General features: G+C 43.5%; 4 protein-coding genes across 6 annotated transcripts; 3 read left to right on the forward strand and 1 right to left on the reverse strand.

The window, feature by feature from the left end:
- Window positions 1–38,422: 38,422 nt before the first annotated feature.
- Window positions 38,423–40,400, forward strand: FZD7 (frizzled class receptor 7). The gene has a single exon (XM_084642608.1). The coding sequence runs from the start codon at window positions 38,573–38,575 to the stop codon at window positions 40,253–40,255; it is 1,683 nt and encodes a 560-aa protein (XP_084498734.1). The 5' UTR covers window positions 38,423–38,572; the 3' UTR covers window positions 40,256–40,400.
- A 31,247-nt stretch (window positions 40,401–71,647) lies between these two features.
- Window positions 71,648–175,633, forward strand: KIAA2012. Of its 3 annotated transcripts, none has more exons than XM_084644135.1 (25): window positions 71,648–71,989; window positions 77,097–77,381; window positions 91,403–91,565; window positions 97,264–97,431; window positions 102,634–102,830; window positions 108,190–108,415; window positions 108,811–108,935; window positions 110,710–110,878; window positions 116,070–116,321; window positions 117,650–117,826; window positions 118,948–119,076; window positions 125,422–125,469; window positions 132,382–132,470; window positions 137,554–137,625; window positions 140,277–140,348; window positions 142,958–143,009; window positions 143,107–143,292; window positions 158,839–158,932; window positions 161,316–161,490; window positions 162,518–162,656; window positions 165,908–166,284; window positions 169,915–170,117; window positions 171,988–172,160; window positions 173,948–174,167; window positions 174,719–175,633. In XM_084644135.1, the coding sequence occupies exons 1-25, from the start codon at window positions 71,903–71,905 to the stop codon at window positions 174,876–174,878; spliced, it is 4,038 nt and encodes a 1,345-aa protein (XP_084500261.1). In that variant the 5' UTR covers window positions 71,648–71,902; the 3' UTR covers window positions 174,879–175,633. The 3 variants fall into 3 exon arrangements, with proteins under 3 accessions (XP_084500261.1, XP_084500263.1, XP_084500262.1); XM_084644137.1 differs by having other exon boundaries at window positions 116,070–116,216; XM_084644136.1 differs by lacking the exon at window positions 125,422–125,469.
- A 2,624-nt stretch (window positions 175,634–178,257) lies between these two features.
- On the reverse strand, window positions 178,258–193,131 carry SUMO1 (small ubiquitin like modifier 1). Its single transcript, XM_084643385.1, has 5 exons — window positions 192,724–193,131; window positions 186,348–186,422; window positions 184,626–184,703; window positions 179,988–180,059; window positions 178,258–179,114 (listed from the first exon to the last, which is right to left on the reverse strand). Exons 1-5 carry the CDS (start codon window positions 193,114–193,116, stop codon window positions 179,046–179,048), a joined length of 687 nt encoding a protein of 228 aa, XP_084499511.1. The 5' UTR covers window positions 193,117–193,131; the 3' UTR covers window positions 178,258–179,045.
- A 10,885-nt stretch (window positions 193,132–204,016) lies between these two features.
- On the forward strand, window positions 204,017–240,217 carry NOP58 (NOP58 ribonucleoprotein). The gene is made up of 15 exons (XM_084644000.1): window positions 204,017–204,213; window positions 211,003–211,079; window positions 213,477–213,529; window positions 215,525–215,649; window positions 216,604–216,740; window positions 218,046–218,110; window positions 220,388–220,522; window positions 222,492–222,637; window positions 223,710–223,836; window positions 224,828–224,991; window positions 225,761–225,895; window positions 226,920–226,981; window positions 231,641–231,768; window positions 238,017–238,138; window positions 239,868–240,217. Exons 1-15 carry the CDS (start codon window positions 204,169–204,171, stop codon window positions 239,919–239,921), a joined length of 1,575 nt encoding a protein of 524 aa, XP_084500126.1. The 5' UTR covers window positions 204,017–204,168; the 3' UTR covers window positions 239,922–240,217.
- The last annotated feature ends 9,500 nt before the right edge of the window (window positions 240,218–249,717 follow it).

Genomic DNA, 249,717 nt, shown 5'->3' on the forward strand with positions numbered 1-249,717 from the left:
CCGGAGGAGGTCCTGGTAGAAGACCGGCAGCCTGGAGAGGTCTCGCGGAAGACCCCTCGGATGGAGATAAAGGAGCTGCCGGTCATATCGGAGCCCTCGGAGGCAGCGCAGGAAGGCATGCGCCAATACGCTCCACGCCGGACTACCTGCACCATAAAGGAGCCTCTGCAGGGCTTGGAGGCGGAAGACATGAACCTGAGTGCGGAGACACTTCAGGCCCTGCCCTCCCTCCTCCAGGGGCAGATGGAGAACCCCTGCAGAGACCCAGTGCAGTCCTGACCAGAAGAACTCCAGAATCAATTTCTGGAGGTTGGCCAGGAAATCCGGGGCCGGAACCAGGGTGTTGAGCCGGTACCAGAGCATGGACAGGACTAGTTGATTAAGCACCAGTGCCCTCCCTCAAAGGGAGAGACACCAGAGTAGTCCTGTCCATCTCCGGAACCGCTCTACCACCCTGCCCTCTAAACCGTGCCAGTTCTCCGGCGGAGACGGATGTGTGGCAAGAGACGGATGTGTGGCATACAGGAGTCTGGTCCTATTGGGATCCAGGAAGTGGGCAGGCGGAGCTCGTCCACTACGAAAGGAGCCCCCCCCAGCCTAAGGGGGAGATCCACAGGTCCTGGAGAGCCAACTAATTACGGGGGACAACTCATGAAAAACAGGGACGGGAGTGCTGTCAAAGGGTCAAACGAAGGGAACCGGACGGGGACACCGAGCAGAGAACCCCGGACAGCGCCCACCACTCCTCAAAGGCGTCAAGGGAGTCAGTGGATGCCGCCCAGAGGAACTCCGCCCGGAGGCGTGAACGGACAGAGGATCGGAAATAGGCCCCGCAGTCGCAGGAGACTCCATCGGCCAACCTCCTCACCCTGGTTTTATAGATGGCCACTTTAGCCAGGGCCAGGAGGAGGTTGACCAGGAGGTCCCGCGACTTAGTGGGGCCACGGACAGAGAGTGCGTAGATAAGAAGGTGAGGAGAAAAGTGCAACCAAAACCGTAACAAAAGATTGGTGAGGAGCCGGAATAGGGGCTGCAACCTGGCGCACTCCAGATAGATGTGAGCCAGGGTTTCCCTCACGCCGCAAAAGGGGCAGGTGTCCGGAATTGGGGTGAACCGTGCCAAATACACGCCCGTGCTCACGGCCCCGTGAAGGAGCCGCCAACTGATATCCTCGGCGGGCCTCGGGACTAAGGCGGAATAGAGGCTGGCCCACCGGGGCTCCTCACCCTCTAAAAGTGGCAGGAGGTCCCGCCACTTTGTGTCAGGGCGGGACGCGAGGGTGAGGACATGAAGGGTGTGGAGCACGAGCGTGTAGAGATGTCGTTTTGGCGCGGTCTGGAACCGGACCGGCTGCAACTCGCGCAGCCGTCTCATGGTGAAGGGGCGGGGGGGTCGGTCGGGTCCACGGGGCAGGGGCCCGATGAAAAGGTCCAGAGGGCCTGGGGTGGGGGGTGGGCGGGGCGCGCCCTCTCGCAGGACCCGGTCGAGGTAAACCCGAGCAGCGGGCGGCAAAGCGGCGCAAGAGCAATCAGGAACCTGCTAGAACCAATTAAGACAGGCAAGCTAATTCAGACACCTGGAGCCAATTAAGAACATACTAGAATCAATTATGGCAGGCAGACTAATCAGGACACCTGGTTTAAAAAGGACCTCCCATTAGTTAGTAGGGGGAATGCAAGGAGCAGGGAGTAAGAATGTGCGCTACTGGAGGACTGAGGAGTACAAGTGTGATCAGGCTTCAGAAAGAAGATCCTGTGGTGAGGATAAGGAAGGTGCTGGGAAGTAGCCCAGGGAGTTGTAGCTGTAGCTGTCATGCAGCTGATACAGGAGACGTAGACAGCTGCTATCCACAGGGCCCTGGGCTGGAACCCGGTGTAGAGGGTGGGCCCAGGCTCCCCCCATGCCCCCACCAACTCCTGATGGGACACACAGGAGGAGCTGACTTGGTCTGTGAGCAACACCAGAAGGGAAGGCCTAATTTGGAAAGGGATCTGGCCTGTCCCTGACCCACTAGGTGGGACAGCAGAGACTGTGGAGATTGTTCTCTGTTTCCCCCATGCTGGCCAGTGATGAGATTAGCTGAGTGGATGGCAGGTTTGAGCCTCTAGCAGAAACGGCCAAACTGAGGGCTACCATGAACCTCTGAGGCGAGCAAATCTGCCAAAAAGTGCAGGACCCTGCAAGGCAGAGGAGGAACTTTGTCACACTAATCATTGCTCTAATTCTATCACCACCCAAGGATTTATATCTGTTTGTTGCACAGACTATTCCTGACAGCAGTGGTGAGTGTAGAGGTAGGATATTGTCTGATCTCCCCTTTTACACCTGCAGTAAGGTGTCCCTCTCGTAACTACTCCCAGGGTCTGAGAACACTTCCCCAAACACCACAAACATGGACACCCCAACCTTTGGATCATTCAGCCCTTGCTTTGGGCTCATGGAGTCGGAAACTGCTTCATTGTTCATGATCTGGAATTTACGGTTGGTGAAAAGTGCTGGCTTGACAGCCCTGAAGAATGGAACCCTCCGCTTATGCCCACAATGGAGACAGAACAGGCAGCAGCAGTACAAGCTTCTCCACACCACCCCTATCCGTGTACCTCAGCCCTGACCTGGAAGCAGCTTCCCTTGGGCTGAAAGGGTAGTTCATTCTCCGTGTGCATTCAGTACGTACCCTCCAGACTGAGACTGCACTCTAGTGCCATTCTGGGATGGGTTTTGCCACCTAGGCAATTTGTAGTCTGAAGTGCACTGACCCTCTCTCGCATTTCGAACTCGGTAGGTTACCAATAGCCTTCAGAATGAAGCAGTCTAGACTGGGCCAGATTTGAATCAACAACCTGGAAAGTCTCCATATTCCATTAACAATCCCACTGCCATCCAGCCTCTCCCACACATTTTATTATTTTTTTTTTTAAATAACTCAAATCTGTCCAAACAGATACTAACCTTCTTAGCATAGTTAAGTGGATAGGGCACTAGCATGGGAGCTGGGAGACCTGGAGTCTAATTCTTGGTTCTGCCACTGGTTTGCTGGGTGATGTTGGGCAATTCACATCACTGCTCTGTGCCTCAGTTTTCCCAGCTGTAAAATAAGGATAATAATACTGTGTAAAGTTCATTGAGATCTATGGATAAAATATAAGCAAAGCATTATTTTTGTAGATTGCATACTCTTCAGGTGCTTGGAAATCACCTACCACACTACAAGAGTGAATAGCAATAATATGTATTCATTTATTATTCTATGCGCTGGAAAAATATACTTCTGTTTCTGATATACTGCTGGATATCTCGCATTGCTTCTGAGCACAAGATTTGTCAATCAGGAATTACATTTAGTTCAAAGAATTATTTTGCATTGTTCACTGTTATGTAGGAGAGACACAAACATACGGTTGCATCACCCAATGTCCTTGAGCATATTCCTGTGGTTTGGTCTGAAACTGTGTGTACCATGAAAATACACAGCTTGATTTCTGGATATAATATTGTCTCGCACATGCTCCTATCAAGGGGAGGGGTTTAATTTTCTTATTTAAGAAGAATGGAGGAAGCATTGATTTCATGCGTGTTTACATTGGCTCTGCGCAATCCTTTCCCCATATAATATTTGTTCTAAAGCAATAAGGGCTGACGCAGCATACACAGCTCTGCGACTAAACAAGGAGGGTCCTTCATATGTCACTGCTGTCAACTTAGAACAAAAACTGAGATGAATGGGAAAAAATAAATAAATCTTTTGTTTTCAAAGCTAAATAGCCAAAAATGCAGCAAGAAAAGTTCCATAAAGGTTTAGCTTTCAGCAACACATAGTGGAAACAAAGCTGATTCCTCCTCTTGCTGTGCCCCCTGACCTCAGAGTTTTATATGTCACTGCCTAGAAGGCCTCCAGTCACGGCAGCCTCTGTGTATGGCTTTCCCAGGACTTTCAAGGTTTTCCTTGGGGGCTGTTCAGGGGGGAAGGGTTTTAGCACCGGCCTCAGATTTAAAATAGCAGGGGGAGTTTACTGATTAATATTCATGAGGAGGGAACAGTCTGCTTTTTGTTACCATTGCCATTTCTCATGCAAGGTGCGTTTAAAGGGAGGAATACATTTAGAAACATATCCGACTATCACAACCACCAACACCTTTAGAGAGATAGAAAGGCAGGAACCTAAGCAAAGCTCAAATGGTAAATATTTAACAGGGAAAGAATTTGCCTCCCCTTCTGTCCTCTCTTTCCCTGTATATATTAAACTCATTATTCCATTTTAACAAGGGGAACTGTGTTTCCCCAAAATCTCCACTCCTATTGAATCTCTGGGCCAAAGTGGATAGTTCACACACATGCCTATAAATCCCCTCCACCACTGGCACAATTGATTGTGTTCCTTTGTTTGCTTGGTTTTTAAAGTCACTACTGAATATTCACTTTGTAGCTGGGAAAGCCGTTAGTTCTATTTTTTGAGACGACACTTACAGGGCCTGCTTGTCCATTCACTGACACCAACATGAGTCAGGAGTAACTCTACTGAAGTCAATATATTTACACCAGTGAAAAGCTGGAGTAAAAAAAGAAAAAATCAGTAAAGTAAAATCTTTCAAAAGTAGCCTCTGATCTGGGGTGTCTTCATTTTTGGACACCCAACTTGAGAAACCTTGTGTCTGATTTTTAGAAGTGGTGAGCATCCATTATCTTCCTTTGACTTCATTAATGGTATTCAACACCTTGGAAAATCAGCCGAGGGTTCTCATGTTGGGCACTCAAAAACCAGTGGCCGTTTCTGAAAACGTTAGCCAACGATGCAAAGCCTTTCAGAGTAAAGAGAAGCAAAGGACATCTTGATTCTGAGCTTCTACACAGCAAGCGGGCAAGTATCACTGCTTATCTAGTAAACTCAGCTATTATTTGTGGATTTCAGTAGGAGGTGATTTAAGAGAGACACTGCAGTAAACATGTTCATACTTGAGCTCAGAACTGGGCCAGTGAGAAACAGAGAACTTTAAATTTCTAAAAACTAAGAAATTTTCTCCTGGTCTCTTCTCCCCAGAACAAAGAGGCACTTTACACACACGGGGCATTTTCTGAAGGGTTTAACTGATTTAGAGTAGTTATCAATGGTTTTCTGTCAAACTGGGAGGGCATATCTAGGGGGATCCCATAAGGGTCAGTCCTGGATCAGGTCAATATTTTCTTTAATGACTTGGATAATGGAGTGGAGAGTATGCTTATAAAATATGAGGATGACACCAAACTGAGAGGGGTTGCAAGACTTTGGAGGACAAAATCAGAATACAAAAAACCTTGACAAATTGGAGAATTGGTTAGAAATCAACAAGATGAAAGTCAATGAAGACAAGTGCAAAGTACTACACTTAGAAAGGAAAAGTCAAACGCACACCACTGCAGAATGGGACCTGATAACAGCCTCCAATACATTAAGGGCAATTATAAAGAGGACTGTGATCAACTGTTCTCCGTGTTCACTGAAGGTAGGACAAGAAGTAATGGACTTAATCCGCAGGAAGGGAGATTACAAAAATCTTTCTAATTATAAGGGTAGTTAAGTTCCAGAAATAGGTTTTCAAGAGAGATTGTGGAATCTGGGTCATTAGAGGTTTTAAAGAGTCGGTTGGACAAACCCCTGTCAGGGATGGCCTAGGTTTATTTGATACTGCTCCAGTGCCAGGGCAAGATGTGATGACTCCTCAAGGTCACTTCCAGCCCTACATTTCTATGATTTTATACTTAAGGAGCACAAATCCCACTGAACACCAGGGAGATCTGTACTTCTAAACCCAGATCTGGAAACTTGTGTCAGTGAAATAACGTTGGCTAAGGATGTGGTTTTTCTTATGCTATTTCTGTACCAAAAAGCCCTCATAGACATTAAGACCAGAAGGTCTGATCATCTTCTAGTCTGATGTCCTGCACGTTGCAGGCCACAGAACCTCATCCAACCACTCTTGTAATAAACCCATAGGCCCGAGCATGGAGGCTGTTATACCAGTAAAAAAGTGCCTTTGATTGCACAGTTTATTTTTTGGGGGGAAATGGGTATACGCTATAACAGCAAAAGCATATTTTTGTCAGTAGAAGCTGTATCTACACAAGGAGGGTTTTGACCTGGTCTAGGGTAGACGAGCCCTAAATCACAGTGCATTTGAAAATCCCACCCCTAATCTCAGCACTGGGACTTTTTATTTCCTTGAAGAGTCACAAATAAAAGTGAACCATTTTTTTTCTGGATTGCAGCCTACTGTGTCTCTGCCACAACCTTGAGGACCTATCTTACAGGACTTTCTTCACAGCCCATCAATGGTACTACTCAGCCTCCTGGGGCCAAATCCTCAGGGGCCCTCACTCATACAGAAGTGAGCTGTGGGATGGTTTGGCCAATCCAGAGGCTAGGCTGATTGGCCTTGTGAAGGGTGAAAGATGGCTTCTCAGACCCTCTGTAGACAGGGAACAAGGAACTCTGCTGGGCCCATGCAGAGCGTGGTCCTTCTCTCCTACATGCAGTGAAGGTGGAGGTTATTGCTGCTGGGAGCCTCTGGGGAGCAGCTTGTGGGAGACATGGAGTGGGAGTCCAAGGATCTGGCACTCAGAAACAGTCCGTCAGGAACAGGAGTGCAAGGGAAAGGTTGGAAGAATAGTCCATGTGGCTTGTACAGCCCCAAACACTTCCTTTCCTCTGGGTGGTGGGCATCTCCAGACCTGATGGGGCACTGTGCCGGCTGACAGAGCCAGCTCTGATGCTGTGTGAGACAGCTGACAGAACAGTTGTGCAGCCCCCTTACGTCTCCTCAAGTGTCACTCATTCAGGGAGCTGCAAACACCACCCCATGCTGGCATCAGGCTCCCCAGTGACTCCTGCCGCCACCCCTGGCAGTGTGGTGCAGTGAAGTTAAGGCCTTCAGCCCCTGGGGGAAAGGTCATGGCTGGGCAGCCTCAGAACATCTCTCGTGCTGACACGGCCATGGTGAGCCTATCCCCCCAGAATTTGCATACCATGCCTTGGGTGTGGATCCCTGCTGATCCACAGAGCTGTGATTGCTCACCTTTGGAGCAGCAGAGTCAGGATTTGTCTTCTAGAGCGGGTCAATGTTGAGCAGTGATTAAAATAATTGGAAACAGGAGCATGAGCTCTGATCGCACCAGCCAAGGTGGAGGAGGAGCTGTGGGGGAGTACTGCTCTCCCAAGCCAGGGTAAGGAAGCCATGCCCCACCTCCAAAGCCCTTTAACCCCTGCTGTTGAGTGACACCAAGCATTTCCAATCCTACCCCCACCTCAAGGACCACGTCTGCAGCTCTCCTGCTTTGAAGAGCTATGCCTGATTCTGATCCTATTGCAAATGCAGCGCATGACCCGTATTAAGCAGGTAGGCCAAGAAAACCTGCATCTTTCTGCCTTTAGGGACCTGCTCAAAATACAGAGGACTTACCTTGAAAATGTTTTCCGTACTGTTTGATGTTGTGGAACCGTCAGTGGGAGTACAGAGAGCATTAGATGGGTGGTTATTGATTTGTTCTAGTTTTATTAAATTAAGTTCCTTCAGACACTTCCCTCTCCACCTTGAAATACCTACTCTGAACACTGCCCCCGGGGTGGAGGGGTGGAAGGGAACTTGAAAGTTGAAACATTTATCTAAAGAAACCTGTGATGTGAAAATGGACTCCATAAAAAGTATATATTATTTATATCACTCATATATTCTTTTGGGGTATGGTATTTCCAGCAATTTAAATTCTGGAAAAAATTGGAGGGGTGTGTGTGTGTGTGATATTTCTAATGTCAAAACATCATATACATAAAAACATGAAGAGAATAAAAATGAGGCTACCAAGGAACTTTTTCCTTTTGTCAAGCAAAGAGGGGAAAGAAAGATTATACCATCAGCCTCATTTTGTGACCCTGAGAGTTGAGAATTATGTTCTTAGTAACCTATACCCCCAGAGTAATGACAGACACATTAAGTGCCTGAAGTCACATGATGACCAGGCAAGACCTTTTATCCTTCCCAATTCCTATGTTTAGACACCAGTGGAGCAAATCAGTTTTCAAGAAAATTTTATACATTAAAATGAAAGTTGTGAGAATTAAGGGTGGTCAGCATCTCATAGAAGGTGCACAGGACCTTACAGAGTTGTCGAGCTGTTAACTGTTTTGAACTGGTTGCAGAGGAAGGGAGGAAATCTCAGTTGACACCCATTTTCAGTCACAGGTTATTCTCCTGGTATAAAGAGGGCCTAAGTAGGAAATCTGCTAGGATCACCACGATGAGAGTCTGCAGAACACAGGGATAAACAGCATTCTCTCTGGGCCCAATTCTGATCTTACTCCGACATAAATCAGAAGTGCCTTCACTCAAGTTGTATATCTGTGTACAACAGGTGTGAGTTCAGAATGAAATGTTCTCCCTGTTTGTATGATATTGTAACGAATGGTTCTGTTTGCACATCACTATTTCCTCTACTTAAAGTTAAAATGACTGTAGCCTGTGCTCTAATTGGGGGTGAGGAGTTTGAAAAAAAAAAATTCTACTGTTTTCCAAGTGACAGCGAGAGGTGGGGGTATGGCTCTGTCACCTACACCCGCCCCCACACACACGCCACCAATTCCAGCACTGTCTGTAGCAGATTTCATTTTTGAGAGATGTGTAGTTTTCCCATGAAGATGAGATGAATAAAAGCTTCTCTCCCCCACCAAACACAGTATTCAAGAGCACATGAGTGGGTTAAAATTTGCAGTTCTTTCTCCTCTCTGGCATTGGATATATTTTGAGTCAAGATGCATTTGTCTGAATCAGATTTTTTTTTAATCATTAATTGAAACTGTCTGTCTCTATCTATTCCCCCTCCATTCTCCACCCAATGAATCAGTAATTTGTAACAAGAGAATCTGGCTAAACAAGTTTCTAATTCAAACACCATCTTATGGACAAAGAACTCTTTGAAAATGGTTTCCATCTTCTGGCTCCTTGGGATGGAGTGGAAAGTTGCATTTTTACTGTTGATGGAATTCATCTGTCCCCTCAATTCTGTCAAATCTGGTGTGCTGTACAGTAAGAGAATGTGGAGTTCAGTGAAGGAGGTGAGGGAGGGAAAGAAGGCCCTCTGTTATACGAGCCCAAGTCAAGCAATTTCCTGCCAATTAACATGCGGCTGCTGCTAACATTTCTCCCAAGAACAAAGCTCCAGCTAAGGAAGAATTTTATACCCGTTGATACAAGGTTATCGATAAAAGCTGCCCTCGCTAAGGTCCTGGTCTTGCTCCCATGGAAATAACTGACTTCAGTGCAAGCAGTATAGGCCCTAGGGGCGTCCACAGCCAAATTTACTTTGTCTGATGACATTAAATGATTGATAGAAAACTCCCATTTTATAACAGAAGACTTCAAAAGCAGCCTCTAAACTTGCACTGACAATTTATCACATCTATGTTCACACCGGTGTAATTAACTTGGAAGCTCCACATACAAACTACATTTGCATTGACAAATATTGTCATTGAGTACACCACAGGGTGTTGCAAGGCCAAATTAAATAACATTGAGATCCTTGCTATAGAAATGCCAAGGATTATTAGACCATGATGATAAAACTAAAAACCAGCTATGAATCTTTGAGACTTCTTTCTGCAAACAAGTATATTCAATTAATTTAATTATACAATGAACCAATGGTTGGGAGGCCTGAGTGAAATGTAGGACTTGGGAATCAGAATAATAGATACTTGTAATTATAACTATGTTGGACATTTTGTATCCTGAGATTAGGCTCTTTTCCTTGCCTCTTCTGAATCTTGTAGCTTCTTTGAGGAGGCTGGTGGGAAGAGGTTAAAGGTCACATCGAGCTGCCAGTAAGAGTGAAAAATGGTGGATACTGCCTCTGAGCTTGGACTATGAGTTCCATTATTTCCCTTTGTAATGGTGATACCTTCCCATGGAAGGCTTGAATGTTGCAAATTAGCGTTCTGACTTATCTTTCTAATTAACTCTTCAGGTGTAACAGCAAGCCAGCTGTTGGGAAGAACAAAAGAAGCGGCTTGCCAGTGTCCAGATTCAGGCATCTGTTACAAATGCTTGTAGAACTGTAAAGGGTCTGATTTGTTTTTAAGTGAATAAATAAAAAGGTCTTTTCCCCATTCCGGAAGAAACAAGGATCATACCACATTCACTTCAGCCCTGCACAGAAATAATGGTGAAAATCTCAGTCTCAAGAACAGAAACTTCAGCAATGAACCGCTGAAGCTGTTGTCCACATAATTAGGTGAACCTTAGAGAAAATGTAACATACAAACTGAGCTCAAAGCGGGGAGATTACGCATTATTCAAAAATGAGAGCGAGAAAGAGAGAGAGATAAGCCTAAAATACACTCCTGAGAAAGGTTTGAATAAAGACTGCAGGATTTGGCCCTTGATGTCCACAATGCTCTTCCTATATACACATAAAAACTCGCATTGATGGGAGTGGACAATTTTATCCACAGATGCACGGGGATTGACTCTGTAACTTTCACTCATGCTGGCAAGCACTTACACAAGAAATCCCACAGATACTTTAATTTCTCATGCTTTCTCAGAATAACCCTTTGTAAACCTTACACTGAAATCTGATTCCTCAGCAAAATTTTCTTTCCTCCACCACACACCCAGGCTGCTTGATTATTGGTGGATATTGCTCCTGGGGACTGGGATTCTGCCATTTGGGGGAATTTTTTTGATTAGATAAAATAATCATTGACATTAGAAAAGAAATCTCTCATATAAAGAATTACATGGACTTTGCAAACCAACCGAAGGAATAGAAGACAAGTTGGGTTTTGGGATAACAGATCTGGGACTTGATTTTTAGTAAATTATGCAAGCGGTATTGGTGTATGTGCTTAGGATCTGATGCAATTCCCATTGGAGTCAATGAAAAAAGGCTTTCACTGACTTCAGTTGAACCGGATCAGGCCCTTATTGCATGTGCACTTACAGTGCAAAGATTTGTGCAAGCACACGGCCAGACAGGTTCCTATCAAGCCGCATGTGGACATAATCCCTGAGCGCTGCATGTGGACATCCACCACGAAGCAGATGTTCAAAAGAGCTCAGCATGTTGGGTACTGAGCACTTCTTTGGAAATCTGGTCCATAATTACTTGCCTAAATGGGAGCTGAGCTCATAATCTCTGTTGTGAGATTAGGACTTTACAGTTGAAAAACGTGACCATCAGACATCAAAGTGCGACATATGACTGGCTGGCCGGCTGGAGAGCTTTTTAAATTTCTTATATATGGCATATTAAGGGGATTTACAAAGATTCAGAATAATGATTTGATGTTCTTAAATAAAAAGCACTACAATGTGCCCCCAAATTTTTGTTTATGCAAAATGTAGTCTTTCAGTATACATCCTTTCTAAATTATGTGTTTATAGAGTGCAAGCTCATATCCATATCACAAGTACAGAACTGATCACTAAACCAGGCATTTTCTTTCTTTTTCTCTTATAGGAACATTTCAATTACTAAGTCCTAAATTCTGCTCAAGATGACCTATATTTACTACATTATTATAGTGTATAGTCTCTGGCAGGTTGCTCTCAGGAGACAAGGATATTGTATATTATAGATGGGTATTATGCTATGGGTTTATATTATGGATTTCAGTAGCTCTATTCGGTGACTGAGGGCATTAGAGTGACAGCACAGTGAAACTCTTGTTTCGCTTGTTAAATATTATTTACTTGAGGAGAAAAATATCCTCCTTTTCCCTTTGGTTTCTGGGAGCTGCGCACATTATCTTATTAAGTTGCATACAACTACTTAAATTGGATGAAACTCATGAGTACATCTTGATAACATAGGACCTGATCTCCACAAGTTCAGCATCATGTGTGCTTAGGACCTAGCAGGACGATCCAAGACTATGAAAACAGACCTCTAGAGATTACAATTAAACTTTACACAGGGAGCTCCCCCCTCAGAAAATGTAATTAAGGGAACTAAATTATTAATATCTATTTTACACAACGATGAGAAAGAAAACTAGAATCTTGCCTCGTTCCAATCAATTGGAAAAAATCATTCTTTAATAAGAGGATTGGGATCAAGCTGCATGCTTTGACTTTCTGATTGGAAGGGATTCTCCAATAATCATTCCTCCATCCCGTTCCATGTTTTTCTCGTGTGCGGGTCCACACTGACAACTACCTTTTCCCTTCAGCTCACACAGAGGAAAATCCAATAAACAAAAGACCCTACTTCTATAGCATTATACCTAAAGGCAATTATTAGGCAGGGGGTCTAATAGCACAGAGGGGTCAACTGCAAGAGGAGAAAACGTTATGGCAAGAGAGAGAGAGACTAAACAATGATGAATGTGTGAAATTGTGCAGTGTTTAATGTGTGGGGAGCTGGAGAGGGGAAGGCAACATTCTTTTCTATCCCTGCCATTGACTGGAGTAGTTTATGTCCTGAAACATATTTGATTACCTTTATCATGATGATGATATTAATATGCTGCACTTGTATACCATGTTCCATGCAAGGAGCTCAAAGTGCTTTAGGTGGGCGTTAGCAGCCACATTTCACAGTTGTGATGTTTCACAGCACACAGACAGAGAAACTGACAAAAACATGAATACTCTTGCAGGAAGGTTTCAGTATAACACTACTTGATTTACTCATAGACTCACTGACTTTAAGGCCGAAAGGGACCACAGTGATCATCTAGTCTGACCTCCCAGACATCACAGACCTCTCATCCATCCACTCCTGAGATAGACCCCTAATCTCTGGCTGAGTTACTGAAGTCCTCAAATCATGATTTAAAGACTTCAAGTTACAGAGAATCCACCATTAACTGTAGTTTAAATCTGCAAGTGACCTGTGACCCGTGCTGTAGTGGAAGGTGAAAACCCCCAGGTAGGGGGACCAGATGTCTGGTTTTGGACCGGAACACCTGGTTGAAAAGGGATCCTAGCAGCTCCAGTCAGCACTGTTGACTGGGCCGTTGACTGTCTGGTTTGCGGTGCCATGCAGCAGAGCTGGCAGGCTCCCTGCTAGCCTCCGTGCTGCACAGCTCCCGGGAAGCAGCCAGCATATCCCCCTCTGGCTCCTATGCCTAGGGGCAGCCAGGGGGCTTCGCATGCTGCCCCCACCCCAAGCGCCGCCCCCCGCAGTTCCCACTGGCTGGGAACTGCGGCCAATGGAAGCTGCGGGGGGTGGCATCTGTGGACGGGGCAATGCGCAGAGCCACCTGGCCACACCTCTGCCTAGGAGCCAGAGAGAGGACATGCTGCTGCTTCCAGGAGCTGCTTGAGGTAAGTGCTGCTCAGAGCCTGCATCCCTGTCCTCCTCCTGGGCCCCAACGCCCTGCCCCAGCCTGATCCCCCTCCTGCCCTCCAAACCCCTCAATCCCAACCCGGAGCACCCTTCTGCACCCCAAACCCCTCATCTCCAGACCCACCCCAGAGCCCACACCCCCAGTCAGAGCCCTCATACCCTCCCTGCACTGCAACCCGTCTCAGCCCGGAGCTCCCTCCCATACTCCAAACCCCTCAGCTCCACCCCCAGCCCAGAATCCCCTCCTGCACCCCAAACCCCTCATCCCTGGCCCCACCCCAGAGCCCGCACCCCCAGCCGGAGCCCTCACTCCACACCCCACACCCTGAGCCACCCCGGTGAAAATGAGTGAGTGAGTGAGTGAGGATGAGGAGACTGAGCAACAGAGGGAGGGGGGAATGGAGTGAGCAGAGCTGGAACCTCAGAGAAGGGGTGGGGGCATGGGTAGGGCCTCAGAGGAGGGGCGGGGCAAGGGTGTTCAGTTTTGTGCCAGTAGAGAGTTGGCATCCCTACCCCCGGGTCTCTGCCAATCTCACCTGGGGGGAAATTCCTTCCCAACCCCAAACATGCCATTCAGTTAAACCCTGATCATGTGAGTGAGACTGACCAGCCAGACATCCAGGAAAGAATTCTCTGTAGTAACTCAAATCCCTCCCCATCCGCTGTCCCATCTCTGGCCATTGCAGATATTTGCTGCTAGAAGTCTCAGATCAACTACATGCCATCGCAGGCAGTCTCATCATACCATCCCATTCATAAATTTTAATCAAGCTCTTGAACCCACTGAGGCTTTTTGCCCTCACTGCTCCTTTTGGAAGGCTGTTCCAGAACTTCACTCTGCTGATTGTTAGACATCTTCATCTAATTTCAAGCCTAAACTTGTTGATGGCCAGTTTATATCCATTTGTCCTTGTGCCAACATTGGCGCTTAACTTATATAACTCCTCTCCCTCCTTGGTATTTATCCCTCTGATGTATTTATAGAGAGCAATCATATTTCCCCTCAGCCTTCTTTTAGTCAGGTTAAACAAGCCACACTCCTTTAGTCTCCTCTTGTAAGATAGGTTTTCCATTCCTCTGATCATCCTAGTAGCCCTTCTGTACACCTGTTCCAGTTTGAATTCATCTTTCTTAAACATGGGAGACCAGAATTGCATACAGTATTCTAGATGAGGTTTCACCAGTGCCTTGCATAATGGCAATAACACTTCCCTATTTCTACTAAATACCTCATCTGATGCATCCTAGGACTGCATTAGCCTTTTTTCACGCCATATCACTTTGGCGACTCATAGTCATCCTGTAATCAACCAATACAGCCAGGTCTTTCTCTTCCTCTGTCACGTCCAACTGATACGTCCCCAGCTCATAGCAAAAATTCTTGTTGTCAGTTCCTAAATGCATGACCTTGCATTTTGCACTATTAAATTTCATCCCATTGCTATTACTCCAGTTTTCAAGGTCTTCCAGATCTTCTTGTATGATATTCCTGTCCTCCATATTCGCAATACCTCAGAAATTTATGTCATCTGCAAATTTTATTAGCACACTCCCACTTTTTATGCAAAGGTCATGAATGAAAATGTTAAATAAGATTAGTGCCAAGACTGATACCTGAGGAACTCCACCAGAAACCTCCCTCAAGCCTGACAGGTCACCTTTCAGCATGACCCGCTGTGGTCTCCCCTTTAACCAGTTCCTTATCCACCTTTCAATTCTCATATTAATTCCCATCTTCTCCGATTTAACTAATAATTTCCCATTGTATCAAATGTTTTACTGAAATCCAGGTAGATTTGATCTACAGCATTTCCCTTATCTGAAATATCAGTTATCTTCTTGGTCTGGCATGATCTACCTTTTATAAAACCATATTTTTTCCCCCAACTACCTTCTCGTTCAAAATTTGTTCCAAGACCTTGCATACAATTGAGGTCAAACTAACAGGCCTGTAGTTTCCAAGATCACTTTTTTCCCTTTCTTAAAAATAGGTACTATATTACCAATTCTCCAGTCATAGGGTACTAACCCTGAGTTTAATGATTCATTAAAAAGCTATTGGGCTTGCAATTTCATGTGCCAGTTCCCTTAATATTCTTGGATGGAGATTACCCAGGCCCCCTGATTTGGTCCCATTAAGCTGTTTGAGTTGAGATTTCAAGCCAATTGCACACAAGATTCCAACGAGAGAGAGAGAGAGAGAGAAAACAGGCTGCTCCCAAAGGCGGTGAGGCACAATTCATCCCACCTTGCTTTAAACTGACTCTTAACAGAATGACTCTGCTGTCATGCTTTGTTACAGAGAACTCAAGCCTGCAAGCAGGGCCAGCAAACTCTAATTCACCCCACCCCACAGCAATAACTTGCAATTCCAACACAGTCTTCAGCACAAGATAACAGTGAGGTGCTGTGGTCACAGAGGTAGGGAGCTAGGACTAGAAGCCAGTTCTTTTTACTCCCGGTTCTGGGCTTTAGCTACCAGACCAATCTTCCTCTCTTGTCTCGGACAGCAAATACACATCTATTAGTATCACAGAAAAATCCAGCCTTTTAAAAAATCCAGCTGTAGCATTTGCCTCTAACTTCCTGCAATAGTGAATCCCACAGACTGTCCATATGCTACACAATCATTTAGAATAACAGGAAATTCTTCTTTAGCATATTTCCTTTTATTAGTTTACATATTTTGGGCTTGAATCATCCCTGCTAGTCTAAGAGGGTGCAATTTGCGCACACACATTCCTGCCAGCGGAGCAGCTGAGCCAATCAATGCATTCCTTCCAGGAGACAGCAAAGTGGGGGTTCCAAGTAGCTTGCATCATTGCACCCCAACTCCAAGCAAACTTGCCACCTGCAGCCTGGGTTCTGCCGTTAGGGTGAATCAGGCCCACTGGTTTTTAATTCCACTGAATATCACCAAATTCTCAGTACAGTTTTCAGCAGGCCCTTGATACCACAATCAAGTCTCCTCCAACCGCTTCTCATTCCTATGCTGAATGGCTGAGATTCTGTCCCACAGCACAGATCACACAACGACCCCTGCGCTTCCTAATTCTGGGATGCTCCATGGGCCAGTGTGGCCTGCCTGTGTAACTTAGCAGGCCTGGGTCATCACAGCTCTAAGTAACAGCAACTTCCTGAGGCTGCCTATGGCTTGCAAAGCAAGACAGAATGGTCATAGCAATGAGCATGACAGCTCTGCCTCCTGCTCTGGGGAAATTCTTCCTCAGCCCCTTGCAACACATTTATAGCCCCTGTATACTGCTGAGATTGTGTATAGGGCCAGGGAGAATGACCCCACCCAATAAGCCTAGTGACTGCATTCTCTCATTACATTTAATCTTCTGCGTGACTCTTCACATGCTAAAGTGAGCAAAAGCACTTCAATCTCAGCCTGCCCCAGCCTCTCAGCTGTTTCCCCCCATCCCTGAAAATAAAAACACGCAACTCAAGCAAACGATTCTACTTGTCACTCTATAAAACTAGAGTCCGAGCGAGGAAGGCACAAAGTGCAGATCATCAGCAGACAGTGTATGGGGGCATGTTGTGTGCCTAAAGCACTGGCAAATCTGTTCAAGAACTTTACTTAGACCAAGTCAGTGTTGAGCAAAAGCTTCTTACTTTTTGATGCCAGGTGTGGCCTAGTCAAGGTCACAGTGAACAGGTGAGCAAATCACAATAGCCATCACCCTAACTAGCATTCCAGCTGGCACTCAGCAGAGGTGCGCAGGAATCAATGGTCATGGATGTGGAACTGTCCCCTAAATCCTAGAGGTAGTCCACTGAAGTCAAGACTGAGGTGCATCCCTGCAGCAACATGCTGCGATACTCTGTTTGTGAACAGAGGGTTTACTTTTCAGTGCTGCAAATCTAGTACCTTTCACTAGCACTATATACACCTTCAGTCATGACACTCTTTAAAGTGAACTACCAGGACGAAGGGGACACACATTTCATTCTCCTAAAATCTGTTTCTGAATGCTTTGCATTTGTTAGCTGTGAACAGAAAGAATTTTTTTTTTTTAAAGTTTTCACATTGCGTTGAAAAGTAAAATGCTGCCACATCTGATTTTTGGTGGACATCATATGACTGCCAAGGTGAAGAAATGTTTAAAAACACAACTAACCTTTTCTATCCTCCCCCTCCCTGCAAAAATAACTCAAAAACCCATTAAAAAAAAAAGAAACTGCAACTCTTTTAATCATCATCAGTAGTGCTTTAACCTCACAGGAAAGGGAAGAGGACGGAAGGATTGTAAGAAATCCAGGCAGGCTAAAGGTCATCATCCTTGCTCTTGGGATGAATCACGTCATTTCTCCTCAAGTACAAACAGGCATTTAGTATATACAACCTGTCACACTGAACATACATGTTCCCTCTCTGTCACCATGTAAAAACACACCAGGTTTACATTTTAAAATGGAGATAGGGGCAGCAGGAGGAGGAGAGCAAATGAAAAGGCAAAAGTAAAAGGACAGAGAAAACAAAGGCAGTTTGTAAAAATGACAGAATGATTGACCTAACCTGAAAATGTTTGGTGGCTATGTAGTTAAAATTCTTATGTGAAATGTATCAGAAGACTATTCTTCTGGAGGTCTTATTAGGACTATAGGGAGTTAGTCTGTCAACACTGCAGTCTTTTTTTTCAGCTCTTCTTGGCCTGTGCAAAAAGACTATCACTCGGCACTTTAGCTGCCCCGATCAATAAAAGAATGGCTGAGGGAACCTTATTATTTTACTGCTTTTGGGGAGAGACTCTATATACTTGCTCATTGGCAAAAGTGGAAGAAACATTTTGTGCCCATGCATGGAACCTCGTGCAAGCAGCTAGGTTCCATCAGTCCCATAGCAGCAGGCTGGGGGCAACCTGACCATGGATGCCGTGACATTCCCCTGGTGTTATCTGGACCGGTGATCCACTAGGTCACTCTCATCCTTGACTCTGGAAGCCAGCCTTACCCTGCTCTGCTGTGAGAACCCCCACTCCTGGGCTGTTCACGCATAGCCTCTAGCATGTAAGCTGCTCCTTGGATTGTGCAACCGAATGACACTAGCCAATATCTCCGGCCCCAGACACATCCTAGGAACCTCCATCTTGCAGTGTCCAGTTATGCTCGCTGGACGCTGCAAGCTTATATGAGTTTGTCAATTTAACAAAGAAATCAATATGTACCAGGCTTGTTATCCCAAGGGGAGTCTCTGACATGCTTCAAACCAAACACACTGCTTCAGGTACAATAAACAAAAGAATTTATTAACTACAAAGACAGATTTTAAGCGATTATAAGTGATGGGCAAAAAGTCAGAGTGGTTCCAAAAGAAAAGAAAATATAAGTACGCAGCCTAAACTCTCAACCCTATTAGACTGGGCAACATCTAGATTAAGCAGTTTTTCTCACCCCACTGGATATTGCAGTCCTTAATATACAGGTTTGTTCCTTAAACCCAGGCCAATCTCCTGTGTTGGAGTCTTGTCTTCTTCTCAGTGTCCTGGTTGCTTGCAGTGAAGGTGGGGGCAAGGGAAGAGCCCAGTATGCGTCCACTCTGTTTGTTTTATATCCTCAGTCCATGTGCTTGAGGAGCACAAGTCCAGGCATATCTGGGGGGCATTGCTGAGTCTTTCCAAGCAAAGTTGAGCAATTCCCCTGGTGTGGCTTCATGGAGGTGAGTCATTGCATTGTAGCTCCCTTGCTGGACAAGGGCTGTTGATGGGATATTTGGGACACCCTGCCTGGGCGCTGGTTACTTTCCTTGCTGTTATCATAGAATCTCAGGGTTGGAAGGGACCTCAGGAGGTCATCTAGTCCAACCCCATGCTCAAAGCAGGACCAATCCCCAATTTTTGCTTCACATCCCTAAATGGCCCCCTCCAGGATTGAACTCACAACCCTGGGTTTAGCAGGCCAATGTTCAAACCACTGAGGTATCCCTCCCCCTCTGGGGAGCTAATATCTGGCCGTTTTCCCCAATTTACAGCATGTTTTAGTGACCACCATACAACATAATTCTCTTAATTTCATATGCATTAATGATACACATATATGGATAGAGAAATGACTTTCAGCAGATAATAACCTTTCCCCTGATACCTTACAAGCCATGCTTTATATGTAAGATCAGGATTACATGAAAATGAGGAATATCGGGGTTACAGTACGCTCCCCCAAGGTAGAGAATATCACAGACACCCCATAAACACAGGCTCCACTGCTAGAAAATGAGTCAGCTAAAGGGACACTGAACACATTTCTGTATGAACATTTTTACCTACTATAGGTTGCTTACTGTAGAGTCAGTTGCCTCCTCCTCACACACAGCTCAAGGGGCTGCTCATTCACACATATTCCCCCCAGGCCCTGAGGAGGGCATTTTCCAGGAACACAGCAGCAGAGCTGCAGCAGCCTCAATTTGGGATCCGGAAGGGTCAACTTTTCCTTAAAAGTCCCTCTATGAAGCTGAGGAGCAACAGCAGCTGGTGGGTATCACCTCCAACAAGGCCCCTGCCTGGAACTGTGGGGTGGGGAGAAGAGACAGGAAAACACTTCATTCCACAAACCTCTACATGGGGCTGGTGAAAACTGCTCTCCCTTCCCGTGCTCCTGGATGGAGCCAGGCTGTAATGAGAGCTGGATGGGGAACCCATGGGAGCCCTGTTCTTCACTCCTCAGACTCTAGCTGCAGGAAGGAGTGAGTTCTTCATTCACTAAGGATCCCTCTTCAGGTCTCAGGGAGGAGGTTAGAGGCTGAGAGGCCGTACCACAGTTATGCTGCTGCTGCTATGGAAGAGGCAGGCCACTAGAGTGCACGCTGGGTGGGAGAAAGGCATGCCCAAACACATGTGCTGGGGTGGCTCACAGGCTCCCTCCCTCTTGCTGAAAGGTCCTGTAAGCTGCAAAGAAACAGAAAAAACCCTTATAAAATTTCTCTTAAACAGAATTTCAAAATTAAAAAAAACCCAAACACACACACACAACCCTCGGGACTAGAATTTAAAGGGTAAACTATCAGAAATCAGGATCTGTAAAAAGTGAACAGTTTTAAAAAAAAATAAGTTCACAATGTTCCCTGCAAGTATGAGTGTGCCTTAATAATCACCTTACTCACCACCTACAGCATCCTCAAGCCCATCCTATGTGCATAAAAGTGTGATTATGAATGGACAGGAGTTGGTGACATTTGCACAGGGAACTGTAAAAAACTGTTTCACAGGCCTGCCTAAAAATACTAAGGGAGGCTCTGCTAAAGCAGGCTCTTTAGACTTTCTCTGACTTAACTGACTGGATAAAAGCATTTCAAAATATAAATCAGCTGTTACACTCTTCTTGCTCACTTTAGGCTCAAATCGGTCTGATCTATAATGTACTCCTACCGGTATTCTTAAAATTGCAGTAAAACTGAACACCACTTGGGAAAAGTGATAGGCTGCCTGTATGCATCAAGAAAAGAAAGCTATTGTGCAAGTCTGAAAAGTGGGAGGAACATTTCAGAGTCAGATTGGCAGGGAGACACTGACAATGAAGAAAGTTTACAGGGTGCACTAAGGACTCGTCTCTAGAAGAGATTTTTGCACAAGTATAGCTGCACCAGTGTAGCCACAAACACTTCCCATGTAGATGCCTGGCCCCTCAGGCCAGAGTAAGTCCAATTTTACATAGCTGCTGGTCAGCTACACTGAGGGTTTGCATCAGTGTAGCTACACCAGGCAAAAAATTCCAATATAGACAAGCTCTGAGTTTTCCTACTACTACCTCCATAATCACCCAGGAGTGAGGGCAGCAGGCTTGCATAGATGGCCGGTACTTAGCACAGTTAAGTTCTCACGCCACCAATGGATACTACAGTTTTTAGGCTTTATCAAATCCTGGCAAGTAGCAGCACAACCTTTGTCAACTCACAAATTATCCTGTAGGGGAAGATATCTTTGTATTTCATTGTAGCAGGGTGAGCACCCTCTCCAGCCCAGAAGGTCATATTGGAAAAGCTCTGCAGAGGGCTAGGGCTAGGGAAGGGAGCAAAACCCCAGCTGACTGGGGGAAATGGTGGCAGCTGGGGGCCATGCCCCAATCAGGGCTCAGTTGGCTCTATAAAGGCTTTGAGACAGAAGTTCCACTAGATGCTCTCTCTAGCTTGGAGAGAGAGAGGGGGATCTGGCTACAAGGGCTGAGAAAGTACCCAGATTGGGAGCAGGGCTGGGGAAAGCCAAGGAAGCCAGTGAGCTCAGGCCTAGGAAGGCCTATTAGGTACAGGGGTTGCAGGGGCAGCCATGGGTAGGCAGAGGCAGCAAGGATAACCCCCTTGCCTGTGATGAGTGGCTTACACTGCAGTCTGCTGCAGGGAGTGGGGGCTAGTTGGTGACTGGCAGTAGCCTAAGGGTGAGGTGAGGTGGGGATAGTGGGTGAGGGTTCCCCTGGGAGGGGAAGACCCAGAACTGTGGGGGCACTGCCAGGGGGCAGTACCCAAGACAAGGGCACTTGGGTCCAGGAGTGGTGAGACACTGGCCTGAAGGAGGCACTCTGGAGGCTGGATGCTAATTCCCCAAGAAAACCAGCAGGAGGTGCTGCCAGGTGAGTCTGCACCCTGTGACAAGTGGTGGAGAATGCGGGCATGAGCGGCCTGCCCCTGATACAAGGGGCAGAGTGAGGACAGCAGGATGATTGCCCAGGGACTAGAAGGTGGACAAAGGGGATGATAGATCCTGGGTATGTGGGGGTTTATTATGCAGAGACCCCAGGTGCCATCCCAGGCTGGGCCCCAGTGTTGGTGCCCCAATGGAAGGGGGCAGAAGACCGAAAGGGACTCTGGGAGGCCCATGAGTGACTGTGGAAGGGGAAGAGGGCCTTCCACGATAGGATGGAGCAGCTGGCTAGGGAGTAGCGGGTCCTGATACAACGCCTCAGAGAGGGGCTCGCAAGGAACCGGAGAACATGGCGTGAGGGGCTGAGCATCAGGCCTGTAGACAAACGGGGCATTTGAAATGGGACTGTCCCTAGGAGGATAGGGGCAGGGTGCTGCAGCCCCAACCAGAACAAGGAGAAGTGTCACAGGCAGGCCACCAGGTGCAGAAACTTGGGCAGCTGCCAACCTGTTGGGCCTGCGAGCAGAAGGGCCCCATGTGGTGGGCCTGCCCAGGCCTGAGCGACCAAGAAAGGCCCAAGACAGCACAGAGGCAGGGAACCTGCTGGGAACGGGGCCACATAAGGAGGCACTTCCCCCTCAGGGGAACTGAGGAGAGGCTGGGAGAGGTGCCTGTGAAAGGCCAAGACTGGAAGAGGTGACGACCAGGATCGAGGGAACCCAGACCATCACGGGGCAGTCGCCGAGGATGAAACCCGGATGGACTGGGCCCAGCAGGAGGCTGGGATCCAGGTCAGGGTAGAAAAGTCGGCTGTGGGAACCCAGATCCTAAGGGAAGAGGGCCTGGAGGACCAGGACCTATAGGCACGGTTAGAGGCCGTGGAGCTGACCCACAGGAAGGCTGAAGCCCAAGTCCGGGAGATGGGCTGGGAGGCCGTGGAGAAGAAGTGGGTGGGCCTAGAAAGGTGACTTTGGAGGGGTAGCCTTGGGGAGCCCAGGCCAAGACTCCTCCTGAACCCCAGGGGTGGGAGTTTTGAGTGGGGGGGGTGTAGTGGGGTGAGCACCCGCTCCAGCCCTGAAGGGGTTGGAAAAGCCCTCCTGGGGAAGGGAGCAAAACCCTGGCTGATTGGGGGAAGTGGTGGCAGCTGGGGGCCATGCCCCAACCAGGGCCAGCTGGCTCTAGAAAGGCTTTGAGCCAGAAGTTCAAGTAGAGAATCTCTCTCTAGCTTGGGGAGAGAGAGAGGGACCGGGCTGCAAGGGCTGAGACAGTATCTAGATTGGGAGCAAGGCTGGGGAAGGCCAAGGGAGCTGGGGAGCTCAGGCCTAGGAAAGCCCCAGGCTGCAGGCCTGGGAAGGCCTATTAGGTACAGGGGTTGCAGGAGCAGCCATGGGTAGGCAGAGGCAGCAGGTCCAAACCCCCTCGCCTGTGATGCGTGGCTTATACTGTAGTCTGTAGGGGCTAGTTGGTGACTGGCAGTAGCCTAAGACTGAGGGGAGGTGGGGATAGTGGGTGGGGGTTCCCCTGAGAGGGAGAGACCCAGAACTGTGGGGGCACTGCCAGGGGGCAGCACCAAGACAAGGGTACCAAGGTCTCGGAGAGACACGGGGGGCCAGGGGTGGCGAGACACCCTCCTGAAGGAGGCGCTCTGGAGGCTGGATGCTAATTCCCCGAGGAAAAGCAGCAGGAGGTACTGCTGGGTGAGTCTGCGCCCCATTACATTCATGTTTTGAAATGTGCATTGCAGTGGAAGGAGGACACATTTCTGTTTGTTTAGGGCCTGATTTTCAGACACGCTCAACAGCCTCAGTTCCACAGAGGTCAGTGGGATCTGTCTGGGTGACACCTCTGTAAACCATTTACAAATGATTTACAGGACCATTATTTGTGAAGATAAAGTAAGAGGATTAACCAACCAAAAGAGAAGCATACATTTCCCTAGGTAGGCTTCATTAATTGATTTAGGAGGGAGAAAAATCAATTAAAAATATTGGTTTGGGTTCCAGATCAGACTGTGGAAACGGAACAGCAGCTTTTTTGTTTGGGAGGGTGAATGATGAAGTGAGATCAATCCACTTTCCAGTTTAATTTCATTTGTTCATCAGTTTGTATTGAATATACTTAAAAATTCCAGCACGAGAGCTTGTCTTCTCCCCCCCCCCCCTGACATTTTGCAATTCTATGAGGAACAGAAATGCACTGGTAAGGTAAGAGGGGCTACATTCGCAGTAGTCTCTCTTTAATTTGTGTGTGAAATTTTTAATATAGTCAAGAACCCAAATGTTACCAGGATGGGTGATGGAGAAATGGTCAATATTAGAACTGTAAATATTGGTGAAGGTAATAGTGATAAAGGACACTGTCTATCAACATGCTACTGGGTACATTTTAACCAGATGAATTGCACACAATTCTGTACAATATTAAAGAGAATGTGAATAGGTAGAACAAACAGATAATGCCATATATTTCTTTATATCTGACTTATCTTATTTAATCTTTAAGTATGAGGAGCTGGATCCAAACACACAAATGTTCTCAAGATTCCTTTCACCTGGGCATATTAGTTGGAGGAAATGAATGATCCTCAGGGACAGTTCCTCAGAAGAAAGGAAGTGTTTGATGAATGAGGATACAGAGGTCTCAAAGTAGCTGTGTCATGCCTTAGCAAGGGCTTCCACAAAGAAGACTGATGGTAGTTACTTACTGCCTTTACAGATGTGGGAGGATATTCAGGCATCTGTGGGACACTGTGCTCTTAAAAAAAAAAAAAAAAAAAAAAAAATTTCTACAGCTTCATCTGAAGCAATTGGAGTAAACCAGATGTAATATATTCTGTTTAAATGATAAAAATCAAAGTTTTATGTTAAAAACAAAGGTGGGGTGGAAGAGATGTTTTTATGTACTGGGCATTACACACACAATCTGAATCCGATCTCTTTGACAACAATTCTAGACTTTCAATTTCACTGTCACTCAGGGACAAAATCAGTGAATAAAGGAGAGGGAAGGTATATAGACAAACAGAAAAACTTCAAAAAAGGGACAGAGTTAGCTAATAAATAAAACAAGAGCCTGAAGGGAAGAGCTCCTTTGTCAGAATATAAATATTTTCCTTCCCCTTTTATCTTTAATGTGGTGCAAGGAGTTTATTGAAGAGAAGTGTCGCTCTGTCCCTGGATCTCCTCCACATAGCCGCCTAGGGAGCTGAATTCAAGGCTACTAGCATAGCCACTCGTTTATAAACTCTTCCCTGCTGGAAACAAATGTAAGCTGGAAACAAATGTAATGAAAGGAGAAGAGGGACTCCATTGTGGTCATTAGAATTCTTATCTTGATGGGCATTTGTTAATCGTTGGGCTACACCAACAGAAGCCTAAATAAGACTGTCTGCTCTCCTGGTGTTTGAATTCCAGGGAAAGCTTACATTACAGACATATTTCTAGTATTAAATTCTCTCTTATGGGGAGTGAACAATGCCCCAATTTATGACACAGCCAAATTTTCTCTTCTAGAGAATGAAAGTGGGGGAGGAGGAAAGTCCCAAAAAGTGTTGGAGTCTTGATTCCCCACTTGTGTTACTAGCAGCCTTCCTTGTAGACCACACCTTGCAGTCCAGTGTACCACGTAAATTATTCCTTTTTAACCACTGTTCAGCAAGGACTGTTTCTAACTGTGAGGAGGAACTTCTTTCCCAGTGTTTCTCTGGGTCCTGAACATAAAAAGGGAAGACACTGAAACATTAAACAAAAATAAGAAGAAAGTAGCCTTCCCCTGGCTTCAGTCTGTCAGAGATCTGGTTTCCAATAATGACTTGGTTTCTATTTCCAGTTCTGGCACCGGCACCTCTTTGCTGCCCCTTCAAGATGTTCAACCATATGGCTGCACAAAGCTTAAAACATCAGTCAAAGCTTCCAAGTCAGGAAGGGGGTATCATTTCAAATGGCTACCAGGAGAGTCTTTCCTTCTATTTCCCTTGCTTGAGCTGTCACAGATACAGGTGTCAAGTTAACCTTGGTCCTTTACTACCTCTTCTCCCCCCAACAGACAATGAATAGGGGGTGGGGTGGGGTGGGGGGATACTTGGCATTTCCTCTACTCAGACCTTAACTTGAAAAAATGAAAAGAATTCATTGTTGGTGCTTACTGAATCCCCACCCCACTGTAGCCCCCTGGGCCTGACCAAATGAACTCCACAGGCCTGATTATGCAGCTGCTTTCACACTGCAAGCAACTAACTCCCACTGAAGTCAATGGGCATTTCTGATGTGACCTGGCTGCCTAAGTTGGACCCACTGTAGTTTGGTTTTGTTTCTGTCTGGGGGGGGGGGGGATTTATTTTCACGTCTATATTTTGTTTAAACAATAGACCTTATTCTCCTCTTAACTACACCAGTGTAAATCGGGAGCAGAACTGGTCAAAATTTTTTGCAAAACTTTTTCATGGACAATTGTTCGCATTTACTTGGTTTAGAATAGTGTTTTTGTTTTATTCTTAATTGTTTTCCTGAATGCAGACATTATGTATGTACCTTTGCCCCTGAAACACCCACCTGCCCTTGCAATAGCCACTATGGAAATAAAGAAGTAGGAATTTAGCCAACACCAGAGTAAATGCCCCTAGTTTTGCAATAAGCACCATGGGATCTTTAATGGCCACCAGTGTATTTCAGATCTCATATTCCAGTTTTACTGCCCTCTTTTGTAAAGTGCTTTGAGATCTACTGATGAAAAGTGCTATAGAAGAGCTAGATATTATTACATCTCATCCTAAAGACAACATCTTTAGCAATACATCTCCCTGTCAGCATGCTGGGAAACAGGTTCAGAGAGAAGAGTGCCACCTTCTGGCTTATCAGTCCCACTTCCTGCACCACCACAGGCTTTCCTGGGAGGATTCTCCTCAAAGTCCTAGCATGTAAGATTTCTATGAGATTGCTGCTTGAGACAGCATAGTCACAGGTGAATTTGTTGTTAAAACTGGGGCGTTACCATACCTCTGCTGCAGCTGAACAACAAGTGGCTTCAGGAGTTGCTATGCGTATTTTTAAATGACAGACAAAAACACTCTATCACCTGTGGACGAACACTTTTCCCAAAGCTATCAACTCTGTCTGACCTCTCAGTCCTCCTCAAAGGAAACCTGCACAACATCTTCAAAAGATGAGCCTGGGAGTTTAAATTCATAATTTTTCTAGTTACTAAAACCATGGACTGAATACAGACACTGGATTCATGGTTTATTACAACAATCTATAACCCACTTGCTCCCTACTTTCCACCCTATGACTGAAAAGGTGTTAACATGCCACTTCCCTTCAAACAGTCCTTGGAAATATGTGTTAACTACTTATACTAAACAATCTGTTCCACCTTGTGACTACTCCCAGACCTGAAGAAGAGCTCTGTCAGCTTGAGAGCTTGTTTCTCTCTCACCAACAGACGTTGGTCCAATAAAAGATAATTTACCTCACCCACCTTGGCTCTCTAATATCCTGGGACCAACATGGCTGTAACAACACTGCATATATCAATAAATGACATTTAAAAATCCAGAGGCCAAAGCCTGAACAACCCTGTTGTACTTGCGTGAGTAGAGTGAGCCAGAAATACAGATTTAGCATTTGATTCTTCAAGATCCTCAGTCCCTTGTGTGGGATGTTGAGTGTCCTCAGTTATCTTTTAAATCATTGGGACTACATGTGTGAACCAGATAAGCAGGGCTTGGCCCCAGCACTTCTAAAAGTCAATAACTGGCCTGATAGCATCACAATCCCTCACATCAAGGCTGGCCCCTTAGACAGTAGATCCAAAAGAGATAAAATGTCTTAAATCATGTATATGTCATGAAAGACTTTGTGTACTTAAAAATTGAGAGAATCAAATTTAATACACACACACAGTAGAGTTATGTCTGAAACTCCATTCATAATCGCTCAACCTATTGTTCCAAAGTATAGTGAAGGTTTTGACCTCTAGCTGTTGTGCATCATAACCAGGATCTCTCAGACATTAAGGGTTGCAAATGCCAAGCTATATTAGGGGGAGTCAAGAACAGAATTTCAGCCTTCACTCCGGACATCCTGACTTTGGTAGGTGTAAGCCAGACAAGTAATGTTATTTCATTATAGTCTGTGTGAGAGAATTGTATGTGCCGCTGAAATCTCTCTCTGACAGTAGTGTTTCCACATCAGAACAGGAGTTCTTTCTTGTTTTCTAATGCACTGCATTGCTCCACACGTTTCTAATTATTGTTCAATTCAAAATCTGTTTCTGTATCTATTCACAGGAGTTTCAAAAGGCACTTCTATGTAGGCAAGCAATATAGCACATAAACAATTTCACAAAGTATTAAACAGTGGACACTGCATGGCTCTGCGCTCCAAGCTGACTGTGTGGTCTTTAAATAAATCTCTACGGCTTTACAATAAATTACTACAATCTCCCAGATGACTGAGGTGAGGGAAGAGGAGGAGGAGACCACTAAACATATTAGTGAACATGTAATTAAGAAAATGGGTCCTCATTCCCACCAGAGAATTGACCTAGCAGGAGAGGATTATTTAAAATGTTGCTTTCTGGTCCCCCAAGGGAAATCAGCTTAATGACTTCAAGGGCAAAAAAAGACCCACCAATTGCAGATCTAATCAAGTTCTGTCAGTATGGCCCATCACTGAGACAAGAGTGATATTTTTGTAATGGTTTACTGAAAAGGCACTATCTATTATTTTACAGGTTGCAGTAATTGTCTGCCTGTCTTTTCCTCGCCCCTACTATTCTTTTATCTGTATCAAATTTTGCTTCTTGATCATATGTTTGTCTCCCTAGTAGGATCATAGTATTCTGGAGGCCTCTGTTTCAGGTAAGGACTTTCATAAATCAAATCACGAGGAGCCAGATTACCCCTCCTGCAGTAAAACCCATGGGAGAGGGGACAAAGGGGAGGAAAAGGCTCTGAAGATTCCTTTTCAGAGTTTCTCCTCTATTGTTCTACAGAAAGGAGAATCCTCCTCCCAGCCCACCATGGAATGATGTAGGAGGCCTAACTATAACCCGTGTAGATCTGATCATTGGGGAACAAGGAAGCCATAGCCAACTGCATGGAGGCATGTGCCTCTGTTAGCTCTGTGCTCCTAACAATTCCCTTTCCCCATGCTGCATGGCTCCATAAAAGGAATTAAAATGTTTGTTTTTTTGTTGGCTCCAATTTTGGAAATACAGTCTCTGTTAAAGTTTTACCCTAAACGGGGATGTGGGGGTGGGTGTAGTAGTAGTGATTGGTAATTTAAGCATGGATGAGAGAAGGGGAGAGGATTTTGTAAACAAAGGCTTAAGGATTCCCCTGCTTCGTTAAAAGACATCTGGCAAATTCTGTATCAAATAACAATTCCTCTTTTCTCTTTCGGTAGGCTTTGGAAAACAAGTATTTCAGGAGACTATGCTCTTCTTTGGCAAGTTTGAATCCAGCAAAGATAAACCATTTGTTTGATTATCTCAATTGTGTGATCTGTAGAATAGCCTCCCAAAAAGACCCAGTGGTAGCCCCATTGCTTGGGGCATTTAAAATTAGACTAGAGAAGCCACTAGTTTCAGAGTAGCAGCCTTTTTTGTATTTTGTATTTTGCCTTTTTTGTATTCGCAAAACGAAAAGGAGTCCTTGTGGTACCTTAGAGACTAACCAATTTATTTGAGAATGAGCTTGCGTGAGCTACAGCTCCCTTCATCGGATGCATTCAGTGGAAACTGCAGAAGACATTATATACACAGAGACCATGAAACAATACCACTAGGAAATTCTCAGAGGACTAGATGATCTAATAGGTGTTTGCCATCTTTTATTTGGGCCTAATCCCGCTCACCTTACCCAAGCAAACACTCTCACCTAACTTAACTACAGTACTCACCTAAGGGGAGCAGGATTTGGCCCAAAGACTCTAGGATTAATTAAAGGTCCAACCCTGCTCCCAATGAAGCCAGTGGAGAAACTCCCATTGACTTAAATGAGGCAGGTTCGATCATTTTAGTCTGAACACAAAAGAAAGTACCCCTAGGATTTAAAATAAGTTATCAAATAAATGATGATACTGAAACACAAAGTTAAACAGGGAGCAGACTATATCAAGATGTAGCAAGAAGAGAATGACCAATGGCCCCCTTGTTAAGGATGTATTTAGAAAGCATCAAACGATGCACCACACTCTGCCCTCTGTTGTATATATCTAGGGATTTTTAATACACTAATCACTGTGGGATCTGTGAGTGCAGAACAAGAACAGTTCCAGTTGATTTCAAAATAAACAGCACAATAGCATGCACTGTCCCAGTGTTCTGCCTAAGCACTTCAGTGGAAGAAACTGAAAGACATAATAAAATGTACGCTGCCATCTTGATCTGTTAGCCTTTACGAACATAGTACCGCATATGTCCTCTTGCCCGACGCTATGCTACCTATGGCTAACAGACTATAGTCTACTTCATTCAGCAAGGAAGGAGGAAAAAGCATCCTTTTTCCAACACTGACCCTAATAGCAAGCATGAGCCTATACTTAGTGACTGATCAGAACAACCAGTCAATCACTCAAGTTTCCACCAACCTAGGAGCTGAGCAAGAGATAATTTAACATTTGTGAACTGTAGTGATACCTTCCATAACAAAGAGTCAGATGGGAACCTGTGTGATTAAATTACATCATGGTTATCAGTGAGGAATGTTCCCCCCTTGATGAAAGGAAACTGCAGGCATGGAACCCATTTTGTTCTTTGTCTCTGGAGGCCTTTCTTCATCATACATGACATAATTATATCAAAGCAGGATGCTAAATTGATGCCACGGATACCAGACAACACGTCTATTGTCAATAATGCACACAGTCAAGGAAATAGACAATCTCTTCTACATTTTATTTCATAAGCTTGACATCTAGAGCACTGCAGCTTAAAAACAGTACAGGTTATTAAACAGCTGAAATTTGCTTTAAGCCAGAGGTGCCCGAAGTGTCACCCAAGAGTTAAATGCAGCTCATGGTCACTTTCTCACCAAACCGCTGTGTGAGGATGAGAAGATTAACTCCACATTTTTTAGTCACAGAATGCAGAGATGAAAGATCTATATGGCCAGCTAGTCCATCTCCTCACCAATGCAGGACTGTTCCCTCTTGTATATTTAATTATGTTTTGTCCAGGTTGATTTTAAATGGGCCAGGCAAGGGAGTTTCCACTCTACCCTTTGAAATATTACTCCATAGGATAATAATTATCTAAGAAATCCATCCTGCAACCAGCTTTTACCCCTCTCACTGTGGGAAGCCCCATCCCCTGCAGCAATATCCCCTTCCTTTTGTCATCTGTGTCCTCCCCATATGCTCTTTGTCAATCAGTTTGTTATGTCTTCAGTCTAACTTCAGATTAAGCTCCTTGGGAGGCAGGGGCATGGTCTTTTTCCCCCTGAGAAGCATCATGCTGTCCTGTGTCACCAGATAAATACCAGATCTCATTGATAAACTCGAACAATAAGCTATGGGATTAGTCTATCAAGGCTGATATCAGTAAAAGTAAATACTATAGTTGTGCATTTGTTTTATTTTTATTATGCAAATTAGGGGCACAGCACAGCCTCCTGGCAAGCTGCCCACACAGCCTCAGGTATCACCAATTTTGATCATCCCTGCTCTGTAGCATACCTGATCATGGATGAAGATACACACAAATATGCTTCAGAAATGTTGAAGTTAAAAATGATAGAGAAGTTATTTAGCAAAATGAAACACACTAAATAATGAATTCATTTAGATCAGCAGTTCTCAAACTTTAGCAAGGACCCCATTTTGATTTAAATTTTTTTGTGGACCCCCAAGCCACCCCCGCTCAGCCCCAGGCCCTGTCCCCACTCCACCCCTTCCCCCAAAGCCCCACTCCCACCCCAGCTCTTCCCACCCATGCTCTAACCCTGCCCCTCCCCTTCCCCACCTCCTTCTGACCCCTCCCCCAAGGGCACCCCATCCCCACTCCTCCCCCTCCCTCTCAGTGCCTCCTGCATGCCACTGAATAGCTGTTCCCCAGCATGCAGGAGGCACTGGGAGGGAGGGGAAGTGATCAACGGGGCCAGCGGCTCCGGACATGATTCCACCCCCTCCTCCGAGCATGCCCCGTCCTCACTCCTCCCCTTCTCTCCCAGTGTCTCCTGCATTCCGGGGAACAGCTGTTCAGCAGCATGCAGGAGGCACTGGGCGGAGGAGTTGGAGTTGATCAGCGAGATCGGCCAGTTTGACAAATGCTGATCCACATAAATCTGGGGCTCTGGCAAACTAAGTAGCAAAAAAAACAACAACAAAACCTCACAACACATGGGAGCCACTGAACAGCAGCAAATTTCTGCAGGATGTTGTCTATTAGGAATGAAGAAATAACGGAAATGTTATTTGTTTGATCTTTGCTGTTTTAAAGGGCAGTGATGATTGGAACTCTTAAAACAGATAATCTAAAAATGTTCATCCTGAGGCTTCCAAAGTAACTCAGTGATGGGCTTTTCCCCCTTTTGTGAAGGGTTGAGAACTAGATAAGGAACACCAAAACTGAAATCCACAATGCTGAAAAGAGGCCTTACACCAAAAGGAAAAGACTTTGGGTGGGAGTGCCTTTCTTCATTTAATAACCTAACTTGGAAAAGAAACTTTTTTTAAAAAATGCGTAAAAATAAAGAGATTCACTGCTTAGAATTTCTTCATCTCTGCAACACTCCCCATATCTGATGGGGAGTGTTGGTGGTTGTATGTTCAATCCATACAGCTGACCACACTCTAGATTGGCTGTTTGTGCTATACATTAGACAGTTGGATATTATTCCTGTGTCAGGGACCAATCAATGCCTCCCACAATTTGAGGTAAGGGCCCCTCTCCTACTGGGTCAAGTGTCCTGTTTTGATGGGCTACCCTCAGAGGCTCATGGAACTCAGGTGCTTCCATAGGGTTCTGAGGGAGAGCAGTGTATTGCCAAAAAACCACTCTGTTGATTGTCTCTTGTCTTCAATGGTTGCTGAGGATGCAGAAGGGCTACTCTATTTCACTTTCATACTCACAGTCACCATGGTTAATGGCTGACATGCAAGAGATGATATGACAGGAAAGCAGAACACTATTAGCAGACATCTTATGCTGAGTGATTGCATCAAAAAGATCTTCTGGAGTCTTACAAAGTGGCAGAAGATAGTTTCTCAGCATCTAATTCTGTTCAGCAAGGGATCATTTGAGGAAATAATTGGGGGAGGGGAGGCAAAGTTGCGTGAGCGTATAGAATATATGTGATTATATCCTGCAAAGTCTGGGCGGGAGGGGAAGAGAATGAGGAAAACTGAAGCAGATAGACCTGTAAAAAGTCAGAGGGAAGGAACCAAGGCTGGGGGTGGGGGGTGACTGCCCCCTTGACCCATAAAAAATGATGCCCCTGCTGTTCAACAGATTTGTTCTGGGTGACTGACAACCCGATTAACGTTGGCTGCCTTCACTCAGCTGCTGATGAGAATCCCTCGTGTTGTGCAAAAATTTCAGTTACTTTGCAGATTAAAACTAGTGAAATTTAGACTGAGCTGCCTGTATCACTGAAGACAGGGCAATACCTGAGGAGACAAGTGCTGTGAATTTCCTGCTTGAGTTTCAACCAGTGTCATATGGAGATTCTGGATGTATTGGGAAAAGTGCATGCCACAACCAGTGCAACCTCTGTTCCGGGATGCGAAAAGCTGGCAGGACAGGGAATGGCCTGAATGCCTCTCAATTCCGTGAAATTTGCAGTGTTGCCAAGTCTCATGTCTCATGATTTCATCATGAGTCTCATGATCATTTTTGTTTTCCTTAAAGTCCCAGCTCCTGGACTCAAGAGGATATGCGATAATTTCAGCCTTCATTCTTACAGAAAAAGTAAGTTTCTAGCCCGCATGGCTGTGGAGAAAGCTTCAAAATACGACCCCAGTGCACCCTAAAGGTTCAAAAAGCAGAAGGCAAATAAAAATCTATTATTTTTACATAAACTCATGATTTTAAAGCCAATCTCATGATTTTTGGTGAGCCTGATTCATGATTTTTAAACATTTGGGATTGGCACTATTGAATTTGTCAGTAAGGATTCTGACCTGAGTGGATAATGATCTGGTGCCCAGGCAGGTATTATTGGATCTATCAGCTGCCTTTGATGCTGTGGATCAGGAAATGCTGTTGACATGTTCGTGTTCCCTGGCAAGAATGGAAAAGGCAATCCTTGGTGGGTTCATTTCTTTTTCTCTGAAAGATCCCAAAAGGTAGGGTTGGGTAATTTATTTTCTGCCTCAAGGACTCTGGCGTGAGATATAACAGGCAGCCCTCAGGATTCTTGCTGGTTGGCTGGCTGGCTGAGGGGTGGGAGTGGGGGTGGAGGGATCAAGGAGCTGCAGACTGCCAACACTTCAAGGCTCTGTTCCTGGGCTCTAAACAAAGTTGGCAGACTGGGTTATCCTCAGACCTCATAAACTGCCACCGTGGGATCACTTTCTCTCTTACAGTGGTTGTTTCCTTTGTTCCTGGGATCTGTGTTTTTCAGGGGGCGAAATCTGGAATGGCATAGCATGCTTCAGAGACTTCCCTTCTCAGTCTTAAAGGGATAGCAGATTCCTGTTGCACATTTCTACCATCTGCAACAGTCTTTCAGAATCCTTCCATCTCCTCAGCTCTCTCTCTTTTCATATCTCCTCCGGAACTAATTAAGGCACCCTTTCCTCCTTGTCTGTACTTCAATTTAGCCTTTTTCTGCTATTAGGTCACATAATGATTACCTACTCTGTTCATTCCCTCTGGGACACCTGGCACTGGCCACTGTCACAAGACAGGATACTGGGCTAGATGGACCTTTAGTCTGACTCAGTATGGCCATTTTTATTATTGAACCCAAGTATCTTTCAATACAGTATTATGAAATATTGTATAAAGTGTATGACTATATTGTGTAAAGCATCAGAATCGTTCATGTCATTTCCCATAAATTCTATGATGGGTTGGACCAATGGCCTAATGTAGGGGCTGTTAAGCAATGAAAAACTAGGGGATCCTCAGGGTTTCACTAGGAAAGGTGAGGGTTAAGTCTCCCATTTCCCACCACCCTAAAAATATAAAGCATTAAAATATTAATTTTTATTAAAAACTGTAAACGTATGTCTGAAACAAAAAATGCAAAACTTCAAAGTGAAAATAAATATTTGGGTCATACTGACATACTTACAGCTGTGGTGTCAATGGGTACAGCTTCTCTGAATTCAATGAACCTATAGCTGCTTACCCTAGGGTTGAATTTGGCCCTGCATGCTTAATTTGTCCCATTGTGTGGAACTGCAAGAGGGCCTTCTGATTAGCCCATGATGTAATCTGCCACATGACCTACAGATCAATTTTGAAGTTTCTTCGTCTCATTGGTTTCAGTCACAATTTCTATATTACTGAAACCTAGTTCTGTACGAAAAGAGGATCTACTGCAACATCATTTCACCAGCTGTGAATCCCTGATTCCTTACATCCAGAAATCAGAGTGGGCAAAGCAGGGGGCAGAAAGTCTACAGTTAGTTTCTTTCTCTGCATTGTCACTGACTGATAGTAAAGCATTTCTTTTTATATAACATTCTTCATAGACAATATCACAAAATGCTTTGCAGATGAAGCAGTCATAATCTAGAGAGAAAATGAAGATTTTAGGGCAAGTTTTAAAGAAAACTAACTCAGCAGTTCATGAAATATTAAAGAAAGCTGGGATGGCAAGAAGTGAAATAGTAATCTTTTAAAGGGATGGTTATTGATGGCAAAGGGGCAAGTGACACTGCAGGCAAGCCTATATACAGTAGTTTTTGCTGGGGTAACAAATTTAAGTTAGACACTGGAAAATCATGTTTGGTTAGGGGATATATGAAAGCAAGTTATTCAGGAAATAAACCATACCAGACTGAAGAAGAAAAGGTTCTCTGGGATGGTCTCAAACTTCTGTAATTGAAAATAAGGGAATGATGGGTTTCTTTTCCAGAAACTGGTCCTGCAATAATGAAATGAGCTCAATCATGCCACCCCATGTATTTTTGAGAGTTCAGTGGTTTTGTTTGTTTGTTTGTTTTTAAGTATACTTTTGGAGAACTAAATACTTAGTAGAATGCCCATTCATTACTGTATCTAATTTCCTTACCCAATGTAACAAAGGTAGAATTTTCCAACATGTTACTAACACTGGGCTACACTGTAGCTGCTCTAAAGATGGGTATGTAAGTGTAGGAAACATTTTTTCCCACAAAGTACATCCACACACATTAGTCAGACTGTCAGTGTGAGATCCCTGGGCTCAATTCTGCTCTCTGAAGCCAGTGTAAATCCAAAGTAACACCATCAGGATTTAGTCTAGATTTACACTACTGTTACTAAAAAGAAAAGGAGTACTTGTGGCACCTTAGAGACTAACCAATTTATTTGAGCATGAGCTTTCGTGAGCTACAGCTCACTTCATCGGATGCATACCGTGGATGAAGTGAGCTGTAGCTCACGAAAGCTCATGCTCAAATAAATTGGTTAGTCTCTAAGGTGCCACAAGTACTCCTTTTTGCGAATACAGACTAACACGGCTGTTACTCTGAAACCTGTCACTACTGTTACTGAGAACACAGTCGGTCTCCTTAGGGCAAGAGGTTGATTTTGTACTAGCATGGTTGGCGGAGCTCCACAGACCACTCTCCAAAAGGAGGATGTGGCTGGGATGAGCCGAGCATGACTAGGGCCCCCTCTCCTTCATCATGGAGTGGCGCTCAATGGCCAGTGCTAAAGGAAAGCGAACACGGTTTATTCTTTAAAAGGCGTAATAGGGGGTTTTCCTGAGTATCACACAAAGGAATTCTGCTTGCCTCTATGCTCCAGAGGCAGAATGCCTCCAGTAACTGTTGCTGAGATGGTGCACCTTAAACACAGATGTGGCTGCAAAAGCCACATTCTAGCCTTTGCCCATAAATTAGTCTAATTTTGCAGGAACTCCCAGCCCTCTAATGATGTCTATGTCCTAAACTACTGAGGTTCACCTTTTTCTGAAGGGCAAGGTATAGATTTTCATAGAGAAACTTTAAAAGACTAAAGGATCTTAAGGAAAGTTAAAGTTGAAAGTAAAAGGTGGGGGTTTATATATGATCTCAGCATACGAGATTGTTATGGTGGAGACTTTGCATCAAGATTATGAATGTAATTTTAAATTTCTCAGTGGTCTATAACAAAAACTTTAAAAAATTGCCTTAAACTCTATCTAAAGATTATAGCCTCATCACAAATTCATTTCTTTTCCCAGAAAGAATAATAAAGCTTTATATAGTGATAAATCTGATCCCCCATAAAAAAATAATAATAATAATCACATACACATTACAAATCCCAACAAAGTCATCCATTTACTCCGTAAATGTGAAGAGGATGTTGCTTGTTTTTCCATTTTAATAATTATTGGCATTTATTTAGCTCTTTTACATTTTCAAAGCCTGTGCAAATATTACTTAATTTTAGTTTATTAAGGCCACCCTGAGCACAATCTCTGAATCCTTCTCCCACTCAACCTTTCAGCTCAGCAATCCCAGACAGAATTGGCTGAGGGCGCCTGGTATTCGCAATAAATAAATAATAAGTAAATAAATATGTTTCTGGGAGGGAAAAGACAGATCTTTTCAGGCACAGTTCTCCCACACCCCACCCGCCTTCGCCACTATCCCATGCCCCCTTAACAGGTGGGGGAAAAGTTTTTCTCAACTTTTCAACTGAGATCCCTCCCATCGCAGTCCAGACTCCTCCTCGCCCTCCCTCTTCCCCACACCCCTTTAATCTGTTCTAACCAATTCTGAGCAGAGCTCTGGAGCCAACAGAAGCTGCAATTGGCAGGAGCTGAGGTTCTAAGCCCCGCCTGCTGTGCGGTTTGTGAATGGAGAAGGGGCGGGGCTCCGTGGAATCCTCAGACATATATGTATCTTTTTTGTGTTCTACAGGACAGGAGTCGCTCGCTAGAGGAGAGGTTCCCTTGGCTGCTGTATCCTTGCCTCGGACTCTGCCCGCGGCCGCGCGGCGCGTTTCGGCGGCCCTGCCAACTGACTCGGAGTCTAGAGGGGAAACCGTTGGAGCCGGAGGGAGGATCGCGCAGTAATTGGATTTTAAAAGTTATTTAAGCCCCCCCAGTAAAATACACGGATCAGTCGGGCGAAGTAATAATCCGTTTAACTATAACCTAAATCCCAGGCTTTAGGGCTGAGCAGCCAGGCGGGGAGCGGAGCCAGCGAGTTGCCGCCGCCACGGGACGTTCTGCAGAGCGGGCGAAAGACTTTGCCTAGGTTTGTGGGTGTTTTGTCTCCCCCCCTCCCCCCCCGCATCTCAGGAAACTTCGCGTGTGGGGCGACCCTGCCTGGTCGGGGCTGGGGGAACAGAGTCGCTGGACCCAGGGAAGACGGCAGACGTGCGGCTGGGACTGAACGAGGATTCTCCAGCGCCTGCCAAGGGCTCACGGAGCTGGTTTAGCAGCGATCCGTCCGCACCCTCCTCCTCCTGTCTCCGCGTGACCCTCCCCCGCTGGCTTCCCGGGGCCCCTGATGTGCTGGCCGCAGACCGCCGCTCGGCTCTGAACGGCTCCCCGCGCCTCTGCTCTCTCCAGCTGCCGCGGCGATGTGGTCGACAGCGGCTGCCTCTCTGGGCCTGGCCGCCCTCCTGGGCGCCCTGCTGGGGGTGCCGGCGGGCTCGGCGGCCCAACAGTACCACGGCGAGAAGGGCATCTCGGTGCCGGACCACGGCTTCTGCCAGCCCATCTCTATCCCGCTGTGCACCGACATCGCCTACAACCAGACCATCCTGCCCAACCTGCTGGGCCACACCAACCAGGAGGACGCCGGGCTGGAGGTGCACCAGTTCTACCCGCTGGTCAAGGTGCAGTGCTCGGCCGAGCTCAAGTTCTTCCTGTGCTCCATGTACGCGCCGGTGTGCACGGTGCTGGAGCAGGCGATCCCGCCCTGCCGCTCCCTGTGCGAGCGGGCCCGCCAGGGCTGCGAGGCGCTCATGAACAAGTTCGGCTTCCAGTGGCCCGAGCGCCTGCGCTGCGAGAACTTCCCCGTGCACGGCGCGGGCGAGATCTGCGTGGGCCAGAACACCTCGGAGACCCCCGGCCGAGGAGGGGCCGGCGGCCCCACTGCCTACCCCACCCCCTACCTGCCCGGCCTGCTTACCCCGCCGCCGCCCCACGCCGGCTTCGCCTTCTCCTGCCCCCGGCAGCTCCAGGTGCCCCCTTACCTGGGCTACCGCTTCCTGGGGGAGCGGGACTGCGGGGCGCCCTGCGAGCCCGGCCGCCCCCACGGGCTGATGTACTTCAAGGAGGAGGAGGTGCGGTTCGCCCGGCTGTGGGTGGGCGTCTGGTCGGTGCTGTGCTGCGCCTCCACCCTTTTCACCGTGCTGACCTACCTGGTGGACATGCGTCGCTTCAGCTACCCGGAGCGGCCCATCATCTTCCTCTCGGGGTGCTACTTCATGGTGGCCGTGGCCCACGTGGCCGGCTTCCTGCTGGAGGAGCGGGCAGTGTGCCTGGAGCGCTTTTCGGAGGAGGGCTACCGCACCGTGGCGCAGGGCACCAAGAAGGAGGGCTGCACCATCCTCTTCATGATCCTCTACTTCTTCGGCATGGCCAGCTCCATCTGGTGGGTGATCCTGTCCCTCACCTGGTTCCTGGCCGCCGGCATGAAGTGGGGCCACGAGGCCATCGAGGCCAACTCCCAGTACTTCCACCTGGCCGCCTGGGCCGTGCCGGCCGTCAAGACCATCACCATCCTGGCCATGGGGCAGGTGGACGGGGACGTGCTGAGCGGGGTCTGCTACGTGGGCCTCTCCAGCGTGGACTCGCTGCGGGGCTTCGTGCTGGCCCCACTCTTCGTCTACCTCTTCATCGGCACCTCCTTCCTGCTGGCGGGCTTCGTCTCCCTCTTTCGCATCCGCACCATCATGAAGCACGACGGTACCAAGACGGAGAAGCTGGAGAAGCTGATGGTGAGGATCGGGGTCTTCAGCGTGCTCTACACCGTGCCCGCCACCATCGTCATCGCCTGCTACTTCTACGAGCAGGCCTTCCGCCAGACCTGGGAGAGGACCTGGCTGCTGCAGACCTGCAAGAGCTACGCCGTGCCCTGCCCCGGCCACTTCGCCCCCATGAGCCCGGACTTCACCGTCTTCATGATCAAGTATCTCATGACCATGATCGTGGGCATCACCACCGGCTTCTGGATCTGGTCCGGCAAAACCCTCCAGTCCTGGCGGCGCTTCTACCACAGACTCAGCAGCGGCAGCAAAGGGGAGACCGCCGTATGATGAGACCTTGCTCCTCTTCCCTGATCCCGGCTGCTGGTGCTCCTGGAAGAGCCACACAGACACTAGAGTGACTCTTGAAGGACTGGGAGAGGGCTCCCTGGAGTCTCCTAACTCTGCCTTGCCGAAGACAAAATCCTCAGACAGTGACTTGGTGGCTTTCTTGCCAGCCAAGTTGAAAAGCGCAGAGTAAGTACCCTTCTCAGATTGCTGGTGGGGAGCTCTTTCCCTGCAAGAAGTTCCCTTTTTAAAAAAATAATTCCTATAGTTTCTGGGCAAAAGGTTAAGCTGGATCCGCTGTGCTGTGACCGATGTAAAGTGTGGACCAATGAAACTTTGACTCAAGAAGTGGTCAAATCATAGTTTACTTCGGTGGGGGTCAGACTGCAGCCGACATTGGCTTAATTTCCTGAGTCCTATTTTACTGTCTTCTCATTCAAACCCAGAGTAATCACGTGAGTATTTTAAAAGAAGCGACCAATTATAATCACGTGCTATTGAGCGTCCCATATTCTGTCATAGAGAGGGGGTTGCTTTTATATCTAACGATCACTTATCAAAGCGAATCCCAACTTGGGTGGGGGGAACCTTGCTACTTTGAAGGAGGGAGTTGCTATTTAATACTCTAAAAAGACAGGACTTGTTGCTTTTCAGCCAAACGTTCCCCCCCCACCCCACCCCTGCCTTTGTTATAGGAGACAAAGAGGAAACAAAAGTGTTTTCTCTGTGGAAAGGCATAAGCATGAGACCGGTTTTTATGAGCAAACTCACAAAAAGAAGTCGTTAAAATTCAACGTTGGATGTGACCAGCACAGGTCGATAAACATTATTTTTTATGAAAAAGGAGGCGGCAGGATGTTTTCATACACTGTCCAATATGGGTTTCTGTTCTAGCTAAAAGAAATGCCAGACTTTTTGTTAAACAAGCTTAATTCAGAACACCTGACAAAACACACTGCATTCAGATATGTAAGATAAGTGTATAAAATTTTTCTCTTCCTTCCCATAAGCCTTATTTCTTTGCTGTTTACGTCTGGATTGCTCTAGGGTACACTAAAAAAGCAAAGTGATGGGGGGGGAGGAGGGAGAGAATAGTTTAGACCATGAAGTGCCAATTTGCCTTGTCCTCTAATTCCCTAAATAGCACAGTAACAAACAGTGGTGCAGTGTTGTTTTTTAAGATGGAACTGGTCACCTTGTTTTAGATACTTTTAAGTTCCCAGTAATCTATCTGAAACTCTGTCAGAGGAGGGAAACTGAATAACAAGAAATTAAACTTCACAGTCCTTCATATTCCTTTTGATATGTGACCAGTGACTTATTCTTTCAAACTTTTCTATCATGTTACATTTATGTGTTAAATGTTTAGGTTGACTTTCATAATTTTATATCTGAAATACTACTTTTTAGCTTTATGATCTAAAGAGTTTGACTTTTATTTTTGCCTGAAGGCTAATCAGGGAATTAAGGATATTTAACAAGCTCTGCCCCCTAACTTCCCCCCCAAGTATGTAATTGCTGTTTATAATGAAGAGCAGATAACTGAAATGAAATTTTAAAAACCGTTCAGGGTGAGGAGAACAGACTGTTTTTGTCTAGTGGGCATTACAGTAGCTTGGGCTGGGGGAGAAGGAAATATCACATCAGTCAAATCCTCCAGTACATCTGATCCCAAACTCATAGGATTTGTTTTGCCTTTTATAATGTGCACATGAAAAACTGTAAGACAAGTGCAGTATGTATATTTTGTAAATGTCACATTTTGTAAGAAAATATATATGTATTTATACATTTTTACTTGATTTTTTTTGTTTAGTTTTGGAAGGCCTGAATGAGGCCACACTTCATCACATGTACAGATCACTAAATAAATTGATTTTTCTTTTTTAAATACAAAGTTTCTTTCTCTAGACTAGTTTTATGTATTCTGTATATTGGAGGAGAGGGGAGAGAGAGAAAACAAGCTCCACCACTCCAATTAGGCCTTGTTTTGGGGGGTGGGAGGGACGTAAAGTAGATAAATACACAAGAGATCTGAAATTCAAGGCTCCAAAGTATTATTTCTGATGTACTGTGACTTCTAGCAATAGAAGAAAGATCCAGTTTTTTCAGGCTATTGGTTTAAATGCGTTTGCCCTTCCTGAACTCCTTGTGGTGCTTATATCCCAGCCATGCCTAATGTTTATTCCTGGATCTCCCCTTGACTGTAAAATGGGGATGATAATACTTTCCCACCCCTTACACACTGAGATCTATGACTGAAAAGTGCCACACCTTTGCTAAGATGTAGCTTGACTAATGGTTTAAGGTGTTTCTCGGTCAAGTAAGAATTGAAACTCTTCTAATGGTCACTGGGAGAAAAAAAGCCATTTTTAAATAGCTTTCCTAATGGAAGTGGAGGAGGGTGTTATTCTCCTCAAGCCCCTGCAGCTGTGCCTGGTTTTTGTTTTTCCAAGTCTGTTGGGGTGAAGTTGCTTTAATTTTTTAATAGTCTAGGCAGCAGATGGAGGTGGGGTTTTTTTGGGGGGTGGGGATATTTTAGCATAGTAATCTGAAAGTTGACAATACCAAACATCTCATACATAAACTATCACTTATTTTCACTAAATTGAACTCTGCAGATCCCTAACTGTATGAGCTCCACAGGCAAAGTGATATGACAGATTCCAAATCCACACAGATTTTACAATCACAGAACTTTGTTTAGCAACAGATCTGCTTAAGTATTAGTGACAAAGTAATATTTGGATTTATCTGTCTTCTGACTTACTCTGTTCAACTTCACTTTTCAGCTTCTAGGATGAGATTTTAGTAAGCCCAGTTCTTAAATTAGGTTTGTGGGTCTTTTTGTTGTTACAGGCTTGGGGAGAGCTTTTTGTGGGGGGTGGGGTGTTAATATATTGAGTTTATACATGGCCACAGCCATCTCATGATGTGGACTGATCTTGTACTCCCAGACTTTACTAGGAGACCTGGCCAAAACTCCTGGCCCCACAGGCCCTTATTCACTGACGCTTAGGAACAATGGATGCACCATTCTTTTAGGACACTTTCTGAACTGAACATTGTACTCTCAAACGTTTTAAAAAATTTTGCATTTAAGATGCATAAAATGTGGTGTCAGGTCACCTTCAGAGCAAGCCCATTTATGCTGCTCTACAAAAGACACCTTTATGATTTTAAAACACCACTAACTGTTCACCAGAACCATTCATTTCTATCAGATTTCCTCTGCTTCCTACTACAAGTCAAGTTAGACCTCTTCAAACTGTTCCTAGGACATGATGATCTTTGGTAACTGCTGAGAGTGCTTTTACTCTGTTCACTTAGGAAACCTGAACCTTTCTATATAAACATTTTGTTCCCATAAATCCATCACTTTACCGTCTGTAGTGGCTGAAGCAGTAAGAACTTTGAAAGAATAGGAACTCATTAGCAATCTTATGAATGATGCCTAAGTCATACTCTGTTTTCATAGCTCTAGTGCAAAATCTGAAATTAATACATAATGTGTCAAACAGCTAAACACTCAATTTAAACAGACTGAATACCTAAACAGTCTCCCTATTTCTCTGCTCTTCACCCTAGGTGATGAGTAGGACTGGTCAACCTTTAAAAGTTGTTACTCAAATATGAAACTGCAGTTAGGTCCAATAGTTTTCTTTGCCCAGGAAGTAGAAGAAAGAACTTCAAAGAAAGGCTTTTTATTTATACCAGAGACAAGCACAGAGTAACAACTTTGTGAGCATCTTTCTGAGAAGAAAAATGTGGTGATTCTCTCCTGAAACCGTTAATACTAAAGCAATTATTTGACTGGATATACCTTATTAAGAAATACTTCTGTATTTAAAACCACTTATACTAAACTCTAATCAGCTATTCTCCTAAATTTAATCTGAAACTTTAGGCCAAATTCAACATGTGTGTAAAAGGGAGCAATTTGCATTAACTTGTAAGCAGATATGACTCATACCAGGACAGAATTTGTTTTGTAGTAGAAACAATTATCACACTTGCAAGCAACGATGGTACCTGGATTGTTGGAGCAAAAATGTTACCACCATACCTTGTAATCTCTTTGGGAAGAGGAGGTTACACTAGCATGTTACCACTGCCTGATATCACACTGGCCCTACCTTCTTTGATGGAATTAAAGCAATTTTAAAAGTTTGATATTTTGTGAACCAATCCTGAAGACATGGAGGGGGGGAATAGACCTTTGCTAATCACAAAAAGAAAATCCACATTGATCTCTAGTACCAACTTTCAATTAATATTTTCTCAATTTTAACAGAAATTTCAGATATTTTACACTTTTCACCTTCAGTTCTCATGTAGGCAGGAATTCTCACCTCACAAGACTGTGGCAAGTAATAATTATCATTACTAAAGATCTCAGGTATTTTTAGATACAGAGCATTCCACTACACATGAATCTTAGCAATGACTGGTTTTACTGAACAAGTTTCATAGGGTATAGGTTCATCAAAGGCTATTAGTCAAGATGATCAGGGATGCAACCCCTGATCTGGGTGTCCTTAAGCCTCTGACTGCCATATGCTGGGACTGGAGGATGGGATGGATCACTCAATAATTACCCTGTACTCTTCATTCTCTCTGAAGCAATTGGCATTGGCCACTTTCAGAAGACCAGATACTGGGCTAGAGGGACCACTGGTCTGACCCAGTATGGCCATTTATGTTTTTACCCAAACTGTATTAAGATCAATTCATTTCCCCCCCCCCCCTTTTCATGACAAATGCAAAACATTATGTCCTTGAATATTCAGACAGTACACCGGTGCTGCTTTGAATAAGAAAGAACTTGCCTAAAGTGCTGGTAAAGTGGAAGGCCTACAGCATTTTTGAATCCCACAGCCAGCAGCATCTGCGTGTGTGTGTATGTGTGTGTGTATATATCTGTCTACAGGTAAATAAGTGCTTTTATACTACCCCAGTTTTATATTTGTTAATGGAATACCCTGTCTTTCAATACTTCAACCACAGCCAACAGGTTTGCATGTCAGTGAAAACCACACAACTTTGTACTTGGCAACTGGCAACAATAAACATTTTTTATACTTTCTCATGAGTTTAAAATCAAAAGTGCTAGCCTGTATGCTGAGTAGCTGTCACTTTCTGTAGATTATTCTCACTTCCTTTCAGACCTTTGTATCTACGTTGTATACAGTATGCTCCTCACATTTGCCATCTACTGCTATTATTTAAAACCCTGAATCTGGCTGACAAAAATTCAATCTGTTGCTTGGAGAGGAAAGAAGAATCTGAAGGGAAGGCTTTAAGGCACCCTTTCAGCATTATGACTGCTCACTGAGGTAGAATAGTGCCAAAGAGACTGCTCTGTATAAACCAGGATAATTGTTTCATGCCCACAAAAGTGCATGGTTTTGGCAGCTCTGATTCTGTATAAGATAATACAGGAGGGTATAAACCAGGATAATTGTTTCATGCCCACATAAATGCATGGTTTTGGCAGCTCTGATACTGTATAAGATAATACAGGAGGGAAAAAAAACAAATACAGTTTAGGGCAAGCTCCCAAATACCCCCTTAAAAGTGACAAATTTCAACTAACACAATATCCAAACTATAAAAGGAAAACAAACACATCAGGGCTCAGCATTCTCACATGTTTACTATTTTGCAACGGGAGCAGAACTGTGACCGCTCCAACCATGTTTAAAGGTTGTTTCTAGCAGGGTTTTCCTGATTAGTTTGGACAGACGTCTTAGAACCACGCTGCTGTACAGGTCAACTCTAAGGTGGCTCTCCAACTGTTTAAAAAACATGCCTAAACATAGTGTCACCATGGTTGCAGCCAAACAGAGCTCTGTCTAAACTATGGCAGACATGAACACTGTTCCAACATAGCTTGATCCTCTCCACTCTGACCAGCTAAACCATGTCAGGAAACATACGGATGAAAAGCTGGAGTAGGGAGGGCCTAGAGTTTTAACTATAATTGTAAAAATCTCTCTCCAGGTTAGTCAGGGGAACTTTGCTAGCAACACCATGTTCATGAGGACTGGCCAACCCAGGTCACAATTTGGCTTGGTTGTAACAAGATTCAACTTTGCTTAAGCATGTTATTGTTACAAATGTAGCTGGAAAGACAGTGTGTACTACACAGGGGAGTAGTCTATACAATAAGGCTTTGGCTGCATGGCTCTCAGAAATAACTATGTGGTGGTAACCATGCTAAAACATTGCTAGTAGCAATTGTGGATCCCAGGGGTAGAATGGCACCTAGGAAAGGGATACAGTCCTCCTACAACCCCTGCTCTGCAGAGGCGCTTGGAACCAGCTGCCACGACCCACAAAGAAACAGGAGAGGAGCAGTGCCCTTGTCAGTTTATATAATGGGCTATAGTTATTTCCAAATGTCTATTTTTCTCATATGGTCAGAGTTAGGTGCTTTAATAAAAGCTCAAGGTCAACAGGGATATTTTTGAAGAACAAGGTTGATGTCAAACTCAAACAGAGAGAGGATGGTCCAGCAGTTAGGGCACTAGCTGGAGACTTGGGTTTAAATCCCTGCTCTGCCCCAGACTTCCTGTGTGGTGTTGGGCAAATCACTTAGGGCCAAATTTGCAATGGTATTTAGGCACCTAAAGATGCAGAGAGGTGCCCAGTAGGATTTTCATAAGTACCTAAACACTAGGGAGTTAAGCATCTAACTCTGCATCTTTAGGTGCCTAAATACCTTTGCAAATCTTGCCCTTAGCCTATCTGTACTTCAGTTTCCCATCTGCAAAATGGGGACAATTGAATTCTCTACCTCCTAAGTATGTTGTGAGGACATTAAAGATTGTGAGGAAATCAAATCCAATGGTAACGAGCCATTTAAGTATCATTGATAGATGTCCGCTCAGTGGCTGCATTGTGTTAATAGGCCCAATTCCAGAGACAGCTAAATTAAGACCTCCAATGGGAATTAATTATTTGTATTTTTCTCGTAAGTTATGTATGTTAGGCAGGCTGACCACATAACTTCATAGCAGTGTCACCCAAGCCAGGTTTCAAATATAAGGTACTAGAGGGTAAAGAAACCTAAGCTATTGCAAGGTAATCAGAGAAGTACCCTGAACTGTACCATGCATGCGAATAAGAGTCACAAAGTACTCCTACAGGTCAAACATAATGGGCTAATTTCTGCCCTCACTTACACCCATGTATTTGAGTAACTGAGATAAGTATTTGGACATGTGTGCGGGTGTTATATATATTTAGAGATATACACAGCTCTTCCAGTTCACCCCAATCTTAGGTCATCTCTGTACTACATAATCAATGGACTCGACTATACACTGTTGTTCCTCAGAATTCTTAAAACATAGGGCTTGTCTATACCTAACCAAAAACCAATGCATACTAAAGGGCTGTGATTTCTAACGCACACCAGTGTGTCACATAATAACTGGCCAATATAGATGCTGATGGCATGAACTAAAAGTTCCATAGTCTGCATTAATATAGTGCTGTACTGTATATTTATGTGCACTAGAGAAGTTTTAGTTTGTGCCAGCAGGTCCTACATGAGCCAGTCAGCATACATTTTAGAAATCACACCCCTCTAGTGTGCATTGCTGCTTCATGTAGACAAGCCCTAAGTTCCAGCTTGCATTTGAACAAGACTTAACCATATTATGTGTTTAGATCCAGTAAAAAGCATTGGAGATGTCCAAGGCTTCAGCCCAATTCTTAAATCCAGTTAGGGCCTGACTACACTGCTATATTGTAACTGTGTTGGAGAACTGTGCTGTCATGGGGTGCCTCACCACAGTTAATTGTGCAGTGCAAATGTTACCATAACCTGCAACACACACCTTTCTCTGCCCTCTGGTTTTCTCCTCAGTAGAGCTGGCAAGTAGGTAAATTAGGTGGCAGTTTGTTGAGGCAGGAAAATGTCCAGTAGGAACCAAGTTGAGATGGTGACACTTCTTTCATTTGTGGCCTGAAATACAGAGAAATCTAGGCTGCCTGAGGTAAAAGTTTTCCACGTTGCCTTACTAAATCTCTTTGCAGCGAGACATGTACACCACCCACACAGCTCCATCAGAGTTTACTTTTCTTGTCAATAATTTACCTTTTTTTTTTTTTTTACAAATACATCAGAGCATGTTCATGGACAAAAAGCTACCTTTTTAAAAAACAGAATTTCTACTGAAGACAGTCAAAGTGAACTGCTTCCCAAATGTTTGCATAAACCAGGAACCAGATCAAGTGTCTGACATGGGCCCCCTTCCAAAACTTTCCCATAGAGTATTTTTTTAAAAGCATAGCAGCTGAGAGAGGTACAATTGTAGGTAAATCTAAGATCAAAAACTCAGCAAAAAAGGCAAAATCAAAAGGCCCATGCCCAGCGCAGATGCCTGCTAATTAAACACTGGTGTTAATTGCAATATGTGTCTGAATCCCACTCCCTGTGTTTGTTGTGGTGCCTGTGTGAGCTTTGGTTTGCTCAGAACTTTCACATTCTCGCAAAAAATGAAACCAGGAATAAAAGGAATGAAAGGCTGTGATATGTAATCTATAGGGCTATTTTTAAGGAAAAAAAGATTTTTTTGTGCGTGCACACTACTTCAAAGCCAGCTTTGATTATTCAAAGGGAGAGTCAGATTTTAGAAAGGAAAAAAAGTAAACGTAGAGATGCAATCTTTTGTATTTAATCCATGATGAAAAGAGCATTTCTTACTTGCAATGCCCCCCCCCCCCTCTCTCTCTCTTTTAATTAACAGAGAAATGTAGACGTTTGAGGCAGTATTTCCCGTCCTTACTTTATGAGCTGTGCTAAGCAGCATTCCACTGGGGCCAACAGCCAGTAAAATGGATGTCATTTGACACCCTTAAACAACTACACATACCAGTCTGAAACTGAGTGGCATTATGTGAATGGATAGAAAGCCATTCTGGAGAGGATTTACTCATTGCTTTTCTTACACATTCTCTTGTCTATGGACAGTAATTCAGCCGTTAGATACGCACAAACAACTCGCATGAAGTCAACAGGACTTAGGCACAAGTAGCTGAAGGCAAAATTTGGTCTATACTAAGTAACCGATTGCTACTAAGCAGTGCCCTTATCCTGAATACTTCTGCACTACAGAAGGAGGGTGGGTTCAGAATCCTGTTTCAAATTCCATGGCTGGTTTCTACTTCTGTGAGAGGCTAAAACAAAATCCTGGATCTGAATTCTAGGGAATTTAAAGTCCATGTCCGGATCCACATTTTGCATTTACTATTGGAAAGAAACCCTTTCTTCAGTAAGGAATCACCTATCTGCATAGATGGATAGATATGTGAATATTTGTGCTGTGCTTTGAAGATGTAAAGCTTTATATAAGTGCTAAGGAACACTGACTTTCGGTTTTCTTGTCTTCACTGCTCCTTGTGGTTTTTGCCAGTGTGTCTTAACTCTGCTCTGCTTGTTCTCCTCAGTTTAAAAAGATCTGAGGGACAGAGTTAAAAAATCTTGAATAAAAACACTCAGGAACACAGAAAATGGGAACAGAACAACCTCAGGGATTTAAAAGTGTTATTTCAATGTTTCTGTCTAGTATTTTTCTACTTATGTAAATCAAATTCATAGTTCCCTTAACAAAACCAACTTTCAGTCGAGCAATTGGCCACTGTCCTCAAACTTAAATATATTTAATTTATTAAAAATATTAAGAGAAATTAACAAGATGGATAAATAAAAATAAAGATAGAGGATGATCTTTTGTTATTATAACCCTTGCCCTCCCATACCCTGTCTCCTGCCTTTTGTCATGCCATCCCTGGCTGTATTAAGGCTTATTTAGACTGTGAGCTTCTTTAGTAGGAGCCAGTCCATTTTATTTTCATTAAATATACCACTGCATAAATAATCATTGTATTAGTAACAGAGGCAGTATGGTCCAGTGAATAGGGTACTGGCCTGGGAGTATGGAGACCTGCGTTCTATGCCTGGCTCTGTCAGGGATCTGCAATTCACTTCAAGCCTCTGCTTCCCTCCTGCCTTTGTTTATTTAGGATGTAAGCTCTTTGGGGCATGGACTCTCTCTTCCCATTTACAGGAATAGTGCTCCGCACAATGGGGCCTCTAAGTGCTACCATACCACAAATAATTCTTAATAATAAAGAGTAGACTTTGCTGAGAAATTAACATGCACTTATTTTCTGCGGGGGAATAGTCAAATACTCGTGTCAAAGTGGAGACTTGTGATTAAGTTGGGTCTTCCTAAAGGAATGAAAGGCAGAGGTGTTCCTCCTCTTCCCACCACAGGTACTTTGTATAATGTTTGTATGGAATGTTCCCTTCATTTCAGTGCAGTTTCTGTGGATCACTTGAGATGATGGTTGTTACTATCACATGGTGTCTCCTGCCTCTCTCCCTTTTGGTTGTTGTACAAATTGCTGTTATGCTGTGTGATACCAAGTAGTGCAAAATAACTATGGTTAAGCCAGATCTGAGCCAACCAGTCAGTCAGACTGCTGGTTGGCTGACCATTGACTAAAAATAAAATCAGCCAGTCAGAAAGCTAGCATATTCATAAAGGGACAGGACACAATAGTACATTCATCCACAGTGAAAAAACAATTCACTGGGTGTTTCTGCTAAATGATCAGCAGTGAAATAGTTAAGTTATGACATTTAAATAAGAAAGACAAGGTGGGTGAAATAATATCTTTTACTGGACTAACTTCTGTGGTGAGAGAGAGAAGCTTTCGAGTTTACACAGAGCTTTTCTTCAGACCTGTTTAGACTACATGCTGTGGTCACTGAAACTGAGCTATACCCATGCATTGTAAATTTGGCAGAAATCTGAAAATGATCTGTTGCTACTATCTGTCTCTGTTAAGGTTTTTCCCTCCACACCTTTTGGGAAATGTGCCCTGCTAATTTGTGCAGTGGGATTAGAAGGAACTGAAACTATTTTTTGAAAGATAATAAATTACATATGCTCCACGTAGATAGGTGAGAATGATTGATTGACATATTGCTACTTTTCTGCCTGGGGGATTATTATACCCAAGTGCCAGCACTGATTAATCAATTACCATTAATTAACTAGAGGGCAGATGAAGGACAGTTAGGATATTATAGTCCTATTTCCTGAAAAATAGAACTCAGTATGCTTAAGCTCAAGGGGTTCCTGATATGCAGCCCCCTAAACATGAGGAGCTCATAACATTTTTAGATCCTTACAATCTTTTGGTGCAGAGCGAGGGAATACTGGAGGAGTGGGGAATCAGAGCAGTGAGAGGGAATGTGGGTGTGTGGGGGAGCAGTACTGGGAGTGCAGGAAGGGAGGAGAGATTTGGGGCAGAGTGGGGGGGGGGTGAAGAAGAGCGATTTGGTGCTGCAGCAAGGAGAGAGAGGAGTAGGCGCAAGGGGATAAATTAGGATGGGTGGTAGGGCAAAGGGAGAGGGATTGGTGGAGCTCAGGCCAGGGAGAGAGAAGCTTAGTGGCTTTCCAGGATGTGGAGTCGCAGCTAAACATAAACTTCTGACTGGGTGGGCCGGGGCATGGCTGAAGAGTCCTGACCAGAGTGGGGGAAAGGGGCCCAGCTGCGGGTGCTCATGTAGTGAGGGCATGGGGCCTGGCTCAGTGACCAGCTCAGCCTATATAACCAAGGAAGCATGCAAGCCTCTGGCCAGCTGCTACCTGTGATGTGTATGCAGCAGTAGAGGGCACTGGACAGAAAGGAGCAAGTTTTTCTGTGCTAATGAGTTCTAAATTGCTAATGGCTTAGTGAGATGGGAAGGGGAGGGTTGGCTGGAAATACTGGGGTGGAGGCTGCATGTTGCAAGCAATGGAGGGAGAGTGGAGAAGGAAAAAGACACACCAGCCTTTTCTCATCAGCTGAAGTTACTGTAACCAAAATGGAATAATACTGTCAAGCAGAGGCGGATTAAGATTTACTGGGACACTGGTCCAAAGCAAGTGGGGGGGGCCCCTTCCCACCATGGTCCTGCTCCTGTTCCACCCCTTCCACCTGCAGCCCTGCCCACAGCCCCGCCCCTTTCTGCCCCTTCCCCAGGACCCACTCCTATTCCATCCCCCACTGCAGCCCCACGTCACCTTTTGCTCCTTTCTGCTCCCCACCACCGTGTCTTCAAGACCAGAGAAGCTCTGTCCCCGCATCACAGCCGTAGGGCGCAGTGGAGAGTGACAGCTCCTCCAGTCCCAGGGCACAGTGGGGGTCTGGGTGCTGAAGCTTCCCCTGCTACGCCCCACACTTCTGCAGATGACCAGGGTCGGGTCTCAGGCGCTTGCCCAGCCCCACCTGCCTGGCAGCTGGGGTTCTGCCCCCAGTGGCAGATTTTTTCCGGGGCCGCCCTGTTGGATGGGGCCCTTGGGTACGGGCCTCATAGGCCCAGTGGCTAATCTGTCACTGCTGTCAAGACTTTAGGACACAGACCATGTCTGGTTTCTCTCCCTGCCCTGTTAGCAACTCAACCTTCCAGACATTTCAAAGCATGACCATTACACCATTCCATTGAACAAAGCATACAGCCAGGGGAAGGACCACCTAGGAATCACATAGCATTCTTTACCTTGGCTAGGCCAGTAGTGCCTCAACTGCAAATCTACGTGATAACTACAGCTGCCCACACGAACACTAACTGTTATAAAAAACATTTCTCTGTTAAAAAACCTAGGAATTTCACTGGCATAAAAAGTCATTAACTCAGACTTAAGGTTGTCCAGTTGTATCCACTGGCCTTCCAGAACATCTAATTCAGCAAAACTCAAACATCGGAAAACCAGGAAATAAAGAGTTAACATTGTGTTGGCGCCTAACTCAACTCACCTCTTTGAAGGATGCCCCAATACACCCATAACACATACACTCACACTCAGCCTTTGCAGACAGTGCAGAACACGCAGGGTATAAGGCACATGGCCGCTGAAGGACAGAGTCTATAACGCCTTCTCTTTGCTAAGACAAAACTTGGGTTTAGTTGAGTTCTACTGAACAGGAACTACCTATGCCTGTCCTACTCTCCAACACTTAGCTTACTCCACAGAAAGAACACCCTACATGCTAATTTTACAACCCCTTCACCCACTTTTATAAGACCTTCACCCTTCCATACAGGATACAGTTTGACTTACCCATCATTAAACCCACAGATCACCCTTACATCTCACCTCACTACTGAAAATGCTCACGGCAAATGACCCCTGTGCACCACTACTGATACATCCTACACAACACAGCATTAATAGGAGGCATACTGGATCCCTCAAGGTACACATGCGCCTCTTTCCTTTGATCACACCTGTGGGAGTGGGGCTGAGGACCACCGCCCCCTCCAGGTGGCCAGAGCCCCCACATCTCCTCATATCACAATTACAGCTCTGCCAAGCTGCTCTAATTAATCCCTCCACCATTCGATACAGCTACACCTTACACTGGAAATGCAACTTGAGTGCATGCTGACAATCCCCAGTGGCGATTGCCAGCTCCTGGGGGGCTGAGTTAAAGTTGTGTTGGCAGGTACCTTAACTCTCATTTCTTATTTTTCAGATATTTGAGTTTTGCTGAACTGGACATTCTGGAAGGGCACAAGATGCTGCTGGGCAACCTGAACTCTTTGTTAACACAGTTTTTTGTCAGTGAATATGTTAGTTAGGCTTTGGCATTAAAACTGTCTTGAGATGAATGGAGGCAGAACAACGGCTTAGAGCCACTGGGCCAAATCAGTAACTTGAGGGTGTAAGTGGTGGTGTTCTGCTGTCATTTGTCCCTGAGCATATACTCCCCATTCTCTGCTCTCTAGGAAGATTATATTAGTTTTTCTTCCTACTTCAAATACCCAGTAGCCATCTCCACTATTCTGTGACAATGTTCCATCTCACTGACATCTCTTAAATATGTACATATTTTTTATTTGGCCTTAATAGTGCTACATACTTTAAAACCCATTACTTGTCCTCCATAGTATGCAAATAACATTGAAAATAACATGTTATCCTCATATTTTTCAAGTCTTTTAACCCCTAAAGCAGCAGAAATCCCCAAAGCAAACCTAATTCCTCTTCTTGGTAGGAATACACATGTAGAAGGAAGAGAGCCTGAGACATAAGCCCTTCCTACCACAACACATACAGCTGCTGACTACAGCCCCCTCACTGCATTTAAAGAGCTGTTTTCTAGCTTTACTATTACAGTACATTTATAACCAATAAGGGCCTATTCCTTGGACATTTACAACTCCCCTTGACTTCAGTGGGAGTTTTCGGTTAGCAAAAATGCAAAATGGGGTCCTATGTGATGTATAACCCTTAAGTGATAGAATGATATCACACAATGGTTGTAAGTGTCACTCCAACATTTCTGGTTAATCCAGTCTTTGTATATACACAAATGATGTGTGCCATTGCTGATATAATGGTGAGACCAAGAGACTGACTACAGCTGGAACCTTGAACACAAACCTCTTCTAGTTTTGGAGACCCAGATTCAAATCCCTTAATCTAGACACACCTCTACAGTTCTGGCTGCCAGTTAGATCCAAAAATCAGAAGGGACCGATTTTCTATTCTGATTTACACAAGGCCAAAATATGGCAATATCCCGCAAGAACAGCTAAACTCACAGGATATTGACGGTTCCAGTCGGCAAAGCTCTCACAATACCAGTACTTTTGGGGGCTGAAACTCAGCAAAGGTGAAGAGATTGCAATACTAACCCTACACCCGATTGAGGCTATGTCTACACTACAGCCTATGTTGACAAACCTTATGTCGCTCAGGGGTGTGAATATTCTACGCCAAGTGACATTAGTTACACTGACATAAGCGCTCATGTGCACAGAGCTATGTCGGCAGGAGAGCTTCTCCTACTGACACAGCTTCTGCCGCTCTCAGAGGTGGTGTTTTTATGCCAACGGGAGAGCTCTCTCCTGTAGGCATAGAGTGTCTTCACCAGATGAACTGCAGCAGCGTAGTAAGTACAGACATATCCTTAGTCTCAGACTTCAAATCCTAGCCCATATGTAATCAGCATCCAAATACTGCCTTCTTGGCACTTCTCTAGTAATAACCATTGCATTTCACGTAAATACATTTGTGACCAGTAATGCAAGTGTTACCTAAGAGTGTCATAAGAACAAAAGAACGGCCACACTTGGTCAGACCAAAGGTCCATCTAGCCCAGTATCCTGTCTTCTGACAGTGGCCCATGCCAGGTGCCCCAGAGGGAATGAACAGAACAGGTAATCATCAAGTGATCCATTACCTGTCGCTCATTCCCAGCTCCTGGCAAACAGAGGTTAGGGACACCATTCCTGCCCATCCTGGCTAATAGCCATTGATGGACCTATCCTCCATGAATATATCTAGTTCTTTTTTGAACACTGTTATATTCTTGGCCTTCACAACATCCTCTGGCAAGGAGTTCCACAGGTTGACTGTGCGTTGTGTGAAGAAATATTTCCCTTTGTTTATTTTAAACCTGCTGCCTATTAATTTCATTTGGTGACCCCTAGTTCTTGTGTTATGAAAAGGAGTGAATAACACTTCCTTATTTACTTTCTCCACACCAATCATGATTTTATAGACCTCAATCACATCCCCCCTTAGTCATCTCTTTTCCACACTGAAAAGTCCCAGTCTTATTAATCTCTCCTCATACAGAAGCTGTTCCATACCCCTAATCCTTTTTTTTTTTTCCCTTTTCTGAACCTTTTCCAATTCCAACACATCTTTTTTGAGATGGGGTGATCACATTTGCATGCAGTATTCACGATGTGGGCGTACCATGGGTTTATATAGAGGCAATATGATATTTTCTGTCTTATTATCTATCCCTTTCTTAATGATGTCCAATGTTCTGTTCACCTTTTAGACTGATGCTGCACATTGAGTGGATGTTTTCAGAGAACTATCCACAATGACTCCAAGATCTCTTTCTTGAGTGGTAACAACTAATTCAGACCCCATCATTTTATATGTATAGTTGGGATTATGTTTTCCAACATTACTTTGCATTTATCAACACTGAATTTCATCTGCCATTTTGTTGCCCAGTCACCCAGTTTTGAGAGATCCTTTTGTAGCTCTTCGCAGTCTGCCTGAGATTTAACTATCTTGAGTAGTTTTGTATCAGTGGGTCAGCCCACTGTGGTTCTACCGTGTATTAAGGAATTACAATGCATTTGCCTGGTTTGGTTTGTCTAACTGTTGAACTCCTTCAGAAGCAGCTACAATGTCCCTTTTCTGACCTGTGAAGGATCTTTCATACATACATCTTAGGTCCTTTCTAGTGTGGACATTCCTCCTAGAAATAAATAGTTCTGTAAACACGTTCACATTATCTGCTGAGAATGAGAATCTTATCAGTCTTGGAGAGAGATATAAATTGAAGCTGTTTAAAAAAAAAAGATTCAGAGTTTACTAAAAGCAGCTATGATTTCAGGCAGGAATTAATTAAGCCAGATGAAACACTTCTAATAGGATTTATGCTATCAGATCATTTAATTAGTTCTGGCTTTTAGTTCATAATAACAAGTTTCTGTGAGGGTGAAAAAGAAATAATTGTTTTTTCGAATGGCAATAATTTAGGTTTCTCTAATTGACTCCTACTGTGAAAGCGCTGATTCCTGCCGTTTTCGAAAATGAAGGGTGGAAAAGTTCCAGCAAGAACTCAAATTCCGGAGGCAACTCAAGGAGTCCATTTCCCACAGCCGCCTATGTCTGTGATCTCAGCTTGATTTCAGTCCTATCAGTTCCCATCGTTTGGCTATACTGGAGCTTAGCCATTTTGCAGTGCCAATGGACTTATTAAGAATTCTAATGCAGAACTGATGATATTCTCTAAATAACGTTGGCGGGATTGAAATATATATTTTCTACAGCATGGGAAAGGAAGAACAGATTTGGTATTTTGGACAGGAAATTTTTAAAAAAGAAAAATTCAGAAAACCAAACAGTCTCTGGGGATGGAGGTCTGAGACATTCCAAAGTCTTTGAAAAAAGAGATTCCATTTTTTACCTAACTAGATTTAATTCAGAAGTTCTTGCCCAAGAACAGGGATGGAAATTGATTTTGCTTTTCCATCAGAGCCACGGTCCATATATTTATTAGTAATCAGGGGTGCTGGAATTAGGCATGCTGGGGGTGCAGCAGCACCCCCGGCTTGAAATGGTTTCCATCATATACAGGGTTCACAGTTTTGTTCAATGGCTTTCAGCACCCCCATTATAAAAATTGTTCTAACACCACTGCCAGTGATATAAAGACATGCCAGCGCTTTTAGAAGTAGGGGTGGCGACTGCCTCCTTCCTACATCGATTACTAATTTGTCAGGTGTGTGATGTACTAAGGACCCAATTCAGCAGAAAGGCAAAGTATTTCCCACGGGGTAGAAGATTATACAAAGCTGAGAAAGCGCAGAAAAAATATTTTTGCAGTTTTAAGCCCCACAGAAGCCAGATTATTGATTTATACCCTAAATCATTATTGGCTTGAGTCACTGCTGTCAAAACTGTCATTACATTATTTAAGACCTGATCAGACATTAATGAAATCCATGGGAATGGGAACAGACCTTTTGATTGCGAAGTCTGTGAGGCAGGGACCTTGTCTTCATACTAGTATTTAAACCTTCAGGCAGAACGTTTGATCTATATAATGTGTTCCATACGACAAACTACATTATAAAAAAATGTTAAGGTTGAAAAATGTCAAGAGTCAGGAAGTGACAAAAATTCCCATATAACCTTAACTCTGCCCCTTGTGTGTAAGTATTACAATGCCATCTTTAATTATATGATCATATGTTGTAGAATAGTTCTTGGACAGGAGCCATTTACTAAGTACACAGGGTAGTTGCTCAAGGAATAAGGCAGCTGTTCAATATTTCTTTTAATACAAATTGTTCAGTATGTAGCCCATGTCTCAGTTACTGCAAACTACATAAACAATGCTCAGAATAAGGGAATTTTCCTATTCTTTATGGGCTTTTCTGTGGTGCTCATCGTCAATATCTGAATGCCTCACAAAAATTGATACATTTATTCCCACAACACCGCTATGACGTGAGGGAGTATTATCCTCATTTCACAGAGAGAGATTAAGTGATTTACCTAATGCCAAATAGAAAGCCTGTGGAAGAGGCAGGAAAAGCACCCAATCCTAGGACTGTTCTTCCAGGAGACTTCTGTCTTTATTCATACCACACAGCTTCTTCAGTGAGTTGAGCAAGGGTGCTACAGACACAAGTCTCATTCATGACATGCCATAAAACTAGTACACTGAACAAGGCTGGGTTGCTCTGGACTCTACACAACCCTGCCATGGGTGCACTGAATGTGGAATTCAACCTTTTGCAGAGGGCCAGCCCAAAGCATATGCAGCACTTAGATCCTGCTTCAGCCTTCAAAACAGGGCATAAGTGAGACTTAAGCAGTGCTTTTGTTGGTTTTCTGAATTTCACCCCTGAAAGAAGCAGAGGTTTCAGTAGATAAACAGTACACATTTGATCAAGTAATATCAAGATTTGTGTGTATGCTCTGTGATTAAAAGGGAGCAGAGTTAAGGTTACACAGGCTTTTGTGAGGGCTTTTGAGTGCTTCATTTTGTAACTATAAAGTTCTCTTAACGTAGCTTTTTTGTTTAGAATTTCCTACTTTTTAAACAAAGAAATTCCACCATATTTAACCACATATTACACAGCACTAGAATGCTCTGTACTGCACATTATTTGCAATCAGTGAGGCAAGAGCCCTTGCTTCAAGCCATACATATCTTTCTATATCACATGGAAGAAGGCCTCAGATTTTTCAGAGCGCTGCCTCCCTCCATATATATCCCCAGCTATTGTGTAGGAAGGAGGCAGGATTCCATATGTATCTTCAGCTATCTGGTCCATACACACCTTCATAGACCATTTGCACATTGCACTTTGTTAAGCACACATCTGCACATTCAACGGAACCTTGAGACAATCTCTCTAGTGGAAATTTTCACTCATTTTTAGGACCCTACCAAATTCACGGTCCATTTTGGTCAATTTCATGGTCATAGGATTTTAAAATAATACATTTTACAATTTCAGATATTTACATTTGAAATTTCATGGTGTTGTAACTGTAGGGGTCCTGACCCAAAAGGGAATTGGGAGGAGGGTTACAAGGTTATTGTAGGGGAATCTCAGTATTGCCACCCTTACTTCTGTGCCGCTGCTGGCAGCGGCTCTGCCTCCAGAGCTGGTCGGACGGAGAGCAGTGGCGGCTGGCCAGGAGCCCAGCTCTGAACATCAGCAACAGCGCAGAAGTAAGGATGGCATGGGATGGTATTACTACCCTTACTTCTACGCTGCTTTCTTCAGAGCTGGGCCCTCAGCCAGCAGGTGCGACTCTTTGGCCACCCAGCTCTGAAGGCAGCAGCACAGAAGTAAGTGTGGCATGGTATGAATTGCCACCTTTCCGTGCTGCTCCTGGCGGGGTGCTGCCTTCAAAGCTGGGTGCCTGGCCAGCAGCCACCGCTCTCCGGCCACCCAGCTCTGAAAGCAGCACAGAAGAAAGGGTGGCAATACCATGACCCTCTTACAATAACTTTGCAACCCCCCTCACAACCTCTTTTCGGGTCAGGATCCCCAGTTTGAGAAATGCTGGTCTCCCCCGTGAAATCTGTATAGTTTAGGGTAAAAAAGTACACAAAAGATCATGGTCCGTGATGCATTTTTCATGTCCGTGAATTTGGTAGGGCACTACTCATTTTCTGTATGCATAGGCTCTCCCAACATTCCATAATCCAGTGTGCAAACATAAAGTATGTTTTCTGAACTCTTATAAAACTTTGGCAAATCAAATCTGATTTTCACTGGACCAATGAAAGGCACATCTACAACCCAGGAGATAGGACCCTTGCTGAATTCTGAGTTGTCGTCACTTTCCCCTGCGGCCCTAGAGCTCGTCAAAAAAGGTCAACATTTTTTTCTCAGAAGAAAAGCTGTATTCCTTCCCCTATACACATGCTCCTTCCATGCTTGAAAATGGTTCAAACGTTGTGATGAAACCTTCAGAAAAGAATAGCTCACTACCTCAAAAGCATGTGCATCAAATTTAAAAAAAACGTTATGGTCAAAACAGGTTAGTTTTTAAACTTCCAATACTTGCCATGAGCTCATCTCTCAGGGAGGACACACATCTTCAATATGTGTGAAGAAATTTGGTTCACAAAGTTAGAAGTGACTAAAAACAACATACTTGTCACATGAATAACTTAATTCATTGCTGCTATTGCCAATTGTTTATAGCTTTTGAATTTCTTCCTCTAAAATATATTTTAAAATACGTACAGGCTTTTCTGTGGCTCTCGGCACTGTAGTATCTAAACCTCTCTCATATATTAATGAGTTTATCCTCACAGGGAGCATTATCCTCATTTTACAGATTATTATTATTATTACTACAACTATGCTTAATGGTCTGTACTCCCACGTATCTAGAAGCCCCAGTCAGGGAACTGGACCCCATTGTCTTCAGCACTGTCCCCACATTGAACAAAAAGATAGTCCCTGCCCAAAGATTTTACAATCTAACTAAAGAGGGAATTGAGGCCACAGAGATTAAGTGGCTTCCCCAAAATCACATAGAATGTCTGTGGCTGAGCAGGGACTTGAACCCAGATTCCCAAGCCCCAGTTCAGTAATTTAGTCACAAGATGGTTCTTCCTTTTTTCTTTCTTTCTAAGGTACCTATTGCCTTAGCATCTCAGAGCCAGAGAGCAGTAATGAATACAAAGCATAACTTGTCCCAAAAGGGGTTTTCCTCCCTTCTTTCCCCATATTCAATGGAACATGTGGATTCATTTTATCTTTTAAGTTCCTAGGGAAAGGCTGTATCGAGAGGGTGGGGTTTATATTTAGATCCAATCAAAGCAGGTTTAGTTTCAGTCTTCTCTCCTCTGGCAGGGAGTTTCATAACAGGGGTCCCAATGCTGAAAATGCTCCGCCCTTTCACTGCCTGGGTTTTAAGTTTGATACCAGGTGTCTCCAGCTGCATCATATCTGTGGAGTGCAACTGTCTCTGACGGTTGTGGAGGATGACGCAGTCTCCAAGGCTGTGGACTAAGGCCTAGGACAATAAGGGAAATATCCCTTTTAAACTTCTAGTTAATTAGGCCGAAATAATTCTTCCCAGGGAAGCCTGGTGAAGGGAGTGTTAATTGCCATGATTATTAATCAGGGCTCCAGTATGAACCCCAAACACTAGAAAGTATAGAGAGTATGTCTGTGCCTCCAGTAGAGGCTTTTCCAACTTCTATGCAACCTCTGAAGTGCCAGAAATCCCATTACATGAAGCCCTTGAAGTGGCTTAATGTGAACTTTTTATTCCCATTGTTCTCCAGTTCACATGTTGCGAATTTTCATCTTCCTGCTTCCTTCTTGTCAGGGGACAAGACTTCGACAATATGGATTTTATTGTGCTCTCCCCTGCATCCCACTACTGCCCCTTGTCAATAGCAGAGAGGCCTGACACCACGTGAGCTAAAAACAGGAAATGACTATTCACTAAACACAAAGGCTTATAGATTTGTGCCTAACAGATTATTCCGAAGGGGACTCTTTAGGTGCTGCCCTATATCTCTTCCAGTAGAAAACCAGATCCTTTCCAGTGTACCCAATACAAATCAGTACATGCACTGTCTGGGGCAGGTGTACTATATAAAGATAGCCTCTTACTCTTCTCACATTCACAAGCACTATTTTTCATACCAGCTGCCTCTTAAACTCTCAGTTAAGATGGTGATTAGTGGTGGTGGTGGGGTGTCACAGTGGGAGCTTTCTTAAGAAGAAAAGGCTTTGATTGAGCCAATGAAAGCTGTTGCCAAGGAACCAGATGCTATGAACATACCACTCCAGCAGTGTAAGAATACAAACCATGTGAGTGCTGGACTGAGTGCATTTGGTGGTTGAGGCCTGAAAGATATCGTTAACTCTTTCAGTACCTGGCAGAGCTCACACAATGGATCAGAAAGGTGGTAGTCTGTTAGAAAAACGTGTGAAGTGCCCAAGTATTTGCCAGTATCTCCCTATTAGACCATACTGAGCCAAAAGAACAAAAAGGGGAAAACTTAACACCTCCAGTATCTGACTGACAGTGTTTAAAAAACAAAAATAAACCATACATGATTAGGCAACTTCTCTTCAAAACAACATTTAATTTTAAACAGATATAAACAGTAGAGGGAACAATCAAATAAATCTAGAGATAACCCTATCCCATTAATAACCGTGTTTATGTAAAAGGTGTTCCACATTAGCTCTGATATTACAGTGTGTTCACAACTCAGTTCCCCTGCAAGAGGAATAGAATAGCTTGGAGTCAGCTTTTCCCAGATCTGGCTTGGTTTCCAACACAAATGTTACCAATTTGAATTTTTATCTGATCAGTTGCCAATTTGTTTCTAAGTTGGATTTCCACTCTGATTACTAGACAATCCTGTATGACATTGATTGTATATTTTTCTTAATGTAAATTCCACAGTGCTCTGCTGCCTGCACAGTAAAACACAGCTGAAGGCTTTAATTAAAAATCATGCCTACCATATGTCAAACCATAAGTACTAATACTAAACTAACACGATGGTTCGGAAACCAAAGCTTTTTCAAACGCAGGAGCCTTACTACCCCATTTGGAAGCCGTTACCTTTTGAAGACTGGATAGTTCGGGGTGTGGCAATGATTGGACACAGACATTTTCAAAGGGCAGGGACCTGATTGCATTATTGTCTCGTCCTATTGCTTCAGCAGCACCAAAGGGCAGCAAAGATTCTGGACATCAGGAGCCACTGGAGAACTCCTTTGGTGCAGGGGGATCCTCAACTGCAACGAGGCAGCAGCTCTACTCAGTCCCCAGCATACGGTGCCGGTGGCTTGGGGAAGAGGGGCATAAGCTATAGACACATTATGCTCCATCTGCTGGAAAGCCCCCCTCATGACCCTAGCCATCTGGAGGTAAGTTAGAGTAGCCCTTGGACCACACTAACTTACTCCAGGGTTTCAGCATGACCTTGGTTGGCCCAAGAAAAAGGGCGCAAAACGAAAGTGGTTTAAAGTTCACTCCCATTCCTGCACCTAGCAGAGTTTGGCAGGAACAGAGAATCAAGCCCTACATATTCACAGCAGAAAACTCACCACTGTAACTGACACTAAGCATCCCTCTTATTGGCAGTCTCATCAGAGAGACCAAGGAGTGCATGGATATAATAATTTTGTTACTTTCTCACCCTTAGAAATTGGTGGGGAAACTTTCCCTGAGGTTGCCTGGGCTATTACCTATGTACGCAGTGTTGCTGTAGCCATGTTGGTCCCAGGATATTAGAGAGACAAGGTGGGTGAGGTAATATCTTTTATTGGACCAACTTCTGTTGGTGGGAAAGACAAACTTTTGAGCTTATACAGAACTCTTCTTTAGGTCTTCAGCATATACTTCGAGGAGAAAGTCTGGGATACACACCTTAACTCACTGAAAAACCACCTTCACGAAACAAGAACACTCCACCAGAGAAGTAGATCATATTGTGCATTGGGCTACCCAAATACTCTGAGAGACCCTGCTTCATATACAAGGGGTGGGGGGGGGAACAACAACTCTGCATGCACACCCCTAATTGTCATCTACCACCCCACATAGGAACCCATACAGGGTATCCTTTAACAATTGCAACGCATACACAGCATGGGGACCACATCCTGAAAAAAATCTTTTTTATCCCCATCTTCTGGCCTTCAAATAACTCCCCAGCCTTGCCAAGCTCATCATCAGAAGCAAGATCCCCCAAAACCAGGACCTACCAACTCAAAGCAATATCAAGCAGACATCTCTCCACTGCTATGATGATCAGTACCTCCCACAACACACCTCTCAAGATATATGGGTCCTCCACATGCCTATGACATCATGTGGTATAGCTCATCCAGTGTACTAAATGCTCCAGTAAAATCTATGTGGGTGAAATGAGACAATCACTACACTCTCAAATGACCTCACACAGAAAAATGATAAAACACCGTATCACCTGTGGGTGAACACTTTCCACAAAACAATTACTCCCTATCTAATCTCTCAGTCCTCATTCTCTAAGGAAACCTGCACACCACCTTCAAAAGACGAGCCTGGGAACTTAAATTCATAACTGTGCTAGACACCAAAAATCATGGACTTAATAAAGACACTGGATTTATGACTCATTACAACAATCTGTAACTCACTAACCCTCTTTTCTCCTACAACGGGCAGAGGTTTTAACGGCCCACTTCACCTTGCATGGTCTCTTGAAACATGTGTAAACTCCTTATCTGTTCCATCTTGCATTTAGCTGAGACACCTTTCCCACCTGAAGAAGAGCTCTTACTGTGAAAGCGCGAAAGCTTATTTCTTTCACCAACAAAAGATTATTACCTCAATCACCTTGTCTCCCTAATATATCCTGGGACTAACACGGCTATAATAACACCGCAACCTTCAATTCACTTGAAAGAAATAAAACTTGTTTAAAGAAACTAAAAGGTGGCTAACTCTGCAATAACCACAGTCCAGAGAGGAGAAATTGCACATAATTTGGGCAAAGAAAGAAATACATGGCATCATCCATTTTATTGCTACAAGCCCTTCAAGACTAGAAATCCCACTCTCACTGGACTCAGAACAGAAGAACCCACAGGATTCAAGAAACTACACACATTGGTTCTGATTCTTTACTGCCTTACACCTTGTGAATGTGTGGTAATTTACACTAGTGCAAATGGGGGTAAAACACTACTCGATCAGCATGGTAACATTTCACCCCTGTTTTGCATTGACTTTGTACAAGTGTAAATGACTAAGTTAGTGAAGCATCAGGCCTATTCTCTTGAAGGTACTGAACATTAAACACAGAGGTCCAAAAACATCCCTGGTTTAACTCCCTTGAAGATGACTGAGTTAGACTTGGGATGAATTTGGCCTCAACATCTTCCACTCAAGCCACAAACCAAGAGGCAGTCAGTGTAGTGAATGAAGCAATAGTTTGTTATGCAAGAGCAGGGACCACAAAAAGGCATATATGGTTTCAAGAGTAGTAAATACTTCATTAGGGATAGCTAAACACACAAGAGTCAGCATTGCTTGTGAGTTTAGTGAGGCCTACAATATTAACTCTTAAAAAAAAGCACGAGGAGTACTTGTGGAACCTTAGAGACTAACAAATTTATTTGGGCATAAGCTTTCGTGGGCTAAATCCACTTCATCAGTTGCATGCAGTAGAAAATACAGTAGGAAGAGATATATACACACAGAGATCATGAAAAAATGGGTTTTGCCATACCAACTCCAACGAGAGTAATCAATTAAGGTTGGCTATTATCATCAGGAGGAAAAAAACTTTTGTAGTCATAATCAGGATGGCCCATTTCAAACAGTTGACAAGAAGGTGTGAGTAACAGTAGGGGAAAAATTAGCATGGGGAAATAGTTTTTAGTTTGTGTAATGACTTATCCACTCCCAGTCTTTACTCAAGCCTAATTTAATGGTGTGCAGTTTTCAAATTAATTCCAGTTCTACAGTTTCTCATTGGAGTCTGGTTTTGAAGTTTTTTTGTTGAAGAATTGCGACTTTTAGGTCTGTAATTGAGTGTCCAGGGAGGTTGAAGTGTTCTCCGACTGGTTTTTGAATGTTATAATTCTTGACGTCTGCTTTGTGTCCATTTATTCTTTTGCGTAGAGACTGTCTGGTTTGGCCAATGTACATGGCAGAGGGGCATTGCTGGCACATTGGTAGATGTGCAGGTGAACGACGCCCGGATGGTGTGGCTGATGTGATTAGGTCCTATGATGATGTCCCTTGACTAGATATGTGGACAGAGTTGGCAACGGGCTTTGTTGCAAGGATAGGTTCCTGGGTTAGTGTTTTGTTGTGTGGTGTGGGGTTGCTGGTGAGTATTTGCTTCAGGTTGTGGGGTTGTCTGTAAGCAAGAACTGGCCTGTCTCCCAAGATCTGTGAGAGTGAGGGATCATCCTTCAGGATAGGTTGTAGATCCTTGATGATGCGCTGGAGAGGTTTTAGTAGGGGGCTGAAGGTGACGGCTAGTGGTGTTCTGTCATTCATCACACAGGGAAGCAGAATCCCCTTCACTTCCTATTAATAACTATTGCATGGCCACATTGTAGGTCTGTTGCAGGGATAGACCAGCCTTTTAAGCAGCAGTATATAGAAAGCATATTGCAGTACTAAAAAGTACACTTTGCATTTATTTAGCACTTTTACATCCCAAAGGATTCCCAAGTGCTTTACCAGCTATGGGCTGAACCCTGAGGTCCTAATTCAGTTGCTCTTCTGTCCTGATTCTAAAAAGGTCCCTGTTGTAGTCTGTGGGACTTACCTGGGTACGGTCTAACTAAATAGTGAGTAAAGACCTCAAGATTTGAGATATTATATGTATAAACACACACACATACATGTACAAGGATCGCTGCACCCATCCCTACTTCACATCATCTGTATGGTGGAATACAACCATTTTACAGTGTTTAAAATAGCTATGTAATCCTTGTTTTGAAATAAAGTGTTTAAAAAATAACAGTGAACAGCAACAGTGCACAACCATTTAGGTTAGGAAGTAAAGAATACCATATCTACTTGAATTTCAATAGGCAGAATATAATTATCCAAGTTAGAATTTGGCAGCATGTCAGAGCTAAGAGCTGTCTCATAAAAAATCCCATACGATCTTCAGTGATTACAAGTGGTCTATATGTCATCCCAAAGAGAGCACAGCGACCCAGGAAGCCATTCTTGTGCACTAGTTTAGCAGGGACTTGGAAGGAAAGTGGTGCCAATTACTGCATCAAGACCACCACTTCTGGTAGTAGATCTCCAAAGGAGGCTTATATTTCATCAAGGGTATTTAGCTGCTGCTTTGTTTGTGAGCTCTGACAGAATCACAGGACAAGACCATATGGTTGCAGGCCACTAATCCAGCCTCAGGGCAGGTCTACACCTAAAAAGCTGCAGCAGGAGACAGGAGAGATTCTCCTGTAGGCATAGTTAATCCATTGATTTGAGAGGCAGTTGCTATGTTGAACGAGGGTTAGGGCAGTATTGCTTGGGGGAGGGGGGAAATTTTTCACATCCCCTAGTGTCATAGTTATACCAAAGTAAGTTTGTAATGTGGAACTTGGCCCTAGTGTCACAAAGACATTACAGATGCATTATAGTTATCAGGTCAGAGAGTGAGATGAAAGGTTGAACATGGCTATCAACCTTCCACAATATTCTAATCTGCCCCGGGTCAAAGACTACAGACATATCACCCCAAATTATATATAATCACACATCAAAAATTATGTTTAAAGAACATTAAGTTAGCAAAGTCAAGCTCTCAAAAGTTAGCAAATGTCAGAATTAAGGTTCCCTGTGGAATCTTAATACGGCCACCTTCTGGGTATGCAATGCCACAGGATGGAACTGCTCTGGGGATGAATCAGGGTTGTGTGGCAAAGGAGACTTATCTGCAGGACCTCTGCTTCGTTTGTTGCAGAAGCTGGAAGGTGTGTAGAGAATAAGGCAGGGACTGCAGGACAAGAAGAATGGTCTCATGGGTAAGGCAGTTGAATGCTACCTTGGTGAATTGGATTCTATCCCTGCTTCTGCCATGGCATTCCTATGTGAAGCTGGGCAAGTCACTTACTGCATACTTTTCACAGATGGTCAGTAATTGTGTGTGTTTCTGAGTGCCTGACTTGAGGCGGTGGGGGGCTGATTTGCAGAAGTGCTGAGCAATCACTGCTGCAAGTGAAGTCAAGAGGAGCTGTGATTTGAACACCAAAAGTGCTATATAATGCTAACTACTTTGAAAAATCAGGCCTTATGAGTCTTAAACTGGGCACCCAAAATCAGTGAATGCTTTTGACCTTAATCTCCATGTGTCTCAGTTCCTCCTCTGTAAAATGGTGATAATGTTACCCCCTCATCTCACAGGGGTGTTGCGAAGCACTCACACACTATAGTGATGAGCCCCATAGAAAAGACCATGAGAAAACATTAAAAATTCTGCCTTCAGATCAGGGTTCCACAGTGTTCAGTAAATAAGACCTGAGACCTCACACTGAGCAATAAGAAAAGAAAATATTGCATAGCTTCTCATTAAGTGAGCACAATCCATTCTCTGAATTGTATAAGCCAGTGGTCCTGTGAAAAAAACAGCACGAGATCATGTAATTAAAAGACTGTATCATAACATATACATGCAAAGGGTTGGAATTTACAATGTACAGGCAACCTTAATTTTGTCATTTCTTAACTTTCGAGTGCTTGACTTTGCAACTTGAATAATGTTCTTTTCACATTCTTTTCAATGTTCTTTTTGCATACAATTTCCTAGGCTTGTAAAAAGGCAAACTGAAAAAAACAAAAATTCCATCATGTGGCATCATATTGACATCCACATGGGTAATCAGCAGAGTTGGAATCTTTAAATCCACTGCCCAGACCTCTGCCACTAGAGCTAAGAGGGTAACTGATAGCAGTAGTAGTTTGTCATCCTCTGTGTGGGCTGGTTCTACAGAGGAAGGGACACTTTGCCAGTGGATATCACAGATATTTGCTGACAGCAGAGGAATTGTGAGACTCAGGAAGCTTGAATTCCATTCCAGGCTCTGGAGGGGACTGTTCATTAGTGAGCACAGACACATATGCCCATTCCGCGCAAGCTTCTGCCTCAATTACGGTGACCAGATAGCAAGTGTGAAAAATTGGGGCCCTTTTTTGTGTGAGTGGGTGTATATTAGACAAAGCGTCTAATATCGAGACCGTCCCAATAATAGTGGGACATCCGGTCACGCTAGCCTCAACCCATCGATTCTGTCCCTGTTCCAGTCCTGTCTCTTTCCCACCCTTGGCTCTCAGTTCCAGTCCTGTTCCCCTCACCTAATCAATTCCTGTCTCCACTCCTCAGGCTTCTCATCCCAGTCACCTCTCTTTGCTCAGTTAATTAGTTCCCTCCCTCCCACCCCGTCTTTTCATTCACTCTGTCTCTATCCCCCACCCTAGCCCACCTGTAGCCTCTCCCCCAGCCACTTTCACTATCCCCATGGGTTTCCAATCCCAATCTCCCTCCTCGGTCTCCTCGTCCAGCCTCAGCGTCCTCTGCTGACTCCTTGTCCCACTCTCTCAATCCTCTCCCCACATCTGGCTCCTCATCTAATCTTTCTCCCCTCACTCGCTGGTTCCTTCCCCCTGCCCCACAGGTTCTCAGTCCCAGACTCCTTCTCCTTCTAGTCCCAGTCTGCCCCTAGGCTCCTCACCTGATCTCAACTACAGTTTTTCAAAGGCTACATTGGGCAGATTTTCACAAGAATTGCAAAAGGCACATCCCTGACACAAATGCCACCTTTCTGTCAAATTTGAAGTAACCATTCCAAAGCAACAGGCTCTAGAGACTCTCAAAGAACATTTTTCACTAGCCTCATTCTCTGAAACAGCTCAACTGTTTTGGCCAAAATTATAATGAATAAATAAATAAACAATCCAGCCAGAGGCAGAAATCCAGAGAGCAAACTTTCAGCCCAAATGGTTAGTTAGTGAAATTTATAAGCAATGAAAATAGTCTCTTATAATGGAAAGTGGTGACCAATCTTCATAGGTAGCGCTATCAGGCCATGCTTCCTTTTTGAAAGATGCACCTTCATCCAGTCGGAATCAAGTGTGTCATTCTAAGTATATGCTTTGAGTACTGCAGATACCTTAGCTTCAATGAAGGACAAGATAGTTGTTTTATCCAAGGAAATCTCTTGGGAAAGTCATTATCTCAGTGAGACAGAGGCACTCTGGTATAAACTGAAAAGATACTCAGAGCTCTGTAGAGCTACAGATTATGAATCTGCTAAACCATTGCATTACTTGGAATTTCTATTGCTGTAACTTAATAGAGTTTAAATAAATGAAGATACACGGGCATAAAACTGGTATAACACATTGGAAAATCCCATCTCTAATTTTAAAAAAATATTCCTTTTAGATTTAAAGTGACCATCAATGTCTATTAGAAAAATTCTAATCACAAACACAAAGACTTTTGATACCAGAGGTTAGGTAAATATAGACCCCTCTTACTTCATTAATTGATGTTTATAAAGCACTTGGGAGAGCCATGGATGAAAACTGCTATAGAAGGACAAAGCCGGAAATTAATCACAAGGTTTGGATCTGAATTCAGATACAGATTCTGATCCAAATCTGAATTTTCCCAACGTATTTTGTGTCCTGAAGTATGGAACCACATCTGGATCTAGGACCAAAATTATCCCAAGTTTGGGAAGATTTGCATCTGCTGTTCCAGTGCAGACTTGTGTCTATTACCATTCTGCCCTGGAATGGTCCACTTCTGCCTGTTCAGGAAAGCTGATCTTCTGTTTGAAGGCTTATTTGATTTGTATTGCTGTTTGTATACTGTAAAGCTCTTTGAGCACATGTTGCATGAAAGGCACTACATAAAATGAAGGTGAAAGTAGAAGGGCTGTAGCCAGCTGTAAATCTTTCTACATGGCAGCAGGGGGCATTTCTACAAGATTGATGCTGAAGTGCAGTTGACACAATATACTGGTTTCAGGACGAACTGGATTATCCAGAGTGCATGTCCCATTAGTACAAGCAGAAAATGTTTTTATCAAATGGTTACTCCCTTCCCTCTTGTTCCTCCTGAAAGTTCAAGGCAAATTAGGTAGTTTAGCAAGCAAGTTAAAGAAACAGAAACTTGCACCTGTATGAAAGATAAAGAAGTTAAGGATTCGCGCGCACACACACAAAGCAGACAGATCACAAAGCAGGGAAAATGTCATCTCAGTTTTGATCGAAAGATTGGATTCTCAGCCTGGGCTCATGAACAGATCTGGGAGGCACACAACTCTTCTCTGTTTTATAGCTAGTTGGGAGGTTGATCCTGAAACCTTTTTCTGTTGTAATACAGGATCACTGTATGGAAAAGGTTGAGAACCAGAGATGTAGAGTCATCAGAGTCCTGCACAGACACAAGTATGGGGGTAATGAGCGTTACACTAAATGACCCAGGTATTGGTCTCTTTCAGCTCTAGCAATTCTGTGTCTCTATTAACACCAGAGTTACAAATAATGGAGGTTTGGGGGTTGCTGGGAAGAAAAAATAAAGCAGCTGTTGGAAGGATAATGTCATTCCTTCAGCTAGGGGTGATTATTGCACGGCAGCACATCCTTGAAATCTGAGCCTGGCCCTTTGAATATCTCTGCTCTTTCACACTCCCTTGCTGGTTTAAGGAACTTAATTTCCTTTTGCTGCCATAGCGACAGACAAACAACCTCTGATCACAATAAAAAGGATGGTTGTGTTTCACAAATCCCTAGATGTACCAAAGCAACCAGAACAGAAGGAACAACAAGTGCACAGAACAGGCAGGAGAAAAGTAACTTGACTCCACTTAGAACTGTGAAGGAGACTGAGGACTCCGGAAACCCAGAGAGGCTTTTCTGCTATTCGGAGCTGCGCATTAAGGAAGAGCTGATCTATAAATTACCATATTTCATAACAAAGATCTTGTTTACAAAGCTCTCTTGCAGACTACTCTGATAATAAGTTTACAGTTTTAGAGGCAAGATGAAAGGTCACTAAGGAAAAATGCCCAGTCTCTCCCTATTAAGCCGTGGCACTGGACAGGTGGTCAAAAAAAACCAGGAGAAATTGGAGGTGCACTTTGAACCAGAGGTGAGTCCTGGTTACAAAAGTGCAGCAAACAAACCATTATGAATTGTACGGTAATTTTCTGTTCTGTGATTTTAACTAATATTGAAATAACTGTTATGGAGACAGAATTTTTTTCAGTGATGTCTTATTTGTTGTTGAAATTAAAATGCCTTAGTAACCTAAGAAGTATGCATGCCTGTTGTAATTCAAACTGGAGAATCTTGAACCAGAATGCTTGGCAAGCAAGTTAAAGAAATAGAAACTTGCACCTAGAGGTCCAGAGGAAAGAACCTAAATATAAAGAAATAGATTCTTCAGGGGATATCCTTATTGTTTGGTTTTGTTTTTTGTTGAATATTAGACCAATCGGTTACTAGGCATACACATCAGTTCTGGGATCTGCATGGAGTTGTTCTGAATCAGAATCACAGAGCTGAAGTTTACTGTGCTGCTTTTAAATAATATTTTGTTTAGCTTATAGAAATTGCACAGTCCAAAGCAATTTTACAGCAGTTAAAATTATAGATTCACTTAGCTAAAAGTATATACTTAAGAGTCATAGTTAAAACAGTGAATTCTTATCACCGATCTTATGCCATAAAGCATTTTATGTAATGGCGCTTAGACTTCAGAATTACCTTAGTGTAACCAACTGCAAATCAGATATTTTTTTTTTAAGGAGTGTGGGTCAATCTAATCTAATCTCAGTTACACTGGGATAATTCCACTGAAAGCAGTTGAGTTACTCAAGGTTTGCACCAGTGTAATGGAAATCAAAATCTGTCCCAAATTCTCATCTCATTTACAACAGCACAGTTCCATTTACATCAGTAGATTTGGACCAGAGTGTAGGAGGGGAGAATTGGCCTTGTTTGTATGTTAAGTCATCTTACTATCATGGAGTAGCTGGGGCCTGCCATTTAAATTCTCGACAGTACACACCATGGGAACCAAGGGTAGTTATTAGTGAGAGTAATTATCATCATATCATGAAATTTTATGTAGTTGACAAGCAAACAATGGTTCTGTAGCTTTAAGTCAAGAAGAGCATGTGAATGCATCTATTAATAGAACAATTTGGAAACTTCTGACTAATTTGAGATTGTCTAATGAATCTCACCCACCAGGTCAGTGTTTTTGCTAGGGAGACTGTTACATGGCTATGTTCCATGTCTTTCTTCATGGTCTATGACCACTAATACATCAGAGCCCACTCTAAGTACCTCATTCAAAGAAATACCAAGTCTGTCTACCTTACTTACCTATGCTATTTCTAAGACACCCATCACAGTAGTATTTGAGTGCAGTGGACAGTATCTCAGGGTAAAAAGAGTAGGGTCTGAAGATTCAAAGTAGATTATCATGCTCTTTATTATAAAATGTTCTGCATTGCCATCCAGCATACTGTAAAGACTCAAAAAGTATTTGAGACAGAGCCCATCCTTGAAGAAAGCCTTGTCAGACCACCTTACAGTTACTGTGCACAGTACTACTCTGCTTTACAAACTGATCAATAAAGGCTTCTAAGAGGAACAAAAGATTGAAGAGAGATTTTAAAAAAGAGGAAGCTGTTTGGGGTAGGAACAAGGTCTTCAGATCTGTTCACAGAGCATCCAACACAGTGGGGCCCTGATCCTGATTTGGGCCTCTGATGTTAGGCAATATTAATAATTATTATTATTTCTATTATGATAGCAATAATAGGCCCGATCAGAGCCCCTTTGTGCTAGACATTAAGAATGCTAGACACACAAAATGCTAAAACAGTCCATGCCACAAAGAAATTATGTTATTATTTTAATGATAATACAGAAAGAGAAGGCATTAAGAACATAAATAGACAATGAATTGCAATCGTTTTTAATTATTAAAGAAATCTGGTAAGTTAGTTTTTACATTTGAAAACCATTAATTTACTACTGGAAAAAAACTGTTTTGGCATAACGAACTGCCCTCTCATACTAATGGATTTGGAGGTATGATTTAGTAAAATTAACATAGTTCACAATATGGTTTTAATTCAGACCCTCATTTTGGAGAGTCTTTAAAAAATTGGATGGTATGTTATATTAAGGATCAATGTGAACACTGACTTTAGAATTTAAGATTATCAAGTAACACCCATCACTTTTCTTAGCACAATAAGTACTCTGATATAAATTTCACTATTTAAGGTATGTAAACACGCTAAGAAAAACTTTTTGTGCTGAATCATAGAAGTCAGAGATGAAAAAGTCATAGTAGTTCATCTAGCCCAAGCTCCTTGTCAATACAGGATAGTCCCTTATAGTACATTTGATAGTGTTTGTGTCTAATCTGGTATGAAATATCTGAAGCAATGGATTACCATTGCTTGAGCCCATTCTACAGCCCAATAGATCTGTTGGTCATAAGAACATAGGAAAGGCCATACTGGGTCAGACTAAAGGTCCACCTAGCCCAGTACCCTGTCTTCCGACAGTGGCCAGTGCCAGGTGCCCCCGAGGGAATAAACAAAAAAGGTAATAATCAAGATCCATCCCCTGCCGCCCATTCCCAGCTTTTGGCAAACAGAGGTTAGGGACACCATTCCTGCCCATCCTGGCTAATAGCCAGTGATGGACCTATCCTCCATGAATATATCTAGTTCTTTTTTGTTATAATCTGTTATAGTCTTGGCCTTCACAACATCCTCTGGAAGAAGTTCCACAGGTTGCTTGTGCGTTGAGTGAAGGAATACTTCCTTTTGTTTGTTTTAAACCTGCTGCCTATTAATTTCATTTGGTGACCCCTAGTTCTTGTGTTATGAGAAGGAGTAAATAATACTTCCTTATTTATTTTCTCCATGATTTTATAGACCTCTATTATATCCCTTCTTAGTTGTCTCTTTTCCAAGCTGAAAAGTCCCAATCTTATTAAATTCTCTTCATACGGAAGCTGTTCCATACCCCTAATAATTTTTGTTCCCTTTTCTGAACCTTTTCCAATTCCAGTATATCTTTTTTGAGATGGGACAGCCACATCTACACAAAGTATTCAAGATGTGGGCATACCATGGATTTATATAGAGGCAATATTATATTTCCTGTCTTATTATCTATTCCTTTCTTAATGATTCCCAACATTCTATTAGGTTTTTTGACTGCCGCTGCACATTGGGTGGATGTTTTCAGAGAACTATCCAAGATCACTCTCTTGACTGGTAAAAGCTAATTTAGACCCCATCATTTCATATGTATAGTTGGGATAATGTTTTCCAACGTGCATTACTTTGCATTTATTGCCATTGAATTTCATCTGCCATTTTGTTGCCCAGTCACCCAGTTTTAAGAGATCCCTTTATAGCTCGTCGCAGTCTGCTTTGGAATTAATTATCTCAGTAGTTTTGTATCATCTGCAAATTTTGCCACCTCACTGTTTACCCCTTCTTCCAGATCATTTATGAATATGTTGAATAGTACTGGTCCCAGTACAGACCCCTGGGGGACACCACTATTTACCTCTCTCCATTCTGAAAACTGACCATTTATTCCTACCCTTTGTTCCCTATCTTTTAACCAGTTACCAATCCACGAGAGGACTTTTCCTCTTATCCCATGACAGCTTACTTTGCTTAAAAGCCTTTGGTGAGGGACCTTGTCAAAGGGTTTCTGAAAATCTGAGTACACTATATCTACTGGATCCCCCTTGTCCACATGTTTGTGGACCCCTCAAAGAATTCTAGTAGATTGGTGAGGCATGATTTCCCTTTACAAAAACCATGTCGACTCTTCCCCAACAAGTTATGTTCACCTGTGTGTTTGACAATTCTGTTCTTTACCATAGTTTCAACCAGTTTGCCCAGTACTGAACTCAGGCTTACTGGCCTGTAATTGCTGGGGTCTCCTCTAGAGGAGCCCTTTTAAAAATTTGGTGTCACATTAACTATTCTCCAGTCATTTGGTACAAAAACTGATTTAAATGATAGGTTACAGATCACAGTTAGCAGTTCTGCAATTTCACATTTGAATTATTTCAGGACTCTTGGGTGAATACCATCTGGTCCTGGTGACTTATTGTTTAATTTATCAATTTGTTCCAAAACCTCCTCTAATGACACCTCAATCTGGGACAAAAAGAAAAGGAGTACTTGTGGCACCTTAGAGACTAACCAATTTATTTGAGCATAAGCTTTCGTGCGCTACAGCTCACTTCCTCGGATGCATACTGTGGAAAGTGTAGAAGATCTTTTTATACACACAAAGCATATACACATGCTTTGTGTGTATAAAAAGATCTTCTACACTTTCCACAGTATGCATCCGAGGAAGTGAGCTGTAGCTCACAAAAGCTCATGCTCAAATAAATTGGTTAGTCTCTAAGGTGCCACAAGTACTCCTTTTCTTTTTGCGAATACAGACTAACACGGCTGTTACTCTGAAACCTGTCAATCTGGGACAGTTTCTCAGATCTGTCACCTAAAGATTTGTCCTAAGATAAGTGTCATAAAATGTTCCCACACATTTCTAAATGGAAATTTCTATTAACTTTTCATCTACAAAAGACTGGGCTTTGGTCCTCAAATCCTCATACAGGCAATGAGAAGTCAATGAAAGTGCTCACTAATGTCAGTAATAGTCCTGCCCCTGTAAAGCCTTGCCTATGGTTGCAGCGGTGTCTAGAGCATGTGTAGCTACACACGGCAGGGAAAGGCTTCAGCAGCAGGGTGATAGCAGGACACTATGCTGCTAAAAATAACGTGTAGATGTGGGAGGCACTGCTTGGGCATGTAGAGAGCTGTGTAGGGTATATGTCCTGGGGGGTTCAGGCATATAGGGCACTCTATTTTACTCTACCTGTCTAAGCTATGACTCACTGTCTGCACTGCTATTTATATCCAAACTAGCTGGACGTGCAGTGTTTATATGCTACACACCGCCGTAAGTGTATAGGTATCTTAAGAATAGAGTAAAGCCTTAGTAAACAATTCAGTGTTCACATTGGGTCAAATCCTAAATTCACTTAGTAAGGCCAGAGTGGTGTAAGCATATAAACAAAGAATAATTTCCTGTGTATCTGGTAAGCCACATACTCTCAACCCCAAGCTGAGAAAGATTATTTCCCCCCCACCACCAAAGTCTATCCTATCTTTTGATTTTTTCCATGCTAGGATTATCTGAACTGGAAGTCTCATGAAGGTTATTGCCATGTCAGCAGATTCCTGAATGAGAGGCAGTTTATGAAGGGCTGCTGGGGTTTGTATCTTCCTAAAACCTACAGCACAAAAACTGGTGCGCTGGTTCTCTACTCTGAAGATTTAGCACAGCCATCATGGAAACAAAGAGGAGGGAGGAGTGGCCAGCAAGGCCTCAGACACAGAAGGAATAAGCTACAGATTGAACTGCACACGCTCCAAGATTTGACAAGAGCCATTTTGGCATATGGAGGCAGACAGGTAAGAGCACACAGGATGGTTCTTTCGCTACCAGAATTGAGACTACATGAGATCCCTTAAAATGCTAATCCTGCTTTTCTAGATTAACACCTTGGGATTCCAGGAGTCCTGATAATGTATTTTTTTACTGAAGAAAGCAAGCTCCTAATAGGATAAAACTGGATTCTGTGTTCAAGCAAACACACAAGCAACATCTTGTTCTTCTCCTCTTCCCTTTAAGCACTCTCTGGTATATTTACATATGGGTTTCAATTTTACATGCTCCAGTTTTAGGGGCTTAAAAGGGGTTTAAGTGATCACTAGGCCTTGTGTGGGCCCTCTATACAGGGTGAATCTCACCCTTCTGTAACTCAGTACAGAAGGCAGCGGTAGCCCTTTCCCTACAGCCAACTTGGGGTGAAATCCTGGCTCCATTAAAGTCAACTGGAGTTTTGCCATTGGACTTCAATGGAGACAGGATTTCACTCCTGGGGTTGGTCCCAAACAGCCTTGGTGAGGGTCAAGTCTCCCCTGTTTACATAAAAGTGGGAAAATTTTCATGCTAAAATGACATTTTTCATCCTTGACCTCAAAAAGGAAGTGTTGCTCATCTGTCAGCCAACCATTCTCATGCCACATGATCATAATCACATAAACTCTTATGTTTCGCAAGCTATGGTATACATCTCAAACAATTACATTATATTATTTTACACTCTACTTGTGAACATCACTAAGCTCCCCCCATACCAATGACATGATTCTTTCTATGTTGTAGTAACTAAAACCCTACTTCAAAGGGGAAGACATGGAGTGAGATTTTTAAGAAGACAAAGACATAGTATCTAACCACAACAAAACACATGATGGTGCGAGGTACCATATAGTTATTACTGCCACTTGTCTGGGAAGACTTGCACAACTTTATCTTGGCTCCACTGCTTATGAAGTAATGAGCTCATCCCAGATTTGTGGCAATTTTTTTTACAATATCCCTCATCACCACATATTCCATATATATATATATTATATATACACACAATAATCTGTATATGGAGAGATGTCTGTGTATGACAGTAAGTCCTCAAATTTAATTCACATCTGATGTACTACTTTGCTGATGACACAGCTTCCTAGTAAGTGAAAGTGAATATAAAACATCAGGGATCTTCACCCAACATCATGTAGTCTCATACTCACTGTCAAATACATATATATCATCTAATCATCATTATAAGAAGAGTCAGAGCTGACTAAATGTTTTAAGAGACAAGCCCATGCAGTGGTTGTCTCTGTCATATATTCTGCTATAAAGATCAGTGCCAGAGACTGAAAGTTTCATACATGGGGTTAGATTGTGTCCGTGGGCACCCAAGGCATGGATAGTGAAGGCAAAAAGAGCCTGTCCTCCACAGCTGTGCCCCGGCTCAGGGACCGTCACTATCCTGGTCAGTGCACTGGCATGAGACATGAACTATGACTCTATTACATGGTTGCCCACTTTATACATGCTGGGCCAGATCCTCAGCTGTGCCAGAGCAGCATCTGGTAGCTGTGAGGGTTCTATGAAAATATGACTTTGTGCCACCTTTGTGGTTCCCTGATCCTGGGGTCACCAGAGGACTGCTCAGCCCCAGCATAACTTAATGCAGGTTGGGGCTCCTGCAAGTTGCACTTGGCTGCCTATGGCCCCAAGGGGCCATTCTAACAGCTAAAAACTGCTGGAGTGAAGGGGCACTCTAGCCATGGCCTCTTTTCCCTGCCCATTCCCATTAAACCCTAGTCTGGCTCTATACCATTAGGGCCTTCCCCTCTAGTGAGAATCCTCAGGAGGCCTATTAAACTGGCTTTTTAGCCCCTTTCTGCTACTGGGTGCAAACGGGCCAGGGTGGGGCCAGGGCTCTGGTTCACAGTGTCTTGATAGTTCACGATTCGTTTAATAAAGTGCAAGCAAGCTGCAGAAGTGCATTTTTAGGGAGAGAGGAATGATGTGTTGGTGGAGGCTTGTTGAATAGATTTTGGAAGGGTGCCCTGAGTGTCAGAGATGGTGGGGAGGAAGAAGAAGAGACAGCACCTTGCAGAGCCAGTTCTATACATTCTGACTACCATCAGTAATAACAGCACAGAATCCAGCCTTCACAACAGCTAGCACAAAGTTAGGCCTGATGTTAAGAAGTGTTGAGTGCTCACTTCTCCCTCGAAAGTCAATGGGAGCTGCAGGTATTCAGCACTTCTGAAAAATCAGGCTCTGATTAGTAAATATTTCCTGCAAAACAGCATCAGAAGGCAGCATTTAATCCTTAGTTGGGAAATGAAATACTTAAGAGAACTGCTTCTCCAGGAAGACTATGTCTCTGCATTTCCCTAGCCAGTGTGTCAGACCCAGTCTCCTCAAGTTCTTCTTCTGATCCCTTTTCTCCCTGATTTTCAGTCTACCCACAGATGTATTTAGTTTTGTTTTACAATAACTTGTACGTTTTAATAACATGAACTTAGTGCTAATGGAAAGGTGGCAACTGGACAGCACTGAAAAACGTCATTCTCTGTAAAAAGAAAAGGAGTACTTGTGGCACCTTAGAGACTAACAAATTTATTTGAGCATAAAAGCTTTCGTGGGCTACAGCCCACTTCATCGGCTGCATAGAATGAAACATATAGTAAGAAGATACATATATATACATACAGAGAAGGTGGAAGTTGCCATACAAACTGTAAGAGGCTAATTAATTAAGATGAGCTATTATCAACAGGAGAAAAAAACTTTTGTAGTGATAATCAAGATGGCCCATTTAAACAGTTGACAAGAAGGTGCGAGGATACTTAACATGTGGAAATAGATTCAATATTTGTAATGGCCCAGCCACTCCCAGTCTCTATTCAAACCCAAGTTAATGGTATCTAGTTTGCATATTAATTCAAGCTCAGCAGTTTCTCGTTGGAGTCTGTTTTTGAAACTTTCCTGTTGCAAAATTGCCACCCTTAAGTCTTTTACTGAGTGGCCAGAGAGGTTGAAGTGTTCTCCTACCAGTTTTTGAATGTTATGATTCCTGATGTCAGATTTGTGTCCATTTATTCTTTTGTGTAGAGACTGTCTGGTTTGGCCAATGTACATGGCAGAGGGGCATTGCTGGCACATGATGGCATATATCACATTGGTAGATGTGCAGGTGAACGAGCCCCCTGATGGCGGGGCTAATGTGATTAGGTCCTTTGATGGTGTCACTTGAATAAATATGTTCTGTGGTGACCTAGAATCCTACTTTTGACATCTCCGACTCAAAGAATATTTCCAACATACCTCTGAACAACATACTAACCCACAGAATTCTTCCTACCAACACTACAAAAAGAAGGATTCTGCATGGACTCCTCATGAAGGTCGAAACAACAGACTGGACTTCTACATAGATTGCTTCAATCGACGTGCACTGGCTGAAATTGTGGAAAAGCAGCATCACTTGCCCCATAACCTCAGCCGTGCTGAACACAACACCATCAACAGCTTCAGGGACAACTCAGACATCATAATCAAAAAGGCTGACAAAGGAAGTGCTGTTGTCATCATGAATACATTGGAATATGAACAAGAGGCTGCTAGGCAGCTCTCTAACTCCAGATTCTACAGGCCATTATCCTCTGATCCCACTGAGGATTACCAAAAGAAACTACACCATCTCCTCAAGAAACTCCCTGAAAAAGAACAGGAACATATCTGTGCAGACACATGCCTAGAACCCCAACCGGGGTATTCTATTTGCTACCCAAGATCTATAAACCTGGAAATTCTGGATGCCCCATCATCTCAGGCATTGGCACCCTGACAGCAGGATTGTCTAGCTATGTAGACTCTCTCCTCAGGCCCTACTCTACCAGCACTCCCAGCTATCTTCGAGACACCACTGACTTTCTGAGGAAACTACAATCCTTTGATGATCTTCCAGAAAACACCATCCTGGCCACTATGGATGTAGAAGCCCTCTACACCAATATTCCACAAAAAGTTGGACTACAAGTCATCAGGAACAGTATCCCCGATAATGTCATGGCAAACCTGGTGGCTGACCTTTGTGACTTTGTCCTCACCCACAACTATTTCACATTTGTGGACAATATATACCTTCAAGTCAGTGGCACTGCTATGGGTACCCGCATGGCCCCACAGTACGCCAACATTTTTATGGCTGACTTAGAACAATGCTTCCTTAGCTCTCGTCCCCTAATGCCCCTGCTCTACTTGCGCTACATTGATGACATCGTCATCATCTGGACCCATGGAAAAGAAGCCCTTGAGGAATTCCACCATGATTTCAACAATTTCCATCCCACCATCAACCTCAGCCTAGACCAATCCACACAAGCGGTCCATTTCCTGGACACTACTATGCTAATAAGCAATGGTCACATAAACACTACCCTGTACCGGAAACCTACTGACTGCTATACTTACCTACATGCCTCCAGCTTCCATCCAGGACACACCACATGATCCATTGTCTACAGCCAAGCTAAGATACAACTGCATTTGCTCCAATCCCTGAGACAGAGACAAACATCTACAAGATCCCTATCAAGCGTTCTTACAACTACAATATTCACCTGCTGAAGTGAAAAAACAGATTGACAGAGCCAGAAGAGTACCCAGAAGTCACCTACTACAGGACAGGCCCAATAAAGAAAATAACAGAATGCCACTAGCTGTCACCTTCAGCCCCCAACTAAAACCTCTCCAGCGCATCATCAAAGATTTACAACCTATCCTGAAAAATGATCCCTCACTCTCACAGATCTTGGGAGACAGACCAGTCCTTGCTTATAGACAGCCCCCCAACCTGAAGCAAATACTCTCCAGCAACCACACACCACACAACAAAAACACTAACCCAGGAACCTATCCTTGCAACAAAGCCCGATGCCAACTCTGTCCACATACTTATTCAAGTGACAGCATCATAGGACCTAATCACATTAGCCCCGCCATCAGGGGACTCGTTCACCTGCACATCTACCAATGTGATATATGCCATCATGTGCCAGCAATGCGCCTCTGCCATGTACATTGGCCAAACCGGACAGTCTCTACGCAAAAGAATAAATGACATCAGGAATCATAACATTCAAAAACTGGTAGGAGAACACGTCAGCCTCTCTGGCCACTCAGTAAAAGACTTAAGGGTGGCAATTTTGCAACAGAAAAGCTTCAAAAACAGATTTCAACAAGAAACTGCTGAGCTTGAATTAATATGCAAACTAGATACCATTAACTTGGGTTTGAATAGAGACTGGGAGTGGCTGGGTCATTACACATATTGAATCTATTTCCCCATGTTAAGTTTCCTCACACCTTCTTGTCAACTGTCTAAATGGGCCATCTTGATCATCACTACAAAAGTTTTTTTCTCCTGCTGATAATAGCTCATCTTAATTAATTAGCCTCTTACAGTTTGTATGGCAACTTCCACCTTCTCTGTATGTATATATATGTATCTTCTTACTATATGTTCCATTCTATGCAGCCGACGAAGTGGGCTGTAGCCCACGAAAGCTTATGCTCTAATAAATTTGTTGGTCTCTAAGGTGCCACAAGTACTCCTGTGCTTTTTGCGGCTGCTCTGAAACCTGCCATTTTAAAATGAGTGTGTATAGGCCATGCATCAGGGGCCAGAGCCTTGTCTACAGCCTTTCTGTGCCTACAGCCTACCCTTACCATTGATTATTGTTTGTATTAGGTAGCACCTAGAAGCCCCAACCAAAATCAGAGCCAGCCCTGCCAGGCACTGTACAAACACAGACTGAGACAGTCTCTTCCCCCAAAAGCTTACAGTCTAAACAGTCAAGACAGAGAGAAAGGAAGTGTCTTTGTCATTTTATACAGATGAGGAACAGATGGCCCAGAAAGGCCAAGTGGCTTGCCCAAGGTCACACAGGGAGTCAGTGGCAGAGCTGGGCATTAAACCCAGCCCTCCTGAGTCCCAATTCAGTCCCTTAAGCACAAATCCAATCTTTCCCTCCACTTTATAGCCAGAGTCACGCCAGCAGCTCAGGAGGAAGCAGGAGGGAACTCACAGAAGTTCTAGTATCATTTGTGGCAATCCAGGTGCCTCTATCCCCAACAAACACCAACTCAGGAATTCTCCCAAAATTCTGGGGAACCCATGGCCACTGGCTTTGTAGACCCCAACAAGCACCTCATGGCAGTTGTGGTGAGGATAGTCATGAACAGGAAAGATCACTGCCACTAACCTTCCAGCCAAGAGATTTTCATGGTTAGAACAGCTAGAAACTTCTCTGTTGCAAAATTAAATCTGCAATTATTAGCCTTGCCATTTAAAGGATCTCCTGCTCCTGCTCCCCATCCTCTTCCACAAAAAACGTCAACGCCGGGGCTTGCAGGCTAGCTCTGGAGAGAGTAGTGTTTAGTGTTCACTCTTATTCCAAGCTTGAACTCTCTGCTGTGTCTGTCAACAATTATGCAAATGATCTACTGTACACTAGGAACTGGACCAAGAACACTAATTCATTTCACACCCATATCTGAATAGACATCAGTTAGTAGCAACTTTCAGTCACTATCTTTCTGACCCAGATTCGAACCAGCAACCTACATGTGGGGAGATCCAGATCCCATTTACCAATATCATGACTACCATCCAGTCCCTATTACATTCTATTTTAAATCTATAGCTACCATAAATATTCTACAAATGTGTGCAGCCATTCCAATGTTAATGTAATTGTAATGTACAAATAGAGAAAAAAGTGAAGACTCCAAATTATTAATCACATTTTGCAAAAAATGTTTAGTTGCTTCAATAGTTGCCTCATGGACATCTAGAGGGTTGTTTGTTTGTGTGTTTTTTTGACAAATCTTGCTTTATTAATTATCTGAATTGCAGTAGCATTTAGAAACCGTATTCCCATTGTAAAGGAATTGTACAAACACACGATAAAAAGATAGTCTCTGACCCCGCAAAGACTGTATGCTCTTATAATCTCGTTTTATATAACATGTATTTATGAAATTATTTTCATTATATGCAACACATACACACATAGTCTCTGAAAAGCCAAGTGCCAAAGCTTAATAACTTAAGTAAGCAAAACTTTAGGAGACACCTCAAATACTTCAGCTCTACTGCAGTAGCAAAGTGTAAATAGTAAGAACAATTATTTAAACAATTTGTCTGATTAAAATATTAAAATGATCTCAGAAACAAAGAATTCTGTACAAAATACGTTCAGAACCCTGGAAATAATCCCAAGTAATGACCCTCCCAATCCCAAATTTACAGTTAAAATATTAATCCAACTTCTCTGTTTATGATATGAGAATTTAACTTTAGATATAAGAGTGCATACTGATGACCCCAATTAAATATTTGGAAAAGTCCCAGGAAATTCAACCATGCATATTCATAAATGAACATTTTGCACACTCCTAATTATGGGACTGTTTGTTTTTTTTTAATTACTTCAGTAGCAGCATTTATGTCAGAAGAGCAGCCCTATCTTAGCTCCATCACATCAGAGTGAAGCTATCCTTTAGGGATCAAAAGCGAGCTCTTTAAAAAAGACAGCCTTCAATACATCTTCTGAACCAGCATCTGAACTAATGAGGAAGACCTCAGTCCAATCAAGGTAGCTCTTGCCTAATGCATCCAGCATTTTGGAATAGATTAAGCTGGTTGTAATGGTTTGTGATATAGCTTTCCCTTTAAAACCCCTGGGATACCATTAATAAATATTGGCCGTCCCATAAGGAATCCACACTTCTGGAGTCAAGGCAAAACATCTTAAATGAAATCGCTGCCTACTGTGTCATCATGATCTACATCAGTGAAACCAGGCAGGACAGTCAAAGATTAAAAGAAGAGAAAATGAATACTGCTGTGACCAGACACATGAAATCCTATGCTGACTGCCGCAAACAATTAGAATTGAGCAGGGATATTTTCAGGCATTTGCAAATCATGTGGCCACAGGAGGTCCGAGGAAATGAGGTTCAGATCAGCCCATCATGCTATCCTCAGCCATAACAACGCACTATTATTGAAACAGAGTTATGGGCCATCCTAGTAGTGAAAATTGCTCATTTTCGTAACCACCCTTGAGACAGATTTAATTTTTTTCTGTTGTAAATTAAGGAGCCAGCCAGTATCTTGGGGTTAATGCTTTGCTCTATAAAAGGGAGACCTGGGTAAAAGCTTTCTGTCACCAAACCAGCAGGAGATAGGAACAGCATGCAGGCCACATGTTCAGTCCCTTTGAGGAAGGGGGCAGCTCATGTCAGTCTGCTACAACCCTTCTGGATAATGTAGGTGTGGTGATGAAGGAGACAGCACTGTTGGACTCCAAAGGAAGGCCCATCCCGCCCTCTTTATTCAGAAGGTAGATCACTAAAAAAGTAGAGTTTGGAAGCAGCGTTTGTGGGTGATGGGTCCTCAGAGCTCTAGGAGCACATGGAGAATTCCTGTGCAAACTGAATTAGGCAGAGCAGGGATTTAAACCTGGATCTCCCACATCCCAGGTGAGTGCCCTCAAGCATCACGTTACTGGCTATTCGGGGGTCTCCCAACTCACATGTTTTCACACAAAGTTTTGGTTTTGATGAACTGGCATTTTCCAACAAAAAACATTTAAGCAAGACATTCTCAACCAGCACTAACTATAACTAGGGCCCTACCAAATTCACGGCCATGAAAACCGGGTCAGAGACCGTGAAATCTGGTCTCCCTCCCCGTGAAATCTGGTCTTTTGTGTGCTTTTACCCTGTACTATACAGATTTCATGGGGGAGACGAGCGTATCTCAAATTGGGGGTCCTGACCCAAAAGGGAATTACAGGGGGGCCACAAGGTTATTTTGGGGATTGTAGTATTGCCACCCTCACTTCTGCACTGCCTTCAGAGCTGGGTGGCCAGAGAGTGGCAATACCGTGCCATGCCACCCTTACTTCTACATGGCTGCCTGCAGAGCTGGGTGGCTGGAGAGTGGTGGCTACTGCGCATACCATACCAGGCCATCCTTACTTCTGTGCTGCTGGTGGCAGCGGTTCTGCCTTCAGAGCTGGGGTCCTGGCCAGCAGCTGCCGCTCTCAGTAGCAGTACAGAAGTAAGAGTAGCAGTAGCGCAACTTCCCCTACAATAATCTTGTGACCCCCCCCCATATCACACAACTCCTTTTTGGGTCAGGACCCCTACAGTTACAACACTGTGAAATTTCCAAATGCTACAAGTGAGGTTCTAGCCTGCAAATGCGTGTGGTTTATTTACTCTGGAGGAAGAGCTGTGCAGAGGAGCAGTTTCCAAAAGGGAGTGTTAGACTTGTTTTTCTCTCTCTTTAATTGGAAACTTTTCCTGTGTTCAGTAACAGCTAAGGTTCACATTTTCAACAATTCATACACGCAGGTGCCTCAGTTTCCTGATGCCCAACACAGGACCTGATTTCAACTGGAGTTGTGGGTGAAAGTCAGACTTTAAGTGTATCAAGAAGGGCCTTCAATCTGAGACACTCAAAATGAGTGGACACTTGAAAATTTATGCTTAAATATTTTATTAAGCAAAGCAACTGGGCGCTGCATGAGTCTTCAATACAAAACAGGTCCTATTTGGAAAAAACTCTGGGTAGAAGAAATTTACTGAAGCCAGAAATGCCTACCCAAGTAGTCGATGAGAAAAGTGTAAACGGGCACCTCAGAGCAGAGTGATTACATACAGTAACTGGCTGTGGCACCAAAGAAAATGGACGAGTCTCAACATGCCTGCTGCTATTATGTGAAGCATGGTGGCAATTTTCATTAACAGGGCACTCTGTACATGCTAATAATTCAGCTCAATGGAATCTAAGTCCATTAGAAACTGAAGCTAACTGGCAAATTTTGCTATAGTACTATTAGATGTCAATTCTTCTGAATTAGAACCCAACCCTGCCTCCCTGAAGTTAATGGGAGTTTTAACATAACCTTTAAATGGGAGCAGGATCAAGGTTCTAGTTGTCTCTCCCCTTTCTAGGTTCCTGCCACAGTTTTACGTCTTCCATGTCTGACAGACTGGTTCCTTGCAATTTAGGATTGTCAGGGGACACAAAGCTCTGGGGAGCTCACATGCAAACTTGTCATACCTCAACCCTCCAACAAACAAAAATATTTTATGTCTGTGGTGATGCTTTAGAGGAAGCTGAAGATTCCTGTATCCCATAGTTTGGGATAGTTACATTACATCTGCCACACCCGTGAATAGCAGCAACCTATTGTATTTTAATTCCTCCAAGTATCATCCTATATCCTGCGCTCTTAATGCTCTTAATTATGCAGCTGTGGGCCCCTTCAGTCATTTCCCTCTCATGCTGCCCTTCCCCTCTCACCCCGCTCCCAACATTACACTTGCCCTTTGTGGAGTTACTATAATTTCTGTATTTACTTGCTTATTTTACTTTCCATTTCTTTCTTCCAATAGCAAGAACGGTTTTCTTATAAAACCCAAATACTGTATCTTCCCAATGGCTTAACGGGAAAGATACGTATCTGGGTATTTTTAATTTGCCCACCCTAGTGGCATCTGAATGGTAGATTTGTTAAAGCTTTAAAATAAGATTAGAAAACAGTGATTTAGATTACCTTAATGTAGATGATAAATCCATTAAATAATTATATTCTAAAATATATAAACGTGCGTGGAATCCAGCTTTATTTAAGTCAATGGGAGTCTTGCCGTTGACTTCAACGGGGCCAGGATTTCATCCTTAATGTTACTGAGATTAATACGTACAGTAGAACCTCAGAGTTACGAAAGGTCAGGAATGGTGGTTGTTCCTAACTCTGAAATGTTTGTAACTCTGAACAAAACGTTATGGTGGTTCTTTCAAAAGTTTAGAGCTGAACATTGACTTAATACAGCTTTGAAACTTTATTATGCAGAAGAAAAATGCTGTTTTCCCTTTTTCTTTTAGTAGTTTATATTTAACACACTACTGTACTGTAATTGCTTTCTTTATTTCATTTGTCTCTGCTGCTGCCTGACTGTGCACTTCTGCTTCCAAATGCGGTGTGTGGTTGACTGGTCAGTTCTTAACTCTGGCGTTCGTAACTCCGAGGTTCTACCATATCTGTTATAGAACTGCTTTTCTCTCCCAAGTGTGTCACTGAGTTGCTCCTCTGTTTTCAGCACTTTCACTTGCACTCCTGCTGGCTGTGATATGCAGGATCCAAGTCCTTTTAGCGGAAGCAAGAGTGACAGGTCTCCCTTTGGTGGAATGTCTCAATGCTACTCCTAACTAGCCAGAAAAGTTTCTGTAGGGCAGTATGAGCTCCTTCCTTGCCTAATCACGGACTAAGTGTGATGACCCCTAGGGATTCTGTAGGCCTGCTCTTCACAGTATAATGTTTGCAAGGCACAAAAAGTTCTCAGAATCATTTCCAGGGCATGTCAAGCATCACATTGCAGTGTGGTGTCAAAACACCACAACACAACGTCACGATGTTTGAAAGCAACATAGCTACACTGAGCCATAGCACAAGGACACCGAGTCCCAGCATAAACTTTACAAATATTATGAGAGTGGAGTTTATCCCATCTGACTAGTCTAGATAGGTGCACAACCCAACAAAAGGTAAATAAAAGAGAGAATTAAACCTGGGTTTCCCACATGGCAGCACATAGTACAGGTTGGTCTCTGGCCTAAACCCATCAAGATGCTTTTAAACAATCAGTATCTAATTCTATTGAACAGTGTGGTCTCATTTAAATTTAAACTAAGTCTACATTTTGGGACTTTAACAAAGGTATTTGTTTCAAACACTCTTACACTTTGATTTAACTAGATTTGATTGGAAAATAGTTCTTGAAGCCCAGTGAGATGGTTGCATTAATGATATGTGCGCCCTGGCTAAATGTGCTCTTTCCTGCGAGTTTTGTACTATGGTGGGAGGACAAAGTACCTGAAAAATTGCCTTAAAAAGAATATTGGCAGTGACTGTGCAGTCAGCTGCTATGGGAATCAGAATAAAGCTGAACTTAAATAAGCTAGAATAGCTTTGTATTTGCATTTAAGTTTTCCATAGCTGTATTTGTTTTATTTTTATTTTATTTTGCGCTCAGGAAGCCAATTGTGGAACTGAAATTACCCCCAGAGCTACTCTCCTCTTGGTATTTTCATCAGCCAGCAACTGAAATACCATGAGAAGACCAGATCTTTCATTAATTCAGTTCCATAAATGGCTCCTTGCAACATTAACAAAGACCACAAAAAACACAAATAAATATACATTAGGTTAGAAATGACATTTTAGGTACTTTCTAGTTTTGTATAGATTGCAAATGTAGAAGAATAGCTTTTCTTGCAATATGTTGGTATATGGCACTTGCACTTCCAGTCTCTAGTGAAACCAAGAAGTCAACAGCAGAGCTGGTTGGGAATTTGACAAAACTTTCTCAGGTTCAGAATGAAATTTCTTGGAGAGGATAAGTAGAGAGAAAGAGGAAGACCTTTCCCCACACCACATTAGCTGCTAGCCCAGTGGTTAGGGCACTCATCAGGGATGTCAGAGACCCAGGTTCCCTCCTCTGCCAGATTTGGAGCAGAGACTTGGTCCTAGGTATCCCACATACTAAGCATGTGCCTTAACCACACCAGGGTATACTGTCAGTTTCTCTCTGACCCAATGAATAGTTAATTATTTTTTCAAAGTGGAACAGCATCAAAAGAAAAGACTGAGGCCAAGTCTACACTACCCACTGGATTGGCGAGTAGCGATCGATCTATCAGGGGTCGATTTATCGCATCTAGTCTAGACACGATAAATCGATCCCCAAGTGCTCTCCTGTTGTCTCCTGTACTCCACCGCACAAGCGAAGCTGATGAAGGAGCAGCAGCAGTCAACTCACCGCCATGAAGATGCCACGGTAAGTAGATCTAAGTACGTCAACTTCAGCTACGCTATTCATGTAGCTGAAGTTGCATATCTTAGATCGATCTCCACACACACCCCCCAGTGTAGACCAGGCTGAGAGAGAGAAAGACTGATTCGATGGGCTTGTCTCCACTACGGGGAGATCGATGCTCCTGCAATCGATGCAGCAGGGGTCGATTTAGCCGGTCTGGTGAAGACCCGCTAAATCGACGACAGAGTGCTCTCCAGTCGACCCCGGTACTCCACCTCTCTGAGAAGAGTAAGGGAAGTCAACCAGAGAGCATCTCCCATCGACGCAGCACAGTGAAGACACTGGGATAAGTCGACCTAAGCTACATCAACTCCAGATACGTTATTCATGTAACTGGAGTAGCATAACTTAGGTCGATTTACCCTGGTAGTGAAGACAAGCCCTAAAGCTCAGTGGTTAGGACACTTACCTGGTTCTCCCACATTTCACGTGAGTGCCATTTCTGTTCCAATATGGAACAGAAACAGATTTCAAAACCTCAATAACTTTCATGAAACAAGTCTTATTTTCTGGCCCAGTCTTGTAGAGAGCTCTGATAAAATTAGAAAGCATCAGAAAGCTAACTAACCTTTTTCAAGCTTCAGCATCTTGTCAGGGTTTGGATTTGGTTGGGAATTTCAGTTAAGGTCCAGATCAATTTTTATTTAATCCACTCTCATTTTCCACATGGGTAGAGAGATTAAAAAAATAAATAAAAATCCATGGCCTGATCCTGCTCTCGATAAAATCAGTTGGAGCACAGCCATAAACATCAAAAGAAGTAGGATTAATTCCCTGATGTCCAGAGTATAACATTTATTTTCTTGACAGATTATCTTTAGCCTTCACTGGTATTTAATTTAAACTGAAGATCTGAATTGTTCCCTTCGGTTTTTTGGGGGCAATTTTCAGACTCGCACTCCCAACCTGTTTGCTTTAAACTCACCATCATGTGATTTCCCCATCATAGTCTACTGTCTTGAGATGCCTTTTCTACTACGCCTGCAGGCAACTTCAGGGTTTTTTCCCCTGAGTTATTGATTAGAATCTGTTAACATCAACTCACCAGCTGCAGGGAGAAACAAAATTTAAAGCAACTGAAGTCTTGCCATGCATATTATTTCTGCAGAAGAATCAGAAAGGGACAGCTTGGCAGCCACACCTCCATTTCCTGAAAAAGTCGGATAACCAGATTGACCGACAGATTCGCCCAGGCTATTCAGCCAAGAGGTACCTCTTCAGACTCTCTCAGACCTGGGATCCTAGCATTATATACAGGCTCCAGTGTGCAGGTCAGTAGAACCTAAAGTTAAGCAAGGTTAGTGCAAATATTTCTAAGCTAACATTTGGGGACTGAGTAAATTAAATTAATTGTGTGTAGCAAGTACAATTAAAAGACCAAGCTATTTCTTGCTGATAAACAGAAAGAATAGACTTTATCTCTAGATGCTGTGATGGGGCAAGGCCAGATAGCTATAGAAAAGTAGTGGGAGATAGATATATTAGCTCCAGGCTAAACAAATCCCTGGTATCAGGATAAGTGAAATGGCAGCTGCTCCAGGTCATTTAAGAACTTTCCAGAAGGCAGGGAGAATGCTAGGTTGATTGGGACACCTGAAGCCAATCAGGGGCTGGCTGAAACTAGTTAAAAGCCTCCCAGTTAGTCAGGTGGGTGTGCACGTCCGGAGCTGTGGGAGGAAGTTGTGCTGTTGGAGAGGCTGAGTAGTACACACCGTATCAGGCACAAGGAAGGAGGCCCTGAGGTAAGGGTGAAGTGGAGCTTGAGGAAGTGAGGGCTGCTGTGAGGGAAGTAGCCCAGGGAATTGTACATGTCATGTTTCTAAAAAGTCAGCTACCATAGTTGATACTATTAGGGTCCCTGGGCTGGAGCCCGGAGTAGAGGGTGGGCCTGGGCTCCCCCCCCCCTTTGCCCCCTGATTAATCACTGAGACTGGGAGACAACAGAGACTGTGCAAGGAAGGATAACTTCTCCTCACCTCCCTCACTGGCTTATGATGAAAATGGCTCAGTAGACTGACCCTTGTCTCTAGAGAGAGAAGGGTTACATGGAGGGTCACAGTGAGCCTCTGAGACTAGCGAAATACACCAGGAAACACGGGACCCACGGAGGCAAGGACAGAGCTTTGTCACAACTGGTGTCAGAAGTGGGACTTCATTCACAGCGTGGCGGAAGAAAGAGTGTTTTGTTTTGTTTTTTTAAAAAGTGCACTGGGGTTTTGGATTTTTTTTTTGTTTTGGTTTGTTTGCTTTGTACCACAATGGAGGAGGTGGTAAGAGCTCTGGTACAAGCCACGGCAGCCCAGCAGGAGGCCACTCGGGTTCATGCAATGGCACAACAGGAGTCTATGCAGCTACAGCAGGAAACCAATCAATTATTGATGAGCCAGGCGACCCAAGATCGTGCCCTCTTGAGAGAGGTGGTGGACCTGCTGAAGATCCTCACCACCCAGGCCTGGGGGTCCGATGGGACGCAAATCCTGAGGGCCACTGGTTGTCTTCCAAAGATGACGTCAGGAGATGATGTAGAGGCATATCTCCTCTCATTTGAAAGGACTGCTCAGCGTGAGGTGTGGCCCCTGGAGCAGTGGGCCAGCATTCTCGCCCCCTTTTTGTGTGGAGAGGCCCAGAAGGCCTACTTTGACTTGCCTGCCACAGATGCCACTGACTATACCCATCTGAAGGTAGAGATCCTAGCACGATCAGGGGTAATGGCAGCAGTAAGGGCCCAGAGGTTCCATGAGTGGAAATACCAGGAGAACAAACCCCCGAGGTCCCAGCTATTTGATCTCATAAACCTCTCATGGAAGTGGTTACAGCCCAAGGTGTGCAGGCCAGAGGAGATTTTGGAGACCCTGGTCATAGACCATTACATGCGGGGACTGCCTCCAGATCTCCGCATATGGGTAGGCCAGAATGATCCATCCACGTACGATGAGATGATCACGCTGATAGAAAGACAGATGACAGCCGGGAACTGATCCGACTACTCAAGGAAGGCCCCTTTCGAAGCAAGCACCCGACCCCAACCCTGGAAGGTTGGGCAGCCAAACCCCCGGGGAGTCCTAGGTGGAAGAAGTGGGAAGCCAAAAACCAGCGGGGACCCCAGAAGGAAGGGATTGGCCTGAGTGGGGGGAACCCCAGGACTAAACCCCCTAGCCCCCAGGATAGGGGAGTGATTAAAAGCAATTTTCGATGTTATGCACATGGGGAGTGCAGACACATAGCAGCACAGTGTCCCAGCACCGAGGAGCCTATGCAATGCAACTTGGGGGATTGGGAGGTCCCATGCTCCCTTATCTACCTCGCGGGGGTCGCATGAGCCCCGCATAATTACACCAGGCCAGTGAGGATAAATGGAGCACAGACTACAGCGCTTGTGGACTCTGGGAGTGCTATCACCCTCATATCGGGTAAGCTGGTAAAAAGTAGTCAGCTGCTACAAGCCAAATGTGTAGCAGTGACGTGCATGCATGGGGCTGTGAGCCATTACCCCACCATCCCAATGGAGACAGAGGTTCAGGGAAACCCCATGGAGGTGACCGTGGGCGTAGTTCCTAAACTCCCATATCCTGTAGTCATTGGGAGGGACTATCCAGGGTTTGATAATTTCCTCCCCCCAGAGAGGCTGGAGGGACGTGGGGACCCTGAGGACAGCGACTCGTCACCAGGGGAATGTCAACCCCCGATGTTCGCTGAGATTTCTCAGGATCTGTTCTCAGCCTCCCAAAAGACCCAGAAGACAGAAAAAGAGAGGAAGGTCGCAAAGGCCTTGGGAACCCAGATCCTGACCCAGGCCAGAAGACCTCCCTAGTAGGCAGATGGATGCAAGCAGCCAACAGAGAAACTTCCACCACAGAAGGTGAGCCAGAGGCTGCCCCCAGCCATGACGGCAGCGAGCCATTGGAAGAAGCAGAAGTCGGCCTCTGAGAGCTTGGGCAGGTTAGTCCCGGGAGAGATACTTTTGGGCGGGACCAGGCGGAGGACCCCAGATATGATAATACCAGGAAAGAGGTGGCCGAGATCGATGGGATACCTGTGGATGGGAAGGTCCAGGGTTCCGGACCTTACTTTATAGTGAAGAAAGATCTCCTGTACCGTGTGGTGCAAATGCAGGAGCAAGAGATACAACAACTTCTGGTGCCACGAAAACATCAAAAAGCCATATTGAGTCTCGCCCACAGTCACCTGTTTGGAGGACACCTAGAGGTAGAGAAAACCCAGGCACAGATCCTGCAGAGGTTCTTCTAGCCAGGAGTACATGAAGATGTCCGGCGATACTGCACCTCTTGTCCGGAGTGTCAGTTACATAGCCCTCGCCCGCACTTGCGGGCTCCTTTGATACCTCTTCCAATAATAGAGGTTCCTTTTGAATGGATAGCCATGGATCTGTTAGGGCCCCTAGAGAAGACAGCTTGGGGCCACCAACATGTGCTTGTTGTACTGGACTATGCAACCCAGTACCCGGAAGCTGTTCCCCAATGCAACACAGCTTCCCAGACAATAGATAAGGAGCACAGATAAGATAAGAAGATAAGAATAGATAAGGAGTACAGATCTTTGCCCGGGTTGGGCTACCCAAGGAGATATTGACTGATCAAGGACACCTTTCATGTCCAAGTTGATGAAAGATCTCTGTTCATTGATCCATGTACAAGCACTACGGACCTCTGTATACCACCCGCAAACAGATGGCCTGGTGGAAAGGTTCAATAGGACCCTCAAGGCTATGATCAGGAAAGTGGTGAGCAGGGATGGGAAAGATTGGGATACCCTATTGCCTTACCTCATGTTCGCCATCTGGGAGGTTCCGCAAGCCTCCACGGGTTTCTCTCCATTTGAACTACTATATGGGCGCCACCTTCAGGGTATATTGGATATAGCCAGAGAAGCCTGGGAAGAAGAGCCAAATCCCAGAAGGAACATAGTTGAGCATGTACTGCAGATGAGAGATTGGATAGCCCGACTTCCGCCCAGTGTATGGGAACACTTGGAGAGAGCACAGGAGACCCAATGAACCCATTATAACCACCAAGCGAAGCTTTGACGGTTCCAACCAGGGGATCGGATGATGGTACTGGTGCCCACAGCAGAAAGTAAACTGTTGGCCCAGTGGCAGGGACCCTATGAAGTAATCGAAGCCGTGGGAGAGGTGAACTATAAGGTGTGGCAGCCAGGCCGCCGGAAATCGGAGCAAATTTACCACATCAATCTTCTAAAATCTTGGCACGATCGAGAAGCATGCTTAGTCATGCAGAAGACCCTTCCCCAGGAGGATAACTTACACGAGCAAGTGAGGATATCATCCAACTTGACACCGATCCAAAAGATGGAGGCAGCCGACATGATTAATTGCAACCGAGATGTTCTCTACAAAACCAGGGCGGACAACTGAAACCTATCACCATATCCACACGATCCCTGGAGCCAAAGTAACATTGAGACCCTACCGAATCCCAGCAGCCAAAAGAGAAGAAATCAAGGCCAAAGTAAAGAAAATGTTAGAATTAGGGGTTACTGAAGAATCTTACAGTCAGTGATCCAATCCAATTGTTCTAGTGCCTAAACCGGACGGTACCATGAGATTCTGTCATGACTTTCGCCGGCTGAGTGAAATATCCCAGTTCGATGCATACCCCGTACCATGCATCGATGAACTGGTTGACTGACTGGGTAGTGCCTGATTCTTGACTACAATGGATCTGACAAAAGGGTACTGACAGATTCCTCTGAACAAAGAAGTTAAAGAAAAGACAGTATTCTCCACCCCGGATGGGCTATTCCAGTACACCATCCTCCCTTTTGGGCTACATGGGACCCCAGCCACATTCCAGCGCCTCATGGATAAGCTGCTGCGCCCCCATACTAGTTATGCAGCTGCATACCATAGCTGATACTATTAGGGTCCCTGGGCTGGAGCCTGGAGTAGAGGGTGGGCCTGGGCTCCCCACCCCGCACCGCTTTGCCCCCTGATTAATCACTGAGACTGGGAGACAACAGAGACTGTGCAAGGAAGCCTCTGAGGCTAGCGAAATCCGCCAGGAAACGCGGGACCCACGGAGGCAAGGACAGAGCTTTGTCACAATGCCTAATCCAATTTCCTCTGAAATCAATAGAAAGATGCATAGATTTCAACAAGAGTTGCATTGGACCCCCTTGTTAAGTTTACTTAATGTTTATGAAAGCTACAGTACTGAATACTGAATCTGATATGCTCATAATTTAAATACAAGTGAGATGTAACATGGAAAAGATCCATGTTCTGTACTTACTGATCTGGAGAGTTTGAGAAGGGAAACTTCCACATCTATCAAAACAGAGGTGGGCCCAAGCTGCAAGATCTGTATCTTGAGCCAGACCTAAATTTTCCCCAAATGTGGGGGTGTTGGTTTAGTCCACTATAGCAACAGAGGACAATCACAAAGTTTGGATTTGGATCCAAATGTTACCGGACTTCAGGGGAGTTCAGCTCTGAGGTTTTGGTTTGGGCCAATCTCTAACATTCAGCATCTTCCATAGATGAAGGTTTATTCATGGTCCATATGTATTTTTAATTCTTTAGTCTGTACACAATTGAATAACCTGCAAACTACAGGTATAGTTTACAGTCTGAGCCAATACACTGTACTAGACACATTCCTGTCAATATCAGAACTAGTTGAAAAAAATTGTTTGAAAAATGGAAATAAAAACATGGCCTTATTTAACAAAGTTGAAAATGAAAACGGGGGGTGGGGGTGGGGGAGAAGGAAAGCCAAATTGAAAACTGAAAAATTTAGAAGTTTCACAACCAAAATTGTTGAATAGATAGAAACTCATCCTTTTCAAAACCCATGGAATAAAAATGGCTTCAAAATTTTTCAGTATTTCCCCTTCCTTCCATTTTTCAATTAGGTCTAGCCAACACATGTAACATTCTCTCCTGTCCTATCCCAAGTAACATCTCTTTGCTTTACAATATATGCTTTCCAGGATATATCAGGGACCCTTTATTACTTCAGGAGAATTCCCTAAACACACGAAATCACAGAATAGGACAACAGGACCTGTCAGCTGCACCCAAAAAATATCACCTCCTGCCTGTGTTCCCATCTTTCTGGACTGAGCTAAGCCAACACATCCATCCAGGTATAGTAGCAGGTAATTATTTTTTAATAGACAAAAATCCACCCTGGGTAAGATTTAATATTTGATTCAGTGTTTATGCCTGTAGACAGATCATGTGCATAATAAAGTCTTCTTTGAAGGGATGTATTATTACTAAGTTATCATCTTATGAGATAGCTCTCAAAAAGGAAAAATTTCATAGAAAAGGCGTACTTCAAAAATTAGTAAGGGAATGTTTGGGATTAGAACAAAACCTATTGAATCTTTCAGTGAGATCGCCAGATAAGATAAGAGTGAGTAAGCAGTGCAGCTAAGGGCAAGAAACAAGGACCTACATGTACAATCCTCTGTTAAAGTTAAAGGAGTTGTGCACTAATAGTTTACTTCCTTAGGTTTCCACTCTGTGCCACTATTACTGCACCACATCCACAAACTCCGCAAACACAAGAACCCAACATTTCTCTACTTAGCGCTTCCTTCATTTTACAGTACAAGTAGAAAAGCGCCGTGATATTGCTCTTTCTTCCATAACACTGTCTCTAAGGTTATCTGTGATCCTGCTGGCACCACTCTGAGACATTACCAATGCCTCCAAAACTTATGTAGGTCTGATCCCAAGAGGCATTATAGTGCCCTCAACTCCCATTGCAGGCAGTGGGGGCTGAGAACCTCAGCACGTCACGGGAGGTGCTGAGAACATTTCAAGGGTAGCCCTGGACTCTGCCTCTCATGTACTGGCCCAGCCATTCCCTGGTTTGTGCACAATGGTCACCCTCAGCTCTGGAGCCCGGGCTGACAATTCCATAAATGTAAACATCTTTTTGTAAAAAGCGGATTTTTGAAGGGAATGTGGTGCTTCAAAAGGATGCATGCACCAAGAACGGAGTGCTGCGTTTATCCACAGGAACAGCGTGAGCAGCAGCAGAGCAAGCTTCGCCACACACCTGGCAGCGACATTTGGTTGTGTGGCTACTTGTCCACTGGGAACTGGACTACCAAGTCATTTTACATAGGTGACTGGACAGCCCTCAGACAGTAAGGACTCATCACTGAACGGTCTGGATTCAAACCCAGTGACCTAGGTGAAGAGCTCTGTATCCCATTGCCAGCCTTCCCAACTCTCCGTGATTCATTGCTGCCTCTCCTTTGCCATGGCAGTTCCTGCTACTCCAGTACACATGTTCATACATCTATTTCCAAGTCGTGTCAACAGCCAAAAGCGTCTTTTCTCATGCACACCTGGGAAGGCAGCTGTGACCATTTCATTCTGATGTGGACCTTGCCTCAGTTACCCACTGCCTTTGCAATAATCCCATCTGCAGGTCACAATCGGTGTGTTTACACTGCAGCTGGGAGTAACCCTCCCAGCTCAGGCAGACAGATTCACACTAGCGGGGCTTGAGTTAGCACACTAAAAATGGAGACATGGCTGAACCAGTGGAGGCTCAGGGCTAGGTACCCGAGCTAGACCCAGGAGGTTGAACGGGTCTGAGCTCAGGGGGCCAGCCCAAGCCTCTGCTGGTGCAGCAACACCCACACAGCTATTCGGAACGTGCTAGCTCGACCCCTGCTAGCACAAGTCTGTCTACCCAGGCTGGGAGACATGCTCCCTGCTGCAGTGTAGACATACTGTACCTACTGACCTCTACATGGGGGCTATCCATGAAGATCACTCAAGAACCACACAGCTGGTTCCAAATACAGCTAGCTGCCTGCCTGCCTGGGGAGTTTAGCTGCAGCGAGCATATTATACCAAGAGCCATGCCCTGGCCTCTGCTCCAGCAATATAAAACATCTACATAGCTGCTGGTCCTGTACCATCTCTCTACCTAGTCCCCAGAACAGGAGGTATAAATGGGGCACCGATATACCTTGGTGATTCCTGACGGCCAGAGTGAACCCTTGGGGCTGTGGGCAGCTGGGCACAGGTTTGATACAGGTTTGGGCCAGGATCTAGGCCCAGTTCTCCAATGACTGCACTGATTTCCTGTGTGTTTCCACTACAAAAATAGGTCAGTGTCAGAAGCCACTATAGATCGATCGAATTCCCCCTCAAAAAAGCCACACAAGAGGCAGCTGGGAGAGAGGGGGAATTGTCACAGGTCCCCGTGCTGTGTTACCCTCTAATTGTTTCCCAGGGGTAGGCAGGAGTTCATTTAGCCCCCACAAACTGGGGGGATCTGCTGCAGGCCCTGTGGTTTCACTTTGCTTCCCAGTCCCCTGCTGCTATCTCTACACAACTCTAGGCTTAGACAGTTACTGCTCCTGGAGCCTCCCTTTAATGAGGTGAGGTTTTCGCTACATGGTAAGAGTTCTCCTCAGAAAAGTTATACTGTACAGCTTCAGGCTGCATGAACTCTGAGTGGATTCCCCCTGGGGTTGGGGGAAGGAGAGAAATGGCATGTTCCTTTCCCTTTCTGATATAAGGATTCTGGAGCCATGAAGCCTGCTACATGGAAAGGGTGGGATGGTACTGTTTTGACCCAGCTGCCTTCTCTTCCATGCAATAAAAGGCATATACACATGTGGATCCTTCCAGGCCAGCCCAGCCCAGCCCACAGCTTGAGCCCTGGCTATCAGAGAGATCTCCATATTCCTTATACACCAGCAGGAAAACCAGAGACCATGAGATGCACTCTAACGGGCTGTCATAAATATAAAGGGAAGGGTAAACCCCTTTGAAATCCCTCCTGGCCAGGGGAAAGCTCCTCTCACCTGTAAAGGGTTAAGAAGCTAAAGGTAACCTTGCTGGCACCTGACCAAAATGACCAATGAGGAGACAAGATACTTTCAAAAGCTGGGAGGAGGGAGAGAAACAAAGGGTCTGTCTTATACTGGTTTCTGCCGGGGATAGACCAGGAATGGAGTCTTAGAACTTTTAGTAAGTAATCTAGCTAGGTACGTGTTAGATTATGATTTCTTTAAATGGCTGAGAAAAGAACTGTGCTGAATAGAATAACTATTTCTGTCTGTGTATCTTTTTTGTAACTTAAGGTTTTGCCTAGAGGGGTTCTCTATGTTTTTGAATCTAATTACCCTGTAAGGTATCTACCATCCTGATTTTACAGGGGGGATTTCTTTATTTCTATTTACTTCTATTTTTATTAAAAGTCTTCTTGTAAGAAAACTGAATGCTTTTTCATTGTACTCAGATCCAAGGGTTTGGGTCTGTGGTCACCTATGCAAATTGGTGAGGCTTTTTATCCAACATTTCCCAGGAAAGGGGGGGGGTGCAAGTGTTGGGAGGATTGTTCATTGTTCTTAAGATCCAAGGGTCTGGGCCTGTAGTCACTTAGGCAAATTGGTGAGGCTTTTTACCAAACCTTGTCCAGGAAGTGGGGTGCAAGGTTTTGGGAAGTATTTTGGGGGGAAAGACACGTCCAAACAGCTCTTCCCCAGTAACCAGTATTTGTCTGGTGGTGGTGGTGGCCAATCCAAGGACAAAGGGTGGAATATTTTGTACCTTGGGGAAGTTTTGACCTAAGCTGGTAAAGAGAAGCTTAGGAGGTTTTTCATGCAGGTCCCCACATCTGTACCCTAGAGTTCAGAGTGGGGAAGGAACCTTGACACGGGCAGTCATTAGATTTGGACATCTAAGAAAGATTGTTCCTCAGCAGAGGGCTCTCAACCACTGATCCAGCAAAGCTAGAATAGTCATTTCAGGGCATGGTGTCAGATGCATTTTCTCTCAAGCTTTTGCTTGCAGGGGGGTGACTGTGGCATGTATACACAGTTTGTTGTGCGCGGAGTAATAATAAATAACACCACCCACCTTTTATATTGCACCAGTTCAGTTGCTTTCAGTCTGTTGACACTGGTCAGTGCATTGTTTCAGTAATTTTAAATTTGCCCCCAAGGATTATGTGAAGGAAGCATTTAGAATCTAAAACAAATTAAATATACTTCCAGTGCAGCCAGACTGCTTCAAGGAGCTACATGAGAAAATCCAAAGCAGTGTGCACCTAGTCTGTTGGCTCCACTGAAAGCTATTACAATGTGTCAGCAGTTATGGAGCAACCAAGGCTACTCTGCTCTTTCTCCCCTGTGAGGCAGCAGGTGCCATTGGAGGGTGGAGGAAGGAGGGAAGGGCTACAGAGCACATGTAGAGGCAAGGAATAGTAAAGGGGCTCAGTGTTCCTGGCCACACCGCAGCTGCAGGGCAAGATGTGAGAAGAAGTGAACCCGCAACTCCTCCACAGCAACAGACATGACTCAAACACGTCAGTTTAAAAATTGCAGGGAGCAGCTCAGGGGACACATTTTCAATTCATAATAAAATGCACAGTTTTTTCCTTAACACATTCATCCTCTGAAACCACAAGTGTCCTCAGGGCACAGGTTGGCTGTGACTGCTCTAAAGCATTACTGAAAGATTTGTTAACTTTGCAGAAGACATATGTTGATGCAAACCCTGTGCTAATAAGAAAATTCCAACAGAATAAATGTACTGAACAGACCACAATGCTGCTGAAAAACTTGTTGCAAGCCAAGGCCATGCTGACTACAGAGCAGGCTTGGAGCATGCAGCTGTCAAAGTAGTAGTGGAAAGCCATATAAAATACGGTACAGGGAAAATCCCCTGTACAATGAACCTTTCCCACATCTGCCTGAGGCTTGAAAGTTAATTTCCATAGTAAATTTCCTTTTCAACTTGATGTTGCTTTGCTCCTGGTTCAATGAATACCTCCCCTGTTTGGTACAGACTCTGCTAGGATACAGGATGTGAATTATTAATGCAGGTTGCATTCAAGTTACGTTTCAATCCTTTCTTCAGGATGCATAGTTTTAACTTCCAAAGCACTGGGAAACACCCTAAAGAAATCCAATCATTGAAGTGAACCCCCACTTTCTTGAATATAATGTCAATTATGAGACACATTGTGATTCACCTGTTCCCAGGTACATGGGAGAGCACACAAGGAGCTTTGTCCCCTTTTCATGCTCTGCAGAAGGGCCACCCACAATTGCTGTCCCTGAGCTCAGGTGGCCAGGGCCCTACCCTCCTCCATATCAGCCTGTTCCTAAAGGATAGTTCAACCTGCATTAATCACATGTCCCCAGGCCATTCAGGAAAGGAGCATGTCCCTGTGGCGCAACCTGGCCCAGCTCTCCTGCTGGGGTGGTACAACCCCCAATGGGGATCAGTGGCTACACAATTTGGCCCTAAATAAGTTAGAACCTCTCTGAAGTGTAACAGTTCACTCTATGATCCAGTCCTGACACGCTGTCTTGCAGGCCAAAGTTACTCATTTCAGAAGGAGGCCGAGAACAGAGAAAACCTGGTGGGAGGAGATGAAGTAGAAGCACATGGCCGGAGGAGAGCTCGAGTACCTGTTCGGGTTTCAGTGAGAAGATTGAGTCTAGAACTCAGACCTCCACCTGCAAAGGAGGCTACCTGGAGCCAGAATGTCGCATGCACAAGGGTCCCACAGGTACCATTTCTTCATTATCAATGATGATCTCTGTCTTCATACAGATCAGAATCCCCTCAGTTCCTCTTGGGACTGGTGCTGGACTAGCAGGGTGGTTATCCTTACAGCAAAGTTCTGCTAGTATAGCTCTGGCTTCATGCAGCAGATACTAGTCATATTGCTTAATGTACACATATACTATGGTGATGAGCCTGGTGTAAGAACCTACATACAAATGATAATACCTAAGGTCTTGTCAACACTGGCAAGTTTCTGCACAGTAAAGCAGCTTTCTGCGGTGTAACTCCTGAGGTGCACACGCTGCCAAGCCACTTAGTGCACAGAAACTGCACAGTTGCAGTGCCATAAAAAAACCACCCCAACAAGAGGCGCACAGCTTTCTGCACTGGGGCTACTCGCCTCTCTGCTCATTGGTTTGAACTCTGCTGCCCTGCCCTCAGGTGACCAACTGTGAGCCTCATCCCTTAAATTCCTTGGGAATTTTGAAAGTCCCCTTCCTGTTTTCTCGGCGATGCGTGCAGTGGTCTCAACGCATCTTTCCAGGTGGCCATGCCTGCTCCACAGACCAGTGATCCACCGCTTGGAGCAATGCTGAGCTGCTGGACCTCATCGGTATTTGGGGAGAGGAGGCTGTCCAGTCCCAGCTGCGCTCCAGCCGTAGGAATTATGATGCCTACAGACAGATTTCACAATGCATGACAGAAAGGGGCCATGACCGGGACACATTGCAGTGCAGGGTCAAAGTGATGGAGCTGTGGAATGCCTACCACAAGGCACGGGAGGCAAACCGCTGCTCCGGTGCTGTGGCCATGAGCTGCTGGTTCTACAAAGAGCTGGACGCGATATTCGGTGGCTACCCCACCTCCACTGTGAAAGTATCCACTTTAGATACTTCAGTGGCTCGCATGCCAGTCGGGAGTGGACCGAGCCAGGAGGAGGAAATCTTGGATGAGGATGTGGAGTGGGAGGAGGACCCAGAGGCAGAGGACGACTTGGAGGTCAGAGATGCATGCAGCTAGGAGCTCTTCTCTACCCCGGAGAAGGCTAGCCAGTCACAGCTGTCGGAGCTTGGTGAAGTGCAAACAGGAGAGGAGGCTCCTGGTAAGTGACTTTGATTTTGGGAATCGCTGAAGCGAGTTGTCGGGGGCAGAAGGGTTGTAGAAAGCAGGCTTGTGTCTGTATCATGCACGTATCACCACATGCCTAGTCTGAGCGGTGGAACAGGGTGTTGACTGACTCCTCACTTCATGGGAATCTGCCCCAGAGATCTCCACGAAACTCTCATGGAGATACTGGGAAATCCACTGCTGCAGCTTCCTTGGCAGAGCTGCTTTGTTTCTTGCCCCATTAAGGGTAACTTTCCCGTGCCACTCTGCTGTCACTGTGGGAAACCATTGCTGCACTCAAGTGAGCCGCATAAGGGCCAGGGCGGAAGCTGCAGTCTTGGAGAAGACCCTCCTTTGATTCTCTGCTCACCCTCGTATCTTCCATAATGAACGAAATATCTTCCATAATGAACACTACCTGTAGAAAATGTGGGGACATGTGACTATAAGCCCCCCCCCCACAGTGCTGGCTCTCCCCAAGAGCCACGTGCCCATTATACAGTACAGTCGTGGTACACTGATTTCTCCTGCCTCTGCAGTTGCTCACCATTTTGGGGGTCTTGTGGCTCATGTGTGCTTGCCTGGGGTCAGCCAATTAGTGGCAGGTATTTGAATAGTGGCTGTGTTTTAAATCAGTGAATCAGTGGTCTGTGTGTTACGAACAGTACTGCTTCTGTTGCATTTTGGCTTCACAGATATGACCTTGGGATCCCAGCCTCCCTCTTTGTTATCGCCAGCTGAACGGCTGCGCAGAATTAGAAAGCGGCCACGAAGAACTAAAGACGACTTTCTATGTGAGGTCATGATGCACTCCGCGGCCGAAAAACAAGAATTGAAGGAGGGTGGGACAGTGAGAACAGGGACCGAAAGGAGAACACGGCATGCCAGAACGAAGCCATGGAGCAGCTCTTAAACATTATGGAGTGCCAAGCAGACATGCTCCAGGTGCTACTAGCACTGGAAACCGAGCAGCTCCGCGCCCGCCCTCCCCTGCAGCCACTGTCGCAAAACTCCCTCCCATGCACCCCCTCCAGACACAGCCAACACACTCTTATCAACCTCCTGTCTCCAGTCTGTACCCACTGCATGCACTCCTGCCTCGTCACAGTCCAGCCCTGCGGACACCCACTACCCACTGCACTCAACACCTGTCCCTCTGCAGTTTAGCCCTGCTGAAGTATAGTACCTGCTGCACTGTACTCCAAAGGACAAGGCTGCATATGATAGCTGGACATATACAAATTTTTAACCGTCCCAGGACCCCACCTCCTCCTGGGACCCTCCCTTCCCCCATCTCACACAGTGCTGATGTGTTTTTTTGTTTGTCTCTCTCCTCTGGTTGTTGTTTTTTAATAAAATAATTGTTTTGGTTCGAAAGCAACCTTTATTCCATTAATTGAAAGCAAACAGAGCCCTACAAAGGAACAGGCAATTTTCTTAAACTTTCACAGTGCATCATCTGCACCAATCACAATCACCTCCTAACATTACAATCACTGCACTCCTGAGCATAGCAACAAATATTAGTGGCTTTCAGCTTTAAATTGCTGCCTCAAGGCATCCCTGATCCTTATGGCCCCGCACTGCGCCCCTCTAATAGCCCTGGTCTCAGGCTGTTCAAACTCAGGGTCCAGGCGCTGAGCCTCTGTGGTCCAGCCCTGAGTGAAACTTTCACCTTTCTCTTCACAAATATTATGGAGCATACAGCACGCGGCTATAAGCATAGGAATATGGTCATCGGCCAAGTCCAGCTTCCCATACAGAGAGTGCCAGCGGCCCTTTAAACGGCCAAAAGCACACTCCACAGTCATTCTGCACTTGCTCAGCTTGTTGTTGAACGGCTTCTTGCTGCTGCAAGGTTCCCCATGCATGGCTTCGTAAGCCACGGCATTAAGGGGTAGGCAGAGTCTCCCAGGATCACAATGAGCATTTTGACTTCCCCTACAGTGATCTTCTGGACCAGGAAGAAAGTCCCTGCTTGCAGCTTCCTGAACAGGCCAGTGTTCCGAAAGATGCGTACGTCATACACCTTTCCAGACCAGCCTGCGTTAATGTCCGTGAAATGCCCATGGTGATCCACAAGTGCCTGGAGAACCATAGAAAAATGTCCCTTCCGATTAATGTAGTCGGTGGCTAGGTGGTCTGGTGCCAGAATTGGAATATGCGTGCCATCAATTACCCCTTCCCCGCCACAGTTAGGGAAGCCCATTTGTGCAAAGCCATCCACAATGTCATGCACGTTGCCCAGAGTCACGGTCTTTCGGAGCAGGATGCGATTAATGGTCCTGCACACTTCTGTCAACACGAGTCCAATGGTCGACTTTCCAACTCCAGACTACTACCGATCGGTCGCTAACCAGTTTGGAGTAGCCAGCTTCCACAGTGCAATCGCCATGCGCTTCTCCAAGAACAGGGCAGCTCTCATTCTCATGTCCTTGTGCCACAGAGCTGGGGCGAGCTCATCACACGGTCCCATGAATGTGGCTTTCCTCATGTGAAACTTCTGCAGCCACGGCTCATCATCCCAGACATGCATGACAATGTGATCCCACTACTCAGTACTTGTTTCCTGAGCCCAAAAGCAGCGCTCCACTGTGGTCAGCACCTCCATGAATGCCACAAGCAATCTTGTGTCGTAGCTACTACACATGGTGAGATCAGTGTTGAACTCCTCTTGCCTTTGTAGTTTAAGGAATAACTCCACTGCCACTGTGATATGTTGGTCAGAGCGAGCAGCACATTGGTCAACAGTGCGGAATCCATTCCTGCAGACCAAAGAGGCAGAGCGAGCAGTACACAAACCACTGAAAGATGGCACCAAATGCGGACAGAAGCACAGAGATTGCTGGGATGCGAAGCAATGCATTATGAGGCATTGGGACAAGACCCAGGATGCCCCACAACCCCCTCTGCCTTTCCAGAACTTTTAGCAGGAGAAGAGGAAGAGATGCTCTGTGAGATAGCTGCCCAGAGTGCATCGCTCTGAATACCACTGCAAGTGCTGCAAGTGTGAACATGCTATTGTGCAGGCAGCTGACAGTGTGAACACACAACAGCGGTTTCCTTTCAGTGCTCTCTGAGCAGAGCTGTAACTGCCAGCCATGTAACTCTGCCAGTGTAGACATACCCTTCCTCTTCTATAACGCTTTTAGTCAGTAGATCTCAAAGGACGAAGTATAATTAGCCCCAAACCATGCCTTGGCAGCACTGACTTAGCCCTGGTCTGCACTAGCGGGGGGTTGATTTAAGTTATGCAACTTCAGCAATGTGAATAACGTAGCTGAAGTCGACGTACTTGGATCGACTTACTGTGGTGTCTTCACCGTGGTGAGTAGACTGCTGCCGCTCCCCTTCCGCCTGCGCCTCTCGCGGCGATGGAGTACAGGAGTCGACGGGAGAGTGCTCGGGGGTTTATTTATCGCATCTAAACTAGATGCGATAAATCAACCCCCACTGGATCGATCGCTGCCCGCCGATCCAGTGGGTAGTGTAGACATACCCTGAGTATACTGAACTGACATAAAGAATAGAAGTGAAACTGTTATACTCTTAGCATTCCGTCTCTTCCTCAACACTGTATCTTTTTCAACATCTGATTTAAGAATTGCTGAATAGACATTAAAAGGTAAAATTTAAGTACAAAGCAGGAGCTACCATGCAAACGGTCATAAATTAGTACATATTCAGAGAGACAGCAGAAGAGCAATACCCAGCAGCATTATATCCATTAGAAGTTCTCAGTCTTTTGCGGCCCCAGTCTTGCACTGCTGAAGTCGGTGGGAATTTTGCGATTGATTTCAATGCAGGCACGCATAGTCCCTTGGACTATATGGTATATTAAAAAAACATAATAAATGTAACAAAAAAGAAGTGGTTGTATATTTAAGCAGTTGATACCCTACATAGAATGAAACCTGTGATAACTGAGAAGAGAAAGACTTAGCATTATAAGTCAGGCTGAAATGGTATTCATGAATGTGGGCTTGTAAAAAATAGATGGTTGAAAATTTTCTGTTGAAAAATGGTTTTTGATTAAAATTCTGTGAAAAAAGTCTGCTTTCCAAAGAAAGTGTTGAGTTTTTGCATCAAAACTGAAGACATTTTTTAGTTTTCTGACAAAACTTTAAAATTTTCTGTGGAAAATTGACAAAAATGATTCCTCCCCAACCCCCATTTTCACTGAAGTTAGCTGCAGGGGAAAACCATTTTCTGTCCAGCTGTATTGTAAAGCCAGTCATTCTGCCATCTCCTAGGGCACAGAGGTGGAAAATCACCAAGATGTGGAGCGTGCAATGGAGGACCAATCACATGGGGAAAAGCCACACCAGACAGAGAGTCAAGAGCACTGTGAAAAGCTGAATCAAACTGCCAAGAGCTCTGTTGGGAATGCCACTATTGATACTTCTCAGCTTTTGAGTGAGAGATCCTACTTGACTTTCTATGGAGGCTATTTCCCCGGAAGAAAAAAGACCTACAGCAGTAAGAAATACCCCTCCTTAACTTTATTTCTTGTCATAGTTTTGTTTGTAATGAATTTACTGGACTTCTGAAGAATGAGGGAAGTCCAGTAAATTTTATGGGTACTGTTATAACAGTCACTTCTGGATTATGAGCACAGCAAGAATCTCTAAGGTTGCATTTTAATTAATGACTATGGTCGTGTGTTGCAGTGCTCATTGGGAAGAGGGCAAAGAGTTGTATGAAGAAACTTTCCTTCTCCTTATTACCATGTGTGCACGGACTGGTAAATTTATTCTTCCTCCCATCCTTGAATGGTTCAATGATAGAGTAAATACTGACCGATATCTGATGCCCCTAATACATATTTAAATTTCATCCCCTTTTCATCCCTCATCTCCATTTTCCCCCTTCAGTTAAACAAGGACATCTGAATAACCAGGATGGAAAAGAAGGGCACCTTATTGAAACAGGTTTTTTCCCTCCTATTCAGTCTGCCATGGACTCAGAGCAAGGTGTGGTCAGGGTGGAACACAGAAAGGTCAGATTTTTAAAAACAAATACTGCAATTGTTGTGATAACGTATGAAGTGGTCTCCTCTAAGGTTCATAACATGAATATAGGTAATCTTGCGCACATACGAATTGCCATATTGGATCAGACCAGTAGCCCATCTAATCCAGTATCCTGTGTCCTACAGTGCCAAGATCAGATGCTTTAGAAGAAGCAAGAAACCCAGTAGTGGATAGTTATTGGGCAGCCTGCCCCTGTGGAAAGTTCCTTCTTGAACACCAATAGTTAGAGGTTGGCTGATGGGGTTTCTATCCCCTCCAAAACACATTTATTTTTAAATATTTATCTATTTAAGTGCCTGTCCCTTTCTGTAATTGTGAAAATGGAGTTTTATCCATTTCAGTATATACAAAATAGTGAAAGTGAAGCTATAAAAGGGAAACAAAGTGCTACTGCCCCCTTTGAACTGGGGGATGCAACAGAATGCTGGAGACGCTGAATACATGAATGTTCTTGAGCTCATCCTGAGTCTACTCTGTACCACAGGGATAAGGGCACTTGAAGTGTGAAAGTAGCAGGTGAAACAAAAGACACTGAGGAAGTGAGGGGAAAAATACTTACGGCCACATCAGCACTACAAAGACAAGCATGGTTGTTACTTGACGTGGTTACAACATTGTAACAGATTATATGTCTAGGGTTATAGTTCTTGTTACCACATGATCAGGTACCATCCACAATACACATTTTAATCACCCTGTAACTGCATCAGGGACAACAACATGGCAACCAGGCCTCCTGATACAACTATATTTATAGTGTATAAATTCAAAATAGAGATGCAAAATGGAGCAAGAGAGTGTCCAACCGGTAAAGAGGTAAGGAGCTGGGAGTCTGAAGGCCAAATGCGGGTACCCACCACGAAGCCTCAATAAATCGGACTGTGCCTGGAGAGACTGAATGCTCTTGTGTGTGTGCTCATGCACACATGCATGTGCCCCTCTGCAGGGAGGGTCTTGGGTATCCATGCATGCTAGTTCTTCAGATGCCACGGTTGCTTTTTTAAAAATTAGATGGCTTGACATTTAAAAAACCAAAACGTGGAGGCAAATCTTTCTCTCCTTAACCATGCCTGTCATCATATACTCATAAAAATGAGGCTATGTCTACACTTAAAACATAACACAGCTGCAGCTGCGCCACTGTAGTGTTTTAGTGCATTGCTGTAAGTAATCCGCCTCCCTGAGAGATGATAGCTAGACCGATGGAAGAATTATTCTGTTGACCTAGCTCTATTTGCACTGGGGGTTAGATCGGTTTAACTACATATCTGAGGGGTGTGGATATTTTACATAGCTATGCCAGTGTAACTTTTCAACTTAGACCAGCCCTAAGTTAAAATCTGATCCAACTCCCATTGGAGTCAAGAGAAAGATTCCTGTTGACTTCATTGTGTACATGTATGTATGTTTTAGAACAAGACTTTAAACAATTCGGAACCATCAAATTAAACACCCTGGGCCTAATCCAGCTTCTTCTTCCACTGGGTTCTGGAGAAGTCCAAGGCTTTGATGCTGGTGGCCAGGACTGGGACAGAATTGGGGAGGGTCAATCGGCCCCTGTTCTGCAGAAGATGCCCAGCGGAGTTAGGGAATGCAAGAGAATGGAAGAGTGAAACCAGCCTGGCTTTGTTGAGCTAGTATGTTGTGCTTTAGCAAGCCTATAGAGTGAGGAATAAAAATATAAGTCAAAAGTAATGGCAGTATTTGGAGTTTCTGACATTTAGGATTTATATTTTACAGCAGGTGCCAGAGACTTTGAAGTTCCCTTCAATCTCAGAAGAATTACCCAGAGCCCAAGTCCCCCACAGGAAACAATTTAGATCCAGTGATCCCCCAAAGGAGCTTCTGATCCTGCCTTTGCTTATTCAGTTGCAAACCCAGCCCAAGACCGAAGCAAAGAATCAAACAGGTACCATCAGCTCTAGATGAAAGATTCTCTGATCTATCTAAATTCAAGGTATTTGTAAGCTACACAATGATTAGATCGGGACTGCAGAAAAAGGGAACTCTCCCATCCTGGACTGGGTCATTTCAGTGTTAGCTCTTGTGTTCTTGAAGATATTCAGAGCAGGTTTATTTTGGATTCCACATGGTTTATGTCCCAAAGATGACTCAGAGCTCTGCGCCTCAATGCAGTGTAAAAGCAGCAAAGTTTCTGCTAATATTGGGCAAATGTCAGGAGATTCAAATCAGATAAAACACCCCCAAACTCAAATTGTTTTTCCAAAGCTTATTTGAATAAGCCAAATATTTTTGGCATGAAAAAAGTGGGCCAGAGATTGACTGGTATTTCAATATCAGTTGAGGACAAGGAATATTGGATATGAAATAAAGACAGTTCATTAAATTGAGGCACAGGGAGAAATTGGCCGGGGGCCCAAATGCTGCACCTGATTTGCCCTAGATGGAGCAGATTGCAGCCTCCTTTATCTTGAACACAGAGGTGTGCCTCATGTAGACTGCAGGTCCTAACATGCAATGCACCATCTAGATTTGAGTGGCCTGCTTATCAGATCAAGACAGAGCACTGCGTGCTGGGACCTGTAGTCTCTGAAGGCTACATCTCCTTATTAAAGATGAAGGTGGCCACAGGATGCATTGCAGAACTTCACAGATCACATATGGCCCTTTCAGGGTTTGTCTGCAGCATGACATACTGCCTGTGGAGGAAATCAAATTTGGAACCTGCACTGTCCAAGCAACAAGGGCCGGGAATGCTAAAGACAGAGAACGCTCTAATCTTAGGGAGTAGAGAAAGAAATTGCCTCAGATAAATACTGAAGCTCCCTTGCAAGATGCAAAGAGCAGAGCTGCTGGATCCGAGAAATAACTGAGTCCACCGTTTTCCACTGGAAAGAGTCACCACAGTGCAGACAGAAGAATAGGTAAAGTGAGGAAAGAGGACACATGGATCCTTTGATTTCTCCCTTCCAGGAAATAAAACAAGGGGCATGTAAGATCCTAAGTCTGACTTCATGTTCCATAACAGTCTTCAACTGGCAATGTCCTCTTTAAGGGAACGCCTGGAACTGTTACTCACATACTAAATAGCCCCTCTGACTTCAGTGGGACTGCTTGCAGGAATAAGATTTGAGGACTGGTCCCTTAAAGAATTAATCTAAATGTTAAATGGTCAGGATTACATTTCACCTTGTATTTAGCTGTGACACTTTGAGTTAGTTTCCCAGACCTGAAGAAGAGCTCTGTGTAAGCTCAAAAGCTTGTCTCTCTCACCAATGGAAGTTGGTCCTATAAAAGATATTACCTCATCCACCTTGTCTCTCTAATATCCTGGGACCAACACAGCTACAGCAACACTGCAAACAGGACGACATTGTCAGAACCTGTGGAAAACCCGGCTTCCAATGACGAGAATTTTTTTAAAAAATCAAAAAATTATAGAAATGTATGAAAAAGGTTTGTCTGAAGTTGCTAATGCGCGATAGCTGTTTCTATGTTTATGTGCATTATAAATGGAAAGGAAGTTCAGCAGCTTTTCCATTTGTCATGTAAGGAAGCAGCTTTGAGCAGTGATCTTCTCTCACCAAGGTGACTCTTGAACCACTGATGTCAGACTGGGCAGAATCAACAGACTTTGCAAATCCAGAACAAAGGGACAAGGGCAACACCACTTTCTGTACAGTATTATCAACCCACACTGATGTGCTACATGGACGGTTATATTTCAACATGACCAGAAACTAGAAACTGGGTGATGATATGGATGTGTTGGGGGGTGGGGGGTAATGATATTCCATCAGAGGCCCCTGCTTTCTGTAAGCAGGCAATCTGAATACTTTCACATAGGACTATGCTGCCACTTATAACAGCAGTTATGCCTCTTTCCCAATTTTCTCCTTCTCTGGACACCTTTTCCCATTCTACCTCATTCTCTTCTTTCCCTCGCCTTTCCCCACTGTTCCCTTCTCCCTCTACATTAGTGTTCTCTTCTTTTCCCCCACATTTCCCCTTCCTTCATTCTCTACCCACCTCTTTCTCTCCCGTTTTTCATAACACTACTTCCATAGATTTTAGGGCCAGAAGAGATACTGTGACCATCTAGGCTGACCTCCTGCATAATACAAGCCATAGGATTTTGGTATCTCCCCACAGCTCCTCTTCCCCTGCCCTTTTCAGCATCATCCAGCTGTCACCCGAGGAGCACATATTTGCTCAAGCTGACTCAGCACTCTCAGAAGCAGCAATTCCTTTCTGTCTGGCAACTGATTTTATTCCCTCCACACAGAAGGAGCTTTGCTACAGCTACAGCTCAACATGAACTAGGCGGGAAAATGGCCCAGGTGCTCCTGCTCTTCTACATATTTGCAAATGTTAAATAAAATGGGAAACCCAATAATCATGGTAACAAAATTGTTGCAGTACTACACAAAAAAAGTACTACTGCAGTCAACAGATCTTCACGAAAGACCACATGGGTAAAACTAAACTGTATCCCAGACCAACTGCAGGAATGACTGGAGGTACACTATTTTATTCAAAAAAGCAGCATGCCAGTAACCATTTAGGGCCAAGTTCTGCCCTCAGATACATGCATGTAACTCCCAACGAAGTCACTGGTAGTTGCATAATTATACCAGTATCTGGGGGTAGAACAGAATGTAACATCAGTCCCACAAGTCTAGATTCTGGCTTCAGTGAGATACTCAGTACTGTGCACTAAACAGAAGTTGTTCAGAAAAGTTAAGAGAACCCGTGTGCAGAACCCCGATATTGAATTCTATGAGAATATTCTCATCATGGAGGTGGATTCCACGTTTCTTCAAGGCCAAAAAAGCTGTTAAGCTCAGCTATCTAATGTGCTCCTGTTAGGAACACTAATCTGGTTCACCCACCACTGTAGTTGCATTTCTCCCGTTCCAGCATTGCATCAGTCTTTCTGGCTAAGACAGCAAGTTATGTTTGTCAGTTCATCAATTTCTTGACATGAATAAGAGAGTTTAAAGATGCTGCTTGTGGCTGCTGTGTGTCCTGACTTCACCAAATCTGATTTCACACTACAAGACAAACACAGGAAAACACAGAGGTTCAGAAACGTTTTTTTCCCAATAAACTGGTGAAAGGAATGAATCTCATAGACTCATAGATATTAAGGTCAGAAGGGACCTTTATGATCATGTAGTCTGACCTCTTGCACAATGCAGGCCACAGAATCTCACCCACCCACTCCTGCAATAAACCTCTCATCTATGTCTGAGCTATTAAAGTCCTCAAATCATGGTTTAAAGACTTCAAGGTGCAGAGAATCCTCCAGCAAGTGACCCATGCCCCATGCTGCAGAGGAAGGTGAAAAACCCGCAGGGCCTCTTCCAATCTGCCCCGGAGGAAAATTCCTTCCCGACGCCAAATATGGCGATCAGCTGAACCCTGAGCATGTGGGCAAGATTCACCAACCAGATACCCAGGAAAGAATTCTCTGTAGTAACTCAGATCCCACCCAATCTAACATCCCATCACAGGCCATTGGGCCTATTTACCATGAATAGTTAAAGATCAATTAATTGCCAAAATCATGTTATCCCATCATACCATCTCCTCCATAAATTTATTGAGTTTATTCTTGAAGCCAGATAGGTCTTTTGCCCCCACTGCTTCCCTTGGAAGGCTGTTCCAAAACTTCACTCCTCTGATGGTTAGAAACCTTCGTCTAATTTCAAGTCTAAACTTCCTGATGGCCATTTGTTCTTGTGTCCACATTGGTACTGAGCTTAAATAATTCCTCTCCCTCTCTGGTATTTATCCCTCTGATATATTTATAGAGAGCAATCGTATCTCCCCTCAGCCTTCTTTTGGTTAGGCTAAACAAGCCAAGCTCCTTGAGTCTCCTTTCATAAGACAGGTTTTCCATTCCTCGGATCATCCTAGTAGCCCTTCTCTGTACCTGTTCCAGTTTGAATTCATCCTTCTTGAACATGGGAGACCAGAACTGCACACAGTATTTCAGATGAGGTCTCACCAGTGCCTTGTATAACAGGACTAACACTTCCTTATCTCTACTGGAAATACCTTGCCTGATGCATCCGAAGACCACATTAGCTTTTTTCACGGCCATATCACATTGGCGGCTCACAGTCATCCTGTGGTCAACCAATACTCCAAGGTCCTTCTCCTCCTCCATTACGTCTAATAGATGCGTCCCAAGCTTATAACTAAAATTCTTGTTATTAATCCCTAAATGCATGACCTTACACTTCTCACTATTCAATTTCATCCTATTACTATTACTCTAGTTTACAAGGTCATCCAGATCCTCCTGTATGATATCCTGGTCCTTCTCTAAGTTGACAATACCTCCCAGCTTTGTATCATCTGCAAACTTTATTAGCACACTCCCACTTTTTGTGCCGAGGTCAGTAATAAAAAGATTAAATAAGACTGGTCCCAAAACTGATCCCTAAGGAACCTCCCTCCAGCCTGACAGTTCACCTTTCAGTAGGACCCGCTGTAGTCTCCCCTTTAACCAGTTCCTTATCCACCTTTCAATTTTCATATTGATCCCCATCTTTTCCAATTTAACTAATAATTCCCCATGTGGCACCGTATCAAATGCCTTACTGAAATCTAGGTAAATTAGATCCACTGTGTTTCCTTTGTCTAAAAAATCTGTTACTTTCTCAAAGAAGGAGATCAGGTTGGTTTGGCATGACGTACCTTTTGTAAAACATATTGTATTTTGTCCCATTTACCATTGACCTCAATGTCCTTAACCACTTTCGCCTTCAAAAACTTTTCCAAGACCTTGCATACCACAGATGTCAAACTAACAGGCCTGTAGTTACCCAGATCACCTTTTTCCCCTTTCTTAAAAATAGGAACTATGTTAGCAATTCTCCAGTCATATAGTACAACCCCTGAGTTTACAGATTCATTAAAAATTCTTGCTAATGGGCTTGCAATTTCATGTGCTAATTCCTTTAATATTCTTGGATGAAGATTATCTGGGCCCCCCGATTTAGTCCCATTAAGCTGTTCGAGTTTCGCTTCTACCTCAGATATGGTAATATCTACTTCCATATCTTCATTCCCATTTGTCACATGAATAGTGGCTAGTATCTCCATTTCATGTTCCTCTTTCATTCCAGCAGCTCCGTGTGACAAGTCCAGATCAGAGGTTGATGATGACTGTGAGAAGTTGTTGGCTCCTTCACCAAATGATCTCATTTCTGGGCCAGAGGGTACAACAGAGCAGCACCAAATGGTCACTGGTGAAAACCCAGAGATACATCAAGGTAGCTTCTTACTACCTCCAATAACCAATCGAAAGTTCACGCTGGAGGGGAGGAAGGCAGGAATAAGAGGGGTGAATGCTGGAAAGGAGGGCCACTATAAAAGAGGTCAGTCAATACAAATCAGAGATTCAGCTTTTGTCTCAGTTGTAGCTAGACTCTGCTATAAAACTAATTCAGCTTCTAGCTATTCACCTACTACAGCTCATCTTTGTGGCGATATTACTCAATCACATATGGTGATTGGCCACATTAGCCAATCCGATGGTCTAAAGGAATTTATTTCACATTCAATTGTGTCAGAAGTACATGCTGCATCTAAGCTTTGCATTAAGATAACACTCTTAGGGGCCTGTCATAATGGAATTTTGTTAATTCATAACAACTAACATTTTATAACACTTGTCATCCAATGATCCCAAAAGATTTAACAAATTTTATAAACCAGTTACAAGACATATTAGGTTTTACTTCATTTGTTATTGAAATGCAGCTGCTTTTGTTTATGGAAGATATCAGACAGTCCACTACACAATAGTCCAGTAGAGAAATTAAAGAACGTCTATGCCAGTCGAAACTACAGGGGAATTTTAGGTGGACGGAATGCATTGATTAAACTGGGACTTAGCCTGAATACCAAAGTAATGAAAGTGGGATCTTTAATAACTACACTTCGTCATAACCTACACCTTACACGCCATTTGAAAGATGGCACCTCCAGCAGAACAGCACCACTCTAGCATCAAGGCAGAGCCTGGCTCATTACTGACTCAAAGGAAAGAATGCCATGCAAAGGAACCCAAGCACTGGCTGCAAATAATTGTACAGAACAGAAACTACTGCAGTGCACTTCATATCTTAAGGGTATTAAAGTCATCAAGGCAGCAGTTATTTTCTATAAACTATAGTGATCGCCAATAAAAATTCAGCATTTACGCATTACCCACAATTACCCAGTGGAATCTAAGATACAGCAGTTATTTTCTATTCTAAGTAGAGGGAGAAACTGTTGTATCTCAGATATCATTATAGAGTTACTATAGGAAAATGAGTCTTTTTTTTTTCCAAAGGCAACTACTGTAATTCTGGTATCAGATCCATCCCTCTAATTCTGTTCCACAGCGCATAGTTCAATAACAACAATATGTTGATGGAACATTTCATGTTTTCTTTAGGTTGATCCAATTTATCATCAGTTTTACACAGCACTTTGTAGACCAAGCAGCACTTTATAACATTGGCAGTGAGGATAAAGATTAATTAGATAGGGGTAGCTTAGCAGGTTAGACAAACAACACACCACTAAGTCACTGATTAATTGTGGCCCTTTTGTGCATTCACTCCCTCTTCCTAGGTCTCTATTTCCTCTCCCGCCCCCCATTCATTTATTGTTTTATGCAGATCTTTAGAATTGTTCCTTATATGCTTTTTTCAAGATGGTGATTTATTCACCCAGAATGCAGTCCCAGGATTAGATCTGCTGCCCCCTATATATGGAAAGAAGGGTCCAGGGAACCAGAGTAGCAAGACGAACTTCAAAACTTTCAGCAGCAGCACTTCTAAGACTCTCCCTATCGGAATCACGCGTGGCACGCTACCGGAAGAGCTGAGAGGTAACATGTTTGTACTGTGCATGGATTCTGTAATTATGTTTATCTGTTTGTACTGAACATGCTGGAGGGACACAATACTTTTTTCTTCCAGAACTTCTGGAGAAACTAACATGCTGGTTTTGACAGCAGCACTGGGAATTCCAGGAATTGTTTACTATTCAGTGTGCATGTTTTGAGAAAAGTTTGTTCCTGATATAAGATGCTACTGAAAAAACATGCCCATTACATGGATTTTTAGGGCCTGAGAAGGGGAAGGGGCAATACTTCCAGCAGGAAGGAGATAGCTACCCTATGCTGCAAATAGACATGACAAAGCCAGCACACACCACTGGCATGCACACAGGCATGCTGGTTAAATACGAAGTCAGTAATTCAGAGGGAGAAGCCAGTGATGGAACTAAACTCCAAAAGCCTACAGTAAGAAAGTATAATTCAGTTAAAGTCAATGGAATTGTGCCCATTTACACCAGGGAGTTATTTTGTCCCATGCTTATTAAACATGTGCTCTTTCAAATCCACAGCTCCGTTCCTATGCCAGATAACATCAGCCAGCCAAAAGCAGTTATCAGTTAGTGTCAGCACCTGAAGTTGCCACTGTATCAGAAAGAAAAAAAGATAAAGGGTAGTTACCAAACTGGAACTTCATTTGCAGATGGTGGGTGGGGAGTGGCATGAGGGGGAAATGGAAAGGAAAATGCCAAATAAAGTGTGCTTTTCATGTCATCATAGGCTCAGAAGAGTCATGTTCAGACATATGAAAACTGTAACGAAAGTGCTGGATCTCCAGGCCCCCAAGCTTTGGAGGAATGGGGTTCAGAACTCAAAACCTGACCTGATCTGAAGGTCATACTGGACAGAACCAAAACCTCAAATAAAACACTCATGAGCTTTGGGGGCGGGTTTCAAAATCTGCTACTGAATTTTGTGTTCCAACCCATCTCCTGTAATGGACAGAGCTTTCTTAGAGTCACCCGGTTCTTAATTATGACATGATAATGTGGATGCATGCACAGAGCTACTGAGAAGGATATTTTCATGAAATGAACATCAGTGCAGTAGGTCTCCAGGAATCCTTCTTGGTGGTGTGTATTAGTAACAATGTTCATCTTTATGTTTTCAAGAGTGTTATAATGGTACTTCACTAGGCAGCCTCATAATGGGCCCTGATGGAGAAATCGTCTGTCTGTCCCTCTTGGGGTCTGTCCAAGATGCAGATGTTCCTGCTCAGTTTAGCTTTGTTCCGGATAAAGGTAAGAACACATAATCTGAAGAAGTTTCCTTTCCAAGAGGAAGGAATGGCATGCATGGCTCTCCAAAGTTTCACACAAACTGAATAAATAAAAATCAGACCCTGATCAGTGTTGCTCTTTTCACTGAGATGGTGTAACTTCTGCCAAATCAGCCACAACAGTTATGTTTGCACAGCAAGTTTACTTGTACTCTAGGATAGGTAAGATCATGGAATGGCTGTTAAAAGGGATGCTGGATTGTGTAACTGAGTTTTAAAAGGGTTTACAAAACTTCTGTGGGATCTGCCCAGTATAAACAATGTCCTTCTCTCCTTTAAAATGAGCCTCAAAAGGAGGAGGTGGCTAATTTATAATTTGCTCAGGTATTTGTGCTGTGCGCCTCAGACAGCCAGTGTGAGTCATCTTCTGACAGACACGTCATGAAATCTCCAAAAACTGACAGGGATATGAGCTTGTGGGAATAGAAAATGGTTTGTTCTAAGCAAGGGCCATCTCACAAGAAAAGAAGCCCAAGAGTGGTTAGTGCCAAGGAGCCAATAGATAGTAGGATTTGTTTCCCCAAGAATAACCAAGATGTGTGCTGATGGGCTAGAGAGCTGCTGCAAGAAAGGTGTGATTCATGATAGAAGGTCAATACAATTTGCATGAGGAGGTTTAAATGATAGAACCAGCTGGCTTGTACCATTAGAGAATGGCCAAGCCATTTGACCGAAGAAGCCCACAGCACAGCAGCCTTTGGTCTGCTGCTTTAATCTCTGGCTCAAAACCCAGATCTTTTCAAAGGGGAGAGATGCTACTGCTCCCCAGTGAAGACATTATCTCTCACTGAAAGTACCACAGTATTTTACAGTAATGATCTAATTCATCACTACAATTATGGCCCCTTTGTGCCAGCTCCACTGGAATGAAGGGGCCAGCTATTAATTGGGAATTCCCCAGACATAGGATCCCTCCCCAACTAGTTCTACGCCACTGTCCACAGAAGTCAGGGCATTCTCAGAGTGCTACTGCACTCCAGCTATTCCCATGAGTGGCTATAGGCAGCTGGACACAAGCTGCCCAAAGTAGTGTCAGGAGCCAAAGCAGCCCTGCTCAGACCAGATCAGGGAAAGAGCAAAGGTGACACAGAGCCACCTTACTCCATCCTCCACTCTCTTTGCACCATATTCCCTCCCCCACCCAGTTGGCACCATCTTTGTTACTGTATCTCAGTGTTTTCTTTGTATTATCTACATAGTTTACTGGTTAAAGCAAAAAGAAAAGGAGGACTTGTGGCACCTTAGAGACTAACCAATTTATTTGAGCATAAGCTTTCGTAAGCTACAGCTCACTTCATCGGATGCATACTGTGGAAAGTATAGAAGATCTTTTTATACACACAAAGCATGAAGTGTTTGTTACTGACAGCACCCTAGAGTCAATAGTGCTGTAAGCTTGTCAGTTTTCATTCTCTGGCATCACCACTGGTAACAGAGGTCCTGAAGGCCAAGTTAGGGGTTCAGTTACACCTGTCCTGCTCCAGTATGTTCAGAGTCTGCCCTCAGCAACACCTATGCAAACCCCATTGTCTTCAGTGACTTTAGACAGATGTAACAGATAGACCATTATGTTGATACACAAGAAGGAATAGAATCTAGCTCATTCTTCTTAGCTAGGCTGGGTCTTCCAAGAGCAAGACTGCCATATTTGGCATCAGGAAAGAATTCCCCCCAGGTCAGATTGGCAGAAACCCTGAGGGTTTTTCGCCTTCCTTTGTAGCATCTGGCATGGGGTCACTTGCTGGTTTGAACTAGAGTAAATGGTAGAATCTGTATAACCTGAATTCTTTAAATCATGATTTGAGGACTTCAGTAAAACTCAGCCAGAGGTTATGTGTCTGTTGCAGGAGTGGGTGGCTGAGGTTCTGTGACCTGAGATGTGCAGGAGGCCAGGCTAGATGATCAGAATGGTCCCTTCTGGCCTTAAAGTCTATGAGCAGCACAGACTGTGTCATTGAAGTAAGCTCTGGCTATACACAGGAGATAGGACTGTTGATTACAAAGATGCCTTTTTGACATAGTCTCGCTTGAGAGCACAGCTGCACTTTGAGATTTGATTCTATAACCTTGGTGGTGGCTGATGATGAAAGAAAGAAGAAGTGCACAGCTTAACTTTCAGAGCTCAGGGTGAGCTTGCAATTAGATTGCTTTAACCTGTGAACTTTTTACATCTTATTGATGAAGAAGAGATGTAGAACACCTAGATTTCGTCTTTCAGAAGTTAGTTTTCTTACCATTACTATCTTCAAAGTTCTGCAGCCAGTGGCAAAGTCTAGGTTTTATAAGGTCACCTATTGCCATTACCTGATCAGCACCCAGGATTTATGCCCCCTAGAACTGTACATGGAAAGTGCCAATTGTGCACAGCTCTGTCCTCCCATATGCAAGGGAGATTGCCACCTCCATGGTACTCTCCCACATCCCCTCTGGATCCTGTGTAGGCCTCTCCACAGTGTCCTGGATCTTTGCAGAGGCATGGCATGAGGGCTCAGCAGGCAGGTGCAATGCACATCATTCCCCCTCTGGTCCTACAGAGATCCCCTGAGAAGGCAGTACACCCTCCAGCTGCAAACAGGAGGACATGAAGGGATCTCTGTGAGAGAACCATTGCTAATATTTCCTCCCCTAGCCTCTCCTCCTGTGAGTCATTTCTATAGTCAGGGATGAACTGAGCCTTCCTGACATGAGGTTTGGGTGCTCGATGTCAGACACAAAATTAACCTTAATCCATATAAACCCACAGAGATATTTTCTGATGATATCAAGGATCCCATTTAAATCCACTAGAGCAAGGGAGTTCAGAATAAAGGCTAAGACCTTGTTCTTAACCTACCTTATCATGCCTACACAACAGAAGTGACCAACACAATTGGAAAACATGCTTGTACCTTTGCCTGATCATAGAACCCAGCCAGCCTTCCTCTTGGCAGCGTGGGATGAAAAAAATATGTTTTCATAATGGTGTTAGGGGAAAGGGTTTTAGCCTACATCAAGAGACTTAGGAGCATGGTCAACCATGTTTGAATTTGATCATTTTTGTAGAATAAATAGGGCCTTCTATAAACTATAATTTTAACCTTGCTAGAAATAGCTCTGTACAGAAATGATCGTCAAGCACACCTCCAGAATTGTGTAGGCAATAGCCTTTTTTTCCAGTTATCCCTGTTCATTATAGACAGGGCTTTTTTACTTTTAAGAACTGTTCTATCCCAAGCAGTGCTAAAGTATCCCCCTGAAGAAGCCCTTATCATGTGTGACACATTTTATAATCATGTTAACTATGGATGCAAACTGTGTTAACCATGCTACTCTCTTTTTTTTTTTTTAAAAGCATGTTTAAAAAATAGCTTCGGGGATAGTTAACTCCCCTAAAGCCCCGTCTGCACTGGCTTTTAAACCAGGCTTCAGAATGGTGGTTGTCTGAATATATGTTACTTCTTTGATAATATCCCATGCTTCGCAAGTTCACTTCACAGCCAATGACCCTTTACACTACAGGACAATGATAGAGGCTACCAAATGAGGCTATTATTGAACTGTGCCAGATACCCTGTCACAAGCAAGCTTAGATGCCCTAGGGCCTATCAACCAAAAGTTTTGCACTCCATTTTTTTAAAGCGGAGCAATAAGCCACAATAAAATCTACATTATTAAGCTGTTGGGACATGATCCCCAGTGCAAGGACTCCTATGGACTTCAGTGGGCATTGTGTCAAGCCTGGGGTGCCCGCTGAGGCACAAAAAGTGGAATACCCTCACAGGTAGCCTGCTCAATAAGCCCTGGAGTGGCTTATTGTTTATTTTTAAAAATCTTGTGTGGGGTCAGAGGGCAGAGTTACGAAAGTATCCTTCTGTGAAAAATAATTCCTACTAAGAAGATCAGACAGAACAGGGAAAGTGACATTCAAAACAGCAGAAAAAACAGAAAAAACATTCAAAACCGCATTTATGTTTATTACATACCCCCCCCCCACCCACACACACTTTACAAGGTTCACTGGACTATTTAGACCATGCAAACTGATTTTTTTTTTAAAGGCTTATAACTTAGCTTAATGTGAGGGAGAAATTTCACAGGAATAGCCACAAGCACACCCCTGACACAAAAGCCATCCTCCTGCCAAATTCCAAGACCCTGCTCCAAAGCATGTAGACACTAGAGCTTCCCGACTAACTGGTTTTAAGAATTTTTGTATTTTATTTTTATCATGGGCAAAGGACATATTTTTCCCTAACCTCATTCTTGGAGGCGGCTGAACCTTTCAAAGAAATTAAAACAAAAACAGAACCATACACTCAGCCTGAGGCAGAGACTCGGGGTGGAAAATTTAATCCCAAACAATTCAAGCTTGGCAAAGTTATAAGCAAGTAAAAACTAGGTTGGCTGACACTGTGCATTAAAAGACCCTAACTGAAGGTATTACCTATACTGCCTATATAGCTACAGTATTGCTAAGGCCCTTTGTTTTCAAGGGTTTATTTATTATTAATTATTATTTTAATTTCCCAGGAATTTATTGGTGTTTTATTCCAAAATTTACAAAATGGGTGAAAAATCAATAAAAAATGAAAGCTAGTGGGCTGTGGGGAGAGGAGCCTGGCACTCACAGGGCACAGTGGGCACATGGGCTGGTATTCATAATTAAGGCTAAGATTTTGTCATGGTTATTTCTAGTAAAAGTCATGGACAGGCCACAGGCAATAAACAAAAATTCTCGAAAGCTGTGACCCTGTCTGTGACTTCTGCTGCTGCGGCTCCATGGTTTCCCCCACCACTGTGATGGCTGGGAGCTGTGGGGTTCCCCCCCTGCCCACAGTGGCTGGGAGCTGCAGGGTGACCATATTTCCATATTATTATTTAAAAAGTTCAAAAATATAGAAGGTAGACATCAAAACTAAATATTTTCATTGATCTGACCAGGAATTTTTTCAGTTTATTGGTTTGTGAAAATTCAAGATTGACTCTTCATCAGGAAAAACATTGAAATCTCCAAAACTCTCACAGGACTGGAAAAACATTTCCAGCTCAGCTCTAGCTGTAAACGGGATGTAATTTAGGTGCTACAATATGCACAAATCAGCCTCTCTTTCCACCTCTAGACTAATCAGCCAATGTATATTTTCAATTTGTACACACTCTGTTCACATTATAACACTGATAGGCAGCTATCAAGCTGCCTACAACGCATAGCATCTAGTCATCACTAATACTCTGTACACCACACCACACCCAAACTCCACCATATATCATTTTAATGTTCTTGCTCCATCTGAAAGTGGTAAATAGTGAGGTTCTCCAATGATTTGTACTCGGACCAGTGCTGTTGAGTCTATTCACAAATGATCTGGAAAAGGGAGTAAACAGTGAGGTGGCAAAGTTTGCAGATGATACAAAATTACTCAAAATTGTTAAGTCCAAAGCTGACTGCGAAGAGTTACCAAGGGATCTCATTAGCTGGGTGACTAGGCAACAAAATGGCAGATGAAATTCAAATGTTGCTAATGCAAAGTAATGAATATTGGAAAACATAATTGCAACTATGCATACAAAATGATGGGTCTAAATTAGCTGTTACCTCTCAAGAAAGATCTTGAAATCATTATGAATAGTTCTCTGAGAATGTCTGCTCAAAACGCAGCAGCAGTCAAAAAAGCTAACAAAGTTAGGAACCATTAGGAAGAGGATAGATATCCATGGTACACCCACGCCTTGAATACTGCATGATGTTCTGGTTGCCCCAACTGAAAAAGAAAGATATATTAGAAAAGGAAAAGGTACAGAGAAGGGCAACAAAATTAGGAGTATGAAACAGGAGAGATGACAAAGACTGGGTCTGTTCAGCTTGGAAAAGAGACAACTAAAGTGGGACATGAGAGAGGTCTATAAAGTCATGACTGGTGTGGAGAAAGCGAATAGGAAAATGTTATTGAACTCTTCACATAACACAAGAACAAGGGGGTCACAATTAATAGGCAGCAGATTTAAAACAAACAAAAGAAAGTACTACTTCACATAACACACAGTCAACCTGTTGAACACATTGCAGGGAGATGTTCATGGAGAATAGATCAATCAATAGCTATTAGCTGAAATGGTCAGGGTATCTGGGTATCCATATACCTTTAACTGCCAGAAGCTGAGCCTGGATAATGAGTGATGGGTAATTGCGCTGTTCTGTTAATTTCCTCTGAAATATCTAGCACTGGCTACCATTGGAAGACAGGATACTGGGCTAGATGGACCATTAATCTGACCCAGTATAGCCATCCTCAAGATATTACCTCATCCATCTTGTCTTTGTATTCAGATATCAGTCATGAGGAACCGTGGTCAGGTGTTTGGCACATTCTGGCAGGTAAAGTTGAAGTTCTCCCATACTGTGTTCTGCAGTAAGAGGCTATTTAAATAATAGGATCCATTAACTCATCTGCAAAAGTGATATTATTTTTCCAAGGGTGCAAACCTCCTTCAATTGGAGAAGACTTTTCTACTGGAGAGGTTCCACAGGGAGGAGGAACATCATTTCCTAAGGGAAGGCACATCAGTACACTAATTTAAGAATTAGTACACTTGGACAGGTGGCATTTTGTCACTCTAAGATCCAGCCACAGAGAGGAGTTTTTCACACAGAAAATATCTCTGAACATATCCCAGCTCTGAGAAGACTTTCATGCATGAGATGATTCCTTGACATTTTTGTTAAATATGTGGGGAAAAGGGGATAGGGAGTGGGGGAAATCAATTTTTTTTAAATTCACATTCAGTTTAAAAGAGATGTAACTTTTTTTTGATAAAGTAATACTTGTGTCAGTTTTTCAGCATGAACAACTGAAAGAGTCACCACACATTCACCAAGGATTAGTGACAGATGGGGATGAATTGATGGCTTGTGTGCCAACTGGTCTGCAAGCTACTCAGTCTAAGTAAGAAGTCTTTTAGGTTGGAGTAGAAAGGCCTCTACGCAACTTTTTAAGCATTCAGACAAGACTTCATTACATCTCACTATAGCTATTTTCCACTCTAGCCAAAGGGATTCAAGAGAAGTTTTAGAAACAAGTAGGACACATGAGATCACGAAGATCAAGCTGGTCCCTTTGGGTATGTCTACACAATGAAATTAGGTCAATTTTATAGAAGTCAATTTTTAGAAATCTATTTTATACAGTCGATTGCGTATGTCCCCACTAAGCGCATTAAGTCAGTGGAGTGCATCCTCACTACCGTGGCTAGCATTGACTTATGGAGTAGTGCACTGAAGATAGCTATCCCACAGTTCCCGCAGTCTCCACCACCTATTGGAATTCTGGGTTAAGCTCCCAATGCCTGATGGGGCAAAAACATTGTCACGGGTAGTTTTGGGTACATGTCGTCAGTCGCCCCTCCCTCCGTGAAAGCAACAGCAGACAATCGTTTCGCGCCTTTTTTCCGTGCAGACGCCATACCACGGCAAGCAAGGAGCCCGCTCAGCTCAGCTCACCGTCACCGCTGCTGTTGTGTCCTGGGTGCTGCTGTCAGTAGATGGTGCAGTAGGACTGCTAACCATCATCATCCACCGCTTCCGCTGCAACTCTGCTCTCCTGCTCTTGTAAATGAGCTCAGTCTCAATAGCAAATTTCTCCATGTTGTCGTCATCCACTGCTTCCACTGCAGCTCTGCTCTCCTGGTGCCATGAATCCACCTCGCAGGTCCTCTCGTCGTTCTGTAGAAGTATCTATTCTCGTGGCATCCGTCATCATCCACCGCTTCTGCTGCAACTCTGCTCTCCGGCAGACACCATACCATGGCAAGCATGGAGCCCACTCAGCTCATCGTTGCTTTGTGAGCATTATAAACACCTTGCTCATTATCCGGCAGTATGTGCAGAACCTGCAAAAGCAGGCGAGGAGGCGACGACAGCGCAATCACAATAGTGATGAGAACATGGACACAGACTTCTCTCAAAGCACGGGCCCTGGCAATTTGGACATCATGGTGGTAATGGGGCAGGTACCTGCCATGGAACGCTGATTCTGGGCCCGGGAAACGAGTGCAGACTGGTGAGACCGCATAGTGCTGCGGGTCTGTGATGATTCCCAGGGGCTGCAAAACTTTCCCATGCGTAAGGGGACTTTCATGGAACTTTGTGACTTGCTTTCCCCTGCCCAGAAGCGCAAGAATACCAAGATGAGAGCAGCCCTCACAGTTGAGAAGCAAGTAGCGGTAGTCCTCTGGAAGCTTGCAACGCCAGACAGCTACCGGTCAGTCGGGAATCAATTTGGAGTGGATAAATCTACTGTAGGGGCTGCTGTGATCCAAGTAGCCAATGCAATCACTGAGATGCTGCTATCAAGGTTAGTGACTCTGGGAAATGTGCAAGTCATAGTGGATGGCTTTGCTGCAATGGGGTTCCCCAACTGTGGTGGGGCGATAGACGGAACACATATCCCTATCTTGGGACCGGACCACCTTAGCAGCCAGTACGTAAACCGCAAGGTGTACTTTTCAATGGTGCTGCAAGCACCGGTGGATCACAAGGGACATTTCACTGACATTGACATGGGATGGCCAGGAAAGGTGCATGACGCTCGCATCTTCAGGAACTCTGGTCTGTTTGAACAGCTGCAGGAAGGAACTTACTTCCCAGACCAGAAAATTACTGTTGGGGGTGTTGAAATGCCAATAGTTATCCTTGGGGACCCAGCCTACCCCTTAATGCCCTGGCTCATGAAGCCGTACACAGGCACCCAGGACAGTAGTAAGGAGCAGTTCAACTATAGGCTGAGCAAGAATGGCGGTAGACTGTGCATTTGAACGTTTAAAAGCTCACTGGCACAGTTTACTGACTAGGTTAGACCTCAGCGAAACCAATACTCCCATTGTTATTGATGCTTGCTGTGTGCTCCACAATATCTATGAGAGTAAGAGGGAGATGTTTATGGTGGGGTAGGAGGTTGAGGCAAATTGCCTGGTGGCCAATTACACACAGCCAGACACCAGAGCGATTAGAAGACCACTGCTGGGTGCCCTGCACATCAGAGAAGCTTTGAAAACCAGTTTCATGACTGGCCAGGCTATAGTGTGACAGTTCTGTTTGTTTCTCCTTGATGAAAACCCGCCCCCTTGGTTGACTCTACTTCCCTGTAAGCCAACCGACCTCACCCCTTTAATCACCGCTTTCAGAGGCAATAAATTCAGAGGCAATTATTGTTTCAAAATCATGCATTCTTTATTAATTCATCACATAAATAGGGGGAAAACTCGCAAGGTAGCCCGGGAGGGGTGGGTGAGGAGGGAAGCACCGGGTGGGTTGGTGGATGAGGGGAGGAGGGAAGGACAAGGCCCCACTACAGTTCAAAACTTTTTAATGCCAGCCTTCTGTTGCTTGGGCAATCCTCTGGGGTGGAGTGGCTTGGTGCCCATAGCCTCCCCCCTGCATTCTTGGGTGTCTGGGTGAGGAGGCTATGGAACTTGGGGAGGAGGGCAGGCGGTTATACAGGGGCTGCAGCAGCGGTCTGTGCTCCTGCTGCCTTTCCTGCAGCTCCACCAGATGCCTGAGCATGTCAGTTTGCTCCCCCATTAGCCTCAGCATTGCGTCCTGCCTCCTCTCATCGTGCTCCTCTCTCCTCTCATCACGTTCATTTAACGCTTTCCTGGACTCTGCCATTGTTTGCTTCCATGCATTCTGCTGAGCTCTTTCAGTGTGGGAGGACTGCATCAGCTCTGAGAACATTTTATCACGAGTGCGTTTTTTTTGCCTTCTAGTCTGCACTAGCCTCTGGGACGGAGATGATAGGGGGAGCGTAGAAACATTTGCAGCTGTGGGAGAAAAAAGGGAGAGTAGTATTTAAAAGATACATTTTAGAGAACAAAGGGAAGACTATTTCACACTGAATCAAGCAATTCACATTACATAGCACATGTGCTTTTGGTACAAGGTCGCATTTTGCCTCTTATATTGAGTGCCTGCCGGTTTGGTGTGAGACATCACACACACTCAGCTGGGCAACAGAATTTGGCTTCCAGGCAGCCATGGTAAGCCAAAGGGTTTCAGCTTCTTCAGCCTTCATAACATGTGGGAATGATTTCAAACAGCAGCGCCCTCCTTTCCTATACCAAGCATAGCCCGTTGGATTGGCCATTTAAAAGGAGGGGCTGCAATTTTAGGGTGAATGTGCAGCACAACCCAACCCACCCCCCTCCACCCAATTCTCTGGGATGATCGCTTCACACACACACACATATACACACCTGCGTGGCTAGTATCAGGGAAGATCCCTGTCAGCCAAATGCGAACAGCTCAGCATGAATGGGCCTCTTCTCCCACCGCGTGGCTAACAGCGAGGATGATTTCTTTTCAGCCAAAGATAAACAGCCCAGCAGGAACGGGCACTTCTGAATGTCCCCTTAAAAGAATTTCCCGTATTTCAACCAGGTGACCATGAATGATATCACTCTCCTGAGGCTAACACAGAGAGATAAAGAATGGATGTTGCTTGAATGCCACCAAAGCCCGGGCCCATTCGCTGCAATGCTTTGTGCTGCTATGATTCCAGACTACTTGCTACTGGCTTGGCGGGGTAAAGTGTCCTACCATGGAGGACGGAATAAGGTTGAACTCCCCAGAAACCTTCTGCAAAGGCTTTTAGAGTACCTCCAGGAGAGCTTCATGGAGATGTCCCTGGAGGACTTCCATTTCATCCCCAGACACATTAACAGACTTTTCCAGTAGCTGTACTGGCCATGAATGCATCCCAAGGATTCAGGGCAAATTAATCATTAAACACATTGCATTTAACACGCCTATATTATATTTACAAAGGTACACTCACCAGAGGTGCCTTCTCCGGCTTCATGGTCTGGGAGCCCATCTCAGGGGGTTGGGAGAGTGTTGGTTCCAGGGTGATGAACAGTTCCCGGCTACCGGGGAGAAGGGATTCTCTGCTTGCCTGCTGTGCGCTATCCTCAACCTCCTCTTCCTCCTCATCTACAACATTCTCATCCCTGTGGCGTGAGACTCCCCCCATTGCAGGTATCTATGGACAGCGGTGGGGCAGTGGTAGGGTCCCCCCAGAATGGCATGCAGCTCATCATAGAAGCGAAATATCTGGAGCTCTGACCCAGAGCAACCATTTGCCTCCTTTGTTTTTTGGTAGGCTTGCCTGAGCTCCTTAATTTTCCACACGGCATTGCTGGGTGTCCCTGTTGTAGCCTCTGTCCATCATGCCCTTGGAGATTTTTTCAAATATATTGGTATTTTGTCTTTTGGAACGGAGTTCTGCCTACACGGATTTGTCTCCCCATACAGTGATCAGATCCAGTACCTCCCGTTTGGTCCATGCTGGAGCTCTTTTGCGATTCTGGGACTGCACGGTCACCTGTGCTGATGAGCTCTGCATGGTCATCTGTGCTGATCAGCTTGCCACGCTGGCCAAACAGGAAATGAAATTCAAAAGTTCCTGGGGTTTTTCCTGTCTACCTGGCCAGTGCATCTAAGTTGAGACTGCTGTCCAGAGCGATCACAATGGAGCACTCTGGGATAGCTCCCGGAGGCCAATACTTTGAATTGCATTTACACAACCCCAAATTCGACCCAGCGAGGTCGATTTTAGTGCTAAACCCCTCGCTGGGGATCTATTTTAAGAGCCCTTTAAGTCAACAAAACAGGCTTGGTCGTGTGGATGGATGCACAGTCAAATGGACCTAACACTTTGCTAAATTTGACCTAAACTCATAGTGTAGACCAGGGCTGTGTTGCAAAACTCTAAAACACTACTGGTCTATAAGAACATCATAAAAGATTTTTCTCCTATAGCATGGGGGTAAAGGCTTGAGCTTTACTGTTAGAGGACAAGATGATATAGGACCCTCTTGGATGTCTGAGCAAAAGCAAATAAAGTATTTCTAGCAGTTAGTCATTCTCTTCACGGAGATTTCAAGATAAAAAAATGTTTATAATTGGATTGGAGGGGGTCTTTTGATATAAATGAGAAAGGAAAAACAAACAAACACAAAATGGTGTCACAAAAAGAGATTGTGGAAAAGTAATCACCCAAAAATCATCATCAAACTATATTTGATGTTATTTGAATTTAATTGGTATAAAACCCCTACAGCATTGTTTGGAAGAACAAGTAGTAGAAAGCCAGACTGCCTCTGCCTATTCCTTGAAAAACTGCCATGCCTATGTGGAGCTATTTACTGGCAAGAAAACAAACAGTGTGTTTCTGAGTTGTTTCTGGGATTTCACAGTGGCCCTTCAAGTTTATTACACAAGATCCCACAGATAAGGTTAAGCAAGAAGTCGAGAAATGAGGAGTTCTCAGAGGAAAGGGGAGAGGGTAGGCTCTCGACTGTGGAATGTCACATTCAGATTGGTCCTTCACATTTTTTGGTCATTTCTGCAAGAGGCCGTGACTGTGACCCTGCTCTGGATGCAGCACAGTGTTTTAACTCTGGAGTCTCCCTGTCTAAGCCCATTTACACAGGCACTAACAGAAGTCAGGACAAGAGACAGCTGCTTTCATTCACCTGATAACTAGGACTATAACAGGGTTTTAAAAAGAACTTGATAAATTCATGGAGGTTAAGTCCATTAATGGCTATTAGCCAGGATGGGTAAGGAATGGTGTCCCTAGCCTCTGTTTGTCAGAGGGTGAAGATGGATGGCAGGAGAGAGATCACTTGATCATTACCTGTTAGGTTAACTCCCTCTGGGGCACCTGGCATTGGCCACTGTTGGTAGACAGGATACTGGGCTGGATGGACCTTTGGTCTGATCCAGTATGGCCATTCTTATGTTGTTAACTAGATACCTTGGTTCTGCCTCCCAACTCTGACACACAAAGGACAAAAATCCTACCTCACCATGCTGCTCAAATACACAGGACCAATGCTGGGGGAGACCCTAAGCAGAGTAAATTCCTGCTATCAGTTTTTAATCCACCAGTGCTAAATTAGCCAATTTTCCAGTATTCAGGCATTTTGCGTCATTAAATGTACCAACACAGTTGGCACCTTTACAGCACTTTTATCAGTGAAACCCAGGATTGGATGTGCATGGAGCCTATTGCATCCTCTCACCACTAAAGGGTTCAGATAGGGACATATCTGCAGGGTCTTGTGGGGGAACTTGCTCTGCTTATGTTGTAACATTTCTGTAACAGAGAGACAACTTCAGTCTCCAGGGCTGTCAATCTAGCATGTTTTAGAAGAGCATTAAAATCACTCTATAAAAATATATAGAAAGTGTTATATATCTCCTGATCCAGATTTCTCATTTTCATTGCAGGAGACTGTGGATTACCCCTTGAAACAGGAACCAGCCTTCATATAAATCCACATGAAACCTCCCCTTTGAATCAAAAGATGAATGACAAGGTGCGATCCATGACAATGTTTTGTAAGTTCAATACAGAGGCAAGATGGAAGTAGTGCACATAAAATATTTATGGAGAGGCCCAGTATAAGCTTGCTTTGCATCAAGTGAGGAAAGAATTAGATGTGTTTCTTTCTAGCATCCCTTGGTGATTTTCTCCACAATTTATACAGCTATTCAGGTTAAGTATACCTATAATTTGTCTGGGGGGTTCACTTTCTTCTGAAAAATCCCACACTGGCCATCGCTGGAGGCAGGACTAGAGGGGGCAGTGATCTAATCTCGTAGAGCAAACCTTTCTTAGCTAACCTGTGGAACAGTATTTAGGAAGAGTTAATATTAGAAAGAAAGAAAGTTGATTTGAAAAATTATCAACGTCATTTGAAAATAGAGGAATAAAAATTGATGACGTTGTTTAAGTGGAAACGTCAAGACTGAGGGTCTCTCTGGCTTAGGCAAGTCTGAAAAGAGACCGGTCCTTTAATTTACTGTGTGGATGACAGAGGCCCCAAAGATAGCTCCAGTGTGCTCCAGTTAGAGATTATCTCCCAGCCTCATTTTGCATTTACTTCCCTCTCCCTCACATACTTTCAACAGAAAAGATTTTTTTAACATATCAAGCTTTGAAAATCAACTGGGCTGCATCTGTTTTACTGTAGACTTTCTAATACATCAATCCTCTGGACTACAATGTAAAGTTGGGACACTACTAGTAGACATTTAAAAAAAGGAAGCTTTTTCACTCTCAGCTTTTAAATCACACCCTTCCCTGTTGTACCTCACTTGTCCTCTTTGACTGCTTAGTAAACTAAAGAATGATGTTAACAGAGGAAAGTGCATTTCGATTAGCTACCTTTTATTTTAAGTCCCAGGAAACGCACAATGGGGTGAGAGTTGCAGAATTTGGATCCAGATTTTAAACACCTAAAGTTAGGTGTATTACAATCTAGGGTTTTGGTTCAGCCCCATCTCTAGCGTAAAGAGAAGCAAACCATAAATCCTTAAGGCTAGAAAGACAGCAAGACACTGATTTTAGGAACACTGGTCTTTTGGCAAAGTAGAGAACTCAGGTGTTTGAGGGCTGATGGCAAGTACTGTATCCAATTCAGCAAATCTCATTTTAGCTGGATGACCAGCAGGAGGGGAAAAAAGCAGTTACTTGATTGGCCTCACAGCTGCTAAATTAAGTTCTAGAGCAAGGGGTGGGCAAACTTTTTGGCCTGAGGGCCACATCAGGGAATAGAAATTGTATGGTGGGCCATGAATGCTCACAAAATTGGGGTTGGGATGCAGGAGGGGATGAGGGCTCTGGTTGGGGGTGCGGGCTCTGGAGTGGGGCTGGAGATGAGGAATTTGCTCTGGACTAGGGGTTTGGAGAGCGGGAGGGGGATCAGGGCTGGGGCAGGGGTGTGGGCTCTGGGGTGGGGCTGGGACTGAGGAGTTTGGGGTGCAGGAGGGTGCCCCAGGTTGGGATCAAGGGGTTTGGAGAGCAGGAGCGTGATCAGTGTTGAGGCAGGGGGTTGGGGTGTTGGGAGAGGCTCACGGGTGCAGGCTCCGAGTGGCACTTACCTCAAGCAGCTCCTGGAAACAGTGGCATGCCCCTTCTCCAGCTCCTATGTGGAGGCGCAGCCAGGCAGCTCTGCACGGTGCCCCATCCACAGGCACCATCCCTGCAGCTTCCATTGTAGTGCTGGAAGGGGCCATTGGAGTGCGTAAGAGCCAGAGTGGGGCCATGCCGCGTGGTGTGGCCCCCCACCCAGCGCCCCTTCCTTGAATTGAAGAGGGCTGAATGGGACTCTGTTCTGAGACTCCGTCAATCAGCTGGAATAGTCACTAGAGTGTAACACAAGCTACACCCTTGACCCCAGGGAATGAATGCATGGACTGCACAACACATCCAGTGCCATGAAGACCAAGATATGAGAGGTCTGGCATTCTGAAATGCATTTTACTAGTCACAGAGCCCTGTCAGTCCTGATATAAAGGTCTATTTGTTTCAGGGATTCAGCACTGCTTAAATAAGCCGATACAACAGGGCAGCCCCAGGGACCTTTGCCCTGGAGAAAAATGGGGGCAAACAGGAGAAATTCAGGAGCAGTGTTTTAATCTCATGATTTTATCCCAGCTCTCATATTAAAGGCCCAGCTTCTGGAATCACCTGGTTACAACATGAGAATTTCAGCTTTGATTTTTTTTAAAAAAGAAGTTGATTTCTAGCCCTCATGGTTGCAGAGAAAAGCTTGAAAGCATGACATGCCTGTGACCCAAAAGCTCAGAAAGCAGAAGGCAAATAGAAAGAACCCAACATTTAAAAAACGTTATTTTTAAGCCTTTTTTAAAGGCCTGACATGATTTTTGAACACTTGGTGTTGGCAATACTGAGTTCCGTTACTCAGCACAGCCACACCTCAGGACAGGTCCACACTTAAACGGTGCAGTGGTGTAGCTGCGCTGCAGTGAAGACGCTACCTACACCGAGGGGAGGGCTTCTCCCATCAGCACAGGTACTCTACCTCTGCAAGACAGTGACATCAGTGGGAGGTTGCTGGAGATTGAGGGGAGTATGGAGTCCTCAAAGTCTGTACCCTGGCCCACCCACCATAATAAAACATGGAACATATCAACAGGAGATGAATGGAGCAATTCACATCACTTGGAGCTATTGTTTCAGGCTCTTTGCAGACACAGGCATTAGATGCTGCCTCAGTTTACAGTCTGCTCAGATTTTTGGTTTTCTCCACGAACATAGGAATCTTTTTTTTTTTTAAATTAAAATTTAAGACGAAATTCTAGAGCACAATTCTGTGGCAGGAGTGGAGCGGGTATGTGAATTCTGCTGCAAGCGCTGTGACAATGGATTTGCACAGTCTGCTGGGCCCAACTCTTGGGCCTTTCTCCACTCAATCCTTACTCAGACAATTATCTCACCACCTTCAGTGAAAGTTTTGCCTGAGTGAGGACTGACTAAAAACCAAGTAACGTCTTCTAGATTTTACCATGTGATAGAAGGAAAAGGCCTGGTGTCATGTTTTAAATTATTTGTACTTGTGGTAGGATTGTGGCTATTCAGGCACTGTAATGAGGGGCTCGGGAAAAAGACATTAACAGACTGAACCCTTTTTATTAAAAGTATTATTTACAACATACAAATTGATCTTATTGTACCAGAACTGATACTATGATTACAGCATCAGAAAGTTGCCTTTGTTACAAACTAATTGGAACAGCTGACCAGGTCAAATCAAGGTTCAGAGGCTATATTGGGCATTTAGAACTCTCTAAGACCAAATTACATACACCTTGATGGGGCCTTGTTTTCAGATGGCAGGTGCTCAGCACTTTCTGTCAATCAGGAACCGTAACAGCATCTCAAGTTGGGCATCCTAGGTCACTTTTGAAGTTCTTGGCTGTAGATTAAAGTAATCAACCCCAGAGATTAAACAATTGTTACTTGGTCAGTCTCATGGTATCTAATTCATCTTTATTCATGTTATAAAAGCCAGGAAAAAGTTCCTGAAATTCTCAAGTAGGCAACACATTTCATAGCTGAGAAGAGCTTTTTTCGGAGGATACTGGCTTTATACATGTTATCAATTGCTATGCCCTTACTAGCTCTTAAAAGCAGAGCAAGTGTTAAAAAGTGTTTTATGACTGGACAGAGAAAAGACAAGAGATAGACTATAAAAGGTATGGGAAATAAATGCATAGTCAATGCAATCTTACAGCTCTATTGCATGATCCCAGTAACACAATGGAAAGTTGCCAACTGGCAGATAAATTGACCTGTGCGCTCATGAAAATGAGGTACTGATACCACCAGCTAGAACTTGTATTAAACCAAGCTTCCCACACATCTGTGCCAATTCAGGCTCAATCCTGACCTGCAACAACCTAGTTATTCCAATCCTGGGCCTGTTTAGAGCAAAGGCTGCCAGTCAATGTGAACGAACTGTGCCTCGAAATTGTGTGATGGTTTTGTGATTAAGCGTTTTTAAACACTGATAAATAGTGATGATTGTTATGTGAAAGCATCAGACAGCTGGCAGCAAAATTACCTTTCTGCAAGTTACTACCTATCCGCTATAATCTGACCATAAGACTTAACAATCCTAGTGAGCGCCACTGTATTTATAGTTAATTATTTATACAGCACCATAAACGTACCCAGCATTTTATAACACACAAAATAGAGACATTACCTCTCTGCAAGTTGGAAGAGCTTACACTAGTTCAGGGCAACGGCTCAGGAATGAGCGAATGCAGATACAACAATGAGGAGGAAAACACTGCAGGTTCACTAGGTCTGAAGAAAAAGAGCACACAGTGACTTAGAAGTGGGAGGCTGGTCCAAGCATAGGGTGAAGCATAACAGAAGGCATGAAGCTTCTTCTGTGGCCTCATTGACACTAGACAAGCATACTAACCACATGCTCCAGCACTCTGTAAAATGCTTCTGGAAGTATTCCACAAGGCCTTTCAAAATTTTCCAGAATCTACTGCTTCTAGGGGCTGTGCCAGGATCAGTGGGATAAGTATCCAGTTGACATTGCACTAGTGGTGTAGTGCAGAACTAGTGTGATGAGCAACAAAACAGCAGCAGGCTGTTTTAGTTAACTACGGTCTAGTTTGGACACACCACACTATGGGCACACAGTGCTGCAATCTGACCAGTTCAATTCTCCAGCACAGACAAGCTGTGTATGTCCTCAGGGGTTAACCCCTGTAACAATAATTTGCTTTTTGTAACACATTTCATTCAAAGGTCTCAGGAACACTTTATAGACATTGCTTAAGACAACACCCTGGTAGAAAATAGAATGTACAGGAATCACTTCGCCCACCACTGAAATACGCCCACCTCTGCTCTGTAACACAGCAGCTGTTTAACAGTGTGCAACAACACTGCACAGCTATTTAGAGCAGGGAGATGTGTTAACCATAAATCAGTTTGTGCTAGTTTCAGGCTGCACTCAGGAGTTACCATTTAATATTTTCTGTTTATGAAAGCTATTTCTGAAAATATTTGTGCTATTAAATAGCATTCATTGTAAGTCAATCCTCTGCAGTTCTTGTTTATCTTCACAGAAATGCTCAGAGTCCTTGGGAGCAGCTGTCTTGAAGAACGGAGAGCCTCAGAGTTTTATAAATAAAAAGCTGGTATGTTAAAACAGGAAAAAAATTACATAAGTACTGTATAATATGTCATTACAGCCCTTTATGCCACACGTAGGACTCAAATTTTAAAAAAGATTTTAGTTACATTTCAAAGAATATCTTCTCTTTTATTTAACTTCACAGTAACAAAACTAGGAATAGAATCCAGCAAAGGAGTCAAAGTTAAAAAAAAAAAGACATTTCAAAATAGCTAAACCAGATATTTTCAGTGCGCATTTAAAAACTGATTTGTAAAAGATGGCTTTGGTTTGGGGCAGTTTTACTGATTAAAATCTAAAACCAGAAATACTAATTTTAAATCACCTCTAAATTTTATAATCCACAGACATTCAGTCAGATGCTTAGCTGGGATGAAGCAGTGTATCTCCATTGACTTTAACAGAGCTACAACACCTTACACCAGCTGAGGATTTGGACCACAACCTGCCCTTTAATTACAAAGCTGTCGCCCTTCATTTCCTTTGCTTCTTTTAAAATAAAGTTCAAAATGCCCAGACACTAAGCATTTTGTTTGACCCAAAACAATGTTTTTCAATTGTACAGTCAAGTGCTTTGCATCTCAAAGTGCTTTGCAAAAGGTATCCTAGTTTTTAAGGCCAACAGGGACCACAAGATTATCTAGTCCAAGCACCTGATCAGTATTCCCATTTTACAGGTGGGGAAACAGAGTCACAGAGAGGCGAGTATGATCTCTCAAGTTCCTGCACCACTTCAGAGTCCCAGTCCAGTCCAGTCCTATCCTGTCCATTGGATGTTTTGGTTGAAGTGATCAGTGTTTACATTTAAATTGGTTAATAAATAGGCTGTTAACACACCATTGAGAGGAAAGGGGCAGTTTACAAGTTTTGGTTTCAGGCTGTCTTCAAGATTAACAGAGACGTAACTGCATCTTGTTACACTTCATACCTGGTTCACATTGCTAAGATTTTCTTCACAACCACAAAGTCTAGAAACATTATTTTTAATTATTACATCTGATTCTGGAGCAAAATTGTGTGGCAAAGAGGTAAATTCTGTAACCAGGTTGCTGAAGGGGCCCTGTACTTAAGTTATTGTACTCTTCTACAAGATGTTACACCAGCTGTCCTTGGAGTTTTACCATAATAAATAATGTTTCCTTTTCATTGTTTATTAAGCATCGACAACATGCTCTGGACCCATCTTCCTGACTTGGTCCATCAAGGCTCCGCTCTTTCCTCCTATACAACCCTCTTCCGTGAACCGTTCATAGAATCATAGAATATCAGGTTTGGAAGGGACCTCAGGAGGTCATCTAGTCCAACCCCCTGCTCAAACCAGGATCAATCCCCAATTAAATCATCCCAGCCAGGGCTTTGTCAAGCCTGACCTTAAAAACTTCTAAGGAAGGAGATTCTACCACCTCCCTAGGTAACGCATTCCAGTGTTTCACCACCCTCCTACTGAAAAAGTTTTTCCTAATATTCAACATAAACTCCCCCACTGCACCTTGAGACCATTACTCCTTGTTCTGTCATCTGCTACCACTGAGAACAGTCTAGATCCATCCTCTTTGGAACCCCCTTTCAGGTAGTTGAAAGCAGCTATCAAATCCCCCCTCATTCTTCTCTTCCGCAGACTAAACAATCCCAGTTCCCTCAGCCTCTCCTCATAAGTCATGTGTTCCAGTCCCCTAATAATTTTTGTTGCCCTCCTCTGGACGTTTTCCAATTTTTCCACATCCTTCTTGTAGTGTGGGGCCCAAAACTGGACACAGTACTCCAGAAGAGGCCTCACCAATGTCGAATAGAGGGGAATGATCACGTCCCTCGATCTGCTTGCAGTGCCCCTATATATACATCCCAAAATGCCATTGGCCTTCTTGGCAACAAGGGCACACTGTTGACTCATATCCAGCTTCTCGTCCTCTGTAACCCCTAGGTTCTTTTCTGCAGAACTGCTGCCTAGCAATTCAGTCCCTCGTCTGTAGCGGTGCATGGGATTCTTCCGTCCTAAGTGCAGGACTCTGCACTTGTCCTTGCTGAACCTCATCAGATTTCTTTTGACCCAATCCTCCAATTTGTCTAGGTCCCTCTGTATCCTATCCCTGCCCTCCAGCGTATCTACCTCTCCTCCCAGTTTAGTGTCATCTGCAAACTTGCTGAGGGTGCAATCCACACCCTGCCCTTCCCTGAAATACGCAGTACTGCACAGCCGCACAGATTACAGAAAGCTCTCAGAACCTCCATGACACACACATTACCAGCCAAAACAACCCAATGATTTTACTGCTGTGTCCCTCAGCCTCCTTTCCCCACAATCCCTTAGCATTTATAATAGCTGCTTGCCATGTAACTTTGTCAGCAGCCCTTCACTTGGGGCTCTACATGGTGCAGAGACCTGCCCATGCTGATCTGGTTTCACCATTGTGGCCTTTACCTATAACTTCTTTGTGGCAGAATTTACCTGTCTGTGAGACACAACACATATTTGTGATGCTGTGTAAATAAACAGATGTCACTAATCTCATATACTATATGATAGCTTTTCCTTTCTTTAGTATTTGTCCTTATTTCAGCGGTTGATATCATGAGGCCTGAAATGAATAGATATGTGAGCTATTTAAGTAGCACTAACTATAATTGTCATGCCTCTGATGGGATTTATCTTCACAGGAAGTCACCCTGCCCTTGGAAGCAGCTGCCCTGAAGAAAGGAGATTCTGGGGCTTGTACAGCTAAAGGGCTGGTATGTTCAGAATAGAAATTCACCAAATGAATTTAAATGGATGCAAGGAAATGCTTGGATGGAACACACAACCCAAGCGAATGGGCTGTACATTCAGAAAAATGCACGTAGAGCTGAGGAAAATTGTCCTCAGCCTAAAGAAGCTCACAAGTGGCCTCCTAGCCTGAACTATCAGCAGTGGAGAGGAACGGTGATGTAGCCTGCTGTACCCTAGTGGGGTAATCATCCTGTGGATTTTAGCTGTGTAGGAACTCCCTGGCTACACTGCAAGTCACCAAAGCTACACAATCCACCCTCCTCAGCTGCAGAACAATTCAGCTCCCTGTCATTTAGGGGGAAGGAGCGGGGTTGCAGAATCCTCCTGCACAGAACCCTACTTTGTGCCCCTTACCCGAACATAGTCCAAATGCTGCATTTAAGCCTGGGAGGATCCACAAATGGAGCCAAAAGACTTGGCCCACTATAGATAAAGTTCAAAATTTGCCATGAAAATGAAACATTTAGAAGTTGGAGGAAGCCATTACCACACAACTGCTGTTCAGTAGCCTGTGTCAAGTTAGATTTGTTTTCTTAGGCTCTCTCTAGAGTTTTTAACTGTGATTTGGAACCAGTTAGCAGCATGGTCACTTTAACCAGTTACAAGTAATATGGTTCAGTTTGAGTCCATCCTGCACAGAAGCTCTTCCACCATCACAGCCATATGTGTATCAGTATTCTGGGCAGCAGGGGACAGAGTGTCTAAAGCACATGGCATTAGCAGCACATGGGGCAATGCATTCTGGGATGCCCTATTGCTCACAGAGCTGGGAGAAAGGAGGATTAGCCAAACCAGGTGGACAAACATGGTTAGCATGTCTTGTACACTGTGGAAACAGCGTGCTGAACTGGTCACAGGCAGACACCAGGTTATAAGCTGAGGCCACTGCAGACATAAAAGCACTAAACAGCATCAACAGGAACACAAAGTTAAATACACATACAAAATCCACTCCCCCACAAGAATACACAATAGTCAGGATATTATTGGTTCCACAGAACCTTTGCCCGTAGGTCTCCAATAAACTATATCTCAAGCTCTCGGAACAACTCCTTCTCTAGTACTGCTTGTCCAGCACTGACTGAGAGGTAGGAGTGCCTGCGTTGGCATAGCAACACAGACTCCTCCCCTTCCCAGTTTGCCCTGTTGAAAGGATATTAGCAGACAGGCCTCCTCTCCCACTACTTTTTCATGGACCAAGGCTGCTCTACATCATGCCCTGAGTCAACTTCCCAAGCCCTACTTTCCCTCCCTCCCCCTGATAAAAAAGCCAGGTAACAGTGGGGAAAACGGGAGCCCCAACAATCAGGGAGATTTATCCCAGCTTCTTAAATAGCATGGACTATCTCTCCACTGAGGCACCTTCCTTTTCTCCGTGATTGCTTGCTCTGTCACATCACTGTTTAAATGTGCTTAAAGTTAATGGGTATAAAACCCCAAAATATAAAGAATTCTAGTGGCAACTTAGGATGAAGAAGGCATGTGTGTGAATTCATAAGCAAGTCAGAGGGGAGGTGAAAAGAGGTGACCCCTTTTTCCCCACTAAAGAAGTTTAAAAATAATTAAACCAAGGCAAGGCTCACAAGAGGCACGTGGTACCACTCACACTTCTCTTTTGTGCACATCTTTATTACACACATTTCAAAAGCACTTGGGTGTGTGACTTTTTACTAGCTTTAACCAAAACCCATGAATTTTGCCATGACAAATCTCTGATTTTCTCTCAAATTTACCATGACACAATTAGAGCTCTATCTTGCACAATAGTGACAACAGGGGCATGAGGACTCAGGAATTCTACCTGAGGCTAGATCTGTTCAATGACCAGTGAGGGGGAAGAAGGAAGCAAGCTAATTAACCCTATGTACCATCAATTGCTCTTGAATAAGGGACTTCTTAATCATCATTAATATGGGAGCGGTGCTACTGTTGCTCCCAGGCATTTCTGTCTTCACTTTCCAATGTCTCTCACTGCCTTGTCTGTCACTACCTTGTTTGTTCATTTGCTTTTCATAGAAGTTATTACTTGAGGGAGGACATGTAGTGCAATATGAAAATTAATTCAACTTCAGTGGAGAGACCTGGTTTAGTGACTTGAGCACAGAATTGGGAGCCAGGAGCTCCTGGCTCTCAGTCTGACACAGTCTCCCCCCATGATTTTCTGAAAGCAAAATCTTCCTCCCTCCTTCACTAATCCCAAGTAGCCAGGTTCAGCACAGGGAAGGTTCCAGGGGACAGAAGGAATTCTTCTCTCAGACTTCTCTATGAATACTATTGCAGCAACCTATTCTGCAGCTGTGGTAGCTCTGTGCAGGTAGCAATGGGGCTGCTCTTCACTAGACAGTGAGTTAGAACATGACCCTAAGCAGTAGTTAACCAACAGATTGTTGACCAGAACTTTGCAGTCACCATAGACAAGGACAAGTCAAGTTCCTTGTATCAGATGGTCTTGCGTAAACCTGATTGGGGCCAGGGTTTTTATGACCAGCTGCCACAATGTTGCATTTTACTTACCCCCATCTACACTGACTGTTCTTATTAAAAAGATGCTTCTCTTTTTTAAAAAAAACAGGAAATTAGAACACAACAAGGATATAGTCACTGCATAGAAAATGAACATAAAGGTAAAGTTAGCTGGTGCTTACTCATTCATTTTAATTTTTACTGCATCATTTGATCTGTGAGCAAACACTATTGCTAATTCTTCCTCCATTTTGGCAGTAGGAAATGGGGACTCTGTTTCTGAATTCAAAGAGGAGATCCAACATGGCCAATATAGTCTCTCTGGGCACCTCAGGTTGACACAGGTTCAACAGACTAAGTTGTGCTCTGGCTCACTGATGCATTCCAATGGTGTAACACAGACACCTGGAGCAAAGCAGCAGGAGGACAGAAACTTTGTGAAAGGTGAGAGATCCATGATAATCTCTATTTTTCATACAAGGCTGGTACCTGTTTACAGAAATGTGAGAGAAGGATTTTTCTATCATTTGAAAATGCATTGGATTGGAAACCGATAATTTTGATGACGTGATTGTTTGAGAATCATTGCTGTGCTATTTTCTTCCTAGGTAATAGTCCATATTCTAAAGCTTCTCCAGTAGTCAGGTCTCTGGGGAAACACCAAGTTTAGATGACAGGAACTCTTGAAAATTTTACACAGAATTCCTAAGTCCCACCTAGACTCTCAATGAGATTTAGGATCCTAAGTGCCATAGGGACTTTTGAAAATGGGATATAGGAGCTTTTGAAAATTTTACTCCTCTGTATTTTTTTTTTCATTTTAACATGCGTGGGAACTTCGTTATCTTTTTAGCCAACGGTGAGTTGGTACCTTATTAATCAGTAACCATCCTTTAGACTAATAGACATCTGGGAGTCTTCAGGTTTGGGTGCACAATAAATAAAAATTATATATTTGTTTATTATTGCTCTGGAATCAAGGCCTAATGTTCTAACTCAGCCCTTATTCAGATGACACTCCCAGTTAAATTAGGATTTAGACTAATATTATTAAGCACAATTTCCCTTATGTATACAAACTTTCCATGGTAGGAGATGGGGATTCTGAATCAAGCTGAGTCATTGATTTCATTTCAGAGGAGGGGTTGTGTGGACTTTTATTTTGGTTTCAATCTGGATGGGTTTACACCACTTAGCCCAAAGGAGTTTCCAAGGTATAACAGCAGAATTTGGCCCCTGGCATTCGAGGTTCAAACAAGCCAAAAACTTAAAGCAAAATACACTCAAAAGGGAGGAACTACCATATGTGAATCTGAGCCAACTTAAAACAGAGCCAAGGTCCAACTCAGAAGTTTGAGAGTCTTGATGATCCTTTCAGTGAAATTTACCAAATTTTGAATTTCAAAATGAAATGCCAGAACAAGAGAGTTGAATATGGTTCTGGGATTTCACTGCAAACATTTCACACAGCTCTAATCCCAAAGGTACTCTTGAACCCAGATCTCATATATGGTAGCCAGGGGGCCAGTTCATCCCTGGTGTGACTCCGCTGAACTCGGTGAAATTACACTTGGATTAAATTTAAACCATTGTGTTAAAAGCAGAGGACCTGGTTTTGCAACTCTTATTATACTGAGCAGCATTTATGTGAATAGCCCCATTGCTACTACTTGATACAATTCAGCGTAAAGGTTGCAGAATTGAGCCCCAAGCTAACAAAGTAGACTTTGATGTCAAATACCAATTGGTTTTGTATGCCAGAAGTTGTTCAGATTCTGACTCAAAAGAATGCGTTTTCCCCTTGTCTAGTTTATAGCCTGCACATGAAAGAAAAAATGAATCGTTTGGTCCACATTGCTTTGTTTAACTTCGAGTACAGTTTTATTTTATTTTCCGAAACCACAGGTCAGTCAATGACAAAGATGTTTTCCTTCCAGACAGTTCACTCACTTCTGGGGGCTTTTGTGGAGAGTTTGACAGCTTTATCTTCTTTCTGAGTTACTTATACCTATGACTTCATTATTTGGAAATTGACTTGGGGTTTTGTCTGACATGAAGTGTAGATGTGAATGATTGGGACTAAATATGTCACCTGTATTTGTTTATCTTGTAATGACCAATTTAACCATGCATAACTTCTTGTTAAGGCGTGTAGGTGAGACGGAAATGCTGACCAGAGTTTCAGGAAATTCTTTCCTTTCTGCTAACAGACCATTTAATATCTGATAGACCATATGAAATGTTCTCCTAAGGGCTTAGAATATTTGGGGTGTTCTTTTTATAGTGCAGGAGGTCATTAATGAGCAAGTGAAAGACATTTGGAAATAGCCTGACAGGTCCTGTTAAGTCAGTGACAAACTGTCACTCTGCTCCTGTGCTTTTTCTTCTTGAGCCTAGTAACACTCATGTATGTCTGAAGAGACTGACATTACAGGTCTATTTTAATACTTGAATCATTTCCCTGGTTCTTAGATCTTGGATCAAAAGCGAGTGTAGTTTATCCCCTTTACATATGACCCTTTCAAAACAGTACCTTCTAATTCTCTCTCATCTTTCCCCACTAGAGTCCTTGAATTTCATAGGCCCAACTCAAAAATTCAGACCTGGAGTAGGTAGGCACAGCTTCCCTTTAGTCACTGGATTACCACACACTTACACCAGGTCTGATTTTGGTTCCAGACACCATTTACTATCTCAGGTTTTATAGACAAGCCAGAGAAAGCTGCCACATTCTCCCCATTTCTGCACTGTTGTGGACTGGATTGAAAAGACAAACCATAGGTAGGAGCCTACCAAAATTCCTAGAAAGATTTTTTGGTGTTACACAGAAATTCCCATTTACTTTAAGGGGAGTTACTTAACTAAGGACTGGTCTACACTTAAAATACTGCACCGGTGCATCTGTGTTCCACTGTCATGCTTCAGTGAAGACGCTGCTACACTCATGGGAGAGCGTCTCCCGTTGACGTAGTTAATCCACCTCTATGAGAGGTGGTAGCTATGTCCATGGGAGAAGCAGTCTGTAACAATGCTGGTTCTGGTGGGACTCAACTGAGAGTGCCAATTCAGGACAAACTGCTTAACGCAGGGCAGTTACAGCCCAAGGCTGGGGTTTCTGTGCACACCAAGGCAAACCAAACCAGCCAAACAGAGAAGACTTTGGTTTTACCCCACTGGCTAGCCACAAGTCACACAAGCAGTTCCCTGAGAGGCTCCAGTTTCCCAGTATCACCACCAGTGCCACTCGTTATGGGGACAAATGGTTATAAAAACCAATACCCCAGAAAAAGAAAAAAGGCTCTCTCGATCCCAAAGGACCAAGCCCCAGACCCACGTCAATATTCAAATCAGATCTTACCCATAAATCATGCTGTTGCCAATCCTTTAGAATCTAAAATCTAAAGGTTTATTCATGAAAGGAAAAGATATAGATGAGAGCTAGAATTGGTTAAAAGGAATCAATGACATACAGTAATGGCAAAGTTCTTGGTTCAGACTTGCAGCAGTGATAGAATAAACTGCAGGTTCAAATCAAGTCTCTGGAGTACATCCACAGCTGGGATGGGTCTTTCAGTCCTTGGTTCAAGGCTTCAGTTTGTAGCAAAGTTCCTCCAGAGATATGAAGCAGGATTGAAGACAAGATGGAGGAGCTGCAGCAGCTTTTTATATTCTCTTTCCATGTGGTCTTTCTTTCTTTGTTCCGAAGACAAGCTGTCCATCACATGTCCTGGAAAAACCTCAGAGTTCTGTCCATAGGCATGTCCCTGCATACCTTGCTGAGTCACAAGGCGTGCCTGCCTTCTCTCAATGGGTCAGTTGTGTAGCAGATGGTCCTTAATGTGCCATCAAGCAGGCTGGGCAGAGCTGACACCAACTTGTCACCCAGAAGCATAGCATAAGTTTGAAATACAGACAGTATCGAGCCAATATTCATAATTTTAACTACAAAAATGGTACACACATATAGACAGCATAATCATAATCAGCAAACCATAACCTTGTCTTAGACACCTCATTTGACCCCCTTTATACAAGATTTGGTGCCACTACAGGACCTTGGTTGCAACAATGTTCTATATGGTCCCAGTTCAAGTCATCACACCCTCCCATCAACGTAGCACTGTCTACACCAGGAGTTAGGTCAGTATAACTACATTGCTCAGGGATGGGGATTTTTCACACCCCTGAGTAATGTGGTTATACCAGGGTAAGTTGTAGTGTAGCCCTGGCCTCAGATGCTGCCCAGTGCTTTACTCTTAATTGTTCACTGCCAGCAACCTGAGTCTCATAACTGTGCAGCCTTATAATATAAAGCCTATCTGTCATGTGACAACAGTAAAGCATCCCAAAGGAATGTAAATTGTCCTCTAACAAAGAAGGACATTTTTTTAGAAATAAGGAAAATGGTATTACACTTTAAGCTACTCTGTCTCTCACTATTTCAGTGGAGTGCTTCTGCCTAGAACCCTACGACTCCCGCCTGCTTGTCCTCTTGCTATATATACTCACAGATAGGACCAAAATTACCAGCATTCCACAATTTTCAGTACATGACCACAGAGTTTTTCCTTAAAAAGCATTTTCTGCTAGCAGGTCCTGATGTCCCCATTGTCAAAAATGGGCTCTAATTAGGCTGAAGTCTGATTCAAAGCACCACTGGTTAACAGTACAGAATCAGTAATAAGAACTGGTCCAAGCCCCTACAGACCCATTAATTTGAGCCCACTCTGTAATTATTCCATTGAAAGGAGTGCTGAGTCAGAACAGCATTATTCAAGTGGACATCAGCCAGAGCACGTAGTCCTGGAACAGCCGTAAGTTAGGGAAAGTAGGTGATGGCAGTGTTAGGAGAGGCCCTGTATAATAATCCACACCCCCTGAGCGACATAGTTACACTGACCTAAGTGCTGGTGTAGACAGCGCTCTGTCAGCGGAAGAAGATCTTGCGGAGGTGGAGTTATTAAGCCAACAGAGAGCTCTCTCTCGTCGGCTTAGAGTGTCTTCATCGGAAGTGATATCTCGCCAGGTTGGGAGGCAGGGTTTACAGGTTGCCATCTAGCAGCTCTTGAACATCCTTGCTGGTTGATGGAGGCTGGAGTGACCAAGCACTGGGGCACTTTCCATCACCAAAAGGCAGCCAGCAGCACAGCTTGCTCTCCTCTTTACACAGTTTGGAGGAGGAGGGAACAGCAAGCCTCTCATCAGCCATGAGAATGACTATTGCCACTGCAGTTTCTGCAGCCAGTCCGAACTGGCCCTGCCAACTGTTTCAATAAACATTAGGAAATGTTCTCTCCTTACCCTTATTAAGTTGTTACGGCTATGTGACAGGGCCCCAGCTTTTAAACAGTCCCTTGGAGTAACTGCTTCGATGTGGCAGTCCCCCAAGTTGTCTCACTCTTCCTTAAGGGTAGGTCACGCAGCCTCAGTGCCTCCAAGACTGAGCCTCCAGGCTCTAGCACTCTTGCTTCACATGGTGAGCTCTGTCCAGTGGGTCCAACTGAGACACACACCTGGTCCGAGACTTTTACACTCTTCAGGGACCAATGCGCCTCAGCAAGTATTCGCAGTGACACCAGGCAGCCTTTTCAAAAGAGTTGGATTTATTAGTCAACTAGAACACAGCATCGGGAGATCCTTAGGGCTTACACTACCGCTTAATTTGATCTAACTTACGTTGCTCAGCAGTGTGAAAAAGCCACCCCCTTGAGCAATGCAAGTAACAATGACTTAAGTTCTGTCCACACCGGCGCTATGTTGGCAGGAGATGCTCTCCCAGTGACAAAGCTTCTGCCTCTTGCAGAGATGGAGTAATTATGCCAACGGGAGAGCTCTCTGCCATCGGCATAAAGCATCTTCACCAGACGCGCTGCAGCTGCGCCAGTGTAGTGGTTCTACGGTAGACTACCTGTTAGGTTAACATAGAGAAATAAAGGTGAAGACATAGTCCAGTCTGGCCAAGCCAACTCTCCCCACCCTGCCAAGCTGCCATTGAATCCACTTTTGGCTGTCTCCTGTTGTCTCTTTTTCAGTCCAAGGTGAGAGCTGCTGAATCCCTGCAAAAGCCAACTCTTATCCCAGTATCCTGATACTTAAGAACATAAGAGCGGCCATACTGGGTCAGACCAAAGGTTCATCCAGCCCAGTATCCTCTCCTTTGACAGTGGCCAATGGCAGGTGCCTGAGAGGGAATGAACAGACAGGTTATCATCAAGTGATCCATGCCCTGTCACCCAATCCCAGCTTCTAGCAAACAGAGGCTAGGGACACCATCCCTTCCCATCCTGACTAATAGCCATTGATGGACCTATCTAGGTCCCTTTTGAATGCCGTTACAGTATTGGCCTTCATAACACCCTCTGGCAAGGAGTTCCAGAGGTTGACAGTGCGTTGTGTGAAAAAATACTTTCTTGTGTTCGTTTTAAACCTCCTACCTATTCATTTCATTTGGTGGCCCCTTGTTCTTGTAGTATGAGAAGGAGTAAATAACACTTCCTTATTTACTTTCTCTATACCACTCATGATTTTATAGACCTCTATCATATCCCCCCTTAAGCACCTCTTTTCCAAGCTGAAAAGTCCCAGACTTATTAATCTCTCCTCATATGGAAGCCGTTCCATACCCCTGATAATTTTTGTTGCCCTTTTCTGAACCTTTTCTAACTCCAATATATCTTTTTTGAGATGGGACCACTTCTGCACGCAGTATTTAAGGTGTGGGTGTACCATGGATTTATACAGAGGCAATATGGTATTTTCTGTCTTATTATCTATCCCTTTCTTGATGTTTCCCAATATTCTGTTCGCTTTGACTGCTGCTGCACACTGAGTAGATGTTTTTGGAGAACTATCCACAATGACTCCAAGATCTCTTTCATGAGTGGTAACAGCTAATTTAGACCCCATCATTTTATATGTATAGTTGGGATTATGTTTTCCAATGTGCATTACTTTGCATTTATCAACATTAAATTTCATCTGCCATTTTGTTGCCTAGTCACCCAGTTTTGAGAGATCCTTTTGTAGCTCTTCGCAGTCTGCCTAGGACTTAACTATCTTGTTCCACTGTCTTGTTGCAGAGGCACACTGAGTTCACATGCTCCATCTGCTGGCGTTTCCCATTGTTAGGTGTTCATTGTTCAGTTCTTGGAGTTCCCATTTTCTTTTCTGGATCCTCCACTGATATGGTCAGTTTCAGTCAGTCCTTTAATAACCTGACCCATTCATTCACCCCAGACAGTTACGACACAACACTTCATAATGCTTGCTCTGCCCCAAGAGCAGATTTGACCCTTTTGTACCCTCTGGGTAGCAATGCAGAGTACAGAGGGAAACTGAGGTATACACAGGCACCATAAAAATATTACAGAAAATTCCCACTTCATCACAGACAGCTTTATATCGCCATTTCATCCAACACAGAGGGTGCTTCAAGTGTCTGTGTCTGGTAGAGATCAGGTCTTGCATGGGAACAAGTTTGTGAAAGCTCAGTCTGGATAAGAATGAGGTGACAATGGTTGGCTGGAGAAAGGAACTGGAGAATGTGGCAAACATTATATGGGCAAATCTGACTGAAGCTGTCTGTGCTTCTACTAGTTGTCATTCAAGTTCACTATGGGAGGGCAGGGGGGTTGTTAGATTGCCAAGTGCTTTTAGACGAGCACATAGCAGGAGTGAACTGAAATCTGGAAAATTCCTTCCTCACCACCCTTTCAGTGTCTCCCAGTCATGAAAACCAAGGAACTGTCAGGCACCATTACTTTTCTCTGGAACAGATCCAGGATTGTAGTATGGAACCTATCTCTAGGCACAGAGTAGAGGCATTATAGATACTCCTTGCTGGGAGGCACTTATGACTTGTCATCTGTTCACAGTTCATCAGTGGGAAGTGTGGCAAAGAAATCTGGGCCTCATTTTTCACTGGCCTCCAGCTTGTGGAGCCCTTTAATCATGTGCAAAGGGAATGTAAAGAGCTACGCTTCTAATATGGTAGTGCTTTACACACATTGGCACAGGTTTCAATGACTACACCAGCCAGTAGGGAATCAGGGCAGGGGGAAAAAGATATCAGAGGCTTGATAGGTTAATGATAATCAGGCAAAAGATTAATAACCTGACTCAGTCTCATTCACTTAAAGTGCCAGCTGGCTCTGCATGGGTACAAGGGAATGAGAGGCCACAAGGAGCAGTCCCACAAATACAAGGACCAGCCGCAATCAGGATGCAGAGTGCAGGGATTGCATGAGACTGGTGTCACTGGTGACTGTAGCCTCCCCAAAAGTGGTAGGATGTAACCAGAGCCAGGGCCTTATTTCTCCTTTGCATTGTCAAGCAGAGCCGAGCTGGTACCGTGGGGAGCACTAAAGGTATGTCTACACTGCAATTAAACACCTGTGGCTGGCCAGGGTCAGCTGACTCGGGCTCGCTGGACTCAGGCTGCGGGGCTGTAAAATTGCTGTGTAGATGTTCAGGCTTCAGCCCGAGCTCTGAGACTCCACAAGGGTCCCAAATGTCTACACAGTAATTTTTAGTCCTGCAGCCTAGCTCTGAAAGCCTGATTCAGCTGACCCAGGCCAGCCACAACCATGCTGGGGGTCTTTTATTCCAGTGTAGACATAACAATAGTGCCACCGTAACACTTCAGTAGAGCACCTGCTTTCCCCTGAGCCTTTGGAAGAATTTTGGCCGTCAGAGAAATTTCTCCCAGTGACCTGCACTGTGGTATGATTCTTTCTCAGCCCTACAATCAGGCTAGTAGCTAAAACCCATGAGCTGGCCCCAAGTAACTTACGTCAAATTTTCATACCTGAAAGCCTCAAATTGGGCCCCTAAATCTATATTTAGGCACATAAGTGTCCTGCTTTCACAGGTGCTCCGCAGCTGCAGCTCCCATTGACTGTGGGGCCACCTGTGCTGGAAAGTTACAGGACATCATCTTGTACTTAGTAGGTCACATTGCAAGCAAAGACATGGGGAAGCTCCATTCACTGTTCCATTCCTTCAGGCCCTAAGCCAGAAAAGGCTAGAAGCACTACAAAGGGTAGTGAGTTCAACACCTGGAGGGAACGGATGCTTGATGTGTTACTTTATAGCAATTCCTCCAACCAGATAGTATCCTGTGGGTGTCTTGCCCAGTCCTTCAAAGCCAGAAAGATAGTGACCGCATTATTGGGTCTGAAGTCTGAGTGGAATAAAAGCAGAGGGAAATGGAGAAGATCCTTAGGACTCTATCAGGGATATGGAATACTCTTGGGGAAAAGTGAACAGGTTTAGGAGGAGGAGAAGTGAATTGACATTGATATATGTACAGAAGTCTTGTATCTGTAAAATACAGGAAAGAAAATCAGACTATAACCACTACAACTGAGTAATCTCACTTCTCTCCTGCTGTCTATAACATTAAAGAAAACAGGGCAGTGCATAAGCAGGGGAGTTTCATTCTCTTATCTGTGATTCTCCAGCATTTGTTAGCTAAACCTCTTAGCTCCCCCAGCTATCCATTACTCACACCAGGGAAGTTCTTAAAGCACACCTTTTCACACAGCATGAGTTTTATCTCTTAGTTGATTTCGCCTTCTGAACTCCACACACATGGAATTTCTTGTTAGTAAGCCCATAACGGCTATACAATCTCACTTCTGAAGGCTCCTGCTAGAGCTGTATCCAAAGAACTCATTTTTAAGGTTAGTTTCTTTTCTCCTCCAGACAACAAGCCACCAAAAATCCCTAGATCTTTTACTGCATAGTGGTGCTTCCTGCAGCGCAGATGCAAAGACAAGAAGCTGAATTTGCTGGAGGTTTTAAATCTCAAATCAATATGGTCATACAGGAGAGTCTAGGTGAAATCATTTTCAAAGGCCACTGAGAGGGGAGGGGAAGAGGGGAGAAGATGTGGATATATCTCAGGTCTTAGGTACTGTAGTATGTCACAAGCTTCCTATGATTAAATGAAGGTGTGTCATTGGGGGTTTCTGTTGGTTTTTTTTTCCAAATATCCCTATATTTTTGCCTGGTTCATTGTGACCCATTGTCTTACCTTGGGGGAAGTTCCCATCATAATACCATTTGTGCTAGTCCACCATAGTTAGCAACAGCAAAAGCACTAGCGTAGACTGGCTGCCAAGTTTTTACCAGAATGCTCTAAGCCACTGGTTCTCGGGGGCCACAAGCAGGTTTCAGGGAGTCCGCAAGGACTGGGCTTCAGCCCAGGGTGGCAGGGCTCGGGCTCGGTCTTCAGCCCCTGGCGGTGGGGCAGGGAGAGGGAGTGACACCTCCATCCTCTGACTCACCTCAGCAGGACACGCAACCTGTCTGCGTTCAGGGGAACCAAAAATGGCAGCGTCACTGCAGAAGAGAGACCTCCCCATCATCAGAAGGGGTTGCCTCATAGCCATTGATTCCACGAGCAGGCGGCAGCTAGCCATGGAGACACACCACTGCTCTGCCCTGCTACATCAGCATTTCATGGAGCAGGGCCAAATGGAAGACAGAAATCTGGGGGTCACATGACCCTGCCTGTGCAGCCCCCCACATGGGTCACCTCTAGTTGGGAGTCCACAGGTTTGTCTATTTTCGTTTAGGGGTCTCTGGGTAAAAAAAAAAAAAAAAAAAGGGTTTCGAACCACTGCTCTAAGCAGGGCCAGATGACCAAGTATTAAGGATGCTGGTCTCTTCTCTACACTAGCGCTCTTGCTGTTACTGTCACTGAATTGCAATGGTGGGAGACTTCCCCAGAAAGGTTCTGTGTAGATGCAACTACAGCGTACTCCCCACTACCTTTAATATAGCCTTAGCATTGTCAGCACCCCCAGCACTCCTCAAATACCATCCCCAGGATTGCCCCACAGAACTGCATGTGATCTGCACACCACACGTGTGCTGCAGAGAGTGAAGTGTGCAGATCAGGCAGCACAGACCCAGCGGTGGAAGCTACCAAGACAACATTACCAGCAAGGTTAGTTTGGGAGGAGAATGCCAACTGGCCTTAAATATCAATTACAAGTTAATTAGGTTCTCGTTTTAAATAAAGCTATTACGGGCCATTTAAAAAAATTGTATTGTTTGGTAAGGGAGAGAAACAGAACGGGCAAAGTGGGGAGAAGCAGCAGCTAAGGCAAGAGCCATGTAGCACTCTAGCGGTTACAGCAGGGGAGTGGAGTATCAGGACTTCTTGGTTTTATTCATGTGGCTCTGTAACTAATTTGCAGTAATTTATATTAAATCACTTAACCCCTCTGTGTCTCAAACTATCAAATGGGGATGCCTGCCTACTGCACAGAGGCGATGTGAGAATTTCTTAAAGTTTGTAAAGTGTTTTGAGATCCTCTGAAGGATGGTCTTATAGAAATGCAAAGTACTGAACATTATTGAGAGACTTGGTCTTTTTAATGTTCTGGGACTTTTTTTGGGAAAAAACAGAAGTGCTCTGGATGAGTTAGTGCCAAGAGACATGTGACATCCTTCTCTTCTGAACTCCTCCCACCTCGTAAATCAAGTGGTTCAGGCTTTCCTTCTACTCCCAGTTGCCTCACTTGCATCTTCTAAAATCAGCACTTAGTTATTTATTTGATAAGCAGGATAGTGTTTGGCAGGGTGGATTTCTCTCACTCTGTTTTGCTCTCACTCTTTACCTGGATTTTTTGTTTGAAACTTTGATAGTGAAAGATGTGAGTGTTGTCAGTAAAGATGTGCTTTTCATGCTGGCATCACGTCTCCTCAGGGCTGTCCCTAGGTTTTGCTGGGTATTACACAAGTATCACATACAGATGGGGTGCTATGCGGCTCACTCCTCACCTGTGACTAAGGGCATGTCTAAACAGCAAAAGCCATGCACAGGCTAGCCTACCTAAGTTAGCTTGAATCCAGCTAGCGCAACGCAGGTCACAATAGCAGTGTGCAGACAGCATAGCATGGACTGGGTGAGCCAAGTATGTAGCCAGAGTCCGTGCTGGCCTTGTATTACCTGCGCTATCTCGATTCAAGCCAGCTTGGGTAGGCTATCCTATGCAGTTTTTGCTGTGTAGACCTATCCTAAATCAATACATCAGCCAACATGAGGGAGCTGTGCAGCTGTTGCCTTTCCTTGCAGGCAGAAAGACAATGGGAGTTGACCTCTCGAGGGCAGGAAACAAGCTGTGTGAAATGCGTATGATGAAATCTAAACCTGTGCAAATCTTATTTGGTTTCACATTTCATCACCAAGCTAACTGAAAGGTTAGCTAAGGTGAGACAGAACCGGGCCCAGTTGATGATTTTGTGTCAGTCATGTGCAGGGCCAGATTAACCTTTTGTGGGCCCGGCCCCAAACATATTTATGGGCCCCTATGGAGGCAATGGAGCATGGCATGGGGAAGTCAGTCCCCAGAGCAAGGGGCCAGCCAGGGGCAATGGGGCATGGCATGGCAGGGGCAGCCCTGCTCTGCACAGCCCAGTGCAAGGGCACTATTTACAGACCAGCAGTTGCCAGACGCACAGTGGCCTGCCCGACACTGTGCTACCAGCATGTCCCTTCCCCTTGGGGGCAGGCCCAGGCCACACCACACAGCCCCCTCACCCAATACCCCATAGGTTCTGACTCCATGGGTACTAAAAATAGTGTGTGCTGAGCACCCACCAGCAGCCCCGCCATTTAGCTCCTCCCACTCTGCCCCAGAGCAGATCATGCCGCTGATCAGCTGTGGGCAGGAGGTGCTGGGTGGGGAGGGGCAGGGGCAGGAAGAGTGAGGGCGGGCGGTACTCGGGGGAGGGTGTGGAACGGGGCAGGAAGAGGTGGGGATGGAGTCTTTGGGGAAAGGGTGGAATGGGGGTGGGGCCTGGGGGATCAAGCACCCCTGGGGAAATCAGGAAGTAGGCACCTCTGCCACACTCCCTCAACTCCCTATGGCCAGAGACCTCAAGGACCAGCTATACCCAGCACTCCCTCTGACCTCCCCCCCAGTGCACAGTGACCTGCACAACATCACCTCTGCCCAGCGCCCCCCTGCCCACAGCCCCACCACAACTGCCCAGCACCCCACATAGAACCCCCACTCCCTAGTGCCCCAACACACACAGATCTTCCCCGTCCCCTCACAGCCCAGCACCTCCTCCCCCCGCCCAGAGACCCACTCCCCCACGCCCTGCCTCCTGGCCATACTCACTGGCCCTGCTGAAAGGTGACTGTCTGCAGGGCTGAGCCAGCAGAGCAGCCAGGGCTGGTCCCGGGGTGGAGAATTGCTCCAGTCCCTCAGGAGTGGTGCGATCAGCCAGGCCAGGGCCTGCCCTGGCCGAGCTACCTCAGGACTGGAGGGCCCCAGGCAAGCCCCCACACTATCCCCCACCCCACAACTGGCCAAGACTGGCCAAGCTTCTGCACCAGTCCCAGACAGTTCAGCTCCGGGGAGACAGGCAGGGCCCCACAGATAGTGGGAAGCAGAGACTGCCCACAGCCAGAGGTGCACTAGGGTCCAGCCAGGGGGCAGGGAGGAGGCCTCAGCAGGCCGGCGGCACAGCAGAGAGGAGCAAGTGATGGGCGGTGGGGGAGCCAGTGGGCAGGTGGGGTCTATGGATGCAGTGCAAGCAGAGCAGGCTAGGGCCCCTTCTGAACAGGGGCCCGGCTCCATGGCGCCATTGTAAACCCAGTACTGGTCATGTGACATTCATGGTTTGGAAGTTTTCAACGTAAAGTGAGAGGAGACTCAGGTTTGGCTGAGTTCTGGTTTGGGATTTTTAGTTCATTCAAGCTCACAAAACGAAATCAGAGAAATGACACCCCAGACCCCAGCAAAATGAAACCATCACAGTTTTCATAGTCCTAGAGATGGGCACAAGGTACAGGAGAGCTGGGAACTTCACACTTTCATCTTCAGCAGACTCAAGGGCAAATTTAGCCAAATGCAGTGTAAAGTAAGCAGTGCAACTCCCATGCAAGATTCTGTGCCACAAACTCCATTCTTTCTGTCACTCCTGTAAATGACACTTGGAGTGTAAACTGATCATAAGACTCGTGGAAATGCCAAAACATAACTTGCTCCCATTTGGCATTTAGTGGGTTGGGTGTGCAAAATGAGTGTAACTTACATGCTGAAACAGTTGAAGAGGGAGGAGTAACAGGAAGGTATAAATGAAACCAGGCCAGATTTTCTACTTTAGTTTAGACTCAACGGCACCATCCCCAGCACTCCTGGGGACACATGAGCTTGGCACAAGTGGGTTAAGTTCAGTGGGCACTGCACCTACTGACACTAAGGCTGAATTTGCTTCCCACAGATTTTATGCAAGTTACACAAGTCACACTCTTACTCAATGTCAGGTTGATAAAAGTTTTAGCAACTTAGCCATTTACAACCTTTTTATACCCCATATAGCATTTATGCCATCATTTGTGACATGTGAGATTGGCCCACTGGACTATTTTGAGACTGTCCACCCTCCCAGATGCTGTCTATGTAAAAAAAGATACGTTACTTAAAGGCCACATGTTGCAAAAACAAGTGTAGAAAAGCAAAGGCACAGAGCTACAGAAACCATACCGACAGGTTTCAGAGTAGCAGCTGTGTTAGTCTGTATCTGTAAAAAGAAAAGGAGGACTTGTGGCACCTTAGCGACTAACAAATTTATTAGCGCATAAGCTTTCGTGAGCTACAGCTCACTTCATCGGAAACCATACCAGCTTCCTTGGCTCCTCATGTGACTTTGTACAGAAATATCTGGACAAAGTACCAGGGAAGGGTCCCTCCATAGAAGAATTTATTTAATTTTAAAACAAGTGAGTTTTTGCAATAACACAGCCTCTTGGAATGGTGTAAATCACTGAAAGCAGTCAACACTGTCTGACGTTTTATGCATGCTTGGAACAAGGGCTCTCTCTACTGGTGCCTTAACATCCTGTACCACAGGCCAACTCTACAGAGAAAAGTAGTGGTCTGACATGACAGCTTATTCCTTTAGGAGTAAATCTTACACCCTCCTCTGCAGATTCAGAGAGCCCTCCTGCAGTGAATGTTTCCCAACACTATCCTGTTTATGGGCCTCAACCCCAATGTGGAAGGCCCACCTTTAGGCACAAGAGATTACTTTAATTTCTATGTCCCATTCAGTCCTTGGGCTTTCTGCTGAGATACCATCAAACCTGCCAAAAGAAGTGGTAGTTTTTGGCAGCAGCAGAAGATCCTAGTGCTGTGAAGTCCTTTCATGTTTATTTTTATAAACATTCTGGACTTCATTAGAAGTGGCCTCAGAATTCACAATGCGGTCCAGCGCTTTGGGTTCAGCCTGTTAGAGAGCAACAAGGGTCAGCCGCAAAATTCATATCTATTTTTGAAAACAATACCCACCTCAAAGATTGGGGCTGATCCCAGATTACTGGCCTCTAGATTTCATGAAACTTTTTGAAGTTTCAAGACTCAAAAATGTTTAATAAAATCTAGAGATGGATCCAAAACCCTCGTATCCAAACCGCCCTCTCCCTACCCCAACTTTGGGGGAATTCAAAATTTTGCTTCTGGCCAAGACAAAATCCCACAGCACCTCACCAAAGTCAGTGGAGTTACTTTCGATTTATACTGCTGTCTGTGAACAAGAGCAAAATGTAACCCTCACTTTCTAATTAAATGGAATCTGTAATTTACACAATAATGGTTTTCATCTGAACTACATTCTTGGCCTGTTTCTAGAATGGACAGGGAATAAGATCTGAGAAAACAGGCAGCAACCTTGAATGAAATGGGACCTCAGCCTCCAAAACTGAATTCTGTTCAAGCTCTATTCTAAATCTAGATTGAAGGATATTTAAGTGGATTCTAAATCTGAAAAAAATTATTTCTCCCACATCTTGTCTTTGGACGCTTGTCCACAGGGAATGGTCACATGCCACCAATGCTATTCACTTTAAACTATGTTAAGCATGGCTTTAAAACAAAAGCACAGATACACGTATAGCAATGATACTGAGTAGTTTCACCAGTTATAACCCTGACTTGGAGAATAAGAATAATGTTTTTACTTTTACAGATCCAGATAAGCAAATGGATGGAGCACCTGGATCCTATAGTAATTCACACCTGGGATCCTATGGGGGCCATACAGTGAGTCCTACCGAAGAAATGTGAGTAGTAGGTGCTTTTTTGCTTTTAATTAAAAAAAGTTTCCTTTTTTGCATCCTACCTTGGTTTTCAATTACATTTCATTTTTACTGGAGAATAGAAATGCAGGAAGCTGAAATTGATCTGTAGCCAGGGGCTTTGAATCTTGATTAAATTACTTTCTAGTGAGCACTGAAACATCAGGGTAGAATTTCTCTCTGATTATGACTTCCTTAAGCATATTAGGTAGTGAGAAGTACATTCCAAAAGGATAGAGTGCACCCACACTCTCTTGTTATACAGAGTCAGAAATAGAGTTCTCCTCAGATGAGGGGATATGACTGTAGAAGGAACTATGAGGATGGGTCTTGCATCATTCCCTAAAGATGATTAGACTCTGGAGCATGATGCAAGACTCTCCCATAACCAGGGTTGGGAGAAGAGGAGGAGACTCTGAAGTCTGCTAAGGACTTCCCTGTGAAGATCTAATTTAACTCAGAAGTGCTTAGATAGTACAGTATTGGGCACAAGAGGAAACCCAAAACAGCCAGATAGTAGTAGTGTTTAGGCACTTTGATACCAAAGTGATAAGAGTTTTTGAAAAACCTCAGATGGAATTACATGTGTCTCCTACTTATCTTACCCCTCGCCCCTGTGACACACCTGTAAAACTAATGGATATCCAAGGTTACATCACACTGGTGCAAACTCCCTTGCTTTCATGAATTTAAAATAAATGCCCTTCCTCCCCACACACACAGTGCTAGAGCTTCAAATCAAGCACTCTGTGTCCCAGAAAGCAAGGAGCAAACTGATCTGTTGATAATAAGCACACTTTGGAAATATGCCTTTGAGGCACTCTAACTCTCTTAAGCAGCGCAGTCAGAGAATAACAGATCTTTCTGGACAAAAATATTGTTTCCTACTGTAAATTAAACTACAGGCAGGGAAATGGACTACTGTAGCCTCCTCTTCCTCTCTGGTCTCTGCATCTCTCATCTTTCCCCTCTCCAGACCAGTCACTTTTGCCTAGAGGCAATCAATTAACTTGAGTTAAAACAGAACCACAGACTCTTGTCTAGACAAACCCCAAAGTAAGAAGGAAAACAAACAGTGGTGGATTACGCAGAAAGTCCATTACTGAAAATTTACTAAGAAGTCTGGATAACACTGAGCTAAATTCTTCAGTATGTTCTGTCCGCTTTGCACTGCTCTGGTGATGCAAAGCAGCTGGTGACACACAGCAGCCAGCCATTTAAGCCAAATTTGTGGTTGCTTTGCATCAGTGAAGTGGTGCAAAGCACCTGGAACCTACTAGAGAATCTGCTCCAAAAGGAAAAGGAAAAGGTAAAGATAAGATCTTAGACACACAGAGGTATAGAGAAGTCACAGTGTCTAGCTGAAGGAACAGACCTCAATGAGATTGCATTGGGTGTACATCAAGGCAGAATTTGTCCTTGTCATTAAACATTTTCTTCTGTTAGTACTGTAGTTTATCATCAGATAAATCACAGCCCCTCACTTTTTTAAACTGATTTGTTATATGGAAGTTTCAGCTTGAGCTAGAACTGCTACACCCCCTGCAAGGAATTATCATTATTTATTTCTTTGAGTATAATGTGGTATTATGTCCCTTAGCTCTGGTATTGCTTTGACTGGTAGAAGAGCAGTAACTTGCATTAAATGAAGGTGTTGCATTTAGAGCACGGATTGAGATCACGCCTTTTGGATTCTATTCCCAGCTCGGTTGCTGACTCACTGTTAGACTTTCAGCAAAATTCTCATTCTCTGTCCCTCAATTTATTATAATCAGTTATTTAATAATTTGTATATAGCATTACCTACCTGCATGGCAGATAAATGCATTGAATACAATACGGTTTCATACTCAAAAATATGTACAATACCTGCTTCACAGAGGTGGTGTGAGATTTTGTCACCTCAGCGCTTGTAATTCCCATTAGCTTCAGTGGAAGCTGTGAGTACTAAGCACTTCTAAGAGCCAGGACATTGAAGTTTGTAACATTGTTTAGATCTTAAGATGACAAGTGTTACAGGAGTGAAAAGTATTTTAATATGTATGATTTTGCTATTAAATGGCCAAGGCACCCACCAATCAGTCTTTGGATCTTTTTTACAGCACAAAAGAGAATGTTACTTGCTTTCCTCAGTAATGAGGAGACAAGAGACCTCCAAGGAGAAAAAGCAGCTACCTGCTGGGGCCATTACAATTATATAAGTTGTTCACTATATGATACTGACAGGTTACTCCAAAGGCTTTCTGGGCTTGCAAGGGAAAAAAGAAAATGCATCAGCTTTCCCGACTCCTTCATAAGGAGAGACTCTGGAGCTCTAAGAGTTTGCCAAAATCTTGGTTTAGTTATTTGTGTTGCTTTAATTTTAAAGGGGTCAAGACTCTGAATCTGGTAACTATCTCATGGGACCTTCCAGTCACAGGGTGATGCTACAAGAGAATGTTGGAGTAGCCATGAGTCATTCTGAAAAGCAGCATGTGACAGAGGGAGAAAAGACTACTCTGCTAAAGGAGCTCTGCAAGCAAACTACTGCCAGCATCAATGCTGTAAGTATCACAGGACACATCTCCAGTAGCAAAATGCCTATTGCGTCCTCCTCCTGGAAGGGGTTTGAGAAGAAAGTTAATATTATTCATACTGGTTATTTACATTAGAACGAAACGGGCACTGACTTCATCACTTCCAGCCTACCTCAGACACAGAACACAGTGCAATAAGGAAGTAGCCTCTGGTTCATGTTACCAAGTCAGACTCAGTTCTATGCCAAAAGGATAGAATTAGGAAAGCACAGAATAAGTCTAGTGCTATCAAAGGCCAAATAATAAATACTGTACAGGACTGACACCAAGTGGACATGATAGAATTGGTACTCCACCACTAATCCCCCAGGTGCGCTGCCTCTTTGGGGCCAGCAGCCTTGGTGGACACACCAGCAACAGAGAAGAGGAATGCTATAAACCAATGTTTCCAAGGACAATCCCATCCTTCCCTGCTACCTGTTTTTGGTCCAGAAACCTGTGGATTGATTCAGGGTGAGGTGGAGCAGTGGGAACAGAGGGAGGGGAATGATGGATGGTACATTATGGATAATTGTGGGCACAGTGAGTGACCTATCAGGAATAAAGCTGCCCTCCATTTTGCTGTACAACTTTGACACCTGAGTAATAAACATAAGCTTTTATTCTAGCATGGGTACGAAACATCTTATAGAGGAAAGCTAATTCCCTCTATATGCCAGAAAGTCACTTGTCAGTGGTCCTGAGAATATGGGTAATTCCAAAGTGCCAAGGCAATTTCTAGACTGATTCCAAAGTGTGATTTTCAGAAGCGGTACCATAGGAAAGCCTTTAATGTGGGATGCTCCAAAAACAATACATGTTATTGCTACAGGTGTGGTGAAGTTCCACTGTGCCTATGAAAAAAAAGATACTCTTCTGTATCATTTCATTCTGAACAGTGTTTGAGGTAACTAGTGTGGGCTGCTTGGTACAAAAAACGTATATTCTTGTTTTTAACAAAATAAATATAACTTATCAGTATGTTTCGGATAAACACTATTACTGTCAATTCTAGTTCCAGGACACAGAAGTTGCAAAGAACAAAACCATGAAAAAGCAGAGAAATGAATTGACCAAGATGGACCCAGTATCCAAAGCACAGAAAAAGAGCAGTAACAAAGACAAACGACACAGCAGAGAAGAATTTGTTGTAGGTAAGAACACACATGTAAAGAAAAAGTTTCAGCTCCAGTATCCTACTTTTTTACACATGTGCACACACAAACAAATAAGAGATCTGGAAGAAATATCACCAGGAGCAGAATATTAGAACCAAGATCTGCAGCACTGAAAAGATCATATTTTTATGGTGCTTTTGTTTTGCTCTCTGCTCTGTTAGCTCAAAAGGTCCAAGGGAGATTCTGGCATTTAGTTCTTATTTTTAGATGTGTGATCAATTTTTATTAAGATTAATTCCCTTGCTATTTATCGTTGAATCAGCTAAAGCGAGCTGTCACTGCAGCAGAAAACAGCTGTGTTGTAACCATGCATACTTAGAAGGAAATATCTTCTGTTTTGCCAGAAGCAAATAATTGTATGTAGTTTTGCAAATAGACATGGTTTGTAGCTAGATTTTTCCTCCAAGGGTGATTGCAGTGTAGCAAAAAAGAAACATGCATACTGAGAGGTGCACATTTATAGTAACTGCTCTTCCTTTTTCATGTTATTTCTACATTATTGCTTATTTGTATTTCAGTAGCACCTAGGGATGGAGGTTCCCATTTTGCTATTCAGTGTACACAGATTAGCCTCCTGCCTTAAAGGTCTTAGACTGCAAACAGACAAAGGAGTGGGGGCGGGACAGAAAGAGGAAGTGACTTGTCCAAGGTTATATAGCGGGTCAGTGGCAGAGCTAGGAAGAGAACCCAGGTCTACTGGATCCCAGTCCAATGCTCCATCCATTAGATCACACTGTCTTTTGATATTTTTAGGTGCGTTCTCTCTTGTTGTGAACAAATGCTAACATCAGCATTTCATAATAATTTTTGTCTAGAGAGATAAGGCCTCAAGCAACACCTTCGGAAGAGAAAAATACAACTAATGTAGTTAAGATTGTTGTTTGATATAAGAATAATAATTAGATAGAAAATTACAGTTGGCTGTCTCAAAAAAAAATCTAATAAAGAATTTCTGGATAATTGTTCTGACATTAATCTTTAAACATTGACAGAGCTATCTTCCTTATTTTTAATTTCATCATTGTAGTAATAAAAGGTATAATGTTTTGGCTCTTTAAATTGACCTAAGCTGAGCAGGAAACACGACAAAATCAGAAAACCAAGAGCACCAAATTCTTCTTTTCAAAATCACTAAATTCTGTGCAAGAGGGAAATGTTCATGTCTAAAATGAGTGTTTAGAAAAAAGTTTATGTATCATACCTAATATTTACACTGCCTCCCAATAAACTAACACTAGCTCCCTATAATAAAAATATGGAATAGATTTGCCTATGGATTTAAGTACTTGTATTGTAGATAAGCACAAAGACAACTAACTGCAATATTGGTAAAAAAAACTAGGAGTCCTTGTGGCAGCTTATAGACTAACAAATTTATTTGGGCATAAGCTTTCATGGGCTAGAACCCACTTCATCAGATGTATGAAGTAAAAGATACAGGAGCAGGTATAAATACATGAAAGGATGTGGGTTGCTTGACCTAGTGTTAGGTCAGTCTAACGAGATAAATCAATTAATAGCAGGATACCAAGGGAGGAGAAATAACACAAGAGGTCCACTTCCTAGACACTACAGTGCTAATAAGCGATGGTCACATAAACACCACCCTATACCAGAAACCTACTGACCGCTATACTTACCTACATGCCTCCAGCTTTCATCCAGACCACATCACACGATCCATTGTCTACAGCCAAGCTCTGCAATACAACCGCATTTGCTTCAACCCCTCAGACAGAGACAAACACCTACAGAATCTCTATCAAGCGTTCTTAAAACTGCAATACCCACCTGGTGAAAAGAAGAAACAGATTGAAAAACCAGAAGAGTACCGAGAAGTCACCTATTACAAGACAGACCCAACAAAGAAAGTAACAGAATGCCACTAGCCATCATCTACCGCCCCCAATTAAAACCTCTCCAGCACATCACCAAGGATCTACAACCTATCCTGAAGGACAACCCCTCACTCTCACAGACCTTGGGAGACAGGCCAGTCCTCACTTACAGACAGCCCCCCAACCTGAGGCAAATACTCACCAGCAACCACACACCACACAACAAAAAACACCAACCCAGCGACCACACCCTGCTACAAACCCCGGTGCCAACTCTGTCCACATATCTATTCAAGTGACACCATCTTAGGACCTAACCACATCAGCCACACCATCCGGGGCTCGTTCACCTGCACATCTACCAATGTGATATATGCCATCGTGTGCCAGCAATGCCCCTCTGCCATGTACATTGGCCAAACTGGACAGTCTCTACGCAAAAGAATAAATCGACACAAATCTGACATCAGGAATCATAACATTCAAAAATCAGTAGGAGAACACTTCAATCTCTCTGGTCACTCAATAACGGACCTCAAAGTGGCAATTCTTCAACAAGAAAGCTTCAAAAACAGACTCCAACATGAAACTGCAGAACTGGAATTAATTTGCAAACTAGATACCATCAGATTAGGCCTGAATAAAGACTGGGAGTGGTTGGGGCATTACAAAACCTAAACTTAATTTCCCCAATACTAATTTCTCCCTACTGTTACTCACACCTTCTTTCAGAGTAACAGCCGTGTTAGTCTGTATTCGCAAAAAGAAAAGGAGTACTTGTGGCACCTTAGAGACTAACCAATTTATTTGAGCATGAGCTTTCGTGAGCTACAGCTCACTTCATCGGATGCACCTTCTTGTCAACTGTCTGTAATGGGCCACTCTCTTACCACTTCAAAAGTTATTTCTCCTCCCTTGGTATCCTGCTGTTAATTATCTCGTTAGACTGACCTAACACTAGGTAAAGCAACCCACATCCTTTCATGTATTTATACCTGCTCCTGTATCTTTTACTTCATACATTTGATGAAGTGGGTTCTAGCCCACAAAAGCTTATACCCAAATAAATTTGTTAGTCTGTAAGGTGCCACAAGGACTCCTCGGTTTTTTTGCTGATACAGACTAACACAGCTACCATTGAAACCTGCAATATTGGTGACATCTGGAAAACATTCTGCAACTTGATTAGAGATCAGGTTACAGTGGGTTGGCTGTATCAGCTGACACCATGGGACGTGTGCAGGAATAAAAATTTGACCGCTTTTGGAGGGACACATTCTGGACCCCTACCATGGCCCCAGGGCTGGAGGAGTTCTGTGCCCCTGCTTGCCCCCCCTTGTGCACACCCTTGGCTGACACAAATCAAGATTTGGAATTAATGTCTTACAGGAAAACCAAAACAGAAAAAGGCTGATGAGAAAAGAACATCCTCTCTCAGGAAAAAGACTACTAGAGTCAAAAGACAAGGGACCATCCAAGAACCAAAGCATAAGGAAGGAGGGCAGGAAGCAGAAGAAGCTGATCAGAGCAGTGCGGCTGCTGGAGATGAGGAGTTACGTGATGACAGCAGCCCTTCTCCCTCCAGCTCTCCTATTAAGGACCATTTGCTCTCTCCTGAGAGCCCTCGGTTTTGTTTTGAGGATTATGGCAATCCTTCTGGGTCTAGTCCAGTTCCCATTCACAAAAAATTTACTCAGACTTGCCCAATAATCGCCACAGTTAGTGGCACTGAATTGGATGCAGGCATAAGCAATGAGGTTTCAGAGGTAAGAACTGGGGTTTTCCCTTATGGTCAGAGATAGAAAGAATGATTCACTGAACTGCCTTTTACATTCTAGGATTGCAATAGGGACCTACCTGGTCTGGCTCAGGGCCCGCTTCAGATTCCTTCATCTTCCATGGTTCTCTCACCCTCAACGCAGTTCGGCTACTGAGGTGACTTAGCCCTCTAGCAGATCACAACAAGCCCATCCCTTCCTGTGTATCAAGTCCAGACACAAAACAAAAATCTTCTGCCCCAGTCTCAGGGTGGGCCCAGCCTTGCCTTATAGAACACCTGTCTTCTCTTTCACCATTGTTCTTCCGTTCCAACTCTGCCATTCTCCTGAGCTCAGCTCCAGCCCTTTGGGGCTCTGCTCAGTCCCTCCAGCTTCTCCCTGATCACGGCATCACATCACTAGATGGCACTGCAGACTGTTTCTTAGTCCTCTGCAGCAGTTGAGGGAACCCACGCTCATGCCCACCCTCTTCTACAGGCTCCCAGGCCTGGGAACCCAAAACAACTGGGCTTACTGCCCGTCCATCATTTCAGCTACTCTGATTCTCCTTCCAAAGGCTTATTTCTGACTGCCAACCCTCCTACCCACCCACCAGCCCATCCGCTCCTGATAGAGGACTGATTCCCAAGGCTGTTTTCCCTGTTTGGCTCCCCATTTGACTAAACGGCCAGCTGCTCATTTTCCTGCGGGCCTGCTATTAGCCACAGGATGCCCCATCATGTGGCTTTGCTCATTCCTCTACTTGGAGTGGCAAGCTCTCTAGCACTCTGCTGCTCAGCCCAAACCCCTTAAAGGACCAGACCTTTTGGTTATTGCAGGTCAGCAGGTTATTCACCTCTCGGCAGTCCCTGTCTATTACAGGAACAAGCAATCACTTGGTGAGATTTATGGCTGGTGAACTTAGAATAAACAAAAGGAAATATAGCAGTGTAGTCAGCTTGTGGGCTTCATTGCCACCAGAACATTAAATACTGTAGCTAAGGAATTTAAAAGGCTGCATAATATTATGACCAATAACAACATGTGTGATTATGTTTGCTGCAGTAAATATAACAGATTCTTTACCTTCCTGCTATGGGAAAGAGACCACTGTCTTTCAAAAACAGTCGTCCCCAGGCTGGTAGGAGAAGCCTGGGGAACATGGAAGGATATGAAGTCAATTAATCCTCTCATTCTGGGTCAAGCAGGCTCAGTTGTCCTTTCCCCAGTGTCAGCTGTGATCTGCCCCCTTGATGAGAGTTCTACCCTCTCTGGAAGCCCTAGCAGGGTCAACACTGAGCCTTGAGCCCAGCCCCGGACTGTATTGTCCCAGGCTCTCTCCTTCTCTTGTTTCACCCCTCCCAGGTTCTTCTATTTTCTGTTTCTTGATGGGCCTTTCCCACAGCTCCCCTAGGCTCTCTTAGTGGAAAACCCTGCACCAGGTTTCAGATCAGATATCTATCAATCAACCTCGCTCACTCACACGTCTGAGTGTTGCTTATGTTCCTTGGCACTCCTTCCCACTTCCCAGCATGCTTTGTAGTAGCCTACAGTCCTATAACCCTAGGGAGACTACAGTTTTCAGAATGCCAGTCTTTCAAAGGCAGGACTCAGAGCAGGGATGAGCAGGCCTAGGCCTGTCCTTAAAGGGATAGTAGATCATGTGACTGTGAAGAATAACTGAATCTTGTGCTTCAACAGGTGCAGACAAAAAATTTTATTTGGAGAGGCTAGAGTTAAAAAATAATAGCTGCTGTCTATCACTTCAATGAGCAGTTCTGTAGCATAACTAAATTTGTCCACTTTTAATAGAAAGATGAATAAGCTTCTGTTCCAAATTCAGTATTTCCTTCATTTATTAATGTAATCCCTAATTTTTCTGGGGAGGCAAAGCCTCACTGAGCCTTCAGCTGTTTACACCAGGGTTGGGCAAACTACGGCCCATGAGCCGTTTTAAGCCAGCCCATGAGCCACACCACACAGCTCAGCCCCGCTCTGGTGCTCTAGGCGGGATGCTGGATCAGGGGCCACATCACATGGCTTGGCTCCACTCCGGCTGGGGCGCTGGGTTGAGGGCCGCACCACATAGCCTGGCTCCGCTCCAGCCAGGGCGCTGGGTTGGGGGCTGCACCACGGGGCTCGGCCTCACTCCGGCTGGGGTGCTGGGTAAGGGGCTACTCCGGCGCTCCAGCTGGGGCGCAGGGTCAGGGTCTGCACCACACAGCTCCGGGAAGCTGTGGCGTGACCCTGCTCTGGCTCCTAAACACTCCAATGGGAGCTGCAGGGGTGGTGCCTGCACATGGGGCAGCACGCAGAGCTGCCTAGCCACACCTCCACATAGGAGCCAAAGAAGGGACATGCCACTGCTTCTGGGAGCCGCTAGAGGTAAGCGCCACTCAGAGACTGCACCCCCTGAGCCTTTCCCTATGCCCCAACCCTGATCTCCCTCCCACTCTCCAAAACCCTCAATCCCAGCCTGGAGCATCCTCCTGCACCCCAAACCTCTCATCCCCAGCCCCACCCCCGAGCCCACACCCCCAGCCAGAACCTGCACCACTTCCCGCACCCCAATCCCTTTCCCATCCTCCAAACCCCTCGGTCCCAGCTCAGAGCACCCTTCTACACACCAAACTCACCATCCCTAGCCCCACCCCAGAGCCTGCACCCCAACCCCAATTTTGTGCGCATTTGTGGCCCGCCATGCAATTTCTATTCCCCAATGTGGCCCTCGGTCTACACCCCTGGTCTACACCCATGTTGAAGATATCCTCTTGATCATCATAGGGTCAGAAAAGATTCCCTTTCCCTAACCCACGTTCAGGGCTGCACCAGTGCCTTATGGATACGGTAGAATCTCCCTAAAGCATCAGCTATAGCTGATGCGACTGCCAGAAGTTGGATAGTGGACTTGATAAGCCAGTGGTCCAAATTGGCATTGCAAATCTTACAATACTATGTTATTGATGAGTGTTGAATTTATTAAGAGTCTGGGTCTCGGTTTAGAAACTCTGTATCCTCAGGCTTCAATGTTGAGACCTTTCGTATCCTTGCATTTTTGGTGTAGTATTTTTAGACTTATTTTCATTATAACCATTCTTTTACCTTGCAACTATGAGACACATCATTCATATCAATTTCCTGACAATGCAAGACAACTGGCTTCAGGGTTTTGGAGTAAACCCAGTCCTTTTTCCTCCTCCTCCTCCCCCCCCCCCCAACATATTTTTGGACAGTCAAAGCATTCCCAAAGAAATAGAGAGGAGGTGGTATCAGAAATCTGAACCTGAGCCGAGCTTCATAGAATTTGGTTTACAATGGTGAAAAATCAGGGGAATGTAAACTATGGGGGAGCCCTGTGATAGTTATCAGATGTCGTAATGCAAGGCACCCGCTAGGAGTCACCTACGGAATGAGAGGTATATTTACGGTTCAGAGTAAACGGCACAGGTAAAGTCAATCACATTAACGATAAGTGTCCCAGGTAAGGCAAATGTACTCTAGGATATGTAAATCTCATATAAAGTGCATCCATTTCAGGGACTGTGAATCCCATTGTTATCAATTGAACAAATGAACCATTCGGCAATTAGCAGAGTGCAAACTTCATTTAGTAGGTGTCTTTTCCTTCTATCCATTCAGGATCTCCCTGGAAATCAGCAGGAGGAGAAATTATCACGGGACAGAATGCGAGCAGAGAAGGCAGAGAGAAGACGGCTAGAAGTAGAGAGGAAAAGAAGGGAACAGGAGGAACAGAAATGGAAACAGCAAAAGCAGCAGGAGCGTATGGAAAAAATAAAAGAAGAACTGGAACAGGAACAGAAGAGAAGGGCAGAGGAGATACGGTTAGTGGGGATAAGGTTCCAGATGGGAAAGGAAATATTTGGGTTGAATGGCAACATAAAAAGCATGATTGTTCTTTGGAGGTTTAAGTGCTTGATGTGTTCCTTAAATGGCAAACTCCATCTACCCATACATCAGGAAATACCTCTCTCCAAATATCCCACTTCTCACACCAGGAACACACTAAGACATCTCAAGGTTGGGCATCCTCTTATAATACCAATACTCCCTGACTGCATTTCCAAACAGTAGAAGAAAGCAGCACAGATGAGATATTCTGGAACCTTCTTTTATATTTATATTTTATATTAAGTAGGGCTGTCAAGCAATTAAAAAAATTAATGATTAATCGTATGATTAAAGAAATTAATTGCAATTAATTGCACTGTTAAACAATAGAATACCACTTATTTAAATATTTTTGGATGTTTTCTACATTTTCAAATATATTGAGTTCAATTACAAAATATTTCATATTTTTATTACAAGTATTTGTACTGTAAAAAAAAACATGAAATAGTATTTCAGTTCACCTAATACAAGTACTGTAGTGCAATCTCTTTAACATGAAAGTTGAACTTACAAATGTAGAATTATGTACAAAAAAACTGCACTAAAAAAAAAAAAAACCAAACAATGTAAAATTTTAGAGCCTGCAAGTCCACTCAGTTCTACTTCTTCAGCCAATTGCTCAGACAAACAAGTTTGTTTACATTTGCAGGAGATAATGCTGCCCACTTCTGATTTACAGTGTCACCTGAAAGTGAGAACAGGCGTTCTCATGGCATTGTTGTAGCCAGCGTCGCAAGATATTTACATGCCAGATGCGCAAAAGATTCATATCGCCCTTCATGCTTCAACCACCATTCCAGGGGACATGCATCCATGCTGATGATGGGTTCTGCTCGATAACAATCCAAAGCAGTACGGACCGATGCATGTACATTTTCATTATCTGAGACAAATGCCACCAGCAGAAGGTTGATTTTCTTTTTTGGTAGTTTGGGTTCTATAGTTTCCTCATCAGAGTGTTGCTCTTTTAAGACTTCTGAAAGCATGCTCCACACCTCGTCCCTCTCAGATTTTGGAAGGCACTTCAGATTCTTAAACCTTGGGTCGAGTGCTGTAGATCTCTTTAGAAATCTCACATTGGTACCTTCTTTGCGTTTTGTCAAATCTGCAGTGAATGTTCTTAAAATGGACAGCATGTGCTGGGTCATCCGATACTGCTATAACATGAAATATATGGCAGAATGTGGGTAAAGCACAGAGCAGGAGACATACAATTCTCCCTCAAGAAATTCAGTCACAAATTTAATTAACGCATTTTTTTTTTTTTAACAAGCATCATCAGTATGGAAGCATATCCTCTGGAATGGTGGCCAAAGCATGAAGGAACATACGAATGTTTAGCATACCTGGCACGTAAATACCTTGCAACGCCAGCTACAAAAGTGCCTGATAACGCCTGTTCTCACTTTCTGGTGACATTGTAAATAAGAAGAGGGCAGTATTATCTTCTGTAAATGTAAACAAACTTGTTTGTCTGAGCGATTGGTTGAACAAGGACTGAGTGGACTTGCACACTCAGAAGTTTTACACTGTTGTATTTTTGAGTGCAGTTATGAAAAAAATTACATTTTAAGGAAGATTAAATTAGACAGTAGAAACTATGTATTTTAAAGAAATCTAAACAAATTTGTGGAACCAAGCTGACATTAGTAATCAGCCACTCTGTCCTGTTTTAACCATCCCTTCTCCTACATAGTATTCATTTGTAGATCTTTGGGCCAGGAACCTGCTCTTTTTACGATCTATGAAGAGTGCTCAGCAGGCCCTCAGTGCTCGATCAATTAATAATTTGTGTTTCAGTTTACGGAAACAGGCACTAGAAGAACAGCACCAGCGCCAGGAGGAAGAGGCAGCGAGGAAGCTACAACACGAGAAAGCAGCACAGGAACGTATCCGACAGCAGCAGGAGGAATATCGAAGAAAACTTCTGGAGGTGCAGAAGAAGAGACAGCAGGAGGAACGAGAACGTGCAGGTGCTCTAAAGAAGGGCTAAAACTTACTGTATCTACAGATAACTCACCCAGAAGGGTGGTTTTCTGGTCAAGGCACTGGACTCAGACTCAGGAGCTCCTGGCTCTGCCTGGAATTCCTGAGACACCTTTGGCAAGTCTCTTAATCTCTTTATTCCTCATCATCTGCACAATAGTGATAATAACAATAATACTCCCCTTCTTCAGGGAGTGTTGAAAGAGTGAATTATTTAATGTCTGTAAGGCACCTAGGTACTACAATGATAGGGGCTATCTATGTAAGTACCGAGATAGGAGCTTCTTCATTAAAATTCCTCCATGGCTCTAGTAATAAGGGATCCAGAGAAATTCACTACAGGTGGCCTAGTGTCTAACAAGGCAGCAAAGAGGTTTCTCAAGCAGTCTGTCCCCTTTGATCACAATATAGAAGAACCTGCTTATAGTGAAGTGAAAATCCCAAATTGCATCAGCGCAGTTGGAGTGAATTTCATGCCCCCAGTGGTGGGGTCCATTGTTCTGATTCCTCTAGGAATATTTCATTCCAAGGACACTCTTACCATCCCCCATCTCTGTTCTGACTGAAAAGAAGCTGCCACTACTGTGTGGGTGCGTGAGAGGCAAAGGAATTCTTACCGTCTGCATTGGCTGCAGCTGCTGTCACTGGAAGTGAAGACATGGCTTTTGAGAGGCACTCGTGTAGCTGCTAGTGCCCCCTGTGGCAGGGGGTGGGTGGAAGAAAGACCCCCAGCTGCAGCTGCAAAGGGGAGCTTTGCCATATTGGCCCTCTCTGTTTACAGTGAAATTCAGCTTATAGTAAAGTTTTTTGGAAACATCATATCTTGTTTAAACAAACAAAATCAACTGTGATGCACTCCAGTCCATTTGCTTGATATTTGCACTACTGTGAGAGGGAGTCGTTAGTTTCTGGGTTCTATTGCCAGCTTTGCCAGTGATTTGCCCCATAACCTTATGCAAGTCACTTAACTTCAATGTGCCTCATTACCTGTATTTTACAGGTGGGAGAAATTAGTACTTTACTACTCACAGAAATCTTGAGGTGATTAATATGTTAAAGTTTGTAAAGCACTGTGAGATGCTTGGAAGAAAGGCCCTGTAAAAATACAAAGGTTGGGTCTGATACCCCAGGTCACAGGCAAGAGCAGAGAATGAAAACACTAGAGCTGTCATGCGATTAAAAAAGTTAAATCGTGAAATTTTAGAAGTTATTCGTGATTAATTGCTGTTTTAATCACACAGTTAAACAATATTAGAATACCATTTATTTAAATTTTTTTGGGGTATTCTATATAGAGGGTCAGGGCTGGGGGTTCTGGGCTTCAGTCACTCTCAGGGCATGGGGCTTCATCCCCACTTGAGGTGCAATGCAGGGCTCTGGGTTTCAGCCCAGCGCAGGTGGGGTTCAGGGCTCCAGCCCTCCCCCGCCGCCCAGGAAGCTGCAGGCTAGGGCTACTTCAGCCCTGCCGCCACCACCACCGATGCCTCCTGGCTGCCCACGCTCCCTGGAGCTATATAACTACATGAGAATTGCCTTAAAAATGTAAGTAATTGTTTAACACTCATAGCTGAAAACAAATACTTGAAAATGTGCTGAATGAGAAGTTGTTTTTTTTTAAATCTCAATTTTAGGGGCCTGGGGTTTTTAAAACACTTGGGGTTGACAATACTGCAATAGCAATATCATTTTGGGTTTTCAGTACAGTTAAACAACGATTTATTTCCTAAATAGGAAATCTTGGCAGCTACTAATTATCTGGTCATCCACCCCCTAGAGGCAGAAAAACGCAAACAGAAAGAAAGGGAAATGTGGCTAGAGGTGGAACGACAACGGCTAGCAGAGATGGCAGAAGAAGAACGCCTGGAGTATGAGAGAAGGAAACTGGAGGAGGAGGAACAGGCAAGGCGTGAGGCCGAGGAAACGAGGAAGAAAGCAGAAGCAGCAGCTAGATTAGCTTTGGAGGAAGCAAAGACACAAGCACAACTTCTAGCCAGGTAAACAGCCTTATTCAGAAAAGGAAATTATTCCTGCTGAATAGTAACACATCAGTAGTTAACATCACTTGGGGCCAATCTAAACAAAAACACGACTAGGGCTGGAACTATGTCAGTGAAAATATCTTCACTGATTCACACTGGAATTCCAGTAATGAGCCTCAAATTCTAATGTTTGGTCCTGTGTACTCTAGAACTCCAAATTACAAAATGATTCTTTGTGGTGTAGACAAAACTCAACCATGTTTTCAGTACGTCCCCAAACTGCGTGCTAAAGCTTTACATGGATCCCAAGTTTTTGAATAGTTCAGCGACACAGCTAGTATCCCATCTATACTACAAAATGGTGCATAGTGCCCAGGTTTCCCACTACAGCTGAAATTGTAGTATGGCTGAAGTAAAAAGTTACACCAGCATGAATTTAAATTGCTGAGTTTATAATTATTAAGGAAAAAAATATTGACCTAGCCCACTCCTAATGAATCAAGGAACACTAGCTGCCTTCCTTTCATTTATCTCTAAATATTTTAATTAGCATGGTTTGTTTGCAGGCAAAGAGAAGCTCTGGAGCAGCACCTGCGATTCCAGCGGGAGTTGCTAGTGGAAGCCAGTGGACTGGAACATACACAGCAAATTTCACGGCCATGGGTTTATTCTTATTTTCAGCTGCTCCAAATGATAGGCCCGGAGACAGCAAAAGAAAACAAATAAATGTAAGGATACTGAGAGGATAGGGGTTATTGCAGTGGACTCTTCCAATTCACTGAATCCAATTAAGAGTTCCTTTGAACTTGTCTGACCCAATGGGAAGTATAAAACATGGCCTAGGACTTCCCTATTGCTTCTTGGGGAGACATTTTCTCTTCTAAATCCACTTCCTCAATAGATAAGTACACTTTATATGTTCATCCAATAGGTGGGAAATCAAGCATTCAAGACGCTATAGTCAACCAATAGACAACCTAATTAACAGCCTGAGTTAGCCCTACTGTCTTTTGTGGACCTTGTAAGAGCAGACTTCTCCTACCCTGTTGCCCCCTCCCAGATTCTCAGGACCATTCTGTAAAAGCAGGGCAGTAGCTTTCACAATCTTGTGGAGGGTATGAGGGCTTCTCTGACTTGCAGAAGGATCCTCAGGCCAACTGACTTACCTATGCTCATTAGATCCAGAAACCGCTAGATTTTATGCATATTAGCATCATGCAATACCAAGAAGCCAACGAAGACGTCAAATAAAGACTGCTACCCCCAAGAGAACAATTCTTGTTTCTCAAAATCAGGTTAATCATGTTTTCTTCTGCATTGTTTTCTTTTATAGCATATAACAGAGTTAAATTTATATGTGCAAACCACACCGCACATTTTCAATAGATTTGGAACAATGTCATCAGAAATATTTTTATGCTCTTGCTGAATTGGAGCTGGACTTCAGTTGAATTAAATGTGCATTAACTACTAGTGCTAGAAGCAAAATAAATTGATTTACAGGACTTGAGCTTTCCTGTAAAAAAAAATATATATAAATAAATAAAAAGGTAGTGAGTGGTGTCTTAATGTATGTAGCTCCTTTAACCGTTCGTATATATTGCCTGTGGCTGATCCTTAATAAGCATGTCTGGCTGTGCACCAGCAATTCGGAGTTTTCACTTGCTGGACATACACAGCACAGATTTTCAAAAAAAAAAAAAAATACTCCATATACAAAAATAACTTTCCCTTTCTACATTCTTATTATGAAACAGTATCCACCTCCAAGCTTTTTCATCATATCTGTACATTAGAAGACCTCTTAATGAATATATCCTTATTTTACATAGATGCAGTGTGTGTTATAGGCTTTTAAAAACAATGTATTACATTTTGTGCATGGTATACAATATCAAGAGGTTTTGAATGGAAGGGACAGAATTTAGGTGACGACTTTTCACTTTGATTCCCTCTTCCTAGCAACATGCAAGCACAAAGCCTAGTCCACCTCTGGGTAAGAGAGACCTGGATGCAGCTCGCGTAAGAACTTATGAATTCTGTTCCTACAGAACTCCTTTTTCTGCCAGAAATGCTCCTTCCACATGCCACTTAACTCCTTCCAGGGAACAATGGAAAAACACGTCAAAACCACAAAACAGGTATCTAGCACGTGATTACGTGGGAAAGACAAGATGGGTGATTATCTTTTTTAGATCAACTTCTGTTGGGGAGAGGGACAAACGTTTGAGTTTACAGAGAGCTCTGTGAAACATACTCAGTGTCACAGCTAAATCCAAAGTGTAACAGATTGTTTAGCACAGATAAGCCTGGAAGCTTTAATTTGTAACTTTGCTAGATACTACAAATCATAGAGAAAAGAGACACTGGAACAGTATCTAGCATCTTTCTACATGAAGCCAGGGTTTAGTTTCCAAGATTTGTCTTGGGGAGGAGGGTGAGAAAGATGATAGCGTACACTCCCCTAAATCTTCCCAACAGTACAGCTCCACTGATGGTCACAGTGGGAGAGGAATATTAACTATAGGTTATCTAACTGCTCACAGCAAGTCCAGATAAAACATGGTTGCCCAACAGCATCATATGTATGCAGCTGAAGGAAGAGCAAACTCCCAGTGGGAAATTTTAGGGAAAAAAAGTTTAGTATAGAAAAGACCTCACCATTTCATCTTCACTGGAGTGAGCTAGAGAAGGCCATGTGCAGCAAGCTCTCCACCCAACTAAGACTCTCTAGTAGTCTCAAAAGAGGGTTTTATGCAGTCCCTCCTCACTTCAGGAGTTAATGTAAATCAGGATATAAAATGTAGATTGGGAGGAAAAAGGTCCAGTGGTTAGGATGCTAGTCTAGAAGTCAACTGATCTGGATACGATTCCCAGCTGTGCTACAGTCTCTCTCTGCCTCAGTTAATCCCCTGTGAAGCAGGAATAGTGGTCATTTCCTACCACATAGAGATGTTGTGAGGATGCATTTATTAGAAAGCTGGAGAGGTGCTCACATACTGCTCTTACAGAGGCACGTAAGTACCTAAGATATAGCTAAAGCACACAGAGAACATCTCAAGGAAACAGTATTTTGCTTCACCATATGTTATATTGGTGATTTGTTCTTTTGAAGGTTATTCTTCTTCTGGAAATCATTTGGTTAAACATAACACTTAAAAAATTCCATATTCTCTGACTTTGTTAAAGCAAAATTTTAATATTTTAAAAGAATTGTTTAGTGCAGCTAGGAGTACAAAAGAAGTGTACTACTAGATGGGAAAAGGGACACAAACCACAAGCATGAAAGGAAATGCATTTATAACTGTACAGTGAGCTCCATAAAAAACCCTCAAAACCCATCTGTGAAAGTATAAAACATATTTTAGCAAAATGACAATGTGAATTGAGTTTTCATGAAAAGTGCTCGATGTAAAAACCTGCAAACTCAAGTCCTTTTTATTTGCACGTCACATGTAGCAGAGGCAAAGCAATGCATTTTTCTACACCGTCCTGCCAATCCACCTCTACCTGAGCTGTAAGACCCATTTAAGTGTGACCCATTCATAATTGTGTGATGCTCTGTTGAGATGGCCCAGGCAGGTACCCACAATGGTGGTACCTCTTGAGATGTGGATACCTGGTTAGGAATTGCAATGAGCCTGTAACTCATTTTAGATAGGACACCATTCACCCATCAGATGGTAATTACTTTGGGGCACTACTGACCCAGACCATTTGTGACACAGTGATCTAGCGGGAAAAGGTTAACTTTTTGGGGTTTGGCTTTTTTGAAAACCTATTTCCTTCCAACTCTCCCTTCCAAGTTACAGGTTTCAATCTAACCTTTAGTTTTAGAATCCAAACTGAAGCTCCAAGTACATATTTTCATCATCTAACAGGTACCAGAAACAGTTAATAGCTTCAAGAGAAAAAAATGCACATTACTATTACCAAAACAAAAAAATCAATGAGTATTCAATACTTGGAGTAAGAAGGGAACAACAGAATTCTAGTTTACAGTGTATATTTTAAGAGAGTAATATTTGCTGGCTCTGATCAATATTTACTAAATAAGCACATCTCTTGCTCTTTCATCTCCAAATATTTGAAAAGAAAATACAAATTGTTAATGTTTATAAAATCGTTTTTCTTGTTTATTTTAATGAAGCTGGTACAGACAACGTCCATTCAAAACCCATGTCCCAGGCCAAAAGGTACAAACAAGAATGTCAGAATACTACAAGTGTCTGCTGCGTACATTCTTGCATGAATATTTGTGTATTAATTGCTATATGAAAGAACTTTTCTGGGCTCTTCTGCCAAAATTTAAGAATAGACAGGGTTTTCAATTTTATGTCTTCTGTGAAGTCATCTCTGGAAGAAAGTACAGATCTTTTTCATTTCCAACTGGACAGTCTTCTTTCCCAGGTCCCCAGCACAATTTAAGGAAAACAGCTCTCAATTATGGACACACAATTTCTCCATTGTTTAGTTCTCTGAAAAACTTCATCTCCCACTGAAAGTTATAGTCCAGGAGTGAAACAGTCACACATCAAAACTTCAGGGCTGATTTGGAAGTCATTAGGAACACTTGCCCACCTGGCAGATCTTACAACCTTCGTGCCTGAAAGGCACGATCCTAGCGAACATACAAATGCATGTGTGTACATGTAATTTTAAAGGGGTGGGGGAAAAGGAGCAGGGCTGCAGCTGGATCACAAGAGTTCAGCACAACGAAAACAGAAATTATAGTGTATAATGAGCACGAGAATTCAAGATACCAGATGTTTGAAAATAAGTTCCCAGAGATGGGGTGCCAGTTTCAGTTCAGTGTTGAACGCCACATTACAAAAGAACTATTATTTAAAAATAAAAAAGGATTAAGGGGAAAGAAAAAACAAACAGAAGGATCTAAACTGTAGAGTGACCCCCTGTCTGTTCCTGATAAACTTCAATCACATCTTCCTCCTCCATCCCCAGCTGTGAGAACAGGGAAGAAAAAAAACAAAAACAAAAAAAAAAAAAACACACAAAATTGTTACAAATCAGATGTTTTGAATGCACAGCAGCTCCTGGACAAGCAAGGGAGCTAAAAGGTTTTCTTCCTCTCCCCAGCCATATTTCCTCAAAAGGACAAAGTGGTGGAAAAATAATCCTCTGTCACTGCCTTATTAGCCAACACTAATAATTTTATTTAGACTGCTCCCCCACCCCCCAAGTCACTTGTTTCATCTTTGCAGGACATCTACTTCAGAACTGGCAATATTCTGTAGGGAGTCCAAATCCTTTTCCAGATCCCAAAAAATCATTGGCTATTTTTTTTTAAAGTCTCTAACTTTATTCTTGTGCAGCTGTTGCACGATTGTCATGCAATTGTGTACCAATGGCATAATGACTGCAAATTATAGATCGTTTAGCTTACTTGGTTATAACAAAGGACTTTCACTTCACAAACTACAACTGATATCTAAAAGTTTTCAAGTTCGTTTTCCATTCTCTAGACAGCTGAAAGTTTAAGACCAAAAGATGATTACATCAATACTGCATAACTCACATCCTGAGTCCAAAAGGTCAGTCTTTATAACTTCTGCAATACCAGGAATAAATTTATGCAACAATTAAGTATAATCCTGATATGGATAGTAAACAGAAAACAAGCTACTCGTGTTTTCCTACGTCTCTCTGGTAAAGATGAGTACATATACTTGTATTAAAAAACATTTTCAAGCAAATAATGGAAGTTTTGGCTGAACAGTGAAATCCCTAACATGCGAAGCACAGTCTACTTCTTTAGTTGTCCCATGGTGCATTGTTTAAGCTGCCACTTGCCTTCTATTAAGGAAAGAAACTCACCTCTTTGGGGGTATGATTATCAGTAATTCTCTGACCCTCGAAGAGGAACCTGAGTGAATTCATTGGAACTCCCTAAAAACAAGCCACAGAAATGTTTAGTAAAGCACATGTAAGCTTTTAAAAATTGATACACAAATAATATTACATTTTCAATATAAGCAAAGAATTTGAAAACTGAAGATTGGGTACTAGCCACTGATGTGCAAGCATCTAAGCTGTGTGTATTTTATTACGCACCTAGTGCACTAAAATAGTTAAGCGAATGTTAACATTAAAGTACAATTTTATTCTGAAAGCAGACTGTAGTTGTGTATTTGTTGTCAACCACCACCACATGAAGTCTGTCCAGTTTACAAGAAAAGAGGTTTTTTTGACTCCTCTCCACCCTGCAAACTCTACCTAGTATTAAAAGTCAAGCTGGGTTCTTTCTGACCTGCAAATCAACAGGAATAAGATTTTTGTTCTCAGAAATTGGGTAGTGTTTCTGTCAATGCTGTGTATTCCAGCACCCCCTTTCCCAACACTCCCACACCCAGCATCACCACAAACTGACCAGACTCCTTCCCCACTATCCTTTCTGCACAAGTTGGAGGGGCAGGGGAATCACTCATGTCTAGAAAAAGGGGTGCTGGAAGGCTGGCATCTCCAATGGGGATGAGAAAATAGTGATGCTTTGTCTGTGGTGTATGGTGGTTGTGCTAGTGGTTAGGTATGTGTCTGAGGGGAGAAAGAGGGTATGAATAGTTAGACACCTTAACTTTTCTTTTCCTGGTTTTGTGGATTTGGGTTAGGTATGTGTGTGGGCCAGCTTTAACTGAAACACAACACAGTGGTTTTGTGTATTAATTTCCTAGGTTTTTTCCAGATTGAAAAGGGATCTCTGACACAGCAATGGCTGACTTAATTAAGAACAGGATTTTTGTGAAAGAGTCCAGCTGGCTCAGGAGTTTTGCCAAAGGCTTTCACAGAAGACCTATCCAGCCATGCTTCACAAAGATGTGTTTCATAGCCACTGCTTTGCCAAAGGTCTTCATCTACTACACAACATAAATGTTGCTTGTACTAGAAAAACCTGCTCTTCTTCCATTTGGACCATTTTGGGTCATAAGTGGGGGCATGTGACAATAGGCAATGTACTGCTCCCCTAAAGTAGGGCTGGTCAAAACTAGATTTTCCTTTTCAACAGCTAACCATTGCTCAAAAGCATTCAGTAATGACAAAGAATACTAAAAGCCTAAGAAGAGATCTCCAATACAATAGCTCCATGCACAAAGACCTTGATATTTGTCAGAAGCCGTTGATTTGTCAAAGGTGCTATATTCTTTGTGAAACTATTCCACGGGTTCAAGAGCGCCACTCCTGAACCAGCTGAATGGTCTCAGACCAGGATCTCCATGAATTGTTCCACCAGTTCAGTGGGAGAACTTCTAACCCAGCTGACTGGGTTCAAAAAGAACAGACTCCTCAACACTCATTGCTTTGTTGAAGATCTTGTTTTTCATTAAACTGTTCAACTTTACTCCTGAACCAACTGAACAGCTTCACCAAGATCCAGTCTTCAACAAAGTGACAAATGTCCTTTGTCAAAGATCTTCTCTGACTCCCCAAACACACTCTTGGATTAGCAAAATTCATTCCCGATGCTAGCCACAATTATGGATGCAAGGAAGTTACTGGGGGCATACATTAGAAAGCAGTGTTGTATTCTTTCCTGAACCATTCAAAAAGGCTTTTGCACCCCATGTTGAAGAACGGAAGTAGCTGACATAAATCAAGTTATTCATCTGCTAACTGCAGCAAACATGGAATCAGTTATGGTGAATAATACTAATACTTAAAAAGAAAAAAGAAAAAGAATTACATGACTCCAAAGAGACCTCAAACACTCACAATGTATGTATTTTTGACATTCCATAGTTCAGAGTTAAGCTAGAAAAAGTTAAAAACCAAAACACACGCAATAACCAAGAGACAGAATAAGAACTTTTAAATGCCAATTTAAAGTGATTAGAATTCAGTCTAACAAACAGATATATTTGATAATCTGCTCAAAAATTTGGGCCAGATGTACTGTATCTTTCATACAATACAGGTTCAACTCCCACTTCAAGTGCAAAATAAGACCCAATCTTAATTGTGCAGTTAATACTACTGGTCTCTAAATATGCCAGTATAGCAACACCAGATAACGAAACCCATACTCATCTTGTTTTATGCCATCAGCAAAAGGTAAGTAGCTCGAGGTTATTAAATCCATATTAAAATGTCTGCATACACAGCTACTGTCACTTACAGTAAGCTCTTCTAAACTAAATAACTTGCACAGAGTCATTTTTAAGATAAATTATTCTGAAGCACCCAAAGTCTGTAGTGTATTGTACCTCAAAGATAAATGGCTTGCAAGTTAACCAGGTAGGCAAATTAATAGGAAAGGAAGACCTTCTCTAGTAATCCCTCTTACAGTTGGGAAGCATTTTTATGGCCCTGGAAGAAACTACCTTAAGACTCCTCTCTCAGAAGATGATGTGACATAGAAGCATCTGCCTTTGAGCACACTTGGATAAGGAAACCTAAAATATCTCCATGGTTACTTTGTTCACCAAGTTATAGCCCAGGTAAGAAGTAAAAAAAACTTCATTCTATAGTATACACATACTACAGTGGTATCCATTCAAACTGCTATAGGATGAGTTTTTGTTTTTTAGATATACAGAGTAACCTATAGATCTAGGTATGACTGACACACACAAAACTTGTGTGAAAAGGTTCACAGCATCAGGCCCTAAGATTTTAAGCTCATCATGGCAGCGTTCTCTCATTCATCTGAAAAAGACCCAGCATACATTCAATGAGATGTAAGCAATAAATATTAAGAATACTTTTTCTTCCTGTACGTAGCAGCAAATCTCACAATGACAAGGACACAGAAAAATGAAGACATCATATGACCAAAGAATGAAGCTTCACTACAAAGCTATCTGTTGACAAGTTTAGTTTGTCTCTATTAACACAAAAATGTTTGACCATAAGCAGTGATGGCTCAGTTGGTAGGGTGAACCTGAAGAACGCTGCTGAAGAAAGGACCACATAAAGGCCACTGCTGATCCAATAGCTAAACACAGAATAGGCAAACAAGAGAAATGTTAATTGGTAGTTTTAAGAGAAACTGATGTGGAAGATAAATCTGATCCCTTGCAGCACAAAAAATGGCCATATTGGGCAGACCAATGGTCCATCTTGCCCAGGATCTTGTCTCCCGACAGTGGCCAATGCAAGCTGATACAGAGGGAGTGAACGGAGTAGGGCAATTATTGAGCGATCCATCTGCAGTTGTCCAGTTCCAGCATGTTGAAGTCAAAGGCTTAGGGACACCCAGAGCACAGGGTTGAATCCATGACCATCTTCACTAACAGCCACTGATGTACCTATCCTCCATGAACGTATCCAATTCATATTTTAAATTTGTGACCTTCGCAACATCCCCCAGGGAACAAGTTCCACCCGTTGACTGTGTATCATATGAAGAAGTACCTCCTTTTGTTTGTTGTAAAGCTGCTGCGCATTAACTCCATCAACCTTGTTCTTGTGTTATGTGAAGGGGTAGAACACTTTCTCTCCACACCATTCATGATTTTATAGACCTCTCTCATATTCCCATTTAGTCACCTCTTTTCCAAGCTGAACAGTCCCAGTCTTTTTGACCTCTCCTCAGCTGGAAGCTGTTCCATATCCTTAATCACTTTTGTTGCCCTTCTTGGTACCTTTTCCATTTCTAATAGATCTTTTTGAGATGAGGTGACCAGAAATGCACGCAGTATTCACAGTGTGGGTGTTCTTTCCTAATAGTTTCTAACATTGTTAGCTTTTTTGACTGCCACTGCAGACTGAGTGGATGTTTTCAGAAAATCATCCACAATGACTCCAAGATCTCTTTCTTGAATGGTAAAAGCTAATTTAGACCCCATCATTTTGTATGTAACACTGTGACTACATTTTCCAGTGTGCACTACTTTGCATTTATCAACACTGAATTTCATCTGCCATTTTCTTGCCCAGTCACCCAGTTTTGTGAGATCTCTTTGCAATCTGCTTTGGACTTAACTATCTTGAGTAATTTTGTATCATTTACAACTTTGCCACCTCACTGTTTACCCCTTCTACCAAATCGTTAATGCAATGAATTTAGTAGTCACACATTGTCAATTTATTACCATATTAACAATATTGGCAGTTGTAAGTCTAATTCTGCTTCCATACAACAGTGAAAGTATTCCACAATTCTAAGTGCATTTCACTTTGAGCTGTAAGAGGTAAAGCGTCTTTTACAGTACCCATAAGAAAACGCATGAGCATATTAAAAAAGGGAGCATTTGCTTTTAACAGATACCTTGTAATTTCAACCAATAATTTGAACACATTATAACAGGACAGGGTCCACATCATGCTGTCCAGCATAAATGCTAATGACTGTCAAACTTAATTAGGAGGTCCATAGTTCTGTGGTTGTTGGGTCTATCCCTCCGGTGAATAGAGATTTGACATGAGTTCACCTGTCCAAGCAGATCCCTTTACTTGGGGAAGGGAGGAAAGAGAGGTTAAAGTGCTTTTTCAATAGGACAGTGCCACTGTTTCACAAACCTGTCTTTGACAGTATGATTCTTTGAGTTTCTTGAGATGTGTCGTCATTTTCACCTTGAAGTGAATTTCACTGCTGTCCTAAGAACAGAATAGGAAGAAGTTACCCCTCTTTGTAATAACTATTTGTTTTGTTTGAAGCAGGTTTTAATTTTTACACTTATTACAAAATGTACCCAACACCAGCTTTACTGGACAGCTGGACCATCAATCGATGTGCATACAGTAATGCTTGATAAGTTATCCTACTAGAGATTCATATTACAACACATTAATCAGAACTCACCATTCACTTCCATGGGGAGTTCTGCTCAAAAATAGATGGTATGATATGGCTTATGGTTTGCTAAAGACATTCTGAATTTAAAAAAAAAAAAAATTAATAATAGACTGTGTCTCCATCTTTATCCTCCAATCTGCCTAATAAAAATATCATCATACACAGCAGATCTCTGGTCTCAAGTTCCAGAAGAGGCAAGTTAAGCTCACAATTCAAAATTCATAATAAAACCCTGCTCATTTAGAGAGTATCTACCACTGTAGACATGCTGTCTCAGCAATACAACAGTAAGTTAATGAGCTGTCCTTGTCCTACAAAAAGATACATTACTGCAAGAGGTGACAAAATGATTACAAATGCAAGTGTTTGAAATATGTTCTGTGTCACTGGACCACATTCAGCCCTTATCTAAGAGTAGGTCGACACTACCCGCCCGATCGGTGGGTAGCAATCAATATATCAGGGGTCAATTTATTGCATCTACTCTAGACGCGATAAATCGATCCCAGAGCGCTCTCCCGTCGACTCCGGAACTCCAGCACCAGGAGAGGCGCAAGTGGAGTCAACGGGGGAGTGGCGGCAGTTGACTCACCGCCATGAAGACGCCGTGGTAAGTCAATCTACGTAGGTCAACTTCAGCTACGCTATTCCCATAGCTGAAGTTGCATACCTTACAGACTCCCCCCCCCTTAGTGTAGACCAGGGCTAAGTAATTACAATTTCTACTGAAGCTAATTGGAGTTGCACCGTCTTATGCCTCCACTGAATTTGGTCCCCAGATTCCAACCAGCACCAAATTGCCAGGCTAATAAAGTCTTAAAATTCCTAATATTAAAAGAGTTCAAGTGAACCAGTAGCTCCCGCAGTACCCTGGTTCTATGCAGAATTACTTCAGTTCATGAAGGCCTTGAAGTTCTCATTCCCTCCTATACTGAAAATTACAGCCTTTATCTCTAAAGAGAAGTTGCTGGCTAGAGTCTGAATTGGCCTCACCTCCCACAAACAGTTAAGTAAACAACCAATGGCACCTTCACCCCATTCCTGTCCAGGAGGAAAGATGGTCTTTTGCTTAATGCTAGCCTGAATCCCTGTCCATCTAAAATCAGCTGCTACAGACTTCCTGTATGACCTCAGGCAAGTCACTTAATCTCTCTGTTCATCAATCCCTCATCTGTAACACAGGGATACTACTACTCCCTTCACTCACACAGGAGTTGCAAGGATAAAATTAATTAATGTTTGAGACACCTAGAGCTATACTGAGAACCACCATAGGCAACTGGTAAGTAGGAGGGTAATTTGGGGGGAAAACTCCAGATCAAAGAATTGTAGGGTACCAGAATTTAGCTGTTCATATGTGTAATTAAGAGCGATGATCCATCTGCAGGCTATACATGGACAACTATGAAATATCTGCCAGTAACTGATTATGTAAAAGAACTCACCTGCCCAATGACTTTGAGTTTAATGTATTCTCCCTCTTTCTTATCTCCCAAGTCCTCAGCTGAAGGTTTTGCTTCCTGAAAGAAAAACATTCCACAGGGATATTGATAAATCCTACTTATTAACTACTTTCATTAGACAGTACGCTAACTTCTCTCTTATTACAATGAATCAGCACTACACCAGTGATTAACAGTAGCAGCTAAGAAAGAGGAACAGAGAAGAGAATGGATGAATTAGAAGACATTAAAACAAAGAATGCAATTTTACACCAGTTTAACTCCATTGAAATAAGCTCAAAAAGAGAAACATGGAGAAAGCAGTAATAGATCTTTCTCTGTCTCATATGCTAAAACAGAGGCAGAAGTAAACAGATTTTGTTGCATGTATAGCATCAGTGTGTAAAGATGCATCACAAGTCACTACCACTTTCAAAGAATGAGCAGAGCCCTCACTCCCATGTGTAAACAGTATCCCCAATTAATAGCTTGTGTCATGGTATGTTTGTTATAAATAAGGCTGTGAGTTTGTCACGGATGCCACAGATTCTGTGACTTTTAGTGACCTCCGTGACCTCTGCAGCAGCCCGTGCACCTGGTTCAAGGGCAGCTCAGGCAGCCCCTGCGCCAGGCCACTGCTGGGGCAGTCCCTTGGCCCCTGGGCCCCCCCCCCCCCACACCCCAGCAGCAGAGTTTGGGTGTGGGAGGGGGTACGGGCACTGGACAGGGTGGCGCTTATCTGGGGGTCTCCCCGGAAATGGCGACATCCCCTTCACTCAGCTGCTAGGTGGAGGCGTGGCCAGGCAGCTCTGAACCGTTTTGTACATTTTGATGGATGTGCTGTATTATGGCACTGAACAAGGTTACACCTACACCTTTAGTCACTGCATAAATTCAAGCAGTTGCTGGATAGAGAAATCTTAAAAAAAAGTGTTCAGAGAGGAGGATCTCACCAAACTACAAGTCACGTTTCAATCACCTTTCTTCAGCATGCTGTTGCCCAGCAAGATGGACAAGATCAAAGCTTTTATAGCTCCCCAGTGCCAGAATTCCTTCTTGGCGATAAAGACTTCCACCCTCCCTGCCATTTTCCCCCTCACTATCCTGCCATATTAACAGGCCTCAACCCAAATCTCAAGGCACTACTTGTAGGAGTGAGAGGATAGTTTGGATCACACTCTCGGCTAGAAAAGGACCAAAAGACAGACATTTTCTGGAGACCTAGATCATGGACCTCTTTCACCTAATGGCCAATCACTCTCCTGTAATTACAGAAAGGGTTTGCGGAAAGAACATTTTTAGCATTTACACACTGGACAGAATAATCCTCCAAAAGAGGAGAGAGACTAATCTCTACACACCCACTGAAGTATAACATAACTTCATGCTAATTAGTCATTTGCTTTGCTAACATATGAGAAACCCATCACTACAAAGGGTATTTAAATTCTAAGTGTATGCAGTCACCATCTCTGTTCACTATGCAAAAGAACCAATTTGCAAGCCAGCCTGCTGTCATAATAAGAGAGGACTTCACTACCATGCAGAGGATTCAAATCAACTCTTGTCAATGTTCTATCTATCTAGCTCTCCTCACCAGAGTTTCTGAGCTCTTGTGTGGGGTATCACAGAGTTCATACTCTTGAGTCTAAAGCAGAGCATCACTACCATGACAGCCCTCCTTGGTTGATATGAGTGGAAAGCAGTGATCCATAGGAGGCTTGATTCCGCTCCAGGAAACTGAGGCAGTGCACGCCAAATGCAATGAGAAAGGGAGACAGTAGGAAGACAAAAAGGGAATTAGTGGGATCAAAATATCAGTATGTCACAAAGATGCAAGATTAAAGCCTCAGGTAACCCCACTATACACCAAACTGGAGCAAAAGCAGAGATGGAATTTTTTTTGGGGGGGGGGGGGGAGAGAAGGGGGACTGAAATGGGTTAGAGTCAAGAATGGCATTGCCAACAACTGAAGTTTAAAAAGTAAAATCCCAGTAATCTGGAGCCAAACAAGGGCAGGCAAAACTGAAAGAGCATTTTTTCCCCTACTGCAGGTTTAAGGGGGAAAAAATGGGTGGATGGGAAAGCCACCAGAAGAAATTAAAGAGCAAATGCACAGTTAGGTAGACTTGATGGCAACTAAGTTACAATCACTCATTTGTAAATTAAACATTTCACAAAACAGTTCATGTGCAAGTCCCTACCACTTAACATGCAGTTAAAAGACTGGTATTCACGATCATACTAGGAAAAGAAAGTTTTCTACTTAGCGGTCAAAATAAAAATGTTGAATAAAACCACTTCTGAATCAGATTCTGACTTTTCATTCGGGACATAAAAAGTTCCTATAGCCACTGTTTTACAGAAAGGGTTCCTAAGCAGCATAAAAAATGTTCTCTAATACCTACCTCATACTTATGTCATGAGGTTTAATTAATTAGTGCTTGTAAAACACTTTGAAGTCCTTGGACAAAAGGTGCTGAGAGGGCCAAGTATTTATTATTGCAACTAACGGAACCACAAAACAAAACACTTCAAATGCTGCATTGTAATTTTCTTAAACAATAAATTAGTTATTTTTTTATAGATTTTGACCTTCAATTTTCAAGAACATAATATGCAATAAGATTTTAGAATCATGATTATAAGATGATTAGTACACACACCACCAGTGCTGACATTTAGCAAACAAGTGGTGTTAATTTATGTATTCTGCCTATACTCCTAACAGTTAGCAATATTTTAGCTAAAAGAAATGCTACATGAAGCCAATATTATGCCGATTCATTCTTCTATATTTAATTAGAAGTTAAATTTGCTTTATTAGATTCTACAATTTCCCTCTTTATTAAACCAATCTACACACCTACCCCTCCTGTGACTCTGTCTGTTCCCCATATTCTGGGATTGTTACCTAGGACCCACAAGCTTTTTGTATCCCCCATCCCATTTTGTTCCCCCCTTTATTATCAGTAACATGATCTTTTATCTCATTCTAATGAAAACTAAACTGATTATATCCCACTTTGGGAATGGGCGACAGGGGATGAATCAACTGATAATTACCTGTTCTGTTCATTCCCTCTGGGGCACCTCGCATTTGCCATTGTCCGAAGACAGGATACTGCGCTAGATGGACAGTATGACCCAGTATGGCTGTTCTTATGTTCACTGTTTAAATTAAGACAGCTATAATTGCCATTATTAACAAATGATTACATCCCTGGAGGACAATATCCTCGGAAACAACTACTTCCAGCACAAGATAGGAGAAAAAGAATCCGTAGTTTTTCCATGCAACATGGCTAACTCCAAGAAAAATTATTTGCATGGAAAGATGAGCACTAATATCACCTTAGAGCCCATTCCCACTATCATTTATGCATGTTTAACTCCAGTCAACTATTCATTGACTTCAATGAAACTAACTGTGGAAGTAAAAGTTAAGCGCATTTACATGTTTGTCCCACTGTAAGGCCGTTATCTTCAAGAGTTTACATGCATGCTACACTTTATGGGTCGCAAGAGCTCCCACTCAAGTCAACAAGACTACTCAAAGTGCATAAAGTTAAGCATATGCATAAATCTTTGCAGATTTGAGGCATAACAAAGGATTACTTATTGAAGGCTGCTTTTTGTAAGAGACTTGTGGCCTAATTCAACATAAGAATGGCCATAATGGGTTAGACCAATGGTCCATCTAGCACAGTATCCCATCTTCCAACAGTGGCCAATGCCAGATGCTACAGAGGGAATGAACAAAACAGGGCAATCATGGAGCAATTCATCCCATTGTATAGTCCCAGCATCTGGCAGTCAGAGGATTAGGGACGCCCACACCATGGGGTTGCATCCTGACCATCTTGGCTAACACCCAGTGATGGACCTATCCTCCATGAATTTATCTAATTGTTTTTTGAACCCAGTTATACTTCTGGCCTTTGCTACATCCCCTGGCCACAAGTTCCCCAGGTTGACTGTGCATTATGTGTTGTTCGTTTTAAACCTGCTGCCTATTAATATCATTGGGTGACCCCTGGTTCTTGTGTTATGGGAAAGGGTAAATAATGCTTCGCTATCCATTTTCTCCACACCATTCAGGATTTTATAGACCTCTGTCATACTCCTCCTTAGTCATCTCTGTTCCAAGATGAACAATCCCCAGGCTTTTTAATCTTTCCTGATATGGAAGCTGTTCTACATCCCCAGCTATTTTTGTTACCCTTCTTGGTACCTTTTCCAATTCTAATATAACTTTTTTGAGATGGGGTGACCAGAACTGCACGCAGTATTCACAGTGTAAGTGTACCATGGATTTATATTGTGGGATTATGACATTTACGGCTTTATTATCTATGCTTTCCTAATGGTTCCTAACATTGTTAGCTTTTTTGACTGCTGCTACACATTCAACAGATGTTTTCAGAGAACTATCCACAATGACTTCAAGATCTCTTTCTTGAGTGATAACAGTTAATTTAGACCCCATCATTTTATAGGTATTGTTGGGATTATATTTTCCAATGTGCATTACTTTGCATTTATCAACACTGAATTTTGTGTGTCATTTTCTTGCCCAATCACCCAGTTTCATGAGATCCCTTTGTAACTCGTCACAGTCTGCTTCGGACTGAACTATCATGAGTAATTTTAGATCATCTGCAAACTTTGCCATTGCAGTGTTAACCCCTTTCCCCAGGTCATTTATGAATATGTTGAACAGCACTGGTATCAGTACAGATCCTTGGACAACCATGCTATGTACTTCTCTCCCTTCTGAAACAGACCATTTATTCCTCCCGTTTGTTTCCTGTCTTACAACAAGTTACTGATCCATGAGAGGACATTCCCTCTTATCCCATGACTGCCATTCTGAACAGATTTAGTTGGAATCTGATTATTTGATGGAACCCTGTCACCTCATTAATCAACTTCTCCCTATCTCTATTACTAGTATCACATTAGATTCAAATGGAAAGACTTCTCAGAAAAAGGGCTTTATACTGCAAATTTGAATAGTTCTTACCCAGACAAGTAGTTCCATTTATGACAACAGCACTACTTACATCAATAAGGGCAATTATGTGAGCAAAGGTCTGCAGGATCTGGTCCAAAGTTTCCTCTCCCCCTCCTCCATTTATGCTGCTAGTTTACTTTCTGCATTTTACTTAAGCCTGGTCTTGTTGTGGGCCTTATTCTGATGACAGCCATCAGTTGTCAGACACCTGCAGAGCTCAAATAGTGTAAAGCCTTAGCAGCAACAGGCAATGCCATTATTTGCACTAGTTAAGTCTACTTCTGCTTGAACTTCGGGTAAAGTCCACCAGTGTAAATAGTGATTTTTCCTGTCCACACTAGGGATTTCTTACACCTTAACTACATTAACAGCTGAAATGGGGTTCAAACTGGGGATATGTCATGGCCTAAATTTCACATTCTGGCCAGTTTTGCTTCCTGATTCTCATATACCAACAGTGCTCCGCTTCCCAACACTATAGAAGCATTTTAGAGCATTTCCATTTTTTTTTTAAATACCACACATTGCTACTAAAATTAGGTTTCAAAAAACTGCTATGAAAAATCCACATTTTTCACGCCAATACTAGTTGAGAGTGTCATCTAAAGACAGAATACATACACACACAAACCACACACACTACAATTTAATGAACATCATTAATAGTTCCTGAACAAATCTTGGGAATGAAATAAGGTAGCCAGGATACGATTAGAATTAGGAGCACTAAACACAAATCACAACAACTCCCCAGCGTGAGTACAGGCCTAACAGGAAAGAAGCTTAAATCCTGGCTGTAGCTATCAGCCCTCATCTCCTGCTGTCAAATCCGAGCCAGGCTGCAAACTCTGGGGCTGCCTCTCCCTCCTCCGGCCCCGAGCAGGGGGCGGGGGCCCTGGGGCAGGCCAGGACCGGGGGCACCAGCGACTGACCCCCGTAAAGCAGACCAAGGAAGGCTTCCATTGTATGACCTGGGCCTAGGCAGGGTGGGAGGCCGGGTCAAGCAGTCACGGGAGGGGACCCCGCAGCCCCGCCTGGAGAGGGAGCAGGAGAGTGGGCTGGCATCGCGAAGTGGGGGGAAAGGGGAGCCGCTCTCCGGGCCCTTCTCCCGGGGGGTGCCAGGCGGAGCCCCGCTGAGGAGGCGCAGGGTAGGGGGGGCTGCGCCCGGGCACTGGACGGGGCCAACCCCCGCCGCTCAAGGGCCTGCAGGGCCCCCTACCCCGGCGCCGCTCGCCCCCTCCCTCCAGTCTCCATTGAGGGCTATGGAGAAGCGGCGGGGAGGCCGCCGGGCCGGCTCCAGAGCCTCGCTCCCTCCGCCGCGGGCCCCTCAGCCCGGCCAGCCGGCCGCGGGAGGGCCCTTACCTGGTCAGACATGGCTTTGCCCGTGGTCTCCGGCGCCAGCCCCGCTCGGTCGCTAGGCTCCTTTCTCTGCCCCTCGGCAGCACAACACAGGCCAGGCGGGCGGGATTTCCTGTGCGCTGAGCTCACTTCCCGCCCGGCGCGGCAGCCTCCCTCCCTCCGCCCGTCCTCCCCGGGGCAGCCCTGCGGGGAGCCGGCGGCGGCTGCAGCAGCGGCGGGGGGCGGCGGGGCGCTGGGGCGCTCTGCCCCCAGCCGGGCGGACAGTGGTTTCTGGCCTTGCCAGCCGTGCCGGGTGTTTCCGCCCAGAGCCAAGTTCAGTGTCGGGAAACTGAACCCACAGCCCCGCGGCCGGGCCTCGGAGCGCGGCTGCAGGCACCAGGGGGGTACCGCACCCATCTCCCCGCTAGCCTCTGTAGCGCCAGCTCCAAGGTGGAACACAGGCTCCAAATTCGCACCCCATTCACCACAGGGCCATCAAAGGCCCTGGGCCCACGAAGAGGCAGGTCAGGCCTACACTACAAAGTTCGGTCAAAAGTTGCCTTAGGTCAACCTGTACCTGCACCTGTGTGCAGGCAAGTTGGTCTCTTGCTGACCTGTGCCTCCTGTTACAGCAAGGCAGCAATACCATCCCCTGAAGGATTTAGAACCAGGCATAGCTGTACTCAGGGGAGCAGCAGCCCCATCTTGGCATAAATACGTACAGGATGAAGGCCTAAATCCCTACAGCTACATCCTATCAAGGCCCAGGGGGCAGAAGAGCCCTGCACAGATCAAAAATGTGTATCCACATCTGATCCACAAATATATTCAGCACATATCAAGAAGATATCTGCAGATTTGCAGGGTTCCAGGGCGCAGCCCAAAGTGCTCTGATACACTCACTAGCTTACATCAAACTTCTTGCAGGACATCATTTCCAGGCTGTTTCTCTCAAAATGACTTGGTTTATAATAAATGTGGCACGCTGTATATAAAGACATATTAAAAAAAACCAAAAACCTCTTGCTGCTTATTTCCCACTAGAATGTGGTGTTCATCTGTTTTACATGACAATTGAGCTCTATGAAATGGTCACTAAGATGATTAATTTAACCAAAAGAACAGAATAGCAGGAACAGAAGAACTCGAACGCCAAGATCAGGACAGACAAGACAGTTGTCTCTAAATAGGTTGTTTTTCATAGCTCCTCAATAATTAACATAGGAATTGCCATAACAGATGACAGGAGATCCCTCTCGTCTTGTATTCTTGGCAGCCAATGCCAGCTGCTTCAGAGCCAGGTGCAAGAAGTAAGCAACAGCTGAATAAAGTTGTATAGTTGTCCCAACCACTAGATTGAAGATCACATGACTCTGCTGTTTAAAAAAAACATTTTATTGAACATTCTTTCATTATGCTCGCTAAAATTTTAGCATATATACTTGGCAATGGGCTTTTAAAAAACTTTTGTCAGGTAACAGTAGGTTTGGTATACAAGTGTAGGGAAAAAAAAAGATACAATGCTATGTAAATAACAGAACTGGTCTACATTGCACCAGTGCAAACCTTGTATGTAGACATGTTGAGCCACTGCAATGCAAGCCCTGGTTTGCATCAGTGCAGCACAGCCATGGTAGAGGTATGCATCAGTAGTGACAGTGGTGAAAATTCTTCTAATGTAGACTGACCTACAGTATTGGTGGGTTGGACTGCAATACTTACTAGTATTCTTTTATGCCAGATATTTAAAAAAAAATGAAAGTAGTACTCCTGTTCCATTTTGTCTTCTGAACATGCTCACTGTGGAGAAGACTATATTGGTAAATATATATTTTGCTTTAAGTACTAACTACATGTAAAAATACATGTAATAAGAACTGACTGGCAAGGGGTAGTGGAAGTACTTCTTCAGATAAATTGGATACAAATCACTGGAATTTGGTCCCACTGAAAGACGAGAATCCTACTTGAACTCCCTTACCTAGCCAGGCTTTTAACTTGATTGAAACAGCTATCTATTGAATAGGGAAATCACACTTCCCAGGAACATCAGTTCTGATAACAAGGGCCTGGATTCATCCTGCCCCTTCTATAGTCCTTTATCCTCATGCAAAACCCTACCAACTCTGAGTGGTAGTCTTTTACACTCACTTTGCACAAGTACAAATGAACAGACAAGGCGAAGAACAACAGAGAATCTGACTCTAAATCTACATTGCTGTATTTCATAATCAACTGATTTCTACTTGAAACAACGCCGCATCAAGGAGCAGACTTGCATCAACCAATTGGGGGGTGCATTACTACAATTCTGAGAAACTGTTTATATGACAATTCATGGAATAAAATCAATGGAGAAGGAATTAATATTTAGTTGTGGCATTAAAAGACTAGAAGAGTCTGAAAGAAACAAAAGTTCAACATGGCTCCATGTACACAACTACAAAAATGCATTTTCTTCCTTATTAGAAAAGCTTTCTTGGACTGCAAAGCCAAAAGCAGCAATCCAACATCAGGAGAGCTAAAGTCAAAAACTCATAATGAACAGAAGAGATTCTGAAAAATCTAGACTCCACAAACAAAAATTGAACTATATGGATACTTTAAACTAACCCAGATAACACTAATAGAAAATAGCAGCTAAGAGCTGCTCATGTTCCAAGTTCTATTACAACTGTATTCACAGTGATTCTAAGTAACAGATTATTTTGTGACTATGGGAATAGATTGGGATTTAGATATCTGTTCAATTTTCAGCTCTACCATACACTTCCTGGATGATTTTGAGCAAGTCCCCACACTTAAAATGGCAATAATAATACATCCGTTTGCCCACTGTCTTGTTTACAAAGAAATTCTTTACAGCAGAAACCATTTCTTACTATGTGTTTGTACCGGGTCTAGCACAATGGGATCTTGATATCAGGTGAGCCTCTAAGAACAACAATAATAATACATCAAGCAAATTACACAATGTAGACCTCAGCTAGAACTCAAATACCTTCAACACATACTTCATTTAAAACTAAAATACAACAAAGTACCCTGTATTTTAAGGACCAAATATACATACCAACAGTTTCTCTCAACCATGTCCACAGTAAACCTTGCTGACACAATCACAACCAGCCCCTCACCTCTTCTGTAAGCTCACTTTTACCCTCTTTCAGTGCATTCCCTGGTGCTATATATAATCTTTCCTTCTTATTCTTATCCCTCCCCATCTTTTAGGGAAATCAACTGCCTGATGCCAATAAGATTAATCACCATTCATGCAATGAGCAAGTAACCTATCCTTATTTACAGAATTCAGAGGCTGACTGTTTGGGAAAGGCTTTTAACTACTTCCCTGCCTGTCGGCCCCTTTACTCCATCACACAGTTCCTCTCAGCTCTTTAGTATGGGACCCACTAGAAAGCTCACAATACCAACCTGTAAAGCTGGAAGGTGCTCAGATACAAATATAGTGGTGGGTGCCCATACAAAACAAGACATAGAGAGGATAAGTATTATTCAATGCTGAACGGTTATAGTCAAAACCTTTTGAATCAGAAAGCCTAGAAACTGCGTTTTTATACCAGTGGAATGCTCTTTTCAGTGGAATGAAGCATCTTTTTCCAGACCTAGATGACCGTCAGATACTGGATTTTAAAATCATGGCATTAACTATTTTTTAGACGCCATTGTAGATAATTTTAGAGGTTTATTTTACATATACTAGTTAATTAGTTATTTTTGCTCTCACTCATAAATCTATATTGCTGGATTCACAGTCTAATTAAACCTAACTAGAGTGATTAAAAGATCCTGATCAAGAGACAAATCATGATCACTTTAATAATTAGAGAACTTGCATTACCTTGAGTAGCATTACCAGTCTGAATAAAGTGAAGAGATGTGGGTCAACTCTCTCAAATACTATCTTTTTTTTTTTGCTGAAAAATATAAATTAACATAATATTTTCCTCTTCTGTAGCGGCTTCCATCTTTGAATCTCAAAGTGCCTTTCAAACATCAATTATCTTAGCTTCACAAACGCACTTGTCTATGGACCCTGATCTTTGTAAAGGCTGAGCACCTGCCTCTCTTATTTAAATTGTCACCGTTTCATTCAGGTAATTTTTTTTTAAAAAAGGTACTAAAATATAAAGGAAAACTGTTAATCTTGAGGAGCCAATGCCAAAGTCTTTTCACATGCAAAATTTCTATTGAAATCAATGGGAGTTCTGTGCATGCAATGACTGCAGAAGCAGACCTTATTTATACAGAATTTGACCAGATTTCTGGTTATTGGCCCCACCATGTATTCCTTACTCAAGAAACAGGAAATAAGAATTCAAACGGTGGCTGACTCAGATCACGTTCTGGATTACACAAACCCCCTCAAATGGAGTGGTGAGTGTCTGACATTAATTTATCAGGCATAGGCATCACTTGGAACCTCTCTTTCCCCTTCTTTTTTAATTCCTACATGTTCCCATGTATCTTGAACCCAGTCCTGCATTCCTTACTCAGGTAATACTCTGTCTGAAGTCAATGGGAGTTTTGTCTGAGAAAAGACTGTAGGCTTGGGACCCTTATCCCTTATTTAATTCTCAGCCTTTCAGTTATTCAAAATATACATAAAAGTAGGTCAAATGCAATCATGCAGAGTGAGGGTGCACTTTCTCAAGAAACCAGTAGGTGACACACATGAATGTTTTAAACCAGTCACGTCTGGCAAACTTCCTTATTTTGAAACAGCATTATGATTAGGGTCCTACCAAATTCACGGCCATGAAAAATGCGCCTCAGACACTGAAATCTGGTCTCCTCCCAGATTTCACAGGGTATACCGGCGTATCTCAAATTGGGGGTCCTGACCAAAAAGGGAGCTGCAGGGGGTCACGGTATTGCCATCCTTTCTTCTGCACTGCCTTCAGAGCTAGGTGGCTAGAGAGAGGCAGATGTTGGCCGGGCACGCAGCTCTGAACCAGCTTCCCCGTCAGCAGCAGCGCAGAAGTAAGGATGATTAATACCATACCATACCATGCCACCATTACTTCTGCGCTGCTACCTTCAAAGCTGGGTGGCCAGAGAGCAGCAGCTGTTGGCCGAGCACCCAGCTCTGCAGGCAGCAGCGCAGAAGTAAGGGTGACAATATCATACCATGCCATCCTTACTTCTGCACTGCTGCTGCTGGTAGTGGCCCTGCCTTCACAGCTGGACTCCTGGCCAGCAGTCGCCACTCTCCAGCTGCCCAGCTCTGAAGGTAGCACCGCTGCCAGCAGCAGTGCAGAAGTAAGGGTAGCAGTACTGCAACCTCCCCTACAATAATCTTGTGACACCCACCCCCCACCCCAACTCCTTTTTGGGTCAGGACCCCTACAATTACAACATCATGAAATTTCAGATTTAAAGAGCTGAAATCATGAAATTTGTGATTTTTAAAATCCCATGACCATGAAATTGACCAAAATGGACCATGAATTTGGTAGGGCCCTAATTCTGATTTTATAAATAATTAATAAACAATATTAATTCACACATAAATTTAACATATTTAATAAAGAATTAATGAAAAAGCTTTTCTAGTACACATGCAATTAAGTAAATGATCTAAGAACTTAGCACTTCCTCAAACTAATTTAAATTATAGATTAATTCAGGGGGGCTGATTCTCCTTTAGTCCTTGTCTAAACATACAAAAATTATGACACTAACTATACTAGCATCATTACTATACCCCTTGGTATGGATGTAGTTATATCAGTTTAAAGGTATAACTATTCTCATAGGGAAGACCAACAAGCTATACTAATATAAGGCACCTTTATACCAGCATATAATTGTGTCCACACATATTGGTAGAAAAATCATGCCCTTAATCAAAATATTATAACAGTACAAAATCTGTGTGTAGACAAGACTGTGTAAATCAGGAATAATTCTGCAGAAGTCTGTGGAATTACACTAGTGCAAGCAAGAGTAGACACTGTCCTGATCTTGCGCAGTTTGAATCTGGACTCAGATCCAAATCGCATGAAAATTTGATGATATTTGAATTCAGTGTTCTAATTAACTCATTGTAGTGATACATTCAACTCATAGACCAGGGTCAGAATTCAAACTTCCTGAGTTCCAGGAACAGGGGCAAGATGCATTTTTAAATTAATTAACACATTATATTTCTATTTTAATTTTGTTTCTTGGGAAAAAGAACAAATGTGGTATTTGATCTGTGACAACTGTCAGAAAACGCATTTCCCAAAACCCAAAAGAAAAGAAAAAGCCTTCTTGAAACTTCAAGATAAAACAACAGAGCACACAGGCTGTATACATAATCTCTCCAAAGCAAAGCAGTTTCTTGTCCAGCTTGAAATGCAGTTGAGATACCGCATGAGTGCACAACAGCAGAGTAAATTAACTTTAATTTTCTTCCTTTAGTGAGAGGAAAGCGAATCTGTGTTCAGTAACCTACTAAGTCATGAAAAATAAACAAAGAGTTAAACTCAGGAGGACATAGAAATCTGTTATCAAATAAAACCTAACAAGACTAGTGCAGTAAAAACACATAAAGACAGCATACTGTTACTACAAATGATATATTAATAAACCATAACATTCTGGATAGTGATTTGAATATTTACAAGTATCATGTTTAGTAAGAAGTTACTCAAACATTTATAACTACTGCATTATAGGAGCACTTGGTAGAAGATTTAAGAAGTACTTTGCACAGTTCAAAACAAAACAACACTGAAACTGTAACATACCTTCTGATGACAAAAGTTATCTCAGAATATTATTTCTGTGGCTATGGGCTACAGCCATGATGATGAGCATTTTAGAAAAGCCCTGCCAACAGATATTATGTGAGTAGACCCATTGTCTTTAATGAGAAATGTATGTGGAGGCCCTTAATTAGACAGCAAGACCCAAAGGGATAGATATCACCAAGTCTCCTAGCTATCCAGAGAAAATAAATGAAGAGCATCTGATATAAATAAATTACTGTCCACTGGCTTTGTTCTGTACTTTTTCACTGAACAGGACACTGTTCAGTTTTTGGACTTTATGTCCTGGTCACCTGTAACAGAAAAACACAAGTATTTTTCAGGGTAATATATAAAGTTCCTCAAGTTAGAGCCATCTACAGCAGTGATTTTCAAAGTATGGGTCGCAACCCAGTACTGGGGTCACGGAATGGAAGGCACTGGGTCATGGTGGCTCTCGTCAGCACTGCAGACCACACCGTTTAAAGTCCTGTCAGTGGTTCTGCCCAGATAAGGCAGGGTAGTTCCTACCTGTTTTGACACCATGCTGTGCCCCGGCAGCAGCCAGCAGCAGGTCTAGCTCCTAGGGGGCAGGGGTCACAGGGCTCCGTGCACTGCCCCCACCTCCAGCATTGGCTTTGCACTCCCATTGGCCGGGAACCAGCCAATGGGAGCTGGGGTGGGTTGGTGCCTGCAGGTGAGAGTCACACGGAGCTGCTTGCGCACCTCCACCTAGGAGCCGGATCTGCTGCTGGCCACTTCCGGGGTGCAGTGTGGTCCGCGGTGCCAGGACGAGCAGCAAGCCTGCCTTAGCACCCCTGCTGTGCCACTGACCGGGATCCACCCGAGGTAAGCTCGTGCCCCAATCCCCTGGCCCAGTCCTGAGCCCCCTCAAACCCAGAGCCCACTCCTGCACCCCAAACCCCTTATCCTCAGCCCCACCCCAGAGCTTGCACGCCCAGCCCAGCACCCTGACCTGCACCACTGATCTATGGCATTCAAGATATGCACACAACTCCCATTGATATTAACTGCAGTTTCAGTTTCATCTCCTTCCAAGACTTTTTAAACCAGAGGTGGGCAAACTACGGCCCATATCTGGCCCGCAGGACCGTCCTGCACGGCCCTTGAGCTCCTGACCGGGGCGGCTAGCCCATGGCCCCTCCCCTGCTGTTCTCCCTCCCCCGCAGTCACACTGCCATGCAGGCAGCACAGCTTGCACCTGCCCACCTCTCAGGCTTTCCCATAAGCCAGTCCTACCACTCTGAGCGGCGTGGTAAGGGGGCGGGGAGGTTTGGGTAAGGGGCAGGAGGTCCTGGGGGGGCAGTCAGGGGACAGAGAGCGGTTGGATAGGGTGGAGGTTCTTTGGGGGGCAGTCAGGGGATGGGGAGCAGGGGCCAGTTTGATAGGCATGGGAGTCCTGGGGGGCCTGTCAGGGGGCGGGGGTGTGGATAGAGGTGGGGGCAGTCCAGGGAAAGGGGGAGTTGGATAGGGGGTGGGGTCCTGGGGGGGCGGTTAGGGGTGGGGGTCCTTGGAGGGGGCAATCAGGGGACAAGGAGCAGGGGGAGTTGGATGGGTCGGGGGTTCTGACGGGGACAGTCGGGGGGTGGGAAGGGGGACGGGGTGGGGGCCAGGCTGTTTGGGGAGGCACAGCCTTCCCTACCTAGCTCTCCATATAGTTTTGCAACCCCGATGTGACCCTCGGGCCAAAAAGTTTGCCCACCCCTGTCTTAAACTGTTATGTAATGTTGCTGTGCAACGTTAAACAGTTGCTCCACTTCAGTGCTGTGTGAAAAAAATCCTGCATATAGTTTGTAAATCTATTAGTAATATTTATATAGCACTGTGGGATCCTTCTGCTAAAAGTGCTTTATAATGTCATTATATGGCTGTTGGAATCATTGTTATAGGTATTAGTAATATAGGATACCACCAGACATGAATGTAACCATCAATTCCTTTATTAAATCCAAAGGCCCAATGGTATTTATACACTTGCTCTGAACATGTCTAAAAGCCTAAATAATAAGCAGTTACTATACCCAAACAGTAACAAACATTCATAAGCATTTGATCAAAATACTCACAAAAGGATGAGCCCCAGAGATAACCCTCTTATGCTGGAGCAAGCCAGGGTATCAGAAAGAATCTGATAAATACTCCTAGCAAGCCTGGTTCTTTTATACAGTACAACAAACAAGCGATGTCGTACTGACCTTTATAAAAAACAGGTTTTGGCCAGTTTGTGGTTGACCTCTTTCTTGGCCTTGGCTGAAACAAGATATGACTGTGAGGCCTCTCTTTCACATTATCTTAAATTTATGGATCTTAAAGCTTGGTTCACCTCCTTACACAAGCCCATATTTTAAGATAACGCTAGTATGTTAGAGGTTACTATAAGTTTATCGCATCACAAGACAACTTCTCTTTGTCTGTTAGAACGAGTTTGTAATAAATTCTTAATTGTTGAGAGGCCCCTTTTCCAGAAACTTCCATTTTATCTTATTAGCCATATTCCAAGCTCAGCATCCTCTCCAGATCTTGTCTTGCTAGACGCCACTTTCTAACTTTTTAACATTTTATTCTCAAGGCCTTGTTACATTTGCTTAACCACCTACAGTCTACGCAAGCTACAAAGAACATATGTGTAACTAACCCATTTATCTTAAAATCGTCTTACAATGGCCTTAAGTGAAGAGCTCAGCTTGAGCCAGAATAGCCAGTATACCCTACCAGCACTGGCTGTAGGTGCTAATGGCCTTTCTATCCTCCCTAAGGAGTTATTTTGATTTCAGAATGGATTCCAGCCAGTACATGAATGGACAGAAAGGCCCTACAACTGAAAACTCACCCCAGGTGTGGGGATGGAGGAGGCCAATGTCAAACCAATTCAGATCCAACACTTGAGACACCAGAGAGCTGAAGGCCAGTTGAGCCTGCTTAAATTCTTGTGCTGGAGAGCCATTTTCCAATAGGGCAGAAGACACTGAGGCCAGACTTGCTGGATGAAGATCCTGGAGCCCACCAGGATAGAGGTAGATGGGAAGAAGCCAACAGTCATACTCCAGAGCATAAACAGCTGCAGAGGAGATTGGTTTGGGCTAAAGAGGTGAGAGAAGGAGACAGGGAAGACTAGAAAGGGGAAAGCAGATGGGAGTGCAGAAACATTCGTTGACTTTGTTTTCGGGTAGAGAGAACTATATCAGCTTCATATATATATATATATATATATATATACTTCCTTTTCCATTAGACACTGTCTAAGCATCTGATACAAGTGGTCAAAATAGGGGGACTACTTAGAACAGATCCATTCCTCCATCTTAATAAAAAATGAAGGCATCAGACTACATTTTCTGTGAACCTCACAAGCCTAGAGCCCAAGACAGGTCTACGGGCAAGAGTGAAAACGTAAAGTTGGATTGTCTTACCAATTGGAAATCCAAACAATTCAGCAACTCTGAGCTAGAGCCAGCTTCTACACTGCTGTGAGTTGTAGGTATATCCTGCAGCTTATTAACCGCCAGTACACTCGGGGTGGGGGAGGGGCAGGAAGGGGCAGGGGTTCAAACAACCCTGATAAAATACAATGTAGTCACCTGCAGAAATGATCACAGTGGTACCAGCTACATGAGCCTCCCAACAGCTTGGGGGCTCCGGAGGAATGTAACTCCAGAGGAATGCACAAGACAGCCCCACAGACTTATACAATTACAGAACGGTAGAACTGGCAGGGACTTTGAGAGGTCATCTAGTCCAGTCTCCTGCACTCAAACCAGGACTAAATAATAAGTAGTGCGTTCCTGACAGGTGTTTGTCTAACCTGTTCTTAAAAACTTCCAGTGATGGAGATTCCACAATCTTCTGAGGCAATTTTTTGTGCTTAACCACCCTGACAGGAACTTTTTCCTAATGTCCAACCTAAACCTCCCTTGCTGCAAGTTAAGCCCATTGCTTCTTGCCCTATCTTCAGACGTTAACGTGAACAATTTTTCACCTGCCTCCTTGTAACAACCTTTTATGTAGCTGAAAATGGTTATCACGTCCCTTCTGCCCCAGACTAAACAAACCCTGTCTTTTGAATCTTTCCTCACAGCTCATGTTTTCTAGACCTTTAATCATTTTTGTTGTTCTTCTCTGGACTTTCTCTAATTTGTCCACATCCTTCCTGAAATGTGAGGCCCAGAACCAGCCACACAAGGCTCCAGCTGAGGCCTAATCAATATAATTACTTCTTGCTTACAAGGCGCCTGCTGCTAAGGCTTCCCCCTTCATCCCAGGGCCACCGCCACCCCTGGGCTGCCAGGAGCCCTGGGATCAACAGCCGGGATTGAGCAGAGCTCTTACCCCCTCTGAGCCCGCCCACAGCCTCCTCCTGCCACCCAGCCGGCCCGGGCCCTCTCCTCACAGCCCAGTCACGTCACCCGCTCAGCCCCGCCCCCGCGCTCTCTCTCACAGCCCCGCCCCGTCATCCACTGGGGCCACGCCCAGCGCTCTTCCCTCTCTCTCCAGCTCCGTCATCCGCTGAGTCCCGCCCCCTGCTTCCGGCGGGGCCGGGCAGCTTCCGGTCTCCTCACTTCCGGTTCGCCGTGTGCGCTGCGTCTTGCCGCTGGGAGCTGCGGCCCTTTCGCCGCACGTGGCCGAGTCCTGCCGCGCTTCCCCCGGCGGCGCCTGACTCTCGCTGGCCCGGCCCGGCCCCGCACCTCTGCCCGCCATGCTGGTGCTCTTCGAGACCGCGGCCGGCTACGCCGTCTTCAAGGTGAGGCGGGGGGCCGGGGCCGGCCGCGTGCCGCCGCCTCCTCTCGCCGTTCCCCGGGCGCGCCGGGCTCGCGCACGGGGGATGGGGCGACCCGTAGCTCCCGAGGCCCCTTCTGCGGCAGGAGCGCGGGGGAGGGGGTGCGCGCGCCGTGCCCGGGGCCTGGGTCCCACCCACGTGGCTGCGGTGAGCGGCCAGTCTCCGTCAGCCGCTGGTCGCCCGGGCCGGGCCCTCACGCCTGGCGCCCCGAGCCTAGCTGGGGAGCGAGGTCGGGGGAGGAGTTGGCCTGGCTCTGGTGCGGAGTCCCGTCTCTCTGGCGTGCCCCAGGTGTGCAGGCGGCGGGAGCAGGCTCGCACGGGACCGGGAGGATTTACTCCCGCTCCCTGCCCTACGAAATCGTTGTCTGCCTCGCCTGGCTGCTTGGAGGGTAGGTGTGACCCCTGCCTGGGGCCGTGGCAATTCGTGGATGCGTCTGGCGGGGTAAAAGGGACATAACCCATCATGCAGTGTAGTGCAGGTTTAAATGCCTTTGCTAACCCTGCAGAGGTCAGCTTCTATCCTGATGTATGAGGTTTGGTTTACAGTATTCTGTTTGACTAAGTGTAATTGTAAATGTCAGGTTTCAGCGTGGTAGTCGTGTTAGTCTGTATCAGCAAAAACATTTATTCTTTTGCGTGGAGACTGCACATGGCAGAGGGGCATTGCTGGGACATGATGGCCTAGACCACATTGGAGGATGTGCAGGTGATTGAATTGGCCTCGTTAGCACTATAAAAAGTAACTTTCCCTCTGTTGATATTCACCCCTTCTTGTCAAGTGTTGAGAATAGGCCACTTCCACCTTTGTTGAATTGGCCTCCTTAGCACTGACCCCCCACTTAGTAAGGCAACTCCCATCTTTTCGTGTACTGTGTGTATATACTTGCTACTGTATTTTCCACTCCATGCATCTGATGAAGTGGGTTTTAGCCCACGAAAGCTTATGCCCAAATAAATTTGTTAGTCTCTAAGGTGCCACAAGGACGCTTCCTTGTTTTTGTAAATGTCAGTGGCCAGAGGTCTACAGCTACAACATTTCATTGTGATCTCTTGTGCTATCAAAGACTGACTTCCTGTTCACATCCAAGAACAACAAGCTGGTAATGCAGTTTTTAATTTTAACCAGCAGTTTTGGAACAAAACAAAAGCTTTCAGAATTCTATCAACTCTTAGCAGAAATTGTGGTGTTTGCCCCTGACTAGTCCTCAGTTATTTCCCTTTAAATATGCTCACATTGCATCAATTTCTGGGACTTTTTAGCATTTGTTGTAATTGATATCATGCCTGTAGTTCCTAAGTGAAAGGACTGAGGCAAATGTAATAGCAATGATACTAATATATTTTAAATACTGTATTTACAAGGTGTGTTGAATTTAAGTTCATCTGTTGTTTTTTATGTAAAATGCTTGGCTTGACTGGTGTACACGTGCATTTGCATTCTGGCTGAAATTGGGAGAATTCATCCACTATACCTGAAAAGCAAAGATTCAGTTTCTATCTTTACATAAGCAGAGATAGGCTGATGCGCCATGCTGCTGAACTGGTGTAATCTGTAACCCGTCTGCCAGGTGGAATCAGCAGCAACCAGGGCCTGGCTTAATATCTAGGGGTTCCTTTTGAACAATAGAGCACAAAACCAGTAACATGGGAAAATTACACACCATCCCCTGAATGCTTCTAAGAGGCAATACTTCCCCTCTTGCAAGCACAGAGTCTGAGTGTAGAAAAGAAATTTATAATGAAAGGAGGGGAGTCACCCGGCATTAATTTTAGAAAATGCCACCAGCAGGATTCAGCCAAAAATACCTATCTTAGAGTATGTTAAATTATTTTATGATATTTGTATTGTGATAGTGTGCAACAGCCCAGATTGGAATTGGGACATGGCCGTGCTAGTCTGAAGTGGAACTTCTTAGCTGATGTTACCTTTTGCTCTACTTAGCTGTAGCTTCCTTCTCTAGATCATAGATCATAGAATTATCAGGGTTGGAAGGGACCTCAGGAGGTCATCTAGTCCAACCCCCTGCTCAAAGCAGGACCAATCCCCAATTTTTGCCCCAGATCCCTAAAGGGCCCCCTCAAGGATTGAACTCACAACCCTGGGTTTAGCAGGCCAATGCTCAAACCACTGACCTATCCCTCCCCCCAGATGTTTCTGACTGTGCTATTGCTACTAGAGCCACATTGTCTGCCTGTAAAATGATATAGAAATCCAAAACTCAACAGAGCCAGGGCTTCATTAAAATCAGTGGTTTTCAACCTCTGGTCCATGGAGTCCTGGGGGTCTGCAGACTTGTGTAAGGCATCAACAATAGGTGACTATGAAAAATGAAGTTTCGTAAGAACAGCCATACTGGGTCAGACCAAAGGTCCATCTAGCCCAGTGTCCTGTCTTCTGACAGTGGCTAATGCCAGGTGCCGCAAAGGGAATAAATAGAACAGGTAATCATTAAGTGATCCATCCCATCACCCATTACCAGCTTCTGGCATACAGAGGTTAGGGACACCATCCCTGTCCATCCTGGCTAATAGCCATTGATGGACCTATCCTCCATGAACTTATCTAGTTCTTTTTTGAACCCTGTTATAGTCTTGGCCTTCACAACATCCTCTGGCAAGGAGTTTCACAGATTAACTGTGCATTGTATGAAAAAAATACTTCCTTTTGTTTGTTTTAAACCTGCTACCTATTCATTTCATTTGGTGACCCCATGTTCTTGTGTTATAAGGAGGAGTAAATAACACTTCCTTGTTTACTTTCTCCATACCAGTCATGATTTTATAGATCTCTATCATATCCCCCCACCCCTTAGTTGTCTCTTTTCAACGTTGAACAGTCAGTCTTATTAATCTCTCCTTATACGGCAGCCATTCCATACCCCTAATAATTTTTGTTGCCTTTTTTTGAACCTTTTTCAATTCCAGTATATCTTTCTTGAGATGGGTCAACCACATCTGCACAAAGTATTCAAGATGTGGGCATACCATGAATTTATGTAGAGACAATATGATATTTTCTGTCTTCTTATGTATCCCTTTCTTAATGATTCCCAGCATTCAGTTTGTTTTTTTGACTGCCGCTGCACATTGAGTGGATGTTTTCAGAGAACTATCCATAATGACTCCAAGATCTCTTTCTTGAGTGGTAACAGCCAATTTAGACCCCATCATTTTATATTTATAGTTGGGATTATGCTTTCCAATGTGCATTACTTTGCATTTATCAACATTGAATTTCATCTGTCATTTTGTTGCCCAGTCACCTGGTTTTGAGAGATCCTTTTGTAGCTCTTGAGTCTGCCTGGGACTTAACTATCTTGAGCAATTTTGTATCATCTGCAAATTTTGCCACCTCACTGTTTATCCCTTTTTCTAGATCATTTTATGAATATATTGTACAGGACTGGTCCCAGAACAAACCCCTGGGGGATGCCACTATTTACCTCTCTCCATTCTGAAAACTGACCATTTATTCCTATCCTTTGTTTCTTATCTTTTAACCAGTTACCAATCCATGAGAGGACCTTTCCTCTTATCCCAGGATAGCTTACTTTGCTGAAGAGCCTTTGATGAGGGACCTCGTCAAAGGCTTTCTGAAAAATCTGAGTACACTATAGCCACTGGCTCTCCTTTGTCCACATGCTTGTTGACCCCCTTGAAGAATTCTAGTAGATTGGTGAGGCATGATTTTCGCTTTACAAAAAACATGTTGACTCTTCCTCAACAAATTAGGTTCAACTATGTGTCTGACAATTCTGTTCTTTACTATTTTTTCAACCACTTTGCCCGGTACTGAAGTCAGGTTTACTGGCTTGTAATTGCTGGGATCACCTCTGGAGCCCTTTTTAAAAATTGGTGTCACATTAGCTATCCTGCTGTCATTTGGTACAGAAGCTGATTTAAATTATAGGTTACAGACTACAGTTAGTAGTTCTGCAATTTCACATTTGAGTTCCTTCAGAACTCTTGGGTGAATATCATCTGGTCTTGGTGACTTATTACTGTCTAGTTTCAGTTTGTTCCAAAACCTCCTCTGACACCTCAATCTGTGAAAGTTCCTCAGAGTTGACACCTAAAAAGAATGGTTCAGGTTTGGGAATCTCCCTCACATCCTCAGCCGTGAGTACCGATGCAAAGAATTCATTTAGTTTCTCCTCAATGGACTTATCACCCTTGAGTGCTCCTTTAGCATCTCGATCATCCAGTGGCCACACTAGCTGTTTAGCGGGCTTCCTGCTTCTGATGTACTTAATTTTTTTTTTTTTTTTTTTTTTTTTTGCTATTGCTTTTTGAGTTTTTGGCTAGTTGTACTTCAAATTCTTTTTTTGGCCTTCCTAATTATATTTTTACATTTCATTTGCCAGAGTTTATTCCTTCTTCTGTTTTCCTCATTAGGATTTAACTTCCACTTTTTAAAGGATGCCTTTTTGCCTCTCTCTGCTTCTTTTCCTTCATTGTTAAGCCATGGTGGCACTTTTTCAGATTACAGATCCCAGAAAAGGCATTCACATACATTTGACTGATGAGAGAACCAGAATACCCCAGAAGTGCTGTTACCACCATAGAAGCGCACAGTTTAGCGCCTTTCTCACGCTGTGTCAAATGCCTTGCCGAGAACTTACAACATTTATAGTTGAATTCTGGTTAGTCAGTTTTCAGCCTAAGACTTCTATGACAGTGGTCCATGGACCACAGGTTGAATTTACAAAGGGGTCTGCACCTCCATTTGACATTGTTTAGGAATCCGCAAATGAAAAAAGGTTGAAAACCACTGGTTTAAAAGTTAATTTCTGAATAAGAAGGAGGAATTGGAATTGGGGGACTCAGTAGAGGACTTCAATCTGTTGGGCATGTCTAAGAGGGCGCAGAGTATGTTGCGAGGGTGTTGTAGTTGGGGCCCCCACGGAGAATGGGGATGGAGGGACTGCCACCCAACTCCGCTCCTGGTCCCGGCTGCCAGCCCCACGCTCAGGGATCCGCTCCCAGCTGTCTGCCCGGGGTCTTGGCTGCATGCCCCATGCCTGGGGATCCTCTGCTGGATCTGTGTCTGGCTGCAGGCCTTAACCCCTGGCAGAGGGTCCAGCTGTGGCCCCAGCCTCCTCCCCCTTATCTCTGTCTGCATCCTCCACTCCCAACTCCGTGGGCCAGTGGAGCGCAGATGGGTAAGGGAGAGTGCGAGGTAAAAAAGTTTGGGGACCACTGCAATAGGTAAGGGAAGATATTAGCTGGCCCAGAGACTTTTTTTGCTTTATAGCTCTGTGGGAAATGTGTTACTGTGTTTACTTGTTTAGCTAATAGTTAAGTTAAAGAAAAAATACAGTTCAAAAGAACCATCTTGGTCTGGATTTGGAAATCTGGGAGGAAGCGAAGTGGCTCGCTCATTTGCATGGTACCCAGAATGATTTCAGCATTCCTTCTGTGTTAAATTGTAGTTGTGCTGTATTTGATTTGTGAGGACAAATCACAATGGTTTTTGAACATGGTACAAAGAACCACATTTATATCTTTGAAAAAGATTAGTTCAGTGCTCCTTTGCGTTTTACTAAGAATTCTCAGGCCCTGTCTACGCTACAAAATTGTTGACCTAAATTATGTTGACATACAGCCACCACATCAGTTGCTGCAGTTTTTCATATCCACACTACCCTCCTGTCAGTGGTGCATGTCCTTACCCGGAGTGCTTGCCCCCATTTAAGGGGACAGTGTGGCGGGGCTGACAGCCTGAGCTATCAGGCCTGCATGGGGCTCACCACTGGATCCCCCTTTCCCCAGGGCTGATGGGCTGTCAGCCCTGCACTGGACTCATCGCTGGAGCCCTCTGACAGTGGGGCTTCAGCCATGAGCCCAGTGCTGTCAGCCCTGGGGTGAGAGGTGGGGTGGCTCCAGCTGTGAGCCTGGCATGGGATTGACAGCCAACAGGCAATGTAAGTAATAGTGTCTACATGGACATTGCATTTCCCTAACTACATTGACCTAAGTGCTATGCCTCTCACGGAGGTGGAGTTATTAGGTCAGGGTAGTGGGCGAGTTACATTGGCAGGAGAAACATTGTAATGTAGACCAGGCCTTCGTGCACTGCAAATTAAGTGAATGCAGAAATATGGTGGAGAAGTATAACTGTGATCTCAACTCACCTCTGCCCCCTAAAGGATTTCTTTTTTGGACAGCAAGCTGAAATATCAGTGTATTAACCAAGTGTAATGTCTTTAAAATTTACTCTTGAGGCTGTATTGGCATGGATTTATTGTACTGCAAAGGGGGTGAGCTCTGTTTTAGAAGTGGCCTCTTTCTTCCTCAAGTAACTTGAGGCTCTCTGTGAAGGTGACTTGTTTTGTATTTTCCCATTGGTGGTAGTGTCCTTGATCAGCTGGTGTGTTCACAAAGCAGTAGTAAGTTTGGTCCCAGGTCACTGGCAATGAGACACATGCTACTAAGGCTGGCTCTTAAAAAGAGAGAGAGAATGTAGGTGTTCAGAAATGGCCTGCCTTTATTGGGGGGTGAAAAACAATACAGTAGCTGTGTTCCTGTTGAAAGTAAAATGCTGTTAACATGATCAAATATTGGTGGGGCAGAACGGGAGAGAAAATGGTAAGCAGTGGTCACAGACTGGATGGCTAAGAGCTACCCATTGACTCAGTTAACATCGGCTTTCAGGAAGGACACACCATAAAAAGTGGGGTCAGGGTTTCTATACTGGACAATGATCCCAAACATCTTTAAACATTGGTTTAATGATTCTATCTTGTATCCACAGGTCCTAGATGAGAAGAAGCTCCAGGAAGTTGACAGTTTATGGAGAGAATTTGAAACACCTGAAAAGGCAAATAAAATGTAAGCCGTTTGATGAGGGGCTGGCAGCCTGGCTTTGGAAGATAACTGCATGTTCAGATTAAGGAGCAAGGCCTTGCTTTGTTTTCAGTATAGTTCAGAGCTTTTAAATGTTAGAAGAACGATCTGACCCAAGAACAAGGGGAGATCCAGTGGAATTAAAAAGTGAGAAATTCAGAACTGATAAAAGGAAATACTTTTTCCCCACAGTATATAATTAAACTGTGAACCTCATTGCCACATGAAGGCGTTGAAGCTGAAAACGTAATGTTCTAAAAGGGATTGGACATTAAAATGGATATAAAGAGTATCCTAAGTTTGACAAACTTTTGGAAGATATATTAAACTTCAGTCTTCAGGGGTTAAGCCAGTCAGAGTATTAGAGATCAGGGTGAAACCTAACATGGGTGGGTGTGGCTATAGCAGAGTATCCTACATCTGCCCACTGCAGGCTTTTTACACCTTCCTCTGAAATGTCTGATGCTGACCACTGTCAGACAGGATGCTAGCTTAAATGGACTTTGGTCTGGTCCAGTTGTGCAGTTCTGATGTTTCTGAAAAGACGTTGGTCTCACTCAGCCTTGCAGCATAAACCTTGAGCTGCTGTTGGAGATGACGCAAGTGCAATTCAGTAAGTTGAGAGGATAGCTTTATCTGGGACCTTGCTTCTGTTAAAGATAACACAACTTTTTCTGACACAGATTAATCAGAATTGGACTAGAGTCAGAAATCTGGGTCTGGAGATAGTTGTCCTGGGTCGCGATGGCTTCTTAAGTGCAACTCTTTAGATAACAGAAAGGAAGATTACACAAGGAGGAGGAAGTTGGGCCTGAGGAGGTGTCACAGCTGATGTAGTTGGGAACTGTCCATAGGCTACTTGGACCTGGTAAACTAATGGGGATTAGAAAATCCTTCCATACACACATGAATGTCAGTAGGTGTTCTCATACCCCATCCCCAGAGCCAGTGATATGCATTTAGTGTGACTGTTTTCCACCCCTTACCTTTCAGCCTCAACAGTGTATTCTTGGTGCATGCTCCCAGCATGGCTGTTCTCAGCTTCTCACCCAGAAGGGTAGGGCTTCCCCAGATGTCTGTTCATGTGGAGGGGCAGGGAGGAGTCTGACACCGCGGATTGTGGGTCACACATAGGAAGGGAAAGTGGGGCCATCTTGTGTTCTCACCCCATATCCTTGCCACTTGCTCCGCCACCCATTTATTCCTGCCCCATTATCCTCTCTCCCCTCTCTGCAGTCCCAGACCCCTTACCCCCTAATTCCCCATCCAAGTGAACATTTGTATGTGTAATTTATTTTCTTTTCAAAAATAGTTTGAGCCTTCTGAATTTTCTGCTATACTTGGATTGTTTCCTCCAAATAAAAAACAAAACAAAAAACACAGATTGTAGATACATGCCTTCATTCTTCTCCCCCCCCCCCCCCCTGCCTTTTTCATCAAGGCCAAATTAAAACTTACAGTGCCAGGGTGTTGCTCAGGTTTGGCTGTAATATGTCCCCTTGACTCATACAGGTTTTGTGAGTCGTGGCTACCTAGCATTCCTCTTGGGCACTGTTTGCACATGTGCAGTGTAATCCATTTGGCTTTTGTGAGTGTTAGGAATGTGCCTATCTGAAGAGCTAAACTTTTTCAAATGCTGGTTTCAGTATTGCTCCTCCAAGGGGTAGTGGGTGCCATGCAAAATACAGAAAAAATACAGAAAATACAGGGGAAAAAAATACAATCTGTTAACTTTAAGAAAAGTTGTTTTGGGGGGGGCCTGTATCTCAGGAATCCCTTGGTCAAATGATCCCAAATTTGGATGTCTACCTTGTGCTGCCATGAGAGTCAGTAAATTTCAAGGAAATCCAAGTAACTGGAATGTAGAGCTCTTAGAAGAGTCAACCTGGAAACAAAGAGTTTTGTAACCTCAACTCTAGTAGACCTGGTGCTCTGCTACAGTAGAGAGCATATTCTAGTTAATCAAAGGAGTAGTGTTGAAATCTGAATAGTTGATGTCTTTTAAATATGAACTGCAAAACAAAAAGATGGCCTCACTTTTTTTTCAAATTTTTTGTATGTATTTTTTCATTAGAAATAGTAGGTGTTGATTTCTCACCTCTTTGGAGGTCTCTAGCAAGATCTTTGTGGGACTTGGGTGATGAAATAACAGGGGTCTGAAAGCTGACCTACAGTTCCAAGACTCGGACTCCCTTTCCCTTCATGTGGAGGTTGGGAGATCTGAAAATCAAACTTCAGCCTCCTGTGATGTTCTAGGGAAGTAGGTATTTATGATGGGGGTTTGGGAAGTTAACACAGATGCTATGCATCATAAAGGAAGAGGGAAGGACCGGGATATTCTATTGTAAACTTGAATATAAAAATACATTTTCTCTTCTCTAGAGTGAAGTTGAAACACTTTGAAAAGTTTCAGGACACAACAGAAGCACTTGCTGGTAAGTAAAGATGAGAAAGTTAACTCTGAACTTTGCAGCTGGGTTCTTTCTGAAAAGAACCAATCACATATTTTCATTATATGCCTCATACTCTCCTCTCACCCTCTTATTATGTTTTCATTGTTTATCTTTTAGATTACAGTTGCTTCAGAACAAAGAACATAACTATTTGTTTTCTGGGGCAGCTGCCATGCCTCTGGACACTAGATAAAAATATTGAAATCTAGTTATTTGCTCCTGTGTTTATGGTCATGAGTGCACAAATCAGTAGAGAATAGAACCCTGTTGTCAATGATGTATTGTCGTTGGTACTGAATTCTAATGATTTGATTCAACGTTTCGTCACTACCACTGAGACAACAGATAAAATGCTAGTAATAAATGCTTTAGGGCTGTTTACGCTGCACTCCGTGGCAATGTATGATGGATATGTTTGTGTATTCAATAAATGCCTATTTCTCTATGATCATGAATTCCTGAATTATTTGTAGGTCTCATGCAAAACCTGCCACTTGAGTGATTCTTAGGAATTAAGCACAAAAGCATTATAGGCTCTGAATAATCTGAACTGAAGTGATAGAAGAACATAGGCTAATAGTTATTTACGGGTGGCCTGACTCCTGTTCTTGAATGCAGTGTTTTTGTGTGTCCATAACAGTAAAATCAGTTGATAAATGTCAAATGTAGCATTTTGGCCAAACAATGAGTCTCACTACATTAGAGTTGTTGGGATCACTAGTATAAAAAACAAAACAAGGAAAGGAGACCACCTTTAAACATGGGATGCAATGAAATCATAACTGAGATTGAAATTCTTGTTTTTTCCCCACTTACGTACGTGCACACTATCTAGCATGAGTGTGGCCTTGTTATAGCACTGGGTGCCAGGAATTCCTGGATTCTAACTGCACTAACTGTTACTGTGATACTGAAGCTGTGTGAGTTGGGCAAATCACCCAGTTTCTCTGCCTTAGTTGAGGAATCTGTGAAATCAGGGATATTTAAACTACCTAGCTCACATGATTATTGCTATGATGGATTTGTAAATTGTTTTGAAGAGAAGTGATAAATATGTAGCTAAGCATTATTTAAATATCAAATGATTTAAGAACTATCTGTCAGATTTAAGGTTACATAGCTAATGTCCCAAATAGCAATGATGAGAGGGCATTTATCACAGCAGTTACATTTGTTCTTCTATTTCTTTCTTTCAGGTTTTTTTAAAATAATGGGTCACTGGGTTCTGCTTCACACGCTAGGCTGTAAATGTTGTACCAATCACAGAAGGTCACTGGAGCATGGAGTGAACGTGTCAAGGGAGTTGCATAAGTGTCCTCTTAAAATATGCCATGTGGGTTTGTGAAGCTTTTATAGATTTATTTATACTTCAAAATAAAGATTCTTTTTAAAACTCCTCAAATCCACATCACATACCTTAAAAAGGGCCATATCTGACTTCTGCCATCCCCACAAATTGACTTCATGCTTCAGTGGGCTTTCATGGATATTGCAACATCATCAGCGGAGAGTAAATACTGGACTATTGCCTGTGGTGGCTGGTGATGTATGACTTCAGGGGGTCTGAAAATGGATTGGGTAACTCAATTATATGCCAAATCTTCTTAGAGTTGCTTCTGGGGATGTTCAGTATATCTCTGAAGTTGGTGGACTGTTATCTTTAACAAAGTTGGCAGAATTAGGAGTCAATCCTGGTGTTTTTCCATATATAGGGAGGAGGGAAAAATTAGAGGAGAAATATTCTCAAATTAAGAACAGCAAATGTGCTAACATTTTACGACATTCATTTAAATGACCGCAGGGTCAAAAAATTTCAACTGCAATTTTGGTTAGTATAGTAGCTTGCAGAGGTGTGAATGTAAGTGTACAGCCTTGTGTATCAAGTTGGACATGGTATTTTTAATACCTGTTAGATTTTAGAAAGCTTTGTTTGTTTGTTTATTTAGCCACATCTTTGTTCTCTTCTTTCCTCTACAGCATCCACAGCTCTGGTTGAGGGCAAGCTCAGCAAGAACTTGAAGAAAATTCTAAAGAAGATCGTGGCAAAAGATGCCCATGAACAGCTGGCCATAGCAGATGCCAAACTCGGAGGTGTCATAAAGGTGAAAACTGACTTTGCTTCTCTAATTTGGTTTTATTCTGCTGAGATGTTATGAATAAGGGCCTTTGTGTTTTGTGGTCCTGTAGCCATGGAGTGTGCTGCAGATTGAGCTTTCATTAGAAAAAAGTTTCTAGTTCTTAGATGGAAAGAGAAATTTTCAGATGTGAGCTGAATATAATTTGATAGGATGTTGTCTGCTCTGCAAATGGACAAAACTGAAACAGCACTCGGATGTGCACACTTCTTGTTTTCTCAGTGGGGTATCAGCTGTGAAAGCAGACAGCATAAATACAAACTGTTGCCCTACTGACCTTATTTATAGAAACATCCAATTGATGTGCTTATTCACTGTTGGTTGTTATAAGGGTTGCTGGGAATTCACATTCCCCATAATCCCCAAATATGTGCATGTATTCTCCAGCCCTTGTCTGAAAGGGGGGGAAGTATAGAGGAGATGCATTAGGTTTATATTCTAAAATCCTCACTTGTCTCTGCGATTTCAAAACCCAAACCATCTCTCATTCCTTCCTCAGAACCAGAGCCAGCTACCGAACCCTCTGCTTCCTACTGTGTTCTGTTCAATGACACAGTTGTAGGTGATGGTTAGAGAAAACTGCTTAAAAATTAGTATGCAGTGTAGAACTAATCACTTACACAATCCTGGTGTTGCCCCAGAGCTTAGGGGCAGAGTACACAGGACCTTATTACAAGTCCTTGTTGCTCCTGATATCAGGATGTTAAAGTGCAAAATACATATGATTATTACAGTAGTGGAAATCCTGATGTTTATTACCCGTGAAGGTTGTCACTGCTTCTGACTTTTTGCCTAGCATAAATGGGTAACAATTATACCTTAGTAGGAGAAAAACTATAAATATATAGTAGTATTGAAAGAGAATTTGTAAGAGGATTTAATTAACTTGGTTAACACCTAATATTCACCTTAATTTTATAGGACAAGCTGAACTTAAGTTGTATTCATAGCCCAATGGTTACTGAACTGATGAGAGGAATTCGTTCTCAAATCGAGGGGCTTATCACTGGCCTTCCATCGCGGGAAATGGCAGCTATGTGTTTAGGATTGGCGCATAGGTAAGTTGCCATTGAAGTTGTACTTCTGTACTTTCCACCAGCTTTATTCCATTCCTGCATCCTTGGACACCCAAAACTCCCTTTGATATCAGAGGGAGTCTGGGGTGTGAAATGAATACAGGATTAGGCCCAAAGTCTAAGCACATTAATTTGGTTAAATCTTGCTCTAGAAGCAAGCTCTTGCAAGGTTCACTGGGTGGGGCACCATAGGTGCCAGTCAGACCTCTCAATATGTGCTGTAGCATTAACCTGAGTTGAGTAGCTTTTTCTTGTATATTACGTATGCAATTGAGTAGTATCTTCTTTAAAATGCAGTCATTGACAATATGAAAATTTAATTTTAAATTAATCCAACACCACTGAGATCTGATACCTCAGTGCTTAATGTAAATGTTGGACTCAGTGTTTCATGGAGATATGTAATTTATATCTCCATGACTGTACATATCCCAGTGGTACATAATATAAACATTAAATAAAGGCAGTGTTCTTGACTGTAGATTTAAGCAGAGCAGTAGCTCTGCACACAGAGCCATGACAAGTACACAATTAGGTGCCAGAAACTTGAGTTTCAGTCCAGACTCTGAGATGAACTCACTGCATGGCCTTGGGCAAGTTGCTGAACCTTTCTAGTTTATTCTTCTAAAATGGAGATCGTTACCTTCCTTGCTGGACTAACTGAGAGAATTGATGTTTGTGCAGCTTTTTGAAGATCTAAATCCCTATGTACATGCAGAGTTTTATTTTGACATAATCCAAATGTGTGATGCGAGATCCTAGAACGTATTTTAAAAGTATATATGTGGGGCTTGTGCTAAAATGTGGATAGAAGGACAAGGGAAGTTTATCTGTTAGTTCTTTACAGTCATACTCCTGAGTTTCACCGCTTCACAGACACTGTTACCCATGGATCAGTCCCAGCCACAGCAAAACTGGAAATACTTGTGCTGTTTGTTTTTGTGAAGAAATTTGCAAAAAGTAACTAACAGCAAATTTCCTGCCACTGAGTGCGTGTAGACTATGCAGAGGGACAGCCAGCCAGTCATGCTTCTCCTTTCTGGTGCCTTGGTTCCGCCCATCATACTGGGTACTGTGTGTGCTGCAGTTGTTATGGGACCGACCGGCAGCAGTGCTTCTCCAAACTTCCCATTATGTCCAGCAGAGGCCAGTCCTTGGCTTTAAATTAAACGAGTGTGAATGAGTCTACAGCTGGACTCATTCATGCAAAATAAAACAGGTGGAGAATATATGGTTTTTGCAATGGAATGCCAGGGGTGTAGCTAATAACGATATCTTTGTTTTTAGCCTCTCCCGATACAAGCTGAAATTCAGCCCAGACAAAGTAGATACAATGATTGTCCAAGCAATCTGTAAGTATATCAGAATTTCATCTTTAAGTATTCTGCAGGGGCAGCTAACTTTTATCACAGTTATTAAAATGTGCCCTTTTCAAGATTTCTACTAGTGTTTTAGTATAACAGGGCAGTTTGAATCAACCCAGCAGAAGTTTTAAAAACTATTGCTTATGGAAGGTGTTACTGTAATTTTAAATATCAAATAATCGGAGAGGGTGGTATTAAAAGGTGAAGACCTTTAATATCCAGAAAACAGCTATAGCACATACAGTGGCAGTTCAAGCTTCCCATTGCTTCAATTCCCAGTGTGACTCACCCTGACTAGTGACAAGAAGTTAGTTGTTCCCCTAAGTATTTGGTTGTTGGTACGTCTGTTGTGGGTGTCATTTGTGGTGGTAGCTTGAGTGAAGTGAACTGAGACCACAACCCAGTAACAGTTCTAAAGATGCGTGAAAATAACTAACAGGTAGTACCATGTTCTGCATGCTGGCTTTTCTTAAGGGAAACAGACTAAACTTTCTTTGGCAAATGGAAAATAGAATATTCAGACAAACCCTTCCTTTTCCTTGAAGGATGCGTGTTACAATGGAGTTGCTCACTCTCAGGCAGTGGTGAACGGAACAGTTCAGTGAGGCAAATTCCATGCTCTGTTGTCAGTGGAATCTTGTTGAGCTGAAAATAATGATTGAATTCACAATTTCATCACTACTGCTGAGACAGCAGATGGGAATGTCCGTATTGCATTACAAGAAAATGCTTGTAGCCTTGGGGCTTTGTAACAGTATGTTCAGTGGGTGTTCTACCCTGCTGTAATAGAAATAAGCTTATAGCTTGTATCTGCAGCACTGGAGTATACCGCCTATTGCATTAGTTCTAGGTATGTTTATATTTTAAATAAGCTTAAAGGGTTATTACAATTGAAAATAATTTCTCTGGGCTGAAACTAAATCTTTTCAGTTTCTTTCATTATTGAATGTGGGGGGGTGGGGGCGGCTATGTGGTCTCTTCACACTTAACTCAAACGCAAAGTGTAACTTAGATTTCATATGGAGGAGGGCGTTCTTCATTTACTATGCATGTGTAGTAACTTTAACATAGTGTATCACCTCCACGCTGTTTGTATCTACATCTGGTTGTACAGGGCCTCACACAACAAGGCCCCAATCCTGATCTGGGCCGCAGGGTGCTACTGTAATTTAAATATCAAATAATCGGACAGGGTGGCTTTTGACATCTGTATTCTGTTTAAAGAAAAAAACTGATTAGAGGGCTAAACTTTACACCTTAGACACAATCCCACCATCTGGAATGGATGACTCTGAGCTCCCAGATAGCGAAACCGCTGCTCTTTGTTTCACTATAACCATCACTGTTGCAGGAAACTGTTCATATGCAATACATTATGCAGTGTATGACATGTGAAAGAGGCTCATCGTTTGAGTGGCAGGTCCCTGTGATGGAACTTCAGGCCTTACCATCATGTTAACTAGTGGTTCTTTTACATTATTGTGAAGATGATAAAAGTTTGGCTTAATGAAGAGTTTGACAAAATGAACAAAATAAAACAATTCAAAATCAAAACTCATCCTTGTGCCCATCTTTGTGCTTACACGGGATTATTCGCTGCCCGAACACTGCAAAATCTAGGCACATTGGGATGCGTTAAGAATAGAATGTTAGTCATAACCCTAAGTTCCCTGTGTGTTGGATGTTTAAATTGAACCTTTCCTGGTTGTAGCTATTTGTGGGGAAACACATTAGCACCAGTTAAACTTTCAGAAAGTCTATTCCAAAGTGGCTTTGTACAGAAGATTCAGAGCATGTATGTTGCCCAGTAAAATTAACAGTGGAATCATGGAGTGAGGGATAGGTTTGAAGGATTTTCATCAAACTGTGTATTACTAAGAAGTAACTTTCAATTTCTGAGGCTTGTTTCTGTGGAAGATAAAACAGCTCCCTTTGAGAATACAGGGTTGCCTCAGCATCCTTAATTCTGGCATGTCCTGACTTTTGAATGTTTGACTATGGAACAGTAGTGTTCTTTCAGCATAGTGTGTAATTTGATCTATTTTATTTGCAAAACACATTTCTTCACTGAAACAAATCCTTCAGTGATTTTAAAATAAAATGACGACCAACCTTGTCACAGTACATTGATATTTGTATTCATGCAAAGAAAACATTGTGGAAAAATACCTTGATATTTCCCTTTGCAGTGTTCACTACATCTGACATTAAAATGTTCCTCTTTAGACTATACTTTTTTTTTTAACATGTCTGTCCTATCTGCAGCCCTTCTTGATGACCTAGATAAAGAGCTGAATAACTATATCATGCGCTGTAGGGAATGGTATGGCTGGCACTTCCCTGAACTAGGCAAAATCATCGCAGATAACCTAACATACTGTAAATGTGTGCGGAAAGTTGGTGAGTAACAATTTTGAGCATGCATGGGAGACTGAGTATTAATATGAATTGCAACTTAATAGCACTTTGTGGACCAGATTTCATGCTGTTCACTAATGTGCAGCCCATTTCACAATCATGTATCATCTCAGTGACGCTCTAGAAAACGCTTATATGGGAAATTGATGTTAGGAAAGTAATATAATTTGGCAATAGTTTGTTGTAATCTAGCATTTGGAAACAAGGAGAGCTAGCACTGGCCAGCTCTCCATGGACCACTAACAAGTGCTCTGTAGACCACTGTTAGTCCACAGACCACAGTTTGGGAATTTATTGCTTAAAACTGATGTATAGAGAGAGAAACTTAGTATTTTTTGGTATTCCCTGAGACCACAGTGGGTTTAATCTTGTGGACATCTGCATTTCAACATCTAGGCGTGGTTTTTTCTATTGATTTGTACAGTGATGTGGTAGCTTTGCAGTTCAGAGAGGAACTTGGGGCTTTAAGGGAGTTTCCTATAGCATATTGGGGAGGACTAAATTAGGTCTTGATAGTGCTAAATGGCTGACTTCTCTCTTTTCCTGGAATTCTCCCTTTGTATTAGGTGAGTCCAAAACTTCTAACCTTAGCAGTTCTTTAAAATGTTTAAATATGTTAGGAAATCTTGAGTTCTGGCATAAATTCGTTCATGTGATTCCATTCTCCCAATTATCTTATATTTTGCCAAAAAATAATTCACCCTTGAGAAATCTGCCATCTTTTAAGTTATATGAAGCTACAAAATAAGGGATTTTATTTGTCAAATTGTATTCAGAATGGGCAGTCATTTTCAAATTGAACTGGCTTAACAGACCTATATGCTGATTTACACATTTGGAATTTAGAAAAAGAAACTGATAGAAATGTAGGAATGGAAGGGACCTTGATAAGTCATCTAGTAGCTCAGTGGTTTGAGCATTGGCTTGCTAAACCCACCGTTGTGAGTTCAATCCTTGAGGGGGCCATTTAGGGATCTGGCGCAAAAATTGGGGATTGGTCCTGCTTTGAGCAGGGGGTTGGACTAGATGATCTCCTGAGGTCCCTTCCAACCCTGATACTCTATGATTAATAACCTATCAGATTCTTGCTCATCCTGTCCCCTACTCTGAGGCAGGACTGCATATATCTAAGCCATTCATGACAGGTGTTGGAATGGTTTAGAGGTGTATAAAAACCTCCGAGGATGAGATTCCACAACCTTCTTAGGTAATTTGTTCCAGTGCTTAATTACCCTTACAATGAGGAAGTTTTTCTACTGTGTAACTTAAAATCTCTCTTGTGGCAATTTAAGCCCATTACTTCTTGTCCTGTCCTCAGCGATTAAGGAAAACAATTTATTACCATCCTCTTTATTAACAACGTTTTACAGACTGTTACGTCTCCTCTCAATCTTCTCTGCAGACTAAACAAACTTAATTTTTTCTCGTAGGTCATGTTTTTAATTTTTATTGCTCTCTTCTGGGCTTTCTCCAGTTTGTCCACATCTGTGCACCACAATTCAGTAAAGAACTGGACAAACACTACTCCAGTTGGGGCCTTCAGTATTGAGTAGAGTGGAAGAATTACTTCTCGTGACTTTCTTGCGGCACTTGTGAGCTGTAGCTCACAAAAGCTTATGCTCAAATAAATTCGTCTCTAAGGTGCCACAAGTACTCCTTTTCTTTTTACTCCTTCTAATATATCCGAGAATGATGCGTGATTTTTTTGCAACAGTATTTGTTGTCTCGTGTTTTGTTTGTGATCCACTAGAATCCCCTACATCCTTTTCTGCAGTACTCCTTCCTAGGCAGTCATTTCTTCTTTTGTATTTGTGCAATTGATTATTCCTCCCTAATGGGTAGGTGTTTCCATGTTGATGCACTTGGCTCTTACCTCTTTATACTCCCTCTGTTTTTGATTTACTTAAATCATCTTTCTCCTTTTTTCCCCACCTTCAATCTTGTCCCACAGGAGACAGAAAAAACTTTTCTACCTGTGACCTCTCGGAAGTCCTGCCAGAGGAGATTGAGGAGGATGTGAAGGCTGCTGCAGAGATCTCCATGGGGACAGAAGTATCAGAAGAAGATATAAACAATATACTGCATCTCTGTGACCAGGTATATATACATTTAGAGCTTTAATTTAAGATGTGTAGCAATGGGGGCTGCTTTTTCTGCAGACAGCTGTTTTCCTAAGGATCAGCTTTCCTGTGGTTGCTCCAGCACACTTTCTTAATGGCAGTGATGATTCCTGTATTGTTGCTCGCCTGATGTAGAAACATGAGGGCGCACAGTCACTACCTCATCTGATGCCATCTTGGGTTGCTGACATGGAGAGGAGAAGGAAGTTATTGGATAAGACTGTGGGAGGAAGGCTAACATATATTAAATGAAAAGTGCTTGGAGATCCTTAGAGAGAAGAATGCTATGTAAATTCTAAGTTTTTATATAGCCCCTTTCATCTCTGTTTCAAAATACTTTATAAAAGTGTGCTGCTAGCCCCATTTTGTAGATGGGAAAACTGAGGCCAACATTCTTGTAAAAGATAAAACTCCCATTTCAGTGGTGCAGAGTCAGGCTATTTGTTACTTACCCAAGCCAACACAGTCAGTGACAGTGATAGGATGAGTAGTAGAGAGTTCCTGGCTCTTAATCCCAAACTAAGTCTGCTGTATCACGCTGACTGCCCATTGATACGCTTTAATTTTTTGTGTCTAACATTTTTTGAGGTAAAGAATATCCCATCTTAAGAGAATGGTTAGAAATATTTGTGTTAAAATGGAATGTTCCAGATTTTGTATTACAGAAAATGGCCTCAGTAATTGTCCTTCACTGTACTTGGCATATTGGGGTTTTACTGATAGTAACAGCATAGTGAAGAGAGATGCAAATCCTATGCATTGTATTCATATGGATCTGCTGTGAAGCTGCCCATATAAAGCTTTTAGGTAAACCTCACTTTTGGCTCTGTTAGGATTTCACACCCCGTTACATTTCAATGTGCTATAACTCACTCGCATTATAAATGTGAATTATACAAATAATTCAGTAATACAATTACAAATTCACTAACAGCCTCTTGACGGCAATCCTTGGTGCTTTCCCTTTGTGACACACGCACTAACACTTTTACAGCTGGTTGTTAGCTGTTAGATTCCTTTAACCTGATCTTCCGATGTGTCTGTGCCAGGTGATTGAGATCTCAGAGTATCGAACGCAGCTGTATGACTATCTCAAGAACAGAATGATGGCCATTGCACCTAACCTCACTGTTATGGTCGGGGAATTAGTTGGAGCAAGGCTTATTGCTCATGCAGGTAGGTCACTTTCATCAGTATACAGCAAGTTAGATGTGAACTGGCTTCACCAGATAAGTCCATCAACAGCTTTTCCTAAGGACCTGGTCAGTTGAAAGCATTGTGCTAAGCTCTTGATGCAAAACGTTTTGATGAAAGCCAGAAGTGCTAAGCTCTTGATGCAAAACGTTTTGATGAAAGCCAGAAGAACCTAGTGTGGTGTCAGAATATTGGCACGAGCACAGAAGTAGTCGATGATGATTCATTTTTCAGTTTGCCTGACTTCTTTTCAGAATATGAGGGCAACTTAAGTCACTACCTCTTCTGAGACGTTTTCTGAGCCTGTTGCCAACAGTTGGGTCACATCTGAGTTAATCTGTTAGGAGACTGACTTGAAAAGTGTTAGGTTTATCTCACCTTCTTAAAGTGTAGTGCCAGCTACATATTGTGCTGTCAGCATTCTTACTGCAGAGTGCAGTCAGCACTACTCATTCATCTAGTGGGATGTTTTGTGTCAAGTCAGTCTTCCCACCTCCTTTCCAAATGAAACCTGGAGATACAGAATTGGTCTCAAGCATTGTTACTTCAGTAGTAGAGGATCAACACCACTTCCCCTCCTCCTCAAAACTAATGTAAATCATTTTATAAATCCTCCACCACCAAAGTTTGAAACTTGCCTCCTACCTTCACTCATTTCCTAGTATCGGTCCCAGACTTGTAAAGTTATGTCTACACTGCAGTAAAATACCCACAGCTGGCCTGGGTCAGGCTTCAGGACTAAAAAATTACAGTGTAGATGTTTGGGCTTGGCTGGAGCCTGAGTGCTGGGACCCACGGGGTTTCAGAGCCCAGGTTCCAGCCCAAACCTGAACATCTGTATTGCAATTTTATAGCCCAGCAGCCCAAGTTAGCTGACCCAGGCCAGCCACTGGTATTTTATTTGAGCATAGGCATACCCTTAAGCTGTTCATATTCTGATTAAATTGATAATCTGTGACTGTTTCTGCCCTAGGTTCCCTTTTGAATCTGGCTAAACACCCAGCTTCCACTGTTCAAATTTTGGGTGCTGAAAAAGCACTTTTTAGAGCCCTGAAGACTAAACGGGACACACCCAAGTTTGGCCTGATTTATCATGCTTCCCTTGTGGGACAAACTACTGCAAAAAACAAAGGAAAGGTGAGTTGCTGAAATGATTTATCTCGCTAGTTAGCTTTTTCCTATTCAGGTGAATGTCTGTGGAGATTAGATGGATAACTTTACAGTCCTGATAGGGATTTTTCCACTGCATGCTATACTTCTCTCTCTCTTGTGAAGGTGTGCAGAATACCACTGCACCACAGATCTTGCAGTCAGCTGTCACTTTCTTTCCTATTAGAAAAAGGGAATAGAGTTATCAATGCAAAAATCTGAGTGATAACTTGAGTGACAAAATCCTGCTGGATTATGTGATTAGCACTGGGTATCAAACTTTAAGGTGCGTTAAATTTCTTTGCTGTTGGTAAAATACACGAAGAGAACATTAGGCTTCCTCAACTTCAGAGGAGGAAATCCTTGAAATCATAGGCTTCTACTCCATGTTGGAACTAACAGCTTATATTTAAAGGACATGGGGAATTTTAAAGGTGTTTTTTGGAACATGACTTTGAATGTGTGTTCACATTGAGGAAAAAGCTCTTCAATCGTTTTTTAAAGGCAGATTGCTTCCAGTGTATATGTCAAGTTGGCCTGATGTGAGAAGGGTGGATGGTGAAGTAAAGTTACCATATCAAAAAAATCTTAACACTGAAGTGGCTGAATGGGATGTACTACCTATTTTGGGGGCTAAATGCTACTACTAAGGGTCATTTTATTCTCCTATTTCTTGACCTGATTTGCAGATCTGAGTACATAGTGTATTACTATCTTGTGTCCCATCTTAGCATTTAACACTCACCTTTTTTTCCAGATCTCTCGAATGCTAGCAGCCAAAACTGCATTGACTATTCGTTATGATGCCCTTGGAGAGGACTCCAGTGCTGAAATGGGAGCTGAGAACAGATTAAAAGTAGAGACTAGACTGAGACACTTGGAAGAGAAAGGGGTGAGCCTGGGATGCAGCGTTGAAAAGATAATTAAAGTTATTCAGGAGAGAGGAGACTTTCATTTTGTTTGTTTTTTTATGTGCAGGGTGAGGGGTATGGTTCTGAGAATACTCTTCTCCCAACTCCTCTTTCCTGCATAAGATTCTGGTACTTTCCCTTCCCATACTTTTCCCTGGCCTAGCCTGGGACAGAAAGCGGGGGACTTTAGGGTGAGCCCATCCCTGCATTCCTAGGCCACCACTTGCATTAGCTTTCCCTCATTCCACATCTACATTTAGATGTCAATGTGAAACCTCAGTTCTGATCAGGAGCGTGAGTGAGATGCACACATATGTTCCACTGGCATTGCTGCTGTGGCTGCTTGATATTTTGTGGCATTTCTGTGTCTGGGAAGTAAGCTCCCTGGAGCTTTAAGGATTCTTCCCTTCTAATATTGCCCAAGATACATGTAGTCCACAAGAGCTCCCTCTGGAGCCAGTAAACAGAGAGCCATTGTGTGCCACAGAGGATGCAAAGTGCTCCGTTCTTTTCTCATCACCAAGTACGAAGCACCCTGCCTCCCCACACCAGTGTTGCATCTGTCTACGTAATATGTTGCACTTGTGTCAGTATCATTGCCCTCTTCTGGGTGGAGTATCCACCCTGCTTCAAGTATGTGGTTCTGTTTAGCTGCAGTGGCTGCAGCCTTTAAAGCTTAAACATTCTACTACAATACTGAAGCCTGTGACATTTTTTGTAAATTACAAAGAGGGATCTGCACTTCGTGAACCTTAAACGGGTTAGAAATGCAGTGCACTTGACACCTGTGTTTCTAAATCCAAATTAAGACCCTTCTCATGAGCTTGCCCCCAATAAGTAAATATTGTTTAGTTATACTTCACTGGCAGCTGAAAACATGTGGCTTTTTTGTCAGGCATTGCATGCCTGTCTTTGCAGTTTTAATTTCTTTCAAGGGCTGTGGAGTTTGTTCTAAATTGTTTTCATTATGAGTAATTTGTTTTCACTTCTAAATTTTTGTCCTAGATAAGAAGAATAAGTGGCACAGGAAAGGCCTTGGCCAGGGCAGACAAATATCAGCACAGGAGGTGGGTAGTTTTCTGTTCAGCTTGGCAGCGTATAACTTTATTTTTATCACCCTGGGACTTGGGTTTTGGTCTCCGTTGACTTGAGTTCTAGGAACATTTTTCATGCACTTAAATACTGGCAATATGCCCACTGCTATGTACCACCTACTTTAGAGAATGGGTTGCTGAGACATCCTCTGAGAGAACATTGGGTGGTATTAGCATCAGTTGTGAAACTTTGATAGCTCTGAGGATCAATGACTAGCTTTTTTATTTCATGCTAGTCAGAATTATTTAAAATTTTAGAAATACAGGGTTTAGGTAAACTTTTTCCCCCCATAACACGTTTGAAAGCCACACTAGAAACTTCCTTCAACAGGTTCATTCTAAAAATGCTCACATTGTGCTGAGCAAATTTTCATCTTTCCTGTTTGGATCCCATACAGGATCAATGTTACTGGGTCCTTAACAGTAACTGTTTTGTGTATCCTGATAATTTCTGGTACCTGCAGTGGTGCTGGAAAGTGCAGCTCAAGAAGTGAAACATCCAAGTGTTGGGAAACTGGCATAAACGACTGACAGGTCATGACTAATTGCACAGATGTGACCTGAGGACAGTTTAGCTTCGTTTATTTACCCCGGTGAATCATCTGTTGCAGGTGGACTATGGGTATGTGTGCAGCAAAAGCACTGTTGAGAGGGTAGCTCTGTCAGTTACTATTAATCAGCATTGCACACTCAAACCCATAATAGCTGCTTCAATCGTGGCTGCCAGTCACACAACTCCCAGGAGAAATCTTCCGAAACTTGCAGTGATGTTCCATGGTGTGGACTGGTTCCATGATGTGATTTATGGCAGGGTTTTACACATAGAAAAGAGTTGAAATGGCAGCAGGTGGCGCATCAATGGCTTTTAGGGTGGAGAGTAGGAGGATGGTCTGATACTTGTATATCCTCAGCCTGTTGACTTGGGGAGTCCTGACTTCCTGGCTGGACGTGTGTGCAGAACATTTCAGCACTAACAGATGGAACTCTAGGTTTAAAAGGAGAGTGGATTAAAGATACTTTCCAATCTGTGTGGCTCAGTTTAGCAGTCAGGAATAGAAAAGGTGAGATGTAGGTTTTACCACAAATAAACTGTAGAAATTACTGTTTCTGAGTTTTCAATAAGATGGCCACTTCTGGTGGAAAAGTAGCAGCTTTTCTGATGCTGGTACTGTGGGAGACGGATTGTAAATCAGATTCTACCCTACAATAATACTGGATTAACAATAAAAATAATTCTTGGTGTTGGCTATTTCAGGTGTTAAATGTCAGTTCTCTTTATGACTGAAAATGTCTTGAGGAGCTTCTGTTACAGTCTGACATGGACCACCCCTGAGTTACTGACCGTGTTGCTTATCTAATTTTTGACCAAGATGGCCTTCGCCAGTCGGATCAGAAATACCCTTCTCACAGTCTGTGTAGAGTGAGAGACACTTACTGCCACATGAAAGCTTACATTTACTGCAGCATGGGGTGCAGTTTCTTTTCTGAGTCATAAATGTATCAGACCGCACATAAAATCAATTGTCTGGTATTCTGTAGAGTTGGTCCAAACACCCCTTTCTCCCCCCGAAAAGCTTTGCAAGATGTTGAACTTTGCTTATCTATAATAGCTAATTGTAGCCCTTTGATCATCAATAGTATTTTAGCGATGACCAAAAGGACTATTACTATGGTGGTGCTCTCCTCCTGTCACAACTACTGAAGCAGTATATGCATACCCGTAAAATGTTCTGATTGTTAGTAGGATCTATATTTAAAACTCCTTTCTGCTTCAGTAGAAATACTGTTCTTAACTGATGCCAGAGACCGTGCCATAGCAAGTAACCGTCATTGGATAGGACAAGCCTTTAATTGCCCCAGGGCCTGGAACAGATGTTGCGATATTGAAGGAAGTCTGAATAGAGGAGTGAGCAGAGTACTGAGATGGGGACATGCTGATGAGGGTGGCTAGAGCTGAGAACGTTCCAGAAGAAGCTGGAACTGAACAAAGGAGAAGTCTCAGGGTATGTCTACACTGCATTTTTAAAGCCTGTTGTAGTGAGTCTCAGAACCTGGGTCTACAGACTTGGGCATGTGCTATGATGTTAAAAACAGCAGTTTACGCATTGCAGCTTGGGCTGTGAAACACACCCTCTCCTTGCGTTTCGGTGGCTGAGCCCCAGCCCAAGCCTGAACGTCTGCACGGCTGTTTTTAGCACTCTAGCATGAGCCCAAGCCTGTAGACCCAGGCGCTGAGACTCTGCTTTTAAAATGCAATGCAAACATACCCCAAGACACTTGAGAGCAGAATTCCCAAGACGAAAATCAGAACTGGATATCTAACTGCCTCTTATGCCTTTAAAAAATCATCTGGCTTATGGACACTGTTAGGAGACTTTCTGAATTGCAGGGACTATCGAAACTGCATTTTAAAACTTGCAGCAGCGTGTCTTGGTGCCTGGGTCTACAGACTTAATTCACATTTGAAAACATAATCCTGGCTATACAAACAAAATAATGGGGTCTAAACTAGCTGTTAACCTTCAAGAAAGAGATCTTGGAGTGATTGTGAATAGTTCTCTGAAGACATTTGCTCAATGTGCAGCAGCAGTCAAAAAAGGTAATAATGTTAGGAATCATTAGGAAAGGAATGGATAATAAGACAGTAAATATAATGCCACTATATAAATCCACAGTACCCCACACCTTGAATACTGCATGCAGTTGTGGTAGTCTGTTGCAGGGCAAGTATACCCAGTCATCCTGGGGGTGGGGCAAGGGCATGGTAACCCCGTAGTTAGGTCAGTTGGCTGCCTTCAGCCTCTGGGCTGCATGGCCCGATGGCCAGCATCAATGGGACTCCCCTTGTCTGTGGGGCAGCACGGCCTAATAGCTAGAGCCAGTCAGACTCCCCTGGGCTGTAGGGAAGCCTGGCCTAATGGTCAGAGTCAGTAGGTGGGGGTTTGGTGGGCTGCCCCCCAAATAGGGCAGCTAGGGTAGGGGCACCTGGGCCCTCCCTGCTATACATAGTCCCAGCCCAGCGCCCTGGTAGTGGCGAATGGGTTTGCCCAACATGGCCAACTGCTGCAGAGACACTGGCTGGTCCACGCCTGGACTACTTCCTACTGTGACTCCTGCAGTTGAAGTCACAGTGTCCTCGGAGTCTCTGGGCTCCTTGGGTGGTGGCTGCAATCTCCCTGGGACGTCCTTGGGTACCTGTCTGGGCCTTGGCATTTCCTGCTCCCGCGGTCCGGGATCCTGGCTGCTCCTCAGCTGGAGCTGGCGTGGTGCATTCTTCCTCCTTGGTGGCCAGCCCAGCCTGAGCAAGGCTGCTCCCTTTTTATACTGCAGCAGCAGCAGTTGGAGCATGCCCAGCAGGGTTGAGGGGGCATGGCTTCTGCTGCTAGAGTGCTGCCCCTTCCACTCCAGTGCAGGGCAAGTACACCCCGCCATATCGTCCCATCTCAAAAAAGATATATTAGAATTGGAAAAGGCACAGAGAAGAGCAACAAAAATTATTACTGGTATGGAACAGCCTCCATATGAAGAGATATTAAAAAGACTGGGACTGTTCATCTTAGAAAAGAGACCGCTTTTCTAAAGGGGGGGAGGGATATGAGAGAGGTCTATAAAATCCTGAATGGTGTGAAGAAAATGAATAAGAAACATTATTTACCCCCTTCACATACAACAAGACCCATGGGTTACCCAATGCAATTAATACACAGCAGGTTTAAAACGAACAGAAGGAAGTACTAATTCACACAGCGCACAATCAACCTGTGAAACTCGTTCCCAGAGGATTTTGTGAAGGCCAAACTATAACTGGGTTCAAAAAAGAATTGGCTGTTAGCCAAGATGGTCAAGGATGCAACCCCATGCTCTGGATGTCCCTAAGCATCTGATTGCTAGAAGCTGGGAGTGGACAACAGGGGATGGATCACTTGATAATTGCCCTGTTCTGTTCACTCACTCTGCAGCATCTGGCATTGGCCATTGTCGGAAGATAGGATACTGGGCTAGATTGACTATTGATCTGACCGAATACAGCCATTCTTATGTTATGCTTGTGCAGGTGGCCACACCCTCCTGAAGGAAACAATTCTTCAGGTTCAGCTGTGGAGAGAGCAACATAATGGATGACATGTGGTCTCGGACTAGAATAGAATTGAAATCTTGATTACAATGACTATTACCATAAAAAGTAAAATTCAACACCTGAACTGGCTTTTCTGTGCAGATGAGACAGTTGTACTCTGTTTTCAGTGGAGTTGTAGCCTTGTTGGTGCCAGGATATCATTTACTGGACCAACTTCTGTTGGTGAAAGACACCTGCTTTTGAGCAACGCAGAGGAAGAGCACTGTATAGCTCAAATGCTTGCCTCTTTCACCAACAGAAATTGGTCCAGTACAAGATACTACTTGTTTCTCAAATTGCACAGCTCCCATGTTTGTTTGTTCTCAGTAAATGGAAACCAGTCCACCAGGGATCTTCCACTTTCCATTCATTGTGCTGTCTCCATTGAAAATCATCCAGTGAGGAGATGTTCATAGAGAATTGAAAGCGAGCATTTCACCATTGTATCTTATTTACAGTGCTGTTTCTTCCCTTGCAAGTTTGCAACTTAACTCACTCAGTTTTCTTCATTCCAGTGAAGTAAAGATATATGACCCCTCTGGTGACTCTACACTCCCAGCTGTTCCAAAAAAACGTAAAATTGAAGAGGTGGAAGAAGAGGAGACGGAGGTGAAAGCAAGGAAGGTCAAAACCGAAATTAAAGGTTGGTTACTGTATTTGTGTCTAACTCATCGTTTCCTGCAAGCATTGTATAAAGGGAATTAGAGTGGCCTGTCAGAATACACAACTGTTTTCCATGAGTTTGACATGTTTATTTTTTAATCTTCTTGTGGGCTGAAACTGGACTGGTATTTGTTTTATATACATTTCTAAAAGGCCAGTGGTGCTGTAAGCATAACATAGATGAGGTTTAAAAACAAACAAAAAAATCCAGCCTCAAATGTCTATTACAGAAATACTTGCTGAGTAGATTAATCCTTCATCGACATTGTCTGGTATCATGAAAGGAAATGGCTCACATTTAAAAATTTGGCATTGTGCTAACTTGTTTATCCCATTTACTATGAGTATGGATAAACCCCTATTATCCAAATAGTTTGGGTCATATCCAAAATTGGGGAAAATCAGAATTTCAAGATAAATGACATTTTAGAATTTCACAATCTGAATTTCAGATAATTAGGGTTTGGATAATAGGAGTTTATTTGTATGTGTGTTAAAAATAACCACTCCGTTCTAGAGTGATAGACTTTGATAGGCTAGCTACCAGCTCTGAGTTACCTTGTGAAAGATCTTGGATTGTAATTTCGGAATCATGAGGTTTTGTATTGAGAATTGCTTTGCAAACTGCCTAGGCAGCTATGCTAAAAAGCTACTTCTTCCTCACTTCCAAAACATCAATATAGCTACCCTGATACTTGCTGTGGTGGAGGAGCGCAGAGATGCTGCTTTTTAGTTTCCCTGAGCCAGAGTTGGCTGTGAGCTGCTCCAGGTTGTCAGCTGCAAAGATCTAAATCACAATAATTTACTCCTGGGGGAATTCTGCGCCAAAAAATTACAAATTCTGCACACAATATTTTAAAATTTTGGAAATTTTGTGTATCAAAGTAACACTATATAACCACACCAGTTTCAATTGTTTTGGTAATTTATTTCAAAATTCCTGTCAGCGAGTATGTCTGTAACAACACAGAGACCTACAAAAATTCCCCCTGGAGTAGAGAGTTAAAGAAACCCCTATGACAACCCAGTTCCTGCTTCTCTGACCCCTCCCCGCTAGAGCCCAGCCAGGGGGGCCAGACATTCCTCCCTTGAGTCCCAGGCTTGTACGGAGTTTCTTGCATGCTGCCGCCTCCTTCCTTCAGGGCATGCTGGGACCTGCAGCTGCTGGATACGCTCCAGTTCGCTCCCCCTCACACTGGCCTTGTCTTCTATTTCCGAGCTGGGCTCTGCTGGTCCAGTGGTCCCTAGTGGCAGCCAACATCTCTGCAGCCCATTTCTGTAGGGAAAATGGGAAATTCTGTGCGCAACATTAATTTCTGCAAAATTCTGCATTGAGCAATGGTGCAGAATTCCCCCAGGAGTAAACAATGGCTGGCAAAGGCTGTAAGAGCAGCCAGGGCTTCTACAGGAATGTCTAATCCACAACCCCCCCTCTACAGCCACCATTCTCCATGTACCAACATTTGGACAGTGAGGGTGATTTCAGAGCAGTTGTGCTGGCTCTGCATCATCCTCAGGTCCCCCAATGCCAAGATGATCTTCCTGGGGGCTGGCTATGCTGGCTTTATGGCATCTTGCACTGGTGGAATGGCTCACAAGCTCTGTAACTTAGCTGAGTTTTGGGCCTACCCTCTCCTGTGATACAGATGTATCTTTTTCTGTACTGTTGGGGGAAAAGGTCCACATCATGACTTTTGCTGTGATATTTAATACGATAAAGAGACAAGGACATATGGGAGTGGTCTGTGATGATTTTAGTGTTCTTTGCCTAATTCCTTTTGTAGTATGTGGACATTTTTAGTCACTACCTCTTCTGAGACCCTTCTGAATGTGTTGTCAGCACTAAAGTAACCCTTTATTATAGGCGCAGAATTGTTTCCATAGACTACCTTTCCATTGTAAACGTAGATGTGAAACACTCATACTTAGGTCCCTACCCCAAAACTGCCCCAGAAAACATGGTGCCTTGCTGACATTTCTCTCAAGTATTCTCCCAGAACAGTGGTTCTCAAAACTTTTATACTGGTGACCCCATTCACCTAGCAAGCCCCTGAGTGTGAAATTCTCCCCCCCCCTCCCCCCATATAAATTTAAAACATTTATTTATATATTTAACACCATTTATAAATATTGGAGGCAAAGTGGGGTTTGGGGTGGAGGCTGACAGCTCATGACCCCCCATGTAATAACCTCGTGACCCCCGAGGGGTCCCCATCCCCTGTTTGAGAACCCCTGTTCTAAAAGGAGAAAATCTACAGGCAATTCCATATTCGTCAGGTATGGTTCTTAAAGATTAGTTTAACATTTTTTTTTACTCATGAACATGTCTTCTAATGGGCTGTACCACAAATACCTTTGCCTACTAATCATATCTCTGATTCATTGGCCTCACTGATTACTGGTGCCTCTTAACACTTTGGGGATGTATAAAGCTTAGTTTTGGCGAGAACTTGGAAAATCAGAGCCACCAATATCCTGTGTAGTGGGCAAACTTCAGCGTGGTTCAGTGGATTGGCAAAGTTATGTTGCGCATATGTTAAACTTTGTCAGATGTCCTGGTTTTGTTGGGGAGTCCAGAGCTGAGCCATGGTCTTGTCTTTCCAATAAAGAGGTGCATTGGCGAGACACACATCTTAAAAATCTAACTAGCTGCTATGATCTGCAAACAAACTTTCTTCAATTAGAATTAAGGGTGTAAATAGCTCAGGAAAAATAAATCATTAAAATCTACTCCAAAAAAACCAAAATACCCAAAAAACACTGAAGAGCTGCAAACTCCTAAGTGAAGTTAGAAGTGAGAATTTGAGTTATAGGAATTCCAAGCTGAGGTACCATAAACCACGTTCATGGTGTCTTTCATCCTCCACCAAAACACATAGCCGTACATCTTACTTCATGGCCAGTATTAGCAACATATGCTTTGCGCTAATGTTTACAAAATTTTCCCTTTTTCATTTGTGCACCCTGCCCATCCAGACCTTTTTTCAACTCTAATTCTTTTTAAGCCAGTTGTACTATGCTTATTAGTGCACAGATATCCCAGTCATGACTGAGGCGCTATTTTGCTAGGGGCTGTACGCACTGAGTTAGGCAGATCTGAAGAGCTTATTTATCTGTTACCATCCATGTGCAGACATATCCTTTCTCATTGTCCTCTTATAGCATTTAAAATCACAACCTCACAAGGTTCACACATTACAATTATATCTATATAGTTCACAGACCCCTTTCCCAGCCACCATTCTGCTCAAATCCAAACTACTGTTTATCCTTTGCATACCGCTGCAAAATAGAACTTTACTTAGCACAGCACCAGTCTACTCTCAATCCCAATGTACCTCTTACTACTTTCCACCCACATTTAATCAGCTATCCACCTTACACCTTCCCCATCCTGTGGCCTGGCTATCCACCAACCTGTGTGGTATTCTCTGAAACAGGACAGATTGTGACCTCACTGTTTTCAGGTAGATGACAGAAGAGCTGGCATGTCCATCGTGTGTTGTGGAAGTGGTAGCTTAAGAAGTTTGGCAGGTAGTTCTAAGTGGCATAAGGAGTGCATTGGATGGCAGGCTAAGACTGTTTCTAATTCTAATTCTAAGCCTTAATTCTGCATTTCTACACTTATACACCTAAACCCCAAATGTGTTAGGTTCCTTGGCTTTAACTTTTTTAAAATGGCAGTGCTCTAATGAGGTGTTTTCTTAACTTAGCATGACAACGTGAAAGGGACACCACCTTAAAAATCATGTTTGTCTGAAATCTTTTACCTAATGTTACTGTAACAAAAATAAGAGAATTATTTTCTGTCTCCTCTGAGCATTTGGTAGCACTTTGGATGTTGCTTTTCAGTGTTTCCCTATTTGCGTGGATCCGTCAAACTGAAACCGGGGCACACACATGCTTTTTAAACATAAAGGTTTGGAACCACTTCAGAAATTGGCAGGGAGAGTATCTGAAGTCACTGAAGTTTTTTTAAACTGTCTAGAAAATAAGTTGACACTTTCCCTTGAACACCACTATTTCAGTGGGGGTGGGAAACCCGGTATGAATCGATGGGAGTATACGTTAGACAGAATGACTTGAGGTGTTAGCCTTCTAACATGACCGCTAATAGTGCTAACCAGTACCACCAGTAAAACACTCAGCTTACATTAAAGGTCATAGTGGGCAACTATGGCTTGTCACTAAAATGCCTGTACTGCAAGAAGGGGAAGTATCTTCTTTAAAATAAATTAATGGTATTAACCCTGCAGGGCAGGCTCAAGTGATGGGGGCTACCTATCAGGGCACATTTTAATCATATGCTATTTCACCTGTCGTCTGTACACTGGAAGAAGTGGGTGGAGTATGATGTGTATACAAAGTGCTTGGTATGTAAAAATGCATTAAAGATTTTCGTGTGGTAAAACACTCTTGGTGGAACCCAGGGTACTGATCCCTGCTCTGTATAGGTGCTGGTAGGTACATCAGTCAAGTTAAGCTGTTCTGGGTGCTCTTCAGTCTGTTTCAAAGCCTGCTGACAAAGGCTTTTGCCTCTCTTGTCAACTACTGTATTGCAAAGAAACCCTACTGGGCTGAGTGACTTGCCAGTGCCAGGTCTGGAGGGAAGGAACAGCCTCCCTGGAGCTGTTATCCTCATTCTGTCCAGGTTCGAACATGTGAAATCTTGTGATGAGCTCTGTTGGAAACTAGCAATTTAAGTCTTTATTAAGGCATCCTACTGCTCGCTGTGAGAAATTACAAGACCCATGAATACAAAATACATTATTTTGTATTGAAATTTGTGACCGTTCCCTTGGTGTTTCAAAGCAGATGACACAGTAATAACACAGGTTATTTTTCAAAGGTAACCACCCAGCACGTTGCCTGAAAATTCAGTCTTTTTTGCTCAGTATCCCAACCAAGCAAAAACTTACAGTACAGCAAATTTCAGAGTAGCAGCCGTGTTCGTCTGTATTCGCAAAAAGAAAAGGAGTACTTGTGGCACCTTAGAGACTAACCAATTTATTTGAGCATGAGCTTTTGTGAGCTACAGCTCTCAAAATAATGTATGCCACATTGTTTAGCAAGATAAATGTATGAGTACAATTATTTGTACGTTACTACTTCTCTTTACATGTATATTATCAATTTCTGTAGGAGGTTATATTATATGCACACACATTAGTTGCATGTTGGCCTGCATATCTGTTGTGGAATCAGTTTATTATTGTACACACCAGGCCTTTCATCTGGAATCCTCTTCTGATGAGGGTTTCAGCATTTTTTTATTGGTAAACTGCATGTGTTGCTGTATTTTGCTGTATATGTAACCAGGCATTTTATACACTGGAGTCAATGTTGTGTCTTATGTTTGCCCTTGAGGCAAATGTTAAAACGTTCTTTTGTATCATATTACTCTTCTGCTGGTCTGAGGAGTTAATTCTGCTGCTGCGTTTTTGTAAGTTTAACGGAAAGTCCAAGTCTGTTCAGTTTATTTTGTCTGAGATGTTTCTTTACTTTTTTGTGTTTTGATTCACCTTCTCACTTCCAATATGAAATATGTTCTGATGTTTGGAAGTGGTGTCAGAATTGTTTCCTCTTTTGAGTCATGACTATGTGCCACAAACGCTGCTGGCATCAGATTCCCGGTTATGTAGAAACTGAAGTATTGTTGCGACATTATGAGTTTGCGCATTGCAAGGCATTGCGTGCTAAAGACCGTGGTATCCAAGACTGGCTCAGTTAAGCAAAGAATTTAATGAGGTGGGGCTCTGGTGATAGTGTGGACTCTGCTGCATAAGCTGTCAGATCAGTAGTGCTTTATGCTTGATTTCTCTGTCTGGAGGTTTCTAAAGCTAAATGGGGCGGGGGTGTGAGTGTGTTATAAATTAGTAGTAGATGATACTGTACTTGCCTATACCGTCTGTTGGAAGACAGAACTGAAAATTAATCGTAGGTAGCTGTGTGCTCAGATCTGTTTGAACGATGAAATTTTGAGTCTTAAGCAGAATTGTGAGCCCTGATACCAGCAGGCAGTCGGCATGTGAAAAAGGGAGATATCGTGGAGTGAAAGAAAAGAAAGGTGGTGTGGAGAGGTAAAACTGCATGTCTGCCTCCTGAATGCACTGTAACACGCGCAGCTTCATTCTCTCGTGTAACACATACAGTGCAGCTGCGGCTTTCTTTCTGCCTTAAATACTTCTGACAACTGACAGCCTGATTTTTTGCTTTTCTGTGATATAGAAGAGGCTGATGTAGAGGAAGGTGAACCGGTCAAAAAGAAGAAAAAGAAAAAGGAAAAAAAACAGAGAGCTGAGGAAGAGGCAGCTTCGGCTGAAGAGCCATCCACTAGCACAGCAGTGGAGGTAAGATGGGAATCGTTCCAAGTGATCAGCTGTGCTGAAATCTGCAAGGATATTTTCTTTCTGAAACAGTGAGGGGGAGAAAAATACCCATGTCTGTATAGCTCAGTGTATGGGGACTATTGTTTTATAGTCTCTTCAGCCCTTTTATTTTGTAATATTCAATATTGAAGGGTACGTACGAGAAGGGTCAGATTACAAATCAGGGTCATGGGAAATTCATGACCGTCTCCAAATAAGCTATTTCCTATTCTCTTACCCTCATATTTTGAAATGCGATCCCTAACTTTATACTTCTACCCTCCCAGTTCCACTTAGTGGCCACTACTCTTCTAAAGACTGGACAGGGTGTCCTTCAATCCACTCGGTGGTATTCACTCAGCAACATCCCTTAATTGCTCAGAAAGATTTCTGTGTGACACTGGGGCTGCACCATCATGTTTCACTGCACCAGCTGGGCTGCTGCAGTAAGTCAAAAGATCTGCTAAATGGCAATATAGAGTGGCTGCCGCACAACTAAGCCCTGAATGAATGCCCTATTCTTTAAATGTTTTCTGTTTTGGGCCGCCAGGGGTCTGAAACCATGCTAGCTACAATTGTGAGGTACCAGCAGTGGTGACTCACTACAGTTTCTCCCATGAAGTTGGACAAGGATTTTTTTGAGATCTGTGCTAGCCAAACCATACTGTAAACCTGTGGAGTGCAACCCAGAAATGGAGGGAATGCCAGTTGGGTTGCGCCCATCTGGCTGAGTACTAAAAGCTGGGGTCACTAGAACACAGTGGGTGCTTAAGGAAGGAGGGAGCACCTCACTCTTTGCCCCTGCCACTTCCCACCTAATTCTCAGGCCACTTCCCTGCCTGCACAGTGCTCAGCTCCAGAGGAAGGGTCATAGCATTTCAAGGAGGCTATAAAGCTGGCCCTGCAGCCCCTCAAAATGGAACTCTCCAATCCTTCATGTTGAGTGCCAGGGAGGGGAGGAAAAAGCATTGATAACAGCAGCTCCTTCAGGCCACATCCCCACCCACCCAGGAGCCCCAGCTGTTCTACTCTATAGCACTCCTATAAAGCCCCACCACTCAGAACCTTCCAGTCTTTCTCTCTTTGAGCCCAAACCCACAATGTTGTGGCTACAGTATGTTGGGAGGTTATGGCAAGTTAGGGGATGATTTTTCAATCTGGTTGTGGACCAAAAAGTTTGAGAACCTCTGACGCACGCTATCTGAGGAGTAGAATGTAATAGTTACCCTGTTCTGTGCTAGTGGTGGAATTAGCATTGTTGAGAGAGAAGCGTGAACATTACCTTGATTTTTTACAAATGAACTTTGGTTCCGCTAAATGCTGAAATCTGTAGAAGAATCTCAATTGCAGACCCTATTGCTGATGACGTCTTCCCATATGGATAATAAAGGATGTCTTGCTTTGTGAAGTCCTTAGAAATTAGTCTGTTCTGTGGCTGAACTCCATGTTTGCAGGCTTCAGCTTGCCTTGCTTTGCATTGGAGGTAACTCTGGGTTCCTGCAGCCCTGTGAGCATCCTTTTCTTCAAGAGACTAGGGAAGGAAATGAATGAGTTTGTGGGCCCCTAACGGCAGTTTTGTTAACATTTGTAAACCCCTTTGTGAATATGAGCAGCACTACCCAAGTCCTAAGTTATCTAGCTGTTCCTGTTGGTGTTCTGCACTACCTGTTCGTTATCATTTGTTCATAGAAATATTTCCTTTGTTTTGCAGAGTACAGAGAAAAAGAAGAAGAAGAAGAAAATCAAAGTAGAGCAAGAGGACTAGTGGAGAGAAATAATTAATTTGGCTACTTCAATTCAGAATATATTCCCTAGAACACTTTCTCTTTAAATACTTGCTCAAACACCATAACTTCCCCCAATAATGGGAGAGGGCAGGTGTAAGATGAATTTGATAAGTATCTGCTGTCCCTTCCTCAGAACAAAATATTTGTTTTTGGCTCCTTAGGTGGACCTCTGCCTTATTGCAGTTTCCTTAATTGAGAAGGTCACAACAGGTCTTTGTTCATATATGGTCTATTGTGATACTGAATAAAAATATACTTTTTGTATATATCTTGAGCCAAGTTTGTTTTGCTTCTTTCTGATTTGCTGGCACACAGTAACCAATTTCACTAACGTTTCTAAGTCAATTTAATTTTGTAAAATGTGTAACCATGAAGAGGAGGATCTGGCTTTCTTACCTTTTTTAAACCTTAAAGGTTTTTGTTGTGATTGTTTTCTAGAAAGGCAATCCAAAAGCTGCAGTACAATTCCAGTATTTCTCATTTAGAAGACACACCCTAAAATTAATGTGAATAGCTGTGTATTCATAAGAACGTTGATTTTTACAGAAGTCAGAAGAATTGTGTGTAGAGCAGATAAGCTACATTATCAGTAGTGTTCAGTGCAGTTTTCATGAGAGACCTTGAGAGAATCTGGAAGCAAAGATTACAGGTTTTGCAAATGACTGACAAGGACAGACTTATGTTTGTGGTAACCTGAGTGAACTTCTAAATTGTCTTTTGTGCTTATCATTCAACAATTCCATTTTACTTGCCACTCAAAAATCCAAAGGATTGAGTTCATCAGCTGTTTAGTGACTAAACTGAAAAGGAAAGCTTTTCTTTTGTTTTCAAAATAGAAATGACTTATTTCCACTATTGTTAAATGTTTTTATTGCTTTTGGGTAAGCAAACAGTATACTGCACTGCTGAACGTTCAAAAGACTTATTTGATCCTGACTATAAGGGTTTACAGTAGAAAAGCAAATTCAACTTTAATTGTATAATTGACCTTTGCCCAATATTTAGTGTAGATTACCCTTGCATATTACTCCACGCACTCCCTTTTCTTATCGTTTTTTATGAGGCATCTTATATTCCTCCCTAACAAAATGCAGGATTGTGTCTCTGGCTGGAAGACATTCGATATCTACTTTAGGTCATTGCAGTTGATGATTTTATGTGGTAGATAATTTATTGACCAGCTCTTCACATTTTAACTGCTTGTCCATGTTTGCGTTGTGGCAGTGTAAACGGACATATTTTGTTGACTCTCTAATGAAAATGTTAATCTATTTGCTTAATTCACCCCTCTTGATGTGTAGAGAATGCAAAATGCCTCCTCCTTCTATGCCCATGTGAATGTTTAGCCACTGCCTTCCCTGGGGTTCCAAAGGAGGGCAGCCCTAACTAGCAGGGAGAGGCTTCTCACAAGATGCTGTGAATCAGCATATCTGGCACCTATCTCTGGCACCTCCTACTGCTCTGAACCCCCTGCTTATCCTTGACAGAGCCAGGGTTGCTGGTCCTTGTGCTATTGCAGTCACCCACATGAGGTGATCTTTCCCCCACTTGGAGCTCTGTGCAGTGGAATTCTCCAGAGGCAATCTCCAGAATTTGAGAGCATTCTGATTTTGCTAGCTAAGTAATAGACCACATTAAATCAGAATCTTGCAGTAGAAAGAAAAAGCATGTGCAATTATCCATGAAAGACAGAAATCTTTGATGTAATGCCCTGAGCTTTTTTATGAAAAATGTATTCTCAAATACAAATAATTACAGATGAGGGATTTCATTATCCTCTTTCACATTAATGTAATCACTTCCCCAAAAGTCTTAAATTATGTATTCAATGCTCAGATACTGTCCTGTATAATTTATCCGACTCGAAAAATTTGCATGAACATTTTATTAGCCAAACAAAAGTTATCAGTCAGATCAGGATTTTTAAAGATTATTCACATTTCCATGTTCTTTTAAGTGCTGCAGGTTCTTACACTGCAAAACAAAACTGCACTGTAGAAAATGGGGTGATACTGAAGGCTTTCAGTGTTTTGGTGAAGGTGATGGGCCTTTTGGACCAACAAACATGGGAGGGAGACCGTTCAAGTTTTGGATCCTGTACAGGTGATGCATCGCATCTCGTTTCCCACTGTCCCTCTTTTGAGCAAGGCTGGGGATTACTTTGAAATCAGGGTTCTGGTTTGAACTGCTTGAGAGCAACTAGTTGTCTGACTCAATATTTGGATAAGCATAGTTCTGCAAAAATGCCAGTGAAAGTGAACAATGTTATGTTGACCCTAAAATGATGATCCCTGTACTGCGGAGTTAACGAGCCTGAATCTGTTTGCTGCTGTAAGTATTTAACACTGGCTTGGTTACACTGAGTTCCCCCTTTGAAGGTAGTATTCACTGCCATAATGACTTTAGAAAGGAATTTGAGCCATGCTGCTTATAGGAAAGCATAATTTTAAATTTGGCTGTGTGTAAAATAAAAAAGAAACTAATAAAATGGATTCAATATAAAAGTCCTCAAGTAACATGGGTACAGAAACTTCGTTTTAGACCTGGATGAAATGGATGGCAGTTCAGCAAGGATAGTGGGGCCCATACAATCACAACTGCCATATATGCTGCTCCATGGAAGGAGGGAATGGCTAAGGCCATTGTAGAAGCTTCACTTTACTTTCAAGGGCTTTTGTTATCTGAAATGTGAGCTACTGCTTCTTATCTTTTCAACATATCAACTTCTTTTGAAAGAGATTTTATGAATAAAAGTTTGACACTGATCACTGGGTCAGGCCCAGAAAACGAGGGAGGGGTCTTCACTGAGATTGCTGATAACTTAGGAAGCTATTTATAGTCCAGTTTAGGCAAACCAATTTTATATTCATAGAATCATAGAATATCACAGAATCATAGAATATCAGGGTTGGAAGGGACCTCAGGAGGTCATCTAGTCCAACCCCCTGCTCAAAAGCAGGACCCATCCCCAATTAAATCATCCCAGCCAGGGCTTTGTCAAGCCTGACCTTAAAAACTTCTAAAGAAGGAGATTCCACCACCTCCCTAGGCAACGCATTCCAGTGTTTCACCACCCTCCTAGTGAAAAAGTTTTTCCTAATATCCAACCTAAACCTCCTCCACTGCAACTTGAGACCATTACTCCTTGTCCTGTCCTCTTCCACCACTGAGAATAGTCTAGAACCATCCTCTCTGGAACTACCTCTCAGGTAGCTGAAAGCAGCTATCAAATCCCCCCTCATTCTTCTCTTCCGCAGACTAAACAATCCCAGTTCCCTCAGCCTCTCCTCATAAGTCATGTGTTCCAGACCCCTAATAATTTTTGTTGCCCTTCGCTGGACTCTCTCCAATTTATCCACATCCTTCTTGTAGTGTGGGGCCCCAAACTGGACACAGTACTCCAGATGAGGCCTCACCAATGTCGAATAGAGGGGGACGATCACGTCCCTCGATCTGCTCACTATGCCCCTACTTATACATCCCAAAATGCCATTGGCCTTCTTGGCGACAAGGGCACACTGCTGACTCATATCCAGCTTCTCGTCCACTGTGACCCCTAGGTCCTTTTCTGCAGAAGGTGTTTGTAATGTAATAGAATGAAACAAAAGAATCTTCTTATCTAGACAAGATGTAGAGATGTCTCCAGCAAAAGTGTCATTTTTGCCTGCTGGATAGCACAAAGTCTGCATCTTTTTTCACTCCTCTTGGCTAATGGATATAGTCAAATGGATGTAGGTATTTCTGTCTGCTTTATTTTCAGCAGTCAACAGAGGAGGACTGGCTGCTGTGGTCAGTAATGACCTCAACGCTTTATGGTAGCACGACTTGGACTGAAGACAGGAGTGGGGAACTCCAAAAGTTTGGTATACTGTGTTGCTGAAAACTACACATCATTGTGAAGTCTCCACTGGTGTGTGCCAATCACTGTGCTAATTCCCCATGAAAGAGCAGATTGTATTCAAGGTCCTGAGGATGAATTCAGAGCCCTGCTTTAGGCAGCCCTTATCTCAAGAACCACTTCTCTCTCTGATAGTGACAAGGGAATAGTCATCTACAATGGTAAAGAGTTCTAGGAAGAGTGAGCAAGCTTTTTGTTGGAAGACTTGTGACATTAGAACTCCCGGAAGACTTATCACCAGAAATCAAACCAAAATGTAAGGCCCACCTCTTTAATAGCTTGTCTACTGGAACATGACCATAGAAAACAGGAAGGGTAATTAAAGTGTGATAATATATATATTTTTGAGGTGCTGACAAGTGCTTATTCAAGTGTCAGAGCAATATATGTTTTGTGTGGTCCCTCTTCTCTCTTAGCCTGAGAGATTTCGCCATTTAAAAGTATGAAGACTGGATGGTTCTGGGGCTTAGAAATTGGACACAAAACCTTTCCCTTGGTTCACACTTGGTCAAGCTGGCAGTGAAAGAAAGTTACCTAGCTTAGGGTTTTGTATAGTTCCATCGCTGTAGTGTCTCAGTGCATGGCAATGTCCGCAGTGGACTTTTATGGAGTTTTCTGCTCTGTCACACAGATTCCTAGAAGCTGGGAATTTCCCACTTCAGTTCTGGTGGGGAAGATTTAGCAAACTCTAGTGGGTCTTGTAGCATGTTCTCTCTACCTTCTGATGTCTATTCGGGCTGTTTACACGTGAACTTACGATCCTCTTTCCTAGTAGCCAGTACACACTGCTAGTGCTTCTGTACCTCTTGAATTAATGAATTCATTGTCTTCTAGAGGATCATTCTGGCAACTTCCATGAGCACTAATTTTGAACAAATTCCAATCAGGTGATATCATTTTTCTTTAAATTAGAATGTAAATTTTACAAACTAAGTTGAAACTTCTCCCTATTAAGTCGTTGGGAGAGAGGAAAATAGCTAACATCTTAATATAGGCTTTAGTACCAGGGCATAGCTCGAGCATAACTAGTCACAAAAGTGACACCATAAAAATGGCACTACATTACTGAACATATTTGCCTTTTTTTCTGAGATTGCTGCAAACAAAAATTGATTCCTATTAGCACTGTAGATCCACTATGATTTAGGAAAGTGAGATGGATTCTGTTCATGGGCAATTGTCCACGAAGTTCTCCTTTTTGTAACTTCTGTTACTTGATATGATGCATGAGGGGAAAAGAACACAACATGGCTTGATCTGGATGCTATTGAGAGAATAAATACTGGAGCTTACTGGAGGATGAAAATTCTGTTTTGCAGCAACTCTCAATGTTTAGAAATTGTTTTTGTTTTGGATTGGAATGAAAATAAAACCTTTCCAAAGATTTCACCAAAAAAGTGCACATGAATGTTAACCACTCTCTATAGTCTGGTAGTTAGGGTGCTAGGCTGAGATGTGGAAATCCCAGGCTCAAGTCCATGTTCTACCTGATTCAGAGCAGTTGTTCATCCAAGTGCAACCTTTTGTCTAGACTTTACTCTGAGCTTGCGTAGAAGACACAATTTAGAATGGCAGGTGTGCCTTAAGTTAGAAAAACATTTCCTTCTGTTTTTTCCTACGGGAGAGAACTGGAATATTTCTTAGAATGATTCTAATTCTTCACAGATATAATTGTATCCAACCCCATACCAAAGTTGTGCCTTATTTATACATTGAAAAATTCCAAGACTTAGCTTCCCACAACCTCCTGGACTTGGTTATCTAAGTTAAACTTGCACATAGAGATTCTCAGTTTCAATGCAAAATAAAATAAGTCTTAATATAACCAGTAGAAAATTCAATAATAGTTTTCATAATCTAGAAATTTTATTTGTGTGCTTAAGATCTTCTCTCCTTCTGTTTCTATCTGTGAGCATGTTACATAATGGACATCTTTCGGTCAGGCTATTTGTTTCTCTGCCTTTATAGTCAGTGGGATTTTTTAAAAGCTCTCGTTGGCCTAACTGCTTCCATTGAAATAACGGTAAATTGACTTCAAGGGGAGCTGGTTCAGCCAGTGCTGAGCACTTCCACCCATAATCAATTTTTTATCCACTTTTTAATTAGTCATACATTGCAAAACAACCATTTTTATGTCTAGTATCCCCTCTTGTTCTATGGTTCTGGTGATTATAGACTTTGATCCAATGCTACCCACACAAGTCAATTATATCAGGTACAGTAGCTTGGGTTTACCTGACGGTCACCTGTCCCCAGTTATAATTTTAGTCAGTATTCCATGCATCTCTTCCTTGAGTAGATGGATCATGATCCACCCCCAGTCTATCCCATATTAATTTCAAAAGCAACTTGCATGAACAGTTGTCTTTACTGCACACAATTCTGTCCCTTCATACAGGCTTGGTTTACTAATACATACATACCCCTTTGTGTCCAAGATGGACATGTGAATTTCAAACCAGATTAACATTCTTCACCCACTCTGCATAGCCTGGCTTAATTGTTAGACAATGTCATTCTTGTCACAGCCTTAAAATTGCCAAATATTCAATAATTCTGTATTTTCACTAATATTAATCTACAGCAAATAGGATTTCTTAACAGTAACTCATCACATTTATACATAAGCTAAGGATTTTGTCAGTGGTGATAACCAAATGACAAATGGAAATAGTGATCTTGTCTGTGCAAAGATGAGTCAAAATGTAATAGAGAAACTGATTGTAACTGGAATTGAGTGATATGAAATTCATGATAGATACCTCTGATGAAGGATGGTCCAGGACCACAGGACTGGGAATTGGGACACTTGGACTATAGGAGTGGGCTCAAAGGGCAAAGCTTGGTTCTGGATCTAAACTGCTCCAAAGTTTGTGGGGTATTCAGATCTTGTATGCTGGATCAGGCCACGCCCCCTTGCTTTTGCCAGATTTCATCTATGCCCCCAGATACAAGCCACATTATCTCTTATTTCTCATCTTTAGAAGTGAGAAGATTCTTCCCAACTCATAGGAGTGTACAAGACTTAATTCAGTAATATTTGTAAAGCACTCTGAGAACCTCAGATAAGAGGTGCTGTAGAAGTGTATTATGCAGTGGGAGGAGAGGAGTCTTTGAGAACACAGAATGCACTACAGCTGTTTGTTTGAAACCAAAAGGAAATCTCTATCATAAAACTGCTGCAAAGGGCTCTGTCATGGTAGCCATCTTGGATTCATTCCAGCAGAAAAGGGAATTAAAACACCTCCTTAGAATCTTTTAAAGTTCCATGTTTCATTGTGTGTGGCATAACAACTATGGCATTAACAAAATGACCCAATAATGATCTAGAACCACTTCAAAATCTCACGACTGAACTAAAAATGAATGTTCCAGAATTTATCTGGTGGAGCGCGGACTGTTGCTGAAGTCTGAGTTCTCCGTTTATCAGTGTTCTTGCTCAATTATGAGATCGCAAAGCTCATAAACTGCAGCCACAAAGGATGGGAGACAGACTATTTATACAGCTGTGAATGCAACATCATAACATTACAGAGATAAGAAAAAAATACTACCAATTACACAAAGTGTATTGCAACACACTGAAGCAATAACGGACAACAATGTGGCAATGGCAAGTTTGTCTCATATTTGGTGGGTCAGTACTGGGGCAGGGAAGAATAAGAACATTAAAAACACTACATGGCCTTTATTACTATTCTCTGCATTTTTTTTTAGATTGGCGCCAGCCAGCCAAACTAACGAACACGAAAACCTACCTTACCAGAGTGCCTTCAGAGTAGCAGCCGTGTTAGTCTGTATCTGCAAAAAGAACAGAAGTACTTGTGGCACCTTAGAGACTAACAAATTTATTAGAGCTTAAGCTTTCGTGGGCTACAGCTCACTTCATCGGATGCATGCAGTGGAAAATACAGTAGGAAGATTTTATATACACAACATGAAACAATGGGTGTTACCGTACACACTGTAAGGAGAGTGATCACTTAAGGTGAGCTATTACCAGCAGGATAGGAAAAAAAACCCCACCTTTTGTAGTGATAATTAAGATGGGCCATTTCCAGCAGTTGACAAGAACATGTGAGGAACAGTGGGGGTAGGAGGGAGAAGGAATAAACATGGGGAAATAGTTTTACTTTGAGTAATTGACACATCCACTCCCAGTCTTTATTCAAGCCTAATTTAATGGTGTCCAGTTTGCAAATTAATTCCAATTCAGCAGTCTCTTGGAGTCTGTGTTTGAAGTTTTTTTGTTGTAATATTGCGACTTTTAGGTAATCGAGTGACCAGAGAGATTGAAGTGTTCTCCGACTGGTTTTTGAATGTTAAAATTCTTGATGTCTGATTTGTGTCCATTTATTCTTTTACGTAGAGACTGTCCAGTTTGGCCAATGTACATGGCAGAGGGGTATTGCTGGCACATGATGGCATATATCACATTGGTAGATGTGCAAGTGAACAAGCCTCTTATGGTGTGGCTGATGTGATTAGATCCTATGATGGTGTCCCTTGAATAGATATGTGGACAAAGTTGGCAGTGGGCTTTGTTGCAAGGATAGGTTCCTGGGTTAGTGTGTGTGTTGTGTGGTGTGTGGCTGCTGGTGAGTATTTGCTTCAGGTTGGGGGGCTGTCTGTAAGCAAGGACTGGCCTGTCTCCCAAGATCTGTGAGAGGGATGGGTCATCCTTCAGGATAGGTTGTAGATCCTTGGTGATCCTTGGTGTTCTCGTCCATCCTCCCCGTGGAAGGAAAAGGCCTGGGTAGAGACGGTCGAATCGTGGAAGTCAACGAATGGCTACGCAGGTGGTGTCAGAGAGAAGGCTTTGGATTCTTTGACCATGGGATGGTGTTCCAAGAAGGAGAAGTGCTAGGCAGAGATGGGCTCCACCTAACGAAGAGAGGGAGGAGCATCTTCGCAAGCAGGCTGGCTAACCTAGTGAGGAGGGCTTTAAACTAGGTTCACCAGGGGAAGGAGACCAAAGCCCTGAGGTAAGTGGGATACCAGGAGGAAGCACGAGCAGGAGCGCGTGAGAGGGGAGGGCTCCTGCCTCATACTGAGAAAGAAGGGTTATCTCAAGTGCCTATACACAAATGCACGAAGCCTGGAAAACAAGCAGGGAGAACTGGAAGTCCTGGCACAGTCAAGGAATTTTGATGTGATTGGAATAACAGAGACTTGGTGGGATAACTCACATGACTGGAGTACTGTCATGGATGGATATAAGCTGTTCAGGAAGGACAGGCAGGGCAGAAAAGGTGGGGGAGTTGCACTGTATGTAAGAGATCCGTATGACTGCTCAGAGCTCAAGTATGAAACTGCAGAAAAACCTGAGAGTCTCTGGATTAAGTTTAGAAGTGTGAGCAACAAGGGTGATGTCGTGGTGGGAGTCTACTATAGACCACTGGACCAGGGGGATGAGGTGGACAAGGCTTTCTTCCGACAACTCGCAGAAGTTACTAGATCGCACGCCCTAGTTCTCATGGGAGACTTCAATCACCCTGATATCTGCTGGGAGAGCAATACAGCAGTGCACAGACAATTCAGGAAGTTTTTGGAAAATGTAGGGGACAATTTCCTGGTGCAAATGCTGGAGGAACCAAGTAGGGGCAGAGCTCTTCTTGACCTGCTGTTCACAAACCGGGAAGAATTAGTAGGGAAAGCTAAAGTGGATGGGAACCTGGCAGGCAGTGACCATAAAATGGTCGAGTTCAGGATCTTGACACAATGAAGAAAGGAAAGCAGCAGAATACGGACCCTGGACTTCAGAAAAGCAGACTTTGACTCCCTCAGGGAACTGATGGGCAAGATCCCTTGGGAGAATAACATGACGGGGAAAGGAGTCCACGAGAGCTGGCTGTATTTTAAAGAATCCTTATTGA

This window comes from Lepidochelys olivacea, assembly GCF_965140295.1.
Source record: "Lepidochelys olivacea isolate rLepOli2 genome assembly, chromosome: 11".
Taxonomy (NCBI): domain Eukaryota; kingdom Metazoa; phylum Chordata; order Testudines; family Cheloniidae; genus Lepidochelys; species Lepidochelys olivacea.

Coding starts and splice junctions, on each gene's coding strand:
- FZD7 (XM_084642608.1), top strand. CDS start 38,573: ATGTGGTCGACAGCGGCTGCCTCTCTGGGCCTGGCCGCCCTCCTGGGC.
- KIAA2012 (XM_084644135.1), top strand. CDS start 71,903: ATGCCCAGTCTCTCCCTATTAAGCCGTGGCACTGGACAGGTGGTCAAA. Junction 102,831..108,189: donor CATGCACAAGGGTCCCACAG/GTACCATTTCTT, acceptor GCCATCTCCTAG/GGCACAGAGGTGGAAAATCA. Junction 137,626..140,276: donor GTTTTATAAATAAAAAGCTG/GTATGTTAAAAC, acceptor TTATCTTCACAG/GAAGTCACCCTGCCCTTGGA.
- SUMO1 (XM_084643385.1), bottom strand. CDS start 193,116: ATGGGTGCGGTACCCCCCTGGTGCCTGCAGCCGCGCTCCGAGGCCCGG. Junction 184,704..186,347: donor AACTCAAAGTCATTGGGCAG/GTGAGTTCTTTT, acceptor TTCTGTTCTTAG/GACAGCAGTGAAATTCACTT. Junction 180,060..184,625: donor AATCATACTGTCAAAGACAG/GTTTGTGAAACA, acceptor GCTTGTTTTTAG/GGAGTTCCAATGAATTCACT.
- NOP58 (XM_084644000.1), top strand. CDS start 204,169: ATGCTGGTGCTCTTCGAGACCGCGGCCGGCTACGCCGTCTTCAAG. Junction 224,992..225,760: donor CTGCAAAAAACAAAGGAAAG/GTGAGTTGCTGA, acceptor CTTTTTTTCCAG/ATCTCTCGAATGCTAGCAGC. Junction 225,896..226,919: donor GACACTTGGAAGAGAAAGGG/GTGAGCCTGGGA, acceptor TTTTTGTCCTAG/ATAAGAAGAATAAGTGGCAC.